The sequence below is a fragment of the Tachyglossus aculeatus genome, chromosome 5 (genome assembly GCF_015852505.1).
Source record: "Tachyglossus aculeatus isolate mTacAcu1 chromosome 5, mTacAcu1.pri, whole genome shotgun sequence".
Lineage (NCBI taxonomy): Eukaryota > Metazoa > Chordata > Mammalia > Monotremata > Tachyglossidae > Tachyglossus > Tachyglossus aculeatus.
This window is the reverse complement of record NC_052070.1, coordinates 32,825,191-33,083,153: the sequence shown is the minus strand read 5'-3', so window position 1 is coordinate 33,083,153 and position 257,963 is coordinate 32,825,191. Positions and strand designations below refer to the sequence as shown.

The following is a 257,963-nucleotide window of genomic DNA, read 5'->3' as shown; positions in this document are numbered from 1 at the left end:
TGCTTCTCTGCAGCGAGATGGGGCGGGGCCCTGGGCCAGGGGGCGTGGCCCTGGGGATGGGGCGGGGCCCTGGGTCAGGGGGCGTGGCCTTACAGACCTATAATAATAATAATGATAATAATAATAATTGGCATTTGTTAAGCGCTTACTATGTGCAAAGCGCTGTTCTAAGCGCTGGGTCCAAGGGCCTGGGAAGATACGTTAAGATTGAGGGGCGCGGATATCAGAGAAGCAGCGCGGCTCAGCGGAAAGAGCCCGGGGCTTGGGAGTCAGAGGCCCTGGGTTCGAATCCCGACCCCGCCAACTGTCGGCTGGGTGACTTGGGGCAAGTCACTCCACTTCTCTGGGCCTCAGTTCCCTCATCTGGAAAATGGGGATGAAGACCGTACGCCCCCCGTGGGACAACCTGATCACCTTGTAACCTCCCCGGCGCTTAGAACGGTGTTTTGCTCGTAGTAAGCGCTTAATAAATGCCATTATTATTATTATTATTATTAATAGACACCACTGTTATTATTCTTGTTAAATGGAGCAGGGGGGCCCTGTCACGACTTCTAGACCGTGAGCCCGCTGTTGGGTAGGGACCGTCTCTATATGTTGCCAGCTTGTGCTTCCCAAGCGCTTAGTCCAGTGCTCTGCACACAGTAAGCGCTCAATAAATATGATTGATTGATGGATTGATTGATTCTCAGCCTTCTCAGCCTCTCTCACATGATGTGATTGCAGGGCACCGACCCAAAAAGAAGCAAATCATACAAGAATCTCCCCACCCCCGGATCTCTAGCTCTGTCTTCTGGACAGACCCACAGGCTCAAAAATAAGGCCGGGAGCCAGAGTTGCCCAACACAACTACAGCAGAGGAAATGCCTATCCCCCTATAATAATAAAATTAACAGTAATAATGATAGTATTAGTTAAGCACTTACTATATGCCAAGCACTGTTCTAAGCGCTGGGATAGATACAAGGTGATCAGGTTGTCCCACACAGGGCTCACACTCTTAATCCCCATTTTTACAGATGAGCGAACTGAGTCTTGAGTCAATCAATCAATCGTATTTATTGAGCGCTTACTGTGTGCAGAGCACTGTACTAAGCGCTTGGGAAGTACAAGTTGGCAACATATAGAGTCCTGGAGGGAGAGTCCAGCGGAGGCCTACCCACTCCATTCCTAGCTTGGGCAGTGGCTAGCGAGTGGCGGGCAATCGGCTACTAGTCCAAACTCCCCCGTGATGGGCAGCGGCAGTGTGGGAGAGAGTCGAGGGCAGAGACTCGGGTATAATAATAATAATAATAATAATAATAATGGCATTTATCAAGCGCTTACTATGTGCAAAGCACTGTTCTAAGCGCTGGGGAGGACACAAGGTGATCAGGTTGTCCCACGGGGGGCTCACAGTCTTCATTCCCATCTTACAGATGAGGGAACTGAGGCCCAGAGAAGTTGTGACTTGCCCAAAGTCACAGGAGGCAGGGGGAAACCTCTTCCCGATTTTGACCAAGAAAACCGCGGCTCAGTGGGAAGAGCCCGGGCTTTGGAGGGAGAGGTCGTGGGTTCAAATCCTGGCTCCACCACTTGTCAGCTGGGTGACTTTGGGGAAGTCATTTCACTTCTCTGGGCCTCAGTGACCTCATCTGTAAAATGGGGATGAAGACTGTGAGCCCCTTGTGACCTCCCCAGTGCTTTGCACATCGTAAGCGCTTTATAAATGCCATTATTATGGAGAAGCAGCCTGGCTCATTGGAAAGAGCCCGGGCTTTGGAGTCAAAGGTCATGGGTTCAAACCCCGGCTCCGTCAATTGTCAGCTGTGTGACTTTGGGCAAGTCACTTCTCTGGGCCTCAGCTACCTCATCTGTAAAATGGGGATTAAGACTGTGAGCCCCAAGTGGGACAACCTGATCACCTTGTATCCTCCCCAGCGCTTAGAACAGTGCTTTGCACATAGTAAGCGCTTAACAAATGCCATTATTATTATAAAACCCCATGGATCCGCTACCAGAATGACTGCAGATGGAGGTGGGGCCTTCTGGGAAAGATGTATCCATGGCATTGCCGTGCGGTAGAAACGACTTGAACGCATAAAATAAGACATATATACCGGCCCCACTGGGTGGTCCTCAGACCCATTAATTGCCTCCTCGGGCAGAGAAATGGGCCAAAGACCTTGATCTGATGATAGAAAACCTCACAGAAATGGTCTCCGTTCATTCAGTCATATTTATTCATCATCATCATCAATCGTATTTATTGAGTGCTTACTATGTGCAGAGCACTGTACTAAGTGCTTGGGAAGTACAAATTGGCAACATATAGAGACAGTCCCTACCCAACAGTGGGCTCACAGTCTAAAAGGGGGAGACAGAGAACAAAACCAAACATACTAACAAAATAAAATAAATAGAATAGATATGTACAAATAAATAAATAAATAAATAAATAGAGTAAAAAAAAATATGTACAAACATATATACATATATACAGGTGCTGTGGGGAAGGGAAGGAGGTAAGATGGGGGGGATGGAGAGGGGGACGAGGGGGAGAGCGCTTACTGTGTGCAAAAACTCATCAGGCATGAATGAATTCCCCAAAATAATTGGTAGAGTCATCCGGGACATGAGGTGGGGGGCACTGTGGACTTCAGGAGGGAGTTAAAGCTTTAGAATAATTGGGACATAAAGGAAAGGGACAACGGGCATTCATGTTCTATTAGCTCCCCAAACATTCTGGCTACGATCAACAGAAAGTGGATTTGAACACGGTTTTGAAACTGTTGTTCTTTCTTACCCATTTTCCAGAATTCGAGTGCTCTTGTCAAAGCCCCACATTAAATGTTTGGAATCCTTGGTCTTAAACAGTCACCTAGGCCCTCGCACATCCTAGTAATATGTTCTGTTCTGTTGCCTGTCTCCCCCTTCTAGACTGTGAGCCCGCTGTTGGGTAGGAACCGTCTCTAAATGTTGCCAACTTGTACTTCCCAAGCGCATATAGAGACGGTCCCTACCCAACAGCGGGCTCACGGTCTAGAAGGGGGAGACAGACAACAAAACAAAACATATTAACAAAATAAAATAAATAGAATAAATATGTACAAGTAAAATAAATGGAGTAATAAATATGTACAAACATATATATATATATATATACAGGTGCTGTGGGGAAGGGAAGGAGGTAAGGTGGGGGGGATGGGGAGGAGAGGGAGAGGAAGGAGGGGGCTCAGTGTGGGAAGGCCTCCTGGAGGAGGTGAGCTCTCAGTAGGGCTTTGAAGGGAGGAAGAGAGCTAGCTTGGCGGATGGGCAGAGGGAGGCCATTCCAGGCCAGGGGGAGGACGTGGGCCGGGGGTCGATGGCGGGATGGGAGAAAATGAGGCACGGTGAGGAGGTTAGCTGCAGAGGAGCCGAGGGTGCGGGCTGGGCTGGAGAAGGAAAGAAGGGAGGTGAGGTAAGAGGGGGCAAGGTGAAAAATAATAATGATGATGGCATTTATTAAGCGCTTACTATGTGCAAAGCACTGTTCTAAGCGCTGGAGAGGTTACAAAGTGATCAGGTTGTCCCACAACGGGCTCACAATTTTAATCCTCATTTTACAGATGAGGTAACTGAGGCACGGAGAAGTGAAGTGACTTGCCCAAAGTCACACAGCTGACAATTGTCAGAGGCGGGATTTGAACCCATGATCTCTGACTCCCAAACCCTTGCTCTTTCCACTGAGCCACGCTGCTTCTTCTTATTATTATTATTCTCACCAGTCCATCCTTCCGTTCCGACTTCAATCATTCTGACTTCTGTTCTAGACTGTGAGCCCACTGTTGGGTAGGGACTGTCTCGATATATTGCCAACTTGTACTTCCCAAGCGCTTAGTACAGTGCTCTGCACACAGAAAGTGCTCAATAAATACAATTGATTGACTTGGTACATCAGCTTCTAAGGGACCTCCCCTGCCATAAATGTAGTATTTGATTTATTCCTGCCCGTTCTTCCAATATTGGTTTGAATGCCGCTGACTTTTCATTTGGTTAAACTCCTGAAAAAACTGCCCGGTGGCGCTCATTTCACTTACCACTGGAGGACAGCACTTTCCTAGGAAATCATTTTGCTCTGAAACCCCAAAACAGAAATAAATAGAAAAATGGCTCTCCAACCGTTTAGGAGAGTGTTTAGAAACTAGTTCTGACTGTTAATAAAATGCCCTGCGTCCTAGATTAACTAAAGTTTATCTGTACAAATAATTATAAGCACAGTAAGCGCTCAATAAATACGATTGAATGAATGAATGAATGAACTTGTACTTCCCAAGCGCTTAGTACAGTGCTCTGCACACAGTAAGCTCTCAATAAATACGATTGAATGAATGAATGAATGAATGAATGAATGAATGAATGAATGACGGGTGGGGACAGATGCTGCCAACTTGTATTTCCCAAGCGCTTAGTACAGTGCTCTGCACACAGTAAGCACTCAATAAATACAATTGAATGAATGAATGAATGAATGAATGAATGAAGGGCAGGGACAGATGCTGCCAACTTATCCTTCCCAAGCACTTAGTACAGTGCTCTGCACACAGTAAGCTCTCAATAAATACGATTGAATGAATGAATGAATGAATGAATGAATGACAGGTTGGGACAGATGCTGCCAATTTGTATTTCCCAAGCGCCTAGTACAGTGCTCTGCACACAGTAAGCGCTCAATAAATACAATTGAATGAATGAATGAAGGGCAGGGACAGGTGCTGCCAGCTTGTCCTTCCCAAGCGCTTAGTACAGTGCTCTACACACAGTCAGCGCTCAATAAATACGATTGAATGAATGAATGAATAATGATGATGATGATGATGATGATATTTGTTAAGGGCTTACTACATGCCAAGCACTGTTCCAAGCACTGGGGTGGATACAAGGTAATCGGGTTGTCCCACGTGGGGCTCACAGTCTTAATCTCCATTTTACAGATGAGGGAACTGAGGCCCAAAGAAGTTAAGTGACCTGCCCGAAGTCACGCAGCAGACAAATGGAGGATTCGGGATTAGAACCCATGTCCTCTGACTCCCAAGTGCTCTTTCCACTAAGCCACGCAATCATCGATCTGTCGATAGGATTTATTGAGCACTTATTGTGTGCAGAGGACCAGGCTAAGTGTTTGGGAAAGTACAATAGATTGAGAAAACATGATACCCGCTTGTCTGCTGTGTGACCTCGGGCAAGTCATATAACTTCTCTGTGCCTCAATTTCCTCATCTGTAAAATGGGAATTCAATACTTGGTCTTTCTCCCTCACAGACTGTGAGTCTCCTGTGGAACAGGGACTGTGCCCAACCTGATTATCTTATATCAACTCCAGGGCTTAGCAATAATAATTATAGTATTTGTTAAGCGCTTACTATGTGCGAGGCACTGTACTAAGTGCTGGGGTGGATACAAACTACACAATTGGACACAGTCCCTGTTCCACTTGGGGCTCAGTCTCAATTCCCATTTTCCAGATGAGGTAACTGAGGTCCAGAGAAGTGAAGTGACTTGCTCATGGTCACACTGCAGAAGAGGGGCGGAGTCAGGATTCGAACCCACAACCTTCTGACTCCCAAGCCCGTATTCTATCCATCTCAGAACAGAACTCTTTTGATCTCGGGCCTTAATACAATGCTCGCACATAGCAAGCACAGTGAGTTTGCACTTATCAAATACCATTATTTTTATTATTAAGAGAAGCAGCATGGCTTAGTGGAAGGAGCCCGGGCTTTGGAGTCAGATGTCATGGGTTCAAATCCCAGCTCCGCCAATTGTCAGCTGTGTGACTTTGGGCAAGTCGCTTCACTTCTCTGGGCCTCAGTTACCTCATCTGTAAAGTGGGGATTAAGACGGTGAGCCCCCCGTGGGACAACCTGATCACCTTGTAACCTCCCCAGTGCTTAGAACAGTGCTTTGCACATAGTAAGCACTTAATAAATGCCATTATTATTATTACTCTCAAGGAGCTTACAGTTTAGTGGGAGAAACAGGTACAATTTAATTTGTAGATAGAAGAGAAAGGAAAAATGGATCTGCAGAGAAATGCTTTACTAGTAGGGTTCATAAGCCAATATATATGTAAGTTCTATGGGCTGGTGTAAGTCCTAGGAGTCTAGAACTCCTTATCTTCCCACGGAAACCTTGTCCTCTCCCTACTTTTCCCATCACTATAATAATAATAATAATAATAATAACGGCATTTATTAAGCACTTACTATGTGCAAAGCACTGTTCTAAGCACTGGGGAGGTTACAAGGTGATCAGGTTGTCCCACGGGGGGCTCACAGTCTTAATCCCCATTTTCCAGATGAGGTCACTGAGGCCCAGAGAAGTGAAGTGACTTGCCCAAAGTCACACAGCTGACAAGTGGCGGAGCCGGGATTTGAACCCATGACTTCTGACTCCAAAGCCCGGGCTCTTTCCACTGAGCCACGCTGCTTCTCATCACTATAGACAGCACCCCATCCTCCCTGTCTCACGTGCCGGTAATCTTGGTGTTAACCTCCACTCATCTCTCTCCTTCAACCCATATATTCAATTTGCCACTACGTCCTGTCGGTTCAACGTTCACGTTGTTGCTAACGTCCACCCTTTCTTCTCCATCCAAACTTCTACCATGTTAATCATTTCTCGTCTCCCTCCTTGATTACTATATAAGCCTCCTTGCTCATCTCCCTGCCTTCTGTCTCTCCCCACCCCAATCCATGCTTCACTCTGCTGCTCGGATCATTTTTCTCCAAAAAACGCCTGTCCTTGTTTCCCCAGTCCTCAAGAATCTCCAGTATTTGCCCATCTATCCCCGCATCAAGCAGAGACTCCTTACCACCAGCTTTAAAGCACTCAATCAGCCCTCCGCTTCTTACCTTCTTACCTTCTTACCGCTTCTTACTTTTAGAGCCCACTGTTGGGTAGGGACTGTCTCTATATGTTGCCAACTTGTACTTCCCAAGCGCTCAGTACAGTGCTCTGCACACAGTAAGCACTCAATAAATACGATTGATTGATTGATTACCTTACCTCGCTGATATCCTGCTCCGACCCAGCCATCTCACTTCTCTCCTCTATCGCCAACCTACTCACTGTACTTAGATGTTGTCTCTCTCACCACCCACCTCTCGCCCACGTCTTACCTCTGGCCCGGAAACCCCTTCCTTTTCATATCTAACAGACAATTACTCTCCCCAGCTTTAAAACCTCCTCCAAGAGGCCTTCCCTGATTAAGCCTTCCTTTCCTCTTCTCCAATTCCCCTCTTTGTTGCCCTTTCTGCCTTGATTCATCCTCCCTCCCAGCCCCGCAGCACTTCCGTACGTGTCGTAATTTATTAATTTATATTTATGTCTGTCTTCCCTTCTAGACTCCCCCTCGTCCCCCTCTCCATCCCCCCGTCTTACCTCCTTCCCTTCCCCACAGCACCTGTATATATGTATATATGGTTGTACATATTTATTACTCTATTTATTTATTTATTTATTTATTTTACTTGTACATTTCTATCCTACTTATTTTATTTTGTTGGTATGTTTGGTTCTGTTCTCTGTCTCCCCCTTTTAGACTGTGAGCCCACTGTTGGGTAGGGACTGTCTCTATGTGATGCCAATTTGTACTTCCCAAGCGCTTAGTACAGTGCTCTGCACATAGTAAGCGCTCAATAAATACGATTGATTGATTGATTGATTGATAGACTGTAAACCAGATCACGGGCAGGGAATGCGTCTGTTATATTGTTATATTGCATTCTCCCAAGGGCTTTGTACAGGGCTCTGTGCGCAGTGAGTGCTCAATAAATACAATCGATGGATTGAGAGTTGGAGCATACATGCAGAAGTGGTAGTTGGGACAAAATGACCAGGGGACAAAAATAATGATTATTAATAATAATAATGGCATTTATTAAGCGCTTACTATGTGCAAAGCATTGTTCTAAGCACTGAGAAGGCCTTTAATCAGAGAAGGCCTCCTGGAGATGTGATTTCAAGACCTTTGAAGATGGGGAGAGCTGTGATCTACAAGCTTTGAAGAGGGAGGGAATTCCAGGCACGAGAAATGGTGTGTACAAAGGCTGAGAGGCAGCAGAGACAAGATAATAATAATGGTAATTGTGGTATTTGTTAAGAGCTTACTAGGTGCCAGCCACTGTACTAAACGCTGGGGTGGAGGCCAGCAAATCGGCTTGGACACGGTCCCTGTCCCGTGTGGGGCTCACAATCTCAATCTCCATTTTACAGATGAGGGAACCGAGGGCCAGAGGAGGGAAGGGACTTGCCCAAGGTCACGCAGCAGACGAGTGGCGGAGCTGGGATGAGAACCCAAGTCCTTCTGTCTCCCAGGCCCGGGCTCTACTCACTGCACCGCACTGCTTCATGTGCCGCTTCGGATTTATTTATTTATTTTATTTGAACATATTCTATTTATTTTATGTTGTTAGTATGTTTTGTTTTGTTCTCTGTCTCCCCCTTCTAGACTGTGAGCCCACTGTTGGGTAGGGACCATCTCTATATGTTGCCAACTTGTACTTCCCAAGCGCTTAGTACAGTGCTCTGAACACAGTAAGTGCTCAATAAATACGATTGAATGAATGAATGAAGGAACAAATGCCATCATTATTATTATCATTATTAAAATGGGGATTTAGACTGTGAGCCCCACGTGGGACAACTTGATCACCTTGCATCCCTCCCAGCGTTTAGAACAGTGCTTTGCATATAGTAAGCGCTTAACAAATGTCATCATTATTATAATGGGGATTAAGACTGTGAGCCTATTTATTTTATTTTGTTAATATGTTTTGTTTTGTTCCCTGTCTCCCCCTTCTAGACTGTGAGCCCGCTGTTGGGTAGGGACCGTCCCTATGTGTTGCCAACTTGGACTTCCCAAGCGCTTAGTACAGTACTCTGCACACAGTAAGCGCTCAATAAATACGATTGAATGAATGAATGAATGAGCCTGCTGTCGGGTAGGGACCGTCTCTATATGTTGCCAACCTGTACTTCCCAAGCGCTTAGTACAGTGCTCTGCACACAGTAAGCGCTCAATAAATACGATTGAATGAATGAATGGAGACACAGTGAGTAGGTTAGCTTGAGAGGAACAGAGGATGCCAACTGGAGTGTAGAAGAGAGGGATTAGGGAAAGGAGAGAGAGGTGGCAGGCTGCTTTAAAGTCAATAATTGAGAGGGGTATGTTTGAAGGGAGTATGCCATGGGGGTGTGATTTGCCTAAATTGTGTTAGATTAGATTACAGATGTGCCTGGGCCCCCCATCTGATCGTCCCCCATCCAGTTGAAGAGGTTGGAGGCTTTCATTCATTCATTCATTCATTCATTCAATCGTATTTATTGAGCGCTTACTGTGTGCAGAGCACTGTACTAAGCGCTTGGGAAGTACAAGTTGGCAACATCTAGAGACGGTCCCTACCCAACAGCGGGCTCACAGTCTAGAAGGGGGAGACAGAGAACAAAACAAAACATATTAGCAAAATAAAATAAATAGAATAGTAAATATGTACAAGTAAAATAGAGTAATAAATCTGTACAAACATCTATACAGGTGCTGTGGGGAGGGGAAGGGGGTAGGGCAGGGGGGATGGGGAGGGGGAGAGGAATGGGGGCTCAGTGTGGGAAGGCCTCCTGGAGGAGGTGAGCTCTCAGTAGGGCTTTGAAGGGAGGAAGAGAGCTAGCTTGGCCGATGTGCAGAGGGAGGCCATTCCAGGCCCGGGGGAGGACGTGGGCCGGGGTCGATGGCGGGACAGGCGAGAACGAGGTACAGTGAGGAGGTCAGCGGCGGAGGAGCGGAGGGTGCGGGCTGGGCTGGAGAAGGAGAGAAGGGAGGTGAGGTAGGAGGGGGTGAGGGGATGGACAGCCTTGAAGCCGAGAGTGAGGAGTTTTTGCCTAATGCGTAGGTTGACTGGTAGCCATTGAAGATTTTTGAGGAGGGGAGTAACATGCCCAGAGTGTTTCTGCACAAAGATGAACCGGGCAGCAGCGTGAAGTATAGATTGAAGGTTTTGTTTCCAATGGAGAGCACCTGGATTGCCACTGGAGGATTTTGAGGAACGGGGAGATATTAATGAATTAATTAATGAATGGTGGCATTTCTTAAGCTCTTACTATGTGCCAGGCACTGAACTAAGTGCTGGGGTGGATACAAGGAAATCGGGTTGGACACAGTCCCCTTCCCAAGTGGGGCTCCCAGTCTTAATCCCTATTTGACAGTACAGTGTTCTGCACGCAGTAAGCGCTCAATAAATACGAATGAATAAATGAATTTGACAGACGAGGTAACTGAGGCACAGAAAAGTGAAGGGACTTTCCCAAGGTCACACAGCAGAAAAGTGGCAGAGCCGGGATTAAAACCCATAACCTTCTGACTCTCAGGCCCCTGTTCTATCCACTATGCCCTGCTGCTTCCCACAATATGGGCAGAATGATGTATAGAAAAAAGGTTTGGGTAGCAGGGTGAAATAATATGGTCTGGAGAGGAGAGCTTCTGGAGCCCTAGAGGACTGAAGACTAGTGAGGAGATTATCATCATCATCAATCGTATTTATTGAGTGCTTACTATGTGCAGAGCACTGTACTAAGCGCTTGGGAAGTACAAATTGGCAACATATAGAGACAGTCCCTACCCAACAGTGGGCTCACAGTCTAAAAGGGGGAGACAGAGAACAAAACCAAACATACTAACAAAATAAAATAAATAGAATAGATATGTACAAATAAAATAAATAAATAAATAGAGTAAAAACAAAATATGTACAAACATATATACATATATACAGGTGCTGTGGGGAAGGGAAGGAGGTAAGATGGGGGGGATGGAGAGGGGGACGAGGGGGAGAGGAAGGAAGGGGCTCAGTCTGGGAAATGGATTCAGCAATCAGACTAGGATATGACAAGTTCCTGAACTAGATTTCTTGGCTGCTTGGATGGACAGGAAGTGTTGTGGAGGATTTAGGGCAGACTGAATGATAGCACTGAATTACCACCACCTTCGGATCTAACAGGCCATCATTCTCCCCACCTTCAAAACCCTCCTAAAACAGTGTTTCCTCCTGGAGACGTTGATTGTCTCCCCCTCTGGACTGTAAGTTCACTGTGGGCTGGGAATGTGTCTGTTTATTGTTATATTATTCTCTCCCAAGCGCTTAGTACAGTGCTCTGCACACAGTAAGAGCGCAATATGATTGATTGAATGAATGAATGAATGAAGTCTTTCTTCCCTGACTAAAGCCCTCCTCCGTCCTCCTTTCCCTCCCCGCTGCATGACCTATGTATGCACTTGGTTGGGTGCCTTTTAGGAACTTTGATAGTCACCCTAATCCCACAGTACTAATGTACTGTACTTAGACCAGTGCTCAGTGCTTAGAACAGTGCTCAGGCATATAGTAAGTGCTTAACAAATACCATCGTTATTATTATTATTTACAGTAAGTGCTCTGTAAATACTAATGATCGATTGAGAAGCAGCATGCTTATGGATAGAACACCAGCCTAGGAGTCAGAAGGTCATGGGGTTCTAATCCTGACTCCACTACTTGTTTGCTGTGTGACCTTGGGTAAGTCACTTCACTTCTCTGGGCCTCAGTTACCTCATTTGGAAAATGGGGATTGAGACTCTGAGCCCCAAGTAGGACAGGGACTGTGTCCAACCTAATTTGCTTGTATCCGCTCCAGCGCTTAGTACCGTGCCTGGCACCTGGTAAGCGCTTAACAGATGTCAGTTATTATTATTGTTATTGATTGATCGTTCTAGTTCAAACCCCATCCTCTGCACAAGACTGCATTCAAACGCTCCCTTTTGGTCAGTCAGTGGGGAGCCTGGGGCAAACTTCTAATAAATCGAGTACGAGGAAAGGGGTTTTCTGAAGGAAACTTTAACTTCTTCCTTTCGTCAGTTAAAGTTAGTGCCGTAATTTCAACTCGACACAAATTCGGACTAATATCCTAAGCTAGATTGAAGCCCTGCCCTTCATGCTTTAAAATGGAGATTAAGACCGTGAGCCCCACATGGGACAACCTGGTCACCTTGTAACCTCCCCAGCGCTTAGAACAGTGCTTTGCACATAGTAAGCGCTTACTAAATGCTATCATTATTACTATTATTAGTGGTTTTCATTTTCCCGTCTTCTTCTAATTACCTTTTTCTGTCCTTCTCAGCAGACTTGGTAGTTTACAGGCTGAAATTTGGGTCCCTCAGCTCTCAAGACCTGTCTTCGTTCACACACGTGTTCTCTCCTTCTTAAAATAGTTTCCTCTTTCATGCATTTCCTTCTATCACATGTTTGGAAAATATTATAAGGAGGTTTCAATGGGCTTCAGATCATAAAACTCTGAAGGCCGGCTTCGGTTCTCCCCAGGGCACTGTCTTTAAGTGTCTGAAGAGGCATTGTGATCGAAAAACTGTTCCCACAGGACTCTCAGAAGCCGTGAATGTTCTGAAACCCACTGAAAGGACAGATGTTTTGCAATCCAATACCAACTACGTTGGCCAGTTTGGATCATGATGAATTTCCCTTCTGCAAGTAGCATGGAAAAAAATTCCAATTCCTTTCCAAAGAGGAATTTAGTTGTTTACCCATGCCAGTCCATCTCTCCAAGTCCCCCACTTCTTATTCCCACTGACCCCATCTGGCCTGTAAACTCGTGGTGGGCAGGGAACGTGTCTACTGATTCTGTTTTACCGTACTCTCCCAAGCGCTTAGTACGGTGCTCTGCACACAGGAGGCTCTCAGTAATTGCGATTGACTATTCTCTGACTTCTGCCTGCATCTCTGGTGCCTCTCCCAGCAAAGAAAATGCCCATTTTTAACTATTATCATCATCAATCGTATTTATTGAGCGCTTACTGTGTGCAGAGCACTGTACTAGGCGCTTGGAAAGTACAAGTTGGCAACATATAGAGACAGTCCCTACCCAACAGTGTGCTCACTAATTATCCTTATTAATGTGGCATTTTTTAAGCACCTACTATGTGGCAGGCACTGCACTAAGCGCTAGGATAGGTAAAAGGTAATTGGGTTCCACACAGTCCCTGTCCCACATAGGGCTCACAGTCTTATTTCTCGTTTTACAGATGAAGTAACTGAGGCCCAGGGAAGTGAAGTGACTTGCCCAAGTTCACATAGCAGACAAGGGGCAGAGCTGGGATTAGAACCCACGACCTTCTGACTCCTCTAGCCACTAGGCCATGCTGCTTCTCATTTCCCCTGATTTACCAGCAGTGTGGCTCAGTGGGAAGAGCACGGGCTTTGGAGTCAGAGGTCATGGGTTCGAATCCCGAATCCGCCACATGTCTGCTGTGTGACCTGGGGCAAGTCACTTAACTTCTCTGAGCCTCAGTTACCTCATCTGGAAAATGGGGATTAAGACTGTGAGCCCCACATGGGACAACTTGATCACCTTGTATCCCCCCCAGCGCTTAGAACAGTGCTCTGCACGTAGTAAGTGCTTAACAAATGCCATTATTATTATTATTATTAATATTTGGAGTCAGAGGCCATGGGTTCAAATCCCGGCTCTGCCGCTTGTCAGCTGTGTGACTTTGGGCAAGTCGCTTCACTTCTCTGGGCCTCAGTTACCTCAACTGTAAAATGTGGATTAAGATTGTGAGCCCCCCGTGGGACAACCTGATCACCTTGTAACCTTCCCAGCGCTTAGAACAGTGCTTTGCACATAGTAAGCACTTAATAAATGCCATTATTATTATTATTATTATTATTATTATTATTAACTGCCTTTGATCTGAGAAGAGACTTTCACCTCCAGGGTATTTGAGCCTCTTTACTGTGGGGCAGGTCAGGGCAGGTGGATGTCTGTCTCTGTCTGAGAGATCAGGGCCTATCCAGAGCTGGAACCCGTGGTTTCTGGAGAGGAAAGCAAGCATCCTTATACAGCAGAAGCAGCGTGGCCCAGTGGTTAGAGCCCGGGCCTGAGAGTCAGATGACCTGGATTCTAATCCCGGCTCTGCTACCCCTCTGCTCTGTGACCTTGGATAAATCACTTCCTTTCTCTGTGCCTCCATTACCTCATCTGTACAATGGGGATTGAGAGTGGGAGCCCCACGAGGGACAACCTGATTACCTTGTATTTACCCCAGTGCTTGGAACATAGAAAGGGCTTAACAAATACCATAATTATTATTATTAAGTCAGTTCACTTCTCTGCACCTCAGTACCTCTTCTGTAAAATGGGGTTTAAGACTGTGAGCCCCATGCGGGACAGGGGCTGTGTCCAACCTGATGAGTTATATCTACCCCAGTCACTGCTTAATACAGTGCTTGGTACGTAGTAAGAGCTTAACAAATACCATTAAAAAATAAGGAGATGAGAGCCAGATTCCATTTCCAAGGGTTCCTCACTCAAGGCCTTGCACACCGATCTGGTGAGAGGGATGAGGTGCATGGGGGTGGGGGGGTGTCTTGGCCTGGGGGAAGAGAAAGCAGGGCCCCCCCTTAATCCTCACCTATGCCCTGAAACTTGTACCGGAGAACTTATGTAAGACCATGCTTGGCACTTGCCGACAGTGGGGGACACCTTGGGTGGTCCTCTCCCATGCACACTTTGCTGCTTCAAAGCCCTGCTGAAAACTCACCTCCTCCAAGAGGCCTTCCCAGACTAAGCCCCCCTTTTCCTCTGCTCCTTCTCCCCCCCATAGCCCCAACTCCCTCCCTCTGCTCTACCCTCCTCCCCTCCCCTCCAACACTTGTGTATATTTGTACATATTTTCTATTAATTTTATTAATGATGTGTATATATCTATAATTCTATTCATTTGTATTGATGCAATACGATGATGATGATGATGATGATGATAATGATGGCATTTATTAAGTGTTTACTATGTGCAAAGCAGTGTTCTAGGCGCTGGGGAGGTTACAAGGTGATCAGGTTGTCCACGGGGGGCTCACAGTCTTAATCCCCATTTTACAGATGAGGTAATTTAGGCACAGAGAAGTGAAGTGACTTGCCCAAAGTCACACAGCTGACAATTGGCAGAGCCGGGATTTGAACCCATGACCTCTGATTCCAAAGCCCGGGCTCTTTCCACTGAGCCATGCTGCTTCCCCTAATATATGCTACTGATGCCTGTTTACTTGATTTGATGTCTGTCTTCCCCCTTCTAGGCAGTGAGCCCGTTGCGGGCATGGATTGTCTCTGTTGCTGAATTGTACTTACCAAGCGCGTAGTACAGTACTCTGCACACAGTAAGTGCTCAATAAATACGATTGAATGAATGAATGAATGAATGGTGCTCTGCACACAGAAAGCCCTCAATAAATGCGATCGATTGATTGATTGACCCAGGGGTCCGAAGAAAGGGAGGGCAGGGATTGCTAAAGGGAGGGTGTCTGGTGAGCAGAAACAAGTTCTGACTCCAGGGCCTCACGTTCTGGGCAAAAACTGTGTGACTTTGGGCAAGTCACTTCACTTCTCTGTGCCTCAGTTCCCTCATCTGTAAAATGGGGATTAAGACGGTAAGCCCCACCATGGGACAACCTGATCACCTTGTAACCTTCCCAGCTCTTAGAACAGTGCTTTGCACATAGTAAGTGCTTAATAAATGCCATCATTATTAAGGCCAAAAGCAGAGAGGCTGCTGTCGGCCCTAGGGTGCTGTCTTGAGCCTGTGAGAAAGATGGGGGCTTGGAGGGGGCTGATCAAGGAGTGACAGAGACCAGGAAGATGGAAGGAAGGGCAGGTGCTAATAATAATAATAATAATAATAATAATAATGATAATTGTGGTATTTGTTATGTGTTTACTATGTGCCAAGTACTGTACTAAGCGCTGGGGTGGATACAAGCAAAGCAGGTTGGACACAGTCCCCGCCCCACGGGGGACTCACAATCTCAATCCTCATTTTACAGATGAGGTAACTGAGGCACAGAGAAGTGAAGTGATTTACCCAAGGTCACACAGCAGACAAGTGGTGGAGCCGGGATTAGAACTCACGTCCTGTGACTCCCAAGCCCCTTCTCTTGCCACTAAGCCACACTGCCTCTCCCTAAGCCACGCTGCTTCTCAAATGTATATTTGTCAAATCTCTAAATACATAAATCTGGGCTCTTCAGAATCAGCTTATATTTTAAATCTCCAAAACCCACTTCTAAGCAGTCGTTATTCCATTTTATTATTTTCATTATGCTCAAATGGGCTTTTATTAAAATTGGCACTTTTAACGAACGGCTTGGTCTCTCCCACCACTGTGTGTTTTAGTTGCTTTATTGCGACTAAGAGCTCTTCTTAACCTCTTGGTCCCCCCTCTCTCAGATGATCAATGGTCAATTTGTGTGGTGAAAGCCTAATCCTCTAACAGCTCATAAATAATGAGACCTACCCGTGATTAGCTGGAGAGTTGCTGGAGCTGATTTGGAAAGCTAAAATCAAGGTGGCCATAGGTTATATACAGCATTCAAGCTGTTTACTTTGGGGATTTTTTTTTCCTTAAATATTATGCTTCTTGGTGTTCTATAAAGGATTCCTAGTAGCCACACAGCCCCAGGTAAGATTTTCTTTAATATCAGTACTTCCTGGGAATATTCATCATCGTGTTATTTATTGACTGCTTACTAAGTGTTGAGTGTTAAGAGAAGCAGCATGGCTAGAGAAGCAGCGTGGCTCCGTGGAAAGAGCACAGGCTTTGGAGTCAGAAGTCATGGGCTCGAATCCCGACTCCGCCACATGTCTGCTGTGTGACCTTGGGCAAGTCACTTAACTTCTCTGAGCCTCAGTTACCTCATCTGTAACATGGGGATTAAGACTGTGAGCCCCACATGGGACAACTTGATCACCTTGTATCCCCCCCAGGGCTTAGAACAGTGCTCTGCACATAGTAAGTGCTTAATAAATGCCATAAAAAAAAGAACTGTAGTGAGCACTGGGGTAGATACAGGACAATTAAAACAGGCCTATTCCCTTTTTTAAAAAAAAATTGAATTTGTTAAGCGCTTAGTATATGTTAAGCAGCAGTCTAAGGGCAGGTGTAGGTAATCAATCCATCAATCAATCAATTAATATGAAGCAACATGGCCTAGTGGCCTGGACATCAGAAGGACCTGGGTTCTAATCCAGATTCCTCCATTTGTCTTCTGTGTGACCTTGGGTAAGTCACTTAACTTCTCAGTGCCTCGTTAACCTCATCTGTAAAATGGGGATTAAGACTGTGAGCCCCATGTGAGACATGGACTGTGTCCAACCTTATTAGCATGTATCTACCCCAGTGCTTAGAACAGTGCTCTGCACATAGTAAGCACTTAACAAATACCATTACTATTATTATCATTATTATTGTTATTACCCCAGTGCTTAGAAAAGTGCTCTGCACATAGTAAGCACTTAACAAATACCATTACTACTATTATCACTATTATTGTTATTACCCCATCGCTTAGAACAGGGCTTGACACATAGTGAGCCCTTAACAAATGCCGCCATCTTCATCGTCATCAATTGTATTTGTTGAGCACTTACTATGTGCAGAGCACTATACTAAGCGCTTGGAAGAGTACAATAGAGGAGGCAGACACATTTCCTGCCCTCAGTGAGCTCTCAGTCTAGAGCGAGCTCACAGTTACAAGATAATCAGGTTGGACATAGTCCCTGTCCCACAGAGGGCTCGTGTTCTTAGTGGGAGGGAGGAAGATTTAATCCCCGTTTTACAGTTGAGGTAACTGAGGCACAGAGAAGTGAAGTGACCCGTCCAAAGTCATACAATAAGCAGGTGGCAGAGCCTGGACTATTTATTAGGTCCTTGGACTCTCAAGGTAGAGTTCTAGCCCACGGATACTCTCTGGGCTCACAGGAGATGGTGTTTCAAAATAGATGATGGTAAGTATTATTATTATTAATAATAATGATAATGATAATAATGATGATGGTATTTGTTAAGTGCTTATATACTACATATACTCCCCTCTTCAAAGATCTCCAGTGGTTGCCTGTCAACCTACAAATCAAGCAAAAATGCCTAACTCTTGGCTTCAAGGCTGTCCATCACCTCGCCCTCTCCTACCTCACCTCCCTTCTCTCCTTCTCCAGCCCAGCCCACACCCTCCACTCCTCTGCCACTAATCTCCTCACTGTACCTCTTTCTCACCTGTCCCTCCGTCAACCCCCGGCCCATGTCCTTTCCCTGGCCTGGAATGCCCTCCCTCTGCACATCCACCAAGCTAGCTCTCTTCCTCCCTTCAAAGCCCTACTGAGAGCTCACCTCCTCCAGGAGGCCTTCCCAGACTGAGCCCCCTTTTTCCTCTCCTCCTCCCCATTGCCCCCTGCCCTGCCTCCTTTCCCTCCCCACCGCACTAGTATATATTTGTACATACTTATTACTCTGTTTATTTTACATGTACATATTTACTACTCTATTTATTTTATTAATGATGTGCATATAGGTATGCTTCTATTTGTTCTGACAGTTTTGACACCTGTGTACATGTTTTGTTTTGTTGTTTGTCTCCCCCTTCTAGACTGTGAGCCCGTTGTTGGGTAGGGACCGTCTCTATATGTTGCCGACTTGTACTTCCCAAACACTATGGTGTTCTGCACACAGTAAGTGCTCAATAAATATGATTGAATGAATGTACCAAACACTGTTCTAAGCGCTGGGGGTGATACAAGGTAATCGGGTTGTCCCACGTGGGGCTCACAGTCTTAATCCCCATTTTACAGATGAGGTAACTGAGGCACAGAAAAGTGAGGTGACTTGTCCAAGGTCACACAGCTGACAAGTGGTGTAGCCAGGATTAGAACCCATGACCTCTGACTCCTAAGCCCAGGCTCTTTCCACTGAGCTATGCTGCTTGTATTGCTCCCAGATGGTTATGTGACCCCATTCAAACTTAGTAATAATAATTATTGTTCTTGTTAAGCACTTACTATGTGCCAAGTTGCGTTCTAAGCGTTAAGGTAATAAGAGTAATAATAATATTGATGGTATTTGTTAAGCGCTTACTATGTTCTGAGAACTGTTCTAAGCACTGGGTAGGTACAAGTTAATGAGGTTGTACACAGTCCCTGTCCCACATGGGGCTCGTACTCTTAATTCCCATTTTGCAGATGAGATAACTAAAGCCCAGAGAATTTAAGTGACCTGCCCAAGGTCACATAGCAGACTCGTGTCAGAGCTGGGAATAGAACCTAGGTCCTTCTGATTCCCAGGCCCATGGACCTGGGTTCTAATCCTGACTCTGCCAAATGTCTGCTGTGTGACCTTGGGCAAGTCACTTCACTTCTCTGAGCCTTAAGTACCTCATTTGTAAAATGGGGAGCAACAGTGTGAGCCCCATGTGGGACAGGAACTGTGTCCAACCTGAGTGACTTGTATCTACCCTAGCACTTAGAACAGTGCTTGGCACATAGTAATCACTTAACAAGTATCATTATTATTATTATAAAATTATGGTTGTTGTTGGGAATTTACTATGTGCCAGCCACACATAAGCTCAGGTGTAGATAATTAGGTTGGACACAGTCCCTGCCCTATATAGTATTCACAGCCTAAGTCAAAGGGAGGAGGATTTAATTCCTATTTTTCAGATGAGCTAACTGAACCACAGAGACGTAAAGTGACTGTCCCAAGGTCACAAAGCAGACAAGTAGAGGAGTTGGGATCAGAACCCAGGTCCAATCAATCAATCAGTTGCATTTATTGAGCGCTTACTGTGTGCAGAGCACTATACCAAGCGCTTGGGAAGTACAAGTTGGCAACATCTAGAGACAGTCCCTACCCAACAGTGGGCTCACAGTCTAGAAGGGGGAGACAGAGAACAAAACCAAACATACTAACAAAATAAAATAAATAGAATAGATATGTTTAGACTGTGACTAGACCCTTTTAGACTGTGAGCCCACTGTTGGGTAGGGACTGTCTCTATATGTTGCCAATTTGTACTTCCCAAGAGCTTAGTACAGTGCTCTGCACATAGTAAGTGCTCAATAAATACGATTGATGATGATGATATGTACAAGTAAAATAAATCAATCAATAAATAGAGTAATAATAATAATAGGTCCACTGAGTCCCAGGCCTGTGCTCTTTCCACTAGGCTATGGTGCCTTCCCCGTACTTGCTTGAAGACCACCCTTGCTGTCCCTCTCAAGACCTGTCTGGCCAGACCCTGGAAAAATGAATTCTCAAATCAACTGGGACAATAATAGTAATTACAGTATGGGCTAAGAACTTACTGGGTACCCAGCTTTGTACTCAGCTAAACCTTGGAATAGAGGCGAGTTAATCAATTTGGATACGGTCCCTTTATCACAAAGCGTTCTCAGTCTAAGAGGAAGAACAAATATTTTATCCCCATTTTACAGAGGAGGAAACTGAGGCACAGAAAGCTTAAATGACTTGCCCAAGGTCACACAACTGGAAAGTGGAAGATCTGGGATTAGAACACAGGCCCTCTGACTCCTAGGTCTGTGCTTTTTCCACTAGGGATCTGCTCTATTTGGGAACAGTGCTTACTCTGCACACAGTAATTGCTAAGCGCTCAATAAATAGTAACAATAATAATAATAATGGCATTTGTTAAGCACTTACTATGTGCAAAGCACTGTTCTAAGCTCTGGGGAGGTTACAAGGTGATCAGGTTGTCCCGCGGGGGGCTCACAGTCTTAATCCCCATTTTACAGATGAGGTAACTGAGGCACAGAGAAGTGAAGTGACTTGCCCAAAGTCACATCGCTGACAATTGGTAGAGCCGGGATTTGAACCCATGACCTCTGACTCCACAGCCCGTGCTCTTTCCACTGAGCCATGCTGCTTCTCTTCAATTGACTGACTGATTGATTGTGGTGGAGAATGTGTCTACCGACTCTTTTGTTTCATACTTTTCATTCGATTCATTCCCCCTCTCCATCCCCCCCATCTTACCTCCTTCCCTTCCCCACAGCACCTGTATATATATATATATATATATATATATATATATATATTTGTACATATTTATTACTCTATTTATTTATTTATTTATTTATTTATTTTCCTTGTACATATCTATTCTATTTATTTTATTTTGTTCGTATGTTTGGTTTTGTTCTCTGTCTCCCCCTTTTAGACTGTGAGCCCACTGTTGGGTAGGGACTGACTCTATATGTTGCCAATTTGTACTTCCCAAGCGCTTAGTACAGTGCTCTGCACATAGTAAGTGCTCAATAAATACGATTGATGATGATGATTCAGCCACATTTATCGAGCTATTACTGGGTGCAGAGCACTGTACTAAGCACTTGGGAGAGTACAGTACAACCATAAGCAATTGTTCCCTGCCCACAGCGAGCTTAGAGTCTAGGGAGGGGGAGACGGACATTAATAGAAATAAATAAATGACAGATATGTGCATACGTGCTTTGGGGCTGGAAGCGGGAAAGAGCAAATGGAGCTAGTCAGGCGATGCAGAAGGAAATGGGAATGCTCTGCACCCAGAAAGCGCTCGATAAATACTATTGCTATGACATGAGAAGCAGCATGACATAGTTGATAGAGTACACTTCTGGGAGTCAGAAAGTCATGGGTTTGAATCCCACCTCTGTCATTTGTCTGTTGTGTGACCTTGGGGAAGTCACTTTACTTGTCTGAGCCTCAGTGACCTCATCTGTAAAATGGGGATTGAGACTACGAGCCCCACATGGGACAGGGACTGAGTCCAACCCGATTTGCTTGTATCCAACCCAGCCCTTAGTACAGTGCTCGGCAAGTAGTGAGCCCTAAACAGATAGCTTTATTATATAGTGAGTGCCTGGGCCCCTAGAGGGATATGGGTATTCCCTATTTGGGATTTTCCTGTGGGTATTGCACACGCTGACAGCCGCTGCTCTCTAAAAATGAACGGATCGGCAACATAGATCTCGGGCTCATTGCTGGTTACCACTGCCAACTGTCCCGGATTGACCACTCTTAACTGGAAACGAACTCCTGCCTTTTGGAGGAAAACAAGAGAGGTCGGAAATACTTGGAGGCTCCCTTTCCTCAGCTCTGGAATCCCGGAATGGAGAGCTGGCGGTTGGCCCACGCTGCTGGGCAGACCGCGATCTCAGCACGTGTCACTGATAAACTCTGCGACGGGGATTTCGATGACAGTTTCAGATACATCTTCGGCCCCAGAAGAATGTTGCTTTGGCAGGGTTTCAAGACACGAATGCCTACCATATGTGAATTCCCAGAACGGGAAATCAGACCTCTTCTTATCTCAAAGCATCCCCCAGCTTTGAAATCCCTGGAATGATCAGCAGGTACCCTCTAAGGTGGCCTCCGAGAAACTTTCTGGACTGCCGTGTTCGTCTGGGAATGCATCTGCCTCCATCTGTGAGGAAAACCAGTGGTCAGTCAGCCCTGTGGGTCCTGAGCCTTTAGGAAAAACAGGACTTTTCCCTGATTCCTGTTATTATCCCAGATAAAACAGCAAGTGTGTCAGGGGAAAGCCAACAGATGAAAGAGTGCACAGTTCTACACAGCTTCGTTGATAGCTCCCGGGCCTGGGAGCCAAAGGACCAGGGTTCTAATCCTGGCTCTAATAATGATGGTATTTAAGCGCTTACTACTACTAATAATTATGTTGGTATTTGTTAAGCACTTACTATGTGCCAAGCATTGTTTTAAGTGCTGGGGTAGATACAGGGTAATCAGGTTGTCCCATGTGGGTCTCACAGTCTTCATCTCCATTTTACAGATGAGGCAACTGAGGCGAAGAGGAGTTAAGTTAAGGAGTAAAGACACACAGCTGACAAGTGGCAGAGCTGGGATTAGAACCCACGACCTCTGACTCCCAAGCCCGTGCCATTTCTAGAGAAGTAGCGTGGCTCAGCGGAAGGAGCCCGGGCTTTGGAGTCAGAGGTCATGGGTTCGAATCCCAGCTCCACCACAAGTCTGCTGTGTGACCTTGGGCAAGTTACTTAACTTCTCTGGGCCTCAGTTACCTCATCTGTGAAAATGGGGATTAAGACTGTGAGCCCCCCGTGGGACAACGCGATCACATTGTACCCCCCCAGCGCTTAGAACAGTGCTTTGCACATAGTAAGCGCTTAACAAATGCCATCATCATCATCATTTCCACTAAGCCACGCTGTGCTCTGCCACTTGCCTGCTGTTTGAGCTTGGGGAAGTCACTTCGCTTCTCTGTGCTTCAGTTCCCTCGTCTGTATAATGGAGAAGAAAACTATGGGCTACGTGTGGGACGTGGATTGTGTCCAATTTGATCAGCTTTCAACCTCCCCAGCATTTAGCACAGTGCCCAACACTTAGTAAGCTCGAGGTGGACTGGGGGGTAGGGCCCAACCTGGCTAACACTCCAATTTGTACTTCCCAAGCGCTTAGTACAGTGCTCTGCACACAGTAAGCGCTCAATAAATACGATTGATGATGATGATGATGATGGCCGGCCAGCCTGGTCACGAAGCTGCCCTCCATGAGGGACTTTGTCTCTCACTGCAATGAACTGCTGGGCATGGTCAGCACTCAATAAATATGATTGAATGAATTTATTGACCCCTCCAGGTGCAGAACACTGTACTAAGCACTTGGGGAGACTAGAGCAGGTTTAGTGGAGACCTTTCTCACTCTCAAGGAGTATATTATCTTGCAAGGGAAACAGGCCCAAAATGAACAAGTGGACAGAAGGAAGAAGGAAACATGTAGATGGACATCAATCAATCAATCAATCGTATTTATTGAGTGCTTACTGTGTGCAGAGCACTGTACTAAGCGCTTGGGAGGTACAAGTTGGCAACACATAGAGACAGTCCCTACCCAACAGTGGGCTCACAGTCTGAAAGGGGGAGATCATCATCATCATCACCATCAATCGTATTTATTGAGCACTTACTGTGTGCAGAGCACTGTACTAAGCGCTCGTGGCCCTGTGGAAAGAGTACGGGCCTGGAAATCAGAGGACGTGGGTTCTAATCCCAACTCTGCCACGTGTCTGCTGTGTGACCTTGGGCAAGTCACTTAACTTTTCTGTGTCTCTGTTTCCTTTTCTATAAAGCGGGGATTAAGACTGTGAGCCCCATCTGGGACAGGGACCGTGTCCCACTTGATGAGCTTGTATCGACCCCAGCGCTTCGAGCAGTGCTTGGCATGTAGTAAGCGCTTACCACATACTGCAATTATTATTATTATTTGAGATATGTATGTAAATGTTGCAGGTGGGCGTGAGGAGGCACATAGGTGCTGAGGTGACGCTGGGTGCTGACCTGGTAGTTGTGGGGATAAAACCTGGGGAGATTACAGATTAATTGAGAAGGCCTTTGTAGATGTGATTTCAGAAAGGCTTTGAAGAAGGGGAGAGCTGTGATCTGCCAGATGTGAAAGGGGGAAGAATGAGAGCAAGAAGTTGGCCTAGACTGAAACAAAGCTTGCGAGCTGGTGTGTAATGGGAGAGTTGAATGGATGAGTAATGAGAAGAGAGAGTTAAAATAAAATAATGATAATAATAATGATGATATTTGTTAAGCACTTACAATGGGTCAAGCACTGTTCTACGTGCTGAGGTAGATACAAGCTAATCAGGTTGGACACGGTCCCTGTCCCGCATGGGGCTCACAGTCATCATCCCCATTTTACAGGTGAGGAAACTGAGGCACACAGAAGTTAAGTGAATTGCTCAAGTTCACACTGTTGACAAGTGGCAGAGCCAGGATTAGAATCCAGGTCCTCTGACTCCCAGACTTGTGCTTTATCCACTAGGCCATGCTGCTTCCCCAAAGTCAGGAGTTTCTTCCTGATGCCGAGAGGAATAGGTAACCATTGGAGGTTTTTGAGGAGTGGGAAGATGAATGCAGAGGGTTGTTTTAGAAAAAAGGCTTGGGGAGAAGAGCAAAGTGTGGCCTGGAGAAGGCAGAGACTGGAGGCAGGGAGACCAGTGAGGAGGCTGAGGCAGAAGTTAAGATGGGGTATGACAAGTCCCCCTTCTAGACTGTGAGCCCACTGTTGGGTAGGGACCGTCTCTATATGTTGCCAGTTTGTACTTCCCAAGCGCTTAGTACAGTGCTCTGCATACAGGAAGTGCTCAATAAATACAATTGAATGAATGAATGAATGAAATGCTAGACAAGTGGGGTAGCTGTTTGTATGGAAGGAATGAGGCAAATCTGTGGCCTAGTGACAAGAGGAGCAGCATGGCATAGTGGATAAAGCATGGGCCTGGGAATCAGAAGGTCATGGGTTCTAATCCCAGCTCCGCCACTTGTCTGCTGCCTGGCCTTGGGTAAGCCACTTCACTTCTCTGGGCCTCTGTTACCTCATCTGTAAAATGGGGTGGAGGACTGTGAGCCCTGTGTGGGACAGGGACTGTGTACAACTCAATTTGCTTCTATTCATTCATTCAATTGTATTTATTGAGCACTTACTGTGTGCAGAGCACTGTAGTAAGTGCTTAGAAAGTACAATTTGGCAACAAAGAGAGACAATCCCTCCCCACAACGGGCTCACAGTCTAGAAGGGGGGAGACAGACATTAAAACAAGTAAACGGGCATCAATAGCATCAATATAAATAAATAGCATTAGAGATCTAAAAACACATCAGAACAAGTAAAACAGGCATTGACATAAATAAATAGAATTATAGATATGTACATATGTACCCAGGTAACTTCTCTGTGTCTCAGTTCTCCCTTCTGCTTGGATTGAGAGACCTATATGGGACAGGGATTGGGTCCAACCTAGTTAACTTGCATCTATCAGTGTTGGACATAATAAAAATGCTTAACAAATACCATTAAAAAAAAGAAGATCTATGACCCGGCCTTCCTGCCAGCACCTCATTTCCGACTATCGGTCTGTTCCTTGGGAATCATTTACTGAAGCTGAATTTTCCAGAAAAAAAAAAATGATAGAGTCAGAGAAACCAAGGAGACTGAACGAAGCCATAGTTGATGCCTGGTCTTGAGATCAGAGGATAAATGTGGTGCGGCAGTTATGTTCAGAAACCCTGTTTGGCCTGCAAAATCATTCCCAGCCCACCCAGTTTTCTCCAGCTGTGTCCACATTTTGTCATCGTGAGCCTATTGCTGATGATGGCATCAGTTCTGGAGGTTGTTTTTTTTTAATTTTTCTGAAAACCGTTTGGAAAGCCCTGGCCCGCGTTGCCAAAAGAGGTTGTGAAATCTCTTTCTTGGAGGAGTGTCAGTCCCTATCTGTGAGAAGGTTGTTGCTCAGGAGGCAGGGGGACGATCAGATGACCTTTAGGGAGCCCTTTCATTCAGAGGATTGAATTTCCTGGAGGTTGAGTCAAAAGAACATTGGATTTTTCCACTTAGGGGGTACACACTGAGATGAATGTGAATTCCTTTTAGACCGTGAGCCTGTTGTTGGGTGGGAACCGTCTCTATATGTTGCCAGCTTGTACTTTCCAAGAGCTTAGTACAGTGCTCTGCACACAGTAAGCGCTCAATAAATCCTTCCCAGCAGTATCCTCAGAGGAGGATACTCCTCTCAAGTGCTACTCCAGCCACCTGTGCTTCTGACCCCATTCCCTCTCATCTCATGAAATCTCTAGCTCCGTCCCTTCTCCCCTCCTTAACTTCCATCTGCAACCACTCACTCTACACTGATTCCTTCTCCTCTGCCTTCAAACATGCCCATGTCTCTCCCATCTTAAAAAAACCCCTCTCTTGACCACACCTTACCGTCTAGTTATCGCCCTATCTCCCTCCTACTATTCCTTTCCAAGCTCCTTGAACGAGTCATCTACACACGCTGCCTCGAATTCCTCAATGCCAACTCTCTCCTCGACCCCCACCAGTCTGGCTTCCGTCCCCTACATTCCACGGAAACCACCCTCTCAAAGGTCACCAATGACCTCCTGCTTGCCAAATCCAACGGCTCCTACTCTACCCCAATCCTCCTCGACCTCTCAGCTGCCTTCGACACTGTGGACCACCCCCTTCTCCTCAACACGCTATCCAACCTTGGCTTCACAGACTGTCCTCTCTTGGTTCTCCTCTTATCTCTCCGGCCATTCATCCTCAGTCTCTTTTGCAGGCTCCTCCTCCCCCTCCCGTCCCCTTACTGTAGGGGTTCCTCAAGGTTCAGTTCTTGGTCCCCTTCTGTTCTCGATCTACACTCACTCCCTTGGTGACCTCATTCACTCCCACAGCTTCAACTATCATCTCTACGCTGATGACACCCAAATCTACATTTCTGCACCTGCTCTCTCCCCCTCTCTCCAGGCTCGCATCTCCTCCTGCCTTCAGGACATCTCCATCTGGATGTCTGCCCGCCAACTAAAACTCAACATGTCCAAGACTGAACTCCTTGTCTTCCCTCCCAAACCTTGCCCTCTCCCTGACTTTCCCATCTCTGTTGATGGCACTACCATCCTTCCCGTCTCACAAGCCCGCAACCTTGGTGTCATCCTCGACTCCGCTCTCTCGTTCACCCCTCACATCCAAGCCGTCACCAAAACCTGCCGGTCTCAGCTCCGCAACATTGCCAAGATCCGCCCTTTCCTCTCCATTCATACCGCTACCCTGCTCATTCAAGCTCTCATCCTATCCCATCTGGATTACTGTATCGGCCTCCTCTCCGATCTCCCATCCTCCTGTCTCTCCCCACTTCAATCCATACTTCACGCTGCTGCCCAGATTGTCTTTGTCCAGAAATGCTCTGCGCATGATACTCCCCTCCTCAAAAATCTCCAGTGGCTACCAATCAACCTACGCATCAGGTGAAAACTCCTCACCCTGGGCTTCAAGGCTGTCCATCACCTCGCCCCCTCCTACCTCTTCTCTCTTCTCTCCTTCTACAGCCTAGCCCGCACCCTCCACTCCTCTGCTGCTAATCTCCTCACCGTGCCTCGTTCTCGCCTGCCCCGCCATCGACCCCCGGCCCACATCATCCCCCGGGCCTGGAATGCCCTCCCTCTGCCCATCCGCCAAGCCAGCTCTCTTCCTTCCTTCAAAGCCCTACTGAGAGCTCACCTCCTCCAGGAGGCCTTCCCAGACTGAGCCCCCTCTTTCCTCTCCCACTCCTCCCCCCACCCCCCACCTTACCTCCTTCCCAGGGGGCTCAGTCTGGGAGGAGGGGGCTCAGTCTCCTTATACATGTCTATATAAGTGCAGTGGGGCCTTCAGGCCTTCATTCCTACCTTTGGCCATTTTGAAATGATGTGAAAAGTAGATCAAGTACAAGTAGTACAAATACAAGATGCTATCTCAATGGCAATTTTCCCATTTGCAGAACTGGATGTGAATAATCTTTAAGTCCCTCTAGGAAACTGTTTTATGAAGAGAGGCTAGGCCTTCCCCGCAATATTGCAGGTCTTTGTTTCAGTCCCCTGCTGCTGTCACCACATTTCTTTTGGTCGGAGTCCGGACAATTGTGAGGGAAGCCACCACGGCCACAGTGATTTCCTTCCTTGTCACCCTGGGAGAGGGCAGGTATTTTGGAGGGGAGACGAGTGGTTTTAAAAGCAGTAGAGACTCATTTTCTGCCCGGTGTGAGCGACTGCTGAATGTGGAAAGCTAGGACACCACCGAAGAACAATTTTTTTTAATAGCATTTCTTGAGAGCTTCACTGTGTGTCAAACACTGCTGTAAGCCCTGAGGTAGATACAACTTAATTAAGTGGGACACAGTCCCTGTCCCTCATAGTCTAAGAGGGAGAACATGTATCCCATTTTATAGTTGAGGAACCTGAGGAACAAATAATAATAATAATAATAGGCAGTTGTTAAGCGCTTACTATGTGCAAAGCACTGTTCTAAGCGCTGAGGAGGATACAGGGTGATCAGGTTGTCCCACATGGGGCTCACAGTCTTAATCCCCATTTTCCAGATGAGGTAACTGAGGCACAGAGAAGTTAAGTGACTTGCCCAAAGTCACACCACTGACAATTGGTGGAGCCAGGATTCGAACTCATGACTTCTGACTCCAAAGCCCGGGCTCTTTCCACTGAGCCACACTGCTTCTCTACTGTTCTAAGCACTGGAGGGGGGGGGAAGTGAAGTGAAGTGACTTGCCCAAGGTCACACAACAAGCAATTGGCAGCGCCGGGATTCGAACCCAGGACATTCTGACTCCCAGACTCGTGCTCTCTCCACTAGGCCACACTACTTCCAGGACTTGAATTCCCCAGATCCTAACTTCTCTTCGTGGATACTGGGATGGTTGGACCAGTTAAAGGTTAAAACCCAATCAATCAATCGTATTTATTGAGCGCTTACTATGTGCAGAACACTGTACTAAGCGCTTGGGAAGTACAAATTGGCAACATATAGAGACAGTCCCTACCCAACAGTGGGCAAGTCTTCCCCGGTCTCACCTTATTTGGGTTTGAGGGTAGATCACGAGGTTCTGGTAGGGAAGGAGCAAAACCCACCAAGCTATTGGGTATTTCTCGATTCCTTTCCCGCTGCAAGGCAGAACAGAAAGGAGTACAGTGTCTGGCACATAGTAAACGCTTAACAGATACCACAAAAACAAAACTAAACCAAAAAAAAAAAACAGGTATTGAATTCCCAGTTTACAAATGAGGGAACCGAGGCCCAGAGAAGTTAAGTGACTTGTCCAAGGCCACACAGCAGGTAATGGTAGAGTCAGGCTTAGAACCTGGATCTGCCTGATGATTTCCGGCCAAGGGTCTCCTTCCAGGCTTGGGAAGTTTCCCGCAGTGGAAAAGGGTCTGGCCTCTTCAGATTCATCTCAGTGACTTAATTTTATAGCCCCATAACCGAGGCTGTGGTTTGTCTAATAAGTTCTTCAACATCCTGGCGGAAGCTTGTTAATTGTGTCCTGAGCTTGCCCTACAACAGAGGATCTCGCTCCGAGAGAGTTGGCACTCACGTTATCCAAGAGGGCAAATGTGTGCCAAGCGGGGACGTTTAATTCCCCAGATGGGGAATGTTCAGAATTTCCCAAGGGCCTGTGTAGCTTTCAATGCCATTCAACCAATCGATCCATCAATCAGTCACATTTATTGAGTGCTTACTGAGTACTGAGCACTGAAATAAACCCTTGGGAGAGCAGAGTTGGTAGACATATTCCCTGACGACAATGAGCTTACAGTCTAGAGGGGAAGACAGACATTAATATAAATAAATAAATTATGGATGTGTACATAGGGCTGAGGGAGGGGTGAATAATAATAATAATAGTCATGGCATTTATTAAGCGTGTACTACGTACCAGGCACTGTAACTATAATAATAATGATGATGATGGTATTTGTTAAGCGCTTACTATGTGCCGAGCACTGTTCTAAGCACTGGGGGAGATATAAGGTAACCAGGTTGTCCCACGTGGGGCTCACAGTCTAGATCCCCATTTGACAGATGAGGGAACTGAGGCTCTGAGAAGTGAAGTGGTTTGCCCAAAGTCACACAGCTGACAAGTGGCGGAGCCAATATTCAAACCCATGACCTCTGACTCCCAAGCCTGGGCTCTTGCCACTGGGCCATACTGCTAACCTTAACTAAGCGCTGGGATGGACACAAGAAAATCAGTTTAGACACAGTCCCTGTCCCACGTAGGGCTGACAGTCTTAATTCCCATTTTCCAGATGAAGGAACTGAGGCCCAGAGAAGTGAAGTGACTTGCCCAAAGTAACACAGCAGACAAGTGGCGGAGCCAGGATTAGAACTCATGACCTTCTGAACTCCCAGGCCCATGCTCTGTCCACTACACCATCTAAATGCAAGTGTTACACAGAATCAATCAATCAATAATAATAATAATTATAGCATTTTTAAGTGCTTACTATGTGCAAAGCACTGTTCTAAGCACTGGGGAAGTTACAAGGTGATCAGGTTGTCCCACATGGGGCTCACAGTCTTAATCCCCATTTTACAGATGAGGTAACTGAGGCACAGAGAATTTAAGTGACTTGCCCGAAATTACACAGCTCACAAGTGGAAGAGCCGGGATTTGAACCCATGACCTCTGACTCCAAAGCCTGGGCTCTTTCCACTGAGCCACGCAGCTTCTCTGAATCAATGGCATTTATTGAGTGCTTACTATGTGCAGGGCACTGTCCTAAGTGCTTGGGAGAGTACAATATGACATAATTAGCAACCCATACCCTGTCTATAATGAGCTTACAGTCAAGAGGGCGTTAAACATTCACGTGAAACAGGTGGGCCACGGGTGGAAGCGGAAAGAGGCCCGGGGCTGGTTTGGGTCCAGACCGGAACAGAGATAAGGAGGGGAACAGAAAAAACGGAAAGAGGGAGAAGTAACAAGGGGAAATGAAGACAGGGAGAAAGGAGAGTGAGGGAGAAGCAGCGTGGCCTAGTGGATACATCGCGGGCCTGGGCGTCAGAAGGATCTGTGTTCTAATCTTGGCTCTGTCACTTGTCTGCTGTGTGACCTCGGGCAAGTCACTTCACTTCTCTGGGCCTCTGTTACCTCTTCTGTCAAATAGACTGAGCCCTCTTTTTCCTCGCCTCCCCATCGTCCCCCGCCTCCGCCCAGCCCAACCTCCTTAACCTCCCCACAGCACTTGTATATATTTGTACAGATTTATTACTCTATTTATTTTACTTGTACATATTTACTACTCCGATTATTTTATTAACGATGTGCACGTAGCTATAATTCTATTTATTCTGACGGTTTTGACACCTGTATCCATGTTTTGTCTTGTTGTCTGTCTCCCCCTTCTAATAATAAATAACAATAATGATGGCATTTATTAAGCGCTTACTATTTGCAAAGCACTGTTCTAAGCGCTGAGGAGATTACAATCAATCAATCGTATTTATTGAGCGCTTACTTTGTGCAGAGCACTGTACTAAGCGCTTGGAATTACAAGGCGATCAGGTTGTCGCACGGGGGGGGGGGGCTCACAGTCTTCACCCTCATTTTACAGATGAGGTAACAGAGGCCCAGAGAAGTTAAGTGACTTGCCCAAAGTCACACAGCTGACAACTGGCAGAGCCAGGATTTGAACCCATGAACTCTGACTCCAAAGCCCGGGCTCTTTCCACTGAGCCACGCTGCTTCTCCTTCTAGACTGTGAGCCCATTGTTGGGTAGGGACCGTCTCTATATGTTGCCGACTTGGACTTCCCAAGAGCTTAGTACAGGGCTCTGCACACAGTAAGCGCTCAATAAAGATGACTGAATGAATGAACGAATGACAGGGACTCTATCCAACCTGATTAGCTTCTATCTACCTTAGCACTTAGTACAGTTTCTGGCACATAGAAAGAGCTAAACGCTTAAATACCATTTAAGAAAAGAAAAAGGGGAGAACGAGGAGAGGAAAGTCACCTTCCCGTCCCTGTTGCTGCCACGGCTGTTGTGACCACCCATAGGGTCCCGCTGATCTCGGCCAGCTGGGCCCAAGGCGCCTGATGTCACAGGGTCTCCATAAATTGGGCACAGGGGGAGGCTTCCTCCTACAAATAGTTACTCAATCACCTTACACCCTCCTACCTCTCCTGGCTGCTCTCCTGCTACAACCCAGCCCACAAATTTTGCACTTCTGGTGTCCCTTTTCCTTAGTTTCCCCTCCCTTCTGCATCACCTTAACTCGCTCCCATTGCTCTTCCTCCCCTCTCCCTGCCCCACAGCACTGATGTATATATATATATTTCTATTTATTTATATTGATGCTTGTTTACTTGTTTTGATGTCTGTCTCCCCCCCTAGACTGTAAGCCCATTCATTCATTCAATCGTATTTATTGAGCGCTTACTGTATTCAGAGCACTGTACTAAGCGTTTGGGAAGTACAAGTCGGCAATCTATAGAGACGGTCCCTGCCCAACAACGGGCTCACAGTCTAGAAGGGGGAGACAGACAACAAAACAGAACATGTAGACAGGTCTCAAAATCCTCAGAACAAATAGAATTATAGTTATAGGTGCATCATTAACAAAATGAATAGAATAGTAAGTATGTACAAGTAAAATAAATAGAGTAATAAATCTGTAAAATTATATACAAGTGCTATGGGGAGGAGAAGGAGGTAGGGTGGGGGGGATGAGGAGGAGGAGAGGAAAAAGGGGGTCCAGCCTGGGAAGACCTCATGGAGGAGGTGAGCTCTCAGTAGGGCTTTGAAGGGAGGAAGAGAGCTAGCTTGGCAGATGTGGGGAGGGAGGGCATTCCAGGCCAAGGGAAGGATGTGTTGTGGGCAGGAATTGTCTGTCTTTATTGCTATATTGCACTTTCCAAGCATGCTTAGTACAGTGCTCTGCACATAGTAAGTGCTCAATAAATATGTTTGAATGAATGAATACATTGCATTCCCTTGGTACCCCTCCTGCCTCCCACTTTTTTTGTTCAAGTGATAATTTTCTGGCAAGAGTTAATTTCTCAGGGGATAAACATATTGAAAAACCCAAAGCAGCAGGCGGGGGGACAGAACCTCAAATTTCAGGATCGAGCCACTGAATTTGGGATAACTGGTCTCCTTAGAAAAAGTAGATGGGCTCATGAGGAGATGGGAACAATTAAGGCGATACAAAGTGAGAATGAAGAGAAGGCTAACCCCTTCCCACCCCAATTCTTCATATCTCCCCATTCCCCCTTCTATATATTTTTCAAAATATTTGTTAAGCACTTACTATGTGCTAGGCACTGTTCTAAGTGCTGGGGTACAAATAAGCTGATCAGGTTGGACACAGTCCGTGTCCCACACGGGGTTCACAGTCTTAGTCCACACATTACAGATGAGGTAACCGAGGCACAGAGAAGTAAAGTGACTTGCCCAAGGTCACACAGCAGATGGTAGAGCTGGATTAGAACCCAGGACCTTCTGACTTCCAGGCCAATGGAAGTCTATTCACCAGGCTGTACAGCTTCTCATTCTTGCTCTGTTTCTCCCCTTCCAGAACCACTCGCGGCCCTGGGAAGTTTCCTTCCTTCCTGGCACTCTGCACCCAGTCTCTGAAGGAAAAGTTCATCCCACAGCCTGCGCTTGAGCTTCCTTCCCAGACTGAGCCCCTTCCTTCCTCTCCCCCTCATCCCCCTCTGCATCCCCCCATCTTACCTCCTTCCCTTCCCCACAGCACCTGTATATATGTATATATGTTTGTACATATTTATTACTCTATTTATTTATTTATTTATTTTAATTGTACATATCTATTCTATTTATTTTATTTTGTTAGTATGTTTGGTTTTGTTCTCTGTCTCCCCCCTTTTAGACTGTGAGCCCACTGTTGGGTAGGGACTGTCTCTATATGTTGCCAACTTGTACTTCCCAAGCACTTAGTACAGTGCTCTGCACACAGTAGGCACTCAATAAATACGATTGATTGATTGATTGAGCTCCTGAGGTGCTTTTAAGTGGATGGGTGGGTGACTGCAGCTGTTTTGTTTGGAGGCTTCATGTTCACAGTCCACCAGCTGGCCATTTCCAGACACATTCCTCTCTTCCCGCATTACTGTCTCACCAGACAGCCCAGCGTGGCTCAGTGGAAAGAGACCGGGCTTTGGAGTCAGAGGTCATGGGTTCTAATCCCAGCTCTGCCAATTGTCAGCTGTGTGACTTCGGGAAAGTCACTTCACTTCTCTGGGCCTCAGTTCCCTCATCTGTAAAATGGGGACGAAGATGGTGAGCCCCCCCCCGTGGGACAACCTGATCACCTTGTAACCTTCCCAGTGCTTAGAACAGTGCTTTGCGCATAGTAAGCGCTTAATAAATGCCATTATTATTATTATTATTACTCCCAGACTCTCCTCATTGGTTGAATGCGGGGGGTAGTTGAGCAGCCCCATGAAGAAAAGCAAAGCAGAAAACCAAACATTTATCACCATACTGATGACTATGGTGCCCCAATTTACTTTGAGGAGCTGGAAAATGCACTACACATGTATTTGCCGCCAGTAATGGCACATGACAGTTTTAGACACTTGATATTCACCCCATCCTCAGCCTCCAACACTTCTGTACTTGTTTGTAATTAACTTATACTAATTTAATTATTAATACCAATGTCTGTCTCCCCCTCTAGACTGTGAGCTCCCTGTGGGCAGGGAATACGTTGACCAACTCTCCCAAGTATGTAGTACAATGTTGTGTGCACAGTAAGAGCTCAATCAATACTATTAATTGATTGATTAAAAAGTAAGAGTCCTTTGTCATTTCCAAGTCCTGGACAAGCAGAACTGAAGTAACCTTATGTTATTCTGAGCATTTTTTTCTTCCCAACCAGAGTGTAGGCTTCTCCTAATCTATTGGAAATGCAATCTCAAATTTACAGACTAGGATCATGTTGGAGAGCTAAAATGGATTTTCGACACCAGCACTTCCTCCATCAGAATGGATAGCCTTCAAATTTGTGTTAAAAAACAACATCTGTTTCAGTCCTCCCCCCGCCACTTTCTCTCTCCCTCCCTCTCCCCTTTCACCTTCTTTCTTCTCTTCTTCTTTTCTTTCTTCCCAGAAACCTTAATCTTTCACAATGATCCCTGTGGACTGGGACCTTCCTGTTCATCAACAGTATTTATTGAGCACTTACTATGTGCAGAGCGCTTGGGGGAGTACAATACAACAGAGTTGGCAGGTACTTTCCCTGCCCACACATTAATCACAAGTTAATATGGTTGTGAACTTACCAGGTAGGTGAATGGGAAACATCCTTGCAGGCTTCAGCCCTCTTTTTATTTGTAAATGGTCATGGGAGAAGGCTTTGGGAAATGCCCTTTGACTTGTGTGGAGAACAGAAAAAACTGGCACTTAAAATTCACTTTATTTTGAGGAAGAATTTATCCTGAGTGAAAGGATGTTTGTGGAAGAAGGCACTAATAAACTACCTCCATATCTTTACCAAGAAAACTCTACCAGAACGACTTTATAGCAGAATATGGGACGTTCTGGAGAAGGTGGATCCATGGAGTCACTATGGATTGGAAATGATTCAATGGCATTTGAAGAAGAAGAAGAAGAAAGGATGGTTTTTGGATTGATTTTATTACCTGTATATGTCTCAGGAGGTGAGAGGACCATGATTTTTTTTTATGAATGCATAAGACTGTATTGGAGCTCTGCTGTTTGTGGGTTCCTTCTCCAGTTCTTTCACAATAAAACATCACGTGTCCTTTTTCATTCCAGAGACAGTTAAATCTGGAACTGTTCCAGGCAGCCAACTGCATCCTGAACTATCACTTCTTCCTGGCTCTTCACCCTGTTCAGATCCAGGGTCGTGTTGACTGCAGTTTTGCCTCCAGGCCTGATCCCAAATTTAGGGCTGGGATAATGGTAGGCCATCCAACTTTCCCGGGCCCCAGACAAGGCAGGATTCCACCACTTCCTTGCTGGGTGACTTTGGACAAATCACTTAAATTCTTTGCGCCTCAGTTTTCTCAACTGCCGAATGGGGATTCAATACATGTTCTCTCTCTTGTTTAGGTTGTGAGCCCCATGTGGGCCAGACTGAGCCCCCTCCTTCCCCAGACTGAGCTTCCTTTCCCCCTCCTCCCCCTGCCCATCCCCAAAGCACCTGTATATATGTATATATGTTTGTACGTATTTATTACTCTATTTATTGATTTATTTTACATGTACATATTTATTCTATTTATTTTATTTTGTTAATATGCTTTGTTTTGTTGTCTGTCTCCCCCTTCCAGACTGTGAGCCTGCTGTAGGGTAGGGACCGTCTCTGTATGCTGCCAACTTGTACTTCCCAAGCACTTAGTACAGTGCTCTGCACACAGTAAGCGCTCAATAAATACGATTGAATGAATGAATGAATGTGGGACAGGGACTGCATCCATCCTGATTAACTTGTATTTGCCCCAGCACTTTGAACTGTGCATGACACATAGTAAGTGCTTAACAAATGCCATAAAAAAATCCCGTCTACCAGGTGCAGGATGCACAGGAGGTGAACAACTTGCAGCTGGGCAGATCCAGGAGGTGTGGGACTGTGGAAATGCAGGATTCCTGGGTTTACAGGACTCTGGCCTGGCCTGAACCTCCCTCCGCACATCCACCAAGCTAGCTCTCTTCCTCCCTTCAAAGCCCTACTGAGAGCTCACCTCCACCAGGAGGCCTTCCCAGGCTGAGCCCCTTCCTTCCTCTCCCCCTCCTCCCCCTCCCTATTCCCCCACATTACCCCCTTCCCCACCCCACAGCACCTGTAAATATGTATATATGTTTGTACAGATTTATTACTCTATTTATTTTACTTATACATATTTATTCTATTCATTTTATTTTGTTAATATGTTTTGTTTTGTTGTCTGTCTCCCCCTTCTAGACTGTGAGCCCACTGTTGGGTAGGGACCGTCTCTATATGTTCATTCATTCATTCATTCAATCGTATTTATTGAGCGCTTACTGTGTGCAGAGCACTGTATTAAGCGCTTGGGAAGTACAAATTGGCAACATATAGAGACGGTCCCTACCCAACAGTGGGCTCACAGTCTTATGTTGCCAACTTGTACTTCCCAAGCGCTTAGTACAGTGGTCTGCACACAGTAAGGGCTCAATAAGTACGATTGAATGAATGACTCTGGCATTTTACCTCAGTGAGGTAAATTCATGATTAGGTAGCTCTTTGTGACCTGATTACTTATTATTTACTGTATTTATTTAGCACTTATGAACTGAGTGCTAGAGTAACAATAAGTGTGGTATTTGTTAAGCACTTACGTGTGCCAAGCACTGGGGTGGATACAAGCAAATCAGGTTGGACACAGTCCCTGTCCCACGCAGGGCTCACATTTTCAATCCTCATTTTACAGACGAGGTAACTGAAGCTCAGAGAAGTCAAGCGACTTGCCCAAGGTCACAGAGCCGACAAGTGGCAGAGCTGGGATTAGGATCCATGACATTTTGACCACAGGCCCGTGCTCTCTCCACTACGCCATGCTGCTTCTCAAACACAATATATTCAGTTCAGGCATAGGCCCTGTCTCACACCGGGTTCAAAACCAAGAGGAAGGAAGAGCAGATATCTTATTCCCATTTTACAGATAAGGAACCAGAAACACGGGAAGGCTAAAGGACTTGCCTGAGATCACACAACAGGCCAGTGGTGAAACAAGGACTAGAACCCAGGTCTTCTTTCTCCCAGGCCCACACTCTTTCCACTGGTCCCTGAGGCCATACAATGAGGCTCAATGTACCAAGAGGCACAGGCAGTGACAAAAAGCCCGACAGGGAGCGGGAGAGTCGGATTCATTCATCCAATCGTATTTATTGAGCGCTTACTGTGTGCAAAGCACTGTACTAAGCGCCTTGGGAGAGTACAATTTAGGATCGTGGAAGGCTAGACGAAGGACAGTTCTCCACAACCGCCCACTCCAGGGAGGCCGCGCTGAGCCGTTGGATTGGAAAACGAATGATCAGCGTGGGTGGGTTTGAGAATGGAGCAATGACTCTGGCAGTCATCTCTCCCCAAGGCTGTTAAAGTCATCGGGGTGGTCTCAGTTTCACAGACCCACTCCCATCTAATCAACTCTGGGAGCCCGGAAGGAGACGGGGGTCAGAGTCCTGGCTATAATTCGTGCGCAGACGTTGTCCGCCCACCTCGTCCAGTGGCTTGAAAGTGAAAAACTTTCCCTCCGTTTGGTTCGGCTTAGCTGGCCGACGGAGGGAAATGGAGGGTCCTTTGATGTTTGTTTTCTTCTGCTTAAACTGATCTTTGTATGGACTCAAAGAGGAGAGGGTTGGAAGAGGCAGGATGTTCTTCATATGGCTGCTTTATGAGTTATTTAATAAATACAGTGCCAGGGTACTAGGAAAGTTTTTCTGGGAGCAAGAACAGTAATGTTGCACAATGCATACAGCAATTTGAATATAAAGACTTAGGGAAGTCAATTTGTACTTCTGAAGGGAGAGTATTAAGCTTGCCTGTGGGAAAAGAAACATCTCATTCTCCTGCCATTAGGTAAAGATAGCTGGCTTCCTCACCGACCATGGAGTAACGGGTTTGTAAGGAGAATGGCTCTGCTCCAACTAGTGAATTCAGTCTCTTTATTAGTTTCCTGCCTTTTCTCTGTTCTCCCCTGACATTGTGACTCCCCCTTTCTCCCCCACTGAAGTACAGGGTTCACGTCTAATTCCCACCTGAAATCAGTACAGTGCTGCGCACACAGTAAGCACTTACTAAATGCTATTACTACTACTACACTACTATTACTACAGAGAAGCAGCGTGGCTCAGTGGAAAGAGCCATCTGTGAAATCTGTAAAATCCCCATTTTACAGATGAGGTAACCGAGGCACCGAAAAGTTAACCGAGAAGTTAAAATCATTCTTTGCTCCCAGAGTAAAACTGGGACATTTTCTGCTTGGTATGGTATTCTCCAAGTACAGTGCTCAGCACACGGGTCATGGGTTCAAATTCCGGCTCTGCCAATTGTCAGCTGTGTGACTTCGGGCAAGTCACTTCACTTCTTTGGGCCTCAGTTACCTCATCTGTAAAATGGGGATTAAGACTGTGAGCCCCCCGTGGGACAACCTGATCATCTTGTAACCTCCCCAGCACTTAGAACAGTGCTTTGCACATAGTAAGTGCTTAATAATTGCCATTATTATTATTATTACTACTATACTACTATGAAATACTCTCCTGCATCCTGCTCCTGGCAATGCGACTTCTCACACTTTCCCCTGTTCCTCTTCTCTGTCTCTTCTTTCCCCTCAGTGGGCACCTCCTGTCTGCCCTGATCTCCTGGACATTGTTAACTTTAAGCTCTTGTCTGCCAGCCTATACCAACCTCCTCCTTTCAGCCCTTCTTCAAAATTCACTGCTTCCAGTTAGTTTTCCCTTATTCATTCATTCATTCAATCGAATCTATTGAGCGCTTACTGTATGCAAAGCACTGTACTCCACCATCAAGTGTCCCTTTGTAGATGACCATTGATGGCCATTTGTTTTTGTTTTCGTTGGCCATTTGAGGTTTCCCGGAGTGGCATCCCATCCTTTCTTGAGACAGCCCTCTGTTCACCACCTGCCTGTCCGTTGTTCGCTGATGAGCACAATGTGCTTGGAAAACCATCTGCGATATCTCTCCCTTTCTACGGTCTCTGGCACACAATTCATGTTTCATCATTTTGAGTTATTCCAAATACTATGTCACATTAAAAGAATACTGGAGATGGATAGGCCTTATGTGGAGTCTTGCAGAACTTGGGACCAAAGCACAATTTATTTACAGCTTGCTAAGTTATTCTGCACTGAGGGCTACAATTATTCTTATCTATCTCTCTATACATATATATTGCTGTCACATATCCCCTAAATTTTTATTTAGTTCATTTGTCTCCCTCAAGATGGTAAGGGACTGAATATCCTATTTCTTCTGCCAAGAGTCCCCACAGGGCCTTTCTCTCTCTCCCTGAGGAAGGGTATTTATGGGGAACGTTTTCTGATGGAGATGGAGGACCAGGCTAAGGAGCATGGAAATGAGGCCTGAGGAAATGGCCTTCAGTAGCTCTATAATTAGTACAAGGGGGAATTAAAGGCTTTTGATCAATTCAATTTGACTTCTAAACCCCCACCCCTAATAATATAAAAAAATGTAACTTCGATACAAAATCTTGTTGGGTTTCCTGCCAAAATGGATTTGTCGATTTACAAATTCTTCCCAGTTCAGCTTTAGTTGACAAGTTAATTTGGTGTTTTTGTTTGAAGAGTCATCATTACCTCTTTAGTCATCAGTAGAATTGGCATGTATTTTGGAATGTAATCTATGGGAGCTTTTGTGATTTTTTAATATGTTTGACTATTTTTTTTCCTGGGGGATTTCTCTCCCCTTCTAAAAATTCTTCTGTGGTAACTATCATCCATGTTGAGTTTTTGCTTATCCCTTATGTTCCCTCATTTTTCTTGTTCCAATATACGGGCCTCACCTCAAATTCAAAATGAGGACTTTGTTCAGTTTGTGATAGATGCCTTTGCCCAATCCCCCAATCAAGGAAGATTGCCATAACATTGCCTCAGTTTCCCAAGGTAGCTGCCATGTTGAGTATTTGCTTAACCATACCCTTAATTCACAGGTACCAAATAGTGCAGTGGAATCATAAAATTACAAACTCAAATAGCCTCCAAATTCAACAAATTTCAACCTGAATTAAAAAAATATATTTGCTAAATGACCTACTTTTAAAATCTAAAAATCCATATGTCAAGAATAAGTAATAAAGACTTCCCTTTCTACGAAGCCCCGCTGTGATTTATACATTCCTCTGTTTCGTTAGAAATTTCCACCCCGAGGGAGCAGCCACTGCTTGCTGCCCATTTTAGCTTAAACTCTAAATGCTCCCAATGGAGAGACTAGACAAGACTGTGGATCACAGAGGAGATAGGGATGGTTTCAATAAATCATGCTTCCATTCTTTGTTTCCATTCTTCCCTTCTGGACTGTAAGCTTGCTGTGGGTAGGGAATAGGTCTGCTATATTGTTATATAATAATAATAATAATAATGGCACTTATTAAGCACTTACTATGTGCAAAGCACTGTTCTAAGCACTGGGGAGCTTACAAGGTGATCGGGTTGTCCCACTTGGGGCTCACAGTCTTAATCCCCATTTTACAGATGAGGTAAAAGAGGCACCGAAAAGTTAACCGAGAAGTTAAAATCATTCTTTGCTCCCAGAGTACAACTGGGACATTTTCTGCTTTGTATGGTATTCTCCAAGTACAGTGCTCAGCACACGGTAATCGCTCAATAAATATGATTAACCGACTGACTGACGTTCTCTCAGGCGTCCCCTCATGGAGCTCATTTCCTCTTCTCTCAGCAAGTGACAGGCCAGGAATCTGAAGATTTTTCTCATTTCTGCTCAAATTAACTCCACTCAGTGTGACTAAAACCCTGGTCATGCTGCTGTTGGCTATTTCGTGTCCATTGACTATTATCATGTCCCAGACTATCTGTTTTCATTCAGACACACAATTAAAATCATCCTTCGCTCCCAGAGTAAAACTGGGACATTTTCTGCTTTTAAGAAAAATAGTGCCTGAGAGATGGATAGCCTTCCTAACTGCTTTTCCTTTCTGATTTATGCATCATGAGTTCCACGGTTAGTTTTCCGTAAAATAACCTCACTAGACAACCATAACTGACGGTAAAAAAAAAAAAATGAGGAAAAATGTTTGGAGGCAGGTGGAATTCAGCTTGGGAAGTTATTGAGTTGAAAAGGCTTCAACTTTTAATAGACTGCACTGCAGAGCAAAACACAGCGGAAAACTTGGAAAACCCTGGTCCGGGAGCCCTATGTCCGCCAGCCGAGCTGGGGTGGGCGAATGCAATCCTCTCAGCTAATCCAAGCTGGAATCGGTTCCAGAAGACATCCAGTCAGGGCTGGCAGGTGTCAGGGATGAAGAAGGAGATGCCAAGGTGAACACAAACCACAAGATTTCCAGGGGTTTTAAGTTGAATTATTAGTTTATTCTTTAAAAATTGTATAGACAGCAGCACACTGCCGAGCCAGCTCCTTGGGAGCAGGAGAGAAGGGGCTCTGGAAGTGGGGATTGCTTTCTTGAGCTCCATCTGATGCCAGTTTCGACACACACCATCCCTTAGGGATCCAAGAGTGGGGAGAGGATAGGGTAGAAAGGAGTCAGGGGATTAGGGCCTTCTGTTTGGCCTGGTGTTTTGGAAAACCTGGGCTCCGTCACCACATGTGGGGAATCCAGCTATAAAATCTCCTTCTGGGAAGCCTGGGTTTTATTTCTGTCTCCCTAAGTGACACTTTGGTTTGAGTCAATCTCTCAACTCCCCTGAGAACTCTGGTCCTGGGAAAGCACACCTTTCCTGCCCTTGCAAATACCACCTGGGCATTCACAGAGCCAGCGATTCAGGCCTAGTCTTTTTCCAGTCAACTTTCCCCTCTCTCCCCCAAATGAAAGTAGGAGAAAGGGAAAATGGCACATAGTTGCCACCTCTGAACCCAGTCCATGATGCACCCAGCTGTCCTTGGCTACTGTTGGGCCCTGGGTGGCTATTTCAGACTGAGCCTCCTCCTCCTCTCCTTCCCGCTCTTTTTCCTCTCTCTCCTCCTCCTCCTCCATTGCATCTTCCTTGCTCTCCTGCTCTTCCTTCTCCTCCTCCTCCTCCTATTTCCCAGCTTTTTCCTCTCAAACTCAGACCTGCACAAAATCCCAGAACCATCACTGACAAAATCAGCAAAGGTATTTCACTTGAGCAACTTCCTTGGAGAATGACACACATATATATGTTATTTATGTATACATACATATATATACATATGTGTATACATGTACATATACTTACATACATATTATGTATATATATATATTTTTTAATTGAAAGACATTTCCTACCACTGGGCAGACCTAAACCTGACAAGAAACTCTATGAGTTGTGATTAGTACCATTACTGTTTTCTTTGGCTCCAAGTACTATATTGGTAAAATGACAAATACAAAAGAGAAAAAAATTGTAAAAAGCAAATATTTTGTACAAAAATATGAAGTTTTAAAAGCTCTTAAAAGTATATTCCATATTATCAGTAAGAGATGGACTATATATATATATTTATATAAGTATATCTGAATAATTTTCCTACATTTGGGATTTTAGCAAATGAAGTGTACTGTTTAAACAGTAGGTGGATAAGCTTTTCCTAGAGCTGAGTAGCCAGCCATTTGAATAAGACTGAAATATTCCATATTTCTGAAGTTAGACCTTGCATACTTGTGCAGTTACTCATAGAGAAAAGTGTATTTGGTCCAGTCCATCTGCACTCTCCAATCGCAGGCTCTGAGAACAGGAAAAGGTCACAAGTCATTGACAATGGTGGAAGGTCAGAGAGATTCGCTGTCAAATTTTCCTTGGAACAAATGTTCAGTGCTTTCTTTCTCAATGTGATGGGAAGGTGATCCAATCAGCAAAAAGTATCTGCTTTCGGGAACCTCCAGGACTTGTGCTTGTCTGTATTTCACAGCTATTACAACACAGAAAACTGGGCTAAAGGAAAGCAAAAGAAAGACCCATGTTTTAATTTTCAATGTTATATATGAATGCTGAATTTTGAATGCTATATATGTTATATTTGCATTTTGAATGTTATATATGTCTCTATATGTTGCCGACTTGTATTTCCCAAATGCTTAGTACAGTGCTCTGCACACAGTAAGTGCTCAATAAATACAATTGAATGAATGAATGAATGAGGTTAATGGAAATAATTTGATTAGGGTTAATTTCTGGGTCCAAGCGACACACTGAATGATAATGCTTGGGAAATCTGAGACCAACTAGAAGTGTTCTTACTTTTCAGGGAAAAGTAATATTAAATGTTTGAGCCCTTTTCAAAGTAAACGCTGTGAGCCCACTGTTGGGTAGGGACTGTCTCTGTATGTTGCCAACTTGTACTTCCCAAGCGCTTAGTACAGTGCTCTGCACACAGTAAGCACTCAATAAATACGATTGATTGATTCATTCATTCATTCATTCAATCGTATTTATTGAGTGATTAGTTTAATAATAATAATAATGGCATTTATTAAGCACTTACTATGTGCAGAGCACTGTACTAAGCGCTTGGGAAGTACAAGTCGGCAACATATAGAGCCGGTCCCTACCCAAAAACAGGCTCACAGTCGAGAAGGGGGAGACAGACAACAAAACAAAACATGTAGACAGGTGTCAAAATCGTCAGAACAAATGGGACAGGCAAGAACGAGGTACAGTGAGGAGGTTTGTGGCAGAGGAGCGTAGGGTGCGGGCTGGGGTTTAGAGGGAGAGAAGGGAGGTGATTTAGGAGGAGGCGAGGTGATGGACAGCCTTGAAGCCGAGAGTGAGAAGTTTTCTCTTGATTCGTAGGTTCACAGGCAGCCACTGGAGATTTTTGAGGAGGGGAGTGGCATGTCCAGAGCGTGTCTGCGTTCATTCATTCAATCATATTTACTGAGCACTTACTGTGTGCAGAGCACTGTACTAAGTGCTTAAAAGATAATACTCATTCCCATATAGCTCACCCTTCCTTTCCCCGTTTGCCAAACTTAGCCCACATCCACAATAAAGCTTACATTCTTTTAAGTGAGTTGTGACCCGCAAAAAAACCTCCAGGACATATGGAACATGTTCAGTTGGGAGGAGAGTTTAAGCTAAAGGTGTGTGAGAGTCCATAAAGATGTGATGAGGGCCAGAGAGATAATCTGGCAGTTGTTTTTTTCCCCTGAGGGCACTTTGTACTTCCCAAGCGCTTAGTACAGTGCTCTGCACACAGTAAGTGCTCAAAAATACGATTGATTGATTGACTGATTGTTGCAAGAACCCTAGGAGATGAGATCCCCTCTTCAGCTGGCCTGTCTCTTATCCGGTGCAGATTTGACACTGGGCACCTTTATGTCCTTTACTTTTCAGTGTCCAATCACTCAATCATTTATATTTATTGTTCACCTATTCAGTGCAACGCGGTGTACTAAGTGCTTTAGAGAGCACAATAGAGAAACATTGTTGCCTAGTGGATAGAGCACAGGCTTGGGAGTCAGAAGGACCTGGGTTCTAGTCCCGGCTCTGCCCCTTGTCTGTTTCGTGACCTTGGGCAAGTCATTTCACTTCTTAAGACTGTGAGCATCATGTGGGACATGGTCTGTGTCCAAACTGATGACCTTGTATCTAGCCCAGTGCTTAGTACAGTGCCTGGCACATAGTAAACACTTAATAATAATAATAATAATTATGGCATTTATTAAGCGCTTACTATGTGCAAAGCACTGTTCTAAGCACTGGAGAGCTTACAAGGTGATCAGGCTGTCCCAAAGGGGGGCTCACAGTCTTAATCCCCATTTTACAGATGAGGGAACTGAGGCATAGAGAAGTTAATAATAATAATAATAATAATAATAATGATGACATTTATTAAGCGCTTACTATGTGCAAAGCACTGTTCTAAGCACTGGGGAGGTTACAAGGTGATCAGGCTGTCCCAAAGAGGGGCTCGCAGTCTTAATCCCCATTTTCCAGATGAGGGAACTGAGGCCCAGAGAAGTGAAGCTAACAGATAAGTTAACAGATAAGTGATGCTATTCAAAAAAAAAAGTAAATAGACACGATGCCTGCCCTCAAGGAGTTTACCTCCCTTCCCCTTGGCCCCTGACACTGAGTTTCACAGGCAGGAAATGGATCTGTATTCCAGAGGGACCTGGGCTGGGAGGGGGAGGGCCAAAAGCTATGACTCTTTTAGATTGTGAGCCCACTCTTTTAGACTGTGATCCCACTGTTGGGTAGGAACTGTCTCTATATGTTGCCAATTTGTACTTCCCAAGTGCTTAGTACAGTGCTCTGCACATAGTAAGCGCTCAATAAATACGATTGATGATGATGATGATGGGGCAAATGGAAGGTCGGGAGAAAACCTCCAGGTTCAGATGGACCCTGATGAGCCTCTGCAAAATGATGCGTATGATGTCACTAAATCAAGGAGTGTGGCGTAGTGGAAAGAGCACGGGCTTTGGAGTCAGAGGTCACAGGTTCAAATCGCAGCTCAGCTGTGTGACTTTGGGCAAGTCACTTAACTTCTCTGTGTCAGTTACCTCATCTGTAAAATGGGGATTAAGACTGTGAGCCCCCCGTGGGACAACCTGATCACCTTGTAACCTCCCCAGCGCTTAGAACAGTGCTTTGCACATACTAAGTGCTTAATAAATGCCATCATTATTATAATACACGTGACGTATTCATGGTAACGTCTGTCTCCCCCTCTGGACCCTCTTTAGACTGTGAGCCCACTGTTGGTAGGGACCGTCTCTATATGTTGCCAACTTGTACTTCCCAAGCGCTTAGTACAGTGCTCTGCACACAGTAAGTGCTCAATAAATACGATTGATTGATTGGTTGATTGGACCGTAAGCTCGTTACGGGCGGGGAATGGGTCCACTAATTCTGTTGAACTGTACTCTCCCAAGTGCTTAGTACAGTGCTCTGCACATAATAAGCACTCAATAAATAGCACTGATGGATCGACTGATAGACTGACATCATGTGCCCGTCCCGTAGCTGTGCCGGCGGCCCCCTTAGGCACTAGCCACCTACACAGGAGTCTTTGCACAGTTTTCTTCTGCAACACGACAGAAACGATTTAAATGATTGGGATAAGTACATGATCATGTCAACCCAGAATAATGATAAAACATCTTAGCATTACGTCAAAACAACCGAACTCAACAGCTAGAGCTTACCTGTCTCCCTATCTTTTTCGCAAATGAAGTTGTTAATGTCCTCACACTGGAAGTCATTCCAGAGGCCGGCGTAGATTAATCCGGCACAGTCTTCCCCAGGCCCATGGCCTCGGCCCCAGTTATCCGGCTGCCCGCTTTTCCAGTTCCTTCCAAGAAAAGAAAAGTTGGGGGTTACATGCACAGCTCTCCAAATTCAGGAGTGGAAAAGAAAACATATCTGGAATGGAAAGAAAACTGGAAGTGTTCTTGTCATGACCTAGTGGAGAAAGCACGGGCCTGAGAGTTGGAGGGCCTGGGTTCTAATCCCAGTTCTGCTACTTACCTGCTTTGTGACTTTGGGCAAGTCACTTAACTTCTCTGTGCCTCAGTTACCTCATCTGTAAAATGGGGATTAAGACTGTGAGCCCCATATGGGACACAGACTGTGTACAAGCTGATTACCTTCCTCTAGACTGTAGGCTCACTGTGGGTAGGGAAGGTGTCTACCAACTCTGTTGTATTGTGTTCTTCAAAGCACAGGGTACAGTGCTCTGCCCACAGTAAGCCCTCAATAAATATGATTGATTGATTAATTGATTGAGAAGAGAAGCAAATGGTAGTGGTAGAAGTAGCAGAAACATTTAATGAGCACCTACTTGGCATGGTGCACAGCTTGGATAGTACAAAATAAAAAAAAAAAGGCACATTCCCTATTCACAAGGAGCTTATACTAGGGAAGCGCTGGGCCCTACTAGAAAGAAGGGCCGCCATCGACCCCCGGCCCACGTCATCCCCCGGGCCTGGAATGCCCTCCCTCCCTCTGCCCATCCGCCAAGCTAGCTCTCTTCCTCCCTTCAAGGCCCTACTGAGAGCTCACCTCCTCCAGGAGGCCTTCCCACACTGAGCCCCTTCCTTCCTCTCCCCCTCATCCCCCTCTCCATCCCCCTCATCTTACCTCCTTCCCTTCCCCACAGCACCTGTATATATGTATATATGTCTGTACATATTTATTATTCTATTTATTTATTTATTTATTTTACTTGTACATTTCTATTCTATTTATTTATGTTTGGTTTTGTTCTCTGTCTCCCCCTTTTAGACTGTAAGCCCACTGTTGGGTAGGGACTGTCTCTATATGTTGCCAACTTCTACTTCCCAAGCGCTTATTACAGTGCTCTGCACACAGTAAGCACTCAATAAATACAATTGATTGATTGATTGATTGATTGATTGATTGAAAGAACACGGGCCCAGGAGTCAGAAGACCTGTGTTCAAAACCCAGCTCTGTCAAATACCTGCTGTGTGACCTTGGGCAAATCATTTAACTTCTCCGTGTCTCCGTTACCTCATCTGCAAAATGGGGATCCAATACCTGCTCTCTCTCCATTGGGAGCCCCATGCAGGACCTGATTATCTTGTATCTAATAATAATAATAAGTGCTTATTATGTGCCAAGTACTGTTCTAAGTGCTGGGGTAGATACAAGGTTATCAGGTTGTCCCATGTGGGGCTCACGGTCTTTAATCCCCAGTTTACAGATGAGGTAACAGGCACAGAGAATTTAAGTGACATGCCCAAAGTCACAAAGCTGACACGTGGTGGAGTCAGGTTTAGAACCCACGTCCTCTGACTCCCAAGCCCATGCTCTTTCCACTAAGCCACCCTGGAGCTTAGTACAATGCTTGGCATGTAATAAACACTTAACAAATACCACAATTATTGTTATTACCACCGTGAAATGGAAAAGACAAACATGCAAATATTGATCGTACTGTCAAAATAAATTAAGCCGACATATATACACAAGTGTGTGGTAGTAGAGGCAATTTCCCCAGTGCACACCCCAGGGGGTGTGGAATAATAATAATGATAATAATAATAATAATTATGATCCTTGTTAAGCGTTTACTATGTGCCAAGCACTCTTCTAAGTGCTGGAGTAGATACAAGTTAATCAGGTTGGACAAAGTCCCTGTCCCTCTTGGGGATCACTCTCTTAATCCCCATTTGACAGATGAGGTAACTGAGGCCCAGAGAAGTGAACAGATTTGCCCAAGGTCAAACAGCAGACATGTGATGGAGCCAGAATTGGAACCCAGAACCTTCCAACTCCCAGGCCGGGGTTCTACCCACTAAGCCACGCTGCTTCTCTGCAAGTTGCAAGCTTCCAGGTAGATGCCTTTTGATTAAAGGAAACCCACTTTTACATCCAGTGGTTGAAGCCAGTATCCTTTCCTTGGTAATGATGATGATGATGGCATTTGTTAAGCACTTACTATCTGCCAAGCACTGTTCTAAGCACTGGGGGGGGATACAAGGTAATCAGGTTGTCCCACGTGGGGCTCACAGTCTTAATCCCTATTTTACGGATGAGGGAACCGAGGCACAGAGAAGTTAAGTGGCTTGCCCAAAGTCAAAACAGAATTCATTCATTCCTTAGAGCGTATTTTTTGAGCATTTACTGTGTGCAGAGCACTGTACTAAGCACTTGGGAAAGTACAACACAACAAAAAACAGTGACATTCGCTGCCCACAAGCTTACAGTCTTTCAGACTGTGAGCCCACTCTTTTAGACTGTGAGCCCACTGTTGGGTAGGGACTGTCTCTATATGTTGCCAACTTGTACTTCCCAAGAACTTAGTACAGTGCTCTGCACACAGTAAGTGCTCAATAAATACGATTGATTGATTGATTACAGTCTCAAGGAGGGGAAACAGACATCAATAAAAATAAATAAAATTACAGGTATTCATTCGTTCATTCAATTGTATTTATTGAGAGCTTACTGTGTGCAGAGCACTGTACTAAGCGCTCGGGAAGTACAAGTTGGCAACATATAGAGATGGTCCCTACCCAACGGCAAGCTCACAGTCTAGAAGGGGGAGACAGATAACAAAACAAAACATATTAACAAAATAAAATAAATAGAATAGTAAATATGCACAAGTAAAATAAATAGAGTAATAAATATGTACAAACATACATACAGGTGCTGTGGGGAGGGGAAGGAGGTAAGGTGGGGGGATGGGGAGGGGGAGAAGGGGGAAAGGAAGGAGGGGGCTCAGTGTGGGAAGGCCTCCTGGAGGAGGTGAGCTCTCAGTAGGGCTTTGAAGGGAGGACGAGAGCTAGCTTGGCCGATGTGCGGAGGGAGGGCATTCCGGGCCAGGGGGAGGACGTGGGCCTGACGGGTCAACGTCAGGACAGGCGAGAACGAGGCCCAGTGAGGAGGTTGGCGGCAGAGGAGCAGAGGGTGCGGGCTGGGCTGGAGAAGAAAAGAAGGGAGGAGAGGTAGGAGGGGGTGAGGTGATGGACAGCCTTGAAGCCCAGGGTGAGGAGTTTTTGCCTGATGCGTAGGTTGATTGGTAGCCACTGGAGATTTTTGAGGAGGGGACTGATATGCCCAGAACGTTTCTGCACACAGATGATCCAGGCAGTAGCATGTAGTACAGATTGAAGTGGGAGAGACAGATATGTACATATGCTGTGGAGCTGGGAGAAGGAAAGAGCTAACAGAGTAAGGCAGGGTGATGGCAGAAGGTAGTGGAAGAAGAGGAAAAGTGAGACATTCTGGGGAGACCTCTTGGAGATGTGCCTTCAATAAGGTTTTGAAGGGGGGAGAGTAATTGTCAGATTTGAGGAGGGAGGGTGTTCCAGACGAGAGGCAGGGAGCAGGCGAGGGGTCAGCGATGAGACAGGTGAGATCGAGGCACATTGAGAAGGTTGGCACTAGAGGAGTGAAGTGTGTGGGCTGGGTTGTAGAAGGAGAGAAGCCAAGTGAGGTAGGAGGGGGCAAGATGATGGACTGCTTTAAAGTCAATGGTGAGGAGTTTTTGCTTGATATGGAGGTAGATGGGCAACCACTGGAGTTTTTTGAGGAGGGGGGTGTCATGTCCTGAATGCTTTTGTAGAAAAATGATCCAGTGGCAGAGTGAAATATGGACTGGAGTGGGGAGAGACAGGTGGCTGGGAGGTCAGCAAGGAGGCTGATGCAGTAATCCAAGTAGGATAGGATGAGTGATTGTATTGAGGTGGTAGCAGTTTAGATGGAGAGGAAAGGGCAGATTTTAGCACTGTTGTGAATGTGGGATTGGCAAGATTTGGTGATGGATTGAATATGTGGATTGAATAATAATAATGATAGTATTTGTTAAATGATTACTATGTGCCAAGCACTTTTCTAAGCGCTGGGGTAGAAAAAAAGTAATCAAGTTGTCCCACGTGGGGCTCACAGTCTTAATCCTCATTTTCCAGATGCAGTAACTGAGGCCCAGAGAAGTGAAGTGACTTGCCCAAAATCACACAGCTGACAAGTGGAGGAGCCGGGATTAGAACCCATGGCCTCTGACTCCCAAGCCCTGGCTCTTTCCACTGAGCCACGCTGCTTCTCAGACAGAGAGTAGTCAAGGATAAAGCCAAGGTTATTGACTTGTGAGACAGGAAAGATTGTGGTGCCGTCTACAGTGATTGGAAAGTCAGGGGGAGGACAGGGTTTGTGTGGGAAGATAAGGAGCTCTGTTTTGGACATGTTAAGTTTGAGGTGATGGGAGGACATCCAAGTAGAGATGTCTTGACGGCAGGAGGAGATGCGAGGCTGGAGTGAGGGAGAGGAAGAAAATCAAGAGGTGCCCAAATTCTGTCAAAGCAAAAGCCTTAAGTGCCACTTCAGTTTATAGCACTAGGTCTCAGATCTCAAATGGTATTTGTTAAGTGCTTATGACATGCCGGGCACTGGTAAATATAAGCTAATGAGGTTGGACACAGTCCATGTCCCACAATCTGAATTCCCATTTTACAGATGAGGTAACTGAGACACAGAAAAATGAAGTGACTTGGCCAAGGTCACACAGCAGACAAGTGGCAGAGCAGGGCTTAGAATCCAGGCCCTTCTGACACTCAGGCCCTTGCTCTATCCACCAGGACATGCTGCTTCACTTGAAGGGTGTGTGACCTTGAACAAATCACTTAACTTTCTGTGCCTGCTACCTCATATGCAAAATTGGGAAGAATGGGAGCCCCATGTAGGACATGGATGGTGTCCAACCTGATTAGCTTGAATCTACCCCTGTGCTTAGTACAGTCCCCGGCACATAGAAAGGGTTTAACAGATGCCACAAAAAAAAAAAAAAATTGGCTAGGGATGTGATGCGGAAGGTGAGTTATACACGTATCTGGTGCAGAACAAATTGCAGCTAATCTGGTGATCTTTACAGAAACTCTTATCTATAGGGACGGTAGCACAGTAACAGTGTTGTCTTCAAAACCAGAAACACAACACATATCGATGTAGGTAGATAAAACTGCACAACACACACAAACACTCACAGACAAATCATTCCTTCTGAACCCTCAAAGTTTATAACAGTTACTCCCTCCCTCTTCATGTCCATCAGACCACCACTCACCTCATTTTAAGAGCCTTTCTGAATCAATCAATTAATGATATTTAATTACTGTGCGCAGAGCACTATACCAACCGCTTTGGGAGAGTCTAATACAACAGTCGGTAGACATGTTTCGCGCTCATGAGGAGTTTACAGTCTACAGGGGGAGGCAGACATCAAAATAAATTACTGATTAAGAGAAGCAGCGTAGCTTAGTGGCTTGGGATTTGGAGATCGTGGGTTCTAATCCCCGCTCCGCCACTCGTCAGCTGTGTGACTTTGGGCAAGTCACAACATCTCTGTGCCTCAGTTACCTCATCCGTAAAATGGGGATTAAGACTGTGAGCTCCACGTGGGACAACCTGATTACCTTGTATCTCCCTCAGTGCTTAGAACAGTGCTTGGCACATAGTAAGTGCTTAACAAATACAGAATAATTATTATTATTATTATTAGTGCTATTGAGCTGATGGTGGGATGAATAATAGCAGCATGCCTTGGAGGATAAAGCATGGGCCTGGGAGTTGGAAGAACTTGGGTTCTAATCCTGGCTCCACCACATGTCTGCTGTGTGGCCTTGGGCAAGTCGCTTAACAACTACCATTATTATTGTTATTAAGTACAGATCCAAATGAATTTGGTGATGCATTTTCCTCTTTTTTTCTTTTTTCCCCTTTTTCCTCTCCTCCTCCCCATCCCCCTGCCCTACCTCCTTCCCCTCCCCACAGCACCTGTACATATTTTTGTACAGATTTATTACTCTATTTATTTTACTTGCACATATTTACTATTCTATTTATTTTGTTAATGATGTGCATATAGCTTTAATTCTATTTGTTCTGACGATTTTGACACCTGTCTACATGTTTTGTTTTGTTGTCTGTCTCCCCTTTCTAGACTGGGAGCCCGTTGTAGGGTAGGGACCGTCTCTATGCTTTGTCGACTTGTACTTCCCAAGTGCTTAGTACAGTGCTCTGCCCACAGTAAGCGCTCAATAAATATGATGATTGAATGAATGATGCAGAAGGGAAAGGGAGTAGAGGAATTGAAGTACATTTCCTGTAGGAAGCCTTCCCTGGCTAATTTCTCACCTCCCCAGCCTATTTCTTTCATTACTGCATCACCTATGCATTTGAATTCTCACCCTCTAAGCCCTTAGAAATTCTCCTCCGCCCCCTCTCCCAACAAAAATTATGATAAATTTTGGTGTCTGTTAAGCTCTTACTGTGTTATCAAGCACTGTTCTAAGCCATAGGGTAGATCAAACTTAATCAAGACAGACACAATCCCTGTCCCACCCAGGGCTCAAGGTCAAATCAGGAGAGATAGCACGTATTGAACCCCATTTCATAGATGAGGAAGATGAGGCACAGAGAAGTTAAATGACTTGCCCAAGGTCACAAGTGACAAAGCGAGGTTAAAACCCAGGTCCTCTGACTCCCAGGCTTGTGCTTTTTCCACGAGGGCAAGTTTATGGACGTCTTTAAACTCAGTTGTGTTTGAGAAGCAGCATGGCTTAGTGGATAGAGCCTGGGTTTGGGAGTCAGAAGGACCTGGATTCTAATCCCAGCTCAGCCACCTGTCTGCTTTGTGACCTTTGGCAAGTCACTTTACTTCTCAGTGCCTCAGTTATTTCATCAGTAAAATAAGGATTTTAAAATAAGGACTGTGATACAATTAAAAAAAAGTTGCCTCCCCTACCTCTCATTTATTTAATGTCTGTCTCTTCCGCTAGACTGTAAGCTTCTTGAAGGCAGGGGTCATGTCTACTAGCTCCAATGTGACTCTCTCTAGCTTTTAGTCTGATGCTCTGCTCACAGTAAGTGCTCAATAAATACTACTGATTGATTGATCAATTGATTCTTGGACTCCACTGACCACCTCTCCCTATCACCCAAACATGTCTTGGAGATTCCTCTCCTTTTTATATTATGCACATTGTTTCTACTCTATGTTAATGTGGAGAATAATAATAACAATGATGGCATTTATTAAGTGCTTACTATGTGCAAAGCACTGTTCTAAGCGCTGGAGAGGTTACACGGTGATCAAGGTGTCCCACGAGGGGCTCACAGTCTTAATCCCCATTTTACGGATGAGGTAACTGAGGCACAGAGAAGTTAAATGACTTGCCCAAGGTCACACGGCAGGAAAGCTAGAACCCAGGTCCTCTGACTCCCAGGCTTCTTCCACGAGGGCAAGTTTATGGACATCTTTAAACTCAGTTGCGTTTGAGAAGCAGCATGGCTTAGTGGATAATGGAGTGGAGAATGGAGATAGCGGAGAATGGAAAGTTGACTAAATAATTCACATCTCCTGTCCGTTCTGAGTGTATGTCCATTAATAGTAATATTAATAATAATAACTTTGGTATTAAGCACTTACTGTGTGCCAGGCATTGAACTAAGCACTGGGGTGGATACAAGCAAATTGGGTTGGACACAGTCCCTGTCCCATATGGGGCTCCTGGTCTCATTTCCCTTTTACCAATGAGGTAACTGAGCACAGAGAAGTGAAGTTACTTGCCCAAGGCCACATAGCAGACAAGTGGCAGAGACGGAATTAGAATCCATGACTTTCTGACTTCTAGGCCCCTAGCTCTATTAATAATAATAATAGCATTTATTAAGCACTTACTATGTGCAAAGCACTGTTCTAAGCGCTGGGGGGATACAAGGTGATCAGGTTGTCCCACGGGGGGCTCACAGTCTTCATCCCCATTTTACAGATGAGTGAACTGAGGCCCAGAGCAGTCAAGAGACTTGCCCAAAGTCACACAGCTGACAGTTGGCGGAGCCGGGATTTGAACCCATGACCTCTGACTCCAAAGACCGTGCTCTTTCCACTGAGCCATGCTGCTTCTCCAAGCAGCTCTCTATTCACTATGCAATGCTGCTTCTCTAGGTACATTAGGGATGATTTCTAATTATGATTTTTCCAGAGGAAGGTACTATAAGGCAATTCCAGAATGCACACTGACTTCTTAATTTTTTCTATAGATTTAATGGAATTTACCCTATTTTAATGGTATTTGTTAATCCCTTACTGAGCACCAGGCACTGTACTAAGCACTGGGGTAGATACAAGAGAATTGGGTTGGTCAAAGTCCCTGTTCCACTTGGGGTTCACAGTCTTAAACCCCATTTTACAAACGGGGTAAACTGAGACATAGAGAGACTAAGTGACTTGCCCAAGGTCCCAGAGCCAGGCAGAGCCAGGATTAGATCCCAGAACCTCTGACTCCCAGACTTGTACTCTTTCCACTAGGCCAGGCTGCTTCTCATTCTGTATCTCATATCCAGGGATGCGACTGCCAAATTATATACTGTTAAATTGAGTTAGCTTTCAGTTATAGGGACCGCACAGTTCATTTCTGTAACTGTAATTCACAATTTGATCCTCAAGAGTCCCTCATTTATTCCCGTTGTCGGAAAATGAGCGGCAGAACGTGTGTCCCATGGCTGGGACGCAAAGCAACAGCTCTCCGGAGAGCCCTGAATGGGGCCAAATGAGCCTTACACGTTAGGGGAGGCCGAGTTCCTTCAAGTTAACTTGCTGTGGAAACAACTGCCTGGTTACAGATGCCCCCCGTCATTCTCTCTTCCTAAATCATACCGTCTTCCTCGACTCTGGAGGAGGGGAGAAAAGTTTTATCTCGGAGGAACAGGCTCACTCGGAGCTGTTCTTACTCAATACATTCCACCCGTGCCGGGAGCGGATTTTCATGGAAGAGGGGATTAGCATGAGATTTTCGGGTAGCCCCAAACCGCGGTGTTTGGTTTTGTTCTTTGTCTCCCCCTTTCAGACTGTGAGCCCACTGTTGGGTAGGGACAGTCTCTATATGTTGCCAATTTGTACTTCCCAAGCGCTTAGTACAGTGCTCTGCACATAGGAAGCGCTAAATAAATACGATTGATGATGATGATGATGATCTGGAGCAGTGGGTAGTGGGGTAGAAATGTGGCCCGGGCCACACCTCTTTGTAAAATAATCTTTCCATCCATTAAGGGAGGACGCTTCCTCTCCCTTTTCTCATCTGATTTTGAGAAAGTCCATCTCTCTCTCTCAGCCCACATGGGTCGTGAAAGGAGGCGGAACTGGGGGAGCTGACAGAGCTGCAACTCCGCTCCCTGAGGGTCCGGGTCTGCCCGACTCCCTCAGGATTGGGTCACGACTGGACTCGAAGCAGTGTGGCCTAGTGGAAAGAGCACGGGCCTGGGACTCAGAAGGACCTGGGTTCTAATCTCGGCTCTCCCACTTGTCTGCTGTGTGATCTTGGGCACGTCACTTACTTCTCTGTATCTTAGTTCCCTCATCTGTAAAATGGAGATTAAGACTGTGAGCCCTAAGTAGGACAGGGACTGTGTCCAACCTGATTATCTTGTATCTAACCCAGTGTTTAGATCAGTGTCCGGCATGTAGTAGGCGTTTGAAAATACCACAGTTATTATTATTATCATTATTCATTCATTCATTCAATCTTACTTAATAATAACAATAATTATAGTATTTGTTAAGCATTTACTATTTGCCAAGCACTGTTCTAAGCACTGGGGTAGATACAAGGCCAACAGGTTGTCCCTCGTGGGACATCCCGACTAGATTACTGCATCAGCCTCCTCTCTGATCTCCCATCCTCCTGTCTCTCTTCACACTTCAATCTATACTTCATGCTGCTGCCCAGATCAACTTTGTGCAGAAACACTCTGGGCATGTTACTCCCCTCCTCAAAAATCTCCAGTGGCTACCAATCAACCTACGCATCAGGCAAAAACTCCTCACTCTCGGCTTTGAGGCTGTCCATCACCTCACCCCCTCCTACCTCACCTCCCTTCTTTCCTTCTACAGCCCAGCCCACACCCTCTGCTCCTCTGCCACTCACCTCCTCACCGTGCCTTGTTCTCGCCTGTCTCGCCATCGACCCCCGGCCCACGTCCTCCCCCTGGCCTGGAATGCCCTCCCTCTGCACATCCGCCAAGCTAGCTCTCTTCCTCCCTTCAAAGCCCTACTGAGAGCTCACCTCCTCCAGGAGGCCTTCCCAGACTGAGCCCCCCCATTCCTCTCCCCCTCCCCATCCCCCCAGCCCTACCTCCTTCCCCTCCCCACAGCACCCATATATATGTTTGTACAGAATTATTACTCTATTTTACTTGTACATATTTACTATTCTATTTATTTTATTTTGTTAATATGTTTTGTTGTCTGTCTCCCCCTTCTAGACTGTGAGCCCGCTGTTGGGTAGGGACCGTCTCTATATGTTGCCAACTTGTACTTCCCAAGCGCTTAGTACAGTGCTCTGCACACAATAAGTGCTCAATAAATATGATTGAATGAATGAATGAATCTTAATCCCCATTTTACAGATGAGGCAACTGAGGTACAGAGAGGTTAAGAGACTTGCCCAAGGTCACATTGCAGACAACTGGTGGAGCCGGAATTAGAACCCACGTCCTCTGACTCCCAAGCCTGTGTTCTTGCCACTGGGCCATGCTGCTTTTGAGCGTTTACTGTGGGCAAAGCCCTGTACTAAGCGCTTGGGACCATACAATATAACAATAAACAGACACATTCCTTGTCCACAATGAGTTTACAGTCTATTATGATTGTCCAAGTCTGGGCCCTGGGGGAGGGAGCCATATTTCTGTGGGGCCAATGGGCTGCCTCACTTAGGGATCCCCCAGGTCACGTTAGGCCACAGGTTGGGATGATAGGCAATCCTGGAAAGTATCCCAGACTTTCCAAGTTTCAGGTCATGGAGAAAGTAGACTTCTCTCCCCTGCAGACCAGAACTACACTCAGTTTTAACCAAAGTACTTGTTTTTACTAGATGTTTTGGGTAGTACAGATGTCAAAATTAGGGAATATTCTTCCAGTCTGTCTGGGTCTGGATGTAGACCCCTGTGGTGTTGTCTGCTTGCATGTGCCATAAGACGTCAAGTGAGTTTTGAAGTGAAAATGTTTGCTCACGAGGGATTCTGTCAAAGCATAACCTCTGTTATTCATTCATTCAATAGTATTTATTGAGCACTTACTGTGTGCAGAGCACTGTACTAAGCGCTTGGAAAGTACAAGCTGGCAACATATAGAGACGGTCCCTACCCAGCAACGGGCTCACAGTCTATAAGGGGGAGACAGACAACAAAACAAAACGTGGACAGGTGTCACATCATCAGAATAAATAGAAGTAAAGCTAGATTCATTCATTCAATTGTATTTATTGAGCGCTTACTGTGTGCAGAACACTGTATTAAGCACTTGGGAAGTACAAGTTGGCAATTATGCAATTGAAGCAGCAAGGCCTAGCAGAAAGAGCATGTGCCTGATAGTCAGAGGACCTGGATTCTAATCCCAGCTCTTCTATTTGCCTGCTGTGTGATTTAGGGCAAGTCACCTAACTTCTCTGGGCCTCGGTTTCCTGAGAATGTAAAATGGGGATTCAATACCCGTTCTCCCCCATACTTGGACTGTAAACTCCATGTAGGACAGGAATTGTGTTAGACCTGATAGTCTCGTATCTAACTCAGCACTTGGTAGAGTGCTTGGCAAATAGTTAAGTGCTTAGCAAATACCACAATTATTATTACTGGGAGAGGTTATTGAACTTTTATCTATGCATCACAGGACCACTTAGCCTCCTTCTCGTCTACCCTTCCAGTTACACCCAAATTTTTGCATTGCTCCTACTTGCCCCCTTTTGCCAATCTTTCAGTAGTATTTACTGAGCACTGACTGTGTGCAGAGCACTGCACTAACTTTCGGGAGAGTACGACAGAAGCAGGAGACCCAATCCCTGCCTTACAACCTCCCAAATATCCCTTTTAACTTTCCTCCACCCCATAGTCCTTGGTACCCAGGAACAATAGACCCTGGTCTCCTATTCTTCACTACCCCATGAGCAGCGGTCCCGCTCCTCCCCGCCTTACCTCCATCCATCCCCACAGCACCTGTATATATGTATATGTTTGTACGTATTTATTACTCTATTTATTTTGCTTGTACATATTTATTCCATTTATTTTATTAATATGTTTTGTTATGTTGTCTGTCTCCCCCTTCTCGACTGTGAGCCCGCTGTTGGGTAGGGACCGTCTCTATATGTTGCCAACTTGTACTTCCCAAGCGCTTAGTACAGTGCTCTGCACACAGTAAGCACTCAATAAATACGATTGAGTGAGTGAGTGAGTGAATTATGCCGAGAGGTTCCGGGCTTGGCTGCTGCCTGCAAAATGCAGAGAATGTGCTGCTTCCAGAAACGTCAAAGCCTAGAGATTGGTGGTTCTAACATTGCTGCTGCTGCTGCTGCTGCTGCTGCTGCTGCTGCTAATAATAATAATAATAATAATAATAATAATAATAATAATAATAATTGTGGCATTAAGAGCTTACTATGTGCCAGGCACTGTACTAAGCACAGAAGTGGATACAAGCAAATGGATTAACAAGTAATAATGATTGCATTTGTTAAACACTATGTGCAAAGCACTGTTCTAAGCACTGGGGGGATACAAGGTGATCAGGTTGTCCCACATGGGACTCACAGTCTTAATCCCCATTTTACAGATGAGGTAACTGAGGCCCAGAGAAGTTAAGTGACTTGCCCAAAGTCACACAGCTGACAATTGGCAGAGCTGGGATTTGAACCCATGACCTCTGATTCCAAAGCCCGGGCTCTTTCCACTAAGCCACGCTGCTTCTCTAAGCAGCGTGGATTACACACAGTCTCTAGGCCACAGGGGGCTCACATACTTAAAACCCGTTTTCCAGATGAGGTAACTGAGGCACAGAGAAGTGAAGTCAGTGGCCCAAGGTCATAGAGCAGGTAGTGGCGGAGCAGAGATTAGAACCCTGGACCTTTTGCTTCCCAGGCCCGTGCTCTAGCCACTAGGGCACAGTGGCTGGAACAGGGGACTATAGTCCTCGATTCCAGGGAGGGGGCCCAGTTCATGGAGGATCTGGAGTTGGCCAACAAGTGCCAGGTTGTTGCGAGGGGTCTACTAAGGTGCCAGGCTTCTGGGGGAGAAGGGAAGAAGAGATAAAAGGGAAGGGCTAGCAGGGCCACTCCGCCCTCCAGACCCTCTCAGAAAGCCTCTGGTCTCTTCCTGAGTTGACAATAATGGAGGCAGCAGCTGGCGGCCCAACTGAGGGGCTTAAAAGAGGAAAGAGCCCTGAGAGTCAGAGGACGTGGGTTCTAATCCTGGTTCTGCCACAGGCCCGTTGTGTGATCTTGGACAAGTCTCTTCACTTCTCCAGCCCTCACTTACCTAATCTTTAAAATGGGGATTCAAAACCCGTCCTCCTTCCTACTTAGATTGTGAGCCCTGCAAGGTGTACCAATCAATCTGCGCATCAGGCAGAAACTCCTCACCCTGGGCTTCAAGGCTGTCCATCCCCTCGTCCCCTCCTACCTCACCTCCCTTCTCTCCTTCTGCAGCCCACCTCGCACCCTCTGCTCCTCTGCTGCTAATCTCCTCACCGTACCTCGTTCTTGCCTGTCCCGCCATCGACCCCCGGCCCACGTCATCCCCCCTGGCCTGGAATGGCCTCCCTCCGCCCATCCGCCAAGCTAGCTCTCTTCCTCCCTTCAAGGCCCTACTGAGAGTTCACCTCCTCCAGGAGGCCTTCCCAGACTGAGCCCCTTCCTTCCTCTCCCCCTCGTCCCCCTCTCCATCCCCCCATCTTACCTCCTTCCCTTCCCCACAGCACCTGTATATATGTATATATGTTTGTACATATTTGTTACTCTATTTATTTATTTATTTTACTTGTACATATCTATTCTATTTATTTTATTTTGTTAGTATGTTTGGTTTTGTTCTCTGTCTCCCCCTTTTAGACTGTGAGCCCACTGTTGGGTAGGGACTGTCTCTATATGTTGCCAACTTGTACTTCCCAAGCGCTTAGTACAGTGCTCTGCACACAGTAAGCGCTCAATAAATATGATTGATGATGATGATGGTGTAGCAACTGGGCCTGACCTGACTATCTTCCCAAGTGCTTAGAACAGTGCTTGACACGTAATAAATGCTTCATAAATACCCCACTTATTATTATTAAGCGGGCAGTCAAATGTCTGTCTTTCTCCTCCTCCAGATTGTAAATGCACTGTGAGCAGAAGAGTGTCTATCAACTCTATTGTTTAAAACTCTCCCAAGCATTTAGTACAGTGCTCTGCACACAGTAAGTGCTCAATAAATACGATCGACTGATTGTATAGTGCTCTCCCAAGCATTTCGTACAGTGCCCTGCACTCTGAAAATACTCAATAAATACGATTGATCGATTGTATTGTACTCTCCCAAGTGCTTAGTACAGTGCCCTGCTCACAGTAAGTGCTCAATACATACCAATATCAATAAATAGAATGATTGATTCTATCCACCCAGATTCAAAATGGAAAGATTGTCCTCAGTCTAGGAGGCATTTGGCTAAACCAGTGCTTGGCACACAATAAACATTTAACAAGGACGAGAGTGAAGCAGCGTGGCTCAGTGGAAAGAGCCCGGGCTTTGGAGTCAAAGGTCATGGGTTCGAATCCCAACTCCACCACATTTCTGCTGTGTGATCTTGGGCAAGTCACTTAACTTCTCTGGGCCTCAGTTACCTCATCTGTAAAATGGGGATTAAGACTGTGAGCCCCACGTGGGACAACCTGATCACCCTGTATCCTCCCCAGTGCTTAGAACAGTGCTTTGCACTTAGTAAGCACTTAACAAATGCTTATTATTATTATTATTATTATTATTATTATACCTTCATTGGCATAGCCTGATGCAATCCTACTTGCTTGGCCCCACAAACCAGAGCCTCCATCACTATTTCTCCGGTGGAAATATCTATTAATAATAATAATAATGGTATTTGTTAAGTGCTTACTATGTGCAAAGCACTGTTCTAGGCACTGGGGAGGTTACAAGGTGATCAGGTTGTCCCACGGGGGGCTCACAGTCTTAATCCCCATTTTACCGATGAGGTAACTGAGGCACAGAGAATAATAATAACAATAATAATAATGATAATAATAATAGCATTTAGTAAGAGCTTACTATATGCAAAGCACTGTTTTAAGTGCTGGGGAGGTTACAAAGTGATCAGGTTGTCCCACGTGGGGCTCACAGTCTTTATCCCCATTTTCCAGATGAGGTAACTGAGGCACAGAGAAGTGAAGTGACTTGCCCAAAGTCACATAGCTGACAGTTGGCAGAGCTGGGACTTGAACCCATGACCTCTGACTCCAAAGCCCGTGCTCTTTCCACTGAGCCACACTGCTTCTCATAATAATAACAACAATAATAATAATAATAATTGTGATATTTGTTAAGTGCTTACTGAGTAGCAGGCACTTTACTAAGCGCCGGGGTGGATACAAGCAAATCGGAATGGGCACAGTCCCTGTCCCACGTGGGGCTCACAACCTCAATTCCCATTTTACAGTTGAAGTAACTGAGGCCCAGAGAAGTGAAGCAAGTTGCCCAAGGTCACACAGCAGACAAGTGGTGGAGCCAGGATTGGAACCCATGACCTTCTCACTCCCAGGCCCATGGTCTTTTCACTACGCCACGCTGCTTCTCAAGGAGGACAGTGTCCCATGCCTACCATTTCAGCCCCTCTCCGCAGATCCTCTAGACTGAAAGCTCCTCGTGGACAGGGAACTTGTCTGCTAATTCTACCGCATTGTACTCTCCCAAGTGCTTAGTACAGTGCTTTGCACATAGTAAGCACTTAATAATTACCATTGTTGATGATGTCGATCTGCTATTTACCTACAAATCTGAACAGCTCCCTGAACCATGACTTTCCCCTTTCATTCATTCAGTCGTATTTATTGAGCGCTCTCTTTCCCGTCTTCTGGGGCTGGGAATTCACTGACTCTAGACGGTTTGGATGCCACGAAATTTCATTCCTGTTTCTTCACTGAATGCTGAGCGCTGCACTTGCTGGCCGGAACACCTAGATTCTCCCCGGCTGGGTCTTCCCAACTCCACAGACCTCCATTTATCCAGGGACCGGTTATCCCACCTGTCTCGGTCTCTACGGAGAGAGAGGTCAAAGGGCGAGAGGTGCGGGGAAGCCTGCGGGGCTGGGGGAGGGACTGTCTCTCTATGTTGCCAACTTGTACTTCCCAAGCGCTTAGTACAGTGCTCTGCACACAGTAAGCGCTCAATAAATACAATTGATTGATTGATTGATTGATTGACTGGGGAGTAGCACGGCCCAGACTCACGTGAATTCCGGAGCGCTCCCGTCCAGCCACTTCCACTCGCCTTCTCGGTCTGAATCCGTGAGGCCTATCCAGAGGCTGCCTCTTCCACCCATTTGCTTTTTGATCCATTGCTGCAAAATAAATTAGGCTCCGGTGTATTAGGGCAGAATTCTCATAACAATAATAATAATAATGGCATTAAGTGTTTACTACGTGCAAAGCACCGTTCTAAGCGCTGGGGAGGTTACAAGGTGATCAGGTTGTCCCACGTAGGGTTCACAGTCTTCATCCCCATTTTACAGATGAGGTACTGAGGCACAGAGAAGGGAAGTGACTTGCCCAAAGGCACACAGCTGAAAATTGGCGGAGGTGGGATTCGAACCCATGACCTCTGACGCCAAAGCCCATGCTCTTTCCACTGAGCCACACTGCTTCTCATCAGAAGAGAGGGTGAGGGAAGTTGAAAATGAAGGACGAGGAAGTCAGTCCATCAATCAGTCGTTTTTATTGAACGCTTTACAGTGCGCCGAGCACTGTACTGAGGGCTAGGGAGAGTATATAGAACAGAGCTGGTAGCCCACAATGAGCTCATGGCTTTTAGGAATCTGAGTTCATTCATTCATTTAATCGTATTCATTGAGCGCTGCATGCGGAGCACTATACTAAGCTCTTGGGAGAGTATAATATAACAATATTCCAACTTGTACTTCCCAAGCGCTGAGTAGAGTCTCTGCACACAGTAAGCGCTCAATAAATACGATTGATTGATTAATAAACAGACACATTCCCAGTCCTCAACAGGCTGGGCTGCAGATCAGATATATATGTATATATGTTTGTACATATTTATTACTCTATTTATTTATTTATTTTATTTGTACATATCTATTCTATTTATTTTATTTTGTTAGTATGTTTGGTTTTGTTCGCTGTCTCCCCCTTTTAGACTGTGAGCCCACTGTTGGGTAGGGACTGTCTCTATATGTTGCCAATTTGTACTTCCCAAGAGCTTAGTACAGTGCTCTGCACATAGTAAGCGCTCAATAAATACGATTGATGATGATGATGATCAGATAAGGTCAGCCCCACCCTTTCTCTTTCTCCTTGTTAGTTGTCCGTTCTGTTTTCCCAGTTGCAGACCCAATCTTTCTTTTCTTGTGAGCAGGGATACGATTGATTGATTGATTAATTGTTTGATTCCCTCACCCAGGCTTCAGAGGAGATCTACCCGGTGATTGGTAGGGGGACCTGGGTTGATGCCATAAATGCCGCCAATTTGTATCCCTGGTAGCTCTGCCTTTTCAATCATATTTATTGAGCGCTTACTGTGTGCAGAGCACTGTACTAAGCGCTTGGGAGGTACAAGTTGGCAACATATAGAGACGTTCCTTCCTGCCCCGCCCTTGTTCTGTGATCAACTTTCAAAGCCAGCTACTTTGGGAGGTTCGGGGACTGATATGTGTGAAACTCCCTGCACTTCCCCCATGACTATCCAGGCTGTCTCCTGATCTACCCCCTGACTCCTCCTATCCTCCACGGTGGTTTCCATCTCCTCTTGACCCCATATCCCAGATCCCTCTCATGGCCTAGTGGATAGAGCACGGGCTTAGGTGTCAGAGGAGATGGGGTCTAATCCAGGCTCCTCCATTTGTCTGCTGTGTGTGACCTTGGGCAAGTCACTTCTCTTCTCTGGGCCTCAATTACCTCAGCTGTAAAATGGGGATTAAGATCAAAACTGGGCCTGGGTCCAAACTGATAAGCTTGTATCTACCCTGTGAGCTCCCCAGTGGGACAACATGATCACCTTGTAACCTCTCCAGTGCTTAGAACAGTGCTTTGCACATAGTAAACGCATAATAAATGTCATTATTATTATTATTAGTAGTAGTATAGTGCCTCACACAGAGTAAGTTCCTAACAATACCCTAAAAAAACCCCAAATTGGTCCCTCCTTTCCTCACTCCCGAGGGGTACTAACAGAAAGAAAACCATTAGTTGCCCAGCCTGGATATGGCTTTCACGGCCAAGGTTTAATAATAATGATGGCATTTGTTATCCACGGAGAAGCAGAGTGGCTCAGTGGAAAGAGCCCGGGCTTTGGAGTCAGTGGTCATGGGTTCAAGTCCCGGCTCCGCCAATTGCCGGCTGTGTGACTTTGGGCAAGTCACTTAACTTCTCTGGGCCTCAGTTACCTCACCTGTAAAATGGGGATTAAGACTGTGAGCCCCCCATGGGACAACCTGATCACCGTGTAACCTCCCCAGCGCTTAGAACAGTGCTTTGCACATAGTAAGTGCTTAACAAATGCCATCATTATTATTATTTGTTAAGCTCAATAAATACGATTGATGATGATGGGGGATACAAGGTGATCAGGTTGTCCCATGATCCTCCAACTGGGATGCCCAATCCTCTCACATCCCTGGCCTCAGCATTCCCAAAACCCTAATTTGGAGCAATTGGAAAGGACTCTTGTGTTTTCCAGGTAATAAGGGCTTGGCGAACCCGAGCTCATTCCCTTTCCCAGAGGAGGAAAATCCGTGCAACCTCCTGGCTGACTTAGAGAGCTATATTGCAAATGTTCACTCCATTTCACTTCCCTCACAGGGCTGTTTCAACCTAAAGCAGAAGCCTGCAGTCGCAATTGTGCAATGCCCTCGGCTTTCTTAGATCTCTTCTGTTCCTTTGCTCGGCTCTTGTTTCCAACACTCCCGCCCTGCAATTCCTCTCCTCATAGGCCCTCTCTAGAGTTCATCTTTCTTCTCCAGTTGTTGAGGAAGTAGCCGGGTGATTTTATACCTTCCCCAACGTCAAAAAGACCCCAGTTCTCCAGACTGCTTTATCAATCAATCAATCAATCAATCAATCGTATTTATTGAGCGCTTACTATGTGCAGAGCACTGTACTAAGCGCTTGGGAAGTACAAATTGGCAACACATAGAGACAGTCCCTACCCAACAGTGGGCTCACAGTCTAAAAGGGGGAGACAGAGAACAGAACCAAACATACCAACAAAATAAAATAAATAGGAAAGAAATGTACAAGTAAAATAAATAAATAAATAAATAGAGTAATAAATAGGTACAACCATATATACATATATACAGGTGCTGTGGGGAAGGGAAGGAGGTAAGATGGGGGGATGGAGAGGGGGATGAGGGGGAGAGGAAGGAAGGGGCTCAGTCTGGGAAGGCCTCCTGGAGGAGGTGAGCTCTCAGCAGGGCCTTGAAGGGAGGAAGAGAGCTAGCTTGGCGGAGGGGCAGAGGGAGGGCATTCCAGGCCTGGGGGATGACGTGGGCCGGGGGTCGACGGCGGGACAGGCGAGAACGAGGTACGCTGAGGAGATTAGCGGTGGAGGAGCGGAGGGTGCGGGCTGGGCTGGAGAAGGAGAGAAGGGAGGTGAGGTAGGAGGGGGCGAGGGGATGGACAGCCTTGAAGCCCAGGGTGAGGAGTTTCTGCCTGATGCGCAGATTGATTGGTAGCCACTGGAGATTTTTGAGGAGGGGAGTAATATGCCCAGAGTGTTTCTGGACAAAGATAATCTGGGCAGCAGCATGAAGTATGGATTGAAGTGGAGAGAGACACGAGGATGGGAGATCAGAGAGAAGGCTGATGCAGTAGTCCAGACGGGATAGGATGAGAGCTTGAATGAGCAGGGTAGCAGTTTGGATGGAGAGGAAAGGGCAGATCTTGGCAATGTTGCGGAGCTGAGACCGGCAGGTTTTGGTGACGGCTTGGATGTGAGGGGTGAATGAGAGAGCGGAGTCGAGGATGACACCAAGGTTGCGGGCTTGTGAGACGGGAAGGATGGTAGTGCCGTCAACAGAGATGGGAAAGTCAGGGAGAGGACAAGGTTTGGGAGGGAAGACAAGGAGCTCAGTCTTCGACATGTTGAGCTTTAGGTGGCGGGCGGACATCCAGATGGAGATGTCCTGAAGGCAGGAGGAGATGCGAGCCTGGAGGGAGGGGGAGAGAGCAGGGGCAGAGATGTAGATCTGGGTGTCATCAGCGTAGAGGTGATAGTTGAAGCCGTGGGAGCGAATGAGGTCACCAAGGGAGTGAGTGTAGATTGAGAACAGAAGGGGACCAAGCACTGAACCTTGGGGAACCCCCACAGTAAGAGGATGGGAGGGGGAGGAGGAGCCTGCAAAAGAGACTGAGAAAGAACGACCGGAGAGATAAGAGGAGAACCAGGAGAGGACGGAGTCTGTGAAGCCAAGGTCAGATAGCGTGTTGAGGAGAAGGGGGTGGTCCACAGTGTCAAAGGCAGCTGAGAGGTCGAGGAGGATTAGGACAGAATATGAGCCGTTGGATTTGGCAAGCAGGAGGTCATTGGTGACCTTTGAGAGGGCAGTTTCTGTGGAATGAAGGGGACGGAAGCCAGACTGGAGGGGGTCGAGGAGAGAGTTGTTGTTGAGGTATTCTAGGCAGCGCGTGTAGACAACTCGTTCAAGGAGTTTGGAAAGGAATGGTAGGAGGGATATGGGACGATAACTAGAAGGTGAGGTGGGGTCAAGAGAGGGTTTTTTTAGGATGGGAGAGACATGGGCATGTTTGAAGGCAGAGGGGAAGGAACCAGTGGAGAGTGAGCGGTTGAAGATGGAAGTTAAGGAGGGGAGAAGGGATGGAGCGAGAGATTTCATAAAATGAGAGGGAATGGGGTCAGAAGCACAGGTGGCCGGAGTAGCACTTGAGAGGAGGGAGGAGAGTTCCTCTGAGGATACCGCTGGGAAGGATGGGAGAGTAGCAGAGAGTGTTGAGAGCCGGGGGGATGGAGAAAGGGGGGAAGAGACTTTGGGGAGGTCGGACCTGATGGATTTAATTTTGTTAATGAAGTAGGAGGCCAGATCGTTGGGGGTGAGGGAAGGAGGAGGGGGAGGAACCGGGGGCCTGAGAAGGGAGTTGAATGTATGGAAGAGCTGGCGGGGGTGATGGGCATGGGTGTCAATAAGGGAGGAGAAATAGTTTTGTCTGGCAGAAGAGAGGGCTGAGTTAAGGCAGGAAAGGATAAACTTGAAGTCTCTAGATAAACTGTCTCTAGGACTGGCACCCCTTCCAAAACTCCACGGATATATTGTGTCCACTGCTGCTTCACTCAAGCTATTCACACTCAATTCAAGGGAAAAAATAATAATAATGATAATAATAATTATGGCACTTGTCCAGTGCTTACTAAGTGCCTAACACTGTTCTAAGCCCTGGGGTAGTTACAAGTTAATCGGGTTCCTGTCCCACATGGGACTGACACTCTTAATCCCTATTTTACAGATGAGGTGACTGAGGCCCAGAGAAGTTAAGCAACTTGCCCAGGTCACACAGCAGACATGTGGCAGAGCTAGGATTAGAACCCAGGTCCTTCTGACTCCCAAACCATGCTGTTTCTCGTTATCCATTCATTTAACTGTGCAGTATTAATTTTCTTTCTTAGGCTGAGCTCCTGTTGATGAAGGATTCTGAAAGATACTGTTTTTATTTTATTTTGTTAGTATGTTTGGTTTTGTTCTCTGTCTCCCCCTTTTAGACTGTGAGCCCACTGTTGGGTAGGGACTGTCTCTATATGTTGCCAATTTGTACTTCCCAAGCGCTTAGTACAGTGCTCTGCACATAGTAAGCGCTCAATAAATATGATTGATGATGATGATGATGATGATATTGACCAGAATTAAAATATTCTATTTACCATCACCTAGAGAGCCAGCCCATGGATGTTTTTAAATAGCCAGGGAAGGAAATCAGCAAGTGCCTTAGGGATATTGGCTGGAGCTTTATTAGCTTTATTATCTGTCATCCACTACAGGCAGCTTGAAAGACCAATGCATAATAAACTACCCATCCAGCCCAATGGACCAAGGAAGAAAGAGTCCCTCATCGTCAGGGAGTCAGAAGACATGAAAGAGTCAAAAAGGATTTGTGATTCATGAGAAACAGTGTGGCCTACTGGCTAGAGCATGGCCTCTGGAGTCAGAAGGACCTGGGTTCTAATCCCAGCTCTACCACTTGTCTGTTGATTTACCTTGGGTAAGTCACTTAAGTTTTCTGGGTCTCAGTTACCTCGTCTGTAAAATGGGGATCAAGATTGTGAGACATGTGGGACATGGACCCTGTCCCATCTGGTTAGCTTGTATCTATCTCAGTGCTTAGTACAGTGTCCGGAACGTAGAAAGCGCTTTACAAATATGAGGTGGGAGGAGGGGGAGAGGGAGAGAGAGAGAGAGAGGGGAGAGGGAGAAAGAGAGAGAAGCAGGATAATAATAATAATAATAATAATAATGGCATTTATTAATGAGGAATTTATTAATGAGGATGAGGAAGAGCGGGGAGAAGGAGGAAGAGGAGGGGGAGGAGATCCTTAAGGGAGATTCTCCCATCATCAGTGAGTCAGAAGATAGGAAAGATTCAAAAGAGAAGTATGAGGAAGAAGAGGGGGAAGAAATGGGAGAAAGGAGATCCTACTCTGTTGTACTGTACTCTCTTAAGTGCTTAGCACAGTGCTCTGCACACAGTAAGCATTCAATAAATATATATATATTTGTACAGATTTATTACTGTATATATGTTTGTATATATACATGCATACTGTATGTATGTTTATATAAACATACTGTATATATGTTTGTACAGATTTATAACTCTATTTTACTTGTACATATTTACTGTTCTGTTTTGTTAATGATGTGCATTTAGCTTTAATTCTATTTGTTCTGATGACTTGACACCTGCCCACATGTTTTGTTTTGTTGTCTGTCTCCCCCTTCTAGACTGTGAGCCCGTTGTTGGGTAGGGACCCTCTCTATATGTTGCCAACTTGTACTTCCCAAGCAGTTAGTACAGTGCTCAATAAATACGATTGAATGAATGAATGAATGAATGAATAAATACCACTGATTGATAGAGAAGCAGTGTGGCTCAGTGGAAAGAGCATGGGCGAGGGAGTCAGAGGTCATGGGTTCTAATCCCAGCTCCACCACTTGTCAGCTATGTGATTCTGGGCAAGTCGCTTGACTTCTCTGTGCCTCAGTTACCTCATCTGTAAAATGGGAATTAAGACTGTGGGCCCCATGTGGGACAACATGATCACCTTGTTTCCCCCCAGCGCTTAGAACAGTGCTTTGCACATAATAAGTGCTTAACAAATGCCATCATTATTTCTGCCAAGCAAGCTCTCCTCTTCCCTTCAAAGCCCTACTGAGAGCTCACCTCCTCCAGGAGGCCTTCTCAGACTGAGCCCCCTCCTTCTTCTCCCCCTTCTCCCCCTACCCATCCCCCCATCTTACCTCCTTCCCCTCCCCACAGCCCCTGTATATATGTATATATGTTTGTATGTATTTACTACTCTATTTATTTTATTTGTACATATTTATTCTATTTATTTTATTTTGTTAATATGTTTTGTTTTGTTGTCTGTCTCCCCTTTCTAGACTGTGAGCCCACTGTTGGGTAGGGACCGTCTCTATACGTTGCCAACTTGTACTTCCCAAGTGCTTAGTACGGTGCTCTGCACACAGTAAGCGCTCAATAAATACGATTGAATGAATGAATGAATAAATAGGAGGAGGAAGACGAGCAGGAAGAGGAGGATGAGCAAGAGGACGAGGAGGGAGAGGAGGAGGAGGAAGAAAAGGAGAAAAGAGGAGGAGGAGGAGGAGAAGATCACTGTGAGAACTAGAGAAACAGAGGAAGCCTGAGGCAGAGAACTTGGAGAGGACTGTTTTCCCAGAAGCCTTGAATCCAAAACCATAACCACAAATGTCTCTGGCTGCGTATGTCTCCTCCAAACCAATCATAAGCAGTTGCAGTTTTCTGCTTCATTATAGCATGACAAGGTTATATTGTATTACATGAGATTATATTAGCCTCACAAATGTTTTTTTTTTCTTAAATCATTAGTTTCCAGAATATTTAATTCTGTTTGCAAAATCTGCCCTGGCCCACTCCGTGTTTACCAACGTTAAACCAATAAGCATACCACAGTTTTTCAAGTAACACTTAGCCACGTTTGTTAGAAACCCTGCTCTTTTAGCTGATCCACTAATGTTGTTTACGTTTTTTTGCCTTAGCTGTCTAGTCACTATCGCTTCACTCCAAACACCAGTGTTTTCCATTCTCCAGTAAACAAGCCCTTTCCAGCCCCCAAATATCATTCAATTATGAAGTTTTCACAATCAGGGATGAGATTCTATACCTGCTCCTCTCTCGTGTTTATGAAAACCAGATGTGAAGACCTCTCTTCACAGAATAGTTTCGCATCATCAAAAATTTCTTTTTCGGTTGAAAAATAATAGCATTTGTCTGTGAAATTCTTCCAGTGAGGAGGACACCCTGAAAGAAGGAACATTTTCTGTTAAGCACTAATTTGAAAATAAGCTGCGATCGAACTTTTCTTTTCACACCATCAACATTGTGTTTCAGAAGCCCAAAGCAGAGATTCATGGACTCCTCTGAGGCCCGAGTGGCCAAACCCATCGTGAAATACATAGTGCAGAGTGAACTCGGGTTCTTAATGCATGGCCAAATCCCAGAGTGGGAGATATCTGTGGTTGGCTATATTGGACCCAAATAATAATGATAACTGTGGTATTTGTTAAGTGCTTATTATGTGTGAGGTACTGTACTAAGAACTGGGGTGGATACAAGCAAATCGGGCTGGACATAGTCCCTGTCCCACATGGGGCTCACAATCTTTTTCCCCATTTTACAGATGAGGTCACTGAGGCCCAGACAAGTGAAGTGATTTGCCGAAGTTCACCCAGGAGATAAGCGGCGGGGCCGGGATTAGAACTCAGGTCCTTCTCACTCCCAGGCCCCTGCTCTTCCCACTAGGCCAAACCTACATCTGTTGGAGTATGGGGCCAAAACAACCAGGAAAGCCCAGATGTGACTCTGGGCCTGGTCTCTGTGTGAAGTATGAATCCAACCGTATTGTACTCTCCCAAGCGCTTAGTACAGTGCTCTGCACATACTAAGTGCAAAATAAATACGACAATGAATTAATAGAAAGAACTAGGATTGTAAGTCGCCCAAGACAGCAAGAGAGAGAAGAACTCAGTGGTGAAGTGGGCTGGGGCAGAAGGTCCCAGCTGAGCAGAAGCAGTCTGGGAAAGTTCTGCGGGAATTAACAATGGGACCCCGACACCATCCCAAGTCATCACGAGGTGAACTAAAGCCCCACTGAGGGACCAGGGGGTTCAGACTGAATACTGCTGGAGGGATCTGAGGGAATTCTTCGACTCCCGGAGCAAAGAGAACCAAATGACCGGGAGAATTACGCGTCTGCCAGTTTCGCCATTTAATGAAGGAAGCGCAAACCGTCGGAGGGCTGGACCCAGCTAAATAAACAAAATCTAGGCCACCCCATCACGTTTAGAGAGAGAAACACATGTGCCCGAGTGACACCGCGCCGTAGTTGGGGCCTGTGGGAGCAGCAGGGGCCTCCTGTTCTCCCAGTGGGATGCTTCAGTTGCAGTTGGAGTGCGGGCAGCTGGAGCGATAGAGCTTTCTGTCCCTAACCCACAGAGGTTAAAGGTCACAGGAGGCCAGGCACCAGAGCCCTGCTGCGGCCCGCTCATCGCCTCCCCGGGGCCCCGACTCACCATTTTCCTCCGGTGCCACGGTTGGTTCTCTCTGCAAGGCTTGAGGGACCACGACTCCGGCCGGGCCAGGGGGGCCGGGAGGGCCCTTGAGCCCAGGTAGGCCTGGTACGCCTGGAAGTCCGGGAAGGCCCCGGGGTCCAGGCACACCGGGCTCTCCCACAGTTCCCTGAAGTCCTTGGAATCCCGGTGGGCCCTGAGGGCCGGGAGGACCATCTTTGCCGGCGGGGCCCGGTGGGCCGGGGTCTCCGCTCGGCCCTGGTAGGCCCGTCTTCCCAGTGGATCCTTTCTGGCCTTTCGAGCCCGGGGAGCCTCTGGAGCCCTTGCTTCCTTTTTCCCCTGGAGGTCCTATGGGCCCGACCAGTCCTTTCTCACCAATGGGCCCCGGAGGCCCGGCCTCTCCCTTCTCTCCCTTCTGTCCTTTGTTTCCCGTGAGGCCCAGAGGCCCTTGGGGGCCCCTGTCACCTTTGGGTCCCCTTGGACCGGGAGGGCCTGAAACGTTGCAAAAACAGAGAGAAACAAGAGACGACAGAGTTGGTTCGATCGTGTTCAGGGGTAAACACATTCAACACCTGCCCTATGCGGAAACGAATCATCACGGGGATCCCACCTTCTCGGCCAGTCAGACTACCGAAACGAGAATAAATCCAGGTTGAGAAGGCGGTACCTATCGCTCTCCGCCCTCTCCTGCATTTTAGGTGGAGGCAGACGCCCCACCCACTAGACTGTAAGGCTGCTCCAGATCATAAGCTCACTGTGGGCAGGGAATGTGCCTGTTTATGGTTGATTTGCACGTTCCCAAGTGCTCAGGACAATGCTGTGCACACAGTAGGTGCTCAATAAGTACGACTGAATGATTGAGATGCATGGAGCGGCCTTGCGGGTTGCCGTCTGCCAGGACTCATTCGATCAATCGATGGCATATATTGAATGCATACCGTGTGCAGAACACTATACTAAGCAATACGACAGAGTTGGTGGACACGTTTCTTGCCCATAGCGAGTTTACAGTCTAGATAGACTAGAGCCAGAACACTTACTAAGAGGGGCCAGGAGCCTTTCCTTGGAGGGGTGGATGTTTTGTATTCATTCATTCAGTCAGTCATATTTATTGAGCACTTACTGTGTGTAGAGCACTGTAATAATAATAATTATTATTATGGTATTTTTTAATCACTTACTATGTGCTAAGCACTGTACAAAGCGCTTGGGAGAGTACAATACAACAATAAAGAGTCACATTCCCTGCCCACAGCAAGGAGTACTCCTGGCAGGGAGGGGGTGACCCCATGTTCAGATGAAGCCAGGGTGACTCTGAAAACACTGGAATCACACTGTGAATCGGAAGAGGTGGTGGGCCTTACCCAGAGCGGAACTGAAGATCTGGGGAAAAAAAGAGATTTAAATTTACGGGTAGCTTCCTCCAAATCCCTTCTTTTTCTTAACATCTCTGCTAACAGCTGCGACTCCAATCACTTCCTTGAACTGGTAGGCAGATTCTTTTGATGCTGAGTGGTAAGAAACACAATCTGAGGCTTTAGCCTATTAGATAACAGATTTTGCAAAATGACCTCGAGGCAAGGCTGAAGTCTTAATTTTTAGGGCAGGCTTTAAAGCTCAGGTTTAAATAACAGCTAAGGTAGCTTGAATAAAATAACAAATATCATCAGCAGTAAGGATTTATTGAACACCTATCCACAGGTGCATTGAAAAGCGCAGTAATTGGTGCTGGATAGAAATATTTGTTTTATTAATGCATTGGGAAAAACAAAGACAAATTATTTCCCTCTTTCCACACCTTTTTTTTCCTTCACTTGGGTTGTTTTCTCCTAGTTAAAATGGAGTATTTGGTGCCTCCCTTAAGGTGTCCCATAATATTCCTGCTGCTGCATTAAGCACTCTAAGAATTTATCAGCACTATCATCAGGCAAAGCTTTAACGGGGCAGTTTCACTAGCAATATACACTAATAGTATTTATTAATACTAGCAATAATATAATGCAATAATATAGTAACAAATATAATAATGAACAACAGATAACATTAATACCTACAGCACCCTTAAACACTTCGATACTAAACCCCATCCCCATGGCCCTTAATGTACATATCCTTATTTTCACTGATTCTAACGTCTGTCTTACCCACTAGACTGTTAGCTCCTTGTGGGAAGGGATCATCCTTAGTGATTTTATTGTACTGTACTCTCCCAAGCTCTCAGCACCATGCTCTGCACAAAGTAAGAACTTAATAACTACCATTAATCAATTGAGTGATAATCATTCATCAGTAAATACAGTGACAGAGTGGTTTGCTCAATTGGTTTAACTGTGATGCTAATAACAAGCTCCCTAATTATGCTCTTCGCCCCTTTTCAATTATTTAGGAATTCATTAATAGGAAGCCAATCTTTTTTTTTAATAGCATGTATTAAGTGCTTACTAAGTGCAAAGCACTGTTCTAAGTGCTGGAGCACTTGATTATGCATTTCATATTCCTGCTGGGTCCCTTCCTCAGGAGGTGTCCCCCACAGCACCTGTATATATGTATATATGTTTGTACATATTTATTACTCTATTTATTTATTTATTTATTTTGCTTGTACATATCTATTCTATTTATTTTATTTTGTTAGTATGTTTGGTTTTGTTCTCTGTCTCCCCCTTTTAGACTGTGAGCCCACTGTTGGGTAGGGACTGTCTCTATATGTTGCCAATTTGTACTTCCCAAGCGCTTAGTACAGTGCTCTGCACATAGTAAGCGCTCAATAAATATGACTGATGATGAATAGGGGATAGAGTCTATGCTACATGGTTTCCTCTGCCAGGGACATGGGTGGATTTTAGGGGTGTGGGCAGTACCTGGCGGTGGGGGGAGGAAGGAGAGGGGCAACTCGGAGACCTTCCTCAGGAGATGACAGGGAACAGGACTGGGTGGGCAGAAGCCAGACCAGCATCAGATTATGTCCTATCAATCAATCAACCAATCAATGCTATTTATTGAGCACTTACTATGTGCAGAGTAACAGTAATAATAATAATGGCATTTGTTAAGTGCTTACTATGTGCAAAGCACTGTTCTAAGCATTGGGGAGGATACAAGGTGATCAGATTGTCCCACATGGGGCTCACAGTCTTAATCCCCATTTTACAGATGAGGGAACTGAGGCACAGAGAAATTAAGTGACTTGCCCAAAGTCACACAGCTGACAAGTGGCGGAGCCAGGATTTGAACCCATGACCTCTGATTCCCAAGCCCGTGCTCTTTCCACTGGGCATGCTGCTAATAAGACTGTGAGCCCGTTGTTGGGTAGGGACTATCTGTATATGTTGCCAATTTGTACTTCCCAAGCGCTTAGTACAGAGCTCTGCACACAGTAAGCGCTCAATAAATATGATCGAATGAATGAATGAATGCCAAGCTCTGTCCAAAGCACTGGGGTTGATGCAGGGTAATTAGGTTGGACATAGTCTCTATCCCACAAGGGGCTCACACTCTTAACCCTCATTTTACAGATGAGGTAACTGAGGCCCAGAGAAGTTAAGTGACTTTTCCTAGGTCACACAGGAGACATGAGATGAAGCCAGGATTAGAACCCAGGATCTTCTGATTCCCAGGTCCATTCACAACCACTTGGGAGAGTATAATACGACAAAATTAGTGGACCCACTCCCTGACCATAATGATCATGACTGGCAGATGTTAACTGTAGGGAACGCAGAGCCATTGGGTTGAAATTCAACGCTTCTACAATGGATTGGTAAATCTGACCGGACTCCACGATGCAATCAAGCACCTCTTATGCAAATCACACCCCCATCTATCTGGCATACCCTCTATCTGTCTGCCTATCTAATGATCTATCTATTTATTTATCAATCTATTATTTATCTACATAGCTAGCTAATCTACCTACCTACCTGTATTACCCAGGTCCCCAAATACACAAAGGATTTAATAATTTCATTGTTTCAGCCCTTGAAACCCTAATTTCCACCTACATAGTAGAACTCAAAATGCATTCTTCATCTTTAGCTACCTGAATAATTCGTGAGTGCACATCTGACTGGATTTTCTTTCCACTGGGCCCATATCTAGAATAACAACTTTATATTTATTTCTATTTAGGAAAAGAAACCTTCCTAAGATTTTCTTCTCGGCTGGGAGTGATTCCTAAACTTCCCTACCTAGGCCACATTCAGAGTTAATTTATCACCTCTAATGTACTGTAATAATTATAATTGCGGTATTTGTTAAGCATTTACTCTGTGCCAGGCACTGTACTAAGTGCTAGGGCGGTTACAATGAAATCAGGGTGGACACAGTCCCTGTCCCTCGTGTGGATCACAGTCTCAATCCCCATTTTACAGTTGAGAAAACAGAGGCACAGAGAAGTGAAGTGACTTGCCCAAGGTCACGCAGCAGACAAGTTGCGGAGCCGGGGCTAGAACCCATGACCTTCTGGTTCCCAGATCCGTGCTCTATCCACCAGGCCGCTAGTCCATACATGACTGCACAGAGTAAATCCTCAGTAATTACCATTGATTGATTGATTTACAGATCAAGATCAAACGCGGGTCCCTACATTCAGCTGAACTTTGGAATAGAAACTGTTCTCAGTTTATTCCAACATCCATATTTTACAAAAGTGGGGGAATAATGAGATACCCTTCTTAAATCATAATTATGCTCAGTTCAGGGAATGTCAGAAGTGATTACATTTCTGGGCTACATCTTCTGTTAGTATCGAACCTTCACCTAACCTACAATCTATCACTCAATCAATCAATCATATTTATTGAGCACCTACTGTATGCAGAGCACTCAGTGCTTGGGAGAGCATGGTGGAATTAATAAACATAACCTCTGTCCTCAAGGAGTTTGCGATCTAAAAGCAGCACGGCGAAGTGGGTTCAGCACGGGCCCGGGAGTCAGAAGGTTATGGGTTCTAATTCCAGCTCCTCCACTTATCTGCTGTGTGAGACATTGGGCAAGTCACTTTACTTCTCTGGGCCTCAGTTCCTTCATCTGTAAAATGGGGACTGAGATTGTGAGCCTCACAAGGGACAGGGACTATGTCCAACTTGATTTGCTTTTATCTACGCCAGTGCTTAGTTCAGTGCCTGGCAAATCAATCGATCAATCAATCAATCAATCAATTGTATTTATTGAGCACTTACTGTGTGCAGAGCACTGTACTAAGCGCTTGGGACGTACAAGTTGGCAACATATGGAGACAGTCCCTACCCAACAGTGGGCTCACAGTCTAAAAGGGGGAGACAGAGAACAAAACAAAACAAAACAAAACCAAACATACTAACAAAATAAAATAAATAGAACAGATATGTACAAGTAAAATAAATAGAGAAATAAATATGTACAAACATATATACATATATACAGGTGCAAATAGTAAGCGCTTAACAAAAACCATCATTATTATCATTATTATACTAAAATAAATTACAGATAGGAGGAAGTAATAGAGAATATGGGATAGATGCTTTATAAATACTTTGGGGTTTTGAGTACTTAAAAGGCTTAGGTGGTGTGAAAGAACTGACGTGGCAGAGATTAGAAATTAATTGAGGAAGGCCTTCTAGAGGTGATAGTATCTTAGAAGGGCTTTGAATCTGGGGAGATGTGTGGCCTGTCAGATATACAGGGACCACAGAGGATGTCCTAATCTGGAGAGATAAGGAGGCCCAAAGAGTATGTTAGCATGAGAAGAACAAAGGGAAGGAAAGGAAAGGGGAAGGGGAAGAGTTCCTGCTATCTCAGACAGGACCGAGGAGGAATTCAAAATGAAAGTTTTAAACCCATGTATGACCACAAACTCTTACTGAGAAAGTAGATACAGAGATCTTTCTTTATTGAGTCCCTTCACAATCCAAGCCTGACTCAGTGCTCTGCAGCAAATCCTTGGATTCCTTCAGTGCAGAAAACACAGTGGGCAATCAAATTTCACATTATACTCCCTTTTCCATCTGCAGCCCAGTGAATTTGCTATTCTGCCCCAAACTTTGATAATCATAAGGCGTACAGCTAAAAACTATGGAAAGAGCATGGCCTTGTGGATAGACTACGGGTCAGGGAATCAGAAGGACCTCGGTTCTAACTCTGATTCCAGCGCTTTGCCGCTGCGTGACCTTGGGGAAGTCACTTCACTTCTCTGGGCCTCAGTTAATTCATCCATAAAATGGGGATTAAGACTGTGCGCCCCATGTAGGACAGGGACTGTGTCCAACCTGGTTAACCTGCATCTATCCCTGGCACATTCATTCATTCATTCATTCAATTGTATTTATTGAGCACTTACTGTGTGCAGAGCACTGTACTAAGCGCTGGGGAAGTACAAGTTGGCAACATATAGAGACGGTCCCTACCCAACAGCGGGCTCACAATCTAGAAGACAGTGATAGTAAGCTCACATAGTAAGCGATTAACAAACACTATAAAAAATACTTCTAAACTAACAGCATTGGTGCCTCAAAAAAGCAATAAACGAGGTCAGGAAGAGGATTTCTTCCCTGAGAAACAGTTTCATTGGCATGATTTGTGTTAGCATGGGGTGTGACATTCAGCACTGACCGACATTGTCATGTCGACTCTTCTGTTGGCTAGCAAACAAAATAGAAAATGAAATAAATTAAGAGCAAACTAGAGAACAGTTCATTAAATCCGAATAATTCTGGTAATTTTGTTTATTGGGGCATAAGAAATGATAATGATAACTGTGATATCTGTTTGGCACCCACTATGTACCAAGCACTGTACTAAATGCAAGGGTAAATACAAGATAATCAAGTCGGACACAGCTATGTGGGCTCATAGTCTAAATAGGAGGAAGAGAGAACAGGTACTGAATCCCCATCGTACAAGGAGAAAACTGAGGCCCAGAAAAGTTAAGCGACTTGCCCAAGGTCACATGGGGGGGGAAATGGCAGATCTGGGATTAGAACCCAGGTTCCCTGACTTTTAATTCTTTCCTGCCACTGAAATCTATTGATCCCACATGAGGAGAGACCAGTGATGGTATAGGCAGGGTTTCAGGCTCATCTCAAATCCATTCCCATGTGGACTGAATGACTTATTCAATATCTAGGCTAGCGGGTGGCTCCTTTGCTTGAGGGTGGTTCAGACGGTTGCAAAAGCAATCATGAGCTTCACAAAGGTCTTACCCAAACAATAACACAACTGTAGGCAGCACTGGATTTGACTGCCAGAAAATTATCTTCTCCAGGTTGCCTGGTTTGAGCAATTCCAGGAGTCCTAAAATTCCACATCCTCTGTTCAGTTCAAGGGAGAGGAAAGAACTACATCTTTTTGCCATTTTTGCTCTGGTAGAGGAAATTTAAGTCAGGAAGTGCCTAGACTCATGTCCAGGGGCTGAGATAAGATTTCAAAGTTTGCATTCCAGGGTGGCTACTGGAAATGCAGACGCCTCTTTCATTATTCCAAATCCTCTAAACAACTCAAAAAATCTGAGGAACTACCAAAAACAAGTCTCTAGATTTCAAGGGTGACTAGGGTTACATAAAGAAGGCGGATGTGGAAACACTGTTTCAATCCACTGTTTCCTCTACCCATCTTAAACTAGTGTGGTGAACAATTTGAGTTCCAAGGCTTTTTTGAAAGTAGTTTTCACAGGGACTTTCATGAAAAAACAAAACAATGAGGCAATAAGATTGTAAGCTCCTTGAGAGCAGGGAATGAACCTTTATCAGCTCTTTCCCAAGTATCTAGTACAGTGCTCTGCACATAGATGCTTAGTCGCTACAGCTGCTACAGAGACTGAAATTGACCATTTTTTCCCCTTCTAGCTCTAGAAAATGCAACAACTCACTCTCCAGAACTAGGACTGGTAGAAAACCCTCTTACTTTCACCCAGATTCAATCACATTTATTGAGCACTTACCGTGTGCAGAGCCCTGTCCTAAGCACTTGGGAGAGTACGATATAACAGACACATTCCCTGACCACAGCGAGCTTACAGTCTAGATGGGGAGACAGAAATTAATATAAATAATTAAATATAATATAAATAAGATTCCACCAGCAATGAAACTTTCTGGAGAGTGGCAGCTTCTGTGCCCCAGGCAGAATTCCTAGGAGGACTTGGCTACCTTCCACTCTAGATCGTAGGCTCACTGTAAGCAGGGAATGTGTCTTTTATATTGTTGTGTTATATTTCCCCAGGCATTTAGTATGATAATAATAATAATTATAGTACTTGTTAAGCGCTTACTGTGTGCAGGCACTGTACTAAGCGCTGGGGTAGAGACGAGCAAATTGGGTTGGACACGGTCCCTGTCCCACATGGGGCTCACATTCTCAATCCCCATTTAAAAGATGAGGTAACAGGCACAGAGAAGCAAGTAATTTGCCCAAGGTCACAGAGCAGGTACGTGGCAGAGTGCTCTGTAAACAGTAAGTGCTCAATAAATGCAATTGATTGATTGGTCCACTCCAGTCTCTGGAGACGCCCCAAAATGGCAGGTTCCAATAGTCCATACCCGGGTTTATCCCATGCTTCTTGGCTTAAAGCCTAAGGAGAAAACCTCCTAGCCATCCCCCACAACCAAGCAGGATCCTCCCTTTCCCCTCGTCCCCCTCTCCATCCCTAGCATCTTACCTCCTTCCCTTCCCCACAGCACCTGTATATATGTATATATGTTTGTACAGATTTATTACTCTATTTATTTATTTATTTTATTTGTACCTATCTATTCTATTTATTTTATTTTGTTAGTATATTTGGTTTTGTTCTCTGTCTGCCCTTTCTAGACTGTGAACCCACTGTTGGGTAAGGACTGTATACGTTGCCAGCTTATACTTCCCAAGCGCTTAGTACAGTGCTCTGCACACAGTAAGCGCTCAATAAATAAGATTGATGGATTGATTGAAATCAGAGCCCGGATAGTCTGTATTTACAACCTGGCGAAAATTTTGTTCCGTCATTTCTCCCCTTCAGACTGTAAGCTTCTTGTGAGCTGGGAACGTGTCTCCCAACTCCATTACACCATACTCTCCCGAAAGCTCAAATTCAGCACTTTACATCCAGTAAGCCCTCAATAAATACCATTAATTGATTGATTGCTAGGATATGTGTTTTTACTCTTTTTTTTTTTGGAAAAAAAAATGGCTACAGCAGAAATTAGGGAATGTTGTTTCGACAATGCCATCTGCCTGGACACAGTGTAGGGAGATGGAGTGAGGTGAAAAGTTTGTTTTAAGTGTTTGAGCACGGGAATGGACAACCTGAAAGGAGAACTCACAACCTCCTGGTCTCCTGACTTCTAGCTTAGCTCGGTAGCCCAACCTGCTCCAACCTGAAACTCTCCCGCTCCCGACGAGAGGATGACAATAGGCCCCGCTGCTGCTCTAGATAAAAGACATTTAAGATTTTTGACCGTATTAATGGTTTTTGTGCTATCAAAAATATACTCTAATATCTAAGGTTTTTATTTTACCCAGAATGAGTCTTTTCTTTGGATTTATATAATGGGCAGGGATTGTGTGTACTAACTCTGTTACATTGCTCTCTCCCAAGAGCTTAGTAGAGTGCTCTGAACACAGTAAGTAGACAATAAATATGATTGACTGACTGATGAACGATAGTAATAATAATGATGATATTTGTTATGTGCCTACTCTGTGTCAAGCACTGTTCTAAACGCTGGGGAAGATGCAGGATGATCAGTTCAGACAGAGTCCCCTTGCCACACAGGACTCACAGTCTAAGTAGGAGGGTGAACAGGTATTGAATCCCCATTTTACAGGTGAGATAGCTGAGGCCCAGAGAAGTTATGTCACTTGCCCAGGGCCACACAGCAGGCTTGTGGAGGAGCTGGAATTAGAACCCAGGTCCTCTGATTCCCAGGCCTGTGCTCTTTCCACTAAACCTTGCTGCTCCTCTTAACCACGCGGATCCTCAGCCATGGTGCCCCTCAGAGCTTCTCTAACAACTCTCGTCGAGTTCATTATTAATATTTGAAGATATATTTTTTTCCTCTCCATGTAAGTCCCCGATTTTATTTGCAGGGACCCTTTGACCCATGCCTCTCGCTGTATTCATCTACCCCAGTGCTTAGAACAGTGTTTGGCACATACCAACTGTCTAACAAATACCATCACAATGACAATTTTAATAATTCATTTGATCTCATGGGACAGGCTGGGGATCTGAGAGCAGAGTGTGGTGAACTTATTCAGGCTACCAGGTGCTTCAGCACGGTGGCTTAGTGGAAAGAGCACAAACCTGGGGGTCAGAGGACCTGGGTTCCAGTCCTGCCTCTGCCACTTGCCTACTGTGTGACCTTAGGTTAGCCACTTAACTTCTCTGTGCTTAACAAACGCCAAGATTATTATTATTCAGCAACAGGAAGCTGATTATCAAAACAGGAGTTCTCCAGAGGGCTGATTATCAGAGCAGAACATTGAAATAATTTTTTTGTTTGTTTGGGGTTTTTTTGCGGGGGGGGGAGGTTAGTGGTTTTTAAAGAATAATTGTAGAATTCATTTTATGGTAAAGTAGGACTTTTTTTGCCATTGTTGCTGTAATTTAAAATGTAAGTTGTGTTGAAAAAGCAGCCGCAAAAATGTATTGTAATTTTTTGCTGTAATTAACTGTATACTGTGAGCCCGTTGTTGGGTAGGGACTGTCTCTATCTGTTTCTGAATTGTACTTCCCAAGCGCTTAGTACAGTGTTCTGCACACAGTAAGCACTCGATAAATATGATTGAATGAATGAATGAATAATGTAAACCTAATAATTTTGTCATGGCTTTTCAATTTTTCATATTTGCTTTACTTTTATCCTGCTGATCTTTTTTTACTGACTTTGTAAGATTGGTTTTATCAAAGCAATTATGTGGTGACTTGCCCCTATCATGACTTATTTAAGATTTTTATAGGTTTTCTGATTCCAGAAAAATGGGGGCATGACTCACGCAGAGCAGAGATTCTCAAACCCAGTTTGGTTCAGTTTTTCAGGATTTTCATGAACTGAGCCAGTCTCAGTCTCAGCGAGCTTGCATCATTGGTGTTTACTGAATGAAGCTAGCACACTTTAGTGTCAATTTTTTAAACTGTTCCCTTGTAGCCTCAAACAGGTAGGGTAGCTTTGTGAAAAGTGCCTGATTTACTACTGTATTAAATAATAGCTTATGCCTTGGAAGAAACTGAATTAACATGTTTTTAAATCTTTCCTTTTCCCACCTTTACGTCTTGCACGGGGGCAGAGGTGTGAAGCTTCTTTATTCTGGATTCCAGTGTCCCAATTCATGCATTCATTCCTTCAATAGTATTTATTGAGTGCAGAACACTGTACTAAGCGCTTGGGTATTAGTCTAAGTATTATAATTAGTATAAGAGATGCCACTTACCTTGCAGAATTGTGAAATTCTTGATGAGCTGACCATGCTTGGAGTCCACCAGTTTCATCTCTTCCATGATCACCGACAGATTGGCCACTTCGACGTCCAACCTCGACCTCATCACGTCCTGCTGCATCCTGAGCGAGGTGGAGTCCAAACGGATGTTGGCCAGCGAATCGTTCAGCACCGTGAGGTCGTCCGTGTGTTTCGTCAAGGTGTCCGTGCAAGTGGTCCTGACGTCGTTCAGGTTGCTCGTCAGAGTCCTCAGGTGGTGAGCCGTGTAGCTGATGTTGCTGATGATGTTGACGATGTCGGACTCGAAGAACTGGAACCGCTCCTCCAGCTGGTTGAACTTAGCGGCCGTCCTGTTCTCCGAATCCCGGTGGAAGTCCTGAAGGTCCTTCAGGTTCTGCTCGTTGGCCTGGGAGACGGCCGTGATGTTGTCCACCTGGCCGGTGAATGAGTTCAGCTGGCTGTTCATGTCCTCCAGGGTGTCGTTGTTGGCTTTGGCCAGGGCGGAGTTGTTGGCGGCCAGAGCCTGCAGGTTCTGCACTTTCTCCTTGAACCAATCGGTGTCTTTTCTCGCTTGGAGGAAGATCTGCTGCAGGTTCTGGAAGTCGTTCTTGATTCGCTGGATGGCCTGGCTGGTGTCGTCCACCGATCTCTGCAGGATGCCGACGAGGTTTCTCTGCTGCGCCTGGGTCAGGTTCAGGTTGTTGAGATTCATGACGACCACGTTGTGAGAATGCATTTGGCTCTGCAGGTTGGCCTGGAGGTTGCTGGTGTCTTGCTGCAGGTTGTTGACGTAACCGTTGTACGCCTGGAGGGTCTTGTTGACCGCGGTGATGAGAAAAGAGTTGTTCTCCAGGGTTTCCTTCATCCGGTTCTGCCTGTCATCCAGGGCGAGCCCACTCTCCTGTAGCTTCTCCAAGGTGTCTTTGTTCCTGGCGGTCTTCTCCGTCACCTCGCGGAGCTGCTGGCGCAGGTCCAGGATGTCGGACCTGAAGCCGGAGAGTTCCGAGTTGGTGCTCACGGCCTTCTGCCCCGTCTGGTCCCCTGGAGGAAGGAGACGAGGTTTAGTTCGCGTGGCGGCAGGGAAAATGATTCAACCGAAAGTGGCGTGGCCTAGCGGAAAGAACACGAGTCTAGGAGTCCGAGGGCCTGAGTTCTAATCAGCGTGGCTCAGTGGAAAGAGCATGGGCTTGGGAGTTAGAGGTCATGGGTTCTAATCCCAGCTCTGCCCCTTGTCAACTGTGTGACTTTGGGCAAGTCACTTAGCTTCTCTGGGCCTCAGTTCCCTCATCTGTAAAATGGGGATTAAGACTGTGAGCCTCATGTGGGACAACCCTGAGTACCTTGTATCCCCCCAGTGCTTAGAACAGTGCTTGGCACATAGTAAGCGCTTAACAAATACCAACATCATTATTATTATTATTATTATTATTATTAATCCCGGCTCCACCACTGGCCTGCCATGCGACCTTGAGCGGGTCGCTTAACTGCTCTGTGCCTCAGTTTTCTCGTCTGTAAAATGGGGATCGAAAACCTGTTCTCCCTCCTGTAAGATGTGAGCCCCACGAGGGCCTGATCCAACTATACTGTACCTACCCCGGTTCTTAGCGCAGTGCTTGGCACAGAGTAAGGGCTCAAAAAATACCACCCAGACTCCAGCCATCTCCAGGGTGGCCTCTGGGGATGAGGCAGGATGCCTGCAACACTACAACTGGAGACCCAAAGAATCAGGAGGAAATCTGCAGGGATTCATTCATTCATTCATTCAATCATATTTATTGAGCACTTACTGTGTACAGAGCACTGTACTAAGCGCTTGGAAAGTACAAGTTGGCAACATATAGAGACGGTCCCTACCCAACAGCGGGCTTTCACTCAAATGAATTTATTGAGCACTTACTGTGTGCAGCTCACTATACTAGGCGCTTGGGAGAGTATCTGGGGGTCACCCAGGGAAAACAAAATGCTCAGCAGCTGCCTCTGCTTGCCAATAACAATAATAACAGTAGGGAAATCTGTTAAGTGATTAGCACATACCAAGCACGATACTAGACGCCATGGTAGATACAACACTGTCAGATCCAACACAGCCCAAGTCCCACATGGGGCTCACAGTCTGAGTAAAAGGAAGAACAGGTACTGAATCCTCATTTTACAGATGAGGTAACTGAGGCACAGAGAATAATAAAAATAAAAATAATGGCATTTAGTAAGTGCTTACTATAGGCAAAGCAGTGTTCTAAGCGCTGGGGAGGTTACAAAGTGATCAGTTTGCCCCACATGGGGCTCACAGTCTTTATCCCCATTTTCCAGATGAGGTAACTGAGGCCCAGAGAAGTGAAGTGACTTGCCCAAAGTCACACAGCTGACAATTGGCAGAGGTGGGATTTGAACCCATGACCTCTGACTCCAAAGCCCGGGCTCTTTCCACTGAGCCACGCTGCTTCTCAAGTTCAGTGACTCGACCAAGGTCATACAGCATGTAAATTGCAGAGCCAGGACTAGAACCCAGGTCCTCTGACTTCCGGCCCATGGTCTTTCCAGCAGGCCCCGCTGCTTCTCTCTGACCCACCCCTGAGGACCACCAGCCCAGGGTACGTGTGCTCTGTCTCCATATTCTTCTGATATAATAATTTGAAATATCCACGATCCTGAGCCCGCATGGCAGCGGGCTTGGAGCGAAGGACATGAGGAGCCCTCTTACAACGGATGCTCTTCAGATTTTACTTACTGTTCCTAGTAAAGTTATACTGGGCCCCTCTCCCCAACCAGCCCGTAAATATAAAACTCCCCAACAGAAACACAAAATATTCCCTCTGCTATGGCTGAGTTCACAGAAATGAGGCATCTATAAAAAAAAAGCTTTGTTCATTTCAGCAAAGTAGAAGCTGGTTGGAAACCTGAAAGTTGCTTGTGCCACCCCGGGCCTTGGATTTTTCCCCATACCTAATTTCTTGAGGCCGCTCTCCACCTCTGTGAGTTTCTCGGTGTATCGCAGGTGTGACGTCTCCATGCCACCTGTAACGCTGTCCATTTTCTCCACAACTGAAATGTGAAAAACAAGGAGGGGTTAGCAGGAAGCCACCCTGGTCGTGGTTAGGGAGGAAAAGAAGGGCTTCGGTGATCGGAATCTGGAAAAGTCCAGCAAATAACTGGGGTCCACAGTGAAAAAAACCCGGCCTTTTCTGGATGCAAATATTCTGCTTTCCTCCAAACACAGGGGCAGATGATTTGGTGGAACTTAACTTGAGATGTTGTTTCCTGTACCCATGACTTTGGACTGGGTTTTGGATGGTTCACAATTTCCCTAAAGTTGACTTTTTTCTTCAGTCTATCAGGACAGACCTACATGGCACATCACCATCTATAATAATCTGTAGTATTTGTTAAGTGCTTTCCCTGTGTAGAGGACTGTACAAAGTTCTGGGGTAGATACAAGCGCTTAGTACAGCGCTCGGCACACAGTAAGCGCTCAATAAATACGATTGATTGAATGAATGAATACAAGATAAACAGATCCCATATTCATTCATTCATTCAATCGTATTTATTGAGTGCTTACTGTGTGCAGAGCACTGTACTAAGCCCTTGGGAAGTACAAGTTGGCAACATGTAGAGACGGTCCCTACCCAACAGTGGGCTCACAGTCTAGAAGAGGCTCACAGTCTAGAAGGAGGGAGAATGGATATTGGATGCCCATTTTGCCGAGGAGGGAACTGAGACACAGCAAAGTTAAATGACTTCCCCAAGGTCACACCGCAGACGAGCGGTGGAACCGGGATTCAATCAATCAATCAATTGTATTTATTGAGCGCTTACTGTGTGCAGAGCACTATAGTAAGCGCTTGGGAAGTACAAGTTGGCAACATCTAGAGACGGTCCCTACCCAACAGTGGGTTCACAGTCTAAAAGGGGGAGACAGAGAACAAAACCAAACATACTAACAAAATAAAATAAATAGAATAGATATGTACAAGTAAAATACTAAATAAATAGAGTAATAAATATGTACAAACATCCTCGGACTCCGTGTTCTACCCACTAGGTCGTGCTGCTTCTCACTAGTTCACACTGCTTCCGTATCCTTAATCCCCTTGTTAACCCTGTGTAGACAGACACATCAGCGAGGCAACTGGGAAGCTTTGAGCTAGACGTTCCACATTGTTGGACAATCCTTGCTTTTTTGGGAGACACATCCTTCCCAGAACTTACCCATTGCACCTAGGACTGTGCAGTCCTTACACTGTGTTTCCCATTTGCCTCTTTCAGACTGTGAGCCCACTGTTGGGTAGGGACTGTCTCTATATGTTGCCAACTTATACTTCCCAAGTGCTTAGTACAGTGCTCTGCACACAGTAAGCGCTCAATAAATACGATTGATGATGATGATGATTTGCCTCAAGGACCGGCTCTGATCTGATTGCATTGCATCTACCCAGTGTTTAGCACAGTGGTTGACATGGCTTAATGGTTACAGCCTGGGCCTGGGATTCAGAAGGACCTGCGTTCTAATTCTGCCTCTGTCACATGTCTGCTATGTGATATTGGGCAAGTCACTTAACTTCTCTATGCCTCAGTTACCTCGCCTGTAAAATAGGGAATGAGAGCATGAGCCCCATGTGGGATACGGACTGTGTCTAACCTGATTAACTTGTATCTACCCCAGCACTTAGTGCTTGGCACAGAGTAAGTGCTTAGCAAGTACCATAATATTATTATTGAGCTACCATAGTTATATTTATCATTTTTTTTGCTCAGCATTGGAAACATTAATCCATCTCACAGACGGCAGGTATCATTGAGTGTACGGCTGCTAATAATTGATGACAGAACAATGGTAAAGGATGCTTATTATTTATTTTATTTGAATTGAGGGCCGGATCCCCATCAGGCCAAAAAGATCAAGACACGATTGGACCAAAAAAACCTTCTCATCATCATCGTCAAAGGTATTTATTGAGCGCTTACCGTGTATTCTGAGCACTACAGTAAGTGCTTGGGAGAGTACAATACAACAGAGTTGGTAGACATGATCCCTGTTCACAATGAGCTTAGAGTCTAGATGGGGAGACAGATGTTAATATAAATAATTTGTAATATATAAGTTAATTCTTTTCAATTTTTTCCAACTGAACCAGCCAGACAACTGCTGCCAAAGTGTATTTGTCAGCCTTGGTTACCTGAAACATTTACTGGTTAGACATGGCCAGTCTTGGGAGAGGATAATAATAATAGTTATGGTATTTGTTAAGCACTTACTATGTGCCAAGCACTGAACTAAGCACTAGGGTAGATATGAGTTAATCAGGTTGGACACAGTCCCTGTCCCCCATAGAGTTCACAGTCTTAATACTCATTTTACAGATTTATTCATTCAATTCATTCAATTGTATTTGAGCGCTTACTGTGTGCAGAGCACTATACTAAGCGCTTGGGAAGTACAAGTCGGCAACAGATAGAGATGGTCCCTACCCAACAACGGGCTCACAGTCTAGAAGGGGGAGACAGACAACGAAACAAAACACGTGGACAGGTGTCAAAACCGTCAGAATAAATAGAATTATAGCTATATGCACATCATTAACAAAATAAATAAAATAGTAAATATGCACAAGTAAAATAAATAGAGCAATAAATCTGTACAAATATATACAAGTGCTGTGGGGAGGGGAAGGAGGTAGGGCAGAGGGGGGCAATGAGGAGGAGGAGAGGACAAAGGGGGCTCAATCTGGGAAGGCCTCCTGGAGGATGAGGGACATGAGACATGGAGAGCTTAAGTGCAACGTGGCTTAGAGAAGCAGCGTGGCTCAGTGGAAAGAGCCTGGGCTTTGGAGTCGGAGGTCATGGGTTCAAATCCCCGCTCCACCAACTGTCAGCTGTGTGACTTTGGGCAAGTCACTTAACTTCTCTGTGCCTCAGTTACCTCATCTGTAAAATGGGGATTAAGGCTGTGGGCCCCCTGTGGGACAACCTGATCACCTTGTAACCTCCCCAGCGCTTAGAACAGTGCTTTGCACATAGTAAGCGCTTAACAAATACCATTATTATTATTGTTATTGGGAGTCAGAGCTCGTGGGTTCTAATCCTGTCTCCGCCACTAGTCAGCTGTGTGACTTTGGGCAAGTCACTTAGCTTCTCTGCACCTCAGTTATTCATCTGTAAAATGGGGATTAAGACTGTAAACCCCATGTGGGACAACCTGATTACTTTGTATCTACCCCAGTGCTTAGAACAGTGCTTGGTGCTATAGTAAGTGCTTAACAAATACCAAAAAAAAGTGACTTGCCCAAGGTCACATAGCAGACAAGTGGAGGAACCGGGATTAGAACCCAAATCCTTCTGACTCCCAGGCTGGTGCTGTATCCTCTAGGTCACACTGCTTCTCCCCTGGGAAAACATTTTCAACTGTATGGAAAATTTGTTGTGCTTATCTTTGGGGCTTTAATGATAAGCAGCTTCAGCGGTTTGGCTGTACCAAATAACCAGGGAACACGCAGTAAATAGTGGTTTAAGAGGAGTTCACTGTTATGTTGAAGCTATTTTCGGCAGAAATTCAGCTGTTCTACATCTTTCATTGAAAAACATTTTAAAAAACCACATTTCAAACAAACAAAAGCAAGGAGAGAAAGGGAAGGGGAAACAACAGAGGGGAAGGAATGAGGTCAGTGGATGGAATTTCCTAACTTCCTTCCGAATAGTTCTCTGAGATTCAAGATCTAGTTCTTTCAGAAAAAATAAACAGGGTATCAGAACGATTCTTTGAGCTATCCGGCTAAACAATTTTCCTGTGTGAACTGGTCTTTTCTCAGTGCATTTTTGTTTTTCCAGTGAGAAAAGGCTTAACACGTGGGCTCGGAGGTGAGCAGAATCACCTGCCGAATCAAACAGAGAAGGAAATGGATCCAATCTGAATAAAAAACACGTGTTTGGGAACACATGGCAAAATGGAAAGTTGAAGGAGCTAGGGCAGTCAAAAGAAGGTGTTAAACAGGTGATAGGAGAAACAGGAATTCAGAGTCAAGGACAAGAGGAAATCCTCATCATTTCACTTTCACACTCCAATATCACAACGTTGAGAAAATGGAGCCCAAGGGTTTCAAAGATTTCTTTTTGGTTCTTCACTATCTACTGAAAGTTTCCTTTCCTTAGAAAATCCTGAAAAGCCAACGGTTAGTTAGTTCTGGGCCACCCCACCTCACCCACTCACCAACTTGGACACACACTCGATCTCATAATCTCTAGCCACTGCACAATCTCTATCCTTAACCAACTCTGAAATCCCTTTATCTGATCATAACCTCCTCACTTGCCTTTATAATTAATAATGATAACTATGGTACTTGGTACCAGGCGCTGTACTAAGAGCTAGGGTGAATACAAGCAAATCAGGTCAGACACGTCCCTGTTTCATATGGGACTCCCAGTCTTCTTCCCCGTTTTACAGATGAAGTAACTGAGGCACAGAGAAGTGAAGTGACTTGCCCAAGGCCACACAGCCGACATGTGGCGGAGCCGGGATTAGAACTCGTGACCTTCCGACTCCCAGGCCTGTGCTCAATCCACTATGCCATGCTGTCTTCTCTCCCACACACCCCTCCCCATAAATTTGTACTCTTCCCCGACAGATCTCCAATTTTTTTTGACCCCTTCCAATTTTCTCAATTCATTATACCCCACTTAGCCACCATACCCAAATTACCTTTCCTTGATGACCAAACTGACGCTCTCAACACCACCTTCTCTATTGAACTCAATTCACTTGCTCCTCTATCCCTTCGTCGATCTCATACCACTAACCCACATCCCTGGATCACCTCCACATTCTGCCTCTTTCGCTCTTGTGAACAAGCCACAGAGCACTGCTGGTGGAAATCGAGGTATCGGGATGACTACATTCACTTTAAGTTTAACATTGCCTGCTTTAACTCTGCCCTCTCCTCTGCCTGGCTAAATGATTTCTTCCCCTTTATTGACCCCCATTCCCATCATCCTCACCAGTTGTTCCAGACATTTAACTCCCTCCTCAAACTCCCTTTCCCCCTGTCTCCCCCATCCCTGCCCCCAGGGACCTGGCCACCGACTTTATTAAGAAAATTGACACTATCAGGAATGATCTCCCTAAAATCTCCCTTTCCATCCCCAGTCCCTCCCCCATCCTGCCCCTTCTTCAACTCTCCCATCTTTCCCAGCAGTAACTCTAGAAGAGATCTCCTGCCTTCTCTCAAAATCCACCCCCTCCACCTGCGCATTCACACCTTATCAAAACCCTTGCCACCTCCCTTCTTCCCTCCCTAACAGCCATTTTCAACTGTTTGCTCTACAATGGCTTCTTCCCCACTGCTTTCAAACACGCCCATGTCTTCCCTATCCTAAGAACCCCCACCCCTTGACCCCATGGCTCCCTCCAGTTATGGCCCCATCTCCATCCTACCATTCCTCGCCAAACACCTTGAGTGAGTTGACTGCACCCACTGTCTCAAATTCCTCCCTTCTAATTCTCTCAGTGACCCCCTCCAATCTGGCTTCTGGGCCCTTCACTCCACAGAAACTGCCCTCTCAGAAGTCCCCAATAATCCCTTTCTTGCCAAATCTGACGGCCTCTACTCCATCCTAATCCTCCTTGACCTCTTAGTTGCCTTCGACCCTGCCAGCCACGCCCTTCTCCTGTAAACGTTATCCAACCTCGGCTTCACTGACACCGTCCTCTCCTGGTTCTCCTCTTATATCTCTGGCCACTCATTCTCAGTCTCTTTCACAGGCTCCTCCTCTGCCTCCCACTCCCTAACTGTGAGTGTCCGTCAGGGTTCATTTCTGGATCCCCTTCTCTTCTCCACCTTCACCCATTCCCTTGGAGAACTCATTCACTCCCTTGGCTTCAACTACCACCCTTAAATGGATGACACCCAAATCTACAACCCCAGCCCTGATCTCTCTTCTCCTCTCCAGTCTCACATTTCGTCCTCACTACTGGCTTCAAATCTCTCCATCACCTTGCCCCTTCTTACCTCACCTCCCTTCTCTCCTTCTCCATCGCAGCCCGCACACTCTGCTCCTCTGGGGCTAACCTTCTCACTGTGTCCCGTTCTCGCCTGTCCCGCCGTCGACCCCAGGCCCACATCCTATCTCTGGCCTGGTATGCCCTCCCTCCTCAAATCCCCTAATCACACTTGCCCCCTTCAAAGCCCTACTGAAGGCTCATCTCCCAGGTCAAGAGGCCTTCCCAGCTCAAGCCCCCCTTTTCCTCATCTTCCCCTCCCCTCTGCATCACTCCGACTCGCTCCCTTTTCTCTGCCCCCTCCCTCTGCCCCACAGCACTTGTGTGTATATATAATTCTATTTATTTATATTCGTGCCTGTTTCCTTGTTTTGATGTGTATATATCTATAATTCTATTTATTTATATTGATGCCTGTTTACTTGTTTTGATGTCTGTCTTCCCTCTTCTAGACTGTAAGCCCAAGTGTGGACAGGGATTGTCTCTATTGCTGAATTGTACTTTCCAAGTGCTTAGTAAAGTACTTTGCACACAGTAAACACTCAAGAAATATGACTGACTGAATGAATCATCAATCGTATTTATTGAGCGCTTCCTATGTGCAGAGCACTGTACTAAGCGCTTGGGAAGTACAAATTGGCAACATAATGAATGAATGAATGAATGAATGAATACTTGGATGTCCTCCCATCACCTCAACCTTAACATGTCCCAAACAGAACTCCTTATCTTGCCACTCAAACCCTGTTCTCCCTGTGACTTTTCCATCACTGTAGACAGCACCACCATCCTTCCTAATAATAATAATCATAATAATGGTATTTATTAAGCACTTACTATGTGCAAAGCGCTGTTCTAAGCACTGGGGAGGTTACAAGGTGATCAGGTTGTCCCATGGGGGGCTTACAGTCTTAATCCTCATTTTACAGATGAGGTAATTGAGGCTTAGCAAAGTGAAGTGACTTGCCCAAGGCCACACAGCTGACAAGTGGTGGAGCCGGGATTTGAGCCCATGACCTCTGACTCCAAAGCTCAGGCTCTTTTCACTGAGCCATGCAAATCCATATCCTTGGCATTATTCTTGACTCTTGTCTCTCATTCAACCCACATGTTCAATTCATTACTAAATCCTGTCGGTCCCACCTTCACAACATAGCTAAAATCCTCCCTTTCCTCTCCATCCAAATTGCTACCGCGTTAATACAATCATTTTTCCTATCCTGCTTTGATTACCATGTCAGCCTCCTTGCTGACTTCCCAGCCTTCTGTCTCTCCCCACTCCAGTCCATACTTCACTCTGCTGCCCAGATCATTTTTCTACAAAAACGTTCAGGACATGTTTCCCCACTCCTCAAGAAACTCCAGTGGTTGCCCATCTACCTCTGAATCAAACAAAAACTCCTCACCGTTGTGTTCAAAGCAGTCCATCACCTTGCCCCCTCCTACCTCACCTCACTACTCTCCTTCTACAGCCCAGCCTGTACACTTCACTCCTCTAATGCTCACCTTCTCAATGAACCTTTATCTGGTCTATCTTACCGCTGACCCCTGGTCCACATCTGCCTCTGGCCTGGAATGCCCTCCCTCCTCAAATCCACCAGACAACTTTTCTCCCCAGTGGAAAGAGCCCGGGCTTTGGAGTCAGAGGTCATGGGTTCAAATCCCAGCTCCACCAATTATCAGCTGTGTGACTTTGGGCAAGTACTTGACTTCTCTGGGCCTCAATTCCCTCATCTGTAAAATGGGGATGAAGACTGGGAGCCCCCCGTGGGGCAACCTGATCACCTTGTATCACCCCAGCACTTAGAACAGTGCTTTGCAAATAGTAAGCACTTAATAAATGCTATCACAGATTCTCCCCCTCCACAAACCGTTATTGAAGGCACATCTCTAAGAGGCCTACCTTGACTAAGCCCCACTTCCTTCTTCTCTCATTTACTTCTATGTCACCCTGACTTGCTCCTTTTATTCATTCCCTTTCCCAGCCCCCAGCACTTCATTCACTCAATCGCATTTATTGAGCGCTTACTGTGTGCAGAGCACTATATTAAGCGCTTGGGAAGTACAAGTCGGCAACATAGAGACAGTCCCTACCCAACAATGGGCTCACAATCTAGAAGGGGGAGACAAACAACAAAACAAAACATGTAGACAGGTGTCAAAATAGTCAGAACAAATAGAATCAAAGCTATATGCTCATCATTAACAAAATAAATAGTAAATGTGTACAAGTAAAATAAATAGAGGAATAAATCTGTACAAATATATATACAGGTGTCGTGGGGAGGGGAAGGAGGTAGGGCGGGGGGGATGGGGAGAAGGAGAGGAAAAAGGGGGCTCAGTTTGGGAAGGCCTTCTGGAGGAGGTGAGTTCTCAGTAGGGCTTTGCTTGGGGGGGTCGCGTAACACATGTATGTATTAGTAATTTATTTATTTATTTTTAGTTATTATTATTATTATTAGTAGTAGTAGTAGTAATTTATTTATATTAATGTCTGCTCCCCCTCTAGACAGTAAGCCTGTTGTGGGCAGGGAATATTTCTGTTCATTGTTATATTGTACTCTCCCAAGTGCTTAATACAGTGCTCTGCACACAGTAAGCACTAAATAAGTATGATTGAATGAATAAATGAATAATCCCCCCCTCTTCCACTTGTCTGGTTTGTGACCTTGGGCAAGTCACCTAACTTCTCTGTGCTTCAGTTACCTTATTTCTAAACTGGGGATTAAGATTTTGAGTCCCATGTGGGACACAGGCTTGCTATGAGTCAAGCACTGTTCTAAGTCCTGGGGTAGATACAAGATAATAGGGTTGGACACAGTCTCTGTCCCTCATGGGGCTCACAGGTTCATCTCCATTTTACAGATGAGGGCACTAATGCCCAGAGAAGTGAAGTGACTTGTCCAAGGTTGTACAGCAGACAAGAGGCAGAGCTGGGATTAGAATCCTAGTCCTTATGAATCCCAGGTCCTATCCCTGTACTTAGTACAGTGCCTGGCACATAGTAAGTGCTTAACTAATTCCAGAAAAACAAAATGCATAGCCAAACACTGTTCTAAGCACTGTGATAGAAGGTAATCAAGTCAATACAGTCCCTGTCCCACACAGGGCTCACAGTCTAGGTAGGATGGAGAATAGGTATGTAGAATGCCTTTCATCTCTGGACTCCCCCTTTCCCTTGACTTCTGCAGGACAACATATTTACTACAAAAATAGAGGACATTTACTCCCTTGAAATCACTGGAGACCACATTCATCTGGCCCCAAGGGAATATGGTAATACAGGCCATGGGAAATCCAGGACCATCTTTCAAGCCTGGGTTTTGTGTTTAGTTACTGACAGTGGGGCTTTCCGGGGAGCTAATACTATACCTCTACTAGACTTGGGATATTGAAAAAGCAAGAAAAATTGAGGGGAAGAAAGCTTAAATGGAATTCACTCAATACCTACCCTCCAAATCATTCTTTTTTTTAACCCAAAAAACGAAAAAAACAAAAAGCCTAACTGTTTAGGGCTATGTTTGGTGAGAGAAACTTGTTTATTTCTCTTCCTTTGCTTTTTTCAGGTCTTCTAGCTAAGTGAAACACACGACCAGTTTATTTTAAATAGAGGGGTACATACAAACAGAGACAAGGTAATGATGTTGTTCAACATTTGACCATTGAGACAGATTTGTTAACAATAATCTCTGAACATGAAAAGAAAAAGACTTTTTTTGTGGCTAACTAGACTTTATTTCATGGATAACTATACTTCTTATTTGAAAGGAAAATAGTTCCAATGAAATTGAACATACCTTTGTATCCCAGAATGGCTACTGTGATGGTTAGCAAGGCACACAGAATATAGAGTAATATGATTGAAAACTTCAGTGCCCAGTTATTTTTACATTTGGTACATTGGGTTCCCTCCTGAATACCTGAAAGAGAAATAAGATATGAGGAACAGTGACACATGGTATATTTCATATCCTCTAGTTTCTGGGTTCAAACTGTAAAAAAAAGTAGGATTAAGAATTAAATAAGGACTACAAATCATGGGTTGTATTCCTTAGGGTATGGTCACTGCTAGAATCATCACTTTAGTAACACAGTTGTAATCAAATTGGATAAATTCAATTAGGTTAGCTTGAATACTTTGCGACTGGGAAACACAGATACAGCTTTGCTACAGCCAAAAACTGAAGAAAGAGTGAAAACAGAAAATGTAGTTCACTTTGGGATCAGAAGGCTTAGCATACAACTATTATGCTTGCACAGCCCATATTGTGATGACTGAAATAAAGCTCATATTTTAATGAGTTGAAATTAGTTGGAGTTGTTGACAAAGCTGTCACATTTGTGCCAATGAAGCCATAAACAACCAACAAGAAGGGCAAAATTTCACATTACAGATGCGAAACCTAGGGAACCTTGATCCTTTAATGTGAAAAATTCACACTTCATGGAACGTGCCTATCAAGAATGTATTTCTCCGATCCGATCTGGCTTCCATGTTGGCTTCTCCCAATAGGATCCCTTGAGGGCAATCTTTGCTTTAAGAAGTTGCATATAGATGACCGATCTAATTAAATTCATTCATTCATTCATTCAATCGTATTTATTGAATGCTTACTGTGTGCAGAGCACTATACTAAGCGCTTGGGAAGTACAAGTCGGCAGCATATAGAGACGGTCCCTACCCAACAACAGGTTCACAGTCTCGAAGGGGGAGACAGACAACAAAACAAAACAAAATCGAGCATCACAATTCCTTATGCCCCATCTGACGTCATTTTCCTTCCAACTACTATTTCCATGCAACTCTATTCTTAAATGAGAAGACCAAATTAGTTGATGCAGCATAGCGGATAGAGCACGGGCCTGGTCAGAAGGTCTGCTGTGTGGCCTTGGGCAAGTCACTTGACTTTTCTGTGCTTCAGTTACCTCATCCGTAAAATGGGGATTGAGACTGTGAGCCCCACATGGGACAGGTATTGTGTCCAACCCAATTTCCTTGTTACCACTCCAGTGCTTAGTAAAGTGCCTGGTGCATAGTAAGCATTGAACAAATACAATTATTACTATTATTATTAGTATGGTGAACTGATAATAGAAATGCTTTGTTAGGTTGACCTGAAAGCTTCCATAACTATTACATCAATGAGCTCCAGAAGTCTACACCTGTTCCCTCAAAGTGGCCACGATAGGTTCTGCCTAGATGCTGAGTGAGGTGGGTGGATCAGAATCTCTTTGTAGAGAACAAACTAGAACTGAGTGTAGACACACCCAAATGGAGTAGGATCTTTTGCCTGATGTAATCCTTTCACATGAGGAGATCTTTTTCCCTAGGTTTAACTCAAGTCCCAGAGGCAGGGCAGATTTTGCCCTTTTTAGGGGTTACTTATAAAAATAATAATAATGGCATTTATTAAGCACTTACTATGTGCAAAGCACTGTTCTAAGTGCTGGGGAGGTTACACGGTTATCAGGTTGTCCCACGGGGGGCTCACAGTCTTCATCCCCATTTTACAGATGAGGCAACTGAGGCACAGAAAAGTTAAGTGACACGGCTGACAATTGGTGGAGCAGGGATATGAACCCATGACCTCTGACTCCACAGCCTGTGGTCTTTCCGCTGAGCCATGCTGCTTCTCTACTTATGAGTTTGTAGCCCACCCACCCCCGGGACAGTTGGGTTTCCACTCCAAAGAGGGGAGAGATGGGGCGATACATTTACACTTCATCGGGTCACTTTCTCATCTGGGACTCCAGGCCCGGATCGAGCTGTACCCCATTTGAGGATATGTGGGCTCCAACAGAGAGAAAACTGGGGCAGGTCCCTTAGGAAAACGCACGAAAATCCTAAGAAAGTGGAATTAGCTGGAGTTCGCTCTCCCATGTTTGTTATTCTTCTGAGCCCAGCCTGCTCCACTGGGCATCGGGTACATATGGTTTTAATGCAGATAAGCTACCAGACATATGTCACTTGTTTGCATTCCAATCCCGGGTCATTTCCTCCTGATGTGCACTGCTCGTTGGTGACTTTATCAGCATTTAATAAATGTCATATGGCACCATCCAGGCCATCCCACTCCACTTGACACCCCTACTCTCCCTCCCCTTGCTTCTTTTCCTGTGGGTTATTTTTCATAAGAATTCTGTTTTCCCTTTCCCTCTCTTCCCTCTGCTGGGAGGCCATCTGGCCAAACACCCTGACTGCTGGTATAAAGATATCCTGCTGGTTCCCAATTCTGGGAGACCCCCTCCCCTCCGGCTGGACCCAAGATGGTCACAAGAAAACATGCGGGAGGCATCCCCCGTTACCAGGCTCTATAGGGTTTATTTTCTTAGCACTGCTTTTCAGAGACTGGAGACTTTGTTCTGAGGTTGGGGGTGGCCATCTGCAGACCCCTCATTCCGATAAGAGGTTTTACCTCAGGAAGTGAAGCCTTTTTGTCCTTCGCCATTGAGAGGATGGCTTATTGGGGAGCCTGACCCAGACCACGCATTCGTTTTTAATCATCTTGCAGATCAAACACCGTGAGCTTCCATGTCCCGGCCTTCTTTTTTTCTTTTTTAGCTGGTATTTGTTAAGTGCTTACTATGGGTCAGGCCCTGTCCTAAGCACTGGGGTAGGTAGAAGCTAATCGGGTTGGACACAGTCCATGTCCCACATTCATTCATTCACTCATTCAATCGTATTTATTGAGCGCTTACTGTGTGCAGAGCAGTGTACTAAGCGCTTGGGAAGTACAAGTTGGCAACATATTGAGACGGTCCCTACCCAACAGTGGGCTCACAGTCTAGAAGGGGGAGACAGAGAACAAAACAAAACATATTAACAAAATAAAATAAATAGAATAAATATGTACAAGTAAAGTAAATACCACACGAGGTTCACAATCTCAATCTCCATTTTACAGATGAGAAAACTGAGGCACATAGATATGAAGTAATTTGTCCAAAGTCACACAAAGACAAGTGGCGAAGCCAGGATTAGAACCCAGGTCCTTCTGACTCATTCATCCATTCATTCATTCAATCGTATTTACTGAGTGCTTACTGTGTGCAGAGCACTGTACTAAGCGCTTGGAAAGTACAATTCAGCAGCAAAGAGACACAATCCCTGCCCACAGCAGGCTCACAGTCTAGAAGTGGGGAGACTCCCACGGCTGGACTCTATCCACAAGGCCACACTGCTTCTGCGATCAATTTCTTCTTTTAAAACCTTCTGCACTGAACTAATTCCACGGCGCTGGTTTAGGTGTCTCGGCAGACACATTTCTGTTGTAAGGTAAAGTCTGGGAGCCAGATTCCAAGTATGCATGGGTTTTCTGTAACTCCCCTAGTATTCTCCTGTGGAGCCATAAAGCCAAAAATATTGACCTGGTGTAAAGCCTCAGAGTTCCCTCCATTCCGTGTTCCTGGTGACACATGCTTAAAAAGAAAAGCTCTGTGGGATGGTTAATTGGAACTTTGGAGAATAGACAGTATTTGAGCCAAAAGAATTCACTAGTGAAGAGAATTCCTTTCTGCTGTGGTTCTTCATAAAATGTCTATGGTGCCGACTTTAATACAGTCTGTTATTCTTGTAGGAAACAGCCCTCATTGACCAACATTTCTCTTCCTCATGTTCTTCATCAGTTAAAGAAGTTTCTGAAAAGATGGAGGAATCCTGCCAATGACCTTTCTACCTTAGGGGCTGACACCATCGGGTCTAGCTTGGGGGTCATCGAAGTCTGTTAGTATCTCGCTACCCAGCCTGGGTTTCCACAGACCAGCTTTGATAAAGCAGAGAGATTGCAGGATCTAGTAAACCACAAGGTCTGAGCTGAGATTTGCGACTTGGTTTCATGTGGTTTACTATAAGTTATTAATCTACTGCCCGGAAATATGAATTCCCCTAAAGGCCATCTGGCTCTAACGGTAAAACTGATGATTCACCCAAATTCCTATCATTAAGACACCCTCAAATACAACAAAACACAAGGTCCTTAAAAATATCATTTGACTACTTTAATGTTTAAACAATACCACTAGAACTAAAACTCAGTAAATAGGATACTTTATTTTATCCCACAGATGAGAGGGAAGCAGCGTGACTTAGTGGAAAGAGCACGGGCTTGGGAGTCTGAGGTCGTGGGTTCTAATCCCGACTCCGCCACTTGTCTACTGTGTGACCTTGGGCAAGCCACTTAACGTCTCTGTGCCTCAGTGACCTCATCTGTAAAAATGGGGTTAAGACTGTGAACCCCACGTGGGACAACCTGATTACCTTGTATCTACTCTAGCTCTTAGTACAGTGCTTGGCACATAGTAAGTATTTAACAAATACCATAATTATTATTATTATTGTGTTGGCCTAATATACTAAAGTAATGGGAAATGCTTTTGTATAGCCAAGGGTTTTTTTTATTGGTGAATAATTAAGTTTCAATGTAAATCCTACCTAAGGACACTGATTCAACTGATGATGCCAATTTTCCTGAGCCGTGTGGAAAATTATGAAAATGGTAACAGGACAGGGATTGGAAATGAAAGCCACTCTCTGTGCAAAATAAATGCAGCAAGACAGTGTCTCTTTATTCATGAAATAATTCAAACAGGAAAAATGTCGAAAGGAGAGTTCTTATGAGGGACTGAAAATTCATTATTTATTGCAAACTCAGAATTATTTACTTTGAACAGAGACAAGGAAAATGGGGGTAGGTGTGTGAAGATTATGCATGAAATAAACCTACTTTTCCAGAGAAGAAAATCCTGCAGATGTGAGCTCAAACCGGAGTTCTCTATTGATGATTGCAAATGATGGGAGGTTGGGGGATGGGGAAATGGTGGAAGGTGGGAGCTGGAGGAATAGTTGCAGGTGGGTGGGGGTGTTGGGGAAATGGGGGAAGAGAGGGTGGGGATTTTCTCCACTTTAAGCGCTTGAGAAGCAGGATGGCCCAGTGGAAAGAACACAGGCCTAGGAGTCAGAGGACCTAGTTTCCATCTTGGCTCTGCCATACGTCTGCTGTGTGAACTTGGGGAAGTCATTTAACTTCTCTGGGCCTCAGTTACCTCATCTGTACAATGGGGATTAAGACTGCGAGCCCCATGTGGGACGGGAACTGTGTCCAACCTGATTACTTTGTCTCTATCCCAGCACTTAGAACAGTTCTTGGCACACAGTAAGCACTTAACAAATTCCACAATTATTATTATTATTTAAAGATCAATGGAACCACAAGCAGCAGTCACTTTCAGACAAACATTATCTTGACCACGACATAGAATTCATTCATTCATTCAATCGTATTTACTGAGCGCTTACTGTGTGCGGAGCACTGTACAAGCGCTTGGGAAAGTACAAGTTGGCAACATATAGAGACGGTCCCTACCCAACAGCGGGCTCACAGTCTAGAAAGGGGAGACAGACAACAAAACAAAACATATTAACAAAATAAAATAAATAGGATAGTAAATATGTACAAGCAAAATAAATAGAGTAATAAATCTGTAAAAACATATATACAGGTGCTGTGGGGAGGGGAAGGAGGTAGGGCGGGGGGGATGGGGAGGGGGAGAGGAATGGGAGGGCTCAGTCTGGGAAGGCCTCCTGGAGGAGGTGAGCTCTCAGTAGGGCTTTGAAGGAAGAGAGCTAACTTGGCGGATGTGGGGAGGGAGGGCATTCCAGGCCAGGGCGAGGACGTGGGCCGGGGGTCGATGGCAGGACAGGCGAGAACGAGGCACGATGAGGAGGCTAGCGGCTGAGGAGCGGAGGGTGCGGGCTGGGCTGGTGAAGGAAAGAAGGGAGGTGAGGTAGGAGGGGGCGAGGTGATGGACAGCCTCAAACCCGAGAGTGAGGAGTTTTTTCCTGATGTGTAGGTTGATTGGTAGCCACTGGAGAGTTTTGAGGAGGGGAGTAGCATGCCCAGAGTGTTTCTGCACAAAGATGATCCGGGCAGCAGCATGAAGTATGGATTGAAGTGGGGAGAGACAGGAGGATGGGAGATCAGAGAGGAGGCTGATGCAGTAATCCTGTCGGGATAGGATGAGAGATTGAACCAGTAGGGCAGCGGTTTGGATGGAGAGGAAAGGGCGGATCTTGGAGAAGTTGTGGAGGTGAGAGCAGCAGTTTTTGGTGACGGATTGGATGTGAGGGGTTAAAGAGAGAGCAGAGTCAAGGATGACACCAAGGTTGCGGGCTTGTGAGATGGGAAGGATGGTAGAGGAATGTCATTATTTCGTCTGAGCGGTTTTCACAGTAAGAAATCCTCTATTACAGTCAACGGACTCAAACACTTTCATTGTTCACCCTGACAGTATTTATTCACTTATTTTCTGTATTTATATAACCTCACTGGGGCCGTTCTTTTGCCTTTGTTCTTGCTCATTTAACCCCCGGAGACAGAATGAGTCCACCATCATAACTGCATGCTTCACTAACCCTAGTCATTTAATTGTTCAGCATTACCCAAAAGTGTCCTATTGGGATCAAATACTAATTAAAAGGGTACAAGAGTGCTTAATGGGAGCCCGGGTGCTTGGGATTTGCTCAGCAGTAACAGCTGAAGGTGCTACAGGGAACCGAGTCAGAGCTTTACGATGGATCTTGACTGCAACCGCGAATTAGTTGCAGCAAAATGTGCAAAGTCAGTCCATTGATCAAGGATTTTTGTTGACTGCTTACTTTGGGCAGAGAAGTGTACTAAGCACTTGAAAGACTACAACAGAGTCGGTAGACACATTCCCGGCCCATGATGAGATTGCAGTCTGGGGGAATAACTGGGCATAACTAGCTTTAATGATGGTAGTACAGTCTCTAGTCTGGGTTCATTGTGGGCAGGGAACTTGTCCACCAACTCTGTTGTATTCTACCCTCCCAAGAGCCTAGCATAGTGCTCTGTACATGGTAAGTACTCAAATCAATCAGTTGCATTTATCCAGTACTTACTGTTATCATTGATTGACTGACAGTTTGACAGTAGTTATAATGGTATTGATAATGTGGAATGCACTGTATGAAGAACTTTTAATAACAATAATGATAGTAGTATTTGTCATGTGCTTACTATGCGCCAGCACTGTACTAAGCGCTGGATGAGTAATACAAGCAAATCAGTTGGACACAGTTACTGTCCCACATCGGGCTCACAGTCTTAAGCAGCGTGGCTTAGTGGAAAGAGAATGGGCTTGGGAGTCAGAGGTCATGGGTTCTAATCCCGGCTCTGCCGCTTGTCTGCTGTGTGACTTTGGCAAGCCACTTAACTTTTCTGTGCCTCATTTACCTCATCTGTAAAATGGAGATTAAGACTGTGAGCCCCATGTGCGGCAACCTGATTACCTTGTATCTACCCCGGGGCTTAGAACAGTACTTGGCACATAGTAAGTGCTTAACAAGTACCATAATAATAATAATTATTATTGTTATTAATCCCCATCTTCCAGACGAGGTAAATGAGACACAGAGAAGTGAAGCGACATCTCAGAGTCACACTGCAGACAAATGGTGGAGCTGGGATAAGAACTTATGACCTTCTGAGTCCCAAGCCCGTGCTCTTTCCATTCATTCATTCAGTTGTATTTATTGAACGTTTACTGTGTGCAGAGCAGTGAACTAAGCGCTTTCCACTAAGCCATGCTGCAGGGAAGAATATGGTGGATGAAGATGGGTCAGGGTAGGTTATCTGCCCAGATTCTGGAAGCCCAATCTTGATCCCTCAGGAAATTAGAGGAGGGGGATTAGAGGAGCAGCAGGACCTAATGGAAAGATTAGGGGCCTGGAGTTAGAGGACCTGGTTCTAATCCCATTACCACCACGTGCCTGCTGTTTGACCTGGGACAAGCCACTTAACTTCTCTGTGCCTTAGTTTCCTCAAATGTAAAGATGGAGATTCAGTACCTCCTACTTAGACTGTGAGCCCCATATGGGACAAGGACTGTGTCCACCCTGATATAACCTTGTATCTACCTGAGAGCTTAGAACAGTGCTTGGCACCTAGTAAGCGCTTAACAAATACCACGGCTATTTATTCAAGTCAGTGAGTCAAATTTTCCCAAAAGAGCTAAGGTTCCCTCTGAAGATCTGAGCGACCAGACTCCGTGAGCCGAAGCTTTGCCTAGCTCTTGTTGGAATGACATGAACTACTTTCTGACTGGTGACCTCTATGGTGTAAATCATAGAAAATCAAATCAAAGTCTGAGAAAACACTTTCCCAGCTCAGTCTTCCTACCCCCCTGGCAAAACAGGCAGTTGGGTCTTTCTTTTAAAGGTATCCCCTATGCTATAGATTGCGACCCCTGAGAGGGACAGAGACCAGAAATTCTCTCTCAGAGCTTTGTACAATGCTCTGCACACAGTTAGGGCTTAATAAATACAATGACTAGTACAAAGCATGTGGATGGAACTCTTACCCAAATATTTCACCAAAATACCCTTTAGTATAAAAAAGCATTTTGGGGTCAGGTTTTTTAGGAATCCCCTGCAAGCAGAACGAAGACTTTAAGACAGCATCTACCTAGTCTGTTATACTTTACTATCCTAAGCACTTAGTACAGTGCTCTGTACGCATTAGGTGATCAATAAATACTATTGATTGATTGATTCATTGATTTCTTTGAACAGCGTCCCCACGTCCAAAGTCCTTGGAATGCAGGAGTATTGTCACCTCCAAGTAAGGAGTAGCTATTCTAAGCATATTATGTGTGTTCATCAGGCACACGTAGTCAACCGCCTTCTCTTCACTGTCTTTGTTTTTTTCATGACGTTTGTTAAGCGCTTGCTACATAATAATAATGATGATGATGGTATTTGTTAACAGCGCTTACTATGTGCCAAGCACTGTTCTAAGCACTGGAGGAGATACAAGGTAATCAGATTGTCCCACGTGGGGCTCACAGTCTTAGTCCCCATTTTACAGTTAAGGGAACTAAGGCACAGAGAAGTAAAGTGACTGGCCCAAAGTCACCCAGCTTGCAAATGGCAGAACCAGGATTAGAACCCACGACCTCTGACTCCCAAGCCTGGGCTCTTTCCATTGAGCCATGCTGTTTCTCAAATAATAGTTGTTGGGGTGGATACAAGCAAATCGGGTTGGACACCGCCCCTGTCCCCCATGGGGCTCACAGTCTCCATCCCCATTTACAGATGAGGTAACGGAGGCCCGGAGAAGTAAAGTGACTTGCCCAAGGTCACACAGCTGACATGTGAAGCAGCGTGGCTCAGTGGAAAGAGCACAGGTTTTGGAGTCAGAGGTCATGGGTACAAATCCCAGCTCCGCCAATTGTCAGCTGTGTGATTTTGGGCAAGTCACTTCACTTCTCTGTGCCTCAGTTATCTGTAAAATGGGGATTAAGACTGTGAGCCTCCCGTGGGACAACCTGATCACCTTGTAACCTCCCCAGAGCTTAGAAGAAGTGCTTTGCACATAGTAAGCACTTAATAAATGCCGCTATTATTATTATTATTATTATTATTATTATTATTATTATTATTATTATTATGTGGCGAGACAGGATTAGAACCCATGACCTTCTGATTCCCAGGCCTGGGCTCTATCCACTATGCCACGCTGCTTCTCTGCCAAGCACTGTTCTAAATCCTGGAATAGATAAGATAATCAGGTTGGACACAGTCCTTGTGCAACATGGGGCTCACAGTATAAAGAGAAGGGAGAACAGGTACTAAATCTCCATTTTTGTTTGCGGAAACTGTGGCACAGAGAAGTGAAGTGACTTACTCAAGGTCACAGTGCAGGCAAGTGGTAGAGCCAGGATCAGAACCCAGGTTCTCTGTCTCTTTTCACTAGGTTATGCTGCTTCCAGGTACTCCAGGACCGTAAGCAAAGAAAAAATAATGGACTTTCCTGTTCCGATGGTCGCGAGGACTTGCTACCAAAGAGACACCGCGGCCTGGAACTAGGCTCTCAGTGTGACAAAAAGGAAGATTATTTTCCTCCTTGGGGTGCTACAAAGCATCAAACTCTCTGCTCCCTGAAAAGACGGAACAGTCCCCGGTCATCCCTCATGCTCACTGGCCTGATACCATGGACTGAAGCCCGCCTAGCCAACTTCTAGGTCAGTGGGAGAGCTGGCCCAATTTATATCCAGTGACTGACTGCGAGTTTGCCTGGAGTGGTGAGGTACCTCATAGAACACTGCCCCCTCCAAGGGTTATTGAATTGGCATTTTTCCTGCTGATATTTTTATTGTTGAATATTACCTAATATCCAGGGTGGTTTGTGTTACATTGTTTCATGCCTGACCTTCTCTTTTTAGACAGTAAGCCTATTTTGGCCAAGACTACAGAGCAGTGTGGCTCAGTGGAAAGAGCATGAGTCAGAGGACCTAATTCCAGCTCTGTCTTTTGCATGCTATGTAACCTTGGGCAGATCACTTCACTCCTCTGTGCCTCAGTTTCAACTGTAAAATGGGGATTCAGAACATGTTCTTCTTCCTACTTCTACTGTGAGCCCCACGTGGGACGGGGACTGTATCCAACCTCATTACCTTGCATCTATCCCGGTGCTCAGAACAGTGCTTGACACATAGTAAGTGCTGAACAAATACCGTTACTGTCGTTATTATTATCATTCAATCGTATTTCGATTGTATTTACTGAGCACTTAGTTTGTGCAAAGCATTGTACTGTGTTTATTATTGTTGTTGTTATTTATAACTTACTAAGAGATCCCCAAATGCCAAGCACCATACTAAGTGCGAAGGCAATTTTGAGAGAAACGATTCAGAGACAGTCCTTATAATAATAATAATAACCAATCATTGTTAATAATAATGATTATACTAATAATAAGGGCTGTGTCTGAATTGTTTCTCTTGAAACTGCTTCAGCGCTTTCACTGGAAACCTTCATGTAAAGCAGATGAACTATGGCAAACCGGAGTTAATGGCTGCATATGAGCTCTTCATCTCTAAAACGTTATTGGGGGAAATAATTATTTGCAAATCATTAAAAAGAGGGCCAAATCCCAGTCGTCACTATGCCTGTTTGTTTTTCTTGGCATCCGAGCATTGAGGGTAAAAAAAATGCCCTTGAGAAATAACAATATTATTTCACTCTTAGGGATCCCTGATTTCTCTGAGAACACGTGTCTGAAGAATAAATTGAGGACGCTTGCAAATGTGAGAGTGGGGCGTACCCACGGGAGGCCATGCAGGCCTTAGTAGGAGTGTACATTCAATGGGGAATAATGATCTGCTTAACAGTCCTGGGGCGAATGAAGCCTGCAGGCTGAAGTCTTGGTGGGAAATGAGCAATTAATTGGAAATGAGCCCAATGAGCTTGGAATTAATGAGGGCTCCAGGAGAGACACAATGGAATGACAGAGGGTTGCCACTGGGACCAGCACACAAAGTCCACTGAAGTGAGCCCTTTCATGAGTTTCCCGATTCACTGGGATAGTCGTGTAGTCAAGAGAGCAGGAAAGGAGGAGCTGATGCAGTTGAGGACTGTTTACGGAGCAGAGACATAGGAATCAAATAAAATGGAACACAAAACTGGCCGACCACCACTGAAAGTGTCCCCAGATTCAATTACGATAAAGGTTAGCTAGTAATTTTGGTGTTAAGCGTTTACTATGTGCCAAGCACTGCACTAAGCGCTGGGGTAGATAAAGGATAATCAGGCCCCACAAGGGGTTCACAGACTAAGTAGGCGGGAGAACGCGGGAGAACCCACTTTGCAGGTGAGGGAACTGAGGAACGGAGAAGTTAATAATGATGGTATTTGTTAAGCGCTTACTATGTGCAAAGCACTGTTCTAAGCGATGACAATGATGGTATTTGTTAAGTGCTTACTATGTGCCAAGCACTGTTCTAAGTGCTGGGGGGGGATACAAGGAGATCAGGTTGTCCCACGTGGGACTCACAGTCTTAATCCCCATTTTTTTTACAGATGAGGGAACTGAGGCCCAGAGAAGTTAAGTGACTTGCCCAAAGTCACCCAGCTGACAAGTGGTGGAGCCGGGATTAGAACCCATGATCTCTGACTCCCAAGCCCGGGCTCTTTCCACTGAGCCACGCTGAAGTTAAGTGACTTGCCCAAGGTCGTGCAACAAGATTAGAATCCAGGTCCTCTGACTCCTAAGCCTGTGCTCTTTCCACTATCAATCAATCCCATTTTTTGAGTGCTTACTAATCGCTTGGGAGAGTGCAATACAATAGAATTAGCAGATCAATCAATCAATCAATCAATTGTATTTATTGAGCGCTTACTGTGTGCAGAGCACTGTACTAAGCGCTTAAGGAAGTACAAGTTGGCAACATATAGAGGCAGTCCCTACCCAACAGTGGGCTATGTTCCTTGCCCATAACAAGCTGACAGACTAGAAGGCAAGAGAGAGGGGAAGACCACTAGGACACACTGCTTCTCCATGATATTTCAAGGAGTTGAAATATTAGTGGAAATAGCTAAGAAAATGTCAAATGAGTATAGTTGCTATTTGTGACAACTATAATTGCTGAATGATTTGAAATTGAGCAGAATGGTTGCTTCTTCACATCAGAGGGAACAAGAGTGGGTGCTCAAAGTACAGACCAGTGAAATGCTGAGACAAATGTGTTGGAAAATTATCCCTCTCTGGTGTACCCAATCTCAATTCTCCACAAGTTACATATCTTGAGATGAAGCCATGCCCTCCTAGCACCACAATTTCCTTGAAAGTCCATCGCACATTATTGGAGGAACCAACCCAGGTACAATGGCTGGGAAAGTCAGGTACAGAATTAAAAACAAACCAGACCTCAACTTCCTGTTCACACTACGGTGCACCCTTGCCTGAAGTGAGAACGTAAGAGCAACAGGGCTGTTAAAGAGACCTACTCGTGCTCTGCACACAGTAAGAGCTCAATAAATGCGATTGAATGGGTGAATAAACCCAGACCTACTGGTTTTCACAGTGAAAAAAATGTGCTTTTTTATACAGTTCTAAAAGGGAAAAAAAAACCCAACCTAATGACTGCCAAAACCTGTAGACTGTAAACTCCTTGTGGTGAGGGATAGTACCTATCAACTCTATGGTATTGTACTTTCCCAAGCACTTAGTACAGTGTTCTACACACATTAAGCACTCAATAAATACCACCGATTGACTAACTGAAAAGCCCGCGAGTAAAGTCCCTCTCCCGCTGCTCTCATGAGAAGCAGTGTGGCTCAATGGAAAGAGCATGGGCTTGGGAGTCAGAGGTCATGAGTTCAAATCCTGGATCCACCAATTGTCAGCTGTGTGACTTTGGGCAAGTCACTTAACTTCTCTGTGCCTCAGTTCCCTCATCTGTAAAATGGGGATTATTACTGTAAGCCCCACTTGGGACAACCTGATCACCTTGTATCCTCCCCAGCGCTTAGAACAGTGCTTTGCACATAGTAAGCGCTTAACAAATGCCATCATTATTATTATTATCTGTGCAAACATGGTCTGTGTAAATTAGTTTCTACCTAGTGGAACCATTTGTTTTGGTCTCCAGAGCAAATACTAAACACATAGTCATAGAAACAGGTAATATTTTGCCAAAGGAAAACACCCAGCTTTGATGTGGAACACCCTTCCCCAAATTCAAATAAGTTGAGAACAATTTTAAAGACGTGTTTCCTGGAAGTCAGTCGGGGTAGGCAGGGATGTTGAAAGGAGGACCTGAGGAGAGAGCATCCTTAGCCCCTACATGCTGAACAACAGCTGTAAGGACTGGAGGAAATTGTTTTCAGGAAAGGAGCAGAAATTTGAGGTTTCCTGTCTGGGATCGGGGAAAGAGTGCAGGGTCAATAGAGATGGGGCTCTGATCCTATTGTTGACTTTCTTCTGTTCAGTCATTTGCTATCTCTCTTCCTCCCTTCAAGGCCCTACTGAAAGCTCACCTCCTCCAGGAGGCCTTCCCAGACTGTGCCCCCTCCTTCCTCTCCCCCTCGTCCCCCTCTCCATCCTCCCCGTCTTACCTCCTTCCCTTCCCCACAGCACCTGTATATATGTTTGTACATATTTATTACTCTATTTATTTTACTTGTACATATCTATTCTATTTATTTTATTTTGTTAATATGTTTGGTTTTGTTCTCTGTCTCCCCCTTCTAGACTGTGAGCCCACTGTTGGGTAGGGACTGTCTCTATATGTTGCCAACTTGTACTTCCCAAGCGCTTAGTACAGTGCTCTGCACACAGTAAGTGCTCAATAAATACGGTTGATTGATTGATTGATGGATTTGCGTTTCAGGGGGCTAGAGGGGCAGCGAGGACCGTCCCCTGTATGCTGTCTGTTGGACTGCGGAGACCAGCCCTGGGAGGAGTGTTGGCAGGGTCAGATAACTCTCTCTGCCTAGTTCCTGGGGCACATTCCTAGGTTGCCAAACCACCGGGTTAAGTTTCCAGGAAAGAAGGAGGGAGGGGCCGTTATAAGTATTGGAACTATCACTTGTGTTGTCGTTTGAGAAGCAGCGTGGTTTAGTGGAGGGAGCTCATTCCTAGGAGTCAGAGGACCTGGGTTCTAACCCCTGCTCTGCCACTTTGCCTGCTGTGGGGCACTGGTCCAGTCGCTTACCTTCTCCGTGCCTCAGTTTCCTCATCTGTAAAATGGGGAGTCAATACCTGTCCTCCCTCCCCCTTAGACCATAAGCCCCATGTGGGTCAGGGACTGTTCAGTCCGACAGCATGAGCAGCGGGGCTTAAAGAGAAGCAGCATGGCCTAATTCATTAATTCATTCAATCGTATTTATTGAGCGCTTACTGTGTGCAGAGTATCATGCTAAGCGCTTGGGAAGTATAAGTCGGCAACATAGAGAGTCGGTCCCTGCCCAACAGCGAGCTCACAGTCTAGATGTGGGGGGCGGGCTTAATGGATAGAGCATGGGCCTGGGTGTCAGAAGGACCTGGATTCTAATTCTGGCTCTGCCACATGTCTGCTTTGTGCCTTGGGCAAGTCACTTCACTTCTCTGAGCCTCGGTTACCTCATCTGTATAATAGGGATTAAGAGCGTGAGCCCCTTGTGGGGCAGGGACTGTATCCAACCTCATTAACCTCCTCTCCGTCCCATCCTCCTGTCTCTCCCCACTTCAATCCATACTTCACGCCGCTGCCCGGATCGTCTTTGTGCAGAAATGCTCTGGGCATGGTACTCCCCTCTTTAAAAATCTCCAGTGGCTACCAATCAACCTACGCATCAGGCAAAAACTCCTCACTCTAGGCTTCAAGGCTGTCCATCCCCTTTCCCCCTCCTACCTCACCTCCCTTCTCTTCTTCTACAGCCCAGCCCGCACCCTCCTCTCCTCTGCCGCTAATCTCCTCACTGTGCCTCGTTCTCACCTGTCCCACCATCGACTCCCGGCCCACGTCCTCCCCCTGGCCTGGAATGCCCTCCCTCTGCCCATCCGCCAAGCTAGCTCTCTTCCTCCCTTCAAAGCCCTACTGAGAGCTCACCTCCTCCAGGAGGCCTTCCCAGACTGAGCCCCCTCCTTCCTCTCCCCGTCCTCCTCCTCCGCCTTACCTCCTTCCCCTCCCCACAGCACCTGTATATATGCATATATGTTTGTATGTATCTATTACTCTATTTATTTATTTTATTTGTACATATTTATTCTATTTATTTTATTTTGTTAATATGTTTTGTTTTGTTATCTGTCTCCCCTTTCTAGACTGTGAGCCCGCTGTTGGGTAGGGACCGTCTCTATGTGTTGCCGACTTGTACTTCCCAAATGCTTAGTACAGTGCTCTGCACACAGTAAGCGCTCAATAAATACGATTGAATGAATGAATGAATGAACTTGCATCTACCCCCGCATTTAGAACGGTGATGGCAAGCACTTGGTAAGCACTTACCAAGTACCATTGTCATTATTATTATTATCATCTACCCCAGTGCTTAGTACGGTGTTCAGACATAGTAAGCTCTTGACAAGAATCGCAATTATTATCAGAGGATAAGTTGAGACTGAAAGGAGAAGTTTTATACACAGAGGCCCGTTCCACTTGCATCTCTAGGGGGATAACTCTGCTTTAAATAAACAGCTGAAAGTTAAGCTTACTGTAAAGAGCCTGAGTTAGAAAGTGAGTTTGCAACTGCACTGCAGCTAGACTCCAGCAGCACCCTGGACATAGCACATGGGCTGGATTCAGGCCGCGTGACTCTGTCAAAGGACAAATTGCATTATACCTGAGGAGGACTCCTCCTCCCCTTCCTCCTTCTCTTCCTCCTCTCCCCATTTTCCTTTCTACCTGTGTTGCCCCAAGAGAGGGCCCACTGAAGGAGCTGCCCCCAGCCCTTCCCTTTATCAGCCGGTGTTCACTGCTCCCTCACTCTCTTGGGCCCAGATACTTCCTGCGCTTTCTCCTAGGCCTCCCTGCCCTCACCCCTGGCCTCACTCTGCCTTCTTCTCCTCAGCCTCATTAGGTGCCCACCCCACTAACTCTTCCTTTCCGGATGGAACCATTTGCTGGTAAACTTTCTCCACAAATGAACGGATAATAATAAGAATGGCATTTATTAAACGCTTACGATGTGCAAAGCACTGTTCTAAGTGCTGGGGAGGTTACAAGGTGATCAGGTTGTCCCACGGGGGGCTCACAGTTTTAATCCCCGTTTTACAGATGAGGTAACTGAGGCACAGAGAAGTTCAGTGACTTGCCCAGAGTCACACAGCTGACAATTGGTGGAGCTGGGATTTGAACCCATGACCTCTGATTCCAATAATAATAATAATAATGATGGCATTTATTAAACGCTTACTATGTGCAAAGCACTGTTCTAAGCGCTGGGGAGGTTACAAGGTGATCAGGTTGTCCCACGGGGGGCTCACAGTTTTAATCCCCGTTTTACAGATGAGGTAACTGAGGCACAGAGAAGTTAAGTGACTTGCCCAGAGTTACACAGCTGACAATTGGTGGAGCTGGGCTTTGAACCCATGACCTCTGACTCCAATAATAATAATAATAATGATGGTATTTATTAAGCGCTTACTATGTGCAAAGCACTGTTCTAAGCGCTGGGGAGGTTACAAGGTGATCAGGTTGTCCCACGGGGGGCTCACAGTTTTAGTCCCCATTTTACAGATGAGGGAAATGAGGCACAGAGAAGTTAACTGACTTGCCCAGAGTCACCCAGCTGACAATTGGCGGAGCTGGGATTTGAACCCATGACCTCTGACTCCAAAGCCCGGGCTCTTTCTACTGAGCCATGCTGCTTCTCTAAGATGAGACTCCTCCCTTCTGGTGCTTCTGCCCAGGTCTCTTCTTACTGCCAGGGGCTGCTCGGGGCTTGGGGGAAGGTCTCCTGGATGAGTGCAGGGTGGTTTTGGGATGAACTGTGTCTCAGAACTGCCCACACAATCAGTCAACAGTACTTATTGAGCACTTACTGTGTGTAGAACACTATACTAAGTGCTGGAGATAGCATAATATAACAGAGTTGATAGATATGTTCCCCACCCAAAATAATAATGATAATAATAATAGTAATAATGATTATGGTATTTGTTGAGTGTTTATTATGTGCTAGGCACTCTACTAAGCACTGGGGTGGATCCAAGCAGATCGGGTTGGACACAGTCCCTTGTCCCATGTGGGGCTCACAGTCTCAATCCCCATTTTACAGATGAGGGAACTGAAGTACAGAGAAGTAAAGTGACTTGCCCGTGGTCACACAGCAGAGAGGTGGTGGAGATGGGATTAGAACCCATGACCTTCTGACTCTCAGGTCTGTGCTCATGCCATGCTGTAGTACAGTATGCTCTGCGCACAGTAAGCTCTTGAATGAATGAATGAATGAATGCTAAAGTCTAGAGGATGAGCTTATTGTCTAGAGGAATAGGGGACTGGAAACACGCAGGTGATCAAAGAGTCACAGAGGGTTGCTCAGGGGGCAGGGAAAATGGCACTGGTGTGGCCAGGCAGACGGTAACTCTCCCCCCGTTCAAAGCCTTATTGGCCTCACATCTCCTCCAAGAGGCCTTCCCTGACTAACCCCTTTTTGCCTTTTCTTCAACTCCCTTTGGGATCACCCTGACTTGCTCCCTTTAGTCTTCCCCCGTCTCAGCCCCACAGCACATGTACATATCTGTCATTTATTTATTTAATGAATGTCTGTCTCCCCGGCTAGACAGTAAGCTCGTGTGGGCAGGGAATGTGTCCGTTTATTGTTATATCTCAAGAATTAGTACAGTGCTCTGCACACAGCAAGCGCTCAATAAATACGATTGACTGACTGGCAGGGATGGGTGGCCTTTGTTCTTGAGGACCATGAGTACCAGCTTCCAGGTGGCTGAGGTGCATTCTCCTGCTCCCCACTCAACACCCCCCGGGGTGCGAGCAGCAGTAGGAGAGGGAAAGGCTGGGCTCGCCATCAGGCAGTCCCACCATCCACTGGAGCTCATCCCACTGACCTGTATAATTAATAATAATTCTGATATATGTTAAGCCCTTACTGTACTGTACAGCCACTGTACTAGGTACACAAGCAAATCGAGTTACACACAGTCCCTTGCCTACCTAGGGCTCACACTCTTAAGCCCCATTTTACAGATGAGGTAACTGAGGCACAGAGAAGTGATTTGCCCAAGGTCCCACAGCAGACAACTGGCTACTGAGAGCTCACCTCCTCCAGGAGGCCTTCCCAGACTGAGCCCCCTTTTTCCTCTCCCCCTCCCCTTCCCCCCGGCCCTACCTCCTTCCCCTCCCCATAGCACCTGTATATATGTTTGTACAGATTTATTACTCTATTTATTTTACTTATATATAATTACTATTCTATTTGTTCTGTTAATGAAGTGCATCTAGCTTTATTTCTATTTATTCTGATGACTTGACACCTGTCTACATGTTTTGCTTTGTTGTCTGCCTCCCCCTTCCAGACTGTGAGCCCGTTGTTGGGTAGGGACCGTCTCTCTATGTTGCCAACTTGTACTTCCCAAGCGCTTAGTACAGTGCTTTGCACACAGTAAGCGCTCAATAAATACGATTGAATGAATGAATGAACCTATGACCTTCTGACTCTCAGGCTTGTGCTCTATCTACTGTGCCTTGCTGCTTCTCCTAGTAGTAATAATTGTGGTGTTTATTAAGTGCTTAATAATAATAATGAGAAGAAGAAGAATGTTGATGGTATTTGTTAAGTGCTTATTATGTACCAAGCACCGAGGTAGATAGATACAAGCTAATCATCAGGTTGGACACAGTCCCTCTCCCACATGGGGCTCACAGTCTTAATCCAATCTTAATTTTACAGATGAGGCAACTGAGGCACAGAGAAGTGAAGCGACTCGCTTGAGGTCACACAGCAGACAAGTGGTGGGGCCAGGATTAGAACCCAGGTCCTTCTGATTCCCGGGCCCATGCTCTACCCACTAGGCCATACTTGCTGTGTGCCAAGCAGTATACTATGCTCTGAGGTAGATACAAACTAATCAGGTTGGACATAGTCCCTGTCCTGCCCAGGGCTCATGGTAGAAGTAGGAGGGAGAATGGGTATTTAAACCCCATTTTACAGATCAATCAATAAATCAATCATATTTATTGAGCGCTTACTGTGTGCAGAGCACTGTACTAAGCACTTGGGAAGTACAAGTTGGCAACATATAGAGACAGTCCCTACCCAACAGTGGGCTCACAGTCTAAAAGGGGGAGACAGATAACAAAACCAAACATACTAACAAAATAAAATAAATAGAATAAATATGTACAGGTAAAATAGAGTAATAAATATGTACAAACATATATACATATACACAGGTGCTGTGGGGAAGGGAAGGAGGTAAGATGGGGGGATAAAGAGGGGGACAAGGGGGAGAGGAAGGAAGGGGCTCAGTCTGGGAAGGCCTCCTGGAGGAGGTGAGCTCTCAGTAGGGCCTTGAAGGGAGGAAGAGAGTTAGCTTGGTGGATGGGCAGAGGGAGGGCATTCCAGGCCCTGGGGATGACGTGGGCCATGATGAGGAAACAGATGAGGAAACTGGGGCCCAGAGAAGGTAAGTGAGTCATCCCAGGTCACACAGCGGGCAGAGAGCAGAGCCAGAAAGGATCACAACCTAGATTCTAGATTGTGACTAGAGATTAGAGACTAGAGACTAGAGATTCTAGATTCTAGACAACCTAGAGAAGCTCAGTGGGAAGAGCCCGGGCTTTGGAGCCAGAAGTCCTGGGTTCAAATCCCAGCTCTGCCAGTTGTCAGCTGTGTGACTTTGGGCAAGTCACTTAACAGCTCTGTGCCTCAGTGACCTCATCTGTAAAATGAGGATAAAGACTGTGAGCCCCCCATGGGACAACCTGATCGCCTTGTAACCTCCCCAGTGCTTAGAACAGTGCGTTGCACATAGTAAGCACTTAATAAATGCCATCATTATTATTCTCTGACACGCAGGCCCATGCTCTTTCCCCTAGACCATGCCGCTTTGCCAATCTGCACTTTCAATGACATGTTGAGGGGGGCAATGAAGCCTAATGGAAAGAGCAAGGGCCTAGGATTCAGGAGACCTGGGTTCGAGTCCCAGCTTGGCCAGTGACCTACTGTGTGACCGTGGGCGTGATAGACTGTGAGTCCTTAATGGAACAGGGATTGTGCGTGATCTCATAACTTTTTACCGACCACAGGCCTTAGTGTATCATAAACACTTAATAAATACTACAATTACTACCTTGCCTTATGTTTTAACATCACACAACCAGATCCTGCCTTTGAAAACATTATCAAGAACACAGACCAACCAGGCACTGGAGTCATTTACTCTAAAGTCATGCCACCGCTGCAAGAAGAAAAGAAAAAGAAAGGGAGTTTATTTTAACAACTGCTTTTATTGCCCAAAACATGTTTTGCCTATCTTGGGCTGGTTCCACCGCATTAATGTTGGCAAGAGGTTGACACACACACTGTGCAATTTTTTTTTTTAATTTGCTCCCTTGGATAAGTCTAGCGTTCACTCATTGTTGGCTTTTTGCCTTTTTTAAAATAAATGGCATTTATTAAGACTTACAGTGTGCCAGGTACTGAACTAAGCACTGGGGTAGAATCAAGCTAATCAGGTTGGACACAGTCCACGTCCCATGTGGGACTCACAGTTTGAATCCCCATTTTACGCATGAAGCAAATGAGACACAGAGAAGATAAGTGACTTGCCCAGGGTCACACAGAAGGCAAACGGCGGAGCTGGGATTAGTGAGCCCACTCTTTTAGACTGTGAGCCCACTGTTGGGTAGGGACTGTCTCTATATGTTGCCAATTTGTACTTCCCAAGCGCTTAGTACAGTGCTCTGCACACAGTAAGCGCTCAATAAATACGATTGATGATGAGAACGGAGGTCCTCTGATTCCCAGGCCCGTGATCTTTTTTTCTCTGGGCCGCTCTGCTTCTCAAATGACTTGAGACTTGTCTTCCCCCTGCGTTCTCTCTCATAGTGAAGAAGTTAGGGGCAGATAGAGAATATTATTAATATTCATTGAGCCCCACACAATCAGGCTTGGTCCCCATAATTATTATTATTATCCATGTGGTTTAAGGGAAACCGCCAGGTTACGAATAACCGTGCACAAGAAAATGTAATGCGCTTTCTTATCAATCAATCGTATTTATTGAGCGCTTGCTGTGTGCAGAGCACTGTACTAAGCGCTTGGGAAGTACAAGTTGGCAACAAGTTGGCCTTCTTATCTATTAGATTTCAACAAAATTGTTGGCAACTGAATGGAATCTCCCAACAGCACCACAGGCAGAGTGAGTCATCAAATGTCCTGTCTAAGGAAGCCATCATTTCCTTTAAGTTCCCCTTCAGGAAAAGTGACCATCGGTGATCATCTCCAATCCACCTCACTGGACTTCCTCCTGCCTTTTGCTAACACGTCCCAGCTGCAAGCCCGTCGGGGGGTTACACGACCCAAAACAGATTCATCTTCTGCTTCCTGGACAGAATTTGACATGAAAAACAACAACTTTCCAGCCTCCAGGCCTCCCTATGCCTCCTCGTCTCCTTCTCGGCCTCCCCTGTACTTTGATCTTGACAGGATTCAGGATGCAGTTCGGGGCTCTGCACATAATAAGCGCTCAATAAATACCATCGATTGATTAGTTGGTTGATTCTGGGTGGGTGGCCAGGATTAAACATGGTGGCCCTTGCTGAATTTACCTAATCAAATTTCTCCAGTCCAGTGCACCCCGGCTTCCCCACAACGGAGTTCTTCCTTGGGGCATAAGGAGAATGAATCCTGCTGTATGGTGGGGAATCTTCCAAACTGCAACTATCCCTTCCCACAGTGCAAGAAAGGACTGGGGGCAGAGTTCAGCAAGTTTCATGAGTTCTGGGTCAGTCAAGGTGAGGAAAGAATGGGGCAGTAGAGAAGTTGGGATCGGGCTGGAGGTACAATGGCCAGCACCATGGTCTAGTGGAAAGAACTGGGTTCAGATCATGGCTCTACGCCCTCCCCCCCCCCCCCCTCCATTGGCTAGGTGACTTTGGGCAAGTTGCTTAACTTCTCTGTGCCTCAACTTTCTAGACTGTGAGCCCATTGTTGGGTAGGGATTGTCTCTATCTGTTGCCTAAGCGCTTAATACAGTGCTCTGCAACAGTAAGCACTCATTAAATACAATAATAATAATAATGGCATTTGTTAAGCGCTTACTATGAGCAAAGCACTGTTCTAAGCGCTGGGGGGATACAATGGGATCAAGTTGTGCCACGTGGGGCTCACAGTCTTAATCCTTATTTTACAGATGAGGTAACTGAGGCTCAGAGAAGTTAAGTGACTTGCCCACGGTCACACAGCAGACATGTGGCGGAGCCGGGATTCGAACCCATGACCTCTGACTCCAAAGCCCGGGCTCTTTCCACTGAGCCACGCTGCTTCTCTACTAAGCGCTTAGACAAAAATGGCTCCCATTCTCAAACAGGATTTCCTAGACTTGAGGTGTCCAAGGGAAAGGCAGAGAAGCCCATTTTTCAGGTGGATGAAATCCAAAGAGGCTCAGAGGTGGAGAGACGGGCAGAGAGATAGACAGGGAGAAAATTAGGGTGGCTAACAGGAGGGAAGGGAGGTTGGGAAGGAGACAGGCAGGTAGAAAGGCAGGAGGAGGGAGGTTGGGAAGTGGGCCGGAAGGGAGGTTGGGAGAGAAGCATGAAGGGAGTCAGTCAGGCAGGCAGGCAGGGAGATAGAGAGGCAGGAGGAGAGAGGGAGGTTGGGAAGCAGGAATGAAAGGAGTTTGGGAGGCAGGCCAGAAAAGAGGCAAGAGGAGGGATGCAGCCACACAGGGGGATTGGGAGGCAGGAGTCCACATCAGGCAGCCATATTGCATGAGCACTCACTGAAGGCAGAGTGCAGAGTGGAGCATGGCAAAGGATGGAGAAGACTAAGGGGAGATGATGCTTCCATCAAGGTGGGATTACTGAAGAGTGTCGCTTTGGCTGGGCCTAGCCCATCTACCCCACGGGGCCGGTCCCTCTGAGGCCAGGCCAGGCTGGGTCAGAACTGAACTCTTTGGGTGGTCCCCTGGGCCAGCTTGGCAAAGCACCAGGGAGCCATTCATCAGCCAGTCGTATTTATTGAGGGCTTACTGCATGCAGAGCACTGTACTAAGCGATTGGAAGAGTACAATATAACATTATAACAGACGCATTCCCTGCCCACAATGAACTTACAGTCCAGAAGATAACAGTGGTATTTGTTAAGTGCTTACTAAGTGCCAGGCACCATTCTAAGCACTGGGGTGGATACAAGCAAATCGAGTTGGACACAGTCCTTGTCCTCTATAGGCTCACGGTCTTCATCCCCGTTTTACAGTTGAGGTAACTAAGACCCAGAGAAGGTTTGTGACTTGCCAAGGTTACCCAGCAGACAAGTGGTGGAGCCGGGATTAGAACACAGGTCCTTCTGCCTCACAAGACCATGTTCTATCCACCGGACCACACTGCCTCTCCAGGGAGAATCCCAAGCAAGAAAACATGGATGTACCTGATGCCCAGCCTTGGGGTAGCATTTAAATGGCTAGGCTGTCCAATTTGTCCGGAGACTTTTAACAATCCCAGCTCCGGTGGTTGAGGTCAGTTCTCTGAACTTGGTCATTCGTACTGGTTAGCAAAACAAGGTTTCATCTATTTGTCTGGAAGCAGTTACTACACGCCACCCTGCAGAGTTTAAAATGTCCGTGATCCCAACTCCCAGCATCAATGCCATTGAAGCCCCGTAATTATGGCTTGTGGCCCCTGCATTACCAAACCAGTCCCCCCAGCCCCCTTCTCAGCCCACCCCCGCACTGTTCGTCAGAAACATTAAAAATGACTGCACAACAAGCCATCAGACTCCCCTCTGCTGACGTTGGACCATTCCCAGAACTGTTCCCAGAACTGAGTTTGGGCACACCATCAAACAATCTTCAAGCATAAAGACGTTAAATCTTTGCTTCGACCACCCCTAAAACCACCCCTAAGTCTCCTTCGTGGGCTCCTCCTCCCCCTTCCGTCCCCATACTGTAGGGGTTCCTCAAGGGTCAGTTCTTGGACCCCTTCTGTTCTTCATCTATACTCACTCTCTTGGTTCAACTATTATCTCTACGCTGATGACACCCAAATCTACATCTCTCCCCCTTCCGTCCCCATACTGTAGGGGTTCCTCAAGGGTCAGTTCTTGGACCCCTTCTGTTCTTCATCTATACTCACTCTCTTGGTTCAACTATTATCTCTACACTGATGACACCCAAATCTACATCTCTCCCCCTTCCGTCCCCATACTGTAGGGGTTCCTCAAGGGTCAGTTCTTGGACCCCTTCTGTTCTTCATCTATACTCACTCTCTTGGTTCAACTATTATCTCTACGCTGATGACACCCAAATCTACATCTCTCCCCCTTCCGTCCCCATACTGTAGGGGTTCCTCAAGGGTCAGTTCTTGGACCCCTTCTGTTCTTCATCTATACTCACTCTCTTGGTTCAACTATTATCTCTACACTGATGACACCCAAATCTACATCTCTCCCCCTTCCGTCCCCATACTGTAGGGGTTCCTCAAGGGTCAGTTCTTGGACCCCTTCTGTTCTTCATCTATACTCACTCTCTTGGTTCAACTATTATCTCTACGCTGATGACACCCAAATCTACATCTCTCCCCCTTCCGTCCCCATACTGTAGGGGTTCCTCAAGGGTCAGTTCTTGGACCCCTTCTGTTCTTCATCTATACTCACTCTCTTGGTTCAACTATTATCTCTACACTGATGACACCCAAATCTACATCTCTCCCCCTTCCGTCCCCATACTGTAGGGGTTCCTCAAGGGTCAGTTCTTGGACCCCTTCTGTTCTTCATCTATACTCACTCTCTTGGTTCAACTATTATCTCTACGCTGATGACACCCAAATCTACATCTCTCCCCCTTCCGTCCCCATACTGTAGGGGTTCCTCAAGGGTCAGTTCTTGGACCCCTTCTGTTCTTCATCTATACTCACTCTCTTGGTTCAACTATTATCTCTACACTGATGACACCCAAATCTACATCTCTCCCCCTTCCGTCCCCATACTGTAGGGGTTCCTCAAGGGTCAGTTCTTGGACCCCTTCTGTTCTTCATCTATACTCACTCTCTTGGTTCAACTATTATCTCTACGCTGATGACACCCAAATCTACATCTCCACCCCTGTTCTCTCTCCAGGCTCATATCTCCTCCTGCCTTCAGGACATCTCCATCTGGATGTCTACCAGCCATCTAAAACTCAACATGTCCAAGACTGAGCTCCTCATCTTCCCTCCCAAACACTGTCCTCTTTCTGACTTTCCCGTCACTGTAGACGGCACTACCATCCTTCCCATTTCACAAGACTGCAACCTTGGTGTCACCCTTGACTCCGCTCTCTCATTCATCCCACACATTCAATCCATCACCAAAACCTGACGGTCTCACCTCCACAACATCGCCAAGATCTGCCCTTTCCTCTCCATCCAAACCACTACCTTGCTGGTTCAATCTTTCATCCTATCCCGACTGGATTACTGCATCAGCCTCCTTTCTTATCTCCCAACCTCCTGTCTCTCCCTGCTTCAGTCTACACTTCACTCTGCTGCCTGTATTATCTTTGTATAGAAACGCTCTGGCATATCAATCAATCAATCAATCGTATTTATTGAGCGCTTACTGTGTGCAGAGCACTGTACTAAGTGCTTGGGATGTACAAGCTGGCAACATATAGAGACAGTCCCTACCCAACAGTGGGCTCACAGTCTAGAAGGGGGAGACAGAGTACAAAACCAAACATACTAACAAAATAAAATGAATAGAATAGATAGGTACAAGTAAAATAAATAAATAGAGTAATAAATATGTACAAACATATATACATATATACAGGTGCTGTGGGTAAGGGAAGGAGGTAAGATGTGGGGGATGGAGAGGGGGTCGAGGGGGAGAGGAAGGAAGGGGCTCAGTCTGGGAAGGCCTCCTGGAGGAGATGAGCTCTCAGTAGGGCCTTGAAGGGAGGAAGAGGGCTGGCTTGGCGAATGGGCAGAGGGAGGGCATTCCAGGCCCGGGGGAGGACGTGGGCCGGGGTCGACAGAAGGGCTGAGTAGGTGCGAATGAGGCTGTCGTTACTGTAACTTGGCATATCACTCCCCTCCTCAAAAATCTCCAGTGTTTGCTCATTAACCTTCGGATGAAGCAAAAACTCCTCACTCTCGGCTTCAAAGCTCTCCATCCCCTCACACCTTCCTACCTCACCTCCCTTCTCTCCTTCTCCATCCCAGCACACTCTGCTCCTCTGCTGCTAACCTACTCACCATGCCTCGTTCTCGCCTGTCCCACATTCAACCCCCGGCCCATGTCCTACCTCTGGCCTGGAATGCCCTCCCTCCTCACATCTGCCAAACTAGCTCTCTTCCTCCCTTCAAAGTCCTACTGAAAGCTCACCTCCTCTAAGAGGCCTTCCCAGACTGAGTCCACCCTTTTCCTCTCCTCCTCCTCCTCTCCCCATCACCCCTCCTCCCTCCCTCTGCCCTACCTCCTTCCCCTCCCCACAGCACTTGTATATATATGTACATATTTATTACTCTATTTCATTAATAATAATGATGGCATTTATTAAGTGCTTACTATGTGCAAAGCACTGTTCTAAGTGCTGGGGAAGTTACAAGGTGATCAGGTTTTCCCACTGAGGGCTCACAGCATTAATCCCCATTTTACAGATGAGGTAACTGAGGCCCAGAGAAGTTAAGTGACTTGCCCAAAGTCACACAGCTGACAGTTAGCGGAGCCGGCATTTGAACCCATGACCTATGACTCCAAAGCCCGGGCTCTTTCCAATGAGCCACACTGCTTCTCATAGTTATAATTCTATTTATTTTGATGCTATTGACACCTGTCTACTTGTTTTGTTTTGATGTCCGTCTCTCCCTTCTGGACTGTGGGCCCATTGTTGGGTAGGGACCATCTCTATATGTTGCTGATTTGTACTTCCCAAGCTCTTACTACAGTGCTCTGCATACAGTGAGCGCTCACTAAATATGACTGACTGAATGAATGAATGAATATCCTCTCCTGAGGCCAAGGATCCCAGCGTCAATGGCAGGCCTGGATCCTTACGGTTCTCCCTGCAGGTGCTGGGAGCACACCCTCCTCTTCTCTCAAGGGAGATGAGGGCAGGGATTTAGGCACACACCCACCTTACCCCCTGAATGCCTGGAACCACAGGGCACTGAAACGAGGCAGCAGGATCAATCTCTAGGCTCCAGAGAGAGCCAACATTCTGGAAACCCTAGGAAGGGAGTTAGCATTGCCAAGTCGAAAGTGCAGGAGTCTGGGGGTCAAGATACCTGAGTTCTAGCCCTGCCTCTGCCAATTAATCAATCAGTGGTATTTATCGAGTGCTTTCTTTGTGCAGACCTCCGTACTAAGCTGCCACTCGTCTGCTGGCTAATCTTGGACAAGTCTCTTCACCTCTTTATGCTCCAAGGTTCCTCATCTGTAAAATGGGAATAAGGAAACTGTTCATGCCTTCCTCTTAGACTGAGTGCCCCTTGGAGAATGGAGATTACATTGGATCTGATTATCTTATATCGACCCCGGGATTAGAACCCAGGTCCTTCTGACGCCCAGGCCCGGGGTCTGTCCACTAGGCCATGCTCCTTCTCTGCTTCTCTCCTCAACTGTTCCCTTCCCTCCCAGACTCAACAATTTTCCTCCTTTTTTTTCCCCACAGCACTGCAGCCTCAGCTCTTTTCCCTCCTCACAAGAACTCTCCAGCCCTCTCAGCCCAGCTGCCCAGATCTAACCCTGACATCTGGCTGCTCTCCTCAAATCCTGTCCTGGAAATGGCCAAGGCAATGCCAGATTCACCCTAAGTAATCACCGCCAAGCAGCCAGTGTGGGAGCACTTCCCACGAGTCTATGCATGCACCCCACACTACTTTACCCTGTGGTTCTCTGGGCAGGGGGAAAGTAAGGAAGGTCAACGTCAGAGAAAACAATGTCAGACGGTGCAAACATTGTTCATGACATCACAAGGGACAACATTTTTGTGTGTCCCATGTTGCCATGACTGTGGATCCCACATTGACCTTTTCCATGCGATTGTCAGCTCCCTGCGGACAGGGATCTTGTCTATCAGCTGCATTGTATCCTCCCAAGCACTTAGAATGGAGGTCTGTACCAAGTAAACCCCTTCTTAGGGTCACAGCTGGAGAGTTTCCAGTACTCTACCAGTCTCAACTACACGAACGAGAATGAGCCCACTGTTGGGTAGGGACTGTCTCTATATGTTGCCAATTTGTACTTCCCAAGCACTTAGTACAGTGCTCTGCACATAGTAAGCGCTCAATAAATACGATTGATGATGAATCAGAGGCCTGTCCATTCCATTCCATTCCTAGCTTGGGCAGTGGCTACTGAGTGGAAGGCAATCTGCTACAAGTCAAAACTCATCTGTGCTGGGCACAGGTAGCAGCACGGGAGAGAGTAAAGAGCAGAGACTCAAGTTTACTACATGGAAGGAGGCAATGGTAAACCACTTCTGTATTTTTACCAAGATACCTCTATGGATACACTACCAGAGCGATTGCTGATGGAAGTGGGATGTTCTGGGAAAGATGTGTCCATGGCATTGCTGTGGGTTGGAGGTGACTTTATGGCATAAGACAAGACCCAGTAAACACTAAATAAATACTACTGGTTGATTGACTGGTTTCAAGTCCCACATGCACTCATTGGTGAATTTCTCTATCAGTGGTGTTTTCTAATATGAAGGAAAGCTGTGTGTGTGTGTGTGTGTGTGTGTGTGTGTGTGTGTGTGTGTGTGTATAGTATATCGATCAATCAATGGTATTTATTGAGCATTTACTATGTGCTGGGAGAGTAAAATACAACAGAAATAGCAGTCACGTTCCCTGCCCTATATATGGATGGATGTAAATTCATAATGTAGAAAACTTTTATTTACTTATAACACAGTTACCAATCAGGATAATTTATTTCATAATATATGAAAACATAATTAAATGATATGAAAATAATAATTATAAAGATGTAATATAAAATTATATGAGAATTACATGAAAATGAACGGTAGCGTGTATATCTCTATCTATACATATGTATATGAGAAACTGGGCCTAGGTCACGTGACAGTGTGAGGCCAAAGTGAGAAATAAGAGGAAAATAAGGAGGAATTGAAAAAGTTTTGGAGCCAGCATGGAGGTCACTAGTGGCTATGACTCATCCAGTTCAAAGAACTAAAATTCTCCTTAACGCTCTACTCAGAAAAGGTCTCTCACTTCCCCTGATACTTGATTTATGGACGAGTTCTCAAGTCAGAGTGGGATGGGACATGTTCGTGGTGGTTGAGAATGAGATTTGTATAATCATAGCAAGAACGTGGGCTTGGGAATCAGAGGGAGTTAGAGTTGCGTGACCTTGGGTGAACTACTTAACTACTTTGAACCTCAGTTTTCTCATCTTTAAAATGAGGATTCAATACTTCTCCCTCCTACTTGGACTGTGAGGCCCCCAGGGAATGTGTCCAAGATGACTGTCTTGTATCTATCCCAGTGCTTAGTACAGAACTTGGGACATAGTAAGCACATAACAAACACCGCAATTATTGTGCCTGTGTATCCTCAGCCATGTATTCTTTCCCAGTATTTAGAGCAGAACTCTGCTCACAGGAAGCACTTAATAAATACTATTATTATTACATGCCCAAGGACCTAAAGCAGCCTGGCGAAGCGGGAGACATAAATGTCAAAAGACAGTGAGAGCAGGAGGACTCCAGTCAGTTTATTACAAAATACAAAAGACTAAAGACCATAGTCAGTACATGTGACAGGACCAGTTGGAAACTCTGCTTGCATAAGCAGGTTAAGAAAACATGATAAGGGTCTATAAGGAAGATCAGGAACCAGTAACCAAGACAGAAAATCAAAGCCAAATTGGAGGGCAAGGCTTAATCCTTTAACAATCCCATTTCCCTTTAACTTTACTTTTGAAAATTAACTCAGCTGCAAACTAGAACTTACACATATCCATAAGCCTCTTTTCATAGTTATTCCTGGCTCTACAATCAGGCAGCCAATCAATGAAATATACTGAGCATCTACTGAGGGCTGAGTACATGGAGCCGGGTGTCCATGGGAATTACAACGATAATTATAATAATTGTGGTATTCATTGCATGCTTACTATGTTCCAGGTACGTACTAAGTGCTGGAGGTGATACAAGCAAGTCAGGTTGGACACAGTTCCTGTTTCACATGGGGCTCACAGTTTTAATTCCCATTTTTCAGATGACGGAACTGAGGCTTAGACAAGTAAAATGGTTTGCCTAAAGTCACAGAGCAGACAAGGGGTGGGGCTGGAACTAGGAGCCAGGTTCTTCTGGCTCACAGGCTCATGCTCTATCCACTAGATTACACTGCATCTCTAGGCCATGCCATTATCCTGTATCTACCTCAGAGCTTGGCACAGTGCTTGGCTCGTAGTAAGAGCTTAAGAGAGCTCTAAGCTAAAGAAGCATAGAAGCAGTGAGGCTTTGTGGAAAGAGTGTGTGCCTGGGATTCAGGACCTTTTAGACTGTGAGCCCACTGCTGGGTAGGGACTGTCTCTATATGTTGCCAACTTGTACTTCCCAAGCGCTTAGTACAGTGCTCTGCACACAGTAAGCGCTCAATAAATACGATTGATGATGATGATGACCTGGATTCCAATACCAGTTCCTATTACAACCCAGCCCAACGATTTGTGACCTTGGACAAGTCACTTCTCTGTGCCTCAGTTCCCTCTTCTATAAAATGGGGATTAAATCCTCCTCCCTCCAATTTAGACTGTGAGCCCCATGTGGGATAGGAACCAGGTCCAACCTTCCAGTCATTCATTCATTCAATCATATTTATTGAGCGCTTACTGTGTGCAGAGCACTGTACTAAGCACTTGGGAAGTAGAAGTTGGCAACATATAGAGACGGTCCCTACCCAACAGTGGGCTCACAGTCTAAAAGGGGGAGACAGACAACAAAACAAAACATATTAACAAAATAAAATAGAATAAATGTGTACAAATAAAATAGAGTAATAGATACGTACAAACATATATACATATATACAGGTGCTGTGGGGGATACATTTGCATCTACCCTGGTACGTAAAACAGTACTTGACACATAGTAAGTGCTTAACAACTGTCATATAAAAATCATTATTATAATAATAATTATTATTATTAGGAGACATCATTCCTGCCCATATGGAGCTCAAAATCTAACTGGGAGCTCAGACGCATAACGCTGTTTGGAGAAGCAGCATGGTTCAGTGGAAAGAGCATGGGCTTTGGAGTCAGAGGTCATGGGTTCAAATCCTGGCTCCACCAACTGTCAGCTGTGTGACTTTGGGCAAGTCACTTAACTTCTCTGTGCCTCAGTTACCTCATCTGTAAAATGGGGATTAAAACTGTGAGCCCGCTGTGGGACAACCTGACCACTTTGTATCCTTCCCAGCACTTAGAACAGTGCTTTGCACATAGTAAGCACTTAACAAATACCATTATTATTATTATTATTATTATAACACTAACATGGGCAGGAAAACAAGTGCTTAATAGAGTACCCATACTGAAATGTTCAAAGAGGATTTTGGAGCTCATGAGTTCGAAAAGGCTTAAATGACAGCTGGGAGGGTGTAACATGGGAAAGAAAAAAAGATCAATTATGGAAAGCTTCCTGGAAGGGGTGGGATTTTAAAAAGGCTCTGAAGACAGGGAGAGCTGAGATATGGCAGTGTGGCTCAGTGGAAAGAGCCTGGGCTTGGGAGTCAGAGGTCATGAGTTCTAATCCCAGTTCTGCCACTTATTAGCTGTGTGACTTTGGGCAAGTCGCTTAACTTCTCTGGGCCTCAGTTCCCTCATCTGTAAAATGGGGATTGACTGTGAGCCCCACATGGGACAATCTGATCACCTTGTATCCTCCCCAGTGCTTAGAACAGTGCTTTGCACATAGTAAGCGCTTAACAAATGCCATTATTATTATTATTATTATTTTGTTGCTGATTTGAAGGAGGAAGGATGTGAGTCAGGGGTTGGAGGTGGGAGAGTGGGGAAAAAGGATCAATAAGAAAGTGAGTTTGGAGGAATGGAGGAGTGAAATGATGGAGCGTCTTAAAAGAGTTTCAATTTGATGAGAGCATGAATGGATAACTACGGGGAGATATTGGCAGAGTAATGTTTCAGACAGATGGTCCAAGCAATATAATGAAGTGTGGACTGGAGTTATCCTGAATGTTTGGATAATCAAATGACACAACGCCTCTTCCATACAGCTGTGATTATCTGCGTCTCACAGAAAGTGCATTCAATTTCCCAGTATCATCTCCAAGGCTGGCTTCACATCAGGTGCCAAGACAGAATTCCCAACAACCAGGTTTTAGAGCCATCAGTTAACTAGCATCTAGGCAATTCTCAGCATGGAGGCAATTCTCATCACAACAAGGTTTTGCTGTGTGGACAAGTGAGGAGAATAATGGGCGGCTGAACGATACACCAGCAATTGAAAATACAGCCCTGAAGCCATCCTGAATTGGAACAATAGGCAGGATAGGCAGGGCAAATGCTACAGGACAGTCAAATGCAGTATCATCAATCAATCGATGGCATTTAATGAGTGTTCACTGTATGCAGAGAAATCAATCAATGGTATTTGTTAAGCTGTTAATATGTGCAGAACACTGTACTAAGCACTTGAGAGAGTACAATATAACGGAGTTAGTAGACACATTCCCTGCCACAACGAGCTTACAGAGTGGGATAACAGATATCAATATAAATACAATTTAGATATGTATATAAGTGCCGTGGGACTGAAGAAGCGATGGAAAAGGGGTTCAAATCCAAGCGCAAAGGTGACATCGAAGGGAGTGGGAGAAGAGGAAATGAGGGCTGAGTCACGGAAGGCCTCTTAAGAAATGTGCTTTTAAAGAGGCTTTGAAGGTGGGGAGAGTGATAATCTATTGGATATAAAGAGGGAGAGTATTCCAGGACAGAGGTTGGTGGCGAGATAGATGAGATCAAGGTACATACAGTGAGTAGGTTGGAGTTGGAGGAGCGAAGTGTATGGGTTGGGTAATAGGAGTAGTAGTAGCAGTTTGTAATAGTCATATCATGTGGAAGAAGAATGAAATGTTAAGTTCCATGAGGAAAGCGATCATATCTACTAATGACTGATCTCTCCAAGGATTTAATACAATGTTCTGCATGGAGAAGAAACACATGGAGAAGAGGCACTCATTCATCTCTCTGTCTTCTATCTAACCTCAGTCCTCTCCCACTACAGTCCAGCTCCCACACTTCACTCCTCTAACATGAATTTAGTCGCTGTGCCTTGATCCAGTTAGTCTATCTCACCACTGTCCCCCTATTCATGCCCTCCTTCTGGTCTGGAATTCCCTCCCCCTTCATATCTGACAGATCACCACTCTTCCCATCTTCAAAATCTTTCTAAAATCATATCTCCTCCCAGGAGCCTTCACTGACCAATCCATTCATTCATTCAATCGTATTTATTGAGTGCTTACTGTGTGCAGAGCGCTGTATTAAGCACTTGGGAAGTACGTCATCTCCACTACTTGCCTCTGCTTCCGCATCGCCTATACACTCAGCTCTGTACCCCTCAAACACTTTAGTTCACCCCACCTTAATCCATAAAGCACTTATGTCCGTACCTTTATACTCTCCCATCTTCCCTCCCTGTGATTTATTTTAATGTCTGTCTCCCAATTTAGACTTTAAGTTCCCTGTGAGCAGGGATCTTATCTGCGAACACTACTGTATTGTATTCTCCCAAGTCTTTTATACAATGCTCTGCAAACATATGCTTTGCATATTTATGTTCTGCATAAATACCATTGATTGACTGATTGATTGAAGAAGGAGCTCAATAAACACTATAGTAATAATTATGGTATTAGTTAAGCGTTTACTATGTGCCGGGTACTGTTCTATGTGTTGGGGTAGTAATAATTATGGTATTAGTTAAGCGTTTACTATGTGCCGGGTACTATTCTATGTGTTGGGGTAGATACAAGGTAATCACGTTTTCCCATCTGGGGTTTACAGTCTTAATCCCCATTTTACAGATGAGGTAACTGAGACACAGAGAAGTTAAGTGACTTGCCCAAAGTCACAGAGCTGACAAACAGCAGATCTGGGATTAGAATCCATGACCTTTAGCTCTCAAGCCTGCGCTCTTTTCACTGTCACGCTTAAGGGCTACAGACCCTCTCTTTCTCTCTCTTTTTCTCTCTCTCCCCCCCACCCCCACACACTTTTTCCTCCTTCTTTCCTTCCTTCTTTCCTTCCTTCCTTCCTCCCTTCCTCCCTTCCTCCCTTCCTTCCTCCCTCCTTCCTTCCCTCCCTCCTTCCTTCCTTTCCTTCCTTCCTTTCTCTCTCTCTCTCTCTTTCTTTCATTCTTTCTCCACAGTCTGAGGTACCCAGATCCCCCTGGGCATGCTGAGCTATTGGCTCCATATTCCTCTGGGATCTTCGCAGTACTTTGTGTGCTGATCCCTCATCATTTTTATCCCTACTTTCTTAGAAAGTGACATGCTAGTTTTTGACAGCTTAATTGGTAAGGTTGTCAACACAACTGCCTTTTATAGCCAATAAAGTTGAATCCCAGTGAGCTGAAGGCTTAATTGTTTGCTATCCTCAACTTGGATGGGCTAGCAGAAGGAGGAAGAAGTGGGCTGATTTTAGATAAAGCATTCCCTTTTCAGAGACTCTGAAGCCTGCCCTTAGGATTCTCTGCCTAGTTCTCCTCTCCTTGACAGCCAGGGGTTCAGGAACATTCGGCTCCCAATAGATTTTTGGAAACACCCATCTTTTTCCTGTCCCTTAAGCACTGACCGTTTTCACAAGATCTTCCTGAGCCTGACATCTGGGAGAGGAGAGGAGAGGAGAGGAGAGGAGAGGAGAGGAGAGGAGAGGAGAGGAGAGGAGAGGAGAGGAGAGGAGAGGAGAGGAGAGGAGAGGAGAGGAGAGGAGAGGAGAGGAGAGGAGAGGAGAGGAGAGGAGAGGAGAGGAGAGGAGAGGAGAGGAAAGAGAAGAGAAGAGAAGAGAAGAGAAGAGAAGAGAAGAGAAGAGAAGAGAAGAGAGAAGAGAAGAGAAGAGAAGAGAAGAGAAGAGAAGAGAAGAGAAGAGAAGAGAAGAGAAGAGAAGAGGAGAAGAGAAGAGAAGAGGCCTGAGAGTCAGAAGGATTTGGGTTCTAATCCCAACTTTGTCACTTGTCTTCTGTGTGACCTTGGGCAAGTCATTTCACTTCTCTGTTCTTCAGTTCCCTCACTGTATAGATTAAGACTGTGAGCCCTAATTGGGACAGGGACTGTGTCCAACCTGATTATCTTGTATCTTACACAGTGCTTAGAACAGTGCCTAGCACACAGTAAGCGCTTCAAATATTATTATTATTAAGAAGGCAGAGAGAACTGTGGTGTATTTTCTGAGTTCTGAATTGCTTGATTGCACAGAGAATTCAATACTGCCACCCACGCTGAGTGGGATTCTGCCCTGTGCACAAGCTGAGAACAAGGCTGTATTCACTCCCCAAATGGATGCCTGCCCAGAGTTAAGTGGGAGAAAAATGTTTCTGCAAACCTGTGCCAGGTTAGCCGCCCGTGTCTTTCCACTGGGCATGGTCCCTGACGGCACACGGTCCAGCTTGGGGATAGACAGAGGGTGCCTCTCTCATGAAGCCTGCCATGAGGGCACTCAGTGTTGCTCTACTCTTCTCTAACATCTCCTCACTGCACTTCAAAGAGCAGCAGTGGGGAGGAGCAGGGACAATGGCAGCTCAGTCATATCTGTAATTAATGTACATATCTGTAATTTATTTATATCCATGTCTTTCTCCCCCTCTAATAATAATAATGATGGTATTTGTTAAGTGTTTACTACGTGTCAAGCATTGTTCTAAGCGCTGGGGTAGATGCGAGGTAATCGCGTTGTCCCACGTGGGGCTCACAGTCTTAATCCCCATTTTACAGATGAGGTAACCGAGGCACTGAGAAGTTTAGTGACTTGCCCGAAGTCACACAGCTGACAAGGGGCGGAGCCGGGATTAGAACTCAGGACCTCTGACTCCCAAGCCCATGCTCTTTCCACTAGAATGCAAGCTTCTTCTCTCGACTGCAAGCTCATTGTGGATAGGGATAGTGCCTGCTATATTGTGATACTGTCTCTCCCAAGTGCTTAGTACAGTGCTCTGCGCACAGTAAGTGCTCAGTAAATATGACTGGCTGACTGACTGACTCAGGCAGTGATTTTCCTCCAGGCTCTGCTGAATGGCGAAGTGATCGGAAGCTTGGGATGGGATTTTGGGGGTGGGGTGGAGATGGGGTGTGTTTGTGTGTGTGTATACCTTCTCTATTATATTGTACTCTCCCAAGTGCTTAATAAAGTAATAATAATAATAGTTATGGTATTTGTTAAGTGCTTACAATGTGCCAAGCACTGTTCTAAGCACTGGGATAGATACAAGGTAATCAGGTCGGACACAGTCCCTATCCCATATGAGGCTCACAGTCTCAATCCCCATTTTACAGATGAGGTAACTGAGGCACAGAGCAGTTAAGTGACTTGCCCAAGGTCACACAAGAGACAAGTGGCAGAGCCGGGATTAGACTCCCAAGCCTGTGCTCTTGCCAGTAGGCCATGCTGCTTCTGTGTACTCCTCACGTAGTAAGTGCTCAATAAATACCACTGACTGACTGACTGATCTTATGTTCCTGCAGCCGCAAAGCCTCTCATGGTACTGTCAGGCTCAACAGAAACTACAAATGCCAACCCTGGTCAAAGTACCCTTAGAAACATCTGACTGGAACTTGGAATTCCAAAGAGGAAATGCAAGGATCATGTTCTGAAAGGGTATCCATTCAAGCAGCCCCCTGGGTTTTGGATTGTTTTGATTGGTACCCAAATGTTATTGACTTTATTCATTACAAAAAGGTGCTGCCACCAAAGCTATTTTCACTGAAACAAATAGGAAAAAATCTCAGCAGAGATTGATTAGAACAAAACCCCCTCCTTAGGGGTTTGGGAATAATAATAATAATAATAATAATAATAATAATGGCATTTGTTAAGCACTTACTATGTGCAAAGCACTGTTCTAAGCGCTGGGGTGGATACAAGGTGATCAGGTTGTCCCACGCGGGGCTCACAGTCTTAATCCCCATTTTCAAGATGAGGTCACTGAGGCACAGAGAAGTTAAGTGACTTGCCCAAAGTCACACAGCTGACGACGGCTGGAGGCGGGATCTGAACCCATGACCTCTGACTCCCAAACCCGGGCTCTTTCCACTGCGCCACGCTGCTTCTGATTTGGAGACAGTTCGCTCTAGTTAACCCTTGCCTGTGGTTTGGGAACAGTTCTGGATTAACGATGGCATTTAATAAGCGCTTGCTATGTGCAAAGCCCTGTACTAAGCGCTGGGGAGGTTACAAGGTGATCAGGTTGTCCCATGGGGGGGCTCACAGTCTTAATCCCCATTTTACAGATGCGGTAACTGAGGCCCAGAGAATTGAAGTGACTTGCCCAAAGTCACACAGCTGACAATTGGTGGAGCCGGGATTTGAACCCATGACCTCTGACTCCGAAGCCCGAGCTCTTTCCACTGTGCCACGCTGCTTCGCTGGGGTTGGTTCTGGATTGGTTTGGGGCAGCTCTAGATCAGCTTGGCAATGCTTCTCGGCTGTGTAGGATGGTCCTAGAACATTTTTAAAGGCTGGTTCTGGAGTTGGTCAAGAATGGTTCTAGGTCAATTATAAGGTGATTTCAATTTAATTTGGATTCCTTTCCGATTTCTATCAATCACTCATATTATTTGAGCACTTAGTAATGGTTAGATTTCAGGGATCCCCTTGAAGGGAAGCAGTGCAGCCTTGTGGCAAGTGCAGGGGTTTGAATCAGAGCAGCAGTCGGCAGGTTAGGCTGAACAAATGTTTCAAAAAATTCAGAGGTTTGGGAACATCTGACCCCGACTTCAACCCTGGACTGGAGTTTCTGTTGGAAACACACATATAGCTGCCTTCTTGCTTTCTTCCTCTTTTCTTCCGAGCAGAGTTTTGGAAAATTGTCTGAGGCTTAAAATCTGAGGTCAAGCAAGTCTAAGAATGTTTTACATGCTCTGACATTTCACTTTGTCTACCAAATAATATTCACTCGATCGTGGTATTCACCGAGAACTCTCTGTGGGCAGAGCACTGTATTAAATTATGGGAGCGTACAACACAGTAGAGTTGGCAGACACGCTTCCTGCCCACAAGGAGCTTACAATCTAGAGGAGGCATTAAAATTCAGATCGGCAAGCATCCAATTATAAAGATGTGGACTTGCTGTCGGTGTGGAGTGTGGGGTGAGTATCAGAGCGCTTAAGGGATGGAGAACCAAGGGCATAGATGACACAGAAGGGGAGAAGGGAGGAAAACTAGGGTGGGGAGTTGAGAGTTAGTCAGGGAAGGCTTTTTAGGGGCGATATGATTTTAATAAGGTTTTGAAGATGGGGACAGTGGCAGTCAGATCTGGAGGCTAGATGGAGTACATGAGTAAGGGGTTGATGGTGAAATAGATGAGATTGAGGCCCAGCTACTAGGCTCATAGTGGAGGAACGAAGTTTGTGGGCTGGTTTGGAGAGGGAGAGGAGTGAGGTTAAGTAGGAGGGGGTGAGCAGGTGAAGTGCCTTCAACCTGATGGTGAAATTTTGGTATGGAGACTGGTGGGTAACAACTGGAGGTTTTCAAGGAGTGAGAAAATATGCACAGAGCCATTTTTATGAAAAATAATCTGGACAGCAGATTAAAGAATGGACTGGATGGGGGGAAGACAGGAGGGAGGGAGGTTAGTGAGGAGACTGATGCAGTATTCAGGGCAGGATAGGACAGGTGCTTGAAGAGGAAGGGGGTTGACTCTAAAGATGTTGTACGGTAGAACCAACAAGATTTGGTGACAGACTGAATATGTGGGTTAAATGAGATGAGTGGAAGATGGTGCCAAGGTTGACTTGCCCAAGATCACACAGCAGGCATGTGGGGGAGCCGGGATTAGAACCCATGACCTCTGACTCCAAAGCCCGTGCTCTTTCCACTGAGCCACGTTGCTTCTCTTGTGAGACAGGGAAGTGACTTGCCCAAGATCACACAGCAGACATGTGGGGGAGCCGGGATTAGAACCCAGTGTTTTATACACTGATGTGAAGGTCAGTGGAGGGACAGGATTTGGCAGGGAAGATGATGAATTCCATTTTGGACATGTTTAGCTTGAGGTGTTGGTGGGGCGTATACCTTCTTTGCACACAGTAAGCACTCAGTAAATATGATTGAATGAATATCCGACAGGCAATCACCCTCCCCATCTTCAAAACATTATTAAAAGCACCTCTCCTCCAAGAGGGTTTACTTGACTAAGCCCTCAATGTCTTTCTCCCACTCCCTTCTGCTTCATCTTGGATTTGTACCTTTTATTCACCCCTTCCTCAGCCCCGCAGCAGTTAACTTATTTGCCTATATTAATTTATTTAATATAGTTATGTGAGGTTTTATTTATATTACATTACTTTACTTCTATTTATTCTAATGACTTGACACCTGTCCACGTGTTTTGTTTTGCTGTCTGTCTCCCCCTTCTAGACTGTGAGCCCATTGTTTGGTAGGGACCATCTCTATATGTTGCCAACCTGTACTTCTGAAGCGCTTAGTACAGTGCTCTGCACACAGTAAGTGCTCAATAAATACTATTGAATGAATATTATTTTATTATTTTTATTATGTTAGTATTTATATATATATCACGTGTTTATTTATATGCCTCTCCAGCTAGACTGTAAACTCACCAAGGGCAGGTAACATGTCTACCAACTCTGTTATACTGTACTCTCCAAAGTGCTTAGTAGAGTGCTCTGCACACACTAAGTGCTTAGTCAATACAACTGACTGATCGATTCGTTGACATCCAGGTAGCAATATCCTGAAGGCAGGAGGAAAAGTGAAGTTGCAGAGGAGAGAGGTAGAAGCTGGAGAAGTGGATTTGGGAGTGGTGAAGTGGAGACCGGGGGAGCAAATGAGTTTTTCAAGGGAGTGGGTGTAAATGAAGAATTGAAGGGGACCCAGAACTGAGCCCTGAGAGGGCCCCCCACTACAGTTCCCACAGTTCGGTGGTGTGAGAGGCTGAGGAGGAGCCAGTTAAAGAGACTGAGAAGATGCAGCAGGAAAGATAGGAGGAGAATCAGGAGAGGACAGTACCTCGAACAGTGAATTGTTCCCATCCTTTTTGATGACATAAATAATGAACAAGTTGTACAGCCCCTTGTAATAGGAGTTGTATCATGTACCATGTTTAAGCTATATTTACTAACTCTACAAAGTGGCCTTGCTTAAACAGGTTGCCATGATGCTTAATAAGAATTGTCTTTATAATCCCCAGGTGACCAAAATCCATATAATTCAGTTTTCTACAGTGCATCTTTCTGACCCTGGTTCTAATTTACAAGGTTCCTTCATCTCTGTTTAAGCTAAAGATGTTTTATAATAGTGTGGCTCAGTGGAAAAGAGCACGGGCTTTGGAGTCAGAGGTCATGGGTTCAAATCCTGGCTCTGCCAATTGTCAGCTGTGTGACTTTGGGCAAGTCGCTTAACTTCTCTGTGCCTCAGTTCCCACATCTGTAAAATGGGAATGAAGACTGTGAGCCCCCTGTGGGACAACCAGATCACTTTGTAACCTTCCCAGCGCTTAGAACAGTGCTTTGCACATAGTAAGCACTTAATAAATGCCATCATTATTATTATCTGACAACCTTCCCTAGAGAAAGTTAATTTGGTGGTCTGCAGCCCTATTGGAGGACTGCGTTCTGTCTCTGGATGTACATGGGTGTCTCCCAAAATGCCTATTCCAACTAGTTCTCAAGGTGTTTGCACACTGCAGAATTGTTTTACCTGGAAATCACATAACCCTTGTGCCAGAGCACAGCCCCAACCGGTCACTGTGGGAGGTCTCGGAAACGGACCAAACAGAGGCCTCATACGCTCGAATCACGGATATGGAAATGTCATCGTGGTCAGATTCACGTCCACAGATTAGCCGCCAAGCACACATCAGTGTCCACTGAGTGTGCAGTTGCCACCTAGGCCTGAAGGAACCCACACCTACACATTCCATGGGTTGACTTTCTTCGAAACAGAGGCTAGATTGAAGCCACTTAGAAGGAATTCGTGCCACTGAGGAGGACTATTTCCTATCAAAAATTATAGATAAGTGAACCAAACCCTAGGATGGACCAAACCCCAGGAAAATGGACCAAGGAGCCAGATTCTTCTGCTGCTCAGATTCCTCCTTGAGACTCATTCATTCATTCATTCATTCAATCATCTTTATTGAGCGCTTACTGTGTGCAGAGCACTGTAGAAGCAGTGTGGCCTAGTGAAAAGAGGACAGGCCTGAGAGTCAGAGAACCAGGGTTCTAATCCCTGCTCTGCCACTTGCCTGCTGTATGATCTAGGGCAGGTCACTTAACTTCTTTGTGACTCAGTTCCCTCATCTGTAAAGTGGGGATTCAATACCTGTTTTCCCTCCTATTTAGATTGTGAGCCCCACATGGGACCTGGATTATCTTGTATCCACTCCAGCACTCACGACAGTACTTGGCACAGAGTAAGTGCTTAACAAATACCGCCCACCTCCCCCCACTCCTCCCGGGTAAAAAACAATTCTGAAAGGCCGCTGGCCCCTCTTGCAGAAGGCTCAGGATCCATGGGGCTCCAGAAACAGCAGGGTCTTCCTCAACTCCTGGGCCATTCAAGATTCCTTGGGGCCTCCCATTCCCAAAGATGCTTGCACTGGAATTTTGCACATAGTAAGCGCTTAACAAATACCATCATTATTATTATTAATCATCAGCAGGAGAAGCAGTCTGGCCTAGTGGATAGAGCACAGTCCTGGAAGTCAGAAGGTTATGGGTTCTAAACCCAGCTCCACCACATGTCTGCTGTGTGACCTTGGGCAAATCACTTCAATTTTCTTTGCCTCAGTTCCCTCATCTGTAAAATGGGGAGGGAGACTGTCAGCCCCACATGGCACAGGGACTGTTTCCAACTCGATTTGCTTGTAGCCATCCCAGGACTTATTACAGTGCCTGGAACATATTAAGCACTTAACAAATACCACAATTATTATTATTATTTGTTATTATTATTGTTAATCATTGCTGAACAGGAGAGGTCTCCTCCCTCCCTGGGGGAGCCAGTCTGTGCATTGAGTCGGATGACTATGGGCCTGAGGGTCAGATTCTTCTGCTGCTCAGACTACTCCTTAAGACTGGTAGATGATTTTGGAAGACTCACTGACATTCACATTGCTACCAAGCAAAAAAATCCTCACTATTGGCTTCATAGCTCTCCATCACCTTGCCCCCTCCTATCTCACCTCCCTTCTTTCTACAGCTCAGCTCGTACCCTCCAGTCCTCTGCCGCCAACCTCCTCACTGTGCCTCATTCTCGTCTGTCCCGCTGTCGATCCCTGGCCCACGTCCTACCTCTGGCCTGGAATGCCCTCCCTCCTCCCATCCGCCAAACTAGCACACTTCCCCCTTCAAAGCACTACTGAATGCTCACCTCCTCCAGGAGGCCTTCCCAGACCAAGTCCCCCTTTTCCTCTGCTCCCACTCCCCTCCCCATAGCCCCGACTCGCTCCTTTTGCTCTACCCCCCTCCCATTCCCACAGCACTTTTGTATATATGTACATATTCATTATTCTATTTATTTTATAAATGATGTGCATATATCTATAATTCTATTTATTAATTTTAATGCTACTGATGCCTGTTTACTTGTTTTGATGTCTGTCTCCCCCCTTCTAGACTATGAGCCTGCTGTGGGAAGGGATTGTCTCTATCTGTTGCTGAAATGTACTTGCCAAACACTTAGTACAGTGGTCTGCACACAGTAAGCGCTCAATAAATGTTACTGAATGAATGAATAAACATTGACTCTGTTCTGACTTGGTGATCCTTCAGGAAATCACTTCTTCAGTGACCTCACTGAGCTTCTGATTAAGACGGACCCAGATTCCTTTCAATAGCCAATTGGACCTTTACAGAGACCCAGCTAACTCTTTCAAGCTAATAATGGGCCAGGGACTGAGCTACCCATGTACACTGAGAGGAATTCTCAGAGTTAGAAAATTGCAGCCGCTGCACTCTGGTAACTCTGTTTCCTCCTTGGCAGTTGTAGCTGCAGAAGACACTCAAATTGCCAATGTCTCTAGTGAGGACCAGCTCAAGGAGAGCAATTCCAAATCCAAACTGAGTGGGAGGCAGCAGCAATGACAGATCCTCTTCCCTCCATGTCGAGTTTCTCTTCTCCAACTAGAGGAATCACTTGGGATCACTGAGCTCTGTTCTCCTTAGGCTGACTGGCCATCAAGGCCCTACTGAGAGCTCACCTACTCCAAGAGGCCTTCCCAGACTGAACCCCTTCCTCTCCCCCTCATCCCCCTCTCCATCCCCCCATCTTACCTCCTTCCCTTCCCCACAGCACCTGTATATATGTATATATGTTTGTACATATTTGTTACTCTATTTATTTATTTATTTTACTTGTACATATCTATTCTATTCATTTTATTTTGTTAGTATGTTTGGTTTTGTTCTCTGTCTCCCCCTTTTAGACTGTGAGCCCACTGTTGGGTAGGGACTGTCTCTATATGTTGCCAACTTGGACTTCCCAAGTGCTTAGTACAGTGCTCTGCACACAGTAAGCGCTCAATAAATACGATTGATGATGATGATGATGATGATGATCACTGAACCTCACTCTCCTCAGAACTGGTCCTCATCAAGCCCTGCTCTCCTCAGAACTGGTCTGTACCAAGGCCTGTTCTCCTCAAAACTAATCCTCACCAAGCCCCGCTCTCCTCAGAACTGTCCCTCTCTGAGCCCCACTCCCTTCAGGACTGGTCTCCAGGTATTAATAATAATTATAATAATAATAATAATGGTGTTTGTTAAGCACTTACTATGTGCCAGGCACTGTACTAAGCTCTGGGGTGGATACAAGCAAATCGGGTTGGACACAGTCCCTGCCCGGCTTGGGGCTCCCAGACTCAATCCTCATTTTACAGATGAGGTACTTGAGGCACAGAGAAGTGAAGTGACTTCCCCAAGGTCACACAGCAGACAACTGGCGGACCAGAATTAGAACCCATTACCTTTGGACTCTGTCCACTATGCCATGCTGTCTTTCCCCTCCACAGCCATGTTCCAGAATGTGGAGAGAAGACCCCACATTCTTGAATCAGATTTGCTCTTGTACCTTTCTGGGGATGACCTGGGGCCATACTGAAGGGGGCTCCCCTTTTTTAGCCCATTCCATAACACCCCTCAACCCCAAGCCTCATCATCAAAGAGGTCAGTCTCAGGCAAGGAGGAAAGCACCTTCAGGCAGGGCACTTGCCCAAGGCAGTAGGCATTTGATTGGACATCAGTTCTGGTCCCTGGCAAGTCAACCGATCGATCAATCAATCAATCAATCGATCGATCGATCTGTGGAGGGAACTATATTAAAGTACTTAGGAGAGAATAACAGAGTTAACAGACATGATCCCTGAACTCAAGGAGTTTACAATCTAATAGGTTAGACAGACACTAAAATAAACTACAGGTAAGGGAAGCAACAGAGTTTAAAGTGCTGAGGGGTGGAGGGATGGCAATATTTAGTGTTTAAGGAGCTAGGAGCAGCAGGAATCGTGATAATAACTGGTTAATCTGGGCAGTGAACACTACAGTGATTCATGAAGTGGCTGCCTTGGCAACTGTCTGCGTGTTTATGGCACTACAAACCAGCATCAGCCGGTTGCCAGTCCATGGGATTTGTGCTGAGAATTCCCGCCTACCCTCCACCCTACGATATGCCCCTTCCTGACCTACTCACTTACCACACCCCACGCCCCAGCTGGAACACAATTGGCAAGGATGAGAAGTGGACACAGGGCATCCTGCATTCATTCATTCATTCATTCATTCATTCATTCAATCGTATTTATTCATTCATTCAATCGTATTTATAGCGCTTACTGTGCACAGAGAACTGTTCTAAGCACTTGGGAAGTACAATTTGGCAACATATAGAGATGGTCTCTACCCAACAACGGGCTCACAGTCTAGAAGGGGGAGACAGACAACAAAACAAAACATGTGGACAGGTGTCAAGTCATCAGAACCAATAGAATTAAAGCTAAATGCACATCATTAACAAAATAAATAGAATAGTAAATACGCACAAGTAAAATAGAGTAATAAATCTGTACAAACATATATACAGGTGCTGTGGAAGGAGGTAGGGCCGGGGGGATGGGGAGGAGGAGAGAAAAAAGGGGGCTCAGTCTGGGAAGGCTTCTTGGAGGAGCTGAGCTCTCTGAGCTGTCAGTAGGGCTTTGAAGGGAGGAAGAGAGCTAGCTTGGCGGATGTGTGGAGGGAGGGCATTCCAGGCCAGGGGGAGGACGTGGGCCGGGGGTCGACGGTGGGACAGGCAAGAACGAGGCCCAGTGAGGAGGTTAGTGGCAGAGGAGTGAAGGTTGTGGGCTGGGCTGGAGAAGGAGAGAAGGGAGGTGAGGTTGGAGGGGGTGAGGTGTTGGACAGCCTTGAAGCCCCATTTGCCCTAGAATCAGTTGCCCTGCCCAGGTCCTTGGGCCCTAAGCCTGTGTGAGTAGACCGAGGCTCATCCATTATTTACTACAGAAGATCCAGCCCACCGCCAACCCCTCAATGGTCAAGAGAGAAGTGTGGCAAAAGCGTGGGCCTGGGAGCCAGAGGACCTTGGTTCTAATCCCAGCTCTGCCACTAGTGACCTTGGGCAAGTTATTTCACTTCTCCGTGTCTCAGTTCCCTCAATTGCAAAAAGGGGGCTCAATACTTATTGTCCCTCACACTCAGACTGGGAGTCCCATGTGGGAGGGATGGCGTCTGACCTGATGAACTTGTATCTACCCCAGCACTTAGAACAGTACTTGACACATAGTAAGCGTTTAACAAATAGCATTAAAAAAAAAGTCCTGGCATGGTTTGGAGTGTCCGACTGCTTTCTGTGCAACAAGAACAGGACTCCACAGAATGAAGTCACCGAGGAAGTACAAGGTAAAAAGCTTCCCTCAGAGTTTGATTCTATGTGGATGCATGCTTGCTCATGACCAAATCCATTCCAGAGCTCTGCTGCTCTGGAAACTTTACTCCCTCTAGCTCTCCCCAAGGCTGGGAGGCAACTAGAGGCAGGAGACCAACCGGACATGGGATGGGATTTACATTTCAGAACTGAAAAGGCAGACTTTCTTCGTACAGAACAGAAACACCTGGAGTTAGAGAGGGTCTCAGTCTGTCATTCTGAGGAGCGAGGAAGATACCAGGACTCAATTCTCCACCTCCCTCACGAAAAGCATATTCCACATCTGCTTGCTATCAGGGTTTATCTCACAGTGTGCGTCTGACTCATTTAGAAAACTCAAAGCACATGTCTACTCCTGCTGAGGAACCCGCCATTACCAGGCATTTTACAGGCCCTTGGTGACCTGGAACACACTACAGGCTGGAAGAAACTGCCAAAGATTTGGTCTCAGAGGCTTTTGCCGCTGCGATGTTTAATCACTTAGTGAAAATAGAGGTGACACCTTCCTCGGCTTCGAGTCGGACACTTACAGCACTTTAGCACAACTGGCTAATCCACCAATGAGAGAGTGTGGATAAGAGCAAGAGAGAGGCAGAGAGAGGTGGTTGACTATGATTGTGAAAGGGAAAGGATCCAGGTTCTAGTCCCATATCTGCTACTGACCCACTGTTTGTCCTTGGGCAAGTAAGTTAATCTTTCTGTACCTTTGTTTCCTTACCTGTAAAATGGGAGCAGTAATCCCTTCTCTCCCTAACTCATGTCTCCGCATGTGGGATGGGGACCGGATCCAGAAGCAGCATGGCGTAGTAGATAGATGGGCCTGAGAGTCAGAAGGTCATGGGTTCTTATCCCCGCTCCTCTAATAATAATAAAGGTATTTGTTAAGCGTTTACTATGTGCCAAGCACTGTTCCAAGCACTGGGGTAGATACAAGGCAATCAGGCTGTCTCACACGGGGCTCACAGTTTTAATCCCCATTTTACAGGTGAGGGAACTGAGGCACAGAGAAGTGAAGTAACTAGCCCAAAGTCACACAGCTGACAAGTAGTGGAGCTGGGATTAGAACCCATGACCTCTGACTCCCAAGCCCAGGTTTTTGGCTCTAGGCCACGTGCTTCCCACTTCTACTGCTTCTACTTGTCTTCTATGTGACCTTGGGCAAGTCACTTCACTTCTCTGTGTCTCAGTTACCTCTTCAGTAAAATGGGGCTTGAAACTGTGAGCCCCACATGGGACAGGGACTGTGTCCAACCGATTTGCTTGTAATAATAATAATTACGCTATTTGTTAAGCACTTACTATGTGCCAAGCACTGTTCTAAGCGCTGGGGTAGATACAAGGTAATCAGGTTGTCCCGCATGGGGCTCACAGTATTATTCCCCATTTTCAGATGAGGTAACTGAGGCACAAGAAAAGTTAAGTGGCTTGCCCAAGGTCACACAGCAGACAAGTCGGTTAGCTGGGTTTAGAACCCAAGCCTGTGCTCTTTTCACTAAGCTACCCTGTTTCTCTATCCACCCCAGTGCTTATTACAGCACTTGGCACATAGTAAGAGTGCTTAACAAATATCACAATCATTAGTGTTGTTATGATTTCGCATCTAGCCCAGTACATAGCATCAGAGTAAGAACAACTCTGGGAAGGGAAGTTTTGTGAAGAGACAGAGGAAGGCATGCATAAGGTAGAGGTCAAAGCTTTCCCTAGCTCCTCCATTTCCACATCCAGAGGTTGCTGGAGGTGGAATTTAATATTAGCAGGCAACATGCCAGCATCCTTTCCCCAGATCTACGTGCCACCCGGCTGGCTCCAGTGGCCATATTTAGTCTAGAACGATTCCGCCACTGACTCTGCGGCCCTGAAGCATTTACTTGACATCCATCTTTGCCGGCCACACCTTTAGATGCAAAGCCTCCTGACTTTCCAGGGAGCTTTCCCTCTGACCTGCTTTTCACACACTACTCTTCTTGTTTCTCTGTTTCTCCCTGTTGGCTCCAGGCCTGGCTCACAACATATGCTACTCCACTACTAGGTTGCCAGCTTTCCCCATTTAGCACTAATCAACCCACTCTCAGCATTCCCCTTGCAGCAGGGAAAGGGAAGAAATTGGTCCCTCTATAGATGCTGGGAATTTGGCTGGTGAGAAGTGGAAAAGGAGGGGAGGGGGAAAGGGAGCAAAAGAAAAAGGTAAGAGGAGAGTGCTTACTCTGTGCTGGGCACTGTACTAAGTACTGGGGTAGATACAGGCTAATAAGGTTGGACATAGTCCAACCCACTTGGGGCTCATGGTCTTAATCCCTATTTTTTACAGATGAGCTAACTGAGGCCCAGAGACATTAAGTGACTTGCCTAAGGTCATACAGCAGATAAGAGGAGGAGCTGGGATTAGAGCCCAAATCCTCTGACTCTCAGGGCCATGTTCTGTCCACTAGGACACAGTCCGTGTCCCACATGGGGCTCACAGTCTTAATCCCCACTGTTTACAGATTTATTCATTCATTCAAATGTAGTTATTGAGTGCCTACTGTGTGCAGAGCACTGTACTAAGCTCTTGGGAAAATACAACGCAACAATAAACAGTCACATTCCCTGCCCACAACAAGCTTACAGTCTAGAGGGGGGAGACAGACATTGATACAAATAAATAAATGACAGATATGTACATAAGTGTTCTGGGACTGGGAGAGGGGACTAACAAAGGGAGCAAGTCAGGGTGACACAGAAGGGAGTGGGGGAAGAGAAAAGGTGGGGGCTAGTCTGGGAAGGCCTCTTGGAAGAGATGAGCCTTCAATAAGGCTTTGAAGGGGGGGAGAGTAATTGTCAGATTTGAGGAAGGAGGGCATTCCAGGCCAGAGGCAGGATGTGGGTTAGGGGTTGATGGTGAGACAGATAAGATTGGGGCACAGTGAGAGGTTAGCACTAGAGGAACGAGGTATGTGGGCTGGGTTGTAGAAGGAGATTAACGAGGTGAGGTAGGAGGGGCAAGGTGATGGAGCATTTTAAAACGAATAGGAGTTTTTGTTTGATGTGGAGGTGGATGGAAAACCACAGGAGTTTTTTGGGGGACTGGGATGACATGTCCTGAATGTTTTTGTAGAAAAATGATCCGGTCAGCAGAGTGAAGTATGGCCTTGAGTGGGGAGAGACAGGAGGCTGAGTGGTCAGTAAGAAGGCCGGTACAGTAGTCCAGGCGGGATAGGATAAGTGACTGTAATAACATGGTAGCAGTTTGGATGGAGCGGAAAGGGTGGATTTTAGTGATGTTGTGAAGGCGGGACTGCAGAATATAGTGATGGACTGACTATATGGGTCGAATGAGAGAGAGGAGTCGAGGATAACTCTGAGGTTACAGATGAGGAAACTGAGGCCCAGAGACGTTAAGTGACTTGCCCAAGGTCACACAGCAGACAAGTGGAGTAGCAGGGATTAGAACCCAAGATCTCAGACTTCCAGAACCATGCTCTGTCCACTAGAGTTGAACAGAGTCCATGTCCCACATGGGGCTCACAGTCTTCATCTACATTTTACAGATGAGGAACTAAGATACAAAGAAGTGAAGTGACTTGCCTAAGATCATCCAGCAGACAAGTGGTGGAGCTGGAATTGGTAAATTTTCTACCTGAATCTTCACTCTGTGCCTCAGTTACCTCATCTGCGAAATGGGGATTGAGACTGTGAGTTGCACGTGGGACAGGGACTGTGTCCAACCCGATTTGCTTGTATCCACCCCAGCTTTTAGTACAGTGCCTGCAACATAGTAAGCACTTGACATATACCATTATTATTGTTATTATTAATAATAATGACCCAGGTCCTTTTGGTGCTCAGGCCCATGCTCTATCCTCCAGGCCACGCTGCTTCTCTGAAACAAAAAGCCTTGAAACCTGAAACCAAAGTCAGGTTGCTTCCACCTAAGATCACCAATTAAAACTGCAGGGAGGTTTGTTCTGCAAGTGAGTTATATTTAGCCTTACAATTGGTTCCATGTTGAAATGATCTCTGGTTTGGAGCCTTCCAACAAGGATGGGAAAACTGTATAACTTCAACACATCCAACTTACTTAAGAAGTTCTGGAAGAGGCAGGTAAAAGTGACATCAATTTTCCGGTAAGTAGCACAAACATTAAGCCAGCGGACATCAAGCCAGTAGACACATCCGCAGAAATGGGAAGACCCAGGAGTGATAGTAGAAGTGGGAAGCAGTGTGGCTTAGTGGATAGAGCACAAGCCTGGGAGTCAGAAGGACCTGGGTTCTAATCCCAGCTCCATTATTTGTCTGCTGTGTGACCTCACATAAGTCACTTAAATTCTCTGTGTCTCAGTTACCTCATCTGTACAATGGAGGTTGCTTATGAGCCCCATGTGGGACATAGACTGTGTCCAACCTAGCTTGTATTCACAGTGTCAGGCCCAGAGTAAGCGCTTAAAAAATACCATGCAAAACAAAAAAATCAGGAGCTAATGATTTCAGTTGTAACCTTTTTATAATGATTTTTAATCTTTATTAGTCTCTGTGTTTAAAAAAAACACAAAAACTAACTGATTAGTTTCAGATTATCCAAGTCAAGGGTGAACACTTGGTTTTTGTGGTGTACACTGAAAAACGTATCAGCAGATGAAAAAAATTGTCAGTGGATTCATTCATTCATTCAATCGCATTTATTGAGCGCTTACTGTGTGCAGAGCTCTGTACTAAGCGCTTGGGAAGTACAAGTCGGCAACATATAGAGATGGTCCCTACCCAACAACGGGCTCACCGTCTAGAAGGGGGAATAATGATGGCATTTGTTACTATGTTCCAAGCACTGTTCTAAGTGCTGGGGGGGGATTCAAGGTAATGAGATTGTCCCACATGGGGCTCACAGTCTTAATCCCCATTTTACAGATGAGGTAGCTGAGGCCCAGAGAAGTTAAGTGACCTGCACAAAGTCACACAACAGACAAGTGGTGGAGCTGGGATTAGACCCATGACCTCTGATTCCCAAGCCCATGTTCTTTCCACTGAGCCATCCTGCTTCTCTTTGCCAGTTACTTTTCACGTTCAAAAATACAAAGACAGCAGTTTCTGCTCAGTGGCCAGTGAAATCTTGCACTGAATCTCCTCTCTGATGTCACTACCAATGGGATAGGCCGGTTGGATTTAGGCTGAACTGCCCAGGGGGCCCTCTGCAAGGAAGGGCCAATTCCGGAGTTGCAGCAGACACCCATGGGACAGGAAATCAATCAGTCAATCAATCATATTTATTGAGCACTTACAGTGTGCAGAGCACTGGACTAAGCGCTTGCGAAGTACAAGTTGGCAACATATAGAGACAGTCCCTACCCAGGAAAGTGGAGCATGGAAAGCCTGGGAGTCCCAAGCACCATTGGGTGGAAAAAATGGTCCCTTGTAGGAGAGCCGGAGGCTAATGGGACTCAGTGGAGTCTTTGAAGCCAAAATCTTTTAATAAGAAAAGTGGCAGGAGGAGACAAATATGAAAACTAAGCACAGGCTTCAGATTGAGAACATCTGATAGCTCGATGTTTCTCTGTAGAAATGTGTGTAGTGGGCAGCTTCTGACACACAATCCTCACAGAGCCCCTTTTTACACTACTTGGAAATGTTTACGTATTGATTTGCAAGTGCCGTGTCCTTAAATACAAGACGAGGAGACATACTGCTTGAGAAAGAATGCATTTAAAGTGCACATGTATATCCCACAAAGCCATATCTGTCTGTTCTTCATAAAACCCAACAAAGAAATTTGTTGAAAACTGCCATTGTGGGATGCTCTGTCTCTGCTTATCTATTTGTTTTAGTTCATTTGATGTCCTTCTAGCTTAGGCTTCTGTAATTACTAATTATTTATTGAATCAAGAGGCTGTCATTTTATCAGCTTTGAATTTTCCCTAGCCGCTGACAAGTAGAGATCAGAAGGTAGGTGCCCGCCACGGGGGCAGGGGCTGGAACCCCAGTGGGCAGCACCCGGGGCCGCCGCGGGGCGGTTCAGTTTTCCCATCCCGGGTCAATGAGAAGCAGCGTGGCTCAGTGGAAAGAGCACAGGCTTTGGAGTCAGATGTCATGGGTTCAAATCCTGGCTCCGCCACTTGTCAGCTGTGTGACTTTGGGCAAGTCACTTAACTTCTCTGGGCTTCAGTTACCTCATCTGTAAAATGAGGACTGTGAGCCCTCCGTGGGACAACGTAATCACCTTGTAACCACCCCAGTGCTTAGAACAGTGCTTTGCACATAGTAAGCACTTAATAAATGCCATTATTATTATGATTATGATTATTATTATTATTATTAAGCTGGGCCACCGGGGGCCAGTGCCCCCCGGGGCCAGTAGGGAGCTCGCCCAGGTCACCTCGGCTGGGGGCCATAGTGCCCGCCCATGCTGCCCGTCATCCTCCTGCTGTCCGCCTGTCATCCGTATGTCATCCTGTACATGCTGCCAACCTGTACTTCCCAAGTGCTTAGTACAGTGCTCTGCATACAGTAAGTGCTCAATAAATACGATTGAATGAATGAATGAAGTTGAAACATAAGCATATGCACATATAGGCTGTATACAAGTATAGAATAATAATAATAGTAATAATGGCATTTGTTAAGTACTTACTATGTGCCAGGCACTGTACTATGCATTGGGGTGGATACAAACAAATCGGGTTGGACACAGTCCCTGTCCCCAGTGGGGCTCACAGTCTCAATCCCCATTTGTGCAGATGAGGGAACTCAGACCCAGAGAAGTGAAGTGACTTTCCCAAGGTCATACAGCAGACAAGTGGCAGATCTGGGATTAGAACCCATGACCTTCTGACTCTGAGGTCCATGCTGTGTCCAGTACACCATGCTGCTTCCCTAGGTATGTACGTATTTATCTCTCTCTCTCTCTCTCTCTCTCACACACACACACACACACACACACACATATGTGTATATATGTGTGTATATATATACACATATGTGAATAAATGTATATATGTGCATATATATGTGTGTATATGTGTGTGTGTGTATATATATATATATATATATATATATATATATACACACATATATATCCCAAATTCAGAACTAAAGCCTAGCCTAAACATTACTATACTCTTCTTATTTGGTTTCCATTTGAATTCAACACTATAAATCAAAACCATTCAAAGCTGCTGACTTTCCTTTTAAAACCAGGCTTCTTTATTTGCAACTGAAGGGCGTGTGAAAAGATGAAGCTAGCTCCTGGTAAAAATAAATGACAGTGTTGGAAACTGGGAACATTTTCTACACCTTAGTACTCATTCATTCAATCGCACTTATTGAGCGCTTACTCTGTGCAGAGCACTGTACTAAGCGCTTGGGAAGTACAAGTCGGCAACAGATAGAGATGGTCCCTACCTATAGGCTGATGGGGCAGCAAAAGTTTAGCAAGCGGGGAACATGATTCTAGTGGTAAACTCTGTGGAGAGCAGTTGAAGTAGTAGTAGTAGTAATGATAATAATAATAATGGTGTTTGTTAGGTGCTTACTATATGCCACGCATTGTTCTAAGTGCTGGGGTAGATACAAGATAATTAGGTTGTCCCATATGGGGCTCACAGTCTTAATTCCCATTTTACGGATGAGGTAACAGGCACAGAGAAGTGAAATCACTTGCCCAAAGTCATACAGCTGACAAGTGGCAGAGCCGGAATTAGAACCCATGTCCTCTGTCTCCCAGTCCCGTGCTCTATCCACTACGCCATGCTAGTATTAATAATAATAATGATAATGGTATTTGTTAAGTGCTTACTATGTGCCAAGCACTGTTCTGTAGTAGTAGCAGAATCAACAATAATCGTAGTAGTAGTAGTAATAACTAGCTGTCGTAGTAGTCTCAGCAGCATTTATAGAGTGTCCATTTGTTGTGCAGCACTGTACTAGATGCTTAGGAAAAATCAAAGTTTGGAGTAATATGTACACTACTCAGTGGGAGCTTAAAAAAATGTACAACTAATTATGTCTAAGATACAGTGGATGTAGACACATGGAAGCAAAGATATCTTGGTGGCAGAGAAAGGGGTGGGGAGAGCTAAAGGGGAGGAGAGAGAGTTTGTGTATACAGGTGTAAAAAGGTTGCACATGAGTTTGAAATAGTGTTGAAGTAGAAGTAATAACATTTATAAAATGAGTGCTGAGTGCAAAGCAGCATTCTAACTGCTAATTATTATTATTTACCCCCCTGGACTGTAGGCATTTTTGCATCCACTGAATGGGTATAAGTGGGCATGGTCAGATGAGGCAAGGAGTAGGAGCTGGCTGACAAGATGCGAATGGTGACTCATGTCTCCTCCCCATCACTGGCCCATTTCCCAACTCTTCCTGTCCAAGACATTTCTCTTCCAATGCTGCTCTCCAGCTGGGGGTTGGCATCTCCAATGCAAGGTGTGGGAAAGGGCCAGCTTCAGGGATCTCTGTCTACTGCTTTGCTCACACTTTGGATCTCAGTGGTGAGTGAGGCCCACTGGCTGAAATCCATTCGAGATCTAAAAAAAGCCTGGGATCCCCCTAGAAAAATGTTCTAGATTTGTGTGGGTCTGGGGGTATTTCCTCAAAATGGCAAGATATGTCATTATATGTCTGGTGTTTTGGGGTGCTACCAATGGCCATCCTAATGGGATGATCTGAGGTATGGGAGGGGGAAGGATAATTGGCAAATGGAGTGATCCAATCCATCACCAAAACCTGTCAGTCTCACCTCCACAACATCACCAAAATCCGCCCTTTCCTCTCCATCCAAACTGCTACCTTGCTGGTTCAATCTCTCATCCTATCCCGATTTATTACTGCATCAGCCTCCTCTCTGATCTCCCATCCTCCTGTCTCTCCCCACTTCAGTCTATACTTCACTTTGCTGCCCGGATTATCTTTGTACAGAAATGGTCTGGGCATGTTACTCCCCTCCTCAAAAATCTCCAGTGGCTACCAGTCAACCTACGCATCAAGCAAAAACTTCTCACTCTCAGCTTCAAGGCTGTCCATCCCCTCGCCCCCTCCTACCTCACCTCCCTTCTCTCCTTCTACAGCCCAGCCCACACCCTCCGCTCCTCTGCCACCGCTAACCTCCTCACCGGGCCTCGTTCTCGCCTGTCCTGCCGTCGACCCCCGGCCCACATCCTTCCCCTGGCCTGGAATGCCCTCCCTCCACACACCCGCCGAGTTAGCTCTCTTCCTCCCTTCATAGCCCTAGTGAGAGCTCATCTCCTCCAGGAGGCCTTCCCAGGCTGAGCCTCCTTTTTCCTCTCCTCCTCCCAATCCCCTAAACCCTACCTCCTTCCCCTTCCCGCAGCACCTGTATATATGTTGTACAGATTTATTACTCTATTTATCTTACTTGTACATATTTACTATTCTATTTATTTTGTTAATGATGTGCATCTAGCTTTACTTCTATTTATTCTGGTGACTTGACACCTGTCCACATGTTTTGTTGTGTTGTCTGTCTCCCTCTTCTAGACTGTGAGCCCGTTGTTGGGTAGAGACCATCTCTATATGTTGCCAACTTGTACTTCCCAAGTGCTTAGTACAGTGCTCTGCACACAGTAAGTGCTCAATAAATACAATTGAATGAATGAATGAATGAATAAACCTCACTGTTAACCATCCCTGAAGAACTGAGACATCATTTGCTTTACAAAGATGTAGCTTTGGAGATCACTCAGCTCAACAGAAGGTTGTCTATCAGCTATAATGCTCAATTGACCCTCTCTAAGCCACTATAAATTCACACAATTAGGATGCCTGCATTGTATAGTTAAGTACATCGTAAACTGCAAGGGGAAAATGGCATATAAGATGGGGAAAGTGGGGCAAAAAATTTTTTTGGTCCTCTGGCAATCAATTGGTCAATCAATAAATAGTATTTAAGGGGAGTTTACTGTGTGCAGAACACCATTCAAAGCACTTGGGATACATAGAAAGCATTAGAAGCATTGGAGACAATCATTTCTCTCACTTATTTGTGAATTCTCAGCAAGTAAGTTGAATTTTGAAGGGTATATTTCCTTTCTACTTCATTAGCTTTCCTAAAAGGCATTTCAAGCTCTTTCAAGCACTTCTACAGCTCCTTTGTACGTATCTATAAATTATTTTTTTTTAAATGTTTGGCTCCCCGTCTAGACTGCAAGCTCATCCTGGGCAGGGAATTTGTCTACCAAATCTGATGTACTGTACCTTCCCAAGTGCTTAATACAGGTCTCTGCACATAGTAAAGGCTCAAATAATACAACTGATGGATTGATTGATGGATTGATTTCAGGTGGTTCCTTTTTTTTATGGTATTTGTTAAGCGCTTACTAAGTGCCAAGCACTGTACTAACTGCAGGGGTAGATACAAGCTAATCAGGTTAGGCACTGTCTCTTATCCCACATAGGGCTCACCATCTTAATCCTCAGTTTACAGATGTGGTAACAGATACGGAGGAATTAAATGACTGGCCCAAGGTCACCCAGCAAAATGGTGGAGCCAAGATTAGAACCCAGGTACTTCTGACTTTTAGGCCCTTGTTATATTCTACTAGGCCATGCTGCTTCACTGCCTCTCTGCTTCCTTCAAACACAGTCAGAAATCTGGGAATATTTTAGTGAGTTTGTTATGTTCCCCAAACCCAAGACATTTCTTGCTCATTCATTCATTCATTCATCCATTCATTCATTCATTCATTCAATCGTATTCATTGAGCACTTACTGTGTGCAGAGCACTGTACTAAGCTCTTGGGAAGTACAAGTTGACAACATTTAGAGACGGTCCCTACCCCACAATGGGCTCACAGTCTAGAAGGGGGAGAGAGACAACAAAACAAAACATGTGGACAGGTGTCAAGTCGTCAGAACAAATAGAATTAAAGCTAAATGCACATCACTAACAAAATAAATAGAATAGTAAATATGTACAAGTAAAATAGAGTGATAAATCTGTACAAACATATATACAGGTGCTGTGGGGAGGGGAAGGAGGTAGGGCGGGGGGGGTGGGGAGCAGGAGAGGAGAAAGGGGGCTCAGTCTGGGAAGGCCTCTTGGAGGAGGTGAGCGCTCAGTAGGGCTTTGAAGGGAGGAAGAGAGCTAACTTGGCAGATGTGCAGGAAACTAGGAGCAAGAGTGCACTTTGGGATGGAAGCTGGTGTGCACTTGTAATGTGTGCCTTGCAAAGCACAAGTTTAGTGCTTGAGGACACTACAGCCACTTTCACAATGTGAATCGTGACGGACTTTGTTTTCTGAAAAATGGACACTTGTGCAATGCTAGATCTCTTCTGTAACATTTACTCTAATGGAGGGTTTGTTGTTCAGTTTCAAAACCAACAATTTGGGGATGCATTTTTTACAGAAGCAGCCCAAACCATGTTATTTGACCCTCTGGGAACATGTGTTCCCAGCTTCTTGACAAATAAACTGTTCTTCCTATTTTGCTAGAGATCATTCTTATCTCCATCTTCACATACTCACAGGCAACATCAGACCTCCCAGGACCACCAGGGCAGAAGCTTTAAACCCAATGGAGAGTTTTATTGATCTGGAAAGAGACTTTCAATCACCAAACTATCTATCCATCATATTTATTGAGTGCTTACTGTGTGCAGAACACTGTTATAAGAGCTTGGGAGAGTATAATATAACAGAGTTGGTAGACACATTCCCTGCCAACAGTGAGCTTATAGCCTAGAGGGAGCTTACAGTCCAGACTTTGATACTCAGCCCAGCCCCACAGTATTTATGCAAATATTGTTATGTTCTATTTCTCCTATACTAATAAAAATTATGGTATTTGTTCATTCATTCATTCATTCAATCGTATTTATTGTTCGCTTACTGTGTGCAGACAGAGCACTGTACTAAGCACTTGGGAAGTACAAGTTGGCAACATATAGAGACGGTCCCTACCCAACAATGGGCTCACAGTATAGAAGGGGGAGACAGAGAACATAACAAAACATATTAACAAAATAAAATAAATAGAATAAATATGTACAAATAAAATAGAGTAAAAAATACATACAAACATATATACATGTATACAGGTGCTGTGGGGAGGGGAAGGAGGTAAGGCGGGGGCGATGAAGACAGGGAGGAGGAGGAGAGGAAGGAGGGGGCTCAGTCTGGGAAGGCCTCCTGGAGGAGGTGAGCTCTCAGTAGGGCCTTTAAGGGAGGAAGAGAGCTAGCTTGGCGGATGTGTGGAGGGAGGGCATATTTGTTAAGTGCTTACTATGTGCCAAGCACTGTTCTAAGTGCTGGGGAGATACAAGTTCATCAGATGGTCGCAAGTGGGGCTCACAGTCTTAATCCCCATTTTACAGATGAGGTAACTGAGGCACAGAGAAATTAACTGACGTGCCCAAAGTCCCTAGAATCCTCCCCATCCAAACTGCTACCACGCTGGTCCAAGCACTCATATACCCCATGAACTACTCCATCAGCCTCCTTGCTAACCTCCCGGTCTCACACACTAATCTCCGAATAAAACTCAACCCGCGCTTTCTCTCCAAACTACTCACCATACCCTGATCTCACTTTATCTTGCCAATGATGCCTTGTGTACGTCCTTCTTAATTCAAAGCTCCTCCCTCCCTCCTCAGTCCCCTTCTCCTGGACCCAGTCCTAGGGGGGTCCGCCCCTGGAAATACAAAGCCCCTCCCTCCTCAATCCCCTACTCTTGGAGCCAGACCTGGGGGGTCACCCCTGGCAATAATAATAATAATAATGGTGGTATTTGTTAAGCGCTTACTATGCACTAAGCACTGGTGGGGTGGAGGGGGAGATGCAGTGTGCCTCAGTGGAAAGAGCCCGGGCTTTGGAGTCAGAGGTCATGGGTTCAAATCCCAGCTCTGCCACTTGTCAGCTGTGTGACTTTGGGCGAGTCACTTAACTTCTCTGTGCCTCAGTTACCTCATCTGTAAAATGGGGATGAAGACTGTGAGCCCCCCGTGGGACAACCTGATCACCTTGTAACCTCCCCAGTGCTTAGAACAGTGCTTTGCACATAGTAAGTGCTTAATAAATGTCATCATCGTTATTATAGTGCTCTGCACAGAGATAAGTGCTCAATAACTATCATTTAATATAGGGCCACTTAGTGAGACAGCTAAATCCTTGTAAATTATTCTAATCTAGATCAGTGAACATTTATTTCATACCTTCAGGGACCCATGCCATTACTCTTGGCTCTCTGTGGACTGGGCCCTGATCTCAGATTCCCGAGGCATCTGAATCCTGGTTCTTTCCCAACTTGTACTTCCCAAGTGCTTAGAACAGTGGTCTGCACACAGTAAGTGCTCAATAAATACGATTGATTGATTGACTGATTGATTTCACAGCTACTTGACAACCTTGGTGCGCTTGACTCAGTGGCACTAATCGTGGTGAGGCCATTTGCTTTCTGGGTGAAGTCTTTTCACTTCCCTGTTCCTCACTTTCCTCATGTGTAAAAATGGAGGTTAAATACCAGTTTTCCCTCCTAACTCAGGCTGGGAGCCCTGTGTGGGACAGGGACTGTATCCAACCTGCCAAAGATAATGCTTGGCATATGGTGAGTGCCTACCAAATACTAAAATTATTATTATTATTAGGGTTCTAAAGTGGATAAGTCCCGCTCAGGGTTGCACCTGAAGAGTTTCCAGTACTCTATCAGTCTCGACTATGGAGGGAGAATCAAGCAGAGGCCTACCTATTCCATTCCTAGGTTGGGCAGTGGCTAGCGAGTGGAAGGCAATCTGCTACAAGTCAAAACTCACCCATGCTGGGCAGCAGCAGCATGGAAGAGAGTCGAGGATGGAGATTCAAGTTTACTGCATGGAAGGCGGCAACAGTAAGCCACTTCAGTATTTTTACCAAGAAAAGTCTATGGATACACTACCAGAACTACTGCAGATGGAGAGCAGGCCGTTCTGGGAGAGATGTGTCCATAGTGTCGCTATGGGTGGGAAACGACTCAACAGCTTAAGACAAGACAATAAAGTGGATAAGTCTGGTCCTAATAAGAATGCTTTAAGACATTTCTAAATTTAATTTCCATTGAACTGCAAACTACTTGAGGGCCCAGGGTGGATTTATTCTTTAATTTGGATTCTATGCCTCCATACTGGGGGTAATTAATTTTGACAGACAAATACCTAGGGATGAAAGTGATGGGGCTATTTAAACGCCAGTGATGGAGAGAATAAGGTCCAGCTTCCTGGACAGATCCGTGTCAGAACAGTATGATACACATACCATAATTTATTTATTTATATTAATGTCTGCCTCCCCCTCTAGACTGTAAGCTCCTTGCGGGCAGAGAATGGATCCACCGACTCTACTGAATTGCACTCGACCAAGTGAATTTCATTCATTCATTCATTCATTCAATTGGATTTGAGTGCTTACTGTGTGCAAAGCACTTTACTAAGCGCTTGGGGGAGTACGATGCAACAACAAAACAGACACATTCCCTACCCACAGTGAGCTTACAGTCTAGAGTGAATGGGTCTACCAAAGCTATTGTATTGTACTCTCCCAGTGAAGCAGTGTGGCCTAATGGATGGAGCACAGGCCTGGGAGTCTGAAGGACCTGGGTTCTAATCCTGGCTCCACCACTTGTCTTCTGTGTGACCTTGGGCAAGTCACTTCACTGTGCCTCAGTCACCTCATCTGTAAAATGGGAATTTCAGACTGTGTGCCCCACGTGGATAATGGACTGCGTCCAACCTAATTAACTTTATATCTACCCCAGCGCTTAGAACAATGCCTGGCACATTGTAAGTGCTTAATAAATACCATAGAAAAGTGTTTAGTACAGTGGTCTGCACACAGTAAGTGCTTAATAAATGCCATTGGTTGAATGATGAGGGAGGTTGGCCCACCAACCTGAGTGTCTTCTGTAGGACTGGATTCCTGCATAAGGAATATATTAGCCACTCCTCTGTGGGTGGCACAGAACTCCCAACTGAGTCACACCAGAACACTGGAAGAAACTGTCAAGAGAAGACTTTTCTTTGCCTCTGAACATGTACATGTGTGCACATGAGCACACACACACACACACACACACACAAAGTAGAGTAAAAATAAGTTTTCAAGTTCTTTGGACTTTTTTGCCACCCACAGATCTAACTTTCTCAAAGGAAAGTTGTAGAAACCATGTAAATCTGTCCTCCAGAATTGTTCGTCTCTGCTTCAGAATGCAACAATTAAACATCAGCAAAATGAAGTGGCAGAAACAGATATGTGATTGAGGGAAAATACATCTCTTTGGATGGACAAAAAGAGAAATATGTTGCCAACTTGTACTTCCCAAGCGCTTAGTACAGTGCTCTGCGTACAGTAAGCGCTCAATAAATATGATTGATTGATTGATTGAAACAACGTAGCCCAGTGGAAAGAGTCAGAGGAGCTAGGTTCTAACCCTGGCTCTGCCAATTTTTTTTAAGGTATTTGTTAAGCGCTTACTATGTGCCAAGCACCGTGTTGTCTTAATCCCCATTTTACCTATGAGGTAACTGAGGCGGATCCAAGTCTTTACTCTGTGACCTTAGGCAAGTCATTTAACTTCTCCGTGCCTCAGTTTTCTCAACTGTAAAATGGGGATTCAATCCCTTCCTCCTTAGACTGTGAGCCCCAAATGGGACATGGTCTGTGTCCAACCTGATTAACCTGTGTCTACCCCAGCACTTGGAACAGTGCTTGGCACATAATAAGTGCTCAAAGAATACCATAAAAAAAATGATACCGTTCCTGCTGGCAGCATCTCCACCACCAAGTGAAGTGGAGGATTAGGTTACTTGAAGACGGCTGGCTTAGTTATTTGTGGCAAAAAGGTCCGCTTGGACACTTGAATGAACTGGTTGGGTTGAATACTTGGAGGACATCAACTGGATAATTTGCAGCTCTCGACTTCATTCGAGTTGTACAGATCCAACCTAGAGTGGCTTATTTTATCTTGCAGGTGGGGCCATTATAAATCAACACAATGTGTGGAGGAAGGGTACATCTGTGCACTTCATGAACTTAGGTGACTTGCTTGGATCTTGTTTAATCTGTTTATTTTCTGAAACTGCAATAATTCCTGTGACGTTGTTCTGTTTGTAAGGAATTGTTCTTTAGAGGTTGGGAAATGATTGCGAAATAGTCAAAAGGCAAAACATGACAACCATTCCTTAGCCTATTATTTACAGGTCATGAAAGAAATTAAAATGTTTTTCTAACATTACAAAACTCCCCAGTGCCTGTTCAAATATTTATAGCTAGTGTCATTCTGGTAGCAACCAAGATTGAATTGGCATTTATTCTTCTAAATGATGGCATTTCTCACAAAATTTTGTTTCTTTCCACAAGAAGGCTATGTGAAGGGCATAATGAAGCCACCCTGGAATCTAGGCAAGCCAGTCCTATCCATTCCTCATTCCTTCCAACTGAAGGGGTTTGGACAGGTCGGTTACAAAGAGAAAAATTGGGAATTGAGATATTTTCATGAACTAAAATACTTTGATCTATTTTCCCCAAAGCACCAGAGTCTCTTCCTTGAATCCACTTCAATGTCTCTACCCTCCTCAGTGCAGTGAAATAAAATTTCCCTGCTTTCCTTGTTTTCAGTGTTTTTTTGGCACAAAGGCACTTTTACTCCCTTACATTGCCCTGGGCCATAATAATAATGATAATAATAATTAAGGTACTTGTTAAGTGCTCGCTTTGTGCCTGACACTGTACTAAGCACTGGGGGAGATACAAACTGATAGGGTTGGACACAGACTCTGTCCCATATGGGGCTCACAGTCTCAATCCCCATTTCATAGATGAGGTAACCTTGGCACAGAGAAGTGAAGTGCATTGCCCAAGGTCACACAGCAGACATGTGCTAGAGAAGGAATTAGAACCCAGGTCTTTCTGACTCCTAGATCTGTGCTCTATCTACTAGGCCATGCTGCTGGGGCCCCAAGGAAGTGTCTCCTCCTCCTACCTCACTTGACTTCTCTCCTCTCCTCTCAGTCTGCATGCTTCACTCCTCGAATGCTAACCTCTCTGTACCTTGATCTCGTTTCTCTTTCCGCCAACCTCTCACCCACATAATAATAATAATAATGATGGCATTTGTTAAGCACTTACTATGTGCAAAGCACCGTACTAAGCGCTGGGGGGATACAAGGTGATCAGGTTGTCCCACGTGGGGCTCACAGCCTTAATCCCCATTTTACAGATGAGGTAACTGAGGCTCAGAGAAGTTTAAGTGACTTGCTCAAAGACACACAGCAGACATGTGGCGGAGCCGAGATTAGAACACACGACCTCTGGCTCCCAAGCCCGTGCTCTTTCCACTGAGCCACACTGCTTCTCTAAGATCTAAGATATCAAAGAGGAAAATCTCAGCGATCGCGATCATCAGAACCAAACAATTAGGCAATTTGAAGTGCATTTGACCTAAAGAAACCAGGGTGGATTAACTTTTGGGCATTCTCCTTTCGTTTTCCCTCAAGTGAGACCCGCCAGTCTATCTTCGAGAAATTCCAGTACATCTGCACATTATGAGATTTCTCCATAATCTCTGAACCACTCTGAATGCCGCCCAAAGGAACGCTTCTACCTGGATATGTATGTCAGAGGTCAAGGAGGTATATCGCTGGAGAAAAAGGAATTTGTTTCTGTGTAGCTGAAACAGAAAAGCGACTCAGCATTTCCAACTCATCATGTAATAACTTGGGACGATTCCATTTAATTGCCTGACATGGTGCCATATGAAACTGATTATATTGTAATTCTTTTCCTCTTCTCCCTGAAGCAGTCAGTACATGATAAAAGAGCCTATATGTGCCTATGAATATAGACATGGCCATATATCAGCCATGTTAATTAGTCTCCCAGGGCTCAAGATAAGTGTAACTGTGGAAAAATGTAACATTTGTAAAAAAAAAAAACTAAAACTCTGATCCAAAGCATTAGCCTCTACTTTAGACTGGGTGTTCACTGCCATTGCATGCATCATCCCTAGTGAATGCAGGCAAAAAATTTGTGGTCTGGAAAAGGACCTCTTAAAGCCCTTTGAGAGACAGAAGAATTCATCTGCATCCACTTTCCTCTATCCCCAAAGGCGAAGGTGTTAGGTCAGACACAGGGAAACTCACAACTGACATTTCACAAGTATTAACGACAAATATTCACTGTTTCTCATTACGCTGCTCAAATGATTCCAAACAGGAGAGATGAGCAATGAGCAGCTTTGAGTGAGATATTTATCATTCCCTGGTCATCCTAGGTGGTAAAAACATAAAACATGACTCTAACAGGACTTTCTGCTGTGAAGGGGAGCAGGAAAATAAAGATGGGGCAGGTCAGAGGTTGGGAAAGGGATGTAATGGGAGAGTGATTGCAGTGATTGCTGTGAGTTATGGAGTTCTTTGAGGGCTCACTCAATGTTTCTGTTAATTGTCTTGTTATTATGTCCTGGAGGAATTCCCACGATTCATGGAAAGCAGCTTCTGTGCCTCCTCTGTAGCCGGTAATCTTTTCCATTTTGAGGATGGAGACAATTTGGGGTTTTCATTCAGAGGCTCGGTCTTTGGGGTTGTTCCAGTTCAAGTTATCTTACTCACTGTCAAGATGCATCTCCTCAGAGGTTGTGGGGACACTAGGTTGGTGTTACCTAACAGCTTGGCTTAGGGGATATACCATAGGCCTGGGAGTCAGAAGGACCTGAGTTCTAATCCTACCTCCTCCAGGAGCCTGCTGGCTGACTCTGGGCAAGTCACTTCACTTCTCTGTGCCTCAGTTAACTCATCTGTAAAATGGGGATTAAGAGTGTGAGCCCCATGTGGGATGGGGATAACTTGTACCTACTCCAGTGCTTAGAACAGTGCTTGGCACACAGCAAGCACTCAATAATTACCATTATTAATATTATTATTACTAATGGTAATAATTGTGATATTTGTGAAGCATATACTTTGTACCAAACGCTGTGCTACCCACTGGAGAATCTACAATCATCATCTACAGTTCTGTCTAGCCCAGAAGACGAAGGGTCTCCCGAAACCAACCTTAGGAGAAATTCAGTCACCAGGTTGAGAATAAGAGTGCCCAGAGGTCTCTGAATCCAGCCGTCTTTTCTTAGATCCTATCTCTTACTCCCTTCTTGTTTCTCTCTCAATTGTTACGCAGAATCTCAAACACACGCAAGGTTTCTGGATACGCTTGACACACGCATTACCTCTCAGAATCTCTTTCTGGAGAGTTTGAGTTTGGTGTGCTTCAGATTGCCAGATTCGCTAATTCCTTTTACACAGAAACCTCGGCGTCTAGCGGAGTTCAGCTTCCTCTTGTGATTCATTATTTCTTTGAAATGTTTCCCCTGTTCACCCTCCCTGCGGTTGCCCCACTTCAGCTCAGCTAACAGGGCCAGCTTCAGATGGTAAAGGAGGAAAACAACCTCTTCGTGGCACCACGTGATGAGGGCGGCAGCGTCCTCTGGACCTGCTCAAAGTTGGAATCCAAACCACACTTATCAAGATGGCCCACACCTTATGGCATGGCACATAAACTGCCCCCTCTCCTTCTGTTGCATGCGCAGAAGCCGTTTTTAGTTTTGTTTGTACATGGCTCATCTGCTTCCCTCAGAAACAAAGGGTTCTTTGAAAATCATCTGAATTTGTCTTTCATTTAAGTGCCGGGGTGCGTTTCTTGTTTTTTTTTTTTTTAATGGTATTTGTTAAGAACTTACTATGTGCCAGACACTGTACCAAACGCTGGAATAGATACAAGGTAATCAGCTTGGATAAAGTCTCTGATCCACATCATCATCATCATCATCAATCGTATTTATTGAGCGCTTACTGTGTGCAGAGCACTGGACTAAGCGCTTGGGAAGTACAAGTTGGCAACATATAGAGACAGTCCCTACCCAACAGTGGGCTCACAGTCTAAAAGGGTCCACATGGGGCTCATAGTCTTAATCCCCATTTTACAGATGAGGTAACAAATGCACAGAGAAGTTTAGTGATTTACCCAGGGTCACACAGCAGGTAGTGGCAGAACTAGTATTAGAATCCAGAACTTGCTTACTCTCAGGCCCATGCCCTATCAATTAGGCCATGCTGCTTCTCTTAGACCTTTCTCCCCTCCTATTTCTCTGGGCTCTGGTGGTGGCAGGGTACCACTTAATAATAATAATAACTGTGGCATTTGTTAAGTGCTTACTCTGTACCAGGCACTGTACTAAGTGCTGCGGCGGATACAGCAAATTGTGTTGGACACAGTCCCCGTCCCACGTGGGGCTCACGGTCTCAATCCCCATTTTACAGATGAGGGGACTGAGGCACACAGAAGTGAAGTGACTTGCCCAAGGCCACACGGCTGACAAGTGGCAGAGCTGGGATGAGAACCCACGATCTTCTGACCCTCAGGCCCATGCTCTATCCACTAAACCATGTTAATTCTAGGTGGAACTTCCTCATTCGGGGCTGGGTCATCGGCTGTTTGGAGTAAGGGTCCAGGCTTGGCTCTCGCTGCTTGTCAAAGACAGCTAGGTGGCTCAGTACCAACTCTCCCCACTCAGGGGGACCAGAGGCCCACAGGGAAGGACCCTGGAGCCCGACAATCCTGAAATTCCTGCTTCTGGTTGGCACAGAAGCAGCAGAGCAAGATGGCCGAGGAGAGCGGGTGGCTTGTGAGTTGTTCATCCCCAGAGAGCAGGGGCTAGGAGAGTCCTGGGTACCTCACACGGGGTGGACTGGGGAAACTGAGGCTGGGGCGAGAGTGGGACCACCTGTGAGACAGGAGGGACGCTGGAGTCGCCGGTCCTGGCTCTTTAGTTGAGAAGCAGCGTGGCTATGAGAAACAGCGTGGCTTAGTGGAAAGAGCCCGGGCTTTGGAGTCAGAGGTTATGGGTTCAAACTGCGGCTCTGCCAATTGTCAGTTGTGTGACTTTGGGCAAGTCACTTAGCTTCTCTGGGCCTCAGTTCCCTCATCTGTAAAATGGCGATTAAGACTGTGAGCCCCCCATGGGACAACCTGATCACCTTGTAAGCTCCCCAGCACTTAGAACAGTGCTTTGCACATAGTAAGCACTTAATAAATGCCATTATTATTATTACTACTAATAATAATAATGATTATGGCACTTGCTAAGTGGTTACTATGTGCCGAGCAGTGTTTTAAGTGCTGGGGTAGATACAAGTTAATCAGGTTAAAAACAGTCCCTGTGGTTCACATGTGGCTCACAGTCTAAGTTGGAGGGAGTAGAAATAAATCCCCATTTCACAAATGAGGAGCTGAGGCACAGAGAAGTGAAGTGACTTGCCTGTGGTGCCACAGCAGACACGTAGCATAGTCAGGATTAGAATTCAGATCCACTCACTCCCATGTCTGTGCTCTTTCCACTAGGCCATGCTGTTTCTCTTTTCACAGAGTCCCTCGGTGGGGAAGGGAAATTCTGGACAACAGCCTCCACCACAGGTCATTGAGCCTGGAATCCACCGTCCATGTGGCCTGGATTCCCTTGATTCCCAGTTAGGATGTGAGGGAAAGGTGGGGTGGGGGAGAGGTCAGTAAGCAGCAGGGAACAAGTGGAGCGTAGTCTAGTGGACAGAGGATGAGCCTGGAAGTCAGAAGGTCCTGGGTTCGGATCCTGGATCTGCCACTTGTCTTCTGTGTGACCTTGGGCAAGTCATTTCACTTCTGTGTGCCTCAGTTCCCTCATCTGTCAAATGGGGATTAAGACTGTGAGCCCCATATGAGACAGGGAGTGTGTCCAACCTGATTGGCTTACATCTGACCCAGCGCTTAGTAAAGGGCCTAGCACATAGTAAGCGCTTAACAAATACTATAAAAAAAAGTGGAGAGGAGCAGGCTGCTGGTTTCAATTGGGACTTCAGTCTTCCTGCAGATTTGACATATAACATGTATCGCAGGTGGAGTCACAGCCTGAAATGAAAAGGCGTTTGACTACAATTTATGAAACACCATGTCCAAAAATGAGATTACAGCCCATAAAAAGCTCAGAACATGAAAAGTATGGCAGAAAATCCTGTTTTGCTGGCTAGAATCCACTAGGGATTACTGGAAATGACTGCTAACTCTGATTATTTCTCAGTACTGCCTGGACACTGAAAAGGATAATCCTATAAAAGAATGCAGTGGGGTTACAGGATCACGCAAGACACTGCACTTTTTCTCTTTGACTGCAAAATGAAGGAGGGAACATGAAGGATGTTTGATAGCTTCAGAGAGAAGTCCTCAGTTTCATCAGCCCTCAACCGTGGCATTTTCCTTGACTCATGTCCTTCATTCAATGCACTTGCTCCATCTATCACTAAATTCTGTCGGTTCTACCTTCACGAGATCTCTGGAATTCATCCTTTCTGCTCCATACAAACTTCAACCATGCTAATCCAAGCACTTGTATCCCACATCTACTACTGCCTCAGCCTGCTTACCGACCTCTCTGCCTCCTGTCTCTCCCCATTCCAGTCCATACTTAATTCTGCTGCCCAGATCATTTTTCTAAAGAAAAAATACCTTTCAGTTCTCATCTCCCCACTCCTCAAACATGTTCCATCCTTCTCTGCATCAAACAAAAACTTCCTACCATTGGCTTTAAAGTACTCCATCACCACTCTCCCTTCTACTTTCTCTTATCGATCTCCCGATAATAACAATAAATGTAATATTCATTAATTGCTTACTATGTGCCAGACACTGTACTAAAGACTGGAGTGGATAAAAGCAAATCAAGTTGGGCACAGTCCCTGTCCCTTGTGAGGCTCACAGTCTCAATCCCCATTTTACAGATGAGGTATCTGAGGCCCGGAGAAGTAAAGTGACTTGCCCAAGGTCACACAGCAGACAAGTGGCAGAGGCGGAATTAGAACCCATGACTTTCTGACTCCTAGGCTTGTGCTCTAGCCACTACTTCATGGTGCTTCTGCTCCTACTACAATCCAAACGGCACACTGTGTTGCTCTAAGGTCAACCTACTCACTTACCCTGATAAATAATAAGAATAATAATAATGATGGTATTTGGTAAGCGCTTACTGTGTGTCAAGCACTGTTCTAAACTCTGGGGTAGATACAAGCTCATCAGATTGGACAGAGTCCCTGTCCCAAACGGGGCTCAAAGTCATAATCCCCAGTTTACAGATGAGAGAACTGAGGTGCAGAGAAGTGAAGTAATTTGTCCAAGGTCACACAGCAGACAAATGGTGGAGCTGGGATTAGAACCCAGGTCCTTCTGATTCCCAAGCCCGTGCTCTACCCACTAGGCCAGTCTCTTCACTGACACCTTGCCCTCACCCTCCGTCTGGCCTGGAACTGATTCCCCCTTCTTATCAACAGACTGCCACTCTCCCCACCTTCGAAGTCCTCCCAAATCATTTACCTCCAAGAGGCCTTCCCTCCCTGAGCCCTCATTTCCCCCTATTCACCCTCCCATCTGGGTCACCTATGCATTGCCCCACAGCACGTATGGACATGACCTTTTTGCCAAACTTTTTGCCAAGTTTGTTGCCAACTTGTACTTCCCAATCGCTTAGTACAGTGCTCTGCACACAGTAAGCACTCTATAAATACGATTGATTGATTGATGACCTTACACTTTGCCATTTTCCCTATATGAAATTTATTTTCATGTCTGTCTTCTCCTCTAGACCATAAGCTAACTGTGACAAGTGATGTGTGTACCGACTCAATTGTATTCTATTCTACCAAACATGTAATACAGTGCTCTGCAATAGTAAGTGCTTAATAAATACCACCGATTGATCGATTGCTATAATCCTCGAGAAGGTACCAGGCCCGAGGCATCTTCAATAGGGAAAAGGCCCTTCAGACCTCAGGAAGATGGGCTAGTTTCATAGAGAAGCAGCGTGGCTCAGTGGAAAGAGCCCAGGTTTTGGAGTCAGAGGTCATGAGTTCAAATCCCGGCTCCACCAATTGTCAGCTGTGTGACTTTGGGCAAGTCACCTAACTTCTCTGGTCCTCAGTTACCTCATCTGTAAAATGGGGGTTAAGACTGTGAGCCCTCCATGGGACAACCTGATCACCTTGTAACCTCCCCAGCACTTAGAACAGTGCTTTGCACATAGTAAGTGCTTAATAAATGCCATCATTCTTATTATATAGAAGATAGTGACACACTCCACCATTACAGATTAGGGCTTTCTTATGGCATTTGTTACTAAGTGCCAGGCCCTATACTAAGCGCTGGGGTGGATACAAGTTAATCAGGTTGTACACAGTCCATGTCCCTCATGGGGTTTACAGCCTTAATCCCCATTTTACAGATGAGTTAACTGAGGCATTGAGAAGTGAAATGGCTTGCTCAAGGTCACACAGCAGACAAGGTGCAGAGCTGGGATTAGAACCCAGGTCCTTCTGACACCCAAGCCTGTGCTTTTTCCACTAGACCACGCTACTTCTCAATCAGGGGCTTCCTCATTGGCAGGGCCCGGATGAGGGTGGGTGGGAATAAGGGGAAATGGAAGGACCAACCTGGACACTGTCGTTGGGAATGCACATCGCCCTTTCTTGGGAAAATCCCACCCCTGGTCAATGGAGTGATGGTTTGTTTGTGGATGACTGCCAACTCTGCCAAATTGTACTCTCCCAAGCGCTTAGTACAGTGCTTTGCACACAGTGAGTGCTCGAAAAAAACCATTGATGATGATGATGAGGAAATAAGTGGAAAACAGTATGGTGAACAGGCGAAGGAAAAACAGGCATAGTCTTTGAACAAACAATTGAGACCTTGTTATGTGGAACTTGGCTTCTAGACAAACACACTTCCAAATTCTAAATAGTCAAGGGATTTAGGATTCATATGTGAATAATTCACATCAAGAGAAACCAAATGGTAAAATGGTCTTGAACAATGTAAGCATACATATCACTTTGCCTTGATGTGTTACCATTTAGTGCTCTTAGCAAGAGTTGAATGATTTTCTATTATTTTATCTTTCTAGGAGGGTGAGGATTTGCACGGCCCTTGTTCAAGATAAAAGCAGCATGGCCTAGTGGATAGAGCAGGTGTCTGGGAGTCAGAAGGACCTGGGTTCTAATCCCAGCTCTGCCGCTGTCTGCTTTGTGACCCTGGGCAAGTCACTTCACTTTCTTGTACCTCAGTTACCTCATCTGTAAAATGGAGATTAAGTCTGTGAGCCCCATGTGGGACTAGGACTGTGTCCAACACAATTTATTTCTATCCACCCCAGAGCTTAGTACAGTGCTTGGCACATAGTAAGAACTTAACAAATGCCATAAAAAAAAAGGCTGCAAAAAGAAACAAGGTTAACCACTTCCTTCTTTATCCTTCTTGCAGGCCGCCCATGTTCACTCTGGTTTATTCTCTCCTGGGAGGAGCAGAAAACAGACAAGAGCATTTCAAAAGAATGTAGGAGTGATATGGTCATGTAATTGAAGAAATTACATGTCTGATTTTCTATGCCTCTAATTTAGGAAGTTAGTGGTTTTAATCGCCTCCTTACACAACTTTAAGAAGTACACAGAAAGTCTGGGCATCAACCACATTTAAAAAGAACACTGCCACCCGCACTGTGGATAAGTGGCCCTTTATCTCACGTTGCAGAAGCACTTAAAGGTTCCGGCAATAGATTTTCACCAACAGGAGTCTCATCTGGAAATTCTTTGGGATCCTTTGCGTTCAGACAGAATTCTTCCTGCAGTCAGTGAGATCAAGGGAATGACCCAATCGACTTTCCAGAAAATGCCCAAGAAGAAAGGCAGGGTGACTATGTTTCCTTTATCCATTGGCCTCCTTACCTCTGGTCAAGCCATTTCTTCAGGGCTTTGCTACTTCACCTCTCTTCAAGAGTCCCTGATGCCATCAACTGTTAGAGCAGAAGTGGACACCAGAGACAGTCTGATAAGAAGAGCCTGAAGTTGGCCTAAAATTAACTTCCTCTTCGGTCTCCCTTATTATCTTCTTTTCCTCTTAAATCTCCTCCTCCGGGAAGCTGCTCTTGTTTAACCATCAATCGTATTTATTTATTGTTTAACCCTTTCCACTTCAACATCCGACAGCACAGTTTGGGACCCACGCTCCACTCTCCTGAAATTGTTCTATCCATAAGGATTGTCCACCTTTCTAACTTGCTCCCCTATGATCTTGTGTAATCCGTGAAGGCAAGCTTGGTGTATTTAATATATCTCCCCAATGACTAATAAGTTAGGTGCTTCCTACAGGCATTTAAAAAATTATCAGAGGCTGACAGACTGCCAGAAAATACTCTCTAACCTGCCTGGTACTCTAAAAATTTCTGTACCTGAATTCTACAGAATTAGGGTATTCCCAGCTATGGCTAAAATTAGTGTCTTAAACAACCTTGGTTCACGTCTCTCATGGCTTTAGGGAACTCCAGAGCATCAGAGATGATGATCTTGGGGATGATTTATTGAGAATTTTCCTGGAGTCTCACAGTGATTGGGGCCCCTTTCCAATACTGTCTGCATTCATTAAAACCTAAAAGCACAAAATTTGTTCTTCTTGACTGCTCCTTTCCAACACCATCAATAACATAGTGTTATTTAATTAATTATTCACCCCCTCCTTCAAGCACCACAACCCTTATGTACCTATCAGTAATTTATTTATGTGTATGAATGTCTGTCTCCCCCTCTAGACTTTAAGATCACTGTGGGCAGGGAATGTGTCTATTTATTGTTATAGTGCCCTCCCCCAAGCATTAAGTGCCATGCTCTGCACATAGTAAGCACTCAATAAATATGGCTGAATGAAATTAACAGCATTTGTCGAGAGCCTTACTATATGCCGATCACTGTACCCTCCAACTGCTCTCATTCTAACACCTAGATTTGCCAAAATGCCTTATTCCATATTTGGCTTTCTCTTCTTGAATGCAAGCACCTAAAGGTTAAATGCCACATCATTTTGGAGTCATTTGGGTATAGCAATGTGGGAAGCAACGTGGCCTAGTGGAAAGAGCACACGCCTGGGAGTCACAGGACCTGGGTTCTAATCCCGGCTCAGTCAGTTGCCTGCTGTGGGACCTTGGGCAAGTCACTTAACTTCTCAGAGCTTCGGTTTCCTCACCTGTAAAATGGGGGCTCAGACTTTTTCTCCCTCCTACTTGGATTGTGAACCCCACGTGGAACCGGGACTACGTCCACCGTGATTAACTTATATCTATTCTAGAGCTTAGAACAGTGTTTAACACATAGTAAGTGCTTAACAAGTACCACAGACGCACAGTAAATAAATAATTTAGCACTTAGCAGAGAACCTGCAGCATGAAGGTGGTCAGTGTATGGGTCAGAATATGGTTGGTTGATCTGGAAGGGGAAAAGAGTTTTTAAAAAGCCATCATTCTGAATTTGTTTTGGCTCTTCTGCTTTCATTCACCTCTGAGTCAGTTCTGCTTGGCAGTGGGGAATTGATGTGGTGCCCGGGCTTGAAGTGGGTGGAGTAGATGTTTGGTACCACTGGCCCTGCTGGGAGGAGATAATTATCCAGGCTGAACATCACCACCGTTAATCTGGGTGCAATTTTCCCCCACATCACTTCCTCTCGGTCAGTAGTGGCTAAAACCCCCACAAATTTGGGTTCCCCATTTCTTGGCTTTCCCCCCACAATTTAGCGAGAACTGAAAGTAGCCTTGGTGTACTATCTGGAGTCCAGATGGGTATTTATAGCACTTCAACTGGGTTTGGTGATTCACTCTGGTTTTCTTCCTACCTGTTTTCTTTGGTGGTGAAAGGTTTCATTCCAAACTGCACATTATTGGGTGGGAAGCCAAAGCTCACTTATAAATTACCCTGATGGAGTAACTCAGTGATTTGACCTCGGAGTGACTTCCTCTGCCTCGCTTCCATCATCCCAATCCATCCAGCCAGCAGAAATTATTTTTGCGGACCTGTGCTGTAGAATCTGCCACTCTATTTCTCTCCCTGGATTTAGAGGAGGAATACAGAGACTGTACCTCGGCCAAGTCTTCACCCACACTCCCGCATCCCTTTCAACATCCATCCTCATGTCAACAGTAAACAACGTTTAATTTAGAAATGGAGAAATGTGATCTTTGCTTTTGCCCCTCACTGCTATGAAATTCCAGGCTTTTATGCTCAGGAAGCACTGTGTTGACTTTGGCTTCTCCATGGGTTAAAAATCTTGTTTAAATGTTGCAGGCTCTGAATACTCTTTGAGGTTTCTCTGTGTTGTTTTATAGAAAGGCTTCTGCCTGATTATTTACAGATGCTGTCTCTGAGAAAGCCGAAAATAGTCCCTCTCCTAACTCGGAGATTTGGACTCCGACTGTCCTCAATAATTTCTGGAGTAACAGGGGGGATGAGGAGCTCAGGGCTAAGGCCTGCCTAGTGGTCCCAAGTTCCTCACAATTTCTGTTGGCCACCAACGGTCCTGAGGGTCTGTTGCCCAATGCTGGCTGAGAAGGTTCCCTTATATACGTATCTGTAATTTATTTATTTATAATAATGTCTGTCTTCCTGTTTAGACTGTAATCTCGTTATGGGTAGGGAATGTGTCTGTTTATTGTTATATTGTACTCTCCCAAGCGCTTAGGACAGTGCCCTGCACACAGTAAACAGAGGTCACGGGTTCAAATCCCGGCTCCGCCAATTGTCAGCTGTGTGACTTTGGGCAAGTCACTTAACTTCTCTGTGCCTCAGTTACCTCATCTGTAAAATGGGGATTAAGACTGTGAGCCCCACGCAGGACCACCTGATCACCTTGTATCTCCCCAGTGCTTAGAACAGTGCTTTGCACATAGTAAGCGCTTAACAAATACCATCATTATTATAATAAATACGATTGAATGAATGAATGAATGAATGAACGAATGAATGAAGGCGGCTGGACTGCCAGACCACTAGGTACCTTAGCACTTGGCTCCCCGCAACTTTGTAGCCCCCAAAGTCTTTCTTTATGGCCAGAGCACAGGGTGGCCATGTATCTGGTTTTGTACTGGACAGTCCTGTTTTCAGCGGGTTTATCACATACAGGACTAGGTGTCTCTATGTCTGGAATTTTAATTTTTAGCTCCCATCCTCCCTCTGCCTCAACTCCTGCCACAGAGTCCAGTTGGTTAGTGTCCCTCTGTGTTCACAGGGACTTGCAAAGGGAACCCAGACTACAGATCAAGGATGTGTATGTGGGGGTGTGTGTTGGGGGGATGGTGTCGGGGGGGTTGTTAGAAGTCAGAGAAGCAGCATGGCCCAGTGGAAAGAGCACAGACCTGGGAGCTAGAGGAAAAGGGTTCTAATCCTGGCTCTTGCTACCTGCCTCCTGGATGACTTTGGGCAAGCCTCCTAACCTCAGGTTTCCTCAGTTTCCTCATCTGTAAAATGGGGATTCAATACCTGTTCTCCGTCCAGCTACACCCACTCCCTCAGAGAACTGATTCGTTCACATAGCTTCAACTATTACCTCGATGTGGATGATACCCAAACCTACATCTCCAGCCCTGATCTCTCTGCCGTCTCACATTTCCCTCCTGCCTTCAAGACATAGCTACTTGGATGGCCTGCTACCATTCCCAACTTACCATGGCCAAACAGAACTCCTTGTCTTCCCACCCAAACTCTGTCCTTCCCCTGACTTTCCCATCACTGTGGATGGCACCACCATCCTTCCTGTCTCACAAGCCCATAACCCTGGTATTATCCTTGACTCCTCGCTCTCATTCAACCCACACATAGAATCTTTCACTAGATCTTGTCAGTTCAACCTCCACAGCAAGGCAAAATTTGTCCTTTCCAACCAAACTGCTACCAAGCATTTATCCTATCCCGCTTTGATTGCTGTGTCAGCCTCCTTGCTGACCTCCCACCCTCCTGTCTCTCCCCACTCGAGTCTATCATTCTCTCTGCTGCCTGGATCATTTTTCTACAAAAATGTTCAGTCCATGTTTCCTCACTCCTCAAGAACTTCCAGTAGTTAACCATCCACCTCGGCATCAGACAGAAACTCCTTACCATTGGCTTTAAAGTACTCAATCTCCTTGACCCCCTGCACTTCACATGATTAAGAGAAGCAGCGTGGCTCAGTGGAAAGAGCCCGGGCTTTGGAGTCAGAGGTCATGGGGCCAAATCCTGGCTCCACCAATTGTCAGCTGTGTGACTTTGGGCAAGTCACTTCACTTCTCTGCACCTCAGTTACCTCATCTATAAAATGGGGATTAAGACTGTGAGCCCCCCGTGGGACAACCTGATCACCTTGTAACTTCCCCAGCGCTTAGAACAGTGCATTGCACATAGTAGGTGTGTAATAAATGCCATCATTAATTAATTAATTAGTCTCCTACTACAACGCAGCCCACACGCTTCTCTCCTGTAATGCCAACCAATGTATCTCGATCTCTTCTCTCTGCCAGCCTCTCACCCATGACCTGCGTCTAGCCTGGAATGCCATCCCTCTTCATATCCGACAGACGATGACTCTCCCCACTTCAAGCTTTTATTGAAGGCATATCTCCTCCAAGATGCCTTCCCTGACTAAGCCCTGTTTCATTTTTCTCCCCCTCCCTTCTGCATCACCCTGACTTGTTCCCTTTACTCATCCCCACTTCCAGCCCCACAGCACTTATGTACTTATCTGTAATTCCTTTATTCATTCATTCATTCAATCGTATTTATTGAGCGCTTACTGTGTGCAGAGCAATGTACTAAGCACTTGGGAAGTACAAGCTGGCAACATATAGAGATGGTCCCTACCCAACAGCGGGCTCACAGTCTAGAAGGGGGAGACAGACAACAAAACAAAACATATTAACAAAATAAAATAAATAGAATAAATACGTACAAGTAAAATAAATAGAGTAATAAATATGTACAAATATATGTACATATATACAGGTGCGGTGGGGAGGGGAAGGAGTAAGATGGGGGGGATGGGGTGGGGGAGCAGGGGGAAAGGAAGGAGGGGGCTCAGTCAGGGAAGGCCTATATTAATATCTGTCTTCCCCTCTAGACTGTAAGCTGTGTCTATTATATTGTTATATTGTTCTCCCTCAAGTGCTTAGTACAGTGCTCTGTGCACAATAAACACTCAATAAATACAATTGATTGATTGATGCTTAAACAGTGAGCCCAGTGAGAGTCAGGGACTATGTCTAACCTGATTATCTTTCACCTATCCCAGTGCTTAGTACAGTGCTTGGAACATAGAAAGCGCTTAACAAACATCACCATTATTATTATTAGGTTAGCTAGGGAAATGTTCTGGGTTCAAATAGACATCTGTAAAATGTTCCATATGGCACCATAAAGCACATTACGTTGTGTGCACTTGGGTGACTGGAATCCACAAATGTCATTACTGGCCACCCTACTGGAGGACTTATCTTTCTTTCTTGGACACAACCATCTAATAATAATAAAATTAATAATAATTGTGGCATTATGTGCCAAGCACTGCACTAGTACTGGGTTAGATACAAGATAATCATGTCCCACATGAGGCTCACAGTGTAAGTAGCCCATGCTCTTTCCACTAAGGCTACTTAGGGCCCCTAACCCTGCCCCTTTTCAATCAATCAATCAATCGATCATATTTTTGGAGCACTTGCTGTGTACAGAGCACTGCACAATAAAACAATGTTTGTAGACCCATTCCCTCCCCACAAGGAGCTTATAGACTAAAGCTACAATCTACAGTCTGTTCTTTCCGTCTGTTGCAGGGAAGGTATCTTTGAGGCCGCTTCCTCTGAACTCTGCATGAGAGATGGATAATTAGAATAATAATAATGATAATAATGATAATTGAGGAATTTATTGTTTGCTACATGCCAAGCTCTGTGCTAAGTGCTAGGGAGATATAAGACATAGTCCCTGCCCCACAAGGCAATCACAGTCTAAGGGAGAAAGAGAACAGGTATTTAATCCCTATTTTAGATGAGAAAACTGAGGCCCAGAGAAATGAAGTGACTTTCTCATGGTCACATAGCAAGTAAGTGGTGGAGCTGGGATTAGAATGCAGGTCTCTTGACTCCCATGGATAACTCTCCAGTTACTATCTCTAGAGGACACTCTTCAGCCTTCCTCTTGGCTGAATATATCCATGAGGAAGACCTTGCTCCTATTCAAACTAAATCTCCCATCCTGAAATTCAAGAAAAGCTCTGAAAAACAACTCATCAACACCTTTGATACAATAATTCTGTAGATCATAGAAGAAGGTTATTAAATCACCCCTTTGTCTTTGTGACTCCAGATTAAACCCCATTCCTCTCATCTTGTATCCCCGACTCTATCACTTGCCTGTGGTGTGACCTTGGGAAAGTTACTTAGCTTCTCTAAATTTATCTTCCGTAGTAGGTCCAGGTTTTAGGGCCTAATGTGAGATTGGACGCCATTACAACTTTATAAACTTTCAATCTGATTTGGTATTTGATGCTCTATTTTTGCCAAACCCTGTCAATCTTCCAAAAGTCATGCTTCCTCCATTCCTTCGTTTTTTGTCTAATTTCGCGACCTTGGATGAAAGCCGAATTCATTACTAGAATTAAGTTTGGTGTGACCCAGTGAAAATCTTTGGTTGTGCAAGGGGCTTCCCAAATGGTGGCTTAATGTCAGTCAATAGCTCAGTGCCAACCTTGCGATGATTCACAATCATCTGTACATCTTCTTGCAAATGTGGCAAAAGGAAAGTCAGCAGAATCTAGCAGTTTCTGCTTGATCGTACCAAGATGCTTGTGTCCCGTTGAGTTGGAAGAGTTCCCTCGTGGATTAGAAGCATATTCTAATTCTAGCTTCTGTATTTCTCTTTACATCCTTAAGTACGATGGCAGCATAGCATAATGGGTAGAGCATGGGCCTGCAAGTCAGAAGATCAGGAGTTCTAATCTCGGCTCTGCCACTTGTCTGCTGTGTGACCTTGGGCAAGTCACTTCACTGCTCTGTGCCTCAGTTACCATATCTGTAAAATGGGGATTGAGACTGTAAGCTCCACAATGGGACAAGGACTGAGTTCAACCTGATTTGCTTGTATCCACCCCAGCACTTAGTACAGTGCCTGGCATATAGAAAGCACTCAACAAATACCACAATTATTATGATCATTATTACTATTATTATTATCACATAAGTTTAACAAAGACTGGACTTATTTTGCAATCTCATAAACCTCAATTATCTGTCCATCTCCCTCTTCAGCAAACTAAAATTTATTTCCATTGGACAAAGGTCTCTCCACCTCTTGCCACTTAATCAATCGTATTTATTGAGCGCTTACTGTGTGCAGAGCACTGTACTAAGTGCTTGGAAAGTACAAGATGGCAACATATAACATTTAGATGCTTAGATCTCTCTACTGGCTCCTCCCCAGATAATAATAATTAGAATTGTGGTATTTGCTAAGCACGTACTATGAGCCAAGCTGGTCTATGCGCTGGGGTAGATACGACGTTATCAAGTTGGAAACAGTCCCTTGTCCCGCATGGGGCTCACAGTCCAGGTAGGAGGGAGTAGGATTTAATCCCTATTTTACAGATGAGGGAACTGAGGCACAAAGAACAATAATGATAATAATAATAATGTTATTTGTTAAACACTTACTGCGTGCCAAGCACTGTTCTAAGCGCAGGGGGAGATACAAGCTACTGAGGTTGTCCCACGTGGGGCTCACAGTCTTCATCCCCATTTTAGAGATGAGGTAACTGGGGCACAGAGAAGTGAAGTGACTTGCCCAAAGTCACACAGCTGATAAGTGGCAGAGCTGGGATTAGAACCCATGACCTCTGACTCCCAAGTCCGGTCTCTTTCCACTAAGCCACGCTAAGGTCATGCAACCCACACACATCAGAGCTGGGATTAGAACTGTACTCTCCCAAGTGCTTAGTACATTGCTCTGCACATGATAAGTGTTCAATAAATATGACTGAATGAATGAATGATGGCCCCAGGACTCCTAGGCCCACGCTCTTTCCACTAGGCTACACTGCTTTTCTCTTTTTCATTCTTTTTTCATCACAAGCTTCCTTCCTAAAGATACTCTTTTCTTGCCATGCCCGCTTCTAATCTCTTGCTCATCTTGTGTCTCTTATCTGGAATTTCCCCCTCCCTTCATCCCCAATCCACCAGACCTCAGTCTTCCTCAGCCATCTACATCAGACTCCCTCTTTGTCTGTTGTAAAGTTGGTCTTGGTCCATGACAGAATATGTAGATGAACAACATGCTGCATTAATAATATCCTCTGTGGCTTGTGGCAGGCTGAGCTTAGAGATCTTTGTTGGGGGTACACTTAAAGCATAACCAAGCCCCCATGTTCAAAGACTTTACAATCTGTCAGGTCGCGTTGTCAGGGAACGTGATTGCCAACTCTGTTGAACTGTACTTTACCGATGAGATGACTGAGGCCCATAGAAGTGAAATGACTTGCCTAAGGTCACACAACAGACACGTGGCAGAGCCGGGCTTAGAACCTCGGTCCTTCAGACTCTCAGGACCGTGCTCTATCCATTAAGCCATTCTGCTTCTCTAGCCACGCTGTTTCTCTAATCACGAGGATGAATTTATGGGGAAGGTGTGAGGGATGAACTGTGTTGGCTTTGAAAACATTTATTTTTCACATGTAGAAACAGCAGAATCGAGTTACTCTTCCAAGTCTTTATCTTTTGTTACCCCTAAACTGCAAGGCCACCAGGCTGACCAGCATGGCATTTCTCATGTCCTTTACCACTTCTCCCAGGGAAGAACCTCATAAGGGGCAGAAGCCAAAACTCCAAGCAAGAAGCTGAGATAGTCCCAGAGCTAGTGTGTGATATTTATTTCAAAGTTTGGTCTCCCTTCTTGTAATCTTCCACTGCTCCGACTCCTGCTCGGGCCAGATATTTTTATTTTTTTTTCCGGGTAGGAGAGGCGTTGGCTGTGCAGACCAAGTGACTTTGCCTCCTGACTAGATCGCATATCTACCGAGCCAGCCTGATAAATCAGTTTCTGACAATAGAGTTATTCTTTTCTCCCTCACTGGTTGATGAAGTTATTTCAGAGTATGGAAATGGGAGAAAAAAGAGGATGTAGTTATTGTCTTTCTGGCATGGAAATGGGAGAAAAAAGAGGATGTAGTTATCATCTTTCTGGTTATCCTCTTTCGCTCCGCATACCTATATCTGTACATATTTATAATCTAGTTATTTATATTAAGGACTTTCTCCCCCTCTCGACTTTAAGCTCATTGTGGGCAGGGAATGGATCTGTTTATTGTTATAATGAACTCTCCCAAGCTTACAGTACAGTGATCCACACACAGTACGCACTTAAAAAATACAACTGAATGAAGTACCTCTAAGTCAGAGACAAAACCTGGGTGTACTGAAGGCACATCTCCTCCAAGAGGTCTTCCCTGACTAAGCACTCATTTCTTCTTTTCCCACTCCCTCCTGCATCACCCTGATTTGCCTCCTTCATTCACCCCTCCCTCAGTCCCACACGACTAATGAACCTATCCATAATTTATTTATTTATATTAATGTCTCTCCCCTCCTCTAGACTGTGATCTCGTTGGGAGCAGGGAATCTGTCTACCAATTCTGTTATATTTTACTCTCATTCATTCATTCAATTGTATTTATTGAGTGCTTACTGTGTGCAGAGCACTGTACTAAGTGCTTGGGAAGTACTCTCCCAAGTGCATAGAACAGTGCTCTGCACCCAGAAAGCACTCAATAAATACGATGGATTGACTGATTGACTTTAATTACGAGGGGTTGCCATGCCAGTGTCTAAGCATTTAGTAGCATTGTTCTGGCCATTTCATCCCTGTGTCTACTTCTATTGCTGAAAACTATCTTTAATGGTATTTATTAAGTGCTTACTATGCACCAGGCACTGTACAAAGTGCTGGGAGAGATACCAGCTAATCAGGTTGAACTTAGTCCATGTCCCACATACAGCTCACAGTCTTAATCTTAATTTTACAGATGAGGTAACTGAGGCACAGAGATGTGACCTTGCCTAAGGTCACTCAGTAGACAGTTGGTGGAGCCGGGATTAGAACCCACGTCCTCTGACTCCCCAAGCCCGTGCTCTTGTCACCAGGCTACACTGCTTCTATGACTCTCAGGCTCATGCCCTACCATTAGACCACACTGCTTCTCTAGCATTTAGTCTACCTGCATTTAATTTTGGTGTTTGTCTTCTCTACTTCATTGCAAGATGCTTGAGGGCAGGGATAATACCGACTAATTCCAGTACACGCTCCCAAATATTTATTAAATGGTTCTATTCACTCTAGGTAACCAATAAATTCCATCACTGGATTCGTTCAATCGATTTTTTTTCTTTTTATGGTAGGAATATGGGCAGGGAATGTGTTTGCTGCTGTACTCTCCCAAGTGTGTAGTACGGTGCTTTGCACACAGTAAGTGGTCAATAAGTACGATTGATTGAATGAATGAATGTGTCTGTTTATTGTTGTTATTGTACTCTTCCAAGCGCTTAGCACAGTGCTCTGCCCACAGTGAGTGATCAATAAATATGATCGAATAAGTGAATGAAGTGCTTACTATGTGTCAAACACTATTCTAAGCGCTGGGGTAGGTACAAGTTAATTAGGTCAGACAGTTCCTGCCCTGCAAGGGGATTATACTCTAAGAAGGAGGGAGAACAGGGATTGTATTCTCTTTTTATGGTTAAGGAAACTGAGGCACAGAGAAGTGAAGTGACTTGCTCAAAGTCACACAGCAAGCAATTGGAAGATCTGGGATTAGAACCCAGGTCATCCGTCTCCCAGGCCCAGGCTCATTCAACTAGGCCACACTACCTTCATTCATTCATTCAATCATATTTATTGAGCGCTTACTGTGTGCAGAGCACTGTATTAAGCGCTTGGGAAGTACAAGTTGGCAATATCTAGAGACAGTCCCTACCCAACAACAGGCTCACAGTCTAGAAGGGGGAGACAGACAACAAAACAAAACATGTAGACCAAATAAAGTAAATAGAATAAATATGTACAAGTAAAATAAATAGAGTAATAAATATGTACAAACAAATAGACATATATACAGGTGCTGCGGGGAGGAGAAAGAGGTAGGGTGGGGGGATGGGGAGGGGGAGAAGAAAAAAGGGGCTCAGTCTGGGAAAAAGGGGGCTCAGTCTGCTACCTCACAGGTGGATCCCAGAACAATAGCTGCTATTCTGCCTTGTGCTTCACAAACCAGATTTTGACTCTGAGGTAGCAGTTTTTTCCCATCTGCAAAGGAGCCCATTTTCTGACTCTATTCATCTTAGTTCATCTGGACCAGGGGACACCTCTGCCTTCCTGAGGCAGGTGAGGGGTAGTTGTGGGAGGGGGAAGCCCAGCATCATTTTCCTTGGACTTTAGAGCCCTTGTAGTCTCCATCTACTTCCACTTCCTTGGAGAACTTTTTCACTCCCACAGCTTCAACTACCATCTCTTTTCAGATGATTCCCAAATCTAGCTCTCCAGCCATGACCTCTCTCCTTCTCTGCAATTTCCTATTTCCTCCTGTCTCCAGGACATCTCTACAAGGATGTTCTACCAACACCTCAAACTTAACATATTCAAAACTGAACTCACCTTCCTACCCAAATTCATTCATTCATTCAATCGTATTTATTGAGCGCTTACTGTGTGCACAGCACTGTACTAAGTGCTTGGGAAGTACAAGATGGCAACATATAGAGACGGTCCCTACCCAACAACGGGCTCACAGTCTAGAAGGGGGAGACAGACAACAAAACAAAACATGTGGACAGGTGCCAAGTCATCAGAATAAATAGAAGTAAAGCTAGATGCACATCAATAACAAAATAAATAGAATAGTAAATATGTACAAGTAAAATAAATAGAGTAATAAATCTGTACAAACATATATACAGGTGCTGTGGGGAGGGGAAGGAGGTAGGGCAGCGGGGATGGGGAGGAGGAGAGGAAAAAGGGGGCTCAGTCCTGCCCACCCTCTGATATTCCCATCACTGTAGGCAATACCACCATCCCCCCTGCCTCACAAGCCTGTAACCTAGGCATTTTCCTCAAGTCATCTCTTTCACCCAGCCCACATATTAAAGTCACCAAACCCTGCCAGGTCTTCCTTCACAAAATCTCTAGAAAACACCCTTCTCTTTCCATCCATCCAGTTACCTTGCTGAACCAAGCACTTATACTATCTAGCCTTCACAACTGCATCTGCCTCCTTGCTGAACTCTCTGTCTCCTGCCTCTTCCCACCCTAATCCATACTTTGCTGCTCGGATCATTTTTCTAAATAATCATTCAGTCCATATCTCCCCACTCCTCAAAAAAATTCCAGTTGCCCATCCACCTATGCATCAAACAAAAACTCCTTACCATTGGCTTTAAGGCCTGCAATCAACTCACCCCTTCCTACCTTACCTCACTGATCACCTATTACAAGCCAACCCACACACTTTGCTTCTCTAGCAATGATTTTCCCCCGTTCAAAGCCTTATTGAACCACATCTCCTCCAAGAGGCCTTCCCTGACTAGCCCCTTTTTCCTCTTCTCCCATTCCCTTCTGCATCACCCCAATTTACTCCCTTTATTAATCCCCCTTCCCAACCCCACAGCACTTACACATATATCTGTAATTTATTTATTTATATTAATGTCTGTCTCCTCCTCTAGCACTTATGTATGTATCTGTAATTTATTTATTTATATTAATATCTGTCTCCTCCTCTAGACTGTAAACCCACTGTGGGCAGGGAATGTGTCTTTTACATTGTTATACTGTACTCTCCCAAATCGTTAGTACAGTGCTGTAAACACAGTAAGTGCTCAAGAAATACGATCAAACCGAATGAATGAATAAATACCACCAACCCACTCTCTGTTTAGTCAGATGATTAACCCTGGCACTCAAACAAAATGATCTTCTCTTGGAAACGAATGAAAGGATCCAAGGGTACGGTCGCAACCCATGTCGGACTCAGCCAAACACACAGGAATGGAGTAGCTTCTGCATTTTGTACTGCGTTAGGGGAGTTATGACAGGGGAAAGATTTTAAAAGCAAACTCTGTTGTTAATCCTAAATCTCAGAAACTGTATCTCACTGGAAAAAAAAAGTCAAATGGCAATTTTTTAATATAGAATGGCAAGCCTGATCAGAAACACATGGACCCAAGGGTGCAGGCCATAACTTTGCGAGTCCCCACCTTCCCTGAGGAGAAAAGCCAGGTCTCCCCGTTGGTGAGCTGTTTTATGGATTGGCAGATGTGCCTGACTGTAGCACACAGATGGAGCCGCAGAAGGTGAGACTTTAGAGCCAGAAAACACGTGGCGGGAAGATAACGTCAATGATCCACACTAGGACAAAAGGAATTTCTCAAGAAATACAGAGGCAGTTGAGGTTGGGAAGGGATGAAAAGGATTAGGATTGAAGGTGGTTGGGGGAACAGCATGGAAGAGCAAGGTTTAAGACTTGGCAAAACATATTTGTTTTCTTAGGCATCACAGGACAAAATTTCTGGGAGTCTGTTCTCAAATCGTCCAATCAAAGAGACCACTTTGATTTGTGACAATATTTTATGGTGTTAACTCTTTCCCAGAAAGCAGGGACTGGACCAGCAGGCTAAATATAACGAAAAGATCCTCCGACTTGGATTGTGGGACAGGATTGTGTCTAACCTGAGTATCTTGTAACTACCCCAGTGCTTAGTGCAGTGCTTGGCACATAGTAAATGCTTAACAAATATCATGAAAAATTAAGGTGGCATCATTTCAGGAATGTCACCCATCTTTTAATCAATCACTGTACTAAACGTTTGGGAGAGTACAAATCAACAGAGTTGGCAGACATGTTATGTTCCAATGTAAATGTCAGCAGAACAACACATACATTGCAGAAAAGCAGCGTGGCCCAGTGGAAAGAGCACAGACTTGGAAGTCAGAGATCATGGGTTCTAATCCCAGCTTTGCCACTTGTCTGCTGTGTGACTTTGGGCAAGTCACTTAACTTCTCTGTGCCTCAGTTCCCTCATCTGTAAAATGGGGATTAAGACTGTGAGCCCCACGTGGGGCAACCTGATTATTCTGTATCCCCCCAGTGCTTAGAACAGTGCTTGGCACATAGTAAGTGCTTACCAAATGCCATTATTATTATTATTATTATTATTACAGAAACGGCAAAGGGGATGGAGAGGAAGAGGCAGACTAGGGGCAGCAACAGAGTCAGACAGCCCGTCAGTCATATTTATTGAGTGCTTACCATGTGCAGAGCACTGTACTAAGTGCCTGGGAGAGTACTAAACAGACACGGTCCCTGTTCACAATGAGTTTACAGTCTAGAGACTCAGTTCCAGGATATCCCAATCTATGGTAATGTGCAAAGCAACTAAAAGGAGAAGCATTGTGGCCTAGGGGGTACAGCATAGGCCTGAGAGTCAGAAGGGCTTGGGGTTAATTCCAGTTCTGCCATTTTTCTGCTGTGTGACCTTGGGCGAGTCACTTCACTTCTCTATACCTCAGCTACCTCATCTGTAAAATGGGGATTTGAGACTGTGAGCCCAACGTGGGACAGGGACTGTGGTCCAACTTGATTACCTTGTATCTACCCCAGGCCTTAGTAAAGTGCCTGGCACAAAGTAATTGCTTAACAAATACCACAGTTAGGCTAGCTAAGGAATATAATGATGGCATTTATTAAGCGCTTACTATGTGCAAAGCACTGTTCTAAGCGCTGGGGTAGATACAAGGTAATCAAGTTGTCCCACGTGGGACTCACAGACTTAATCCTCATTTTACAGATGAGGGAACTGAGGCACAGAAAAGTGAAGTGACTTGCCCAAAGTCACCCAGCTGACAAGTGGTGGAGCCAGAATTTGAACCCTTTACCTCTGACACCAAAGCCCATGCTCTTTCCACTGAGCCACACTGCTTCTCTGCAGGAATATAAGGTCACTTTTTCAAGGAACTTGGAGGAAATTATGTTCACCTCCATAACTATCAATCATTGGACTGTATTGAGCTCTTTGTCCAAAGCACTGTACTAAGCTCTTGGGAAAGTACAATACAGTGAGTAGAAATGATCCCTGCCCCTCAAAGGGCTTATAATCTAACAAACACTACCCAAGTTCTCATAGGTGACATCTATGTAAGTAATTCCCCCTATGAAAGGAACATCATTCTACATTTAATCAATAAATCATTCAGTAGTATTTATTGAGCACATACTGTGTGCAGAGCACTGTACTAAGCACTTGGGAGAGTACAATTTAACTGAGTTTGTTGACATGGTTCCTGACCACTGGAGCATATAACAATGCTTATTTTTTGCAACCTAAAATTTACATTACTGAAATATAAACCGAGTATAAAGAGGAATCTTTTTCATTGTATTTGTTAAGCGATTACTATGTGCCAAGCATTGTACTAAGCACCAGGGCAGATATCAGATAATTGGGTTGGACACAGTATCTTCATTTTTTGGCGGAATAAATAAAATGCCATTTAAATGAAGAGCTGTTCAAGTATAGTGAGTGTCATTACAATCCAATTAAATATTTGTCCTGCTCTCTTTGGCCTCGATTGTAGCTGAGAGTAACTTGTCCTGAAACAAATTATCTGTTGAATGAAGATTTAGTGGAAATCCAAACATGAACATAAGCATCTTGAGTATTTTTAAACCAGATGGAAAGGATTTAGCTTAAAAAATGTAGAGGATCAGCAAAAGCACCCTCTTTTAGGGTAATCAAAGTTCTTTAATGGGTAAACTGGATGTACTTAAGATACTACTGAGGCATTTTATTTCTTGAAAATACAGTGGGGAGCCATATCTTCTGAGCAATAAGTGGCTGAAGAAAGTCTCCTGATAATTCTGAAGTCTCAGGATTGTGATGAAGAATTTGGTAATGTAGAGAAACTTGCTAGTCAGCCATCTGCTCTGAATGCTTTCTTATGTGTGAAAGCAGTTTTATTTTCACCACAGTTATGATGCAGATTTCATCGCGGAAAGCCTTAACTTCTTTAGGCTTTTACTCTGTCATCATACCCAGTGTGCAGTGCCAATAAACATCTGTAGGAACCAGTTTGGATCATCAATCAGTCAATCGCTTGTGTTTACTGAGTGCTTACGGTGTGCAGAGCACCGTAATAACTGCTTGGGAGAGTACAATATAACAAGGTGAGTAGACAGGTTCCATGCCCACAATGAGCTGATTAATAAGCAAATTGGGATACATTCCCTTCAAATCCAATTAACTTCGGCATCTGGTGGTGAAATCGAAGCAGACAAAATAAAGGGAAGAAGGGCTATATCTGGATGAGAGACAGAAGAGAGAGAGGGGTGAGCAGCGGATAGGAGGAAAGGGAGAGAGAGGAGGGGAGAGAGAGAGAGACAGAAAGAAGGTTTTTGGGAGATAAACCTTCTTTTTCCTGTTTTATGTGAGTGAATTGCATACAGGGAATGACTGAGTTCTGGTGGCCACACTTATTATGTAACAGTAACCATGAATTGACCCTTACTTTGGAAAGTAATATCTGTATTTTCCATGGATTTTCTCCACTTTCGGACTGTCCCTTATTCAATATAAATTTAAGAATTTCAACAGGTCAAAAATCTATGATGAACCCATCTGCATAGAAGATATGATAAAATGGCACTCTATGTGTCCAAGCACCTAATTTAAGACCTCACAGAACAAATAAAAATGAATTTTAAATCTTAATTTTAAAATCCAGAAAACCAAAACCAACAGAAGCCAGATTGAAGAAATAACTGGAATTATGACATCCCTATCAGAGAAAAGGAACATATACAGTTTATACTCTGAATCACTCATTCATACCTTCGTTCAATCATATTTACTGAGCACTTACTGTGTGTAGAGCTCTGTACTAAGCCCTTGAGCATGTACTAAGCAGTTGACTCAATAGTCACATATAAGAAAACCAGTACGCGACTACAACTGATATTGTAAGAATATATTGTTTCCAAATTAGTTTTCTGAGATTACTGTTGTTTGGTACCCACTGTACTAAAAGACTTGTAGTAAGAATGAATGTTTACTGTGTGTAGAGCACTGTAGTATACAACATAACTCAGTGGAAAAATCACGGGCTTTGGAGTCAGAGGTCATGGGTTCAAATCCCAGCTCCGCCAACTGTCAGCTGTGTGACTTTGGGACACACATGTAGGAACTGTGTACGATTCCTTGTTTCTCAGGGTACTCGCAATTTAAGTGTTGTAGAGTTTTGCATTCTGTTCATAATGGAATATATGGCTCCTTTCTTTATGTATGATCCATGTGGTGTAATATAAAACTTTGTGGTATGAAAATAAACTAAATTTTCTAAGGCCAGAATGTAAAACACTACAAAAGTCTTTTAGTACTATGTATATATATATATATATATATATATATATATATATATATATACAAAGCTATATATACACAGCATAGATATTGTACTAAAATGTGTGTGTGTGTGTGTGTACACTAGTATTCTATATACATAATTTTAAGTTCAAACCTGGGGCTGACTTCATGTTCTCATACTAAGGATCCATCAGACAAGCATTTAATCAGGCCTTCTTGGTGAAATATTTCTCTACCAACATGGCAACCCTTAAATTACTGAGAAAATGGACTCCATAGCCACTTATACTAAATTCTAAAAGAGAAGATTCAATAAGTCCAAGCCCCTTACTTTCCTGATGTCCAACTCTTTGCCAAAGCCCACGTTCATATACAAATTAATATTATTTTTCTTAATGACTTTATTAACATTTGCCTGCTGTGGTTCTTGAATGAGGGCATCATTAAGCTAGAATGGAGCATTTCTTCTACATTAAATGACTACGTTCTGGAATAACAATAATAACAATACAGTAAAACTTGAGTGGAATCACGTCTGCAGAAGCAGCCATGAGGCCGCTCTGGATTGAAATTTGCAGGGGGTTTTCACTGGTTTGTTTGATCATGTGATCAGATTACAAGAGGAAAACAGCTGGAACTCACCTCTCCAGCTGCAAATTGTGGTCCAAAGTGGAGACATAACTGCTTGTGCAGACTCGACCTCAGTCATTCCTAGATTTAATGCACAAATGTGAAAGTCCCAAAGCAGAGCTCTTGCAGTGAGAGATTAAAATTAAGGGGTGCAAGTTCCCTGTTCACACGTTCTGAAATGTCTCCAGAGGTTAGCTAATATGGGATCAAAACATAAGTATTATCATTTCATTTTTCCTCCACAAATAAAAAAAGCAATTATACTTTCTTTTCCCCTCACCCCATTTTAAAGATTTGGACTTTAAAAACACGCTAATGACTCAAAAAAATAAATAAAGCTATGATGCACTATAGATTCATCTGAATTTTTCACCCATCTTTCTGTTGGCACGTAGAAAAAAAAAGTCTCATGAATTGAACCTAGACAGCTCACTCCGCATTCCTATCGAATACTTTGTTGCCAAAGTCTGGGAGCCAGAGATTCTGAATAACTAGCAACCCTTCCCCCTTATCTTCAGAGGTTGTTTTCCATCAGAAGGAACGTAAATCAAAAGCCATGACTAATATGCTCAGGATGCAGGGCCTATAATGCTTGTGAAACTAGAAACCTCTACCTACCTTTTGTCATAACAATGCCTTATCTGACAAGGTCTGGGTGGTAGATTTCAGCTTGCCACCTAGTCGGTTCTGATGACAGACAGTGATGAGGAGCCTAGTTGCAAGCCCATATTGCCGAACTTTTAGATTTTCTGGTTCATCTGGGCTAACCCATCAGCCATAGAGCTGACCTATGTCAATCATGTGGTACCCTAGGGGAAGGAGGAAGGACTCAGAAAGGGAAGGGGAAGTAAAGAGCAGTAGTTAGTCTTCCTGTCTTTATTTAAAGGGGAGGAGGTCTTACGGAGAAGCAGCGTGGCTAAGTGGCTACAGCACGGGTCTGGGATGGTTCTAATCCCAGCTCCACCACTGGTCTGCTCTTTGACCTTGGGCAAGTCACTTCACTTCTCTGGGCCTCAGTTCCCTCATCTGTAAAATGGGGATTGAGACTGTGAGCCCCACGTGGGACAGGGACTGTGTCCAACTCAATTTGCTTGTATCTAACCCAGTACTTAGTATAGTGCTTGGCACGTAGTATGCGCTTTATTTATTAGCCCAAATGCAATTCCAGTGCTCTTTGAGATCTACTTGTGGGTGGCGCTGAGACTCAAAGAACTCCCCCTCCATACGTGACAGATCACATTAAGATCACATCTCCAAGAGGTCTTTCCCGATTAAGGCCTCTTTTCCCCTACTCCCTCTCATTCATTCAGTCGTATTCATTAAGCTCTTACTGTGTGCTGAGCACCGTACTAAGCACTTGGGAAAGTACAATACAAAAATAAAGAGTGGCAATCCCTGCCCACAACAAGCTCACAGTCCAGAAGTGGGGCGATAGACAGGACAAATAAACAGACATTAATACAAATAAATAAAATATACATAAGTGCTGTGGGGCCCGGGCGGGGGGGCAGGGTGGAGAGCAAAGGGAGCAAGTCAGGGAGTGATCAGAAGTGAATGGCAGATCCTTTCTGCATTGTCTTTGTCCTTAGATGTCTGACTTCTGGGCATTTGATATTCGCCACCCCCGCCAACCCCACAGCACTTATACATGTGTCTATAAATTCTGTATTATAAATTACTTATTTACATTAATGTTTATCTCCCCCTCTAGATTGTAACCTCATGGTAGGTTGGTACAACTCTGTGGTAGCAAACTCTTCTAAGTGCTTAATACAGTCCACTGTATGCAGCAAGTGCTCAATAAATACCGTTGATGATGATGAAAGGAGAACCAGGAAAGAACCTTAGTTAGACATGTAGCAGATAAAGCATGGGCCCGGGAACCAGAAGGACCTGGGTTTCTAATCCTTGCTCCATCACTTGTCTGCTATATGACCTTGGGCAAGTGTCCCCAAGTGACCCTGGGGTACCGGCCATTTCAAGGTCAAATACTATCTCGTGACCACCCGAGTCAGCAGGTGGAACTCGTAACTGAGGCTGGGATACCGCCCCCACAACCAAAACTGCTAGATTGATAGCCCAAGCCGGGAATACATAAGGTGTCCCTTGCTCCCGTGCCAATCATATTAGGTACGGAGGAGGGGGGAGGGCAGAGAGTGGATAAACTGAGGCGGGAAGCTGGAATGGCCTAGGAGCACAGGTGATAAATACCTGATGCCTCTGACCTTCTGGGAGGCAGAAAACTGAGATGCGCAGCAGCAGCCGCAGCGGCCCACGTGTCTTTCTCTGCCCAGAAGGCTAGGTGCCCGTTCTGCAACTAGGACCAATACACGGAGGAAAGGGCCGTGGGATGGGTGAGTGTCTCGCTGAACATTCGTGGGTGGGAACCAGGTGCCCCGCTGCAGACGGGGAACACAAGTGGATTCCTCACATGGTGACAGCTAGCCACCCTGCCACGCATGCGGATAATGTAACGGATTCTTCCCGTGTGGGAAAGTATGTGGATTCTTCCCATGTGGGAAAGCACATGGAGAGAGCTAGCCGCCTCACCCACAAGTGACTAACATATGAGTGTGTTCCTCCCCTTTGAGAAGCTCTAATATAACCAACTAATCCCATTCCTCCCAATAGGGAAGTTCAGTTCATTGAGCCCAAACAATTAAATATTCAATTTGCCTTGCAGAATAAATTTTGTATAAAACTCAGGCTTTCCATCCCCGGCTTCTCTCTCTCTCTCGCCGTGCTGTTTCCCGAACAAACCTCTTCCTGGGCAACAGGTGACAGCAAGTCACTTCACTTCTCTGTACCTCAATTACCTCATCTGTGAAATGGGGATAAGACTATGAGCCCCACGTGAGGTAGGGACTGCATCCAACCTGTCAACACTGTATCTACCCCAGTGTTTAGAACAGTACTTGGCACCTAGTAAGAGCTTAACACTATTATTATTATTATTAATAACATGTATGCTTGCAGCTGGAAGAGATCATGGATGGTATACAGTCAACAGGCTCCAGGGCAGCCACCTGCTCAGCATTTTCAAAAGTCCAAATTCTTTCCCCTGCCCGGGCTGACCCGCCCGGTTGTTCTGCAGTGAACAGCATTTTTGTCTAGCCTGCTCCTTCCTCTTTCTTGCTTTATTGCTGCAGAGTTGGTTTTCATTATGAGGTGATGTGACGGAAGTTAGAATTTAACAACCTGGTGCTGGAACTCAACAGTAATCACCTGTAGCCTTTAATGGTTTGTTCTCTTTCTCCTCCATCCGTCCCAGTATTCAGTTAGAAGAGGCAGATAGTTAACATTTGCCTAAAGTGTTTAATCCTGAGCCCGATTTAGATACACTGGGTGAGAAGGAACAGATGTTACGCCAATGAATGATAATAATTGTAGTAGCTCTCTCATTCCTAGACATCTCCCTTATTCAACACTCCCATTCCATCTATTGCAAAATCCTGTCGGTTCTATATTCACAAAGAATCTAGGCTCTGCCTCTTTTGCTCCACCCAATCTGCAACCACCTTGATCTAAGCACTTTTTTTTTAGAATTTATTAAGTGCTTACTATGTGCAAAGCACTGTTCTAAGCGCTGGGGAGGTTACAAGGTGATCAGGTTGTCCCACGGGGGGCTCACAGTCTTCATCCCCATTTTACAGATGAGGGAACTGAGGCCCAGAGAAGTGAAGTGACTTGCCCAAAGTCACACAGCTGACAACTGATGGAGCCGGGATTTGAACCCATGACCTCTGACTCCAAAGCCCAGGCTCTTTTCCACTGAGCCATGCTGCTTCTCTGCTTCTCACTTATTTCCTGCCTACTAAATCACTCTCACTGAGTGCTTACTATGAGTACTTACTACTTGCAGAGCACTCTACTAAGCGTTTGGAAGAGCACAAACAACAGAATTAGCAGGAACGTTCCCCTGCCTATAAAGAGCTTACAGTCCAGAGGGGAAGACAGGCATTAATATGAATAAATAAGTCTCCTCCCAGACCTCCCTGCCTCCTGTCTCTCCCCTCTACAGTCGGTACTTTACTCTGTTGCTTGCATCACTTTTTAAAAAAAAAAAAAAACCATTCTGTCCAGGTTTCTCCACTCCTTAAGAACATCCAGTGGTTGCCCATCCACCTGTACGCCAAATAGAAACTCCTTATTATTGTTTTTAGAGCACTCTCTCCCTCCTACCTTACTGCTTTCCTGCTCCAATCCAATTCACACACTCCGCTCAGCTAATGCCAACCTATTTTCTGTACCTCAATTTCAGCTATCTCACCTCCGGCCCCCGTGGTCCTTCCTCAGGCCTAGACTCCCTCCCTCTTCATATCTAGCAGTCCAACATTCTCCCCACTTTCAAAATCCTCCTAAAATCACATCTCCTCCTGAAGAGCTTCCCTGACTAAGCCCTCATTTCCCCTATCCACCCTTCCCTTCCCAACTCTGCACTGTACTGCATACCTCTTAAACACTTTGATACTCCAGGACCAATGCTTAGGTTCATATCTGTAATTTATTCATTTATTTTAATGTCGTTCTGGCCCCATAGACTGTAAGCTCTTTGTAGCTAGAGAGCATGTAATAATAATAATAATTATGGTACTAAGCACTTATTAAGTACTAAGCACTGTACTAAAAATTCAGGTTGGACACCATTCCTGTCCCAAATGGGGTTCAAGTCTCAATCCCCATTTTATAGATCAGGTAACTGAGGCACAGAGAAGTGAAGTGACTTGCCCAAGGTCACACAGCAGACCAGTGGCAGAGCCGGGATTAGAACCCATGACCTTCTGACTCCCAGTTCCCGGCTCTATCCACTATGCCATGCTCCTTTTCAAGAGTTGTCTCACCAACTCTACTGCATTATATATTCCCAAGTGCTAAGTCAGTCAGTCAGTCGTATTTATTGAGCACTTAATGTGTGCAGAGCACTGTACTAAGCACTTGGGAGAGTACAATACACTAAACAGCCACATTCCCTGCCCACAGGAAGCTTACAATCTAGAGGGAGAGAAAGACATTAATAATGATGGCATTTATTAAGCGTTTACTATGTGCAATGCACTGTTCTAAGCACTGGGGAGGTTACAAGGTGATCAGGTTGTCCCATGGGGGGCTCACAGTCTTAATCCCCATTTTACAAATGAGGTAACTGAGGCACAGAGAAGTGAAATGACTTGCCCAAAGTCACAAAGCTGACAATTGGTGGAGACTGGATTTGAACCCATGACCTCTGACTCCAAAGCCCATGCTCTTTCCACTGAGCCATGCTGCTTCTCTCATTAATATAAATAAGTAAATTACAGATATAGAAATAAGGGCAGTGGGGCTGGGAGGGGGATGAATAAAGGGAGCAAGTCAGAGCGATGCAGAAGGGAGTGGGAGAAAGGAAAAAGAGGGCCTCGTCAGGGAAGATCTTTTGGAGGAGATGTGCTCTGCCAGTAAGCACTAAATAAATTCTACTGATAGATTGATTGGTATCTGCTAAAACACTACTATGAGTCATGTATTATACGAGGCTCTGGGGTACATGCAACATAATCAGATTGGAAATGGTCCCTTGCCCACATGGGGCTCACAGTCTAAATGAGAGGGAGAACAGATATTTAATCCCCATTTCTCATATAAGAAATGAACTTTAGACTGTGAGCCCACTGCTGGGTAAGGACTGTCTCTATATGTTACCAACTTGTACTTTCCAAGCGCTTAGTACAGTGCTGTGCACACAGTAAGTGCTCAATAAATACGATTGATGATATAAGGAAATTAAGGGACAAAGAAATAAAGGGCTTGCCTAAGGTCACACGTCATCTGGGAGCACCAAGACCTAGTGGCAGGAGAACAGGCTTGGGAGTCAGAGGACACGGGTTCTAATTCTGGCTCTGCCATTTGTCTGCTGTGTGACCTTAGGCAAGTCACTTAACTTCTCCATGCCTCAGCTTCCTCATCTGTACATTGGGGATTTAGACTGTGAGCCCCATGTGGAACAGGGACTGTGTCCAACCTGATTACTTTGTAACTACCCCAGCGCTTAGAACAATACTTTGCACATAGTAAGCACTTAACAAATGCCATAATTATTATTAATACAGCAGGCAAGTGGTGGAGTCAGGATTGGAACCCATGTCTTCTGACTCCCAGTTCATGGGGTTCTTTCCACTATGCCATGCTATTCTCTTACTATGGGAGAAAAGGGTGAGGGCAGAAAGTTCTGCAACCAAACTCTAGCATCTGCTAAAGGCAAAACAATGAAATTTCTCCAAAAGTTATTTGCAACCGAAACATGGTCATTCACTTTGTTTACTAAATAATAGAATTCTTCCCTTGCCTCTATTTTTAAATTATTCAATGGCTGATATATATATATATATTATAATCTTGTGACATACAGGTAATACAAAATAAACAGAATTGGTGGTTATAAAGCATTTTTGGGAAAGGTGCTCTGTTACCCTAATTAAAAAATGTTAAAATGTATATATTCAATGAACAAATAAGTCAAAGGGAAAAGTATTCCCATACCTAAGGTTCTCTTTAACTCTCTTGCATTTGTCGTATTTTATCAAAGTCATCCTCCTACATATGTTTTAAACTCCAGAAAAAATCTTGGGCTAGAACCCAAAAAGCTATGAAAGCGCTAAGACAACCCATATATACTAGATCTCTGGCCAAAAGCAATATTTTAAGGCAAACTGTAAAAGGGAATTGACTTGGTCATCAGAATACTTGTGAACACAAAGAGGCAGACCTGAATGATTACAGATGTTGCATTATACCCCTTCAAGCATCAGAGTCTGGGCAACTCAAATCTTGCCACCTGGACTACAAGATGATTTACTGAATGTGTTTTACTTTGGCTAAATATCGTATCTCACCAATTGATTAATATTCTCTAACTGAAGACTCCCCCATATATCAAAATTAGTTTTATATCTTTGCAAAAAGTATTGAATCACATCTGCTTGCCATTTTTTTTTTAATACAACTCATAAAACATGGGAAGGAAACTTTTTTGCTACTAAAGACTTAAAAACTCAAAAGTGGAATTTAGGTGCTGCTTTTTCAATAGAAGATATGGGTATTACCAATCCATCAGTGATATTTTTTCAGTGTTTACTATGTGTACCAAGTTCTTGTAGAGTTAGCATGTAATAATAATAATGTTGGTATTTGTTAAGTGCTTACTATATGCTGTGCTCTGTTCTCAGCACTGGGGTAGATACAGGGTAATCAGGTTGCCCCACATAGGGCTCACTGTCTCCATCCCCATTTTACAGGAGATGTAACTGAAGCACTGAGAATGACTTGCCCAAAGTCATACAGCTGACAAGTGGCAGAAGTGGGATTAGAACCCACAACCTTTGACTCTTAAACCCAGGCTCTTTCCACTAAGCCACGCTGCTTCTCTTATGCTCTTATATATATTCTTATTTACTCTCATATACTTTTTTCTTATAGCATATACAATCCCTGTCAATCCATCAATCATATTTATTGAGTGCTTACTGTGTGCAGAGCACTGTACTAAGCGCTTGGAAAGTTCAAGTCGTCAACACTTAGAGACAGTCCCTACCCAACAGCGGGCTCACAGTCTAGAAGGGGGAGACAGAGAACATAAACCATACTAACAAAATAAAATAAATAGAATAGATATGTACAAGTAAGATAAATAAATAGAGTAATAAATATGTACAAACATATATACATATATACAGGTGCTGCGGGGAAGGGAAGGTGCTGGAGCTTACAATCTTCAGTGGTTATTACAGTTCCAAGGCACATAGTAAGAGCTTAATAAATACCATCATATTATTATATATTATTGGAGAAGACAGACATAAAGATAAATTACTGGCAAGGGAAACAACAGAATATAAGGGGGTCAAGCTGGGCTGTGTATCAAGCTTAGGGGGTATTCATTCATTCATTCATTCAATCGTATTTATTGAGCGCTTACTGGCCCTAAGTGCGTAGGTGTCAAAGAAGGGAGGCTGGTGGGGGAGATGAAGGGTTAGTCAGGGAAGGCTTCTTGGAGGAGTTTTTAGTGGGGATCTGAAGATGGGGAGAGTGATGGTCTGTCAGATGGGAAGGGGGATGGAGATCCAGGCAGAAGGGATCCAAGATGGGAGCACAGGAGCTGATGGTGAGAGAGACGAGAGCGAGGCACGGTGAGTAGGTTGGTGGTAGAAGTGCGAAGTGTTTCATCTTGGTCGTAGTAGGAAAGGAGTGACGTTAGGTGAACGGGAGAGTGGGTTGAGTGCCTTAGAGCAATAATGAATTTTACTTTCCAAGCGCTTAGTACGTGCTCTGCACACAGTAAGCGCTCAATAAATAAGATTGAATTGAATGAATGAATGAGTTTCTGTTTGGGGCGGAGATAGACAAGCAACCAATGGAGGTTTTTGAGGAGTGGGGAATCATAATGGTATGATTTTTTTAAAAAAAGATCTGGGCAGAAGAGTGAAGTACAGAGGCAGGAAGCAAGGGAAGTCAGCAAGGAGGGTGATGCAGTAGTCAAAGTAGGATAACACTCAATCAATCATATTTATTGAGCACTTACTGTGTACAGAGCACTGTACTAAGAGCTTGGGAGAATACAATATAACAATTATATTGTACTCTAACAATTAATCAATCAATCAATCGTATTTATTGAGCGCTTACTGTGTGCAGAGCACTGTACTAAGCGCTTGGGAAGTACAAGTTGGCAACATATAGAGACAGTCCCTACCCAACAGTGGGCTCACAGTCTAGAAGGGGGAGACAGAGAACAAAACCAAACATATTAACAAAATGAAATAAATAGAATAGATATGTACAACTAAAATAAATACATAAATAAATAGAGTAATAAATAATCCCATCTCAGGGTCATCATCATCATCATCATCATCAATCGTATTTATTGAGCACTTACTATGTGCAGAGCACTGTACTAAGCGCTTGGGAAGTACAAATTGGCAACATATAGAGACAGTCCCTACCCAACAGTGGGCTCACAGTCTAAAAGGGGGAGACAGAGAACAAAACCAAACATACTAACAAAATAAAATAAATAGGATAGATATGTACAAGTAAAATAAATAAATAAATAGAGTAATAAATATGTACAAACCTATATACATATATACAGGTCACACCTGGAGACTCTCCAGGGTCACACCTGGAGAGTTTCCAGTACTCTACCTGTCTTGACTATGGGAGGGAGAGCCAAGCAGAAGCATATCAGTCAATCAATCAATCATATTTATTGAGCAATTACTGTGTGCAGAGCACTGTACTAAGCGCTTGGGAAGTACAAGTTGGCAACATATAGAGACGGTCCCGCACATCAATTCCATTCCTAGCTTGGCCAGTGGCTAGTAAGTGGAAGGCCATCTACTACTAGTCAAAACTCCCCTGGGCTGGGCAGCAGCAGCGTGGGAGAGAGTCAAGGGCAGAGATTCGAGTTTACTGTGCTGAAGGAGGCAATGGTAAACCACTTTGGTAATTTTTCCAAGAAAACTCTATGGATCCACTATCAGCACGATTGCAGATGGAGATGGGGTTTTCTGGGAGAGACGTGTCCATGGCGTCACTATGGGTCGAAGACGACTCGATGGCATAAGACCAGACTAACAATCAACATTACACATTCCCTGCCCACAAGGAGCTTACAGTCTAAAGGGACTAGTTAAGACACAAATGAAGACAAAAGCAACAGGATTTGGTGACTGACTGAATATAAGGGTTAAAGAAGATGGATGAATCAAGGATAATGTCCAAAATATAAGCTTTTGAGACAGGGTGGGTGGTGGTGTTGTCTACAGTAATGGGAAAGACGGGGTAGGAGTAGGTTTGGGTAGTAGAAATCACTACTGATTAGGTTGTACCTACCCCAGCACTTAGAGGAAGCAGGGTGGCTCAGTGGAAAGAGCGCGGGATTTGGAGTCAGAGGTCATAAGTTCAAACCCCGGCCCCGCCAATTGACAGCTGTGTGACTTTGGGCAAGTCACTTAACTTTTCAGTGCCTCAGTTACCTCATCTGTAAAATGGTGATTAAGACTGTGAGCCCCCCCCCCCGTGGGACAACCTGATCACCTTGTGACCTCTCCAGCACTTAGAACAGTGCTTTGCACATAGTAAGCGCTTAATAAATGCCATCATCATCATTATTATTACAGCTCCTGACACATAATAAGCATTTAACAAATACCAAAGACACAAACAAACAAAAATGAACTAAGATAAGATTAATGGGTACAACAAGAGAACAGGATGGCAGAGGTGCAGCACATTGAGAAGTTTACCTAATAATTTAACTCACAAAAGCCATTTTTGGCCAGTGTTTTTCTGCGCTTCTTCTTTTCTTGGTGTTTTTTGATAAGCGTTTACCTATCTGCCAAGGGCTGTACTGAGATGGATACAAGATAGTCAGGTCAGACACAGTCCTCTTCCCACATGGGACTTACTGTCTAAGAGGGAGGGAGAACAGGGATTTAATCCCTATTTAATGGATGAGGAAAATGAGGCTCATCAAATTAATTGATCAATCATCAATGGTGTTTATTAAGCACTTACTGTGTGTACAGCATTAAATTATTTGCTTGGGGAAGTACAACACAGTGGCATTCGTGGACACAATCTCTTCCCATAAGGAGTTTGCAGTCTTGAGGGGGAGACAAACATTAAAATATATTTCAGACAGGAGAAATGGAAGAGGGTAAGGATACATACAGAAGTGCTGTGAGATTGAGGGTGGGGTGAATATCAAGTGCTTAAAGGGTGTAATAATAATAATAATAATGGCATTTATTAAGTGCTTACAATGTGCAAAGCAATGTTCTAAGCACTGAGGAGATTACAGAGTGATCAGGTTGTCCCACGGGGGGCTCACAGTTTTCAATCCCCATTTTACAGATGAGGTAACTGAGGCTCAGAGAAGTTAAGTAACTTGCCCAAAGTCACACAGCTGACATTTGGCAGAGCCAGGCTTTGAACCCATGACCTCTGACTTCAAAGCCCATGCTCTTTCCACTGAGCCACGCTGCTTCTCTAGATACAAGTGCATAGATAGCACAGAGGGGAAAGTGGGAAGGGGAAATGAGGGCCTAATTAAGGAAGGCTTTTGGGAAGAGTTGTGATTTTAGAGGGGAGTAGAAAGTGGGGAGAGTGGTGGTATGTCAGATATGAAGGAGGAGGGAGATCCTGGGCCGTGGGAGGACATGGGCAAGGGGGCAGTGACAAAATAGATGAAATCAAGGTACAAGGTAATAGGAGATCAGTGAGGTAAGGTCGGAGGGAGAGAGCTGATTGAGTACCTTAAAACTGATGGCAAGGATGGGGAAGTGGACAGGCAACTGTTGGAGGCTTTTGAGGATTGGGGAGATAGGGACTGAACATTGTTTGGAAAAATGATCTGGGCAGCTGAATGAAGTATGGACTGGAGAGGGGAGAGATGGGATATACAGGCAGGTCAGCAAAGAGGCTGAGGCGGCAGTAAGGCAGGAGAGGACAAAGTGCTTAGAACAGCATGGATGCAGTTGGGAGGAAGAGGAAAGGAGAGATTCTAGAGATGTTGTGTAGGTAGAACCAATACGATTTGGTGATAGATGGAATATGTGGGTTAAAAGAGAGATAAGTCAATGTTACAGGCTTGGGAGACAGGGAAGGATGGTGGTGTTATCTACTGTGACAGGAAAGTCTTGGGGAGGGGAGGGCTTGGGTGAGAAGTGTCAGCGGGACATTCAAGAAGTGATGTTCTTAAGTGACTTAGTAATGTCAGAGGAGTCAAGTAGCACTACTTGGATTAGGACCCAGGTCCCCTGTCTTTCAACTAGGGTGCATGGTTTCATAGTGGCGATTTTCATTTTCATTAATTCATTCATTCATTCAATTGTATTTACTGAGTGCTTACTGTGTGCAAAGCACTGTACTAAGAGCTTGGGAGAGTACAATACTACAACAACATTCCCTGCCCACATCAAGCTCACAGTCTAGAAGGGGAGACAGACATTAATATAAACAAATAAATAAATTACAGATATATACATATGTGCTGTGGGGATGGGAGGAAGGATGAATAAAGGGAGCAAGTTAGGGTGATGCAGAAGGAAGTGGGAGTAGAGGAGGTGAGGGCATAGTCAGAGAAGGCTTCTTGGAGGAGATGTGCCTTCAATAAGGCTTTGACGTGGGGGAGAGAAATTATCTGTTTGATATGAGGAGGGAGGGTATTCCAGACCAGAGTTAGGATATGGGTGAGAGGTCAGCTGTGAGATAGATGAGATGTGAGAAGGTTAGATTTAGAGGAACCACGTGTGTGGGTTGGGTTGTAGGAGGAAAGTAATGAGGTGAGGTAGGAGGGAGCAAGGTGATTGAGTGCTTTAAAGCCAATGGGAAGAAGTTTTTGTTTGATGTGGAGGTGGATAGCCAACAACTGAAGTTTCTTGAGGAGTGGGGAAACATGGTCTGACCGTTTTTGAGGAAAATGACCCAGGCAGCAGAGTTGAGTATGGACTGGACTGGGGAGAGATAGGAGGCAGGGAGGTCAGCAAGGATGCTGATATAATAATCGAGGCGGGATAGGATAAGTGCTTGCATTAATGTGGTAGCAGTTTGAATGGAAAGAAAGGTGCAGATTTTAGCAATGTTGTGAAGGTGGAACTGAAAGGATTTAGTGATGGCTTGAATATGTGGGCTTAATGAGAGAGAGGAGTCAAGAATAATGCCAAGGTCATGGGCTTGTGAGACAACAATGTTGGTGGTGCCGTCAACAGTAATGGGAGAGTGAGTGGTTTGGGTGGGAAGATAAGAAGTTCAATTTTAGCCGTATTAAATTTGAAGTGATGGGAGGACATTCAATTAGAGATGTCTTGAAAGCAGGAGGAAATGTGAGACTGCAGAGAGGGAGAGAGATCCAGGCTGGAGATGTAGATTTGGGTGTCATCAGCATAGAGGTGGTTGTTGAAGCCATGGGAGGGAGGGAGTTCTCCAAGGGAGGGGGTGTAGATGGATGTAGATGGTGTTGATGTGATGTGGTAGACCAGAAAGTGGCTGCTATGACAATAATAATTAATGGTGGCATTTGTTAAGCACTTACTATATGCAAAGCATTGTTCTAAGTGCTGCGGGGGGCGTACAAGGTGATCAGGTTGTCCCACGTGGGGCTCACAGTCTTCATCCCCATTTTACAGATGAGGGAACTGAGGCTCAGAGAAGTTAAGTGACTTGCCTAAGGTCACACAGCAGACATGTGGCGGAGCTGGGATTAGAACCCATGACCTCTGGCTCCCAAGCCTGTGCTCTTTCCACTTAGCCACACTGCTTCTCAAGATACCACTACCAAGGTAGTGTCCTTGGTAACCACTGGTTTTTTTCATCAACCATGCAAGTAAGTTAGTCTTTATCCAGTTCCATTTGAAGAGGTCAAGATTAGTGTTCTGGTTGAAATGAGAATTATAATCAGTTCCTTGAGGCTGAATTGGTGCTTAAAATGTGGCTTGGCACATAGTAAGTGATTAACAAATACCATAATGATAATAATAATCTTCTGGGTAGGCCAGAGGTGAATCTAAATCATTGGGGAAGTCAAAATCCCTCAATTGGAATATAGGAAGAAAGCAGAGATGGGGAAGGATGTTTTAGGTAGCAATGCAGGAGTAGAAGAGTGCTAATAGAGAGAGCAAAACTGAAAAGCATTGGGATACTGTGGAGAGCAGAAAGAATGCAAAAATCTGCCTCTCCTTGTATACTGTAAACTCCTTGTCAACGGAGATCACACCTACCAACTCTATAGAACTGTACTTTCCTTGTATAGTGCTCTTGTATAGTGCTCTGTACACAGTAAGGGCACAGTAAACACCACTTATTGACTGAGAGATTGAATGAAGAGAAAGTATCTCCAGTATGAACCAAATTTTCCCAATCTTGGGCTCTTTCCAGCTTCAATCCCTGTATTGAATCAGCTGTTCTGCCTATCTTTCTCCTCCTTCCTAACTTTCAATTTGCTTACTACTTCTGCTCTGACTCAGAAAAAGCTTCTGCTGGACTCTGAAAAACCTAGACATTGGATTGCCCAATGTTTTGAGATGAAAAAGTGGAAAGTGAACGGGGACTGTGTCCAACCTGTTAAGTTTGTATCTATCCCAGCGCTGTAGTAGTAGTGTATTATAGTGCCTGGCACATAGTAAGTGCTTAACGAACACCATAAAAATGTTTTTGGTATCATTTCTCCTGGAGAAACAAGGAGGTGAGGCAGCTTACATTCAGGCCCAGATTTAATCTCTCCTAGGGGTTGGAAATACAATAGGCTCAGAAGGCTATCTGTTTCCACTACAGTTTAACCATCCTATATGCCCATGAAGCTGGTATTTTCTTCCTTTTTTCCATGTCTTTTAAGCCACCCTGCTGGCAGTGAATGTGAGGCCAGGAGGAAGTTAGAATGGCACGATACCCAAGTGAGAAAGACAAACTCAGTACACTCAGTGAGACTGAAATCAAAATCATGTCCCTAAAGACAAGTTGATGTGGATGAAATCTGTGAAAAAGAAAATAATCTCACTTTTTTTCAGAAGGGCAATTTGACTTAGTAGCTAAGCAGGATTAAAAATCAGGAGGACCTGGCTCCCTGCTGATAATGCTGCAAGGCTTGGAGAGGATTTAAATCAGGCGGGGAGGTTACAGAATATTGGATCCGATCCTTGCATTCTCCGCTTCTGCTCCCTATCGCCTTCCACCTCCAGGCCCAAGGGGGAGAGCAGCCTGTGGTGATGCTATGGACCCTATGGGTGATTGAGAGCTATAAAGGGGAGGAGAAGAGGGAATGCATGTCTCCTATATGTGATGAGACTCAGTTCCTGAATGCAGGGTCTGCCTGGACAGTGTTCAGAACCACTAGGCAAGGGTGGGAAAATCTACTGTCAGTATGGAGCCAAGGCTGCCCAGGCATTCAACACCCAACCCCACAACCGGCACAGACTGGCATGGACTGTGCCATCTGGCCTGGTCATTAGAGGGGGGTGAACAGATGTGGAGGAAATCAGGTGAAAAGAAAATAATTCACTGGTTCTGTAGAAGTACAAGATGAGTCGGTAGTTCAGCAAGGCAGGGTCCCTTCTCCATACACTGTGAGCCCTCCCACCCCCCGCAAAGGGGCAGGACTGTGTTTAATTCCCACTTGTATATTTTTTCTCAGCCCTTAGTACAGTGCTTCTTACAGAGTAAAAGCTTATTATGTACTAAGACTGTTACCACAAGAATGCATTGCTGTGCTCTGAGGAGCTGTCAGCTGGTGAGCTGGAATAATTATTGTTAGATCCATTTTCTTCCCTGATGTCCGCTAGAAATTTTTTTTACGGTATTTGTTAAGCACTTACTATGTGCCAGGCACTGTTCTAAGCCCTGGGGTAGATATAAGGTAATAATAATAACAATAATGGCATTTGTTAAATGCTTACTATGTGCCTGGCACTGTACTAAGCACTTGGGTGGATACAAGCAAATCAGGTTGGACATAGTCCCTGTCCCACAGGGGGCTCGCAGTCTTCATCCCCATTTCACAGATGAGGTAACTGAGGCATAGAGAAGTCAAATGACTTGCCCAAGGTCACACAGCAGACAAGAGGTCGAGCTGGGATTAGAATCCAAGACCTGATACCTAGGCCAACGCTCTATCCACTACAGAGCCCCACATGAGACAGGGGACCTATCTGCTTGTATCCACCCCGGTGCTTAGTACAGTGCCTGGCACATAGTAAGCACTTAATACCATAATTTTTTTTTACAATAGAGTTTCCACCACATACTGGGTACTATAGGTTCATAGAAACCCTAACGAACAAGACATAATACATGACCTCTAGGTCCGGGATCCCGAACAGTTGGGCTGAAACATATTGGGGTGACTTTGGGGTCCTTTTCTGGGTATTTTAGGGTACCATCTTTGATTTCACCGACCTACTGGACTACCCACACAATAAGATCCCTTATGCATGCACAGGAAATCAAAGATGGCAGCACACCCAAACTGGGAGTCTCACTACCCTGTGTGACAATAAGTCAGAGAGTTTACAGTCTTTCTTGACTAGGTTTCGGCAGAGGGGATATAACCACACGTCCTTAATCCTGAGTCGGATCACAAAGCCTTGGCATTTTTTAAGGTATTTGTTAAACGCTGATCATATGCCAGACAGTGTACTCAGCACTGGGATAGATACAAGCTAACCAGGTTGGACACAGTCCATGTCCCACATGGGGCTCACAGTCTTAATCTCCTTTGTACAGATGAAGTAACTGAGGTCCAGAGAAGTCAACAGACTTGCCCAAGGTCACACAGCAGACAGGTGGCTGAGCTAGGATTAGAACCCAGGTCCTTCTGACTCTCAGACCAGTGCTCTTTCCATCTGGCCACACTGCTTCTAAGATATTCACAGCCCTAGAAAAATAACACTGTTGGAGGCTACTGTCGACTACAAAGTTTGATCAATTAATCGATTAATCAGTGCTATTCATCGATTGTCTACTGTGTGCAGACCACTATAATAAGCATTTAGGAAAGTACATTTAGATATATAATAAGCATTTAGAGAAGCAGCGTGGCTCAGTGGAAAGAGCCCAGACTTGGGAGTCAGAGGTCATGGATTCTAATCCCGGCTCCACCACCTGTCAGCTGTGTGACTTTGGGCAAGTCACTTCACTTCTCTGAGCCTCAGTTACCTCATCTGTAAAATGGGGATGAAGACTGTGAGCCCCACGTGGGACAACCTAATCACCTTGTATCCCCCCAGTGCTTAGAACAGAGCTTTGCACATAGTAAGCGCTTAACAAATACCATCATTATTATTACATTAGAAGAGAATTAGTGGACACGTTCCCTGCCTGTAACTTGCTTACAGGCTAGAGGGAGTTTAACAGCTGGGCACGGTCCAAGAGTTTTTCTTCCATAACTAAAAAATCTTCAAATTTAACCCATGTCATTTGCTTGGAACCTTAAAAAATCAGGTGGTTTAAAATGCTGCAAGCTTTTCTTTTTCATTTTCATACTCTTTTAGTTGGGTGTTCATGGGAATACTAATACTGAGCCAAGGGGTGTGAGGAGGAGCTGAGGAAGGTGGAAATGGTTGCCAACCATGGAGAAAGAAGGGCGTGGGATGGGGGAATTGTTGGGAGAGGGTGAGAATCATCATTTTAAGAGACGATTACTTTTTCAGGGGTGAACATTTTTTCAGATCCATAACCTTTTAAATTTCTCTACAAGGATGCTCAGAGTAGCGATTTACATGGAAAAAATACACTCGATTTTCCACTTGAACCCAAGATCCTAGCAGTAATTCTGTAAAAGTCATTTCCTTTGGAGAAACTATTCCAAGTAAAAAAAGTTATTTGATCTTTCTTCCTAAAATTTTAAGAGAGAATTTTTCTACTTATTTGTTGGGAAAAAGATTATGGCTAAGTGGTGAGAGGAAGACAGTGATCATAACCTAGTATTGTAAACCCAACACCAAACTCTTCCTGGATGAAACAAGAAACACAGTTGCACACAGAGTATTTTCAGTGTGTCTTAATTCAATAAACCCTATTGTTTTCTCAATTTTATGGCATCCAGTATTCTATTGTCCAGAGACTCAAGTCCCCCACCACCTAACAAACCACACGGCATGGGCAGTGTTGTCCCATAGTTCGAAAACAATTTCACCTTTCATTTTAAAGTTTAAGAATTCATTAGTGAAAAACAAGTAGTATTATTTTCTGAATGTGATTTTTTTTCTCATTTGAAATAGTGTCATGTCTACTTATTGCTCTCTTCTTTTCTCATGTGACTCACCGTTTATTTGCATTTACTACAAATTATTTTCCCACATGAAGCTGGGCACTCAGAGGGGAAGATAATCAAACCTGACTAGTGCAATCATTTTCATGGGCAGAACAGAGTGAGTTCAATGCCAAAATGCCCAGGCACACAATGCTTGTTCTTTCAATGAGGTAAAAATCATGCCTCAGCAAATTCCTGCATGGATAGATTTCAGAGAGCCCTGTGAAAAATATTATCACTCTCGTTCCTTTATTCCATTCTCTTCTACTTGGATGTGGAATCATTCCTCATCTTAAAAGGACTAGCTAGCTCATGTTTGGAAAGTTTGCTACTTGTCATGTTAGCTTCATAGAATTCAAAAAGCAATAACTTGAACCGGTCTCACCTGGACATTTTGACTGTTTGCATCTTCCCCAATTCGAAAGAGGGTGTAGTCCATCAGTCAGGCAGTGAATCGTATTTTTTGAGTGCTTACTGTGTGAAGAGCACTGTACTAAGTGCTTGGGAGGGTACAATATGACAAGAAACAGACACAGCCACTACCCACAGTGAGCTTACAGAGTTACAGGAAATGTATCCTTCACCTCACTTAAACTGGGCTCCCCAAAAGGCAACAGTTAGAAGGCTTAAACTGGATGGTATTAACCAAGGCAAACAGAAAGCGACCAAATCAATCTATCAGTGGTATTTATTGAGTACTTACTTTGTGCAGAGCACTGTACCAAGAGCTTGGGAGAATGCAACAGAGTTGGTAGACAAGTTCCCTGCCCAGAGTGAACTTACAGACCAGGAAAAGCTTCACGAATTTGCAACCAAATCCGAAAGAATAACACACCGCACAGCATGGCAGTCCACATAAGTGAGAACAGCAGTAGCCCAAAAGGAGAACAACCCTTGTTTCATGAGAGCCCTCTAGACTGTAAATTCACTGTGGGCAGGGAATGTCTGGCTTAGTGGATAAAGTACAGGGCTGGGAGTCCCAGCTCCTCCACACGTCTGCTTTGTGACCTTGAGCAAGTCACTTCATTTCTCTGAGCCTCAGTTACCTCATCTGTAAAATGGGGATTAAGACTGTGAACCTTGTGTGGGATAGGGACTGTGTCCAACCTGATTAACTTGTACCAACCCCAGTGCTTGTAAAATGGGGATTAAGACTGTGAACCCTATGTGGGATAGGGACTGTGTCCAACCTGATTAACTTGTGCCAACCCCAGTGCTTGGCATATAGTAAGTACTTGAGGCCTCTTTCCTTCTGGAGGGAAGGGAAAAGGTCCCCCTTACACTCCTGGAGCTCTGTCAGAGCAGTCTCTCTGTCCACTGGTCCAGATACCTGTCTACTTCATTCATTCATTCATTCATTCATTCATTCAATTGTATTTATTGAGCACTTACTGTGTGCAGAGAACTGTACTAAGTGCTTGGGAAGTACAAGTTGGCAATCTATAGAGATGGTCCCTACCCAACAACAAGCTCACAGTCTAGAAGGGGGAGACAGACAACAAAACAAAACATGTGGACAGGTGTCAAGTCGTCAGAACAAATAGAATTAAAGCTAAATGCACATCATTAACAAAATAAATAGAAGAGCAAATATGTACAAGTAAAATAGAGTGATAAATCTGTACAAACATATACAGGTGCTGTGGGGAGGGGAAGGAGGTACGGCGGGGGGGATGGGGAAGAGGAGAGGAAAAAGGGGGCTCAGTCTAGGAAGGCCTCTTGGAGGAGGTGAGTTCTCAGTAGGAAAAAATGACCATTTCTCCTTGTCGGGGAATTGAATCCCGGTCTCCCACGTGATGAGCTGGGGGGGGGGGGGGGGGGGGGGGAATACTCACCACTATACTGACAAGGAACACTTGTTTTGTTTTGTTGTCTGTCTCCCCCTCCTAGACTGTGAGCCTGTTGTTGGGTAGGAATTGTCTCTATCGACAAACTGTACTTTCCAAATACTTAGGACAATGCTCTGCACACAGTAAGTGCTCAATAAATATGATGTATTGAATGAGTGAACTGCATATGTGCGTCTCCTTTCACCCTCACAACCTGGTGGTGCTGATGGTCACCCCAGCAGCTCTCCACAGGCTCCAGCTCCCTCCCCTCAATCCTTCAGATCTTTCCACACTCCCAGCTGACCAGCAGGGAGACGGACCTCGGACAGCACAAGGAGTTGGGAGAGTCCCGGCCGTGGTGTCCCAGACTGGGGTCTCCCTCCTGCCGTGGGATCAGCTCCAAGGGCACCCACGTACACTTTGGTTGGAGAGGAAAGCAGGCGTGGTCAGCCTGTGGTCAGCCTGGGTTCCTTCCTCCTCAGCTTCATGGAAAATCCCGCCTCCCTCTTCCCCAGCACCACCCTCTGCTCCTTAAGTTTGGCAAACTAGTAAATCAAAATATCAGATTGCTAGTAGCCATTAAAAAATTCCCATTTGCCACATCATCTTAAAGGATTTCACCAGAATAATGTTTTGTAGAGCAAAATGTGCCAAACTGCAAGATCACCTGATCAATTGCTATGCCTCCAGGCCATATAATAATAATAATGATGATAATGATAGCATTTATTAAGTGCTTACTAAGTGCAAGCGCTGTTCTAAGTGCTGGGGAGGTTACAAGGTGATCAGGCTGTCCCACGGGGGGCCCACAATCTTAATCCCCATTTTACAGATGGCTGAGGCCCAGAGAAGTTAAGTGACTTGCCCAAAGTCACACAGCTGACAACTGGCAGAGCCGGGATTTGAACCCATGACCTCTGACTCCAAAGCCCGGGCTCTTTCCACTGAGCCACACTGCTTCTCTATCATATCTATTCATGCTTTCAAATGTATTTATTGAATGCTTACTGTATGCAAAGCATTGTGTCTAAGCAGCGTGGCTTAGTGGAAAGAGCTTAACTTCTCTGTGCCTGTTACCTCATCTGTAAAATGGGGATTAAGACTGTGAGCTCCAAGTTGGACAACCTGATTACCTTGTATCTACCCCAGTGCTTAGTGTAGTGCTTTGCACACAGTAAGCACTTAACAAATACCATAATAATAATAATGTTATTATTATTATTATTATTGTTCCTGGCCTGAAAATCTGCAGTGATGAAGACCCCATGACTTGCCTTATTACGCTGACAGTCATTCATTTATGCATTCAATCGTATTTATTGAGTGCTTACTGTGTGCAAAGCACTACACTAAGCACTTGGGAGAGGACGATATAGCAATGAATGGGCACATTCCCCATTCACAATGAGCCCCAGAATTTCTTTCTCGGGCTCTTCCAAAATAAAACCATTGTCTATTGTTCTGCGTTCTAATTCGGCTCCATGTGCCTGCTTTGTGACCTTGGCAAAGTCATTTAACTTATCTGTCACTCAGTTCTCACCTGCAAACTGGAGATTCAACACCTGTCCCCTCTCCTACATAGTCTGTGAACTCCATGTGGGACCTGATTACCTTGCATCCACCCCACTGTTTGGTACAATGCTTGACATAGTAAACACTTAACAAATAAAACAATTACAACTATTATTTCTATCATTATTATTAAAATCTTTCTATATTCAAATGAAGCACATTTCCTCTTTGGTCTCTTTTGGGGCCCTCCATAGAACTGGAAACAATTAATAATAATGATAATCATGGTATTTGTGAAGTGCTTACTGTGTGCCAGGCACCAAGCGCAGGGGTGGATGTAAACAAATCTGGTTGGACACAGTCCCTGTCCCACTTGGGGCTCACAGTCTCAATTCCTATTTTCCAGATGAGGTAACTGAGGCACAGAGAAGTGAAGTGAGTTGCCCAAGGTCACAAAGCAGACAAGTGGTGAGCCGGGAATAAAACACACGACCTTCTAACTCCCAGGCTTACGCTCTAACCACTACGCTGTGTTGCTTCTCTAACGAGGGGGCCAACTGTCAGAGAGTGGAAAGATGACTTCCTTACCTTTGCATTCCAGGCTCCTTATAATACATCCCTATATCCTGTGGGCAAATTTAGTAAAGTTGATTCATTTGTGGTCTGGGGTTGATTGCTGGGAGAGTGGTAAGTGGAGAAAGTGGAATCCTGGATTCCCTCTGGCCAGAAGTGAAAATCACGCAACAGGAACTGGGGAGGTGGAGAGGCAAATAACCTTGGAAGTGGCTGAGTGTCTGGGGACACCCAGGAGGTCATTCATTCCATGGTATTTATTGAGCGATTACTGTGCGTAGAGCATTGTACTAAGCACTTGGGAGAGTACACTATAACAATAAACAGACACATTCCCTGCCCACAGTGAGCTTACAGTTTAGAGGAGCTCTGTGGACAGGGCACCCGGCTCTCCGTCCAGTTGAGAAATCCTGAGAGTTAGCTCTGATAATGGATGGTTTCCTATATATTATGGTCAAAGTGGATAATTGCTGTCTCTGCACAATGACCAAGATTTTTCGAACATCATCAATCATATTTATTGAGCGCTTACTGTGTGCAGAGCACTGTACTAAGCGCTTAACATGGGCAAGCAGTGTGCTCTAGTGGATGGAGGACGGACCTAGGAGTCAGAAGGGCTTGGGTTCTAAACTTGGCTCTGCTCCTTGTCTGCCCTGTGACCTGGGGCAAGTCACTTCACATCTCTGTGCCTCAGTTACTTTATCTGGAAAATGGGGATTAAGCCTGTGAGCCCCAGGTGGATGAGTATTATTCATTGATTCAATCATATTTATTGAGTGCTTACTGGGTGCACTGTAGTAAGCACTTATTATGAACTTTGACCAGGGGATGCCCACAAAGCTGGAGAGGATGGGAAAAGGAAGATCACTGGAGGATTCAAGCAATCATGAGATTTTGATTTACGGGCTTGGGTCTTTTCACATCTTTAGGGTCCTTTCGTACTTTTTTTTGTTCCCTTTATTCATTCCTCCCTCAGCACCACAACACTTATGTACATATCTGTAATTTATTTATATTAATGTCTGTCTCCCCTTCTAGACAGTAAGCTCCTTGTGGGCAGGGAACATGTCTACCAACTCCATTATATTGTACTCCCCCAAGTGCTCAGTACAGTTCTTTGCACACAGTAAGTTCTCAATAAATATGATTGATTGATTGATGTGCCAAACATTTGGCTAAGCTTTGGGGTAGATACAAGGTAATGAGCTTGGAGACAGTTCCAGTCCCACATGAGGCTTACAATCTACCGGGAAGAGAGAACAGGTGTTTGATCCCCTTCTTCAGATGAGAAAACTGAGGTGAAGTGAAGTGACTTGTCCAAGCTCATTCAGTAGGCAAATGGCAGAAGCAGGATTAGAACCCAGATCTCTTTAGATTGTAAACTCCTCCTTCTAGATTGTAAGTTGGAATGGGTCTACTAACTGTTACACTGTACTCTCCCAAGTGCTTAGTACAGTGCTCTGCACAAAGTAAGTGCTCAATAGACATGACCGATTGCTTGAGTGATTGAATCCCCTGTCTCCCAGGCTCTTCTTCTTTCCACTAGGCTTCTCTGTTGCTCATTCATTCATTCATATTAGCCAAATCATTCTCATATATCCCTAAGAGGCAGATTAAAAGCAGCTATGCCCTTACTTTCATGAACGGAATCCACAGATGATGTGTTTGCCCATCCTACTCACCTCTTAGGCACCATGGAAAAAGCAAACAAAGACACATAAAAAGGTCTCAAGCACAACCTTTCAATGTTTTTTTAAAGAAGAGGTGTCAAATTCTGCTCACACTTGTAAGAATGTGCACCTTTTCCTCTGACTTCAATGAAAGGTTGAGCAAAAATGTCGACCTTAGTTCTTGGAGGTTACCAACACTGTTATATTGTACTCTCCCAAGCGCTTAGTACAGTGCCCACACACAGTAAGCACTCAATAAATATGATTGATTGATTTTACTGCATACACATATGGACTGAGAATTCATGTCTTTTTTTCTTGATTAAAAGAAAGTTTCCATCATTCAGGCTGAAAGCAAGGATTTGTGTGAGAATTGGGTCAGCGTATAGGATGTCACTTCTGTGACTTGTAGTTCCCCACTTTGGTGGCATCTTGGAAGCAGCGTGGCTCAGTGGAAAGAGTCCGGGCTTTGGAGTCAGAGGTCATGGGTTCGAATCCCAGCTCTGCCACTTGTCAGCTGTGTGACTTTGGGCAAGTCACTTCACTTCTCTGTGCCTCAGTTACCTCATCTGTAAAATGGGGGTTAAGACTGTGAGCCCCCCGTGGGACAACCTGATCACCTTGTAACCTCCCCAGCGCTTAGAACAGTGCTTTGCACATAGTAAGCACTTAATAAATGCCATTATTATTATTATTATTATCTTGCTCACGTGCAAAGTCTGAATGAGGGAGCAAGACCTTTCACAAAAACATACCAGAAAACTGCATTCAAGCAGAAAAAAAGAAATGCGCACTCTTCAGTGAAACGCTGCCTTGCCCCAAAACAGTAAAAGCAAAAAAACTTCAGATAACTGTAACGCTATTAGAACACCCCCTGATTTCAACCAAAGGTATCTTTAGTTGTCATTTCCTCTAGGCCCTGAAATAATCAGGCAAAACCTTTAGCGTCTTATTGAATTGTTCAGTTCCAACTAAAAACATTTTTTCACTATTCACTTTGGCTGGAACATGATGGCGGAATCAGGGATTGTTTGTCCAACAATACATGTCTGGATATAGCCAACTCAGAGTAGGAAGAAATTTGTTGTGAACTTGCCTTCAGTGTCGGCTAGGTGAGGAGAACTAAGTGAGGAGAGTTTGCCTGTAGACCGAGTCCTGCATCCTTAAGAAAACTGAGCATATCATCTCAACCGTAAATTGAAGGGAAGAAGGGCATCTCCTCAAACCAGTCCTTGGTCCCACAGTCACTTGCTACTTAGAGAAGCAGCATGGCATAGTGAATGGAGCACAGGCCTGGGAGTCAGAAGGTCATGGGTTCTAATCCTGGCTCCGCCATTTGTCCACTGTATGACCTTGGGCAAGTCACTTCACTTCTCTGGGCCTCCGTTACCTCAATCTGTAGAATGGGGTTGAGACTGTGAGCCCCATGTGGGACATGGGACTGTATTCAACCCGATTTGCTTGTATCCATCCCAGCGCTTAGTACAGTGCCTGTCACATTATAAGCCCCTAATGCCATTATTATTATTATTATTGTTAGAGTGCCAGAGAATCAATCAACCACATTAACTAAGTGCTTATTTTGTGCAGAGCATTATACTAAGCTCTTGAGATTCCAGGATAACAGAGTTGGTAGACATGTCTCCTACCCACAAAGCAATTACAGTCTAATAATAATAATAATAATAATAATGTTGGTATTTGTTAAGCGCTTACTACATACCAAGCACTGTTCTAAGCACTGGGGTAAATGCAAGGTAATCAGATTGTCCCATGTGGGACTCACAGTCTTCATCCCCATTTTACAGATGAGGTAATTGAGGCCCAGGGAAGTTAAGTGACTTGCCTAAAGTCATACAGCTGATAAGCGGTGGAGCTGGGATTCGAACCCATGACCTCTGACTCCCAAACCTGGGCTCTTGCCACTAAGCCATGCTTAGTGGCTCATGCCACTAAGCCATGCTGCTTCCCAGTGTAGAGGGGAGAATAGCTTCCATACCAATGACTTAATCAACAAGAACTCCTAGAGTTGATCACAGTGATTTAGTTGATAGAGCATGGGCCTGGGAGGGGTTTATTCATTCATTCAGTTACATTTATTGAGCGCTTACTGTGTATAGAGCACTGTACAAAGTGCTTGGAAAGTACAACTCAGCAACAGAGACGATCCCTGCCCACAATGAGCTCACAGTCTAGAAGGGGGGAGACAGACATCAAAACAAGTAAACAGGCATCAGTAGCAACAATATAAATAGAATTATAGATATGTACACATCATTAATATACATAAATGGAATTATAAATATGCACATATATACACAAGTGCTGTTGGGGGGAGGGGAGTAAATCAAAAGGAGTTAGTCAGGGAGATGGGGAGGAGAGAGGGAGCAGAGGAAAAGGGGGGCTTAGTCTGGAAAGGCTTCCTGGAGGAGGTGAGCCTTCAGTAGGGCTTCTAATCCCAGCTCTGCCTGTCTGCTGTGTGACCTTGGGCAAGTTATTTTACTGCTCTGTGCCACATTTACCTCATCTGTAAAATGGGGATAAGTGTGTGAGTCCTACGTAGGATAGGAACTGTGTCCAACCTGCTTAACTTCTATCTAACCTAGAGCTTAGAACAGTGCCTGACATTTTATTGCTTAATAAGTACAATAATAATAATAATACCAATTATCACCTCCAGCCCAACCCAAAGGAATTCTACAGCAACTGGTTAGTTGTTAAATGCTCAAAAAGGTCAGGAGAGTTTAAGATTAAAGTTTTTGCCCCAAGTATCAGCAGCGGCATGGGAGAGTCAAGAGCAGAGATTAGTTTACTGCGCGGAAGGAGGCAGTGGTATTTTTTACCAAGAAAACTCTCTGGATACACTACCAGAACGATTGCAGATGGAGGTGGGATGTTCTGGGAGAGACGTGCCCGTAGTGTCGCTATGGGTCAGACACGACTCGACAACATAAGATAACAACAATCTCATTTGGCCCTGTCTTTTTAAAGCTTTGTTCCTTCAAAGTAACCAAATACATTAGATTTAGTGTTCTGGACATTGATCCAATCGGTCTGCAGATCCAAGGGTAATTCCAAGTCAGTCAATTGTATTTATTGAGTGCTTACAGTGAGAAAAGCACTGTACTAAGTGCTTGGGAGAGTGCAATATAACAATGAAACAGACACCTTCCAAGGAAAGTCCACCTTTAGTGGTGCTTGTGCTGTTCAAAGATCAGCAGCAAAGTCACTGCTTAGGCCTACAGTTCTAGGGACAGGACTGCTCTTTAGTTTTGCATCACTGCTTTTGTCAATCCAGAACTCCATATGGTAGGCAAATTGCATTACAGAAACCACTGATTGAATGAGAATTAATGAGTTAGGGGTTGGATAGTTTGCCAATACCACCAGGTCTGACTTTATGGTACACAGTCTCTTATCATATTATTATTTTAACATTAGCAGGATGCTTTATGCCCTTGCTATTCATAGCTGTTTTGCCACATATCAAAGTTGCACAAACACAAAAAGAAACAGAAAAAGCTTTAAGATGCATTACAGTAAGACCGAGGCAGAGGCTTGGGAGTATAGCAGCAACATATTTTGATCACCACCATGTGCATATCCGTGGACATTTCTTTCTACTCTGAATATGCTTGTGCTAATGTGTAGATTTTGTTACAGGAGACAACAAATGTTGTGAGAAGAATGTTCCCTATTTCTCCCATGGTGTTATATCTGCTGTGTGTAACGAAAACATTTATGAGAACAGATCTGTGAGTAAACGTATCAATCCAGAGTACTTACTGAACATTACCTGTGTGCAAAGCACTAGTTTGAGGACTTGGGAGAGAACGACAGAGTTGGTATACATGATTCCTGCCTCCAAGGAGATAGTTGGGGAGATAGACACTGAAATAATTTACAGATAGGAGGAAGGAAAAATAGATATGTACAATACACATTTTTATACATCCTTAATATGTATTGACCTCCAACTATAACCCAACCCACAGACTTCACTCCTCCAATGCCAACCCCCTCAATGTACCTCATACTTATCTATCTTGCCACCAATCCATCCTCCTTCGGGTCTGAAACTCCCTCTTCCCCTCATATCCCACAGACCATCTATCTCCCCATCTTCAAAGCTTCCAAAAATCACACCTCCTCCAAGAGGCCTTCCCTGATTTATTCATTTCCCCAACTATTCACCCTCCCTTCTGTACCACCCAAGCATTTGGGTCTGTACCCTCTGTAAGCACTTTGATTCTCTCTCTCCTCCAATCCCACATATCCTTTAAGCACTTTAATACTCACTTCATCCAGCTCTCCCTCCTACTTAGACTGTGAGCCCCATGTAGGACAGGGACTACGTCCAACCTGATTTGCTTGTATCCACCCAAGCACTTAGTACAGTTCTTGGCACATAGCAAGTGCTTAACGAATACCATTATTATTATTGTTATTATCTTCCCTAGCAGTTAATACAATGCTTTGCACTAGAAGATGCTTAATCAATACTATTACTACTATTAATAGTAATGATGGTATTTGTTAAGCACTTATTATGTGCCTAGCACTGTTCTAAGCACTGGGGTAGGTACAAGGTTGTCAGGTTAGATGCAGTTCCTGTCCCACGTGGGGCTCACAGTCTTAATCCCCATTTTACAGGTGAGGTAACTGAGGCACAGAGAAGTAAAGTGACTTGCCCAAGGTCCCACAGTAGTCATGTGGTGAAGCTGAGTTTGGAAGTCAGGTCCTTCTGACTCTCAGGCCTGTGAGCTATCCACTCTGCCATGCTGCTGCTGCTCCTCCTCCTCCTCCTCTCCTACTACCTTATGAGATAAATACATAATGGCACATAAGCGATACATCTATCTCTTTCTACATCTTTGTTGCCTCTAGCTCTGTTCTTCTATCTTTTCTGTCTTGTTCTTTCACCAGTTTCTGTCTTTTTGCCTTTCAGTTTGGGTTTCAGTCTCCATGGCTATCTTTTTGATCATGTTTTTCTGTTCTATCACTCTGTCTCTGTGTTTACTAGATTCTGCCTCAGTGTTTTTTGGTGGCTCTGTTTCTACTCTTTCCTTTGTTCTTCGTGTCCGTGTCTATGTAATTTGTGCGTGTGTGAGTGGGTGCATTCATGAATGTGTCTGTGAATGTGTCAGCTTGTCAATCATCCCTGCTCCCAGCCAAACTCAGTCTCTTTCTCAGATTTGTCTTTGGTAATAAGTTACATATAACACTTATTAAACTGAGAGAAACCCTGAAACAGTCATTTGTTTAGTAATTCAGGCTATAGTTGTGAAGTCGTTTTTCTAAGTAAAGCAATTGAAAAGATCATCTGTAATGACTCCTGGATTTATACAGGAGTTGGCCTTAGAAAATAAGTTATGAGCACAGTCTTGCCTATAAAATGTAGATACCTTCAATATCATGAGGGAAAGAAGGTTTTGCAACTACCCAAGTTGAAAGCACAAAGGATTTTCTTCCTGTTTGGAACTTCTACACTTCACTGACATTGTGCCCCTTCTTAAAATTTCAACGATCTCTCTTGGTTGTGATGTTTTCAACCAGAACAAGGTCCTGAAACGGTTTGTGAGAGAATGACTGTGTTGATAATACAAGGCTTCCTTTCACAAATAAACCAAGGCAGTGACTGAAAGCTCGAAGATTTGTTCTCCTAACTGACTCAGCTTGGTAGGCCTGTGTTTAAAACGGGCCCCTTTGACCCAAAGCTCAGAGTAAATGTCCTAGCTCCCCGAAGCGCTCATCAGAAGACAAACATCCCATGGAGCATCTGCCCAAGTAACTCAGGGCAGAATTTGCTTAAAGAAAATCAAACTAAACGCATTCACTTTTTAAATTGCCCTGTACTTTGTGTTCTCATCTGTAAACCTTCCGCTCAGTTACCCCAACACCGACGCTTATTACGGCCCAAGAACAAAAGGAGAGGGGTCAGCTGCAATGTGTCTTCCACTTGTGAAACTCAGAAGCCCTGAGCAGTACATGATTCAACCCAGGCGGCAAAGAAGCGGGAATGCCAAACCCTGACTGTGGAGAAACAAGCTGGTGGAAGAGTGAGTGTTTCTGGGTGGGTGGAATATGCAGGTTGTTTCTAGGACTGAAACAGACAATAGCTATCATCCTAAATAATTTCTATTTTTGGAAAGGATCATCTTGCCTCCAGTCCTTCATACATCATGAGTTAAGGTAGTATATCAATCCGTGGTAGTTATTGACCGCTTTCTCAGAGCAGAACATTGTACTAAGTGCTTGGGAAGGTTCAATAGACTAGGCAGACAAAATCCCTGCCCTCAAGGAATTTACAGTTTAGCAGAGGAGCTTACAAACTAGTACATGTATATAAAGGTTGCAAAGAGCCACTAGCAATTTAGAGGAAAGACACCAAAGTGAAGAAATCAACACAACTGACATTCTGTAGACTATAAGCTTGTTATGGCAGGGAATGTGTCTGCCAATTCTGCTGCATTCTACTTTCCCAAGAGCATAATACAGAATTCAGCTCATAGTAAGTGCTCAATAAATACCACTGACTGACAAAATATAGGTCCAACTGCCCACAGCTATTCTGCCCTCAATTACCTGGAATCTATATACGTGTAATTTACTCAGTGCCAGACTCCCTCACTGGGTTATAGCCTCCTCAATGACATGGACAGTATCTATTTTATTGTATTCGCCCAAACACTAAATACAGTGTTCGATCCACAATAGGCACTCAATCAATACCACTGACTGATTAGTGAATCGATTGATTCCATCTGCTTTTCTTCCCGTGTCTGGAATTGGGCCTCTTCCTTCTTTGAAGCGGATTTACTTTAGAGAACCCTGAAATTCTGGTCCCTGGATCCAGAATATACCTTCTTCGGAGTCTCCAAAATCTTTGCAGTGAGAAGAAAAGTGACGCATGAGAAGGGAAGGGTCAGCTTAACAGGGGGAAGGGAGGAAGGAAGCAGCATGGCTCAGTGAAACGACCATGGACTTGGGAGTCAGAGGTCATGGGTTCAAATCCCGGCTCCACCGCTTGTCAGCTGTGGGACTTTGGGCAAGTCACTTAACTTCTCTGGGCCTCAGTCACCTCATCTGTAAAATGAGGATTAAGACGGCGAGCCCCAGGTGACAACCTGATCACCTTGTATCCTCCCCAGTGCTTAAAACAGTGCTTTGCACATAGTAAGCACTTAACAAATGCCATTATTATTATTATTACCAAGATCCCGATCCTTCCAGCGTCTCTCCTTCCCCTTTCTGCCTGCATCAGTGTGCATCTAGAAGCCATGGGGGGCAAGTATTAGCATGAAGGTTCAATTTGCCCCCTTCTGTCATTTCTCCCACCTTCCTCCAGAGACTAGACTGGGGGAGCCATTCTTGACAGATGGCACAGAGAGCCAGGCACAGCCTTAGAATTCATTCTGGCCCTTCAGTTTTTTTCAGTTCTCCCTTTCATCCGAGACAATTTGAGGCGAGTGAGTTTATCTCCTGTCCTTCCCTCTGTTCTTCCCACTATGTCAAATACCTTAGGGAAGCAGCATGGCCTACTGGAAAGAGCCCAGGCCTGGGTTCTTATCCCGGCGCTCCACCACTTGTCTGCTCTGTGACCTTGGGCAATTTCTCTTTGCCTCAGTTCCCTCAGTTGCAAAATGGGGATGCATTATCTGTTCTCCTTCCTACTTAGTCTGTGAGCTCATGTTGGATCTGATTATCTTTTATTTATCCTAACACTCAGTATAGTGCTTGGCACATAAGTGCTTAACAAATACCACAATTATTATTATTAAAAGAGCAAAAATCATATCACTGGGCTAGAAATAAAGGGCACGGATCACACTCATTGCCTTAAATCCTTGAACTAATAGCATCATGGAGCCAGCAAAGCAGGGGGTCTTGACCCAAGGAAATTGGAAATTAATATCCTACATGCTTAAAGAATGCAAATGAAAGACCATCACAAATAGCAGGAAATTGGAGTTGTTTTTTCTTACAAAATCCCAAATACTTTTTCTAATAAATAGTAGAATCTCTAAACAACAGAAAAGAGACCTCTAGGGCTTAGCGGTTTGTTTTCCAATTTTTCTCCCCTACTTCTCCTTCTGTAACACTCTCCTCCCTTTCCGTCCTCCCCACCAACTTCCCCTTCTAAGTAGCAATGGATTTAGTGAGGAAGAATTCTTAATTACTGTCATATGCTTAGTGTTTGTGATGTGCCTCAGCTCTGGGAGGAGAAAAGAGAAGAAAGTTCTAGGGTGTGAACCTTCTATCTTCCCTCACCAGAGTAGCTCTGAGTAATAATATTATAATAATGGTGGAATGAATAAAGGATGCCAATCCAAGTGTGGTAGGAAATCAGAGGGGTAACAGAGGAGGGGGGCAAAGTGATTTAGTGCTTTAAAGCAGATGGTAAGGAGTTTCTGTTTGATGTGGGGGTGGGTGGGCAACCACTGGAGGTTCTTGACGAGTGGGGCAACACGGACCAAACAGTTTTGTAGAAAAATGATCCGGGCATCAGAGCGAAGTATGGACTGGAGTGGGGAGAGACAGGAAGTGGGGAGATCAGTGAGGAGGCTGATATAGTTGTCAAGGTGGGATAGGATCTAGAGACGGTCCTGACCCAACAACGGGCTCACAATCTAGAAGGGGGAGACAGATGGCAAAACAAAACATATTATCAAAATAAAATAGAATAAATATGTACAAGTAAAATAGAGTAATAAATGTATATTTATATACATTTATAAATATATGGCAATATTTTAATATATATATTTTTATATATGGTAAATATATGTACCAGCATATGTACATATATACAGGTGCTGTGGGGAGGGGAAGGAGGTAAGTGAGCCCGCTCTTCTAGACTGTGAGCCCACTGTTGGGTAGGGACCATCTCTATATGTTGCCAACTTGTACTTCCCAAGCGCTTAGTACAGTGCTCTGCACATAGTAAGTGCTCAATAAATACTATTGAATGACTAGGATAAGTGCTTGGATCAGCATAGTGGCAGTTCGGATGGGGGAGAAAAAAGGATGGATTTTAGCCATTTTCTGAAGGTTGAGCCCACAGGAGTTAGTGCCAGATAGAAACTGTGTATCACGCAGAAGGCAAGTGGTGGAGCAGGATTAGAACTCAGGTCCTCTGACTCTCAGGCCAGTGCTGTTTCCATTAGGCCACGTTGCTTCCACAAATAAGTATCAGAGCTGAAAATACTACTTCTGCCTTTGCTCATGCCTGGTCCTGTGGGACCCATCTGGTCATCTGCGGCTTTAACTGAGGCCGAGTGTGAGCAAGACCCAGGAGCTTGGGCCGATGACGCGAGGAAGTAGATTGTACGACTGAAATGTTGCACCTCGCAAGGAGAGGTTGCCTAGATAGAGTTCCCACAAAAACAGTGAATCGGCCAAAACTTGCCTTCAGTTTGGGAAACAGTATGAGAACTTTCCAAGTTGCCAATGTGTTCACCATATTGCACTGGAGCCCGCTCCACTCCTCAGTTTGCAGAGTGAAGAAAACCCACGTTGGGTGAAATAGACTACTAACTTACTGGAAACCTGTTGGCAAAGGAGTCTTTGTTTTGCAAACCAGCTATGCAATAGCCAAAGAACTCATTTTAAAAACGTAAAAGCCCGCTGACTGGAATTATGACTGCTGGTCGTGGCCACACTGTTGGGAGGTGGTGAATCCCACAAAAAAGAAAATCAAAGACTAGTCAGAAGGCATTATCAGCCTTCTAATCAGCATGCAAGAAAGGAAAAAAAAACAATCCCTTTGGCAGGGAAGTTTTCCACCCAACCACCAAAAAATAATTAAAAAAAAAAAGCTTCAGAGGAGAAGCTCCTTTAATGCACCCTCTCTACTGGAAGAATGTTTCCTGAAGATCAGGCTCATTCATTCATTCAATCATATTTATTGAGTGCTTACTGTGTGCAGAGCACTGTACTAAGTGCTTAGCACTGTACTAAGCCTTCCCAAATTCCCTCCTTCCAAATGAGAGTTTTAAACACAAGACTGATTTTCTGCATGTTTTTCTTGAGCAATGTGCTAGATCCCCCTAAATGCTACAAGTTCTGCTCACGGTCCTGTAGGTATTCTCTAGTCAGGAATCAATGAGACTGAATAATTGCTCTTCTCCCCCATCCACCCGCAATTACTCTTAACGAGATTACGATTTAAGGCAGCGTACCACAGAAGACCGTAAAAGCACAGGCCCACTGACTTTCCAACCAGGAGTGGTTTAACCTGTAAACTGATAGGACCTGCTCTGGGATTATGGAAGCTCAGAGGGTAAACGTGAACGCTGTCTTCTAAGCCAACACTGCTTGGCCTGCTGACACAGCTGTTCCAGGCTAACTCATTCACTTGAGCTCAGAGGGATATTGAGTTTCAGTGAAGAAATCATAACAAAGACAGGAAACAGATCAGCACACTCTGGATTTAATACCCTCCCTAGGGGCTCCCTGATTTCTAAACTGCAGATGTTTTTAACCCTGCCTCGAAGAATGTCCGAATCACATGCTCCACTCCGACGAAGTCAAGTACAGTACATAAACTACACCAAGCCAGGACTGAGCAGAGGTTGTTGTTCTGCAGGAATTTGTGTTTTGTTATGAAAGGATATAAAGACACAAATGGTGCCGATTTCTCTCCAAGATAATGGCTGGATAATAGTTAAAAGAATGAATAGCACTGGATAGAGTTTGTTCAGCCTGTTGCAAATGTATTTTCACCCTGGAAACAGTATTTTTTCTCTTTTTTTTAATGTGCAAATGAAGTCAACTGAGAACCTCCTACCAGAATCCCAGCATTTTCTAGAATTGCAGAATGTTTCTGTTGGGTGGCGGGGCTGTTTCCTATCTTTTGTTGCTCTCAACACTCTCCGCCCCACTCAGCGGAGAGAAATAAAGGTGCCTTCATTCCCCATTATAAAATACCAATGCCGACAACAACTGCATCTGAATATTTAGAGCTGGTGGTTAAGAAAATTGCATATCTTGCAGGCAGGACACAGGCAGTCTTTCAAAAGCTACAGAAATTCTACCGAGCTACAAATTTAGATTTCTTAAATTTTCTTTTAACTAAATTGAAGAAGCATGTGTAGAACTTTATGAAGCTGTGGTTTACCAACAAATCCATATTTTCACAGTGGCAGAGTGTTTGCACTTTGCTATTTTGGGGAAAAAAAGAGAAGAACTGGAAGTGTTCACTCAGTGACGAACCCAGAGAATAGAAAGAGAGTTAGGTTCTTATGAGCTTCTCCAAAAGTGCATAGGAGTGCTCAGGATTTTGGATAGTGGGCAGGAAACGTGTCTGCTAATTCTATTGTATTGTGCTCTCCCGAATGTTTAGTACAGTGTTCTTCACATAGTAAGCTATCAATAAATCTGACGGATTGAAAGCTAACCATACACTGTGTGAGCTCATCAAATATTGCTGACTGATTTACTGGGGAGAGTGTTCAGTGTCGAGGACTAGCCTCTCTATTTGCTACGGAGAGTGGAAGATCTGTTCCTGATTTATCATGAGATGACTCACTGAAAATCTTCTGTTTCCCTACTTAGGTGGATTCTGACCTTCATTTTAATTGCTACTGCCTCAGAAGCTACTGACGCCAACTACAGTCAAAATCGCTTGCATTATTCAGGCCAAGAAAAACCCAGCTTTTGCCTGAATTATCCACACAATGAGGAAATTGGCCCGGGTGAGCCGGGTTGATTATCTTTGCTGCCCAAATTCTGCAGATAATTGCCAACCCTCCACTCCACTTTGTGCAAGACAAGCTAGAGGGAGGAATCCAAGCCCCCACCTCCAACCCTGGACAGGGACAGGGATTATCAGCATCTATCAGCTAAATAAGCAGGCAATGGTATTTTGGGAATGCTTACTGTGTGCAGAGAACTGTACTAAGCACTTAGGAGAGCACAATACAATAAAGTCGGTCCATATGACCTTTGCCCACAAGGAGCTTGCAGTCCAGAGGGGAGTTTATGGTTTACATGGAAGATAGAGTCTGATGGAAGATAAGAGTGTTCAGTGTGGATAATGGCACTAGACACTTATTGGCAACCTGTGGTACACAGAAAGCTGTCTGGAAAGCATACTGTGTGAAAAACTAACCCGTATAGGAGTGCTGTTCTGGGTTTGGCTGTGGGTAGAATTAATTATCAGGAATGACTTGGTCACAGGACTGATTCCCTGATACCAGCTGAGTGAAGTGCACACCCAGTAGGTACTCAGGAAATACCACTGATTGGTCAATTGTCTTACTCACCTTTAAATCGCAGGTCCCACCATTGTACCTCTCAGAGGAAAATGTCTCAAAGGCCCTTTCTGCCTATAATCCTGCTGTATTGATCCCATGAATCTATCCTTGAGGAACCTTCCTAGAGAGACAGCATGGCCTTGAAGAAAGAGCACAGGCCTAGGAGTCAGAGGACCTGCTGTGTGACTTTGGGCAGGTCGCTTAATTTCCTGTGCCTCAGTTCCCTCATCTCTAAAATGGGGATTAAATCCTCCTCCCTTCGATTTAGATTATGAGTCCCATGTGGGACAGAGGCTGTGTCCAACCTAAGTTTGTATCTACCCCAGCACTGAAGACAGTGCTTGACACATAGTAAGTGCTTAACAAATACCAAAAACATGGATTCAAGTATTCTTATCAGCTTTAAGGCACTCCATCAGCTCTCTCCCGCTTATCAATCAATCAATCGCATTTATTGAGCACTTACTGTGTGCAGAGCACTGTAATAATAATGGCATTTATTAAGCGCTTACTATGTGCAAAGCACTGTTCTAAGCGCTGGGGAGGTTACAAGGTGATCAGGTTGTCCCACGTGGGGCTCACAGTCTTAATCCCCATTTTACAGATGAGGTTACTGAGGCACAGAGAAGTAAAGTGACTTGCCCAAAGTCACACAGCTGACAATTGGTGGAGTCGGGATTCGAACCCATGACCTCTGACTCCAAAGCCCGTGCTCCTTCCACTGAGCCATGCTGCTTCTCACAAAGCACTGTACTAAGCTCTTGGGAAATACAAGTTGGCAACATACTACTACATACTACAGCTCCTACCTAAATTCACTGATCTTGTACTGCAACTCAGCCCACTAGCTTCACTCCTCCAAGGCCAATATACTTTCTGTATCTCAGTCTCATTTATCCCACTGGCCCTCCCTGATCCGGATCTCTTAAGCACTTTGATACTCACTCCAGCCCCACAATAGTCTGTAATTTACTTATTTGTATTGCTGTCTGTCTTCCCCATCTAGACTATAAATTCACTGTGGATAGGGAACATGTCTGTTCTTTGTTGCATTGTACTTTCCCAAGCGCTGAGGCCAGTGTTCTGCACACAGTAAGGACACAATAAATACAATTGAATGAATTAATCAGTCATATTTATTGAGCAATTGGTAGTGTACAACACAACAGTATAACAGACACTCACATCCCTGCCCACAACGAGTTTACAGTCTAGAGAGGGAGACAGATGTTAATATAAATAAATTATAGATATGTACATAAGTGCTATGGGGCTGGGGGGGGATGTATAAAGGGAGCAGGACTGGGCGATGAAGAAGGGAGTGGGAAAAGAGGAAAGGAGGGCTTAGTCAGGGAAAACCTCTTGGAGAAGATATGCCTTCAATAATGCTTTGAAGGTGGGGAAAGTAATTGTCTGTCATATATGGAAAGGGAGATTATTCCTGGACAGAGGAATGACACAGATGGGAGGTCAGTGGTGAGATAGACAAGATTGAGGTATAGTGAGAATGTTGGCTTTAGAGGAGAGAAGTGTGTGGGCTGGATTGTAATAGGAGAGTAGGGAGGTGAGGTAGGAGGTACAAAGTGATTGAGTGCTTTAAGGCAAATGGTAAGGACTTTCTGTTTGATACAGAGGTGGATGAGTAACCACTGGAGGTTCTTGAGGAGTGGAGAAATGTGGTTTCTGTAGAAAAATGATATGGACAGCAGAGTGATGTATTGATTGGTGTGGGGAGAGACAGGAGGCAGGGAAGTCAGGAAGGAAACAGATACAGTCAGTAAGACAGGTTAGGATAAGTGCCTGGATTGACATGGAAGCAGTTTGGTTGGAGAAGAGGGGATGGATTTTAGTGATGTGAAGGTTGAACCGATAGGATTTAGTGATAGATTAAATATGTGGGTAGAATGGGAGAAAGGAGTCAAGATTGTGGGCTTGTGAGACAGGAAGGATGGTGGTGCTGTCCATAGTTATGGGAAAGTTAGGGAAAAGACGGGGTTTGGGTGGTATGATAAGGAGTTCTGTTTTGGACATGTTAAGTTTGAGGTGACAGCAGGATGTCCAAGTAGAGATGTCTTGAAGGTAGGAGGACATGTGAGACTGTAGAGAGGGAGAGAGGTCAGGGCTGGAGATGTAGATTTGGATATCATCTGCATAGAGGTGGTAGTTGAAACCATAGGAGTGAATGAGTATTCCAAGGAAGTGGGTTTAGATGGAGAATAGAAGGGAACCCAAAACTGAACCTTGAGGAAAGCCCACAGTTAGGGGGTGGGAGTCAGAGGAGGAGCCTATGAAACAGATTGAGAATGAGCAGCTGGAGAGTTAGGAGGAGAACAAGGAGAGGACAAGTCTCAGTGAAGCCAAGATTGGATAATGTTTCCAGGTGAAAGGGGTTGTTAACAGTGTCAAAGGCAGCTGAGAGGTCAAGAAGAATTAGGGTGGAGTAGAGGTCAATGCATTTGGCAAGAAGAAGATCATTTTTGACATTTGAGAGGGTGGTTTCTGTGGAGTGAAGGGGATGGAAGCCAGATTAGAGGAGGTCAAGGAGAAAATTGGAGGAGAGGATCTTTCAACAGCAGGTGTAGACAACTCGCTTAAGGAGTTTGGAAAGGGATGGTAGAAGAGAGGTGGGGCGATAACCGGAGGAAGCCATGGGATCCGAGGATTTTTTAGGATAAGCAGAGAAGCAGCCTGGCTTAGTGGAAAGAGCAGAGGCTTTGGAGTCAAGGATGTAGAGTCTAGTCCAGACTCTGCCACTTGTCAGCTGTGTGACCTTGAGCAAGCCACTTAACGTCTCTGTGCCTCAGTGACCTCATCTGTAAAATGGGAATTAAGACTGTAAGCACCACGTGGGACAACCAGATCACCTTGTATCTACCCCAACACTTAGAACAGTGCTTGGCACATAGTAAGCGCTTAACCAATACCATCATTATTATTGTTATTTTGGGGATAGGGGAGACGAGCATGTTTGAAAGCAGTGGGGAAGAAGCCATACTTATGTGAATATTCTTATACTCTCCTTCTTCCCCTATCCCTAATCTATTTTAATGTCTATCTCTTCCTGTAAGCTCCTAGTGGGCAGCGATCATGTAATAATAATAATGATGATGATGATGGCATTTAAGTGCTTACTAGGTGCCAAGCACTGTTCTAAGCACTGGGGTAGATACAAGGTAATTGGGTTGTCTCACATGGGACACAGTCTTAATCCCCATTTTACAGATGAGGTAACTGAGGCCCCGAGAAGTTCAATGGCTTGCCGAAGATCACACAACAAAAAAGGGGCAGAGCCAGGATTAGAACCCACAACCTCTGACTCCCAAGCCCGTACTCTTTCCACTAGGCTACATCCTAGTGCTTAATACAGGTCTCTGCAAACAGTACATGCTCAATACATATCATGGACTGATTGACAGATCACATCCGAGCAGCTGATCGGACTCATGACAAACACTGTGTGTAAAAGCTGGTTCTCAGCAGTTGACCACCCTGCTGGAGGGGTTGTGGGAGGATACCCAGGCCAGGAGGAGGGGGCTGCCAGGGGATGACTTCCTGAAAATGATTTACCCGCTTGATGTTTCTGATGCTGCAGCAGCCACTGAAGCAGGGCATTGAGCTTAATGGCTGGAGCAGAGAACCACACAAAACAGGCAGCAGTAACAATAATTATTATTATTGATAACAATAATCATTATTATTATTGATGATAATGATAATTGTGGAATTTGTTAAGTGTTTACTATGTGCCAGGCACTGTACTAAGCGCTGGGATGGATACAGGGGCATGGGCTTGGGAGTCAGAGGATATGGGTTGTAAAAGAACCTAGAAAAGGCAGCATAGCGTAGTGGTTAGAGCACGGGCCTTTAAGTCAGGAGGTCGTGGGTTCTAATCTCGACTTCACCACTTGTCTGCTGTATGACCTTGGGCAAGTCACTTCACTGGGCCTCAGTTACCTCATCTGTAAAATGGGGATTGAGACTATGAGCCCGACATGGGACAGGGACCGTGTCCAATTTAACTTCCTTGTATCAACCCCAGCGCTTAGTACAGCTCTTGGCACATAGCAAGCACTTAACAAATACCATAATTATTAATTATTATTAAAATGAAGGTCTCACTGGGGAGCTTGCTGACCGTTTTTCGAGGTTGTGGTTTTCTGTGGCCCACCAAGAAGTTGATATTGGAATCAACTGATGTTTTGTCATCTGCATCCAATTCTCCTTGAATCCAGCAGGACTTTCAAGAATATTTAGCACTTTCATTCCGTGTAGTAGCAGCAGCATGTAGTGAGCACCTATTGGATTGTTGTATTGTACTCTCCCAAGTGCTTAGTACAGTGCTCTGCACACAGTAAGCACTCAATAATGTATGAGGGAAGTTCACACTAGCAAAGTGACACATTCCCTGCCTACGAGGAGTTACAGTTTAACGGGGGAGACAGACTTAATAATGTTTCCGTTTAGTTGTGAAGGGAAGGGAATAGATAACAATGAATGCTCCTGTACTTTGTTCCCTAACAACTGACCACTGTATAGGCAGAGGTTCCTTTTAACTGCTTGGTGCAATTTCCCCAACATCCACATTGAATGGTCATTTCCACATTCCTTTTGTGAGGGCCCTGAGGAAACCACGTGCTTGGTTTAGAGCAAGATCACAAGGGTCACCTAAATATGATCATATTGGAGAATTTCATATCAGCAGTGAAGGCATATGGGTTGTAAATGCACTCAGGGCATTTATTTATATTAATGTCTGTCTCCCCCTTTGGACTGCCTGCTCCTTGTTGCCAGGGAACATGTCTACCAACTCTGTTATACTGTACTTTTCCAAGCACTTAGTACAGTGTTTTGCACACAGTAAGTGCTCAATAAATGTGATTGATTGATTGAAAGCCTGGGCTGTATATGCTTTCATCTGTGAAAGCCCTCGCATAGCTTCTATGCCTTCCACCCTTTTTGCCTTGATATTGGTTGAGCAACAACAGATTATTCCTCATGGCTTTGCTCAGTTTTGTTTTTTCTAGGGATTGATAGGCATTGAGAGGTAAAGACGGGCCCCCTTAGTACGACAAAATGTTTCTCTTAAAACTCCCCCCTACCTCTATCCATTTCATACTCTCCCTCTGAAGAATAAAGTGCTTTCTGTGAGGTACATTTTTCTTTCTATCTCTTTTGGTTTTGAGTCAAAACCTTAGTGCAGGTTGTTAGAACAGTGAAAACCATACTTGGCCCAACCAAAGAATGGAGAGGACTTGAATTACTTAACATGTTGCCGGGAGGCCTCCTGAGTCAGCCTGCTTGTGTGTGGTTAGGGTGGCCATTTTGTTTCCTGCTCTCCATTTCAAAAATGTCCCAGGAAAAGAGGAAATCAGATTGAATTATGCTGGCATAAGCAGCCGCTTTGAGGAATCTGAAAAGTAATAGACTCAAAATGTTGTTTGGCTACATGCAGGCCAGCTCTGTTTCCATGTGGAAAGGAAGCCCAGGTTAGTTCATGCTTATTTTCCCTGATTGTGTTCATTTCTCCTCCAGCCAAGTACCTGAGAAGGCTGGTGAGATAGCCCTGATTCATTATATTTACACTTGGATTGGGAGCTGGAGAGAAAGAGTTGGATCACAGAAAACTTCACTTAGTTGAAAATTCTTTTAACTTCCAGAGGAAAAAATTCCTTTTTACTCTGTTAATCACTCCGGATAAAACTAAAAACTCTTTTGCTCTGTGAAAGAGAAATATGTTTTAAGAGAAATTCCTGATAGCCCTCAGAACTATCTGTAAAGACAATCAGTTAATGGGCAGAGCACTGTACCAAGTGCTTGGGAGAGCGAGCAATTAGATGTGGTAGACATCATCCCCAGCATCAGTCTTAGCTGCTGAAAATGTTTCCAGAAAGTGCAGATATTTCTAGAGACTTTGATTCCTGTCAGGTGGAATGTAACCTCTCTAATCATAGGCCTAAACCTAGCCAAAGAGACTTTCTATGTCACCGTCTAGAAACTGCACCAATTAGGTTCTTGGAGTAATAGGCATGAAAGTCTCTCAGTAATAGTGAGGAAAGCACAGATAGAGAAGTAGCGTTGCATAGTGGATAGAGCACAAGCCTGGGAGTCAGAAGGACCTGGGTTCTAATCCTGACTCCACCACTTTGCTGCTGTGTGACCTTGGGGTAGTCACTTAACTTCTCTGGGCCTCAGTTACCTCGTCTTAAAATGGGGATGAAGACTGTGAGCCCTATGTGGCACAAGGACTGTAACCAACCTGATTAGCCCGTATCTACCCCAGCATTTAGCACAGTGCCTGGTGCTTAGTAAGTGCTTAACAAATACCAATAAAAATAGACTTCTGAATGAATTGTTTAGTAGATTAGCTTATTCTTCAAGAAGTCATCAAGTAGTGAGTGGAAGTCACTCAATCAGTAAATCAATCAACGGAATTTATGGAGGGCTTACTATGTGCAGAAGTTGGTACTTGTAATGATGCCTTAAATCTACATCAAATCAAGGGAATTCCTCAAACCATCACTAGTGTCAGTTCAAAGATTACAGTGATGATTTCTGAACCAAAACATACATTTCAAGAGTTTGAGAGTAGTGAGTTTTAGAGACATAGAAATGTTACTTCTAATGCAGAAAATCACCATACAGACTAGCCTTACAATAATGTCAGCTCTTTTCTACTACGTTCCTCTTTTGCTATTAGGCAGTTTGTCGCAGAACAGATTAGCCATAAAACAGGCAAAGTCTGAGAGTAAAGTATAATTTAGTTTGGGCTTTAAGCTTCTTTGTTCATTGCCTGTTCTCCTTATAAAACTGAGTTATAGCCTCACTGCCGGACAAAGATTGAATTATGCGGCTCAGCCTACACCATCGTGCTTCTCATCGTCTTTTCTGTTACAGCTCAAACTCGCAATTTCTGAAAAGGTATATGTTTTTGGCAAGCATCTTTCATGAACTACTCTTCGCATTTATTCTCTATGCGCGAGGTTACCACTAGTGGTTACATGATTCAATGCAGAGAAACAGAACTTTATTTTGGCAGCAGCTCCGATGTAACATAACTTGGCTTGACTGGCGATCCAAAAGCAGTTAAAGGCCTAATTACATTTCCAATATGGGGAAGACCTTGTTCCCTAAGGCTTTCCCAAGTCTTTAGACTGAAACTCTTACAACTGTGTAGAAAAACCCACAAGCGGTGTATGAGCAGGTAAGTACCAGTTGTCTGTCTCGGGGCCCACTTTACTTCTATGCAACCCAGTTCTCTCAGAGCCAAGTTTCTCCTTGGTGGTAAGTTAAGGAAGAAATAGCATAGCCTAGGGGATAGAGCCCAGGAGACAGAAGAAGCTGGGTTCTAATCCTGATTCAGCCGCTTGCCTGCTGTGTGACCTTCAAGTCACTTCACTTCTCGGTGTGTTACCTCATCCATAAAATGGGGATTGAGACTGTGAGCCTCTTGTGAGACAGGGACTGTGTCCAACCCGATTTACTTGCAATATTTATGGTATTTGTTCAGCACTATGTGCTAAGCACTGTTCTAAGCATTGAGGTAGATACGAGGTAATCAGTTAGGACACAGTCCATGTCCCATATGGGGCTCACAATCTTAATCCCCATTTTACAGATGAGGTAACTGAGGCACAGAGAAGTGAAGTGTCTTGCCCAAGGTCATACAGCAGAAAAGTGACGGAGTCAAGATTAGAACCCACGACCTCCTGACTTCAAGGCCTATGCTCTTCTACCCACTATGCCTGGCTGCCTTTTGTGGGTTCTTTTACAAGGTCACAGACCAAAACTGGGATTTTTCCTAGAGACCAGAACAGATGGAGAAAATGATTTTCTCTGATTGCCTGCCCAGTTTCAGAAAGGTTATTTACAAACGTAATCCTCCTTAGATGATAATCAGCCGGGCTCATGTTTTCATTCAGTGTATCTTTCGTTACTAACATGAGAATCCCAAAGACAAATTTCATAATCCGATAAATACGACCAGATGACTGAATCCATGGAAAGTAGCCAAATTTCATGGGATTATTATTATTGATAGGGTCATCGTGATTTTGATTAAATTTACGGAGATGTATATTTGCAGAATTTTCTACCTAATTATGTTGTTGTGTGGATTTTAAGTGAGCACAGCTGAAACTAAATGAAGTTTATTTATCTGAGACACTAGGACCCTCTCAAAAGACTTATAAAAACATGTTCATGGAACATGGATGACATTTTGGCAGCTATTGTGCTTTGAATAGAGGGTTAGATTGAGCAAGGAAAAAAGGGCTCCTTCCCACTTAGATTGTGAGCCCAGAGAGGGAGAGGGACTGTATCCCACCTGATTATCTTGCTTCTACCCTAGCGCTTAGTATAATGTTTGGCCCATAATAAGCACTGAACAAATACCACAATTATTATTATTTGGGTTTATTTTTTCCCCTCAGATCACTTCCCCCAAACAGATGCTTCCTCAGTTTAGAAGGAACTATTTAACGTTGTTTTTTTGATGTGTTTTTGAGAAAACTTTCTCCATTTTTTTTTTTTTTACAAGAAGGTACAAGTAACAGTGACTTGTGTTCCAGGAACTTTAATCACATTCAAGAATGGAGTCCCTTGATACCATCTGTATGGAGTATAAAGATGCACCATATCAGTTTTTAGAAAATTCCTTCATTCCTTTCCTTTGCCTTCCACACATTTTCTTCTGCCCTCTATCTCCCTAGCTCCCCAAACTTTAGGCTTTCCTTCTCCAATCCAGGAGAAATTTACAGAGATGTATATTTGAAGAATTCTCTACCTAATTATGTTGTTATGAGGACTTTAAGTGAGCACAGCTGAATCTAAATGATGTTTATCTATCCAAGACACTAGAGCCCTTCTAAGGTTTAATAAAAGCATGTTCATGAAGCATAGATGACATTTTGGAAGGTATAATGCTTTGAATTGGTGTTAGATTGAGCAAGAAGAGAGGAGTGATTAATCTTTAAATTTTCTTATAGATGCTGTTCTTTCATTCTAGGTTGGAATAATCCAGAGACAAGCACCTGGAGAAACAGCAGATAATCTTTTCTTATCAACGTTTGAGAAGCAGCAAAGCCTAGTAGACACAGCATGGGAATGGGAGTCAGAAGGGCCTGGGTTCTAATCCCAGCTCCACCACTTATCTGCTGCTGTGTGACCTTGGGGAAGTCACTTCATTTCTCTGTGCCTCTATTCACTCACCTGTAAAATGGGGACTAAGACTGTGAACCCCTTGAACCCCAACCTGATTAGCCTGTATTTACCCAAGCATTTAGTATAGTTCCTGGCACATGGTAAGCACTTAATAAATAGCATAAAACAGCCCAGAGAATCACAGAGCTGAGACGGTCATCAAGTAGTCCCAAATGCAAAGAAATCCATTAAGCAAATGCAGTTTGGATGTGGTAATTTCCCTCCTTACCCTCTCACTGCCCCTCACCCAACCCGGCCACACAGACACAATGATTCACCCTCGATTCAATCGTACTTATTGAGCGCTCTTGATCTAGGAGGAGTGCTAAAAGCTGAAGCCTTAATCCAGGTTGTAGATTTTCTAGACTGTGAGCCCACTGTTGGGTAGGGACCATCTCTATATGTTGCCAACTTGTACTTCCCAAGTGCTTAGTACAGTGCTTTGCACACAGTAAGCGCTCAGTAAATACGATTGATTGATTGACTGATTGATTGTTGAAAGACGGCAGAATCCAAAGACCAATTTCATAGCACAGCTTAATGACAGGAAGCAGGTTGCAGGCTTTTTAGGTCCCCAACTAGCATTTCTGTAGGATAAGAGACTATGGCACTTCTTCAAGTCTTGGCCAGCCCTATGATTCTGTGAATACACTAAAAGTTACAAGCTTATAGTCCTTCCTTTCTCTTTCATCTTCAAGCCACAGAAAAATATATAATGAGAAATCTGGAAAAAAAAGTTTAGTACTAGAATGGAATCTTGGTTTTAGAAGAAAATTGAATCTATCCATGGTTTGTTTGTGAGCGAAGGGTGTTAAAAATATCAGCCATGTGTGTGAGTGAAAAGGAATATTTCTCTTTATCCTCTTCATCCTTAGCTTGGGAGCCCAATGTAGATGTTATTTTGTACCTACTCCAGCACTTAGCACAGTGGTTAACACATAGTCAGCACATAATAATAATTGTAGTATTTTAATAATAATAATAATGGCATTTATTAAGCTCTTACTATGTGCAAAGCACTGTTCTAAGCACTGGGGAGGTTACAAGGTGATCAGGTTGTCCCTCGGGGGGCTCACAGTCTTAATCCCCATTTTACACATGAGTGAACTGAGGCACAGAGAAGTTAAGTGACTTGCCCAAAGTCACACAGCTGACAATGGGCAGAGCCGGGGTTTGAATCCATGACCTCTGACTCCAAAGTCTGGGCTTTTTCCACTGAGCCACACTGCTTCTCTATTATTTTTAATTATTTTTAATTCTTCATTATTTATTATTCTCTATTATTCTATTATTCTTCTCTATTATTTTTAATGGTATTTGTTAAGCCCTTTTTATATGGCAGGTGCTAGACACAAGATAATGTGTCCAAGACTGAACTCCTTATCTTCCCTCTCAAACCCTGCCCTCTCCCTGACTTTCCAATCACTGTTGATAGCACTAATCAATCAATCAATCAAGCACTACCATCCTTCCCATCTCACAAGCCCGCAACCTTGGTGTCATCCTTGACTCTGCTCTCTCGTTCACCCCTCACATCCAATCCATCACTAAAAACTGCCGCTCTCACCTCCACAACATCGCCAAGAGCAGCCCTTTCCTCTCCATCCAAACCGCTACCCTACTGGTTCAATCTCTCATCCTATCCTGACTGGACTATTGCATCAGGCTCCTCTCTGATCTCCCATCCTCCTGTCTCTCCCCACTTCAATCTATACTTCAGGCTGCTGCCTGGATCATCTATGTGCAGAAACGTTCTGGGCATGTTACTCTACTCCTCAAAAATCTCCAGTGGCTACCAGTCAACCTAAGCATCAGGCAAAAACTCCTCACTCTCGGCTTCAAGGGTCTCTATCACCTCAACCCCCTCCTACCTCTCCTCTCTTCTTTCCTTCTACAGCCCAGCCTGCACCCTCCACTCCTCTGCCGCTAACCTCATCACTGTGCCTCTTTGTCTCGTGTCCCACCATCGACCCCCGGCCCACGTCCTCCCCCTGGCCTGGAATGCCCTCCCTCCACACATCCGCCAAGCTAGCTCTCTTCCTCCCTTCAAAGCCCTACTGAGAGCTCACTTCCTCCAGGAGGCCTTCCCAGACTGAGCCCCCCCCATTCCTCTCCCCCTCCCCATCCCCCCCACCCTACCACCTTCCCCTGCCCACAGCACCTGTATATATGTTTGTACAGATTTATTAGTCTATTTATTTTACTTGTACATATTTACTATTCTATTTATTTTATTTTGTTAATGTGTTTTGTTTTGCTGTCTGTCTCCCCCTTCTAGACTGTGAGCCCGCTGTTGGGTAGGGACCATCTCTATATGTTGCCAACTTGTACTTCCCAAGCACTTAGTACAGTACTCTGCACACTCTAAGCACTCAATAAATACGATTGAATGAATGAATGAAAGATAATCAGGTTGGACACATTCCGTATCCCACATGGAGCTCACAGTCTTAAACCCCATTTTACAGGTGAGGTAACTGAGGCCTAGAGAAGTTAAGTGACTTGTACAAGGTCACACAGCAGCAAATGGAGGATCTGGAATTAGAACCCAGGCCCTCTAACTCCCAGACTTTTGCTCTTTCCACTAAAATCTGTGACCTTTGTAAATATCTTTAAATTGTATATTATAAATTACTTTTTCATATTAATGCCTGTCTTCCCCTCTAGACTGTAAGCTCGTTATGGGCAGGGAACTTATCTGACCATTTGAAGCAGAGTGGCTTAGTGAATAGAGCATGGGCCTGGGTTCTAATCTTGGCTCTGCCACATGTCTTCTGTATGACCTTGGGCAAGTCACAACTTCTCTGTGCCTCAGTTACCTCATCCATAAAATGAGGATAAGAGAGGGAGCCCCATGTGGAACAGGGACTGTGTCCAACCTGAATAGCTTGTATCTACTCCAGCACTTAGAACAGTGCTCGGGACATGGTAAGCACTTACCACGTATCATAGTTATTATCTTTACCGATTATTATTAATTCTCTTGTATCGTACTCTCCCAACTGCTTAGTACAGTGCTCTGCACATAGTAACTGCTGAACAAATACCACTGACTGATTGATTCCCTATTATTCTGAGAACAGCTAAAGAGGAAACGGACTGAAAATGAAGGAACTTTATTAGACCTGGGGAAGGACTGCCCAAAAGAGAAGAAATGCTAAACTGGATCAGAACAACGGTCTTTGCAGGCCAGTCTTGTGCTTCCAATGGTGTCTCCAAGAACACCCTTTACTCTCCATCCATCCTCACAGTTTGGAATGAATTAACTCACATCCCTCACTTTTATCTCTAATAACCCATCATGGACCGCTCAACCATGAGTTTATCTAAACTTTTCATGAACCTATTGAATATTATCTGCTGCAGTCACTGCAGTATGTTAAGAAAGGATGTTATGATGTCTCCTTCCCTGGAAGCTGCTAACTTACTATCTGGATGCTTTGAACACAGATCTGTCCTGAAGTAATCTATCACTCAGTCATATTTATTGAGTGCTTACTGTACACAGAACACTGTACTAAGTGCTTGGGAGAGCACAATATTCCCTGACCACATGCATTTGGATCTGTACCCTTTGGGCACTTAGCATTTACCCCACCTTCAGCTCTGCAGCACTTGCATACGTATCTTTAGATTACTTATCAATTAATCATATTTATTGAGCCCTACTGTGTGCAGAGCACTGAATTAAGCTCTTTGGAGAGGACATTATAACGGAGTCAGTAGCCACATTCCCTACCCACAAGCTTACAGTCTAGAGTACAGTCTACCATCGATATTTTTTTTAATGTCTGTCTCCCCATCTAGACTGTAAGCTCATTGTGGGCAGGGAGAGTAGCGTGGCTCAATGGACAGAGCATGGGCTTTGGAGTCAGAGGTCATGGGTTCAAATCCCAGCTCCGCCAATTGTCAGCTGTGTGACTTTGGGCAAATCACTTCACTTCTCTGTGCCTCAGTTCCCTCATCTGTAAAATGGGGATTAAGACTGTGAGCCCCCCATGGGACAACCTGATCACCTTGTAACGTCCCCAGCACTTAGAACAGTGCTTTGCACATAGTAAGCACTTAATAAATGCCACTAAAAAAACCAACTCTGTTCCATTTTATTCTCACAAGTTCTTAGTACAATGCTCTGCACACAGTAAGTGTGCAATAAATACAACTGACTGATTGACTGATCAAGTAGAAGAATAGCCTGGATGATCCCAACAAGTATTTCAGCCCAGTGATCCTAAGAGGTACCTTAGTTAATTGTCCCTGAAGTTCATTCATTCATTCATATTTATTGAGTGCTTATTTTGTGCAGAGCACTATACTAAGCATTTGGAAAGTACAATACAGCAATAATGAAAGACAATACCTGCCCACAACAGGCCTGAAGTTCCCTTTCTTCGTGTTTTATGGCAACTTCGTTTCCATAGAATTACAAATCAGAATTAGAGACTTCATTCTGGTTCACAAAATGAAAATGTCAGAAGCCCAGACTTTCACTGGAGCTTTTAAAAACCTAGGGCCGGGAGAAGAGGGCCCCGGAAAAGGGATCAAGTCAGTTGTGTTCCATTGCAGTGGCAGTTCACTTATCTCTCTTTTCAGTGTCACCATGCTGCCCTAGTCTTCATCTTCCCTCCATGTGCAGACGTTTGGGAAGGTGCTGCTGAAAGAATGTCCCTCACATACGGCTTATTTAATCATTCCCCACAGGAAACACGGAAATTCCTGTCACTCTTATCAGGGAATGGGGTTAACACAGCCAATGTTGGTCATTTGAGGGTCGAGATTGGGTTGGGGGGAAGGGGAGGAAGAGGAAAGGGCAGTGGGGTGTGGAGGAGGGAGGGAGACAGAGACCACTGGTTTGTTGTCCCAAGGAGAGGACTTCAAAGACTTCAAAGAGAAGCAGTGTAGATTCATGGATAGAGCACAAGAATGGGAGTCAGAAGGACCTGGGTTCTAATCCCGGCTCTGTCACTTGTCTGCTGTGTGACCCTGGTCAAGTCACTTAACTTGTCTATGCCTCAGTCACCTCATCTGCAAAATGGGGAGGAAGATTGTGAACCCCATGTGGGGCATGGACTGAGTCCAACCTGATTACCTTGTGTCTACCTCAGTGATTAGAACAATGTCTGGCACCTAGTAAGTGCTTAAAAATGGCATTAAAAAAAAAAGTCAGGAAGGGGTGGTGGGAACCAAGCCCTGGAGAGCTTGCCCCATCTCTACAAAACCCAGGGAAGGGGAGCAGAAGAGGCCAGTTTCTTTCCCTGAGTGACTTCCCTGTGACTGGCTTCTTGGAATCTACTGGTAAAACTGTTTTAGTCATCTTTCACCTGAAAGCAGACACTTCACCCTCTCCACAGACTACCAGGAAAGTAGTAAAATGTGAATGCTTTGGGTTCTCTTGCGTAGAGAGAAAGTGAGGCCTTCTTTCCTAGCCATTTAGCATCTCAATAATTAACTGACAGGCAGTGGCTCAAATAATTAGCCACTTATAATATTTGCGATATTTGGCACTTACTAAGTGCCAAGCATTGTACTAAGTGTTGAGTAGATACAAGATAATGAAGCCCCATATGGGTCTCAGTCTAAGTAGGGAAGGAGAACAGGGATTGAATGCCTATTTTGCAGATGAAGGAACTGAGGCACAGAGCAGTGAAGTGATTTCCTCAAGGTCACAGAGCAGACAAGTGGTGGAGCCAGGATTACAGTCCAGTCCTCTGACTCACGGGCCTGTGCTCTTTCCACTAGGCTACGCTGCCTCACTAGTCCTAAACGTGGAGTTTCAGGTTTCCTGGCCTAGTTAAATGGACATCATTATACTCTATGTGAAAAGAGTTTTCAAGGGAAGGAAAGAGGGATATGAAAGCAAAGAAAATTCTGGTAAATTTGAGGGATAGGGTTATTTTTAATCATGCTCACCACTGGGTGAAGCAGTATGGTCTGGATGGTAGAGCATGAGCCTGGGAATCAGAAGGACCTGGGTTCAAAGCCCAGCTCCACCATTTCTCTGCTGTGTGACCTTGGGCACCTCACTTCACTTCCTCTGTGACTCAGTTAACCTCATCTGTAAAATGGGGATTGAGATTTTAAGCCCCATGTGGGACACGGACTGTGTCCAGTGTGATTTGCTTGCATCCACCGCAGTGCTTAGTACAATATCTGGCACCCGGTAAGCACTTAAATACCACAATTATTATTATTAGATATGTCGGTAGTGGTCACTTGTGTAGGGCTGGGTGCAAGTCTGTGTGCAGAGAAGGCCCTGGGTTTTAATCCTGGCTCCACCACGTCTGATGTGTGACCTTGGGCAAATCACTTAACTTCTCAGGGCCTCGGTTACCTCATCTGGGGATTAATCAATCAATCAATCGTATTTATTGAGTGCTTACTGTGTGCAGAGCACTGTACTAAGCGCTTGGGAAGTACAAGTTGGCAACATATAGAGACGGTCCCTACCCAACAGTGGGCTCACAGTCTAGAAGGGGGAGAGTGTGAACCCCATGTGCGACAGGGACTGTGTCCATCCTGATTACCTTGTATCTACCTCAGTGCTTAATACAGTGCTTGGCACATTGTAAGCATTAAACAATTACCATAATTACCATTATTATCATTATTATTAAATGTGCAGGGCCCAGTGCAAACAAGTGCTTGTTGACATCAAAGGCAAACCATCAGCCTTTAACAAAAAGCCACCAAGAGTGATCTCCCTAAAAACTTTTCCCAGCTTTCCTCTAGGATATTATCCCTCTGATCCCATCAAGCATCAGTGAGGTGAGTCACAACAGGCAGTTTCTTTCTCTTGCCCTTGGCCATTACTGTTTCTCAATTTGCGACTTTACAGATCCATTTCCCATCTATGAATGAAACGTGGAGTTCAGGTTTCCTGGCCTGGTTAAATGAACATCATTATGCTCTATGTGAAATGAGTTTTCAAGGGAAGGAAAGAGGGAAATGAAAGCAAAGAAAATTCTGGTAAGTTTGAGGGATAGGGATACTTTTAATCATGCTCACTGGAGGGTAGACTATGAACCTGGGAGTCAGAAGGACCTGGGTTCTGAATGAAAACAAAAACACTCTAGCTATTAATAATCCCTACGGCTGAACCCCGTGGAAGCAATTTGGTCTGAACTTTGTTTGCCAAACTCAGGCCAACAAATGTTTCCAGCTGCCCACAATTACTCACTGAAAACCCTTAAATCTCCAGGATGCATACCCACATTTTTCAAGGGATTGACAGTGCGTCTCCATCATTCAAACTCCAAGCATTCTGCTATTAAACCAATTTGGGTTCACCAAAACTGATGGATGGATAGCTCCTTCCAGCCTAACCCCAGCAAAGGCAAATCGGAGTCGAGTGGCCCTTATGCGCTGGTCTCAGCGCTCAGAAGCCTGGATGACTCCGCCCCGAGCCAGGGTTAAATTCATTCAGTTCATTCAGTCATATCTACTGAGTACAAAGCACTGTACTAAACGTGTGGGAGAGTATGATATAGCAGGAGAAAGACACATTCCCTGCCCACGAAAGCTAGGCCCCATAAGGATGTTGGGGGAGGAAGGCAGAGAGAAGCAGCAAGGCCTAATGGATTGAACGCTGGGCTGAGAGACAGTCGGACCTGGCTTCTAATCCCAATTCTGCCACTTGTCTGCAGTGTGACCTTAGGCAAGTCACTTAATTTACCAGTGCCTAAATTACTTCATCTGTAAAATGGAGATTAAGGCTGTGAGCCCCATGTGGGACAAGGGAGTGTGTTCTACATGATTTGCCTGTGTCCACCCCAGTGCTTAGTACAGTGCATGGCACATAGTAAGCAATTAAACACCACAATAACTATTATTATCTGCATAGAGTCTCTTATGGTGATTTCAAAGAATGTAATCCCCATCCTTCAGTCAGTCACACAGTTGATTCAATCATATTTATTGAGTGCTTACTGTGTGCAGAGCACTGGACTAAGTACAACATAACAATAAATTGACACATTCCCTGCTCACAACGAACTCACACACCCTGCCCTCCTCTCCGTTTGTGGATTCAGAAAGCCTCCTTGGCTTCCCTGGCCTCAACGGGAAGAGGCAAGAGGAAATAGGAGGGAGGGATCAAAGCCCCAGTGGGAAGCAGCCTTATAGTGTTAAACTTTAGGCTAGGTTTGAGGAGGAATAAGGATATCTGCAAGAACCAGAGGACAAGGCTCATAAATACTAATAATGGTATTTGTTAAGCGTTGACTCCATGCCAAATAATAATACTAATAAATTATGGAATTTAAGCGCTTACTCTGTGCCAGGCACCGTACTAAGCACTGGGGTGGGTACAAACAAATTGGATTGGACACATTCCCTGTCCCACATGGGGCTCACAGTCTCAATCTCCATTTTACAGATGAGCTAACTGAGGCACAGAGAAGTGAAGTGACTTGCACAAGGTCACAACAGCAAACAAGTGGCAAAGCTGGGATTAGAATTCTGACTCCCAGGACGGTGCTCTATCCACTCCACCATGCTGCTTCTCCCCTTAAACTGGGTGGAGGAAGATTAGATAGGGGCCCAAATCAAAAGCATTTTAGGAAATTAGTACCTCTGTCCCAGGAGCTAAATCCAGCACTATCAACTATGAACACAATACAAAAATGCAGAATACAATCATAGAATAAAGAATTAATAATACAGAAATATCTTTGGGATTCCTAAATTTTATGGATCACCTAAACTTTCTTTCCCAAATCCACCTCCCTGCCCATCCTTTCATTGATTAATTCCTATTTTATTGGAATCGTTCAATCACTCCACCTCTTTCAGGAAATGGGACTGACTACACTGCCCCCCAACTCCCTTTTTTCCAAACTCAACTGAAAGAGCAAAGCCAAGCTGAAGCCCCCTCCTTTTCATCCTGGAAATGAAATGATATTTTTCCTCTCACCCTTTCACCACCTTTTCAAAAAGATCCCTTGAAAATTCTCATCTGTGTTTATGCTAATCTTACTAACTCATGGGCCCAAAAAGACCATTTTTATCGGGTTAGGAAATAAATTTAAACATTACAAATGGGATCAGGGCCAGACTAGCCTAGGGGGAATTCCACATTATATTATACATGAAAAACACAATTTCCCACACCAAATTTCCACTTCAATTCATAGATTTCCTGATAGCTATCTTAAACTGTTGTATTACATTTAGGGAGTAATTTCTGCATTTAAAAAAAATCAAAGAGATTTAGGGTCATTCTCTTGGAAGGAAAATTACTGCTGTAGTCATCTCCTTTCCCCACTTTATTATCTGCTTGACTCTCCCTCTCAATTTCCCTGCTCTGATGCTAAACCACAGCAGAAGCAGCAGAAGACAGAGGCTAGATAAAAGAGCACTGCAGTGGTTTCTTTCCTTTTAAAGAAAAGCAAAAAGAAAAAACAAATTTTAAACAGATCTTTTTTCATATAGCCTTACTAGGGGCAGGAAAACATGGAGAAGTGAAATCTGCAGGGCAGCTAATGTGTGGTAAAACTGACTAATATGAGTTTTGCCTTCCATCTCTGTATATACCTTCTCTCTGGTGAAGCAGTGTAGTCTAGGTGATAAAGAAGGGGACAGAGTCAGAGGACCTGAGTTCTTATTTTAGCTCTGCCACTTGCCTGCTGGGTGACCTTGGACAAATAATTTAACTTCTCTGTGCCTCAATTTCCTCCACTGCAAAATGGGGATTCAATTCCTGTCCTCCCTCCCACTTAAACTGTATCCAGCCTGATTAACTTGTATGTTAACTTAGAGCAGTGCTTGACACATGGTAAGCCAAATACCATAAAAAAAATGAAATGAAAGGTGCCAACCAGCAGAAAAAGCCCAAAAAACAGAAGTTAAAAGGAAGGAAAAAAGTCAAAGAACTTGGAAAACCCATAAGTAAGATAATAGGTGTCTGAATAGCGAAGAGATGCTGGAGATTATCATTCACAACAAAAGCATCCATGACTCTTTCCAATCACAGTTGGCCATACCAACATTCCCATCGCTGAAGCCCAGAACTTTGGCATTTCCTTAATTCCTCCCTCTCCTTCAACCCCCATATTCGGCCTATCGCTAACAACTATTGGTTTTTCTTCCACATCTCCAGGATCTGCCCCTTCCTCTCCAACCAAACGACCCCACTCCAGCCCAGACTCTAGTCTTATCCTGGCTTGATTCCCGCATCAGCCTCCTCCCAGATCTCCCTGACTCTCAGATTCTCCCCTTTCCAGTTCATATTTCACTCTGCTGAATGGAACACTTTTCCAATACGCTTTGCACACACCTCCTCACATTTCAGAAACCTCCAGGGGTCAACTATTTCTCTGCATAAACAGAAGCTCTTGATCATTGAAATTAAGGCATTTCATCAGCTCTCTCCCCAGCTCACACTCTTTGTTCCTCTCAAGCTAACCCTATTCTCCTCTGGACCTTTTTCTTACCTCTTCCAACTCTGACTCCTTATATACACCCTTCCTTCCAAGTGGAACTCCCTCCCAGTTACCAAAACATAGCTGGCTCCATCTTCAAAAGCCTTCTGAAGTCTCATCTCCTCCAGGAGGCCTACCCTGATTGGTATCTCCTCTCCCCTACTTTTATCCCCCTGCAGGGATCACTCCAGCCCTTTGTACCAACAATTATGTATTCATAATCACCTTTAGCACTTCCCTACATGCCCTATTGCTTCTGAACTCACTCATCTACAAATCCATTTTCCTTTTTCTTGCTACTTGCAAATGCTTGTAGCATATGTTTCTCCCATTATATTGTGAGCCCCGTGAGGGCAGGGTTAATGTCTGCTAACTCTAAATACCTTCCCAGACACAATGTACAGTTCATTGATAACAATATTTATATTGTTACTATCATTGTTATTAATATTATATTTGTTAAGCAGTTACTATGTGTCAAACTGTTCTCATGCTGGGGTAGATGAAAGATAATCAGGTCGGACAGAGTTCCTGTCCCACATGGGGCTCACAGTTTAAGTAGGAGGGAGTAGGATTTAATCCCCATTTTACAGATGAAGAAACTGCGGCACAGAGAATTGAAGTGACTCGTCCAAGGTCATACTTCAAGCGGTTGGCAGAGTGGGGATTAGAACTCAAGTCCTCTGACTCCCAAGTCTGAGTTCTCTGCACTAGGTCATGCTGCTTCTCAATTTGGGAGCATTGGGCCTGCAAAATACTGGTACTGTTCAATCTAATCTTCCTACCTCCCCTCTCTCCTCTCATCAACCCCACCCCCCTGCAAAAAAAGATAACATACTTAAAATATCAAGGAAATTGCTAACCCACATTACCAGATTCACGAGCTGAGACATCAAAAATATTTAACCAAAGCTATTCATGAATAGAGAATATTTATATTCCTTTCCTTGTCTGTCAATGAGCAATGCTATTTATTCATTGAATGTTAGTAGCATATTGTAATTGCAATCCCAAAATCATAGTAATTACATATGGGCTAATGCGGTAAGTCATCTTGTCTCATCACAGTTGGGTTGAATTGGCCATGAAGGGGGTATTTGATTACTTTTCCCAAGTTAATCAAACATTTCTGAAGTCACAGTGTGTGGTTCTGCTGGTATTTGAAAGTGACCATGTGGCCACATCAAAATGAGTCCCCGAGCCTCAGTGAGAGGACAGTACCTCTATGGGCCCTGCCCTAATAATAATAATGGTATTTGTAAAGTGCTTACTATGTGCCAGACACTGTTCTAAGCGTTGGGGTAGGTACAAAAGAATTGGTTTGGATACAGTCCCTGCCTCACATAGGCCTCACAGTCTTAATCCCCATTTTACAGGTGAGAGAACTGAGGCACAGAGAAGTGAAGTGACTTGCCCAAGACCACACAACAAACAAGTGGCAGAGCTGGGATCAGAACCCATGACCTTCTGATTCCCAGGCCCGTGCTCTATCCACTAGGTAAGCACTTAACAAATGCCATTATTATTTATTTAATGTTGTGTAAGACTAATGCCAATGCTGTGTGAATGGCATGGATCCTTCCACTCTTCATAGAGCCCACTCAGGATGTCCATGATGCTGAAGGTAGCATCAAGGATCCCCTCACAAGTCGGTTCTCTATTTCCTTATGGCCACAAGATCAATCAATGGAATTTATTTATTTACTTATTGACCCCTCTCAGGGTCGCACCTGGAGAGTTTCCAGTACTCTACCAGTTTTGGCTATGGGAGGGAGAGTCAAGCAGAGGTACATTCATTCTATTTCTAGCTTGTGCAGTGGCTAACGAGTGGAAGTCAATCTGCTACAAGTCAAAACTCACCTGTGCTGGGCAGCAGCGGCATGGGAGAGACTCAAGGGAGGAGACTCAGGTTTACTGTGTGGAAAGCAGCAGTGGTAAACCACTTCCGCATTTTTCCAAAAAAACTCTATGGATACACTACCAGAATGATTGCAGATGGAGAGCGGGGCATACTGGGAGAGATGTGTCCATGGCGTCGCTATGGGTCGGCAACGACTCGATGGCATAAGACAAGACAAGACTTATTGAGAAGCAGTGTGTCTTAATGGATAAAGCACAGGCCTGGAAGACAGAGGACTTGGGTTCAAAGACTGGCTCTACTACTTGTCTGTGACTTGGGCAAGTCACTACCCTTCTCTGTGCCTCAGTTCCCTCATCTGTAAAATGGGGATTAAGAATGTAAGCCCCATGTAGGAGAGGGACTGTGTCTTACCCAATTAGTTTGTATCTACCCCAGCATTTAGTACAGTGCCTGACACATAATAAGCACTTAAATACCATAAAAAATGATCGAGTGTGCACACACCGTACTATGCACTACAATACAGTAGTTAGTAGAATAGATCTCTACCCTCAAGGAACTTTACAATCTAGTGGGACAAGAGCTTAGAAAACTGTTTCTCAGCTCCTCAGTCACCAGGGAAGGCCTCCAGGCCACTCATTTTGGTCATTTCTACTAATCAAACCATTAATAATAATAATAATAATAATAATTAATAATTGTGATATTTGTTAAGCACTTACTACTTACCAGGCAGTGTAGTCCAAATCATGTTGGACACAGTCCCTGTCCATCTATAATTCTATTTATTTATATTGATACTATTGATGCCTGTCAACTTGTTTTGTTTTGTTGTCTGTCTCCCCCCTTCTAGATTGTGAGCCCGCTGTTGCATAGGGATTGTCTCTATTTGTTGCTGAATTGTACTTTCCAAGTGCTTAATACAGTGCTCTGCACACAGTAAGCGCTCAGTAAATACGATTGAATGAATGAGGGGTTCACAGTCTCAATCCCCATTTTACAGACAAGGTAACTGTGGCCCAGAGAAGTGAAGTAACTTACTCAAGATCACACAGCAGATATGTGCCAGAGGCAGTATTAGAACCCATGACCTTCTCACTCCCGGGCCAGTGCTCTATCCACTACAACATCAGTCATACTTACTGAGCACCTACTGTATGTAGAGCACTGCTAAGTGTTTGGGAGAGTACAACACAAAAATATAACAGACCCATTCCCCGTGCACAATGAGCTTACTACTTGAAGCTTATCTCTCGTTTCCCATATCCGTAATTTATTTATTTATACTCATGTCTTTCTCAGTCATAGTGAGTGCTTACTGTGTGCAGAGCACTGTACTAAACACTTGGGATAGTAGAGTATCACAGAGTTGGTAGATAGGTTCCCTGCTCACAATGAGCTTATAATAGAGCCATTAATACGAATAAATTACAGGTATGTACCTAAGTGCTGTGGGGCTGAGGGATGAATAAAGTTTTGGGCAGAGGATATGTCTACCAATTCTGTTGTACTATACTTTCTCAAGTCTTAGTACAGTGCTCAGTGCACGGTAAGCGCTCAATAGATATCATTGATTGATTGTTTGTGGAGGATTATATGTTCTCTGACACCCACCCCTGCAGATACTTGAAAATGCTGTCATTCCGCGGCAGAATGCAGCCCAACATTTTACTGCAACCGCTGTACTGTATCAAAATGACTCCACTCTGGAGATTTCCACTACTTTCCCTGATAGCTGAATCCATCATCTTGGAGCCTTCAACACCAAGAGGTTTGTTCTTGTCTTCTGGCCAAGTTTTCCCCTTCTTCACCTCACTCCATTCTTCCCTGCTGTACCGTCTGGTATCAGTCCCCTCTCTCCTTGCTGTTTACACTTTCCAAATATTTGCTGGCTCTTATCAGGTCTCCCCTTAGTCACCATGGATTTGCACTCTCTACCCGCAGATTTTGCTCTTAAACCAGTCATAAATTATTCTCCTCAACCACTTACTTGTTTTTGTTGCTTTTCCTTGAACGCCCACTAATTTACCTCCAATTTAGGGGGTCCTTAACCTTTCCTTAGGAAGTGCTAAACACTAAACACTTGCCTTTTTCCCCATTGCCATAGTTACCAGGAGTGTTTGTGTGTTTCAAGATATTTGAATGATACATCACATAGGCAGGATTTTAGCCCTCCTATTTCCCTGACTTTATATTTAGCTCTCAGTTTCCCCATTCTCTGTTCCCTATTACTGCATACTTCCTCTTCTAACCCCCGGTCTCCTCTCCTTCCTTTCCCCTCATACTTTGTGTTCTCCCCATCGGCAACCTCAGTCAATCAAGCACCTGGTGGCTTTGGGGTTTTTTTTCCAATGGCATTTGTTCAGCACTTTTTATGTGACAAACACTTTTACGTACTGACGGTAGATATAAGTTTATCAGGTTGGGCACAATCCCTGTCTCACATGGGGCTCATGGTATAAATTGGACTGAGGAGATTTGAATCCCCATTTTACAAATGAGGGAACTGAGGTCCAGAGAAGAAGTGACTTGCACAAGGTCACACATCCGACAAGTGGCAGAGTCAGGATTAGAACCCAGGTCCTCTGACTGCCAGGCCCATGCTCTAACCATTAGGCTGTGCTGCTTCCTCCTATAACATCGTACTGGTCAACTAGCTGGGCTTCAGCAGTTCCATGTTAAAAGAGCTACTTTCCCAGGAACAGAGGGATATTTGGCCAAAAGGAGAAAGGTTACAGCGGCTGGGAAATCGGTGCAGCTGGGGATTGTTAACTTTCATCAGGGTCCAGCCAGGAAAAAAAAGAGAGAGAGAGAGAGAGAGAGAGAGAGAGAGAGAGAGAGAGAGAGAGAGAGAGAGAGAGAGAGAGAGAGAGAGAGAGAGAATGAATGAATGAATGAATGAATGAATGAATGAATATGCTGCAGGAAATAGGTGAAGCTTCTTTCCGGTTCTCCCTGGCCAAACCATGGAAACCATCTGGACAGAGAGAACTTTGTTCTCAAACTCTCTTTTAATGCCCTGGAGTAGGAATCCCTGAACTTAGAAGTCAAAAGGAGAGGAACCACAAAAGGTTTTCCCAGGACAGAAAGCAGCCGACTGAGCACTCTCATCCTTAGAAGTTTCGTGTTTGTGCTGGGCTCCGGAATCCTCAGTCACTCTAAGGTCCTGAAACCCACAGGCTTCTGAGTGGTAAGGGTGGGAACAGCTCAACTACCTACAAAGAGTCCCAAGTGGCAAGAAGCCAGAAGCAGCATGGCCTAGTGGATAGAGTATAGGCTTGGGAGCTAGAAGGACCTGGGTTCTAATCCCTGTTTCACCATTTCTCTGCTGTGTAATATCGGGAAAGTTACTTCATTTTTCTGTGCCTCAGTTGCCTCATCTGTAGAATGGGGTTTAAGACTGTTAGCTCCATGTGGGCCATGGGCTATGTCCATCCTCATTAGTTTGTATCAACCCCTGTGCTTAAAAGAGTGTCTGACACATACTAAGTGTTTATCATCAATCGTATTTATCATCAATCATATTTATTGAGCGCTTACTGTGTGCAGAGCACTGTACTAAGCGCTTGGGAAGTACAAGTTGGCAACATATAGAGACAGTCCCTACCCAACAGTGGGCTCACAGTCTAAAAGTTATCAAACATTCTGCACACAGTAAGCTCTCAATAAGTAAGATTGAATGAATAAAAAGGTTACATCAGAGGGCAAACACATTAGGATGACTATTTGGCAATGAGTATACTACATAATAATAATAATAATAATGATGGTATTTGTTAAGCGCTTACTATGTGCAAAGCACTGTTCTAAGCACTGGGGGGATACAAGGTGATCAGGTTGTCCCACATGGGGCTCACAGTCTTGATCCCCATTTTGCAGATGAGGGAACTGAGGCACAGAGAAGTTAAGTGACTTGCCCAAAGTCACACAGCTAACAATTGGCAGAGTGGGGATTTGAACCCATGACCTCTGACTCCAAAGCCTGTGCTCTTTCCACTGAGCCACACTGCTTCTCTAAAAGCATGACTATTGCTTTTGCCTTGCTACAATTTGAAGTTCCCTAACCTTTTCTGGCTGATTGATTGCTACATGCTACTTCATCCCCTTTTAGGGCCCACAGCATCCAAAAGATGCAACTACTTCTCACCCTAAAGCAGGGCTGCCCATGAGAACCCCCTTCCCTTTCACCTGATCCAGATGGAGGGCTTCAGCTGCAGAAGTTGCTTCAATCACAAAGCCTGCAGTGTTCACTTCACAGTTGTGTCACTGGTAAGTTCCAGGGTTGTCGGTTATTGAGATAAACTGAACCACGACCTGAGCTAGGTCACAACTGCCGGATGCATCCCTGATCTCCTGGGTTGCATTCAGCCCCAACCCAACACTGACCCCACTCCCAAACCCTCTGACCTTTCAGGGAAGGCCCCCAGAGAAATAGTTCGGCTCTAGAAGAAATTGTTGTGAACAGGTTGAGAGATTTTTTGGATTGACTTACCAAATCTCTTGTAACCGAAGGACTGCACCTCCTCTTCCTCTGCAAAATCGTCTATAAAACACAAGAGTTCCATAGGTCACACACACACGAGCATAGAAACAAGTGAGAGACTTGGCAGATTAAAGTATTTTTCTACATCACTAGCAAGACATAGTAAGCCCCTACTTGATGGAAGGCATTGAGACAAGCACTCAAAAGAAGAAAAAGTTAAGATCCCAGTTTTTTTAATGTACTTTTGAAAAATACTTCCAGTTCATTTTTCCACTTTAATTTTCCTTTTCTACTTTTAACCCTGGCATGCATTTTCTCTCTCTCTCCCCAGCCACTGGATTCTATCCAGCATTGCCAGCGATTCATAAGCTAATTTTCATACTTTAAAAACCTTGACAAGAACCCAGCAAGCAGAACCTCACTACCAATGATCCCCAAAGTGTCTGACAGCCCACGTGGAAGAATCATGAACTGAGAAAATTAGTGCAGTGTCTTGAGTGGACAGACCATTCAAGAAGGATCTTGGCAGGTTCAGGAAGTCATCCCATAGCTGGGTTCCCATCTTCTCCTCTGAGAAGAAGAGGTAGCAGATAACTATCCTTTGTGGATTCCTTAGTGAAAACCCAAAACAGGCTGCAGAAGGGAAGAACGGCATTCAGCTGAGGGTTATTTAGGGCCTTTATGAACACATCTGAAGGGTGGAAAGTAGGAAGGCAAAACTACTTGCTAAATTACAATAAAATGACATTGTTAGTTCACATTCCAGCTGTCCAAGAGGCAAAACTGTTGTCTCCTTGTCAAGGAAGTCAGAACACTCAAGTTTATAAAATGTAACTTAAATGTTGTGCCGGGGCACACCCTGTTTGGCCAACAATTTTTCTGGCTCTCACAGGGAGAAGACACCAGGTTGAAAATTAAAATACTCTAATTTGCTACAACTAGCATTTTCTGAGGAATCTGGCTAAATAGGAAGTGGTCTTTGGTCCTTCCGCCCCGAACATGGATCTCCTGGAGATTTAATCGGTCTGCTTAGTTGCCCTCTCTCCATAGTTTCAAGCCACACCTTCAATGTCAAGTTGCCTTGAAACGTGTTTAATCCATCCTACAAAACCCCGGAAGTCTGCAGTTAGGAGATGGGGGTATAAGCCAACCTCCCTTTCTCAAAATTCCTTTCCTAGCATCCCCAGTGGAGTCTTCCCCAGCCTGTCAAGGTTCAGTGGTCTAGTCTGAACATCTCTTTTCTAGAAAACATCTGAGGGCTACCCTTTGTTAATGTTTTCTGTGATACATCCACAGAGTTCTGCACTGCATAAGGATTTAGCATAAGTTTTATTTATTTTTTTTAATTTTCATGGTATTTGTTGAATGCTTACTATGTGTCAAGCACTGTTCTAAATGATGGGGTAGATACAAACTAATCAGGTAGGATGTCGGACACAGTCCTCGTCTCACATGGGGCTCACAGTCTAAATAGGAGGAAAAACAGCAGTTGAATCCACATCTTGCAGTTGAGGAAACAGAGGCACAGCCAAGTTAAGTGACTTGCCCTAGGTCACACAGTATGCAAGTGGCAGAGGTAGGATTAGAACCCAAGTCCTCTGCTCCCAAGCCCATGCCTACTCCACACTGCTTGCTCTGAAATTTCAGGCTCAGACTCTGAAATTTCCATAACTTGATTCCTGCCAGTAATAACACCCTGACTACAGGGAAAAGGCAATGTTAATAAAGAGCACTAAATGTGATTAATTCAAGATTTAGATCTGTCGATATATTTTTTTTGGCTTTGACTGTTGTTTTTGAGAGTTTTCATGCCTGTGGGATATAATATTTTGAAATTAGACTTTTTTTTTCCAGTCTGCCATAGTAATTGGCACCAAGCTGGCTAGATATTTAATGATACAGCATGTTGGATCAAATTCTATTGCTGATTTACATTTTTGAATCTTGAAACACAGTAATAAATGTTCAACTAGAGACCAGTTTACTTCACATAAAGAATCCAGAGTCAGTCAATATTCAGGGAAAGTGTCTACCAAAAACTGAGCAAATCTTGGCAATTCACACTATGCCCAAAAACATTCCAGAAAGCATGGGGGAACAGTTTAATCTCCAATTGAATGATGTCCCTAATGCCTCATATCCTCTAAGATGATGAAGATGGTATTTGTTAAGCGCTTACTATTTACCAGGCATTGTACTAAGCACTGGGGTGGTTACGGGCAAATCAAGTTGGACATAGTCCCTGTCCCAAGTGGGGCTCACAGTCTCAATCCCATTTTACAGATGAGGTAACTGAGGCACAGAGAAGTGAAGTGACTTGCCCAGGGTCACACAGCAGACAAGTGGCAGAGTCAGGAATAGCATCCCTCTAGACTGTAAGCTTGTTGTGGTCAGAGAATGTGTCTGTTATATTGTTATATCACACTCTCCAAGCCCTTAGTATAGTGGTCTGTACACAGTAAGTGCTCAATAAATAAGACCGATTGATTGACTGAAAGCAACAATCAGGAATCTGTAAGCCTACAATTCTTACTCCAAAGGTTACTCATTGGAAATTAAAAACCTCTTCCATAAAGGTTGGCTAGTAATGGCGCTTACAATATATTTACTATTCTATTTATTTTGTTAATGATGTGCATATAGCTATAATTCTATTTGTTCTGACCATTTTGACACCCGTCTACATGTTTTGTTGTCTGTCTCCCCCTTCTAGACTGTGAGCCCGTTGTTGGGTAGGGACCGTCTCTATTTGTTGCCGACTTGTACTTCCCAAGAGCTTAGTACAGTGCTCTGCACACAGTAAGCGCTCAATAAATACTATTGAATGAATGAATGAATCCCGCACACACAGTGGCATGTGACATTGCATGTGTTACACCGGGCAGGCAGAGAGTTATGTCATATGGAGCATTTTGCAGTTGTCTACCCCAACCTACGGCGTATCTCTGGGAGGGGGTTCCCGACCCCCAACTTTGCCTCAGAGTCATTGCGCTCGCTTTCCAGGTCCTGAGAACATGGGCCTCTCACTTCCAAACCTTGGAATTTGGCAGCTAGACCTTAAAATAAAAATACCAAAAGGCAACAGGGGCTGGATCCAAACCAGACAACAGACAGAGTGCCAGAAAACCTGAATGCTCGGTATAAAACCTAATAAATATCCATCCATTTTCTTCCAAGCGCCTAGGAATCCAGTCAATATTTCTGTTTGTATATGTGAGTTGGCGGGTGGATACTTACATCAGTCATTCAGTGTGGCCTACTGGAAAAAACCCGGGCCTGGGAATCAGAAGTCGTGGGTCCTAATCCGGCTCTGCCACTTTCATTCATTCATTCAATCATATTTATTAAGTGCTTACTGTGTGCACAGCACTGTACTAAGCACTTGGGAAGTACAAGTTGGCAACATATAGAGATGGCCCCTACCCAACAACGGGCTCACACTTGTCAGCTGTGTGACTTTGGGCAAGTCAATTCACTTCTCTGTGCCTCAGCTACCTCATCTGTAAAATGGGGATTAAGACTGTGAGCCCCACATGGGACAATCTCCTTACCTTGTATCTACCCCAGCGCTTTGAACAGTGCTTGGCACATAGTAAGCGCTTAACAAATACCATCATTATTATTATTATTCATTCATTTAGTCATTCATTAATTTGATAGTATTTATTAGTATTTATTGGGTGCCTACTGTATATGGAGCATTTTACCAGCAGTGAAGATGAAAAAACACCACCACCCAGGAGCCAGAAGCTCAAATTCTCAAATAAAGGCAGAGGGGAGGGGACAACAATAGACACACAAAGAAAGATGAAAACAATAAAATAAGAAAACACCATATATATGTATGCATATGTTGATGAGGCTAGCTGCCATTATATTCAAGCTTCCCTTCAGTTTCTTAGCTCCACCTCCAGAAGAAGTGTTAGCAATTTCTTTGGAGGCAGAGCAAAGGGACTAAAGGAATGTTTGAATATTATGGCAGCTACCTTTGGCCAACAATATAGAAATGGGAACAGAGCAATTATTCAGTGTTAACTCCCTAATTATAAAAATGACTTGAATAATTCTAAACAAATTTTTGACGGAATCGTTTGTGTGATGTCCCTTTTCGGATGCATTTCCCATACAACACTCTGCAAACAAAGAAAATGTGTCTAATACACCATGATATAACTTAGTTTTACAGTGAAGCAAACTGAAAAGGGTTAACTGGATATGCTTTTTTTTCCCCTGACAATCTCAATTCCTACCCTAAACATTAGATGGACTGTATAGACAATTGAATTATTCATGGATTGCTAGATGATAGTCTAAGAGACATATTTAGATAACTTGAGTCACTTTCAGTCCTTTTGTGTTCTATAACATGGGACAGTTGATTTATTCAAGATTAGTTTTTCTTTCAAAAATATAAAGACTAAAGTGACTCACTGTTGTACATCTGGTAATTGCAATTCATGTAATAAGCATGAGTGCTTGCTTTTAGCATAAATAGAGATTTCACAGTCTTGTTTCTTCCTGCAGATTTTAACATAAAGTTTAGAGAAACCTTTGCCATCATTAATTCTAAAGCTTGTCCTGGGAGGTAGAAGATTCCAAAATAGGCCAGATTCCTCCAGCTGCCAGTGACTTCAAAAACCATCCAATGAAGTAGAGAAGCAGTGTGGCTCAGTGGAAAGATCCCGGGCTTTGGAGTCAGAGATCATGGGTTCAAATCCCAGCTCTGCCAATTGTCAGCTGTGTGACTTTGGGCAAGTCACTTAACTTCTCTGAGCCTCAGTTCCCTCATCTGTAAAATGGGGATTAAGGCTGTGAGCCCCCAGTGGGACAACCTGATCACCTTGTAAACTCCCCAGCGCTTAGAACAGTGCTTTGCACATAGTAAGCGCTTAATACATGCCATCATTATTATTATTATTATTGACACTGCTGAGTACCCTCACACTGAGATGTGTTTTTTAGGAGATCTAACTTTGGTTCTGCGTGGAAACAGAAGGTCTTTCCCTGGGAAGCAGGGTGAACTAGTGGAAAGAGCGCAGCCCTGGAAGTCGGAGGAGCTAGGTCTTAATCCCAGCTCCACCACCTGCCTGTTGTTTGATCTTGGCAAGTGGCAACTTCTCTGCACCTCAGTTACCTCATCTGCAAAATGGGAATTCAATACCCATTCTCTTTCCTACTTAGAATGGAGCCCCATGAGGGACCTGATTACCTTGTATCTACTTCAGTGCTTAATACAGTAAGTGCTTTACAAAACCCCAGAGTAAGTGCTTTCAATACCACAATTAATTTTAGTAGTAGCATGGCAAAGTGGGTAGAAGGTCATGGGTTCTAATCCTTGCACTGCCACATGTCTGCTGTGTGACCTTGGGCAAGTCACTTACCTTCTCTGGGCTTCAGTTACCTCATTTGTAAAATGGGGATTTAGACTGTGAGCCTCATGTGGGACTATGTCCAACCCCATTTGCTTGTACCCACCCCACTGCTTAATACAGTGCCTGGCACACACACACACATATATATATATATATATATAGATATAGATATATAGATATATAGATATATAGATATGTCTATATATCTATAAACATATATATATATATGTCTATAGATAGATAGATGTATTTTATGGCATTTGTTAAGCTCTTTCTATGTGCCAATACAGTTCCTGGTATACATATATTATGAATGTATTTTATGGCATTTGTTAAGCACTTACTATGTGCCAAGCACTGGAGTAAGTGCTGGGGTAGATAAAAACCAGTCAGATTGGACACAGTCTCTGTTCCACATAATAATAATAATGATGGCATTTATTAAGCACTTATGTGCAAAGCACTGTTCTAAGCACTGGGGAGGTTACAAGGTGATCAGGTTGTCCCACGGGGGGCTCACAGTCTTCATCCCCATTTTACAGATGAGGTAACTGAGGCACAGAGAAGTGAAGTGACTTGCCAAAGTAACCCAGCTGACAATTGGTGGAGCCGGGATTTGAACCCATGACCTCTGACTCCAAAGCCCAAGCTGTTTCCACTGAGCCACGCTGCTTCTCATGGAACTCGCAGTCTTAATCTCCATTTTACAGTTGTAGGAACTAAAGCACAGAGAAGTGAAGTGGCTGGCCCAAAGTCACACAGCAGGCTGGTGGTAGAGTAGGGATTAGAACCCAGGTCCTTCGTACTCCCAGGCCCATGCTCTATCCCCTAGACCATGCTGCTTCAGGTTGAGGACTTCTACCCCAAGGCAAAAATTTCCTGGAGTACTCCAGGATTGGAGCTGCCCTTGAAGTCAGGGAAAGCGCCAGGAATTTAGGACTACAGAGTAGTTGAGGAGAATATGACCCCCTACAATTGTCAGGGGCACAAGTACCAAGTGGTTAAGTGTTCTCTGGTGAAAAACGGATAAAATCCTTTGTTTGGAAATCACTTAATCTTATTTTTAACTTCTCTAAACAAGTATGCTAAAAGCCAAAATGCAGTTAAGTGCGAACATGGGCCAAAATTTAGCTCCATGAATAGTTATCAGGAAAATTTGGAATTAAATATTTCTGTCCATTGCCTGCCAAATTCAGAGGTCACATATCAAAGGCCTCTTTGAGTTTCATTATCTGAGAGTGATTTTTTTGTCTGTCTCCCCTGCTCCACTGAAAGCTCCATGAAGGCAGGGGATGTGGTTCTTGTACTCTTCCAAGCACTTAATAAGTGCCCAGCGCCCAGGGATTGATTGGTTGGCAGAGTCTCAATCAATCAATTGCATTTATTGAGTACTTACTGTATGCAAGACACTATTAAACGTTTGGGAGAGCACAATATAACAACTGATAGACATGATCATCCTTCAGTACCTTTTCTTTAATTATTTTAGATCTAGTATTTGTCATGATGAGTAATGAGTTTTACAGCTTTTAATGTGGTGTAAGAACATGCAACTTAGAGAGATAGGAAATTATTGTTGTAAACGCAATTGGGTCCCTACTCCTGAAGCACTTGGATAGTCACCCCATCCCCACCACATATCAATTAATGACCTAGGGCCTAGTGGATAGAGCATGGGCCTGGGCATCAGAAGGTCATGGGTTCTAATCCCTTCTGCCACTTGTCTGCTGTGTGTCCTTGGGCAAGTTACTTCACTTCTCTGTGCTTTAGTTTCCTCATCTGTAAAATGGGGATTAGGACTGTGAGCACTATGTGGGACAGGGACTGTGTCCAACCCTATTATTTTGTATCTTCCCCCAGTGCTTAGAAGAGTGTCTGGCAAATAATAAGCACTTAAATACCATCAACATTATTACTATTAGAGACATCTAGAACATAAGCTCATTGTGGGCAGGGAACTTGTCTACCAAACTCTGTTGTACTGTACTTTCCCAAGTGTTTACTATAGTGCTCTGCACACAGTAAGTGCTCAATAAATTCAATCAATTGATTCACTGAGCACTTACTTTGTGTGGAACATTGTACTAAACACTCAGAAGTATACACTTGGTATACTTCTGTCCTCACGGACCAACATTCATGAACAACATATCCTTATACTCTGTTGCCTCTCCTATCAATCGGTGGCATTTATTGAGCTCTTAGTGTGGTGCAGAGCACTATAGTAAGTGCCTGGGAGAGAGTTGATAGTCCACAGTGAGCCTTCACTCTAGGGGGAGATAGACGATATTTATATTTATTTATACTACTGTATTTATATTTATTTATGAATAAAAATGGTGCAAGTCTAAGTGTAAGGGTGACACAGAAGGGAGAGGCAGAAGAGGAAATGAGGGCTTAGTCTGGAAAGGCCTCTTGGAAGAGATGTGCTCTTAATAAGGCTTTGATGGTGGGGAGAAAGACCATCTGCCAGATGTGAGGAGGGAGGGCATTCCAGGCCAGAAGCAGGACATGGGTGAGGGGTCAGTGGCAAGATAGATGACATCAAGATACAGTGAGTAGGTTGGCATTAGATGAGCCAAGTGTGCGGTCTGGGTTTTAATAGGAAATCTGAGAGGTAAAATAGCGGGGGGCAAGGTGATTGAGTGCCATAAAGCCAATGTAATTAAAGCATCACATAATTAAATGGCTGCACTTTAAATGTTAGGTTTCTCTGGAGATAACATACATACTTTGGACTAAACATTCTCTCTCCATGGACCATCATTTGCCTTTTAAGCACTCACCACATTCTTGGAAGGCAGATGTTTTCCCTCCCTGTGGTTAGAGGAGAAAACTGAGAGGCAGAGAAGGTGGGAGACTGCCCCAGGGCAGCGGGCAGGACCTAACTGCTTCTTGCCCATTTAGCCTCATGGGGCTGGACATGTGAGGTTCAGGTTCAGAGTAAAGCTG

At 44.7% G+C, this 257,963-nt stretch overlaps 1 protein-coding gene and 2 non-coding genes across 3 annotated transcripts; 2 read left to right on the top strand and 1 right to left on the bottom strand.

Annotated features, from left to right (window-relative positions):
* Positions 1–43,423: 43,423 nt before the first annotated feature.
* Positions 43,424–249,721, bottom strand: COLEC12 (collectin subfamily member 12). The gene is made up of 9 exons (XM_038747268.1): positions 249,649–249,721; positions 97,387–97,509; positions 87,541–87,639; positions 84,592–85,638; positions 73,207–73,695; positions 71,799–71,935; positions 63,638–63,747; positions 47,056–47,201; positions 43,424–43,837 (listed from the first exon to the last, which is right to left on the bottom strand). Exons 1-9 carry the CDS (start codon positions 249,719–249,721, stop codon positions 43,818–43,820), a joined length of 2,244 nt encoding a protein of 747 aa, XP_038603196.1. The 3' UTR covers positions 43,424–43,817.
* Positions 157,767–157,903, top strand: LOC119929332. The gene has a single exon (XR_005451461.1). It is a non-coding gene; the product is annotated as a small nucleolar RNA SNORA7 (small nucleolar RNA).
* LOC119929062 lies at positions 245,008–245,145 on the top strand. Its single transcript, XR_005451206.1, has one exon. It is a non-coding gene; the product is annotated as a small nucleolar RNA SNORA7 (small nucleolar RNA).
* Positions 249,722–257,963: the final 8,242 nt, after the last annotated feature.

What these genes read in the sequence shown, in the direction of transcription:
- COLEC12 (XM_038747268.1), bottom strand. Translation starts at nt 249,721, where the DNA reads ATGGAACTCTTGTGTTTTATAGACGATTTTGCAGAGGAAGAGGAGGTG. An exon ending in CTTCGGTTACAAGAGATTTG is followed by an intron (nt 97,510 to 249,648) that starts GTAAGTCAATCC and finishes TTTCTCTTTCAG; the next exon opens with GTATTCAGGAGGGAACCCAA. An exon ending in AGCCATTCTGGGATACAAAG is followed by an intron (nt 87,640 to 97,386) that starts GTATGTTCAATT and finishes TTCACATTTCAG; the next exon opens with TTGTGGAGAAAATGGACAGC.